We start from the raw sequence: 253036 nt of genomic DNA, 5'->3' as shown, positions 1-253036 counted from the left end.
TTTCTTGGCATCTACTACCCACAATTACCCTTTTCCCTCCCCAAACCGCCACCCCCAACAAAAATTAGAATTCTCAAATGCCACAGTCCCAGGGGTGAATGAACCTCAGACTTGTTTGAATTTGTCTCTTCTCACTGGTCATCTTCCCACTAGCTTTCTTGCCCACGCTAAAGATGGTCCCTGCCCCAAACCCCCTTAATCAAGGCTGTTCAGACACTTGGCCCTGCTTCAGATCAGCACACACACAGAATTCTCAGCTGACCACAGCGTCCTCAGAAGACCCGGTGCCCACTATTTTGTTTAATTTTGCTAAGTAAGTTGCTTCAACTACATGACATAAATCCATAGATGTAAATACTTATTCTCCTAATACAAGAATTTTACCTTATTTTCTTTTGCAGGGGTGTTTGGTGGGGGGGGAAGGAAAGGGAGGGTTTAGACTTTGGGTCAAATGTTACATTTTCTTAGAAACATTTTTATACTTGTTATGTATTTTAATAGGGCAATAAATCTGCTCTGAGTTGCAGGATCATTCAGTGCTCTATTGGTAAGCATTGATTAATTATTTGTTTTTAATACAAGTGCTGTGTAGTGAGTTACAGAAAGCCCAGGAAAATGGTTGAGGGAGCTGACTTTCACCATCACCAATGAAACGCTGAACAGAGTTGTATTCATAAGTCGTATTTTCTGTTTCTGTGTTAGTCTCAATTTTTTGTGGTATGTTCTGCATTTATTACATAATCATTGTGGGCTCATTTGACATTTGCCGTCTGAACCAAGTGACAAGTATTTTTTAACAAAATAAACTTTAAAACATTGTCTTCCACTTGCTTCGGTAGTTGTCTTCATATCTCCCTGAGTTTCTCGTCCCTTCTAAAGTCAGCCCATCTGTCACTCATGTAAACCTGTCCCTTCTCCCTCTTCTATTTTCAGTAAATCTGACCTTAGCTCATGTTTGAGTGTGACTCAGTTTCCCTGTTCAAGTTAGCTTGATGGTTTATTATGTAAGGAGGGTGCCTAAGACAATCATCAGGTAAAAAAAAAAAAAAATTTAAATTAAAAAAAAAAGATCAGTAGAGTAGAATATCTTCCAAGAGCAGAGGGAGTTCTTCCTTAGAAATGAAAAAAAAAGGTGAATACGTAATTAATTAATTTTAAAACCTAACCATGAGGGGCTTAGAAGATTTTTGATAAAAGACAAATGTTGCTGTCATTTTCTTTGTCAATTAGAAAGCAGTGATAGTTTCTACGTTGCATCTACATTTCAGACTAAATGATTATTGTACCCAGTTATGGTTGTTTGCTAATATTTTGTCTCTCTCTCTTTCTCTCTGTCCAATGCTTCTTCTGTATTTTTGTGTGTAGCAACAAAAAGTGTAATGCATTAGGCATTTCCTGGTTTGTTTATGAGTATCTCCTGTACTGCATTAAGGTTTCTTTCATTTTTTTTTTAAGCTTCGCTACTGTTCTCACTTTATGCCGTGCAATATCATCTGCTGTGTTTGCTAAGCAAAAAAGAAAAAAAGAAAAAAAAGCAAGTGATGATGCCATCATGCTTTTCAGTGTTAAAATGTTTCAGCATTTATGTAGTCACCAAAATGTAGTAAATAAAATGTTGGATTTTCCAGCACTTTAAATTTAGACAATTCTTGCCTTCTCTTGTTTTTATTCTCTCTGCAATCCTCAGTGAGTAGCTTGTGGGTTTTCTTTGGAAGAAGGGTGAAGTTAAGGGGACAACATGCTTGGAAACTCAAGCCAGTGCCATGACCTAAAGAAAAATTAAGGGGGAAAAAAGAAAGAAAGAAAGAGGTGTTCTCTACTGGAACAGAAACATTTTTTAGATGGAAGCTGGACAATTTATTTGTAGATGTTAGGCATTTATATTAATCTAATTGACCCTCAGAAGAAATGAAAATTATTATTAGAGAGCATGGCCTTTAAAAGTCCTCTCTGATAAAATAACGTGTGTGTGTGTGCATGTGTCGTATATGTGTGGAGCTAGGGGAGGGCTGAGAAATTAAGATCCTTATATTTTATGATAGAATATACTGATATGATAGAATCATAGAATATACTGATTAATTAAGAGGCCTGGCTCAGGAAAAACAGAAACTGAGTTTGAATTCCTGCTATACTGATTACTAGCTATGTGACTTTGAGCAGATAATTTAATTGCTTAACTTCCCTAAATCTCAGCTTCCTCATCTGTAAAATGGGAATAAATATCTATATTACAATGTTGCTATGAGAACTAGAAATTTGAAGTAAGTAAAGCTTAGCATAGTGTCTGGCATATGACAAATCTTCAGTAAATCTTACCTATTTTCATTATTATTAGTAAATTAATCTTAAAATGCAGATTTTTTTCCAATTTAAGGAAAACACTAATTTCTAACTCAGTTTTAAAAGATTTTTTAATATAGTTTGGTCACTCAGTCGTGTCCGACTCTTTGCGACCCCATGAACCGCAGCACGCTAGGCCTCCCTGTCCATCACCAACTCCCGGAGTCCACCCACACCCATGTACATCAAGTCGACGATGCCATCCAACCATCTCATCCTCTGACGTCCCCTTCTCCCCCTGCCCTCAATCTTTCCCAACATCAGAGTCTTTTCCATTGAGTCAGCTCTTCACATGAGGTGGCCAAAGTATTGGAGTTTCAGCCTCAACATCAGTCCTTCCAATGAACACCCAGGACTGATCTCCTTAAGGATGGACTGGTTGGATTTCCTTGCAGTCCAAGGGACTCTCAAGAGTTTTCTCCAACACCACAGTCCAAAAGCATCAATTATTTGGCGCTCAGCTTTCCTTATAGTCCAACTGTCACATCCATACATGACCACTGGAAAAACCATAACCTTGACTAGACAGACCTTTGTTGACAAAGTAATGTCTCTGCTTTTTAATATGCTATCTAGTTTGGTCATAACTTTCCTTCCCAGGAGTAAGCATCTTTTAATTTCATGGCTGCAATCACCATCTACAGTGATTTTGGAGCCCAGAAAAATAAAGTCAGCCACTGTTTCCACTGTTTCCCCATCTATCTGTCATGAAGTGATGGGACCAGATGCCATGATCATCGTTTTCTGAATGTTGAGCTTTAAGCCAACTTTTCCACTCTCCTCTTTCACTTTCATCAAGAGGCTCTTTAGTTCTTCTTCACTTTCTGCCATAAGGGTGGTGTCATCTGCATATCTGAGGTTATTGATATTTCTCCCAGCAATCTTGATTCCAGCTTGGGCTTCCTCAGTTTCTCTTGATGTACTCTGCATATAAGTTAAATAAGCAGGGTGACAATATACAGCTTTGACGTACTCCTTTACCTATTGGGAACCAGTCTGTTGTATTTGTTGACATGATCACTGTAATTACATTATATTCTCCAAAGGTGGGGGTGGGGAGAAGCTGTAGAATAAAATGTGAGTGAGGGGGCCCTCTCAAGTGGTCCAGTGGGTTGACCCTGGATAGGTCTCTATTAGTTCAGTTCAGTTCAGTCGCTCAGTTGTGTCCAACTCTTTGCAACCCCATGGACTGCAGCATGCCAGGCCTCCCTGTCCATTACTAACTCCTGGAGTTTACTCAAATTTATGTCCACTGAGTCAGTGATGCCAATCAACCATCTCATCCTGTGTCATCCCCTTCTCCTCCTGTCTTCAATCTTTTCCAGCATCAGGGTCTTTTCAGATGAGTCAGTTCTTTGCATCAAGTGGCCAAAGTATTGGAGTTTCAGCTTCAGAATCAATCCTTCCAATGAATATTCAGGACTGATTTCCTTTCAGATGGACTGGTTGGATCTCCTTGCAGTCCAAGGGACTCTCAAAAGTCTTCTCCAACACCACAGTTCAAAAGCATCAATTCTTTGGTGCTCAGCTTTCTTTATGGTCCAACTCTCACATCCATACATGGCTACTGGATAAACCATGGCTTTGACTAGATGGACCTGTGCTGGCAAAGTAATGTCTCTGCTTTTTAATATGCTGTCTAGGTTGATCATAAATTTTCTTCCAAAGAGCAAGCATTTTTTAATTTCATGGCTGCAGTCACCATCTGCAGTGATTTTGGAGCCCCAAAAAATAAAGTCTCTCACTGTTTCCACTGTTTTCCCATCTATTTGCTATGAAGTGATGGACTAGATGTCCTGATCTTAGTTTTCTGAATGTTGAGTTTTAAACCAACTTTTTCACTTTCCTCTTTCACTTTCATCAAGAGGCTCTTTAGTTCTTCTTCACTTTCTGCGTAAAGGTGGTGTCATCTGCATATCTGAAGTTATTGGTATTTCTCCTGGCCTTGAGAACCCCATGAACAGTATTAAAAGGCAAAAACTATAGGACACTGAAATATGAACTCCCCAGGTCAGTAGGTGCCCAATATGCTACTGGAGATCAGTGGAGAAATAATTGCAGAAAGAATGAAGAGACAGAGCCAAAACAACAACACCCAGTTATGGATGTGACTGGTTATTGAAGTAAAGTCTGACGCTGTAAAGAGCAATATTGCATAAGAACCTGGAATGTGAGGTCCATGATTCAAGGCAAATTGGAAGTGGTCAAACAGGAGATGGCAAGAGTGAACATCGACATTTTAGGAATCAGCAAACTAAAATGGACTGGAATGGGTGAATTTAACTCAGATGACCATTATATCTACTACTGTGGGCAAGAACCCCTTAGAAGAAACAGAGTAGCCATCATAGTTAATGAAAAAGTCCGAAATGCAGTAGTTGGATGCAGTCTCAAAAACGACAGAATGATCTCTGTTCATTTCCAAGGCAAACCATTCAGTATCCCAGTAATCTGAGTCTATTCCCTGACCAGTAATGCTGAAGAAACTGAAGTTGAATGGTTCTATGAAGACCTACAAGACCTTCTAGAACTAACACCAAAAAAAAGATGTCCTTTTCATTACAGGGGACTGGAATGCAAAGGTAGGAAGTCAAGAGATACCTGGAGTAACAGGCAAATTTGGCCTTGGAGTACAGCAAGGAGGAGGGCAAAGGCTAACAGAGTTTTGCCAAGAGAACGCACTGGACATAGCAAACACCCTCTTCCAACAACACAAGAGAAGACTATACCATGGACATCACCAGATGGTCAACACCAAAATCAGATTGATTATAGTCTTTGCAGCCAAAGATGAGGAAACTCTATACAGTCAGAAAAAAAAAAAAAAAAAACCGGGAGATGACTGTGTGGCTCAGATCCTGAACTCCTTATTGCCAAATTCAGACTTAAATTGAAGAAGGTAGGAAAAAACACTAGACCATTCAGGTATGACCTAAATCATATCCCTTACGATTATACAGTAGAAGTGAGAAATAAATTCAAGGGATTAGATCTGATAGAGTAACTGAACGACTATGGACAAAGGTTCATAACATTGTATAGGAAGCAGGAATCAAGACCATCGCTAAGAAAATAGGTCTCTATCTTAATATTTAAGTACCAAGATACCAGAAAGGAAAGAAGAATTATCCACTGGGTAGCAGTTTTTGAGGGGTGAGTTGACTTTGAGCCTTACAGAGGATGAGGAGACTCCTGGAAGCATCTCAAACACCATTCCCTAAAGGCTTCAACTGTAGATTCTGTAAGAGACTGGAGTTAATTTGGGGAGATTTGGAAAGCTCCACAGAGAGGACTTGGGAGGATTAAGATCCCCTTGGGGCTTCCCAGGTGGTTAGTGGTAAAGAATCCGCCTGCAGTGCAGGAGATGCAAGAGACATGGATTTGATCCCTGGGTTGGGAAGATTCCTTGGAGGAGGAAATGGCAATCCAATCCTCTGTCCAGTAAGAATACTGGACAGAGGAGCCTTGCAAACTACAGTCCATGAGGCCGCTGAGACAGACACTACTGAGCAACTGAGTATGCACTCATGAGGAAGGGTTACAAATAAAGCCCAGGGGAACGAAGCCAGAAGAAATTTGGAAGCCTCCAGATGGTGTCAGTATTTCTCTTCTATTTCATTAAAGTGCTGAAAACAATGTGTGTACATACTCCTTACTGATGGCAAACATAATTTATAAATTTCAATTGGTTTCAATTCCTTCTAAAGCAATTTTTCCTATTTCTCCCCTCCTGGGCAGGTCCTCACTTCCAGTGATTACACTTGTGCAGAGAATGATGCCCTTGGTATGTATGCATGGGCACAAAGGAGGTGATGGGAGAGAATGCACCTTGCTCTTTTCCCAGCTGTTTAGATATCCAAGTTCATGAAGCTCGTCAGTTCAGTTCAGTTCAGTCGCTCAGTCGTGTCCAACTCTTTGCGACCCCATGAATCACAGCACGTCAGGCCTCCCTGTCCATTACCAACTCCCAGAGTTCACTCAGACTCACGTCCATCGCGTCAGTGATGCCATCCAGCCATCTCATCCTCTGCCGTCCCCTTTTCCTCCTGCCCCCAATCCCTCCCAGCATCAGAGTCTTTTCCAATGAGTCAACTCTTCTCATGAGGTGGCCAAAGTACTGGAGTTTCATAGGTACCCTCAAAAACTCAAAGAGATCTATCTTTTCTAGACACACTATAATAAAACCGTCAAAAATCAAAGACAAAGAGAACATCTTAAAATAGGAAGCTTGTAACTTACAAGGGAGACTTCATGAGACCATCAGCAGATTTTCCCACAGAAACCTTTCACATCAGGAGAAAATAGGGTGATATATTCCAAAGTGCTGAAAGAAAAAATGTCAGTCAAAAACATAGTATCCAGTAAAGCCATTTCTTCATAAGTAGAGAGATAAAGAGACTTTCCCAGACAAACAAAAGCTAAAGGAGTTCATTACCTCTACACCTGCCTTATAAGAGAAGCTGAAAGGCATTTTTTTAAGCTGAAGTGAAAAGATGCTGTTGTTCAGTCGCCCAGTCATGCCCAACTCTTTGTAACCTCATGGACTGCAGCATGCCTCTCTGTCCCTCACCATCTCCTGAAGTTTGCCCAAGTTCATGTCCATTGCATTGGTGATGCCATCCAGCCATCTCATTCTCTGACACCCTCTTCTCCTTCTGCCCTCAATCTTTCCCAGCATCAGGGACTTTCCAATGAGTCAGCTGTTCACATCAGGTGACCAAAATACTGGAATTTCAGCTTCAGCATCAGTACTTCCAACAAGTGTTCAGAGTTGATTTCCTTTAAGTTTGATTGTTTTGATCTCCTTGGTGTCCAAGGGACTCTCAGGAGTCTTCTCCAGCATCACAGTTCAAAGGGATTGATTCTTCTACTCTCTGCCTTCTTTATGGTCCAGCTCTCAAAGTCGTACATGACCACTGGGAAGACTATAGTCTTGACTATATGGACCTTTGTCAGCAGAGTAATGTCTCTGCTTTTCAACACACTGTCTAGGTTTGTCATAGCTTTCCTGCCAAGAAGAAAACATCTGATTTCATGGCTGCAGTCACCATCCACAGTGATTTTAGAGCCCTAAGAGGAAGTCTGTCACTACTTCCACCTTTTCCCCTCTATTTGCCATGAAATAATAGTGCCAGATGCCATGATCCTAGGTTTGATATTTAGTTTTAAACTGGCTCTGTCACCCTCCTCCTTCACCCTCATCAAGAGGCTCTTTTCGCTCTCTGCCATTAGAGTGATATCATCCACATATCTGAGGTTGTTGATGTTTCTTCCGCCTATCTTGATTCTAGCTTGTAACTTATCTAGCCCGGCATTTCTCATGATGTGCTCAGCGTACAGATTAAACAAACAGGGTGACAGCAGACAGCTCTGTTGTACTCCTTTCTCTGTCTTAAACCAATCAGTCGTTCCATATAGGGTTCTAACTGCTGCTTCTTGACCTGCATACAGGTTTCTCAGGAGACAGGTAAGATGGTCTGGTATTCCCATCTCTTTAGGTTCTTTCCATAGTTTGTTATGATCAACACAGAGGCTTTGACGTAGTCGATGAAACAGAGGTAGGTGTTTTTCTGGAATTCTCTAGCTTTCTCTATGATTCAGCGGATGTTGACAATTTGATCTCCGATTGCTCTTCCTTTTCTAAACCCAACTTGGACATCTAGCAGTTCTTAGTTTGCATAATGCTAATTAATGTGAAGACATATGAAAATACAACACACCAGTAGAGGTTAAGTATATATTCAAGTTTAGAATACTATAATGTATAATATGGTGGCAGGTTAACCAGTTACCTCTAGTATAGATGTTAAAAGACAAAAGTATTAGAAATAACTAGGGACTTCCCTGGTGGTCCAGCGGGTAGGACTACATGCTCCCAATGTAAGGGGCCCAGGTTCAATTAGAGAACCTGATCCCACATGCTACATCATTAATCGTTGGGGAAGTGCAAATCCAACCCATCAAGGAACTATTACTTCATGCCCACCAGAGTGGCTATACTAAAAAAGATAATACTGAGTGTTGGCAAGGATGCAGAGAAATTGAAATGGTCATACATTACCAGTGTGGATTTACGGTACAGCTACTTCAGAAAACAAATTGTCAGTTCTACAAACTGTAAGTCATAGAGTTACCTTTTGATCCAGAAATTCTACTAGTAGGTATATAACCAGAAGAACTGAAAACATATGTTCACCCAAAAGGCTGTACACAAATGCTCATAACATCATTAATCATAACAGGAAAAAAGTGGAAGCAACCCAAATGTTCATTACCTGGCTAAGTGAATAAACAGTTTGTATTATGTTCATATATTGAGCTGTTATTCAGCTAGAAAAAGAACTGGTGCATGCTACAACATGGACAGATTTCAAAAATGCTATGCTAAGTGAAAGAAAACAGACACAAAAGGCCAAATATTGTACGATCCCATTTACACAAAATGTCCAGAATAAACAAGTCCACAGAAGAAAAAAGTGGATTAGTGGTTGCCAGGGCCTGAGGGAACAGAGAAATGTGAAATGACTGATGATGGCTGAGGGGTTTCTTTTGCAGGGGGTGATTAAAATGTTCTAGACTTAGACAGTGGTGATAGTTTCACAATCTTGTTAAAATGTGAAAAGCCACTGAACTGTACAATATAAAAGGATAAATTTTATGTGAATTATATCTTAATTATGCTATTACTTTTTAAACAATAAGACCTGTTGAAGGGTATAGGAGACGACTTTAAAAAAGCTCCCAAAGGCTTCAGTTTGAACAATTTGAGCTGCAAAATAAATAATGAGTATTGGATTATAACCCGTACAATAAAATAGATATTTACCAGTCCATACTAACAGAAATATATAAGTGAATAAATAAGTGGGAAGGAGGGACAGCCTTTACTACAGTAGAATTTCAATTTAAAAAAATGTAAAAGGAGAGACTGAATTAGTTAATCACCACTAGGCAAACATCACCATAATAAGTGCTGCAGGCAACAACTATTGATGAATGGTAAAATCGGTAAAAGATAAGAAATCGGATATGTGCAAAATCTCAAAGTATCTCCATAGAAGATGCTTACTAATTACAGAGGGGAAAGATAGTAACTTTAGAGCAGAGAAACCTGATAGCTCCTTAACCGAGAGATCAAAGTTAGCATTAGTGAAAAGTGAAAAAGTGGAAACATCAGTTGCTCAATCGTCAGACTCTTGCGACCCCATGGACCCCGCCAGGTTCCTCTGTCCATGGAAATCTCCAGGCAAGAAAACTGGAATGTGTTGTCATTTCCTTCTCCAGGGGATCTTCCTAACCTAGGGATCGAACCCAGGTCTCCTACATTTCCGGTAGATTCTTTACCGTCTGAGTCACCTATAAATAACACATATCAACATCAGTATACTATCCAAAATAAATTTCTTCAATCTAATCATGAGACAGTATCAGACAAACTGAGGAACATTATAGAAAATTAACTGACTCGTACTCTTCAAAAGTGTTAGGGTCAAGAAAGACTGAAGAATTGTTACTATTGGAGGAGACTAGGAGACATGACAATGTGAGCTCTTGGACTGAATTCTGGGCAAGAAAAAAGATATTAGTGGGAAAACAGTCAAAGTTCAAATTAAGTCTCTAGAGTAGCTAAAAGTATTGTGTCTACATTAATCTCCTGGATTCAGTAATTGCACTGTGGTTATGTAAAATGTGAATATCAGGCATAGCTGGATAAAGGGTAAGCAGGACTCCCTGTACTGTTTCTGCAACTTCTCTACGTGTCTAAAATTATTTCAGTGTAAAAAGTCTAAACTATTTGATTTAAACAACTATGTCCAAATTCATTTTTCTGTTAAAGTCCAGTTGTGGGTTCCTTCTTTGCTTCATAGGTTGCTAACAGAATAGTGTGAAAAGCAGCAGCCCAGTCACTTACAGCGAAGCACCTTGACTTGGAAACTTTGTTGTTTTGTTCATTCGCTCAGTCGTGTCTGACACTTTGCGACCGCATGAACTATAGCACACCAGGCTTTGCTGTCCTTCACTATCTCCCAGAGTCTGCTCAGACTCATATCCATTGAGTTGATGATGCCATCCAACCATTTCATCCGTCACCCCCTTTTCCTCCTGCCCTCAGTCTTTCCCGGCATCAGGGTCTTTTCCAATGAGTCAGCTCTTATTATCAGGTGGCCAGAGTATTGGAGCTTCTGCTTCAACATCAGTCCTTCCAAAGTGTAATCAGAGTTGATTTCCTTTAGCATTGACTGATTTGATCTCCTTGCTGTTCAAGGGATTCTCAAAAGTTGAGTGCAGCACTTTCACAGCATCATCTTTTAGGATTTGAAATTGCTCAGCTGGGATTCCATCACCTCCACTAGCTTTATTTGTAATAATGCTTCCTAAGGCCCACTTGACTTCACACTCCAAGATGTCTGGCTCTAGGTGAGTGACCATACCATTGTGGTTGTATGGGTCATTAAGACCTTTTCTGTAGAGTTCTTCTGTGTATTCTCGCCACCTCTTCTTAATATCTTCTTATCTTAATATCTTCTGCTTCTGTTAGGTCCATACCATTTCTGTCCTTTATTGTGCCCATCTTTGCATGAAATGTTCCCTTGGTATCTCTAATTTTTTTGAAGAGATCTCTAGTCTTTCCCATTCTACTGTTTTCCGCTATTTCTTTGCACTGATCACTGAGGAAGGCTTTCTTATCTCTCCTTGCTATTCTTTGGAACTCTTCACTCAGATAAGTATATCTTTCCTTTTCTCCTTTGCCTTTCACTTCTTTTCTCAGCTATTTTTAAGGCCTCCTCAGACAACCATTTTGCCTTTTTTTCATTTCTTTTTCTTGGAGATGGTTTTGATCACTGCCTCTTGTACAGTGTTATGAACCTATGAGACCTAATCCCTTGAATCTAGTTGTCCCTTTCACTGTATAATCATAAGGGATTTGATTTAGGTCATGCCTGAATGGCCTGGTGGTTGAGAACCCAAAGTTTTAACATTTTCCAGGCTGCAACTCCTTAGTTATATACCATTTTGCCAGCAGGTGGCAGCACTTGATTAGTTTCTCATCAGTGAAACCCAAGGAGAGAGAGGAGCTTAAGGAGGTAGGTGAAGCAGTGAGATGTCCTGGAGATAGGGGATAAAGGTGACATTGTCATTATTTGATATACGTCACTCTAGGGTGACGCCATTATTTATGAACACTTAAGTGATGAGGCATAGAGGAAAGAACTTGTAAAACAGTGATCTAAGGCTTGGGGGCAAATTTATCCACTCCACCCTATCCCCAGCCTGCTCCCAACCCCAGCCTGGGGCATCAGGAAGGAGCCCTGGGCACTGCCTCCACCAGGTGCTAATGCCATATTTGAGAGACTTTTAAAGAAACTATAAATCAGTAACAGTATAAAAGTTTAATAATTTTTAAATAAGACTGTTACCAAATGTCTTGCTGGGTTTTCTGAGAACAGTGGGCCTAGGAGGAACTCCACTCGTTTCTCTTTTCCTCTCTGCTGTCTTCTCTCCCAAACCCCAGAACCACTCCCATCATCAAAAACCTGACCTCAGTGTCTCAGCCATCTTTGGTAGCTGTGAACCCCAAGCGGGCAGGAGACACCACAGCCAGCAAGTGCTAGAATTAGAACTTCAAGCCAAGACTTTGATGAGTCCAATCCCCCTTCCATGGGGCAGAGGAAACCCATCCTAAGTTCCTGCCTTTCTTCTGTGCCGGTGAGGGCTCCCAGGTGACAGGGGTGGGATGATTTCTGGTTCTGGGCATCAAGGAGTCCCTGATGAATTTCAGGCATGCTAACTAAGATGAACCTCCCCATAATGGTTAAGACATATAAGATACGGTTATTTCTGATTTGGGTTTGGGGTTTTTTTCAATTTTGTTTTTGGTTGGTTGGTTTTCGGTGTTTTTGGCCAAGCCACACAGCTTGCAGAATTTTAGTTCTGATCTGCAGCCCCTGCAGTGGAGGGCTTCCCAGGTGGTGCTAGTGGTAAAGAATCCACCTGCCAATGCAGGAGACTTGGGTTCAATCCCTGGGTCAGGAAGATCCTCTGCAGGAGGGCATAGCAACCCACTCCAGTGTTCTTGTCTGGAGAATCCCATGTATAGAGGAGCCTGGTGGGCTACAGTCCATGGGGTCACGAAGAGTCAGACACAACAGAAGCAACCTGGCACACCCCTGCAGTGGAAGCTGAGAGTCTTAATCACTGGCCTGCCAGGGAATTCCCTAAAATATGTATTTTAATGATGCATTGTGTTCTGATTTTCTGAACCTGGGAATGTTTGTTCCTTGTTCCACTACTGAACCTGACTTAACTTTTCTTTACCCCACTGCAGTGGAAGGATAATTGTTGTGAAACATAGAGCCCGAAACTTGTGGCCAGACCTTCCTGGTACTTCTGAAGCTTCTCCCAGAGAGACTTCAGTCACTAGGCCTGAAACCAAACAAACAAAACAGAAGTCTATTTAAAGATGCCCTTTCTACCACTCCTAATCCATAACCTCCTGCTAATGGACAGATGAGCGCTGTGCTGCCTGTCCAGTGAACACATACCACCTGGTGTCCTAACTGCCACCAGCCCCTCAACAAGGCAGCAGGTTAGAAGGATGTGTGGGAGGACACGGCCTTCAGAGCCAGCAGGGATCCTGGCCTGAGAGGTGTTAGGACTGACAGGGAGGAACTTCAGGAATCAGCCACAGCAGGAGAGGCTCCTGAGTGCCTCATCCAGTCCAGGTTGGGAGCTACCACAGGCAGCCATCGCTGCAAGTGTCTCAAGGTCTAGTCCAAGCCAGTCGTCAGGAAGCTGGAGGGCCCAGATCACAGGTGGCCCTTCTCCTTGGCTCCTCCCAAGAAAGGATTCCTTACTTAGAATGTCAAAGCACAGACACGATCCTGAGGTCTGTCTGCTTGGGGGACACTGAAGAGCGAAAGTGTTAGTTGCTGAATGGTGTCCGACTCTTTGCAACCCCATGGAGTATAGCCAGCCAGGCTCCTCTACCCATGGAATTCTCTGGGCAAGAATACTGGAGTGGGTAGCCATTCCCTTCTCCAGGGGATCTTCCCACCCAGGGATGGAAGCTGCGTCTTCTGCACTGCAGGCAGATTCTTCACTGTCTGAGCCACCAGGGAAGCCCTGAAGTCCCACACACCCCGTTTCTGCCTTCCCTCCCACCCAGAGTCCCTGCAGATCACTCTGACCCGCAGTAGCCTGAGGCCCAGACACCGGTTGCCTGCTGTCCAAGCCTGCTGTGCTGCCTCTGAGGCTCTTGCCACATCTGCAGCTGAATGAGACAGGATGTGGGTAAGAGGGCTTGAGGAGTGTGATGCCAGAACCCTTGGTTTTACATAACACGTGTCCACTCTGCTGAGTGTGCAAAACTTAATACAAGAACTCAACCCCTTCAAAGAGGCAATTCAAGGAAGACAGCCAGGCAAGGCAGCAAACACACCCCACCTGAGATTGCCCACGGTGATATTTGTTTTCACCAGAATGAAAGTGAAAATGTAGCCCCGTCCCATCACCCTATCCTGAACTGGTAACCTTCATTTTAAGAACACCAAGGTCTTGGGGTGGGAGGTGGGGGAAACCCACAGTTTGTTTTTTAACTTCAGTGGACATCTTTTTTAAATAACATTTTTTAGAGTCAAAAGAACATTTTCACATTTAGCCAAGTTAAATTATATAATTATATTCCTTAATATATAATTTCCAGTTAAAATTAAAATCTCTCAAACTGTCCTTAAAAATATCCTTTATAGCTGGTTTGTATAAACTAGGACCCAATAACAAGATCCTTCATTGTATATTATCTTAAGCTCCTATTGTCATTTTTTTTTTTTTTAAGATTATTTTGGCTGCACTGGGTCTTCGTTGCTGAGCACAGGCTTTCTCTAGTTGTGGCAAGCAGGGGCTTCTCTTCGTGCCAGAGCACAGGCTCTAGAGGTCATGGGCTCAATAGTTGTGGCACATGGGCTGTCCTGCAGCACGTGGGATCTTCCGGAACCTGGTATCGAACTTGTGTCCCCTACATTGGCAGGCGGCTCTTAACTACTGGACCGTGAGGGAAGTCCCCTATTGTCTTAATCTACAACATTCCCTTTTCTCATGCTGTTGCTGCTGCTGCTAAGTTGCTTCAGTCGTGCCCGACTCTGTGTGATTCCATAGATGGCAGCCCACCAGGCTCCCCCGTCCCTGGGATTCTCACTGACTATTTGGAGACATGGAGTCAGTTGACTGCAGAATGCCTGCCTCCTGAGTGTTTGTAAAGACTTCTAGATGAGGTTTGGCTTGTCTCTCTATCCCTTGACTTTCCAATAACCTGGAAATTATATCTGAAAGTTAGAGTTTCAGGTGAAACCTGAATCTAAATGTATTTTGTAAAATGGAGAAAGTGTCCCACTGAAAAGCCAAATGGCATAAATGACAATCATATTAATACATAAAGTATCACAGCTGCATGAACTGCTACCACTCATTTAGGCCACACTTATCTTAATCTCCTGAAACACAAAAACTAGTCCCTTATCCACTGTATGGATGGAGTTTACTTTTAATTCTATCTTTAAAATCTTGTAAGTCACAAACTTGTAGTCTCATATGGTTTAGAAGAAATTGACATAAAAGAAATCAGGAAACAAGCTTGTTTTCTCTTAGGAAATGGATCTGTCTCCAGTTTTTGACTCACAGCCCTAGCCCGACCCAACTCCTGGTTCTGGCCCCCATCTAGCCCATCCACTTCACGCCTGCTCTGCCCCGTCCCTACGACACCCTAACCCCATAGTGGACAGATCAAGAGACGCAAACACGAATCCAGATTGAAATTCTACCTTGTTCTCACAGTTTTCAAGAGTCCTCATTTCAAAATTTCATTTACCCCAAATTCTAAATAATATCCTGTGTTTCGTGGCATGAATAATTCGTTCTACGAGCTTGTGTCTTATAGGAACAAGCCAATTCCAAGTGATCTCGGCCATTTCTTCTGTTCAAAGAAAGATGGAGCCTCTGGACCTTCCTTAAGCAGGGTCAGCTTTGCTTTCTGTGATGGTAATCATGGAACACTGGAGAACAGCTGGGAAGGAAGGATATGCTCCTTCTTCAACTGCTTAGTTACACTCAGGGTAGATTAGTCAGTAAAAAAAAAAAGTCAGGGACCAAAAAAAGGGGGGGGGGTGGTGGAATGGGGCAAGGAGCCACACCTGTGTGCTCACAAGCAGGTAAAAAACGGAGGGTGGGGTGCTATGAAGGAACACCGATTTTACATATGCCTGCATATACATGGTCTATTTCTGGGAGGATATGTAAGAGCCTGATGGGTATAATTGCAGGGAGATTAAGGATGAGAATTCCCTGGACAGAGGAGCCTGGTGGGCTACAGTCCATGGGGTCGCAAAGAGTCGGACACGACTAAGTGACTAACTTTTGAGGATATGGGGTGGAAGATTAATTTTACTGTATAATCTTTTGTACTGTTTTATTTCTTTTACCATGTGCACATATGACTTTTTCAACAATCATGAGTTTGTTGGTTGTTTCTTTGATGCAAGCATTAAACAAACCATCTGTGAGGCAACCACTCTCCAAAGGAGCTGCTTTTTCACATCTTCAGCTAAAGGCATTTGTCAGTGATAGCATTTCAGGTGGCTGGCTATCAGGGAAGGGAAAGTATACTACTTTACCCAGAAGAAAGTCTTTCCCAACTCTCCTCAACTTTTGATGATATCTCAGGACTGGACTAGTCCCACAACACTTCTGAGAGAGTATAGTGGGGGCTATGCTTGTATTAATATTTGGGCAGCCTTCCAGAAGGAGAATGCCCTGATTAGGCAGGGGCAGTTTGGCCTTTGTCGCCCCTCAGCAGAGTAAAGCCCTGCTCTCTCCCAGCCAGAGTGCAGAGTGGTATTTTTAACCTTGGTATTGGCTTACACAGAGGTTCAGGTATTCTCTGGGTGTACTCTGAGACAGGAAAGCTGAGATCTGACACTTAGACTCATTTGCCTTACCTCAGTGTACTGCTTTTATGCTCCTTAGAGAATTGGACTGTAAAAGCTGTAATAAGTTAAAACTATTTATTGTGCTTCCCCCACCTCCAAAACACTTTGGATATCATCTTTCTTTTGTTTCTGACAAAAGAAAGTGCAGGGATGGGCAGCTAACCAGACCCCCCATCCCCATGGGGAAAGGGAGAGAAAAATTACCTCCATATCACCTGCCTTAACTACACCAGGAAGACAAACCAGATGTGGGTCTATTGCAAAAGAGTAGAATTACAGGTAGGCTATTGAAGTCCTCTTGAGAAGGTGGTGTGCATTAGTCATAAGACATAATGGCACACGCATGAGACAGATCAAGTCAACAGGAAATTGATCATGGTGTCTATGAGATGAAGACAGAAGTTGAAGTATGTGTGCTACACAGATTCTTAGGAAATTGGGATCACGGATTTTTTTTTCTCACCAAATAAGAGAGTGAAGGGATTTCTGTAAAGAGTGGTTTACAGATTTATTAACAAAGGAGGGATGCAGACATATCACTTAAGTCAAAATACATCTCTGTAAGCCACTAATGACACAAGAGTTAGGCTAGAAAGGAACTTGTCTGGGCCCGTTTAGAGAGTATCACCCCTTCCCTCAGATGAAAGGAAGGTAAACTAAAGGAATTAGTGAGTTTGTTTTGAAAAAGAAAAATAGGAAGTTATACGCCTATAGAGATCATCAAAATTTTGACTAGACTGCTACGTGATCCTTTCATTCTACAGCCTTCTGGAAAATGGAGCCCAGTGAAAAATCTAAATAAAATTCAGTCCAGGATTTTTGTGTTCACACTGGTCTAAGGATAAGCTTGCTTCTAGCAGTTTCTCAGATCATGGCAAACTAAACATGGACGCTCACCTGTCGCTGACATAGAATGCTCCCAGTTATGGGACAGGGAAGGGTAATATATATCGTCTAGCTATCTGCCTTATTCCAGATTCCAGATACCTTTTTGGAACCTCTCAAGGAGTCCTCAGGGCTGGAAGGGAGGGAGGTCACTTCCAGATTTCTGAGTCACCTCCAAGTAATAACCTTGGTACCCAAGGGTTCTTGGCTGGGCCTCTCTCCATCTCTCACCTCCATTCCTGCTTCTCGATTGCTCATCTCTCTTCTTTATGTTGGATCTTATTATTAACCTTTTAAAAATCAAGCTCTAAAATCATAAAATAATTTTGACCATGTGGCTCTATAACTATTAAATTTTTACATTCCATTTTTTTTAAATTTCTTCAGCAATGTAAAATGACACAATTGCTAAAACACATCTGAAATCTCAGTAACTTTAAAACTCAGAATTCATTTATGGACTAAGTCCCCATACGACAGAGGACTTCATGTGGTTAGAGTCTAATATCTATTGCCACACAGACTTAACTAAAAAACTTTGGTTCTTCTGTCTTACTTCTTAATTGGAAGAGGAACCTGGAAATCATTGCCAAATAGGCTGCACGAGTGATGGCAGGTGACTGTATTCTCCTTTCTAGTATGAGGCAGTGCAAGATAAATTTGGTTTCTATTACTTTTGTTATTTCTCAGTAAGAGCAGAACTTGCAAAATAGCTTAGGTTTACAGATCTGATTTACTTCAATGTTCATGTCCTTACAGGGTTGTTTCTAAGGAATAATGCAAGATCTTTTCATTAACTCCTCAAAGGCTCTGGGAATCAGGCCTCAAATGTGATCTTTTTTTTGTTAAAACATATTTGGACCACTTAATAGCCACCATCAGTTCTACGACTCAAGTGTTCTGTTCAATGAATGTAGTTGTAACAGCCAACACATATATATTTTTTAAGTGTACCTTTTTTAGAAAGTGTGCTTATTTATTTTTGGCTGTGCTAGGTCTTCATTGCTGCATGTGGGCTTTCTCTAGTTGCGGTGAGTGGGGGCTACGTTTTGGTGGGGTGTTCAGGCTTCTGATTGCGCTGGCTTCCGTTGTTGCAGAGCACAGGCCCTAAGGGCATGGTTTGACAGCTAACAGACTTTTGGTCCTTTGTTTCTCATTTTACATTTACTCATTTCATAAATGTGAAATCAGTGCCTACAGTGTCTGGGATTACCTTATGCGCTGTGGGAGAGAGGAAGGTATAGGATTTGACCTCTGATTTCAAGGAAATAGTTGGGGACTAATTCTAGGGTAGCACAAATGGCAATGAACAATGTATGTATAAATGCTGAGCGTTTAAAAAGGAGAGCAATTACCATGGGAGATGACTCAAGCAGATGTAGAAGAAAGAACAGGGAATTGGGTACTTAAGAAAACAATAGAATTTGAGGCACTACTGGCAGTATGTCAGACTAGATACTCTGAACAGATCCTCCAACAAAACAACTAGATCTACAATGAAATATACTCTCCTTTGCATCAGTGAACTTGCAGAAGTAAGGGAAATTTCTCTGGAGCAGAGATTAAAATGTTGGCTAAAACCAGAGTGGTGAATGAGGACACACAAGGGAAACTGTGGTTGCCCTGGGGGGAAATCCTAATGAAGGAGCTGTGGAGCCAGTATCAGTCTGCTCAGGCTGCTGTAAGAAAATACCACAGACGGGGAGGGGGTTGAAACCCAAAATGTATGTTCTCACAGTTCTGGAGGTTAGATGTCCAAGGTCTAGGTGCCAACTCCCAAGGTTGGGTTCTTCTGAGGTTTCTCTCCTTGGCCTGAAGATTGTCGCCCTCTTGCTGTCTCTTCACATGGTCGTACTCAGGCCTCCCTAGCTTCTTTTCTTCTTATAAGAACACCAGTCATGTTGGATTAGGGTCCCATCCTAACAGTCTCTTTTTAACTTTATCACCTCTTCAAAGACCTTATCGCTTAGCATGGTTACACTCTGTGGTACTGAGAACTGGGACTTCAACATAGTAATTGAGAGGTAGAGGGAGGCAGAGTCCAGCCCATAACAGAGTCTAAGCTCTGAGTCCTGGCTCCAGATTAAGCCAAAAACCCTGGAAGGGGCCAAAAGGTCCCAGTCAGTAGTGCTCCCTGTATGCAGAGGTAAATGAAAACATTCCCTGAAAGAAAGTAACCCAGTCTTAGGCCGTAAGTGTCTTTGTAGATCAATAGCAAATACATATGCACTCCTTACCAACGGCCAATAAGAAAAAAAGGCACCATGAGTGAGCATCTGCAAAAACAACAGACAACAGGGTTAGAAATGCTCAAAATTTTAAATAAATATTAGTGTCAACAAACATTCGATTAATTATCAAGTTAAGAAAAGGGGAATTTTATTTGACTCAAACTGATTATAACTTAGGAAGCAGATTCTCAGAAAGCTCTGAGAACTACTCCATCTGTCAGAAGGTACAGTCATATACATTTTCAAGACAAAGGATCATATATCAACATGATATACTGACAGTTTATGTAAAGTTCACCAAGGATTGGGCTTCTCTTGTGGCTCAGATGGTAAAGAATCTGCCTATAATGTGGGAGATGTGGGCTATATCCCTGGATTGGGAAGTTCCCCTGGAGAAGGAAATGGCAACCCACTCTAGTGTTCTTGCCTGGAGAAACCCATGTACAGAGAAGACTGGTAGGCTACAGTCCATGGGGTCATGAAGACTCAGACACAACTGAGCGACTAACACTTTCACTTTCACCAAGGATACATAGGCCAGGTAAGCATATACAAAGCCAGGAGGAAGTCACTATGACCCCCTGCTGCTGCTGCTGCTGCTAAGTCACTTCAGTCGAGTCCGACTCTGTGCAACCCCATAGACGGCAGCCCACCAGGCTCCTCTGTCCCTGGGATTCTCCAGGCAAGAACACTGGAGTGGGTTGCCATTTCCTTCTCCAATGCATGAAAGTGAAAATTGAAAGTGAAGTCGCTCAGTCATGTCCGATTCTTCGCGACCCCATGGACTGCAGCCAACCAGGCTCCTCCGTCCATGGCAAGAGTACTGGAATGGGGTGCCATCACCTTCTCCGCCATGACCCCCTACAGAGCCACAAAAGAACTCTGTTCTTTTAAGAAGTTGCCTTGCTAGCATCAGAAGAAAGAAAAAGAATTGCTCCTCAGGGTTGAGCAGGCACTCCCACCTTTGAGGAGCTCTGGTTCACGTGTAATGCACACTGCACTTTACGGAGAGAGGAAGGGAGGGAGGGAGGAGGCCCAAACACACAGAAGGAATTTTGTGTTTAACGTTTTTCTTGACCTGCCTTAAAATATAAATTTTATTTCATTGCTGGAATTATCAAATAAATAATAAATAATATATGAAGTATCTAGATAAATGAAAGTCAGAATCACAGAAGTGGGAGGGAAAGAGACAATGAAAATGAGTTTGACTGAGAAAAGATCTATAAAGAACTTTTAAAACACAAAACATTAGTATAGAAAAATTTAAAACTCTATGGAGGGATGAAATAGCAGATTGGAAACAGTTGAAGCCAAAATCGGCTAACCGAATAAGAAGTCTTAAAAAGTCTATCAGAATGTAGCAGAGAGAAAAGACAGAAAAAAGAACAATGCCTAGCATATGTCTAATCAGCGTCTCGGAAGGAATAAGAGAATGCAAAAGGCAGTATTTAAAGAGATCATTGCCGAGGATTTTCCAGAAGGATGAAAGAGTTCACAGATAGAGGAAGAAATAATCTATGCCAAAGAAGGTTAAATTTCTTTAAAATCTATACCCAGTTGTATCATAATGAAACCTGCAGAACACCAGAGACAAAGAGAAGATCTTTTCTCTAAGAGAAAAGGCAAGTCACCTACAAAAGGATGGTAATTAGAATGACAATAGACAATGAAATAATACTTCCAATGTTTGAGAGAAAACAGTTGACAACCTAAGATAGTGATCCAGCAAAACCATTTTCCAAGAGAAATAATAAAATGAAGGTGTTTTCTGACAAACAGAAACTGAATTTGTTACCAATAAACCTGTATTAAGAGAACTTCTAAATGATCTTGTCTTTGGGTTCCCTGAAGAAAATACCCTGGACTGAGTGAAAGTAGTTTGAGAGGTGACCCCAGGAAATACTTGCAAGCAAGTGGGGATATGACAGGGGAAAGAAAAGGAAGCCAGAAAAGATGGATCATCAAGCAGGTCACCACTATGGATGACGGGAGCTTCATCATTTTGAGGGACCTGGGTCCAGCGTGAAGTGTCCCAGTTTTCCTTGCCAAAGGGCGAGAGAGCTGGGCCACCCATCGACCCCCTCCAGACCTCCTGGAGGGCTGCTCGCAGGAGGCAGCACTCCCACATATCCTTCGCCGGCACCTGAGAGCAGCAGCAGGGCTGCAGCAGCCAGATGGAGCCCTCAAGCCGAGTGACAGGTGCTGAGAATTAGAAGCGGACCCTGGGCTGATATGAAGGGCCACCAGTAAAGCCTCACTATTCGTGTGACTGCAGGAGAACTGGGAAATGCCTGTGGAAGAAAGTCGGGTGCGCTTTAAAGACGGAGGAGCCAGTAAGTTTGCCACCATGGAAGTACATCCAGATACACACTGTTGGTGTAACATGATGACATTAGTATCTAATTTGCAGTCCAACAAAAAATGAAATAGAGCCTAACTACGGTATTGGATACTAGTGTATTTTAAGCCAGAGTCTGCAATCATGGGCAAGAAATTAAAAGTTAGGAACCATAAGTTTTTTCTAAAAGAGTAACATTTGGCCATCTGGATTGGTGGAAGGAAGATAAAAGTACGTCAGCTGAGGTTGCCTGATGGGCTAGAAGAGTGGAGGGAAGCTTGGAGGAACACGAGTGAGCTCCAGCAAAGGCAAGCCTCACGGCGGGGAGGAACTGTGGTGGATAAGACTGCACAGGTGAGGCAAGGGGAGGGTGACTGGAGAAAAGTCTTGAAGACCTAGCACTTTATCTTTTAGGCCAGGGTATTTTTTAAAATCACATTAAAATATTTTAAGCTTGTACCCCATATAGAACATTTGCACTCTCTACTAATATGCTCATTATAAAGCATATATTCAAAATAACTTAAAGGAGATTAGTTAAATAAGCATTTAAAATTTATTTTTAATATTTGTTTTTTCTAAAAACAGAATGAATAGTTTCCGCTGAGCAATGAGATGGGCTATGATTCATTAGTTTGGAAATTGTGACTTACAGAAAACAGGTACATTTTGACACTGGGTTTCAGTGACTGTCATAGCTGGTGAAAGACACCTCACCAAAGTAAAGCAGACCCAAAGGAAGAAGGGTGCTTATACATCATGATAATTATTATTATTATTTCAATCCGACATACCCATGATGCAAGCATTTTTGTTGAAATTTGGCTAGGAAGTTTCCATGTTCTCTGATTTCAATCAGTGGTAATATTAATAGCATACTAGTCAGAAGGGTTTCCCAGGTGGCTCAGTGGTAAAGAATCCACCTGCGAATGCAGGAGACACAGGTTCAACCCCTGGGTCAGGAATATCCCCTGGAGAAGGAAATGGCAATCCACTCCAGTACTCTTGCTTGGAAAATCCCATGGACAGAGGAGCCTAGCGGGCTATAATCCACAGGGTCGCAAAGGTGTCGGACACGACTGATGACTGAACATGCAGATGGGCCTGATTTACAGGTTGTGGTTTGTTTGTTGTTTTTTGTTTTTAACAAAGAAGTCCAAACTCCATTAAAAAGCTTCATCAGAACAAATTTCAAATAAATTGGAAAATTATATTTCTGAGTTTTTAAAGCTGGCTCTGCTAGTTCACAGCATCTGTGCTGATAGGATTAAAGCCTCTTCCATCAAGAGGAAGGTGCAGAAAGAAGGGATCTGAGGACAGAGGTGACAGGAGTTGGTAATGGCACTTGGAAGGAAGGGAAACAAGGAGAAGCTAGGGCTGGAATCCCTGGGTTTGTCAGGTCCTTTCAGGTTGCAAGATGCAAAAGTATCATCAAAACACCTCTGTGAGTGGGAGTGAATTGTACAAGGAACCATTTCCATAATTGCATTGGTGGCTTCATAAACATGTCACTCATGTCATTTCAAGATACCACATGGCCCTGGTGACCAGTACCAATTCAGGGCTCAACTGCAGTCTCTATCATGGCCGTGTTTGTGACAGTTCTTCCAAGTAGAGCCTGCTCTTCTCTTGTTTCTTCCCTTCTGCACAGCAGACCGACTCCCCTACTACCCCTGCCCACCTCGCGGCTCCTGCTGACTCATATTTTCTGTGCCTCCTGCCTCCTCTTTGCTGCTTTCTGTGTCTTTCTCTAAGCCAACACCAATTCACTCCTCCAGCATCTCCTCTCTGCCTTACTACATATCTCCAAGGGAGAGTCTGACTTGTCCACTCACCACTATGTTGGCTGAAGGTCTCAGGTGAGGCCAATCCTTAGGTCACTGGCCAGTCTTTAAGATGGTTGTTTATGGAGTGGGTGTTTGCCTGGGATGGTGGATCATGTCTCTGAGGCACAAATAAGAGCAACCTATGTGATCAAGATTCCTGAAGAGCAACCAAAGCAACTCCCTAAGCTGTGGACCCACAAACACCTTGAGGCTTTGTGTAAGTAAGCTGCTTATATAGTGTGTCCATTATAATCTGGGAGATGAGATATTCTGGTTGTAGCTTCTTATAAAGCAAAGGCCAGTAACATGCATGCATGTATTTTACTTAACCCCCAAGGCTTTACTTCAGGTATTAGCATAGGAAATAACAATTTTAAATTATTGTTAATACTAATAGTAGAAGAAGTATGAGAAGCCATGTGGTTAATATCACAAACTTTGGGACTAGATTGCCTGGGGTCAGATCCTCAATGTTGTCACTGACTGGCTGTGTGACCTTGGGGAAATTACCTAACTGATCTATGCCACAGTTTCCTCATCTATAAAATGAGTATAATAAAGTCTATCTTGCTGGGTTGTTATGAGAGTTGAATTCATTAATATATTTAAATGACTTGCAACAGTGCCTGGCATATAATTAACACTACATGAGTATTTGCTATTTGAGTATTTGCTCCAACTATGTCCCAGCATTATATCTATTATTTTGGTCTCTCTAAATTTAGTCTCTGATTAAATGTTATCTTGCACTATTTTCAAATTATTTCCTGTTGCCAGTCTTGGCTCACTAGTAAGATTTTATACTTTAACAGTATAAAAAATATTTTTTTACTCAGATTTAAAAACTATTATTTGTTTTTATTTTATAGCCTATTCTAGGACTTCTTAGTCTGCTAAATCAGAGGGTCAAAACTCTGGAAAAGAAAATAATACTTATAATAAATATTATTTTCATTTCCTTTATCTTTGTTTCAGGATGTTTGTTACATTTTCATAGTTTGATCAGTTTCCCTCAGGAGAAGGTCAAATTTCTCTGGAACATTTGATTTCATTACTTTGAGATGAAATAGGTGTTACATGTTTATTAAAAGTTATCCATGAGAATGCATCAGAAACCAAAAGGCATTGATATTTTTTGCCTCAAAAATCTTACTGGCTTGCTTCCATACTTGAATTTGAATGCTGTTTTAAATTAACATTTTATTCGGTAATCAATAGTTGGTAGGATTTGCTCCAAGTATTTGAAACTGAAATGTTCCACTATATTTTCAGATGTAAATTTAAGCAAATCTTCCAATATCATTATATTTGGAGATTGTACACCGTAAGTGTAGGACATAAACCTGTATGGCAACATGCTCGTAGATACATCAATAGGTGGCTTCATCACTCCTGGGATATGGGGTTGGCCCATCCCTGAAGTGAAACCCAGGTTTCCCTGACCATGTCAACTGCAACCATTTTCAGTAGCTTCACCTTCCAGGAATCTGGTTTGGAACTTATGCAGGTCTCCTCTCTTTCTTCTCCCTCAGGGGTCAACCACCGAGCCAGAGCAGTAACCCATAGGCCATCCTTCCTCCTCAAACCCCTGGGAGAGAGAGAGAGAGAGCCAACTCATGCCTCCCCATTTGCCTTTAAAAAAACCTAAGCCATCAGCATAGTCGCTCAATTTCCTGACTTGTTCTCTTTACCAGCATTATCACTGTCAGTCATGGAATCAGGGATTTCACTGAACCTCATACAGGTCAGATACTACTCTTTTTTTATTGAAGTATAGTTGATTTACAGTGCTGGGTTAGTTTCAGGTGTACAACAAAGTGATTCAGATATGTATACATATTAATTATATAAATATAAAATATAAAATAATATTCCTAAGATTATTTTCCACTGAATATTACAAGATGTTCAGCTGTTGTTCAGTCACTCAGTCATCTCCTACTCTCTGTGACCCCATTGACTGCAACAGGTCAGGCTTCCCTGTCATTCACTGTCTCCCAAAGTTTGCTCAAACTCATGTCCATTGAGTTGATGATGCCATCCAATCATCTCATACTCTGTAGCCCCCTTCTCCTCAAATACATATATATATTTTTTAAGATTTTTTATATAGGTTATCACAAAATATTGACTATATTTTATAACCCCTGTGATGTTCAGTAAGTAGCTCCATGTTATTCATCTATTTTTTATATAGATATGTGTTTGTTAAGCTCAAATTCCTAATTTATCCCTCCCCACACCCCTACTTTCCCCTTTGGTAACCATAAGTTTGTTTTCTATGTCCATGAGTCTATTTCTGTTTTGTAAATAAGTTCATTTGTGTCATTTTTTTAGATTCCACATATAGGTGATATCATATATCTGTCTTTCTTTGTCTGACTTACTTTGCTTAGCCGATCTCTAGCTGCTGCAAGTGGTATTATTTCACTATTTTTCGTGGCTCAGTAATATTCCACTGTATATAGGTACACATCTTCTTTACCCATTCCTCTGTCAATAGACACTTATGTAGCTTCCATGTCTTGGTTATTGTAAATAGTGCTGCAATGAACATTGGAGTGTATGTATCGTTTCAAATTAGAGTTTTCATCAGATACTGCTATTGATAGGACAGAAGAAGGCAAAGAATTTCAAATCAGATGAGGGCAGGATGCATGTTTCCGAGTACACTCAATAATGTAGGAGCTCTGGGGGGTGACACATTAAACAATGATGGGTCAATCCCTCCTAGCTTTATACCAATACTGAAGGCCTTTTAGATTGCTCACAGTAACTACCGTCTCAGAGAGCTCCTCCTATATGTGGTCTATGTGTGCCCTGTGATCTCCAAAACCCAAAGTAGGGTCAAATGGAATTCCAATGTCATCACACAATGTGCGAGATATAAACACATGACCCTTCACATCATCAGTGCAGCATTTTCTAAGCCAAAATTGTGCACTCAATATGATTCTCAGTATATGCTGAGACAATACAAAAATGTATGAGATTCTTCCTGCCCTGAAGAAAAGCATTATCTTATTAGAGAGGCAAGACTAGCAACAGGAAAGAATGTGAAAACAGAGGTAACCTTTAATCAGAAATCATAAATTAAATCAGAGAAACCAAAATGGCAGATACTACAAGGCATCCAGGAATATGTGGTTTGGGAAGAAGCATTTACTTTTCCTGGACTTCAGTTTCCTTGTTGATTTTTGTTTTGTTTTTAGGTAGCGGTAATATCAATCCCTATCTTTTGAGTGATCCTGGGAGGCACAAATATAACACAGTATGTGTCAGCACTCTGAAAAATTCTTAGCACTATTCTAATGTCTTTGTTTAGTCGCTAAGTCGTGTCCGACTCTTTGGCAACCCCGTGGACTATAGCCCGCCAGGCTCATCTGTTCATGGGATTTTTCAGGCTAGAATACTGAAATGGGTTTTCATTTCCTTTCCAGGGCATCTTCCAGGACCAGAGATTGAACCTGCATCTCCCAGATTGGCAGGCAGATTCTTTCCCATTGAGCCATTCAGGGAAGCCCCTACTATTTTAACATAGGGCTTTATTATTATTGCTGTGATCGTTGCTGCTATGATTATTAATACAATACCTGGAGTTCAGAGAAAGGAGGGGTCCTGGTACAAAGGGAAGCCTGCTCAGAGAAGGAAATGTGTAGAAACCTGAGCCAGCCTGGAAGGATGTGCAGGATTCGGAAGGGGCATGAATACCTTGGGGTAGTAGGGGGAATGGCCAGGGCAGAGGCAAGGAGAGAGTGTGAAGGATGTGAGGCATCAATCAGGTGCCTGCTTGGCTGTGCAGAGGGACTACTGTGGGGAGGAACAGAACACATATTGGGTGGATAAGGAGACTGACCCAGGGCAGACCTTACCATCCCCACAGAACATGAATCCTGCAGTTGGAAAGGGAGAAATTGGCATTTCCTTTGTTTAAGATTAGGGGCTTGCTTAGAAAAAAGCACAGTATATTTACCAGTCTAGAGAATTAAAATGCTCATTCTAGGGACTTCCATGGGGGTCCAGTGGTTAAAATTCCAAGCTTCCACTGTAGGGGGTGTGGGTTCATTCCTGGTTGGTGAACTAAGACCCCCACATGTTGTATGGTGGGCCAAAAAAAAAAAAAGAATGTTCATTCTACTACTTTTATCGAGCATTATCCTCTTCTTCCAAGTGAATGTATACTTTTCCTGTGGTTTTGTTTGTATCTAGCCCAGGGCTTAGCAGATAACTGGTACCCCGACTCTGGCTGGTTGAACTGAAATCATGCCATCTGTAGTATCTTTCATCATCACTGCTACTGCCGTTCCCCAGCTCTTTTAAGTTACCAGTGATCTCATTTGACGCAAACCAATGGTCATTTCTTTGTCTTCATCTTTCTCGACCTCTGCTGAATCTGTGCCTGGTCCTTACTCATCCCATGTGTTCACAGAAGGCTGTATTGTCTACTCGGCACTGGGAACAATTCCATCCCCAATTCCCAGGCAAACAGCTTCAGGATTCTGCCTGAAACTTAAACCACTGAGATATCTATACCTATAAACCAGCATTTTCCTTTAAAATCCAAATGCATCCAAGGTGGCTAAGGAGGGCAAAGATTCACACTTCACTTTTAATTATTTTAATTTATTTAGTTTTCTGCTACAGTCTACCTATGAGCTGCACCTCAAGGAATGAAGGAGTGCTTGTTTGGACAAGTTTGGAAGGCTGGAAAGGTCATCTGGAAGATGAGGGAATTATAAGTAGCAGACTGAAGAGCAGATCGAGGATAAGAAAGGTGAACCTAATTTTCAAACTTGTTCAACTCTCAACCTTGCCAGTGCATATATATACCAGGCTCTCCTTCCAGCCCCCAATCCATACTCCAGGCTTTTCTCCCCTCATGGCCTCAAAAGGGAGAGGCAGCTTCCAATAAAAAGAAATATAAGTGACTTTCTTCCCTCAAATAAGTCCTGTGGGGCTCTCAAGCGGGACTCCTTGGCTCCTTTTCAAGATCCATCTCAGAGTTTCATTGCAAACGCTCCAACAAATGCTTTTACCTACTCACACACCCATGAACAATAATGAGTGAATGTTGCCTGGCTCTGTCCTGATTAAAACTTGGGCTCATTTAAAAATGGAACTTTCAGGACCCAACTGTCCCAGAATGTTCTATTGAGGGGATAAGACTGAGTCACGTGACAACCAACTAAGGGACTACGTCTCTCCTTCTTCTCATGCCCCATTGTTGACCTCCAAAGTAGTAACTTCTCCCCACACTTTGTTCTCTCTGGGAAGCAAGAGAGAAAGCTGCTCCAAGCTGTGCCCTTTGGGGAAGAGTGACTGATATGACCAGGAGGATAGGGGTAAAGATCACACTGCTTGCTCGTTCTTCCGTTCTTTCGGGCTAAAGCCTACCGCACATTCTTCTCTTTGACTTCATTTCCATGAGGCAAGCAGAGCCGGGGGGCGGGGGTGGTGGTGGTGGGGGCCTGTCTTCTGGAGTCTGATGTCTCCCTGAGTCTGATGGGGAGTGAGGGCAGAAACTCCCATTCCTTCACGCAGCTCTCCTCACCCACAGGTACAGCTGAAGGTCCTGCCGAGCCCACAGGTGCAAGCTGTGTTCTCCAGTCCAGCTTTAGCACGAGCAAAAGTGTGGTTTTACTCCCACTAGGTTGGTCTGCCCATCTCTCAACTGACTCAGAACCTGAGGGGAGGAGGCATGGGCTTGACCGGCATCCCTAAGATGTCAACAACTTGAGGAGATGTGCTTAGCAAAGAATTCTCCTCTTAGAGTCTCAGTGCAGCATGAAGAACTAGCATCTATTCTGATAACATTATGTTAGCGATCTTGCCCCCGCCCTCACCTCCACACCTAGCCCTCACCTTCCCCTGTCCTCCTCATTTGGACCTGGGGTTTGTCAAATGTATTCTGTGGGCTGGAGGACACCTAACTCTAGAGATAAAGACCTAGGCATTCCCAAGTTTTATCCTGTTCTACTCCCTTCCCGTGTCCTACCGGGTCTAATTCGGGGCACACCATGATCACCAGGCTATTTGGAATACTCTAAGATACACTTAAATCTATGTGGTTTCCCTGCATAGTTATCAATGTTAGTATCAAGGAAAGAGTGTACCATTTTAAAAGTCATGGGACTTTCCTGGTGGTCCAGAGGCTAGGACTCTGTACATGCAATTCAGAGGACCTGAGTTCCATCCATGGTCAGGGAACTAGATCCCAGATGATGCAACTAAAAATTTCCATGTTGCAGCTAAAAAGATCATGCATGTCGCAGCCAAGACCTGGTTCAGTCAAATAAATAAATATTTAAAAAAATTTTTTTTAAATTCTTCCTATCCTTTAGGAAAAACCACTGTGGGAATATCATCATTATTTATCAATGAGACCTTTCATAACACCAAATATTTTTATCTTTGAAGCAAACATTTGATGGATTACTTTTAAAGAAAGACACATTTTTGTTTCTCATATTGTAAGTGAGTTTAAAATAGTAGCTCTAGAATTCAATTACATTGTCAGAGTTTTCTGGCACAAACCATTATTGCAGTGTCTCATAAAAAGCAATGAAATGAAAAAGATAACCATTGTTTTTATGACTGGAATGTTGGCTAGCTAGCTCACATGGCCCTATTCCAATCAGAATAATTATATTCCATTTACATATAACCCACATATAATTCAGCTGAATTGATCTATAATAGGAAAAGTCATGTCTCAGACTTTTGAGAACATAGGCTTAGTAAAATGCCCTGGCAGTGGACTTTAAAAATTAGTAATAAAGCAATTTCAATAGCCCTGTTTTGCAGATGATCAAATTCTAAGCCATAAAGGCTATAAAATGAAGTAATTTGTATAACTTGAGGCAACATGATATTTAAATAGAAATCACACATCTTCTTAAAGTGTATTGCCCTAAGATATTTCTGTTCATAAACATTTCTAAGCAAAAGTACTCTTATATCTGATGCTTGGAGCAATGCTTAAATTTCTGCACTATTATGAGTACATGTGAATGGGTGAAAATTCCATTGAAACATATGAGAAAGGGTTTTGCTCAGTTATAAAAAATCATACATGCTAACAAAAACCTGAGATTCCTAGGTCAGAGGGTTCCCCCAGCTCTACTGGTAACCCAGGATTGAAACTTCAGTATCTTCTGTTGTCTTTTTTCTTTTTTGTTCTCCCATATCTTGGTAGTTTCTGAGAACTTGATAATTTTCCCTGTGCGATCTTCCCAATCACTATCTCTTTTTCATCCCTTTGATCCCAGCCTTGTGACCCTCCACTGCAACTTCTACAAGAGGCTTCTAACTGCAGTGCCATCCTTAGACCCTGGCAAGAGGGGCCCTAGCCCTGGCCCTCCTCCACTGTGCCCTTCTGCACAAAGAGGATACTACGGAACTGAAAGATCCTCAGCAACCCCAAGTCCAAGCCCCCACTTCTAGGCCACTGATGGAATGCTCTTGCCCAGATCCTGGAATTTCTTGTCCAAATAGTCTTAAGCCTGCTTCCAGAGCCTGTGCAGGCTTTTTCCTGGCATCCATCCCCCCGCTGTGAATGTTGCAATCAGTATGCACAGCCCTGGATCTAAAGGGGTAGCTGGAGCTAGAGGTAGCTATTTGAAGGGTGTGTGGACGTGCAGTTTGGGTGTGGGAGAGATGGTCACAGAGTTGGATGGTATCAGACGAAGAAAAGGGAGGAGGTGCTGGAGCAGGGGCAGGGAGACAGGGTCAGCTCGTTCTGTGATGCCACATTTTGATATGAGTTTCTGAGAATTTAAAATTCAACTTGGCTCTTCAGGTTGTTGTGAATGTGTATTTGTCAAGATAGGAAGATAAAACATAATTTATTTAACAATTGATCAGTTTTATCTGCAATTCTTAAATATTTTCACACATGGTGTATGGGCCTTTGTATTCTTGCCCCAGCTCTACCAGCGTTAGCAACAGGTCTGCCTAACTGGTCTCCCTATATCCAGAATTTTTCTTTCTCGTTTGTTTTTGTTTGGGTTTTTAGAATTTTTAATTTTTATTTTATATTGGAGTAGTGGATTAACAATGTTATGTTAGTTTCAGGTGTACAGCAAAGAGATTTGATTATACATATACATATAGCTCCAGGAGTTGATGATGATGGACAGGGAAGCCTGTCATGCTGCAGTCCATGGGGTCTCAGAGTCAGACATGACTGAGCAACTGAACTGTTACATATATCTATTCTTTTTCAGATTATTTTCACATATAGTTTATTCCAGAGTAATGAGTACAGTTCCTTGTGCTATTCAGTGGGTCCTTGTTGATTATCTATTTTATATACACTAGTGTGTATCTGCGAATAACAACCTCCTAATTTATCACCCTCCCCACCTTTTCCTTTTGGTAACTGTAAGTTTTTTCTAAGTTTGTGAGTCTGTTTCTGTTTTGTAAGTAAGTTCATTTGTATCATTTTTCAGATTCCACATATAGTGATATCTTATGATATTTGTCTTTCTCTGACTTACTTCACTCAGTATGACAATCTCTAGGTTCATCTATGTTGCTGCAAATGGCATTATTTTGTTCTTTTTATGATAGAGTAATATCCATTATATATATGTACCACATCTTTATCCATTCATCTGTTGGTAGACATTTAGGTTGCTTCCATGTCTTGCCTACTGTAAACAGTACTGCAATGACATCCAAAATTTTTCAAGACAAACATTAGATCCTCCAACTCCTATGCACAATGGGGAGGATTCAGTGGTGTGTTGTGTTTTGTCTCTAAGAATATTTGCAAATGTGCTTTGAGGTTTTGCCCTCAACTATTCATTTTGTATTGTTTATGAAGGGGTAAAAAGAAAACAGCTGCTTTAAATGACGAACTGCATTGGTGAATCCATCAGCATCTCAAACCAATTCAATTACTGAGTCTAGAAAGCTACACATGAGTAGAGGGCAAGTAAACCAATCAATCAGCTGTATTTGCATAAGCCTTCATTCAGTACTAATTCACTCACCTTCTCCAAGCCTGTTTTCTCCTCTACAAATGGGACTGATATAGTGATGGAGAAGGAAATGGCAACCCACTCCAGTATTCTTGCCTGGAGAATCCCATGGATGGAGGAGCTTGGTGGGCTACAGTCCACGGGTGGCAGAAAGTCGGACACAGCTGAGTGGGCAGCTAGGGTACTATATCAGTCCCATTTCTAGAAGAGAAAACAGGTTTGGAGAAGGTGAATGAATTAGTAAAGTTGTCTAAAATCATACAACTAATAAATGCAGAGTCTCCTAAGATCTGATTCCAAACTCTTGCTTTTAAGGGCTACAGGATCCAGACTTACTCTAAGACATACAATTGCACTTTTTATATTTGGAAAAACTACCCTAGAAAGGTACATGTGTCTTCCAGTTCTGGTTTGGCACAGACAAACATTTCTTGGGGAAGTCATCCAACAGAGGTAGGCCTCAGTTTCCACCTTTGAGATAAATGAGTCAAAGTAGATAATCACTAAGGTTTCTTTTACAATCTATACCCCAGATTGCTTTTCACATTTGTGCATGTGGCCCTAAAACCTAGGTAACACAGTTGTGATATAGTAATGTCTTTTTCAAATGGCCCCAGGTGTCCTCCATCCCCCCAAGTTAATCAGATCAGCTGGCACCAGTTTAATCAGAAGTTAAAAATGAACATTGAGGACAAAATGACAAACCAACAGTATGTTTTTGTTGCTATTTCCCAACACTTTTAGGGACAAGGCCACTGGGCAGTATTACCATGATGTACTAGTTCCAAGAGATATTAATAGAATCTCCTTGAAAAGAGGTTTTTATGGTGACTATGTTAAATAATGTCAAACAAGTTTCTTTTGTGGAAATTCTTTAATACCTACATAGCTTATTAATTATTCATATCCAGGAAGAAGATTTTTTTTTCCTCTAGGAACTAGTGCTCAGAACACAGTTTTGGAAAACACTTCTTCAGAGAATTTAGGTAGGATCTACTGATTATTTTCAGCATCTCAAAATTAACCCCCAAAGCAAAGTGTAGCTTTTGGTGATGCCTGTATGTACAAAACATGATATAAGATGACCAGGCTATTTGCCTTCTCATAAACTAAGTGAAAGAATGTACCTGTCTAGGGACTTCCCTATGGTCCAGTGATTAGGAATCCGCCTCCCAGTGGAGGGGACAAGGGTTCAGTCCCTAGTCAGGGAACTAAGATCCCACATGCCACAGGGCAACTAAACCCACATACAACTAGAGAAAGCCCACACACCACAGCGAATATCCTGTATGCCATGTTCCACAGCTAAAACCTGATGTATGCATGCATGCTAAGTCATTTCAGTCGCATCTGACTCTTTCTGACCCCATGGGCTATAGCCCACCAGGCTCCTCTGTCCATGGGATTCTCCAGGCAAGAATACTGGAGTGTATTGCCATGCCCTTCTCCCTCTGGTTTTTCATGACCCAGGGTTCCAACCTGCATCCCATGTCTTCTGGGTTGGTAAGCGGGTTCTTTACCACTGGCAACACCTGGGAAGCCCAAGACCTGACACAGCAAAGTAAATAAATGAATATTTTTTTTAAAAAAGAATTTAACTCTTAATGCCTTTTAGCTGCATCTGAAGTCAAATCTACTACTGTGGCAGCTTGTATTCTCCAAAGATGCCTGAAATAATCCCATCCCACATGCTTGTCTTGCCTTGAGACCTTGAGCCAGATCATCAAAATGTCATACACTTCAACCTTGCTCTCTGGGCACAAACAAGCCCTATGCTGACACATGTGTAGGTGTGCCTTGCCAATGGCCCTCATCAACTGCCAGACATATGGGTGATGATGTCTCCATCTGATTCCAACCTCCAGTTATCTATCACCTGGGCCTTCTTCCCAACTGAGGACCCAGAATCACAAAGCAAAGACACGCTGTCCCCTCTCTGCCCTGTCAGAATCCCTAGCTCACAGAATCCGCGAGCCTAAGAAAGTCTGCATCTGTAAATGCAACCAACCACAAATCAGAGTATTTGGGAAAAAATTCCAGAAAGTTCCAAAAAGCAAAGCTTGAATTTGTCCCATGCTGATAACTAATTTGTTATTGCTATTTAGTCATTTAGTTGTGTCTGACTCTTTTTGCTACCGCATGAACTGTGGCCTGCCAGGCTCCTCTGTCCATGGGATTTCCCAGGCAAGAATACTGGAGCGGGCTGTCGTTTCTTTTCTCCAGGGGATCTTCCTGACCCAGGGATCGAACCCTTGTCTCCCGCATTGGAGGCAGATTCTTTACCGCTGAGCCACTGGGGAAGCCTGGTAACTATTTACATAGTATTTACACTATATTAGGTATAATAAGTAATATAGAGATGATTTGAAGTATACAGAGGATGTGTGTAGCTTATACAAATACTATGTCGTTTCGCAGGGCATCCCTGGTGGCGTAGGCAGTAAAAAATCTGCCTGCAATGCAGGAGGCTGGGATTTGATCCCTGAGTTAGGAAAATCCCCTGGAGAAAGAAAATGGCAACCCGCTCCAGTATTCTCTTCCTGGAAAATTCCATGGATAGATGAACCTGGTGTGCTATAGTCCAACGGGGTCCCGAAGAATAGGAAATGACTGAGCAATTAACACACACATGCATGTTATTTTATAGAAAGAACTTGAGCATCAATGAATATTGACATCTTGGGGGATTCTGGGACAAAGCCCCCCTTGGATTACAAAGAATGACTATATTTTTGGTCCCTAAATTTCAGGGTAGGATGTTTGACAATAACAGTAACTAAACAACTCCCAAAGGATAAAATTTGTTCTTGCTGAGGAAATTCAAAAGAATGTGCGAAAGAAATTTTACTTTATGAATCTTTAGGATTTGAGATTTATAATCCTAGCATCTTGGACCCAAGTGTATTGAAGATTTTTGGACTGGTACTCAAGTCACCAGCATTTTAGCATTTGAATTTCCCCAAATCATATTTTATTTGTTTAATAAAAAACTTCCAGGGATTTCAGAAAACTAAAACTGTTAGCATGTTCAATTCACAGTCTTGAAGCAGGGCTCAGAAAATCAAGTGTCTTCAGGGGCCTGACTGGTAAAAAAAAAAATGAGTCAGGTAGAGACTCGGGAGCCTGGGGGAAACCAGAGAGTTCCAACAAAATTATTGGTTGTGACTTCTAGAAGAAAGTGACCTGTTCCCAACTTCCCTTCTTAAGCTTTAAAGTTTACCTATTGCAATGCCTGCCATATGCCTGATCTCTTTTACAATCTCCAAAGAACACTTGCAGAGCCCTGAGCCATCCTCAGAATCTGAATTCTTTGGATGTTGAAACATGGATTCAAAGGTTATTCTCAAATCAAACTCACTGAGACTGATAAATATGCTGGTGCCACAGGGCAGTCTTGATCAGACGCCTCAGCACAAAATTAGCCTGAGAACTAGAAGTGGATCATTTGCTTCATGGGATCCCATCCAGTTTCCAGAAATAAAATCCTTTTATCAATTCATAAATGTGGTTCGGGTCCCTGAGAATTCTAGACTCTGTGACTGACAGCTCACCTACCCTATCCATACTTCTGGCATATACATTTATAGTAATCTGTGAACAAACAAGCAATTTCTTATTTCTTTGTTGTTTTTGGATACAGTTTCAGCACTACTTAAAATAGCCAAGACATGGAAACAATCCAAACATCCATTAACAGATAAATGGATTAAGAAGATATGGTGTATATATATTATCACTATATAATATTACTCAGCCATCAAAAAGAATGAAATAGTGCCCTTTACAGCAACATGGATGGACTTAGAGATTATCACACTAAGTCAGAAAGAAAATGACAAATACCACGTGATATCATTTATACATGGAATCTAAAATTTGATACATATCAACATATACAAAACAAAATAGGTTCACAAATCTAGAAAACAGACTTGTAGTTGCCAAGGTGTAAGGGAGGGCAGGAATGGAAGTTTGGGATTAGCAGAGGCAAATTATTACATATAGGATGGACAAACAACAAGCTGCTACTGTTTAGCACAGGGAAATATATTCAATATCCAGTGAAACCATAATGGAAAAGAATATGAAAAAAACTACATATATATATATCTGAGTCACTTTGCTTTATAGCAGAAATGAACACAACACTGTAAATCAACTATATTTCAATAAAACCTACAAAAAAGTTTTGATTGATTATTATTATTTTAATAGCTATCTTTCCTTCTAGACCTGAAGCCTCTTTGGGGGAGCCTTTGCCCATCTTATTTACCATTATGTCTCTTGCACTCATAGCACCTGGCACACACAAAATACAGAATAATACTTAGTCAGTGAATGAACAGTGTCCCATTCATTTAGCCAATGAACATACATTAAATACCTACTGTGTCAGGTATTAATCTTGGATGTGGGAATAATAGTATTATCGTGAACAATACAGGCCCAACTCTGCTTTCATGGCGCTTAGCATCTAGTGAGGGGAGAGTAATGGAGAAAAATCCAAGTAAACAAATAAACTCAATAATTTCAGGTAGTGCTAATAACTATGAAGAAAACTGAACAGTGTCCTGTGAAAGAGGGGAAAGTCAAGGGAAACCCTTAGAAAGACTGTTTTTTCAATGAGCTGTCTAATGAATGGGGAGAGGAGGGCACAGGGAGCCAGATGTTTATGTACAGGAAAGAACAGTGGAATGAATGTTCCAGGAGCAGAAATAGCTGGTGTAAAGGTCCTGAGGCAGAACTCATTTGACTTATTTATGGGATATGGTTCACTGAGAACACAGTGTAGCTAGAGCATAGTAGAAGAGTGTCACATGGTAGGGGATCAAGTTGAGATGTTGGCAGGGGCAGAGCAGGGAGGACCTTGTAGGCCATAATAGAGATTGATTCCAGGGTTGCAGAACAGCAAGCTGTTAATAAGAATTAAAGGAGCTGGTTGGCCCAGACTTGTTCCTCATGGACCTAAAATAACATGCTTCCCTGGTGGCTCAGACAGCAAAGAATCCGCCTGCAATGCAGGAGCCCTGGGTACGATCCCTGGGTCGGGAAGGTCCCCTGGAGGAGGGCATGGCAACCCACTTCAGTATTCTTGCCTGGGAAATCCCATGGACAGAGAAGCCTGGTGGGCTACAGTCCATGGGGTCACAAAGAGTCAGACACGACTGAGCGACTGAAACAACAGCAACACATCCAACAGGAACAGAAACGTCCTAGTTACAGCTGCAATCTCTCAGGTTGCAATCTCTCACATCAGACCTCTGAACTTTAGGACACCTGACCTCACTGCTGCCTTTCTTTGGATCAGCTGCCAGCAATACAACTGACTCTGGAAATTTGGAGTTCTGAGCTCTTATGGAGGCATAATTGTCATTATTATTGCAACAGTAAAGTACATCCTGAGTTGCTTTAGATGTAGGTTGAACGAATCAGGCTGAAATATCAGGAACTAGGCAACAAAACCATTTCAGGTTAGCAGGCTGTGATGGTCCAAGGGCCCCTCCGCTCTCAAGCCAGAGTTCCCAGCCTCTCTAATGAACAGCTCTCCCTCCCTCTCCCACACACCTGGCCCTCTGCCTATTTGCAGCTGAAGGGGAGAATTAGGCAGCTGCTCCTGTTTCCAGACTCCCAGATCCTCATCTTATCTTCTGTGGCAGCAAACACTCTGGCCTCTGTGAACAAGACCTAGTAAGTGTCTGGAGAATAGGGAGGAGCAGAAAGGGGGAATGGGTGTAAAAAGATAAGAGATGGGGGATTGTGGTAGGAGTGATGAGGATAAAAAGACCATGCAAAGTGAAGGGATTTGTAGTCAGATGAGGTTAGAGTCATTTGGAATATTCAAAGGAGATAAAGAGGAAATTAGGGTCAGGGTAAAAGGGATTTGTATACATTTCATATTAAAATGTCCATGTGTTGGGACTTCCCTGGTGGTCCAGTGGTTAAGACTCCACCTTTCAATGCAGGGAACTTGGGTTCAATTCCTGATCAGGGAAATAAGATCCCACATGCCAGGTGGCAGAGCCAAATGAAAAAAAAGTTAACGTGAAAAATAATCTGTAACTTGTCATTTTATAACAAGTACCTTGGTCCTTTATGAGAGACAGTTAAATTTGAGCTTTAGGGCAAAGTACCTCAAATACATGCAACATTTTATGTGAACTTCTCATTCAATAGTAACCAGTCTACTACGCAAAGGCCCATGGTTTCGCAATGATAGATGACCAGCAAGAGCCATGCAGGTTAATAAGTCAGGCTAAATGTGAAGTTTCAGGATGATCAATCATGAGGTTTAAGAGCTAAAAGGGAATTTAGACATCCTCTAATCTAGACGGGGCAAAACTGACCGACTTGCCTGGGCATGTTTTGTATATGAAGGGGTTCAGGCAGGGCCCTCTATCTCAGCTAGCCCAGCCCTCACTGCTCCTTAATGTTCACCTCATAGGAGTCAGCCTCAGGAATTGTGGTACCCTGGAGGATTTGAGGTTGTGACCACTGGTCAACTAAGAAGCCTCATTTTACCAGGGAGGAAGCGAGAAGTCTCCCATCATGTTAGTGAAACAATTTGCTATCTGTGAACAATGGGTAGTATGGGTGTGAATGACCTAAGGGTTAAGGTAGGAGGCTAGAGAAGAATTTGTTCAGACCAATTAGAATTTAAAAAAAAAAAGATACAATTCTAAATTGGGGCTATGTTCTTTCTTTCCTAAAGCAGTTTGACAGAAACTCTCTTCAGTCCCAATTTTGTGAGGCCAATTTTACAAATATAACTATTCCCACTCTACAGATTTTAAAATAGAGGCAAAGAAAAGTGCCTTAACACCCATGTCTTGATCCAGAATATCCTCCAAACCCAAGATCTGTTATGAAGTCAGTCTGATAAGCAAGCTTCATAAATCTTGCAAGCAGGAAGGATAGTGTCCTGCAGCTTAACAGCAATGACTGTCAAGTGTCTTGGTTCCTGGGAAGCCCAGGATTAATTTTCCAGCAAATTATAAAGGTAGAGGAGATCTCTCTTCTGTTTCTCCCCCTTCTTTAAATCTCAGGAATTTCTTTATTTCTTTTTCTCAGTGCCTCTTTTTTCCAAAACAAATCTATTTCTAATTTTCTTAGTCCTTTACAGTTGTGGATTGTACTGATTCATTAGCTGATTACACTGAAGCATGAAAGCATTTCCATATCTGTGTTACTCTGGCCAGTTATATGCATTTGAAGACTTTATTGCAAAGAGATTTGCTCTCTGTTTAAAGGATTAAGACTCAGGTAAGAAGTTTATGTTGGGTGAAGAGTGGGAATCAGGAAGAGGCCTTTACACTCAAGTCATTCTGAAAATGTTCTTGGTTCACGTTTGAAAGTGAAAGTCCCCTACCTCTCTTCGCTCCATTTTCTATTGAGAAGAGGCAGGTTGGGGCATGTACATGAGAGGAGAAGGTTCTGGAAGGGGTAAGCTGTTCTGCTTGTAGAGCTGCTTAACAGAACTAAGAGGGATTAGCCTTCCCTTCATTTTGTTCATTTTTCATTTTCTCCTATTGACTACTGTCCTAAATTAACAATCACAAGAATTTCCGCAGGATAACTACACTCCATTTAAAAAAAATTTTTTTTTTCAAGTATAGTTAATTTACAATGTTGTGTTAATTTCTGCTGGACAGCAAAGCGATTCAGCTATATATTCATTTTTTATATTCTTTTCCATTATGGTTTATCATAGGATATTAAGTATAATTCTCTGTTCTATAAAGTAGGACCTAGTTGCTTATCCATTTCATATGTAATTACTTACAACTGCTAACCTCAACCTCCCATCCCCTCCTTCCCTCAACGCCTTTCCCCTTGGCAACCAGAAATCTCTCCATGTCCATGAGTCTGTTTTTGTTTCATGTTATGTTCACTTGTGTCTTTTATAAGATTCTACATACAAGTGATTTAATATGGGACTTGTCTTTGTCTTTCTGACTCCTTGAAGTCCCAGAAAACATCCCTAAGCCTCCTGTGGTTCCACCCTCTGTTGACAAGATTTCTGTGAAAAAGAGCTAGTGTACTGATAAAACTAGGATTTTCCTGGCTTTTCAAAGCAAAACTGCTCTTAGGTATAAATGTCAATCCCAATCTCATATACACACTACTATGCAGAAAGTGAAGAGGAACTAAAAAGCCTCTTGGTGAAAGTGAAAGTGGAGAGTGAAAAAGTTGGCTTAAAGCTCAACATTCAGGAAACGAAGATCATGGCATCTGGTCCCATCACTTCATGGGAAATAGATGGGGAAACAGTGGAAACAGTGTCAGACTTTATTTTTTGGGGCTCCAAAATCACTGCAGATGGTGACTACAGCCATGAAATTAAAAGACGCTTACTCCTTGGAAGGAAAGTTTTGACCAACCTAGATGGCATATTGAAAAGCAGAGACATTACTTTGCCAACAAAGGTCCGTCTAGTCAAGGCTATGGGTTTTCCAGTGGTCATGTATGGATGTGAGAGTTGAACTGTGAAGAAAGCTGAGTGCCGAAGAATTGATGCTTTTGAACTGTGGTGTTGCAGAAGACTCTTGAGAGTCCCTTGGACTGCAAGGAGATCCAACCAGTCCATTCTGAAGGAGATCAGCCCTGGGATTTCTTTGGAGGGAATGATGCTGAAGCTGAAACTCCAGTACTTTGGCCACCTCATGTGAAGAGTTGACTCATTGGAAAAGACTCTGATGCTGGGAGGGATTGGGGACAGGAGGACGACAGAGGATGAGATGGCTGGATGGCATCACTGATTCAATGGACGTGAGTTTGAGTGAACTCTGGGAGTTGGTGATGGACAGGGAGGCCTGGCGTGCTGCGATTCATGGGGTCGCAGAGAGTCAGAGACGACTGAGCGATTGAACTGAACTGAACTGATGTATAAAATAGGTGAAGAATAAGAAACTGCTGTTCAGCATGGGAAATTCTATTCAGTACTCTGTAATGACTAATTTGGCTCTTTATCAGCCTCATGATAAAGCAAAATCAGGAAAACCAAGAGAAAAAGAATCAAAGAACTGACTCGTTAGAAAAGACCCTGATGCTGGGAAAGATTGAAGGCAGGAGGAGAAGGGGACAACAGAGGATGAGATGGTTGGATGGCATCACTGACTCGATGGACATGTGTTTGAGCAAGCTCTGAATGTTGACGGGCAGGGAAGCCTGGAGTGCTGCAGTCCATGGGGTCGCAGAGAGTCGGACACGACTGAGCGACTGAACTGAATGGCCTGTATGGAAACAGAATCTAAAGAAAAGTAAGTGCGTGCGTGCTCAGTCGCGTCCAGCTCTTTGCAACTCCATGGGCTGTAGCCCGCCAGGCTCCTCTATCTGTAGAATTTTCTAGGCAAGAATACTGGAACAGGTTGCCATTTCCTATTCCACTAAAAAAGAAATGGATATATGTATATGTATAACTGATTCACTTTGCTGTACGGTAGAAGTGAACACAACATTGTAAAGCAACTATATTCTAAAAAAAATTCATTTAAAAAACTTCTCTCAGGGGCTAACATATGAAAGACAAGTGAATTTAACAATATCTAACAGACTTTTATGAAACTTCTCTATTTACTGAAACATTGTAAGATACTGTATACTCTATACCCAAGTTTACTAATTTTTCAACATTATTGCCACATTTGCTTTATCATTCTTTCTTCTCCCCCTCCCTCACAAAACCTCACCGCTATTTTACAGTGTTTTTTAACTCATTTGAGAGCAAGTAGCAAATCTCATGGGCCTTCAGCATATATTTCCTAAGAACAAAGATATTCTTTTACATAAGTACAATATCATGAATAAATTCCAGAATTTTAATACTGATAAATTAATTGAATCTAATCTACAGCCTATATTCCAGCTCTGTCAATTAGCCAAATGATATTCCCTTTATCATATACGGTCATATCATGTCTATAGTCTCCCTTAATCTGGAATAGCTCTTTGGTCTGTCTGTGTCTTTCATGGCACTGGCTCTTTGAAGACTGTAGGGCAATTATGTCTTATGTTCTTCAACTGGTTTACCTAGTGTTTCCTCACTAGAATTAGATTCAGATTATGCATCCCCAGTGGATCATTTCCTGGGTGATTTTGTTCTCCCCAGACTATCCTATCTGGGTGCTGTTAATTTCATGTATTGGGTGCTGTTAATTTCAACCACCCAGTTATTGTTTATTTCCTCACTATGTATTTATTGCTTATACCCTTCAGCCAAACAACAGTCTTCAGAGACAATGAGACCATGCAAATGCTCTGCTTCTCGTTAAATCCTCCCCTACTTTTAGCATCCTTTCTTTTCCATGATGGTTAAAAAATGGTAATTTCCCAATTATAGCACCACTGACTCTACATTTATTAAATGACATTTGTTGTAAGACAGAGTTTTCCTTTCTATGCCAATTTTTGTTTGTTTACAGCTTTAGTAATGTAATTCACATGCCATATATAATTTACCCTTTTGAAGTATACAGTTCAGCAGGTTTTCCTTTTTTAAAAAATTGTGGTTATATATATATATATATATATATAAAATTTACCATCTTAATCACTTTAAAGTTATAGTCCAGTGGTATTAAATATATTCACATTGTTATGTAACAGTCACCATCATCCATCCCCATAACTCTTTCATCTTATAACACTGAAACCCTATACCCACTAAACAATAACACCCTTCTCCCCTCCCCTGAGCCCTTGGCAACCACCACTGATTCTCTCTGTCTTTATGACTTTATGATTTCATCTACTACAAGTACTTTCAGTGGAATCATATGGTATTTATTTTTTTGTGACTATCTCATATTGGAGAATTTCTTTTACTTTTAAGGCTGAATTTTTTTTTTCAATTTTAGGTTATTCTCTTTTTTTTTTTTGATTGACAGATTATTTATTTATTTATTTATTATTATTTTTAACTTTATTTTACTATACAATACTGTATTCATTTTGCCATACATTGACATGAATCTACCATGGGTGTACATGCGTTCCCAAACATGAACCCCCCTCCCACCTCCCTCCCCATAACATCTCTCTGGGTCATCACCATGCACCAGCCCCAAGCATGCTGTATCCTGCGTCGGACATAGACTGGCGATTCGATTCTTACATGATAGTATACATGTTACAATGCCATTCTCCCAAATCATCCCACCCTCTCCCTCTCCCTCTGAGTCCAAAAGTCCATTATACACATCTGTGTCTTTTTTGTTAAGGCTGAATAAATTTTAATGTGTCTATGTTTGTGTGTGTGTGAATATAATTTATACATACCAAATTTTCCATATGTATTCACCCATTGATGGACACTGGATTGCTTTCAAGTTTTAGCTATGACTAATACTGCTATGAACACGAGGATACAAATATATTTTCCAAACCCTGCTTTCAGTTCTCTTGAGTATACACCCAGAAGTGGAATTCCTGAATCATATAAGTCTATTTTTAATTGTTTGAGGAACTGCCATACTGTTTTTCATAGTGACTATTCCATTTTACATTCCCACCAACAGTGCACAAGTTTTTAATTTTTCCACATCCTCATGAATGCCTGTTGTTTTCTCTTTCATTGATAGCAGCCATCCTAATGGGTATGAGGTGGTATCTCATTGTAGTTTTGATTTGCATTTCCCTAATTATTTGTGATGTTGGGCATCTTTTCTTGTGCTTATTGTCCATTTGCAAATCTTCTTTGGAGAAATGTCCATTCAGGTCTTTGCCCATTTTTGACTTGGGTTGTTTAGATGTTTGTTTTTTTTCTTGCTGAGTTTTAGGGGTTTTCTGTATATTTAGGATATTAATCCCTTACCAGATTTACAAATATTTTCTCCTACTCTGTGGGTTGCCTTTTTATTCTGTGTGTAGTGTGTTTGAATACATAACATTTTTAAAATCTTCATAAGATCAATTTGTCTGTTTTTCTTTTGTAACGTGTGCCTCTGGTGTCAAAGTCTTGCAAGTTCTGAATCTGGTGAGGGGATAAATTAGTGTATACCACACTGTGCTGTTCTCTGTATGTGTGTGAGGCTTTTTTCCAGTTTCACCCTCCTGTGATCCCCAATACTGTTCTGCCCACCCTGGGTCATCACTGTCTGGGGACAAGATCTGTCTTCTTACTGGATGAACACCGTGAGAGAAGGGCCTGGGTGTCTCTTACCACTGTGGCCTCAGCATCAACCAGCATAATGTAACAAATTAGGCGAACCACATTCACTATGTAAAGAAGTCCTCATATCAACTTAAAAGGAAATACGAAATGTTATATTTATCAAGTTTCTACTTTGGACCAGATTCATGCTAACTGCATTATGTTATTAATAGTAACAACACCAAATAAAATTTAACCATGACAAGCCACAAAGTTACTTCCTTTCTCTAAATACTCCACCTGTTCAGTCATACTCCCTCCACCCATGCTCCCTCTCCAGTTATACTCCTTCCACCTCTCCTCCACTTCCAATTCTTCATCGGTTACTCTTTCCTGTCCTCCTTAAGACATAGAGGATTTAAAGCACAATAAGTCAACTCAATCTAACAAACTTATACAGAATATTACCCAGCAATAGCAGAACACACACTCTTATGTGCACATAGACATATTACAGGGTAGAATACAGGTGAGGCCACAACTCAAGTCTCTATGGATTTAAAATTAAGATATCATACAAAGTATCTTCTTTGACTACAAATGGGATGAAGTTAGGAATAAATAACAAAAGGAAAGCTGTTTATCTATTATGATAATGGACATTGGGTTTTTCCAGTGTGGAATTACCATGATTAAAATTGCCATGAACTTTTCTGTACAAAGCTTTGCATGGACATATGTTTTTGTCTTCCTTGGGTGTTTACCCAAGGGGAAGAAAAATGGCTTGTTGTGAGTGAAACTGAGCATCTTTCAAATGCCATTTTCTATCTTTTGTGATTGTCCATTCATTTTGCTATTTTTTTGTAATATTTTTAGTCTTATTTATTCTTAAATTGTCTATGGGGAACATTAGGCCTTTCTTTTATATATGCTACAAATATTCTTTCCCAGCTTGTAATTTGTAATTTTTCTTAAGGTGATTCTATGTAAAATTTTAAAATTTTATGTAGTCAAATGTATTTGTCTTTACTCTAATTGCATCTGGATTTTGAATCACAATTAGAAGTCTACCCTCTATGCATGTTACAGAGAAATTCACCCATGTTTTCTTTCAGTATTACTTTGGTTTCCCTTTTTATATTCAGATTCCAGATCCATTTAAAGTTTATTCTGTCTGTGGTGTGAAGAAAGTGGTATTGAAATATCAAAAGCCCTTTTATTTATTTTTTTGGCCCCAGTTATTTGAAAAATCACCTTTATCATACATTATATGTCCACAGGTTACTGATGTTGTTGTTTCAGTTCAGTTCAGTCGCTCAGTCGTGTCCAACTCTTTGCGACCCCATGAATCACAGCATGCCAGGCCTCCCTTTTCATCACCATCTCCTGGAGTTCACTCAGACTCACGTCCATCAAGTCCGTGATGCCATCCAGCCATCTCATCCTTGGTCGTCCCCTTCTCCTCCTGCCCCCAATCCCTCTCAGCATCAGAGTATTTACCAATGTGTCAACTCTTCACATGAGGTGGCCAAAGTACTGGAGTTTCAGCTTTAGCATCATTCCTTCCAAAGCAATCCCAGGATTGATCTCCTTCAGAATGGACTGGTTGGATCTCCTTGCAGTCCAAGGGACTCTCAAGAGTCTTCTCCAACACCACAGTTCAAAAGCATCAATTCTTCAGCGCTCAACCTTCTTCATAGTCCAACTCTCACATCCATACATGACCACAGGAAAAACCATAGCCTTGACTAGACGGACCTTAGTTGGCAAAGTAATGTCTCTGCTTTTGAATATGCTATCTAGGTTGGTCATAACTTTTCTTCCAAGGAGTAAGCGTCTTTTAATTTCATGGCTGCAGTCACCATCTGCAGTGATTTTGGAGCCCCAAAAAATAAAGTCTGACACTGTTTCCACTGTTTCCCCATCTATTTCTCATGAAGTGATGGGACCAGATGCATGATCTTCGTTTTCTGAATGTTGAGCTTTAAGCCAACTTTTTTGCTCTCCTCTTTCACTTTCACCAAGAGGCTTTTTAGCTCCTCTTCACTTTCTGCCATAAGGGTGGTGTCATCTGCATATCTGAGGTTATTGATATTTCTCCCGGCAATCTTGATTCCAGCTTGTGTTTCTTCCTCAGAATGTCTGACTCTTTTGTGGATGACTCCATGGACTGTAGCCTACCAGGTTCTCTGTCCATAGGATTTCTTAGGCAAGAATATTGGAATGGGTTGCCATTTCTTTTTCCAGGGGATCTTCCCCACACAGGGATCAAACCCTTGTCTCCTGCACTGACAGGCAGATTCTTTACCACTGAGCCACCAGGGAAACCCATTTCTGTACATACTTGATATTATTCTGGATTATTCCATTCTAGTCTATTCCTTGGTATTATTCTGGATTTTCTAATTCTATTCCTTTGTTTACCCTAATTCATGTACCAGCACCATGTTGTTTAAAGAATAGAGGCTTTTTTGTATGTTTAGTTATCTGGCCAGACAAGTCCCTTCTCTTTCCCCCACCACAGCAGAGCTCCCTGTTCAGATTTTCTGGTTATTGTCATGTGTTTATTTTTCTACATGGACTTTAATATCAACCAGTATAGCTCTAGGGGAAAAAATGTTTATTAGTAATTTTATTGGGATCATGTTTAATTTACGAGTTAACATAGGGAAAACATACTTTGATGATGATTAGATATTCTAACCATGAGCAAGAGATATCTTTCCTTTTGTTTTCTTAAGTTTTCTTTTGTTAAATAGGATATGTTTTAGGTAAGTATATTTAAAAATTGAACCAGAGATTACTTCCATGAGACATATTAAAAAGCAAGAAGTCTATCTTGCTTTCTTTCCAATAAAGGAAAGAAACAATTTGAAAACAGTAGTAATACACTACTTGAGTAGCTTTAATTGTGTTCAGGAATTGTTAAGCATCTTGGCCTGCAACATTCAGATTTCCTGGATGTCTCTTCCTTGGGTCTGCTCTGGGTCAATATGGAGGGCAATTGCTCCTCAATATAAATAATAAGCCTAATCACTTTAAGTCTTTTTTGTTTATTTAAGGAGACTTTGGGGAATTCTCTGGTGGTCCAGTGGTTAGGACTCTGTGCTTTCACTGGAAAAGGCAGTGAAAAGTTTAGTCCTGGGTTGGGGAACTGAGATCCTGCAAGGGACATGTCATGGCAGGTAGATAAATAGATAAACAGACAGATGAATGAATCTTGGATCCCTTTAAGAATCTGAAAGCCATGGACTCCATGTCTCCCAAAATACATAAGCTCAAAATTTTTTCATGTAGGAGGAGAGGGCAGAGGTGCCATGAAGCTGATTCTTAGATGCTAGTTTTGAACCCCTGCACTATGGATTATTGAAGGCAAAAGGAGAATGCAGCAGAGGATATGACATGATTAGATAGCATCACTGATTCGATGGACATGAATCTGAGAAAACTCCAGGAAATAGTGGAGGACAGAGGAGCCTGGCAGGCTACAGTCCATGGCTTCACATAGAGTTGGACAGGACTTAGCATGTGAAAAACAACAACACTATGGATTATATATTACAGGCTTACAAACCTAGTGCTGCAGAGGCAATGTCTATCTAGGTTTGGACATTTTACTCACTGATATTAATTTGTATTACTCATATTTTCCAGTTTCTCTTGAGGGATCTATCGTTTAACATAATTTGGATGTGAATAGATTTTAGTTTGGCTAAGCTCCACCAAGAAGATCACAGTGTTGTCCCTGTGAAAGTAAAGGAAGGAGACTTCTTCCCCTACTGGTGCTTAATCTAATTCCATACTAAGAATCTACACTTTAGATTCTAAAGGATTTGTACATTGAGAATAAAGTGCTTGATGCTACACCCATACATATTCTGAGTGTTAGGGAAAATGGGGCTATGTCCAGGGAGCCCCCCATGACTAGTTTTAATTTCTTTCAGGTTTGGAAACCTCACTCTAGTGCTGACAGTTCTAGCATTCCAAGGCCAGAAGGCAAACAACAGAATTGGTGCTGTGGCCAGCATCCTTCAGCTTCTCACCAATACTAAACCCAAATGCTATAGTAAGGTCAAAAGTAAGATACCCCGAGAATCCTGGGTCATGATGATCCTCTGAAGGCTAACCTGGGGACATTCCCTCTTGATATCACAGGATGCGACTGGGGAGATGAAGCTGGAGAGGGAGATATACAGGGACAGATGGTAAAAGGTCTTGCTTACCATCTGCTGCTGCTGCTGCTAAACTGCTTCAGTAGTGTCCGACTCTGTGCGACCCCATAGATGGCAGTCCACCAGGCTCCTCTGTACCTGGGATTCTCCAGGCAAGAATACTGGAGTGGGTTGCCATTTCCTTCTCCAATGCATGAAAGTGAAATGTGAAAGTGAAGTCGCTTAGTCATGTCCGACTCTTCGTGACCCCATGGAATGTAGCCTACCAGGCTCCACCATCCACGGGATTTTCCAGCCAAGAGTACTGGAGTGAGTTGCCATTTCCTTCTCCATCAGACAGTTTCAATTTTATTCTGAGACAAAGGGAACCACTTAAGGGGAATGACATGATCAGACCTGCTTAGGGGGTACTCACTCTGGGGGTTAGAGAGTGAAACTGGGGCTGGAGAGGACATCTGAGGCAAGAAGACTAATCAGTCTTAGAGGAACATCAAGGGCTGTAAAAGACAGTGGCAGGCCAGAGGTAGGACTGGAAGGATTTGAAGGTCGCATTAGGAGGGCCCATCCAGGATGGCTGAGTGCACTTAACAAGGATGTGGGAGTGTTGTGGGCCTTGGAGACTGCACTCTGAGTTCCATTTTCCCTAGCCAAATGATCTCCCTCAAAGACATTTTCCCATCTCATGCCTCACTGCAAAAGGAATAAAGTATTCTTCAATCCTAAGTGCTATCTGTGTGAAGCCACAGACAAGAAAGAAGAGAGAGGAAAAAGGAAGCAGAGATGACAAAGGTGCTAGTATGGTAAGGTGGTCATCATATTGCAATATTTAAATGTATCAAATCAACATATTCTACACCTTAAGCTTATCCAATGTTATGTGTTAATTATATCTCAATAAAAAGTTAAACTAAACAAAACAGCATATATTTTAATAGCTTGGAGGCCAACATCGTCACTGTGTTGAGCGATTTCTGAGCCAATGCTTAGCCCACATTCTCACTGATCCAAGGCTGGGGCATGTTGTGCTAACAGTGCATTTGTGTGGTGTGCTTTTGCTTTCAAAATACTTCTATTTTTCATTCTCCTCTTTACTCATCCAAGAATAACTTTCTTATTTTTTCCACTGGGTCAACTGGCAGTTTGTTTTGGACTAAATTAAAACCATTTTCCAAATGGTTTTGCCATGGTTTGAGTTTCCTGAAACACTACCACTTCTGCAGATTTGACCAACTTTATTTTACCTAGTGAGTAATAATGTACACACAGTAAATGCATGAAGTACCCAATCTTAAGCATGTAGTTTCTTTTTAATATTTGTGCACATCTAAATAACCACCATTGAGGGAAAACTATATAATATTTCCTGTACCCTATGAGGTTATTTTGTGCACTTTTCATTCTTTTCCTTGAAGGGTTAATCACTATTTTGACTTCTAAACGCATCTTTTAGTTTTACCTGCTCTTAAACTGTGGTGTTGGAGAAGACTCTTGAGAGTCCCTTGGACTGCAAGGAGATCCAACCAGTTCATTCTAAAGGAGATCGGTCCTGCGTGTTCTTTGGAAGGAATGATGCTAAAGCTGAAACTCCAGTACTTTGGCCACCTCAGGCGAAGAGTTGGCTCATTGGAAAAGACTCTGATGCTGGGAGGGATTGAGGGCAGGAGGAAAAGGGGATGACAGAGGATGAGATGGCTGGATGGCATCACCGACTCGATGGACATGAGTTTGAGTGAACTCCGGGAGTTGGTGATGGACAGGGAGGCCTGGCATGCTGCAGTTCATGGGGCCACAAAGAGTCGGACATGACTGAGCGACTGAACTGAACTGAAACTGTATATGGTTTCCCAGGTGGCACTAGTGGTAAAGAGCCTACCTGCCAATGCGGGAGACATAAGAGACATGGGTTTGATCCCTGGGTTGGCAAGATGCCCTGGAGGAGGGCAAGGCAACCCATGCCAGTAGTCTCACTTGGAGAATCACATAGACAGAGGAGCCTGGTGGGCTACAGTCCATAGGTGTCCAAGAGTTGGATATGATTGAGCACAAACACACAAACTGTATATAAATTGAATCACATGCTAGAACTTTTTTGTATCTGGCATGTTTCATGCAATACTGCATCTGAGATTTCTCTAACTTGTGTTGGAGCCTTTTTAAAAAAAATTGATTGGTAGTATTCCATTATATAAAATATCATAATTTATCTGTTTGTGTGATGAGTATTTGTGTTGTTTCACCTTTTAGATATTATGAATAAAGCTGCTATGAATATAGTGAACAGATTAGAGGACATATGCATTCATTTCTCTGGAGGATTAAAAAATGGAATTGTTTTATCCTAAAGCCAATGCATATTTAACTCTAATAGAAATGAACAAATGATTTTCCAAAGAGATTGCATTACTTTGCAGCTCCCACTGACAAAATATGAGATTTAATCTTTGAAAACACTTGATATTGTCAGTGGTCTAAATCTTAGCCTTTCTGGGAAGGGAATAGTGGTCTCTTATTGGGGTTTTGTTTGTTTGTTTGTTTGTTAATTGGAATATAGTTGATTGATCAGGCTTCCCTGAAAGCTCAGTTGGTAAAGAATCCGACTGCAATGCAGGAGACCCTGATTCAATTCCTGTGTGGAGAACATCCACTGGAGAAGGGATAGGCTACCCACTTCAGCATTCTTGGGTTTCCCTTGTGGCTCAGCTGGTGAAGAATCTGCCTACAACGCTGGAGACCTGGGTTCTATCCCTGGGTTGGGAAGATCCCCTGGAGAAGGGAAAGGCTACCCACTCCAGTATTCTGGCCTAGAGAATTCCATGGACTGTATAGTCCACGGGGTTGCAAAGAGTCAGACATGACTGAGTGACTTTCACTCACTCACTTATAGTTGATTAACAATGTTATGATAGTTTCAGGTGTTATGTTCAGTTCAGTTGCTCAGTCGTGTCCGACTCTTTGCGACCCCATGAATCACAGCATGCCAGGTCTCGCTGTTCATCACCATCTCCTGGAGTTCACTCAGACTCACGTCCATCGAGTCCGTGATGCCATCCTGCCATCTCATCCTCGGTCGTCCCCTTCTCCTCCTGCCCCCAATCCCTCCCAGCATCAGAGTCTTTTCCAATGAGTCAACTCTTCGCATGAGGTGGCCAAAGTACTGGAGTTTCAGCTTTAGCATCATTCCTTCCAAAGAAATCCCAGGGTTGATCTCCTTCAGAGTGGACTGGTTGGATCTCCTTGCAGTCCAAGGGACTCTCAAGAGTCTTCTCCAACACCACCGTTCAAATGCATCAATTCTTCGGCGCTCAGCCTTCTTCACAGTCCAACTCTCACATCCATACATGACTACTGGAAGAACCATAGCCTGTTATGTTAGTTTCAGGTATACAGCAAACTGATTCAATTATATGTATGCAAGTATCTATTCTTTTCCCATTTAGATTTGTGCTATACAGTAGCTCTGTGTTGCCTATTTTAAATTTAACAGTGCGTACATGTCAGTCACAAACTTCCAGTCTATCCTTCCCCACCACACTTCTCCGCTGGTAATCTCGTTGTAGTTTTAATTTGCGTTTCCCTGATGAGTCATATAAATTCCTGTTAAGTTTTAATTTTGTTTATTATCCAGTTAGATATCTTCATTTTCCAAGTTCCTATTCAAGTCTTTTACCCAATATTTTTATTGAGTTTGTTGCCTTTTTTCTTATTGCTTTATAGAAAAGTTTTTTCTTTAAAGGTGGTTCTGAATCCTTTGTCAGATGTGTGTATTGCAAATATCTTCTATTTTGTGACTTGCAAGCAAATTTATTTATAAGCAAATGGAATTATGATATAATTAGAGCTATAATTTCAATCTTTTTAATTTTTTCTGGCCTTGAATCCCTTTGGAAGTCTGCCTATGAATTCCTAAAAATAATAATTTAAAATGTATAAATTAAACTATATAACAATTAAAAGGAATCCAATAATCTTGAAATACAGAGCATTTCTTAATTATGATGTTTGCTCCATTACTGGTACATAAAAAGATCTAGTGGTAGCTCTAATGATTATCGTAATTTCAAAGTAGTCACGGCTATAAATGGTATCTTGAAATGTTTCAACTTAAATGGGATATGAAAATATCTATAATTTCTGTTGACAATTGTAGGTTCTACCATTACTATAGTTTGTTGCCTACCTTCATAATGGAAAGAAATACTGCTGCTGCTGCTAAGTCGCTTCAGTCGTGTCCGACTCTGTGCAACCCCATAGACGGCAGCCCACCAGGCTCCGCCGTCCCTGGGATTCTCCAGGCAAGAGTACTGGAGTGGGGTGCCATTTCCTTCTCCAATGCATGAAAGTAAAAAGTCAAGTGAAGTTGCTCAGTTGTGTCTGACTCTTAGCGACCCCACAGTTAAATGTTAGCAAAAATTAGAATGTTCTTTTCTCATCAAGGTCACAAACTCAGTGAATTCTGAGGCAGGCACTCATTGTGCCTCCCATATGAAGATTTCCTGTAATCAGGATACCCATGCCAATAGAATAGACCAGAAGAAGGGATAAGCTGGAGGCAGGGAGGCCATTTCAATAGTCCAGACAAGTTTAAACGGAAGCCATGGTAGTGGAGTCAAGGGCAGTGTCTAATGTTGGGAAAGAGAATTTAGGAGTGTGTGTCTTGGAAGTTGGTGGGGAGATGGCTGAGGAAGCAGGAGAAAAGCCTGACTAGAGGAGTTTGCTGAGGTTCAGAGCTTGGTTAAGAGGGAATTTGGCAGTCCAAGCCACACTAGCTCTTAGCTGGACTGCAGTAACAGCCTACTAACTGGCTGGTAGTGTTTGTCCTTCCCCCCTACAGTCTAATTTCAAACGAACAAAGTGGACTTTTAAAACAGAAGTAAGATTACAAAATGTCTCAGTTCAAAGCCCTGCAATGACCAGTGTCCTTACAATAGTCCTTACGGCCTCACATGGTCTGAGTGTCCATCCTCTCTCTGACTTTATCTCCTTCTGTCTCTCCTCTCTCTCTCTCTCTCCTCCTTCACCCTCCCCTATTCACTGTTTCAGACACAATTGCTCTTCTCAAACAAACAAGACAATGTTTCTGCCTTGGGCATTTGGACTCTTTTTCAGTCAGGGACAGTCTTCCTTTAAGCAGCCACATGCTAACTCCCTTAACTCCTTCAAATCTTTGCTCAAAACTCAAGTCCTTTCTTCCTTAACCTCCTTCAAATCACATCAGTGAGCTTTACCGTGATAACTGGATGTGAAATAGCATCTCTGTAACTAAGAAGGACCCTATGGAGCCTTTCTGAGACAGATCCCTCCCCCATATCTCTGCTTTAGCTCCTTGCTGAAGTTCCTAAATGATAGTATCTGACACATATTTCCCGAGTTTTTTCAGATGCTAAAAGTACCACCCCATGGAAGAAATTAATTACTTGTGATCATGAGAATGTATCCCCCAGACCTACTGGACTACACTGTACCTACTCAGGACTGATGTTGACCCCTGTGACAACACCTTGTTATCTCACCATCAACCAATCAGAATTGTGCATGAGTTGATTACACTCCCTGGGACCAGCCTCTCTTACCTTGCATGTAAAAATGCTTTACTGAAATCCTTTGGAGTGTTTGAGGGTTTTGAACGTGAGCCACCAGTTCTCCTTGTCTGGCACCATAGCAATAAATGCTGCACATCCCTTCAGCCCATGTCAGTAGATAGGCTTTACTGCATGTGGGCTAGTGGACCCAAGTTTGGTTCAGTAACATTTCTTCAAATCTCACTTACTCTGATTTATTTTTTTTCCTGTCTTTCACAGATGATATCCCTTCTTCAATTTCTTGCCTATATTCTCTCACTAGAATGTAAGCTCCATGAGGACTGGAATCTTTGTTTTGGTACTGTGGTCTAAAATATGAAGAACAGTGGTTGGTACGCAGCAGGTGTTCAATAGATATTGTAAGAATGAATACAATATTCATTGTGGGGATGGTGATGCAGCTCCAAAAAAGGAAAGGCAGGAAAGAAGAAGACGCTTTCAGGGAACAAGGAGAATATTATTGATTTAATACATTAAAGAAGGATCCATGGGTTGCCCTGGTGGATACCTAGTTGGTTTGGAATTTGAGGGAAAGGATTACTGGTACAGAATTTTAGATTTGAAAGTTGATTAGCATGTGGGAGATAATTAAAGCTTGGGCTTGTTCAAAGAGTACCTGTTGCCTGATGACAGAAGGAAACTGAGAAATTTGGAGGAAAAGTAACTTTTAAAAAGTAGTTAAGGCCTTCACTGGTGGCACAGTTAGGAATCCACCTGCTAATGCAGGGGACACGGGCTCTATCCCTGGTCCAGGAAGATTCCACATGTTGCGGAACAACAAAGCCCATGTGCTCCAGAGCCCAGGAGCCACAACTATTGAGCTTGCTTGCCTAGAGCCTGTGCTCCCCAGCAAGAGAAGCCACAACGAGAAGTCCTAGCACCACAATAAAGAGTGGCCCTCACTCGCCACAACTAGAGAAAGCCCATGCAAAAAGCAACAAAGACCTAGTTCAGGCCAAAAAAAAAAAAAAAAGAAAAGAACAGAGAATTTCTTCTTACCCCCACTATATCCAAATTTCTACATAAATAAAATTTGTAAAAAAAATTAGAAAACTCATCAAAAAAGATGTGGTAGCAAAACAAAAACACTAGAAAGACCTATCAGAAAACATAAAGTAATTATTAAATTTAAAAGTGGAAATGTACAGTAATCTAGGGAAATAGGCAGGACAAAATATATTTCAAAATTAGATTTTAAACATGTAATGAAATTTTCCAATTTTGTAAAACAGCAGGGTTTGTGTCAAAATGTTTTGTTTTCTTTTTGTTTGTATTTTCTGTTTTCTAGCTGACACAAAAGTGCCAGATCACATTTCTGTGAATTTTTGACACTCAGCAGGGAAATGGTAATTATCTGCTTTAATTCTAAGTGATCTTGTATTAAAAACGTACTCAATTGGAGGTTTAAGTGTAAAATGCAAAGAGATTGATGTGAAAAGTTGCAAAATTCTAGCTTGTATTTTTGAAGAAAATGTATCAAAATGCAAAGGAGTCACATTATATATTGCATTTAATTTAGAGAACTCACAGGGTCTTTGAACAAAAGAAAGTAGAGCTAGGTACGAGAGAGAGAGAAGAGAAATGATTTAAATAGTGTAGGCACTTCTATCTGCCATCCCCCTTGACTAATATCTTTCTTTGTGTAAGCATGAGAAGCAAGGTTTGAAGAGGCAATTCCATTGATTGGTATTAGTTTTCACATGCTGTTAGTGTAAGCATTTCACTGTATTAAGTGCAATTTTAGTGTTTCAAATAAATTTTGTAATCAACTTAATAAATTCCATTTAAAAACCTTGTAGAGATTTTGATTGAGGCTATATTTAATTTTTGATTGAGAAATCTTTGTGTGTATGTATGTATTTGTTTTTTCATTCTCATGTATGCATGTATTTTCATTTTTACTTTACAGGTAATTTATAACAATTATAGAAAAATCAGAAAATACATACTGTAAACATAAAGAAGATAAGAATCAGCTATACTGATTGAGAAATCTTATCTTTAAACACTGATTCTTCCTATCAGGAACATGGTCTGCTTTTTCAGTTATTTAAATCTTTTATGTCATTTTGTTTCATTGTTGTTGTTTTCCCATGTAAGTCTCCAACATTTTTACTAGATTTATTTCTAAGTGATGCAATGTTTTGTTGCTATAATGAATGGATCCCTTTTCTCTAACATTATCTAGTAAGTTAGTGTTAGAAGCTATCAATTTTTCAAATGTTGATCACATATTGGTACTAAATTTCCTTGTTTGTTCTACTAGTTTAACCATAACCTCTGAAATAGTTTTGTTTCAACCTTTCCATTTACTTGTATCTATGTCTTTCTTCCCTGATTTAGTGTGTTGACAAAAGCCTCAAATACAATGATAAATAGTTATGGTGGAAGTAGTTATTCTTATCCTGTTCTTTCAAGGGGATGCTTGCTTTGAATGTCTTAGGATAATGCTTGCTCTAAGGTTGTGATAAATTCTCTATAAGGGAGTTTTTCCCTCTCATTAGCTCTCTAAAGCATTTTAATAGAAACAGTATTCAATTTTATCAAGTTCCTTTTTCAACGTCAGATGATCATTTGGTTTCTATGTCTTTAATCAGTATGGTGATTTGTATTAATAGAGTTCATAATGTTGAAATAGTTCTGTATTTCTAGAACAAACTCTTTTGGTCTTAATGTGAGAGTCCTTTAATATACTGCCATATTCTGTGCTAATACTATATTTGGGATATTTGTTTCTATGTACATAAGTGGCATTAGTTTCTTGTGGATTTTAGGGGGAAAGCAGTACTTTCCATTTTGGTTTGTTATCAGGATTTTGCTGGTCTAAGAATGAAATAGGAAGCTTTTTATTTCTTTCTTTGCCCTGGACTATTTACACAACAAAATAATTACCTGTTCTTCAATCGTATGGTAGAATTCTCTCAAACTCTTCTGGGTCTGTTATCTTTTTTTTCCTAAGAAGTAACTGGAGCCTTTTTATACAGAGTGAAGTAACCCAGAAAGAAAAATACCAATACAGTATACTAACGCATATATATGGAATTTAGAAAGATGGTAACGATAACCCTGTATGCGAGACAGCAAAACAGACACAGATGTATAGAACAGTCTTTTGGAGTCTGTGGGAGAGGCAGAGGATGGGATGATTTGGGAGAATGGCATTGAAACATGTATAATATCATATATGAAACAAATCGCCAGTCCAGGTTCGATGCAGGATACTAGATGCTCCGGGCTGGTGCACTGGGACAACCCAGAGGGATGGTATGGGGAGGGAGGAGGGAGAAGGGTTCAGGATGGGGAACACGTGTATACCTGTGGCAGATTCATGTTGATGTATGGCAAAACCAATACAATATTGTAAAGTAATTAACCTCCAGTTAAAATAAATAAATTTATATTGAAAAAAGAAGTAAATCTTTGACTAACTTTTCTATTTCTTAGATGACGACTAGGCTAATTAGTTTCTCTACCTATTCTTGATTCCATATTATAAGTTTATATTTTCTGTAAGATTATCTATTTCACATTAATTTTATAATTAATTGTAAAAAATTACATAAAGTTTGTGCTAATTAAATTGTCTTCTATAGATGTGGTTATGTCATCTCTAATTTCCAACATTGTGTTCTCTGCTTAGAGAGCTGCAGACCTTTAAATTGCAACCTAGTGAATTGAAGACAACAAGAGATAATTTCCATAGTGTTACTATAGCAACCAAAGTCTTACAGCAATTAGAAGTTCAAGGGCTTAGAGATTTGAGTATCTTGAAAGGGAAACATAAAAAAGTTTGAATGGTAAAATATAACTAAGAGCATTTCAATCCCTTGATGCTCCAAGTGAAATAGAGTCCGAGAAACCCTGAAGAGCTTAACAGTGATCCCCTCAACTCTCTGCTCTCACTGGACCATCTTATCTGCACTGAGAAAGACATTCACTCTTAATTTTAGTCAGTCTAAGAAATACAGCATTAAAATTTTTGCCTGACTATTGAGTTACCAGCAGGATGCATCAATGTCAATTCTTTGACATTTCAATTTCACCGAGTATCTGATTCCATCTTCTCCATTTTTCTTCAGTCTAATTTAATGAATCACCTATATCTTTATTTTCAGCCTTGTTATCTTGGGCAATCCATGCCATTAATTTTCAGTTTATCTTTTACTTAGGATGAAGAAAAATGTTCAGCCTTTCTATTTCAAGACTCACTTTCATTTATAGGTGACACATTACCACTGTTGCAAGATGCTGGCATATAAATGTCATCACTTTATTCCCTTTGTTTGATTTCTACAAGCCTCATCTTACTACTATATTTCTGGCTCTACTCGGGCCAGGTTCTAATTAATAGCTTGTAGTTTTGTTAATTCTGACTTCTGTTGTTTGCTCTGTTTCTAATACGGTAAATCTTAGAAAGCTCTGAACTAAAAGTTACCCAGATACAAATGTAGGGTATCCTTAAACTATTAACATAAGTATTAATCCTATACCTTTATCAGTATATGTGGAAAACCATAAATATTTAAAACAGAAGAAAAAAAATGTAGACCACAAGCTTCTGAGACATATTAAGTTTAGGTTTGTCCATATAGTACATGGACAAACCTCTGTCCATGGAATTCTTCAGACAAGAGTACTGGAGCGAATTGCCATTCCCTTCTTCAGGGGATCTTCCCGACCCAGGGATGGAACTTGGGTCTCCTGCATTGCAGGCAGATTCTTTACCATATGAGCCACCAAAGTACATATTAAGACCCAAACAGTCTACATATTCCAGTCCATATTCCATAGCATCATACAGGCAGGGGTCACGTCAATCTGTTTACTACCAAATTCCTAATGCTAGTATATGTCTGTCACATAGTAGTTAATCAGTACATATAGTTGGCTGAATAATCAGTTGATGTGTATAGGGACCCTAATTCAATAATGTATCTTAACATTGTCACACATGATTAAAAATGACAACGTAAAATTATGTTAGATGCTTTCAAGTTTCAGGTATCAGAGTTCTTCAGAACTTACATTTGTTATAGGGGTTTATTGGAAGGATTAATGGAGCCATAAAATGAAGACAAAAAAAAAATCTCAACAGGTATACAGCCGATTGACCATCATTTTGGACTGGTGGTACCTCTAGGAGTCATGCTTTTTCAGAATTGGGTTTCTGTTGCCCCCTTTCCCATTGTTCATCATTCAGGAGGCCTATGTGTTTGCTCAGCTGCTACTAACTCTGCATGTCTGAGTACATCGCCACCCTCCTACCACCACCATCATAATGAATATGATTAGCCAATTACTAACAATAAAATGAGTCTAGGTCTCCAGCACTGAGCCACTTCACAGGTCACTTGCCAACCTGTATAGGGTTGCCTTCAGGTGAGGTAATGATCCTAGGTTCAGTCACCCGTGGTGAAGGGAGTAGTCCCATGGTAAAAGAGGGGCCACTAGTGAGGCAGGTACCCTGAGGCACCTTGCGTGAACTAGTACCAACTTTCTATTTAAAGCAATCACCAGGGCCTGTTCAGCATCAACATCTAACAGACCAAACAGCCATACTGGTTTCATTTCATATTCATGTTGCCACATCTTTACTGTGTGGATTTCATTTACTAGTCAAGCCATTAATACCCAGTCATGTATCCTAGAATCATGATGGTGTATTCTGGTGAATAGAAATGAACCATGATTTATTGAGAGAAAAATGTCATATATATAGCATGCTGAAGAGAAATTCAACATATGGGAACTTATGAATAAGAGCTAGGGAGGGTTTTTTTGGAGGGGGAGCTTTTCATACACGACACTCCTATAAATCAGAAAACATTTCTAAGTACCTTGTTCTCAGAAAAACAATTTCCATGAAATCTCTGCATGCTGGCTTTTGCTGGTATACTTCATGAAATTATGGATGATGGTCTTTCTGGGATACAGCACAAATGATATTGAATTCCCAAAACATGTGCCCATAGTAAATCTATCAGCTATTCTCAGAATTATGCCACATTGACCTGGTATAAAGTAGTGATCTGAGTCAAGCACTGGTGCTATGAATTTCCCAACTATGGGATATTTTCTGAATAAACAGTGAGTTCAGTTAGGCCCAGGGTACCACTGTCCATCTGTAAAAAGAGTTTCAAAATTGTTGCTTCTCATCAGGATGACGTGATTGCTAAATCAAAAGAATATTTCTCAGTCCTTACCTTATTTAACTTCACAACAGCCAACATTTCTGAGCATCTTCTTCTATCTCATGATAGCTTCATCTGCTTCTATAGAGTAGCTGCCATTTGTACAGTGATGGTTTCTGAGTTCTCTACATCCAGATGAGACCCCATCCCCAAGTTTCAGGGCAGAAATCTCCTCTGCCTTCAAACTGTCGGTCTAGACAATTAAAGGTCTTTCAAACAATATGTCTTGACTAAATACATTATACTCCTGTTTCCCACCATTACCCTAACCCTCAGAGGCCAATCTGATTTTTCTGTGTGTTTCCTATCTATATGTATATGGTGGCCTACCAACTATTCTGAATCAGGGTAGGATTGAACGGTAGGGGTGGGATTGCTGCCCTCTTTCTTTGCCCGCAACCAATCACCACTCAAATCCTACCAGGTCTATCACCAAATCGTCTCTCCAGTCTGCTTCCTCTACTCCATCCCCATTGCCACTGCCTTAGTTCAGGTTTGCGTGTTCTTGGGGTTGGAGCACTATAATAGCTTTTTTTGTCACCACCTTGATCTCCATCTTCCACTTTGTTGCTGAAACCATCTTTCTGAAATAATCTCATTACTGATTTATTAAAATCCTTTATAGTTTTCTGTAATCCACAAGATAAAACCCAAATTCATAGCTATGGCTGTATTGGTTTGCTAATGCCTCAATAATCTTGTGTCACAAACCACTCCAAACCTTAATGGCTTAAAACAACAATTCATATCCTTGGATATATGGGTTGGCTGTGGTAGTTCTGCTCATCAAAACTGGGGATGATCTGTGGATCACGTGAGGTGGCTCAAGTTCCTTCCACTTGACTTTTATCTTCCAAGGACCAGCAGGTTAGCCTTGGTATCTGTTTTTTGTGGTAAAGACAGAGGCACAAGAGCGCAAACAGCTAAGTCCTCTTAAGGTCTAACTAAAAGCTATCATGTAACCCTCATTCTAATTGTCAAAGTCATGTGACTGAATCAGGATCTGGGAAATATATTTTGACCTGTTAGTGGGAGAGACTGCAAGTTACAAGGGAAAAGCATGAGTACAGAGAGGGATGAAGAACTGAAGCCAATGGGGAAAAAAGAGGGGGGCTGTCTAATGTACCTATCACTTGCACTTAACTTCCTTGAATCTGACCTTCTAATATGACATCTTGAACAAAATATTTTCTGTCCTGCTTCAGTGACATGCTTGAATGACAAGCTAGGAACAGCTTCTCCCATCTCCACACCACCCCACCCCATATTGCTTTTCTGATGATGACCCCTTCATTCTCCAAAACATAGCTAATATGTTGTTCCTCATTCCAAAGTAACCCCCTTTCCTAGAGAGAAGCAATTTCCTTCTCTGTGTCACCTGTTTTCTTTATGCATGAATTTTTTTCCTGCTATCAAATAAATTATAATTACTTATTTACATTGCCACCTCCTTTTTTAGATTAATAAATCTTTTTGAGGTTAAGTATTTGCTTTTCTATCTCTGTGTCTCTAGGGCCCAGCAAAGTATTTGGCATGCAAAGTTCAATGAGTGCTGAATTGAATTAAAATTACATTAGACAGAAATGACATTTTGGAAATAAGACCAATTACACTGAGTTGCAAGTAGAGAATTTTGCCTGTGCAATTTGGAATAAGAAGCCAGCTAATGTTCTGTTCTCTCTGAAGCATGGCAGTATAAAATTATTGAGCTATACACGGAAGGCAAATAAAGGAATCTCTTCTAGAATTCTTTTTATGCTGCACTGAGCTTTTGGGTTCTGATAGAAGTAGCAAAAATCTGATTTTAAAAAATACTTTACAGATTGTTCTACCATGCTCTGTTACATGTGAACAATTTAGTTTCAATTATGAGTTTTCCCATTTGTGAAAAGGAGTTGGAGATTTTTTGCATTGTTTTTGTATAGTCTTACAAACCTTTTTTTCTTTCTTAAAGCCTAATAGCATAATAACCTAAGATTGCTTCTTAAAAACTTTTGAAGAATTAGACTCTGCTCAAAATTTTTTTTTCTGAAATATCTGATCATGTACATTTTGAAACAAGAGGTCATTGCTGTTATATCTCTGTTCAAGTCAAATGGTATGGATTTTTTTTTTAACAATGAAAAGCACTATCATAGAATTCTCATTAAGATATGATGAACTGGTTTATTCTGATGAAAAGATTTAAAGGAACAGTAAGTTGATTTATAATAGACTTATACTAGCTCATTGAGAGTTTAATTGTGCATTGGAGTCCACTCATCACTGCTTCTGAAAATAGCTCACACTATTTGGGGGCAAGGTAGTTTTATGTGATCCTTTAACAGGCATAAAGGGGAAAGTAATTTCTATGAAAACTCTACTGAATTTAACGTGTGTGTTTGGAAGGGTCATTCACTATTGTGTCTACTGTATCTAAGGTGTGCTCTTACCGTTCTGTGGTACGTTCAAGTTTCATTAGGATGCATATAACTTTTTAATTTTTGGCTGCACCCGGCCAACTTGCAGGATCTTAGTTCCCTGACCAGGGATTGAACTTGTGCCCTCAGCAGTGAAAGTGCTGAGTCCTAACCACTGAATCTCCAGGGAATTCCCATAGGATGCATAGAACTTTTGATAGGATAGAGTAAGCAGTAAGCTCTCTGAGCCCTAAATTTGACCTGCTAGAAGGCGTCACTTGGTTGGGGAGCATAGCTCATTTTTAAATGTCTTTTGTAGTATTGCTACCAAGTCACTAAGTCCTAGAGCAGTGTTCTCTAATAGAAGTACTACGTGAGCTACAGATGTAAGTTTATATTTTTCAGTAGCCATATTAAAAAAAATGTTTTTAAAGAAACCAAATGTATCTAAAGTAGGGTCATTTCAACACAGAATCAACATTTTTAGAGTATTAATATGTTTTTCATTCTTTTTATCATACTAAATCTTTGAAATCCGATGTATATTTTAGGCTTACAGCACATTTCAATTTGAATGCTATATTTTCATTAGAAATAACTGATCTAATGCCTTGGTCACACTCTCCTGTCCTACTCTGGCTCTTTCTTTTTCACACCACTACCCTGCCTGGTCCTCACTGGTCTAGCAAACTTCTGCCCCCATGCCCAAGTTCAGCTGACTTCTTACAGCATCCCTCATCTCCTTCATCTGTTTTCTCACAACGTTTGTATTTTTATTACAATAATCATCACATCACATTGTACTACAGCTTTTTAAAAATCTGTTGCATCCCAGTTGGAAGTGATCTCATTAAGAGCAGATTGTCATATTTATCTTTGTACCCTTGTTTCCTAGCAAGTGCTGAGCCTGAAAAATAGTCGATTGATTCATTTATGTGAAATGTGCAAGACAGGCAAATCCATACAGACAGGAAGCTGACTTGTGGGTACCAGGGACTTGGAGGAGGGAGATAAAGAGTGAGTGCTAAACAGTGGGTGAAGTGAAGTCACTCAGTCGTGTCTGACTCTTTGCGACCCTCTGGACTGTAGCCTACCAGGGTCCTCCATCCATGGGATTTTCCAGGCAAGAATACTGGAGTGGTTTGCCATTTCCTTCTCCAGAGAATCTTCCCGACCTAGGGCTCGAACCTGGGTCTCCCACAGTGTAGGCAGATGCTTTACCGTCTGAGCCACAAGAAACAGTGGGTACCAGGGGTTTTTTTAGGGTGTTGGAAATGTTCTGGAACTAGACAATGATGATAATTACACAATGCTGTGAATAAATGTTCTAGATGCCACTCACTAAACTGTGCACTTTAAAATGGTGAATTTTATGTTATGTGAATTTTACTAGAATAAAAAAATATATCTTGGTTGGGAAAAAAGAGAAATAATAGATCAATGTTTACAGTTTCTACAATTTGGAGTTGGAAAAAGTAGATTCACATAACGAAGTTGTTCCAAACAGACTTTTCTAATAATGGAATGAATAACTAGTCATTCAATTTAAATTAATTGGGAAATTCAGTTTCTCAGTTTCACTAGTCACGTTACAAGTGCTCAGCAGCCACATGTGACCAGTGGCTACTGTGTTGGCCAAAGCAATTCTAGAGAAAAGTGATGGCCTCAGGTCTTCAGTGATTACCTGAGGATTTGTGCCCAGCTGCTGTCCATCAGCACAATAAATAAAAAGGAATCAGAGGTCACAGTTCATCTCATAAAAAGATAAAAAGTATATAGTATGTGGTTTTATATCATAAATAAAACATGAGTTCAGAGAAAAGACAAATGGGTGTGTGTGAGTGTGAGCATTAGAAAGCATTCTGACATAAGACTTTGGGCCCTGGAAGTCCACAAGGGTTTAGACAGGAATTGTTATTGTTGTTTAGTCACTAGAAGTCGTGTCCAGCTCTTTCGTGACCTCATGGCCTGTAGCCCTCCAAGCTCCTTTGTCCATGGGATTGCCCAGGCAAGAATATTGGAGTGGGTTGTTCATAATTAAACCCACATCTCCTGTATTGCAGGCGGCTTCTTTACTACTGAGCCACCTGTGATGCCCAGAAAGAATTTAGGAAGGGACCTTATGTGGGGAAAATGGCAAAAGTTTGGTGGTGAAGATACAGGGTTTACATGGAAAACCAAACTATATGGGACCATTACCAGGTGGTGCTTAAGAACTTAAGCCCCATAGTCACACTCCTTCAGTGTGAATCCTGGCTCTGAGACTTCCTATTTAATTGACCATGATCATGTTATTTAACTTCCCTTTTCCTATTTCTTTGATTGTAAAATAGGGCTACAGTTAGAACTGGACATGGAACAACAGACTGGTTCCAAATAGGAAAAGGAGTACGTCAAGGCTGTATATTGTCACCCTGCTTATTTAACTTATATGCAGAGTACATCATGAGAAACACCGGGCTGGAGGAAGCACAAGCTGGAATCAAGATTGCCGGGAGAAATATCAATCACCTCAGATACGAAGATGACACCACCCTTATGGCAGAAAGTGAAGAACTAAAGAGCCTCTTGATGAAAGTGAAAGAGGAGAGTGGAAAAGTTGGCTTAAAGCTCAACATTCAGAAAACGAAGATCATGGCATCTGGTCCCATCACTTCATGGCAGATAGATGGGGAAACTGGAAATAGTGGCTGACTATTTTTCTGGGCTCCGAAATCACTGTAGATGGTGATTGCAGCCATGAAATTAAAAGACACTTGCTTCTTGGAAGAAAAATTATGACCAACCTAGACAGCATATTAAAAAGCAGAGACATTAATTTGCCAACAATGGTCCATCTAGTCAAGGCTATGGTTTTTCCAGTGGTCATGTATGGATGTGAGAGTTGGACTGTGAAGAAAGCTGAGTACTGAAGAATTGATGCTTTTGAACTGTGGTATTGGAGAGGACTCTTGAGAGTCCGTTGGACTGCAAGGAGATCCAAGCAGTCCATCCTACAGGAGATCAGTCCTGAGTGTTCACTGGAAGGACTGATGTTGAGGCTGAAACTACAATACTTTGGCTCCCTGGTGTGAAGAGCTGACTCATATGAAAAGACCCTGATGCTGGGAAAGATTGAGGGCAGGAGGAGAAGGGGATGACAAAGGATGAGATGGTTGGATAGCATCACTGACACGATGGACATGGGTTTGGGTGGACTCCATGAGTTGGTGATGGACAGGGAGGCCTGGCGTGCTGCAGTTCATGGGGTCACAAAGAGTCGGGCACGATTGAGCAACTGAACTGACTGATACTGAATAATACTTCATAGGGACTTTGTGGGGGCTAACGAACTAATACCTATAAAGCATTCAGTGTAGTGCTTACTGCTTAAGTGCTCAAGATACATTAGCTGCTGTTATTAACTAAGTGTGACTATTTGCTCTTTGGAATTTACGTAAAACAAGCCAGAGCCATTCTCTTTAGAACTTATCTCTTACAGCATTGAGCTTATGTTTACATAAACCAATTTATATTCCAAATATACAACCATTCTCAATGTTACTGAGTCTCAGTTTCCCCATTTGAAAATTTTGGAATAATTTAACCTACTTTGTAAAGTTGTAATGGAAATTAAATGAGCCCATTTAGGAAGCAGTCTTCTTCTACCTATTAACTACAGCTTTGGGAAACATACTCACCTCAGAGCCCCAGTTTTCTAATCTAAATGATAATATCACCCTTTCAGGATCAAATGTATAATATATGTGAAGTGCTGAGCACAATTACTGTCACAAAAATGTGCAATTATTTTTAACTTTTGAAAAGATCTTAAGTCTTGATGGCTCAGAGACCTCTAGCAGTTCAGCAAACCTTAAGATTAAAGATTTCCATGGCTTCAAGTTTAGAGGCTTTCATATCTCTAAGAAGTACAGTCACTTCTGCAGGCAGGAACCAGAGTCATTTTTCACTTCCTTATACCTGTGGTTAAAGAAGGTGGAGAAACAGGAGTCTCAAAAAAGGACAAATCAGCCAGCTCATTTAAAAGAAGGTGGAGAGTTGTTTACATGAACCGATACCTTAGTAATGACTCTGTGATCCTTCTCCCTTAGGAAGAAATGAACTGTAATAAGTATGAGTGAACAATTGGAAACAATTTAGAAATGGAAAAAATAGCTTGCCTTTCCTCTTGTTGCTTCAAGAACTAAAAGTACACTATTTGATGGTTTTTTATACTTACCTTAGAAGATTTATCTATACAATTTAATTAATTATACTAGTCTTTATTTCTACAATATGGTGAAACAGATCTACCAATCACCATATTTAAAACAGTCTATTTTCATGTGATGATTCTCAGTCACTTATTCATGATCATAAAGTTGTTCTTTTATGACACTAAAGAGATTTTCTTCACATTTCCAACTTATTTACTGTAATTTTTACTTAATTAAAGATCCCCACGATTCCGGGACCATTCAGAACCTGAAAGGCTTAGAAAGCTTGTAGTATTCGCAGTGCAACTTACAGGCGAAGAAAAAAATTATGGCAAGATTCTTTGTTGGGGGCTTCCCTGGTGGCTCTGCGGTAAAGAATCCACCTGTCAACGCAAGAGATGTGGGTTCAATCTCAGGGTTGGTAAGATCCCCTGGAGAAGGAAATGGAAACCCACTCCAGTATTCTTGCCTGGGGAAATCCTAGGGGCAGAGGAGCCTGGCGGGCTACAGTCCACTGGGTCACAAAAGGTTCGGACATGACTTAGCAACTAAACAATAAACCCTTCGCTGGAGTTCTATATTAGTTTCTTGGGCCATAGTAAATAAATACAACAAGACCGAATGACTTAAAACAACAGAAATTTATTCTCTCAGAGTTCTGAAGATGAAAAGGACAAAAGCAAGATAACTTCAGGCATATGCTCCCTCTGAAATCTCGGAGAAGAATCCTTCCTTGCCTCTTTCTGGATTCTGGTGGCTTGCGGCAATCTTCTACATTCTTTGGCTTGCAGCTACCTCATTCCAATCTCTGTTGCCTGGCCACAGGGCCATCTTCCGTGAGTATCCTGTCTTCAAATAACTCTCACTTTATAAAGACACTTATAATTGGATTTAGAGCTCACCTTACTCCAGCATGACTTCATCTTAACTTGATTACATCTGCAAAGACCCTAATTCCAATTAAGGCCACATTCACAGGTATCAGGGATAGGATATCAACATATTATTTTGGAAGACACAACTCAACCCACAAGATCCTACTATTATAAGACAACACCAAAAGTACAATGGAAACATATCCTTCATGTATAAAGTTTGTGCCAGCCACTGATTTCCTAGCTCTCTAGCTTTATCCCTAGGGAATAAAATGCCAACTGGTATTACAAGTACAGTTTGTGGGCATGTACAAGAAAACTTTATCGGTGAATACAAAAGTTAACATGTATTGAGGTCCTGCTCTGGGCTAGGTCCTTTACTTGGTGTTAGAGATACAAGAAGAAAAAGGTACCAGTCCCTGCATTTGTGGAGTTCATTTGGTTAGCCTGGACTGGTTCCATGACCTTGGTAACAGTAACAGCCTTGCACTAATAAAGTGAGTAAACCAGTTATCTTCTATCACTTTAGTCAGTAAAAGACCTCCATTAAATACATAGTTTTGTTTACTGTGCCCATTTCAGCAAAACCTATCAAAGTTGAAGGGATTACCTGCTTGCTGAAGATAGGCTAGCTTTTTTGAAGTTAATTACTCAAGTCTTTGTGACCCCATGGACTGTAGCCATTCAGGCTCCTCCTTCCATGGGATTTTCCAGGCAAGAATACTGGAGTGGGTTGCCATTTCTTTGTCCAGGGGATCTTCCCAACCCAGGGATCGAAGCCGGGTCTTTACTGTCTGAGCCACCTCAGAGTCTTCCTGGAATGCAGGAGACCTGGGTTCAGTCCCTGGGTGGGGAAGATCCCCTGTAGAAAGAAATGGCAACCCACTCCAGTATTCTTGCCTGGAAAATCCCATGGACGGAGGAGCCTGGTCGCCTACAGTCCATGGGGTCGCAAAGAGTTGGACACAACTGAGTGACTTCACTTTTTTTTTTTTTTTCAACACTAAGCGGGTAAAAATGGAGAGTAAATCAGATAGAAAAGGAGGAAGGTTCCTGCCAGATGTTTTGACTTGCTTCACCCACCTTCACCCCTCAGCAGGCAGGAAACAGAGATGTTTGTTTTGCTTGGGTGCTCCAAGGCGCAAACACACTTTATCACCAACACTTAAGAGTTGCCATGATAGGTAGGTCATTATTTCCAACCATTCTGCAAATGTTTTCAACAATTACAGAATTGTTTTGGAATTAGAAAGAGCTTATTTACTGCCTGAGTCCAAATACCTCACTTTTATAGGTTAAGGGAGGCTGTAGAATGTGACCTGACCTAGACCATGCAACTGCAGTAGTCAATACTGTAAGCTCCATCAGAGTAATGACCCTGTTTTTGGTGACTTTAGTGCTTTCAGAGACTAGCATATGCCTAGCAGATAGTGAGTGTTCTATAAAGGAGAGTTGAATGAGTAAAAAAATAATTTGAAAAATAAATTAATGAGTCAAAAATATATCTCTTTAAAAATACTTTTTCCACTGCCATAATTAACTCCAATTTTTCAACAAGTTTAAGATTCTCAATCAAAAGTTTCAAGGTAAAAAGATTCAAGTTTAACAAATGTTCAGACATCATCATTTATCCATGTGCTGTAAAACTTAATTGTTTAAAAGATAATTCTTTTGTTTTCCAGATTATCCAATACTCTAAGCCTCCACTCTTTTTTTTCCTACTTTTCATACCTCTTGCAAATTTGGCAGAGGAAGAGGAGCTGAATCACAGATCTTGCTGCCTGTTCACCCAGTAAGCCTTTACAATAGCTGTTATCTAGTCCCAGCTGTTGTGCTAAATTTAGGATTTTGGATTATCTGTAACTGTCCTTTCTGTCTCCCATTACCAAGGTTAACTGAGAATTGATGTTAGAACAAATAAAACTTCAGTTCATACAATAAACTACATAATATAGTATTCAATAATATCTAAGTCAAATCCATTGGGAGTTAACATTTGTAGCTATTACATAGATTAACAAACTGTTGCCATTTGTCAGAAGTTTCATCTTCAAGATGCCAGAACATTTCTCATGAAAATACATGTTACCCTCCTGAATGCTCCATCCAGTTTTGACTAGTTACAATCTTAGAGTTAAGGTTTTTAAATGCAGTTGCATACATAATTCTACTGTACATATGAAAACATCCAGAAAATATTATTTTTTCATAATAAAAAATATATGCATTTGATTGATTTGAGGCAAAAAATGCAATCCCAATTGTCATTTACAAAAATTACAATTTTTTTAAATTGTTACTTCTGATGTAGAAGTAAACAATCCTCACTGTAAAACTTCGGTAACCTCAGGAGAGTACAAAGACTAAAGGAAATCACCTTTAGACCCATCCTAATTACTTTCTTGTGATTTTTTTAAAATGATAATTTAGTTTACTTCTGAATATTTTAAATATAATGAAAACAAATATAACAGTTTTGTTTTCAAAACTCTCTTGACTTATCAACTATTAAAAGATAGGGGTTTGTAAAAAAAAACAGTGGTTTATTGAATACTTAGAACGTTTACACCTTCAATATTAATTCCATTTAATTTTAGAGGACAGAAGTGCACAAAACAAAAAGCTATTGGAAACATCTTCAAAGTGGGAACCACATCAGATGGAACTGTGGCGCTAGACACTTAACCCCCAACATACATGATGGTGGTGGTGGTGTAGTCGCTAAATCGTGGGACTCTTGCTACCTCATGGACTATAGCCCGCCAGGCTCCTCTGTCCACAGGATTTCCCAGGCAAGAATACTGGAGTGGATTGCTATTTCCTTCTCATCCCGTTGTGATTCTTGTATGCAAAATTGTTTCTTTTTTTAAAAGAGTTTTTATACTGAAACCAAGAGGGCTGTAAATTTTGTACTTTGTCTCTATTTTAAGCTCACAACCTGGTATGTACTTTGTCTATAAACTGAGTAGCTAATAGCTTCAGTCCTTGCTAGGGTTGCTTTTTTTAATTACAGCAGATCCTTGTCATCTGTTTGTGTTGAAATGATGATACAACATCGCAACACGAAATGTCATCATGTCACATTGTTATAGCACAACAACAAAATTACAGCTCCCCAACAATAACACGGTGTCAAAAGTGTCCTCTTGCCATGAGTCAGTGTTTCAGAGATTATAAAAGTTATTTTTAGCACCGCAAGTGCCTCGGGAGCTTGGGTTCTGAATCCTACTAAAATCCCTAGTGATGTGGAAAAAAAAAATTTTTTTTTTTAGGGTGAGGAGGGCTTCTTGTTCTTAAACTCCCCAGTCCCTGAAGCGTATGGAGGCCCACGCTATTGTCCCGGCCACAATTAGATCCAGCTTCCACTGTGCACTGCAAGCCACTCGGGGATGGGTCACAACTCTGCGCCAGCATCCCGTGTGGAGGAGGAGGAGGAGGAGACTATAATTATCCTCCAAGTCTGGGGCAGGCCCTCGGATGACATCTCCTCGGTTACCCTGTGCTCTAATAGCGCAGCTCTGGTTCCTTGTCCCAGACGCGCTTCAGCCAGCTCGAAGGGCAGACAGGAAGCGAGCGCAGCCGATGCGCCTGGCGCCTCGCGGGCCTTCGGGGCTCCGCCAGCCCCTCGCAACCCGCTGTACCTGCAAGGAAACCCAGGCCCCCAGGCTAGCGCCCCTGGGCGCGCCGGGCGTTGTCATAACAACCGGGCACCAGCAGCTGAGGCCGCCGGGGAGGAAGTGACGAGCGGTGGGTTGGCTGTTGTTGGGACACGTGACCCGGGCAGTGTTTTGACAGGGCAAACAGCAGAGAAAGAACTGGGCGAGCGAGGGGGCCAGGGAGCTGGGGCGCCAGAGCTAGAGACAGCGGGCGGGCGAGGAGCTGGCAGAGGCGCGGGGCGAACGGGCTGGCCAGGTCGCCAGGCGGCCAAAGCCCGAGGGCCGCGGGGCTCGGGTGCGAGTCGGGCAGAACCAAGGGCTGAGCGTCGGGAGCGGAGCGAGGCGGCGGCCAAGGCGGGGGTGGATGGCCACAGGGGCGCCGGGGAGCCGCGTCGGGCTTGTCGTCTCGGGCCCCCATGGTCCCCTAGCGCAGCCTCGGGGGCCGCTGCGCGCCACGCTCCGCTTTTGCCGGCCCTGCGCCTCTCGGAGCCTCACGTCTGAGGTGGGAGTGTGATGTGAGCCGCTGGGCGAACGGCGGAGTCAAGTGCCTGGAGGAGGAGGTATTGGGACGGGAGGCGAGAGAGTTAGTCAGCAGAGGTCGGCCGAGGGAGCCATGAAAACAACTCTCCGGCTGGGAGAGGGGCCGGCGCGGCGCTCCGGACGGCGGGACTGAAGGAAATCCGGGGCCGCGGCGGGACGGAAGGGGCCCTCACCGGCAGGCTGCACCGAGGAGGGGCGATCGCCCGGCTGTAAACACCTTCCCGGGACGACTCTCAGGCCCGGCCTCTCAGGGCCAGGGGTGTTGCAGGGGCGACCCGGGGCAGCACAGTACAGTTCTTTTGGGACTGCGGGCTGGGCGCGAGGAGATGTCTCGCGTTTCTTTTTGACCCTCTTATTGTGTAAACTTGGCCGCGGTCGAGGCAGGAAGACTAGCCAGAGGGTAATTACACAGGTGAGGCCTTGCGGGGCGGGCAGAGCGTCGGCGAGGCGTTTGGGGTCTTGAAGAGTCTCCTGCGCTCAAGTCATCAGGTCCAAGCATTTCTATACGAGTCACTGCGGAGGTGCCACTGTTCCCAGAGGCGTTTTTTACAAAGGGGTTAGTTAGCTTGAGTTGCTTGATCCCCCCCGCCCCCTCGCCTGTACATTCAAGTTATAAATAGATCTTCTTTTTGGTTTGGAGACGCTATGTCAAAGAAGGACACTTTGGCCTGGAGAGCACAGGGGCGGGGAAGAAGGGTGCTTGGTCCGGAGTCGATTGGGCGGGGGTTGGGGGGGTGGGGGTCGGCGGTGTAGAGTTTTGCTTTTTTCAGACCTGCGGATGGTGCTGTCACCGCTCTTACTGCCAGGAAGAGGCCTGTTAGCAGTAGTTTTCTTGCAAGATCGAGTGTTAGGGCAGGACCAGATTAATTTTATTTTGACCTCTTTTAGCGTTTTGAAAACGAAGCAGTAGCTGCAAAATCAGCGGCGAGCCTGTTGAAGAGAACCCACACGTGTATTTCACAGCACCTTGGGTGGATATCGACGTGAAAATGAAGCCAGACCGAGGTACATAATTTAAGTAGGATTTTTTTTTTTTCTTGTGCCCCATTTTAGAAAGGTTAACCTAATTCTGCGGCAGGATCAACTGAATTACATATGATTATTTCTGTTACAGATTTCCAGCTGGTAAGGTAGAGAAGGGCACAGGGAAGTGTTAGGAACTCGATGGGAGAAAACATTCTTCAAAACTGTCTTCAGAATGTTAGTTTCAAGAGATACTAAAAGTGAAATTTTCAATAAAAGGATTTTTATCTGGTGTCACAAAATTTGATATCATTTGAGAGTTACACATTTTTAGGTAAAGTCAATCTAACTTAAGTTTTTAAAAAGTTTACAAGTTTCCTCAGTTTGAGAATTTGAACTTGATAAACAGAAAATTTAAGATAATTTGAGTTAACAGATATTATTTGTCATTGCTGATTTTTGTGCTTTAAGCAAACTCTCAAAGTTTGAACAAATCCCTGGAGTACTTTGCAGTATATCAGTATGTGGACAGGGCTACTGAAATCCCTATAATAAGTACTGCCATTTTCTTTCTAAACCTGTATTTTCAGGACTTCTGGGAATAATGTATACACTGTGTTTTTCAAGCACTTCAAAGGAATTGAAAAACCCATTTATCAGTCTGCTTTTGATTCATAGCAAGGACCAACTTTAGAAGATTTTAATATAGTGGTAGTTAGGAGTTTCAGTAATATGGGAATTTGGTTTTAAGGAATATTATAAGAAGAGGATTAATGTATTTGGTAGGGAGTTGAACTAGATGACAGAGTCCCTTCCAAATATGAGACTTTTGGATTGGAAATGTTAATTTATCCTTATGAATTAGATGCTCATTTTAAAAAAAGATATAGGAAATTCCCTGGTGATCCAGTGGGTAGGATTATGTGCTTGCACTATAGGAGGCACAGGTTTGATCCTTGGTAGGGAACTAAGATCCCAGGCAGCACAGTGTGGCAGTAAATAAGTAAATAAATAAGACAGAAAAAAAAAAGACATGATAATTTTTAAAAATAAAATTATTTCAAAAGATATGTGTTAAACTGGTTATTTTTTCCATATATTATTTTCAAAGCGGATTAGAAAGTCAAATTCTCTTTTCTACGCAAATATGTCTTTGGTGATATTGTCTTAAAATGCACTAGAAAGAAGTGAGGAAAGCCATACTTAATTTAGAGGTTTAAATTAGTTTTTAAGTGTTTGGTTGATTCTTAAAATCAGCTTTGTATGTTTTAAGTATTAGCAACTATATTGCTACTAATCAGGTTGCTTATGTAGATTGCCAAATTTAGACTTTTAGATTACATCCATGACTTTGGAAAGCTGGCACCAAAGTCAGTGATTGCATCTCAGAATAAACAAACAAATAAAATCAAAGTCATTGTTTAAAAGTTACTTTAAATACTTACACAAAATCTCTATTTTAGCCAAAACTAGTACTAAGCATGATAAAATGTTATCTATTAATGCAGATTACTAAAAAAAGTAAATACATTTATGCATCAAGATTCCTAAAGAAGTGACTTTTTTTCTCATTAAAATTGTAGCTTTCTCTAGCATTATGATGTAAAAATGAGGGAATCGAAAGTTTGGTACTGTGACTATATTTTATGAGTCTTTAGCCCATGGCTTTCTTTTGACCATGACCTAGAGTAAGTAGTATCTTTTACTTTGCAAATAGTACAGAAATACTGGAATAAATGTTTCAGAAAACATACTTACTATGTGCATTGTGGTCTTGTATTTTTCTCTTCTATTTCAATTTTTAAAAATTGCTTGCATAACCCATTGAATTGATTTCTTGATCTGTGGTTGGCAAGGGACAGTTATGGGAGAGCTAGACAACAATAATACTTCACTTTTTCTACATTGGTGTCTAAGAAACTAGTCTGTATGAGTTTGTTTTCTGGATGACTTAAACTTCACTCTTTAAATGCCAAAAATATTTTCTGTTGTACTCATAATATGTGGACAAAGATTTTTTTTCTTCTAGCTTAAACCCCTTCAGCCTGTTTACTTTAAGATCTGATTTTTGAATTCCCATGCTGTCAGTAGTCTTTGTTGTCAATATGCTTATTCTTGCTTTTAATATCTGTGGTTAAAAAACTAGATAACCATACTTCACTGAGTTCTCTAAAAAATGAGAGTGAATGGGGAACCTTCAGATATTCATTCAGAAACTGAGAATGTATATGAATTCTAATGTAGAAAGTCTGAGATATTTCCTAAGTGGGATACAGATGTGCATCAGAGTTTCTAAATAAGTACAAAAAGAGCCTCTTATCCTATACAGTTGCATGTGGTAGTTGGTTGGATAATCTAAAAAGTTAAAGTGAGGAATCAGAAAAAAATAATGCCTTAATTATTTTGCCTGTCTTTTGATGTAGGCTAAAGGCCCTTCTTTAGAAATGGGATTGGCAGGGAATGGAGCCTGTTTAATCAGAGTTAGATGTGATCTTTCTTATGTAACCACACCAAAAATGTAAACCTAAAGATTTCTACTTTTGATTTCTGTAAAGTGTAATAAGACTTTGTAAACAAATTGAAGGGTGGAATATTTTACATTTGAAAAATGTAAAATTCTTTTTTAATGTTTAGTGCAACTTCATAGATGTCTGTGTATACCAAGAATTATAAAGATATTTGTGTAGTCAACAGGAGTGTGTCTTGGGGGAAGAGGGAATATATATTCATCAAAATTATGTTCATCAAAATATTCTATTTCCAAAGCAGTCAACATAGTTTTCATAGAAATAACCTTTTGTTTGCACTCAAGTAAGTTCATTACTATAGAGTGGCATAAGCAAGTTTGGGAATAAACACCAGATATTAGCTATTAGTTAAGCACGCAACTCAACTAGCAGGAGTAGAAGTGCACAGGAAACTGGAAGTAATTTACTAGCTGCTAGTATCTGTCAGTTTACTTTATGGAGGAAATGGAAAGCACTGGACAATATGGCTAGTTGATTAAGTGAAAATTAAGAGACTTTCTAAATTAAGATGTTACTGTACAATGGCAATGTTTTACAGTATTCAATAGAATTTTATTATAGTCTGAGGTAAATCTTCTTTTCTCTTTTTTCTTTTTTTAAGATTTTTAAGCAGTTATATAACATTACTTGCACAATGCTGCCAGAGATGAGTCTTTGATGTTATCATTGGCACAGGTTTTCGAATCAGACTTCTATTTGTATCCTTGTTCCATTACTTGCTAGCTCTGTAATCTTCATTTATTTACTAAATTTCTGAGAGTTTCAGGTTCCTTCTCTGTAAAACAGGGATAATTCCAACTTCTCATAGTTGCTAGAAAGTAATATGACACTGGTTGGCACATAGTAGTTTTTAAATAAATGATAATTATGTTAAACAAGATATTACAGATGCTTATATGTTCAGTTATAAAATATGTTCAGAAAAGGTAAAGAACTAGTCAAATGTGCAATAACCTAGTAGTACCTTGTTTTGTTCCACATTCATAGCCTGAAACCTGCTAAGGCTTAAGCAGATTTAATAGGCTTTTAATGTATAGGTATCTGAGAATATATAAAAGCTACAAAAGAATGCTTGATATATGTGGAATTTATTTTTCTGTCTTTTGTTACTACAAGTATATATACGTTAATTTCTATGTGTAGAGGGTGGCATGGGCAGATCAAGCTTCCTAGGAATACGTGTTTAAGTGGTGTTAAATTCTGACTAGAGCTGGGCAATTGGTGAGGTTAAACAATGTTATTTCACCTTGTACTCAAGGATGTAAAGTTTGGATCTGATCCTAGTTAGATACTGAATACTCAGTGTTTCAAGAGATGTCTAAAGTATGGTTTTTGCACAGATGTAATTAAAGTACTTTACATTTTTAACATTTAATATTTATGTTATAAATCTGTGGTATTTATAATTTTGTATATTTTGAATGCATGTTTTTTTTTCTATAAAAATGTATTTCAAAATAATATAAGCTTATGTTTTGATTTCAAGGTCCCAAAGGTTTCAGAATTCCTAAGTTCATGGTATTGTGTAACAATTTAAGTAGAATCAAAATCTTTTTAATTTAAAAGATAAATGTCAATTTTGCTGTGCTTTATCCTTTGTTGGTCTTCTCTGGTGGCTCAGTGGTAAACAATTCACTTGCAAGGCAGGAGCTACCAGAGATGCTCAGGGTTTGATCCCTGGGTGGGGAAGATACCTTGGAGGAGGGAATGGCAACCCACTCCAGTATTCTTGCCTGGAGAATCCCCTGGACAGGGCCGCCTGGCAGGCTACAGTCCATAGGGTCGCAAAGAGTTGGACATGACTGAAGTGACTTAGTATGCATGCATGCTTGCTTTGGTTAAAGTTTCTTCATCAGACATTTCCAAGAAAGTTGTCTGAACTTATCAACTGAGCTTATCAAAGCTTATCAAAGCTCAGTTGTCTGAGCTTATCAAAGGTTAAGGCCTATAATATCTAGGAAATCATCAAAACATTAATAATTTAAACATACTGTGTTTCAACTCATGAGTCATTCATTTATGAGTATTAAGTGAAAACTATTAATGCAAAACCTGTTGCACAAATAAAATACCAAGCAATTGATTTTGTTTTTGAGGTTTAAACTGAGAGGAATGCTTAATTTTTTCCCCCCTCTGCTGTACATTGAATATTTTTGTGCCCATAAAATCCACAGATTAAAATCCTTAGCTCCAGGATGATGGTAGTAGGAGGTAAGGGCCTTTGGTAGATGATTAGGTCATGGGGGTGAAGACTTCATGAATGGCATTAGTGCCCTCATAAAAGACACCCAGGAAAGTACTCTCACCCCTTCCACCGTTTTAGGTTATAATGAAAAGGCAAATACCTAGTGAGAAAGCTGATCCTCACCACGTACCCATATCTGCTAGTGCCTTGATCTTGGACTTTCCAGCTTCTGTAACTGTGAGAAATAAGTTTCTGCTATTTATAAGTCACCTAGTTATGGTATTTTGTTATTTCAGACTAAATGGACTGAGACACCCCCTTTTTGATTATATTACAAATTTAGGCTTTAGCTTTAGTATTGCAGTGGCTTATGAACTTACCTATAGTATAATGCAAATCATTTTAATCTCAAACATTTCTTCCTGGGCAACTGAAATGGAGAAAGAAATGGTAAGGACTAGAGAAAAATAGCATGGGAGGTAGATGAGTTTCTAACTTGCTAATAGTTCATTGTTAGCCAATGTAAATCAAGCAACAGAGATGACAGAGGACGAGAAGTGTTGACTAGATTAAACAGAACAGCCTTTCGCTAAATTCCCTCATTGGAGGTAGTGGTGGTACTGTTACTAGTAACAGCTAACTCTTCTACATACTGTGTGCCAGGCACTGATCCAAGTAGTTTATATAACTCATTTAAACATCACAGTTGTTCAAGAAACTAGATGCTGTTGTTCATCTTCATTTCATAAATGAAATAGTCACAGTAACTTATCCAAGGTTACACAGCTAATAAGAGAGCTAGCCCAGATTCAAAGTAAGCTTGCACTGTTGTTCAGTCATTCAGTCGTGTCCGACTCTTCGACCCCATAAACAGCAGCATGCCAGGCTTCCCTGTCCTTCACTATATCCCTGAGTGCTCAAACTCAGGTCCATTGAATCTATGATACCATCCAACCATCTTATCCTCTGTCATCCCCTTCTCCTGCTTTCAATCTTTCCCAGCATCAGAGTCTTTTCCAAAGAGACAGCTCTTCGCATCAAGTGGCCAAAGTATTGAAGCTTCAGCATCAGTTCTTAAAATGAATATTCAGGGTTGATCTCCTTTAGGATTGATTGATTTGATCTCTTTGCAGTCCAAGGGACTCTCAAGAGTCTTCTCCAAGCACCACAGTCGAAACCATCAATTCTTCGGCACTCAGCCTCCTTTATGGTCCAACTCTCACATCTCTACATGACTACCGGGAAAACCATAGCTTTGACTAGATGGACCTATGTTGGCAAAGTAATGTCTCTGCTTTTTAATATGCTGTCTAGGTTGGTCATAGCTTTTCTTCCAAGGAGCAAGTGTCTTTTAATTTCAAGGCTGCAGTCACTGTCTCCAGTGATTTTGGAGCCCAAGAAAATAAAGTCTGTCTCTGTTTCCATCTTTTTCCCCATCTATTTGCCATGAAGTGACAGGAATAGATGCTATGATCTTCATTTTTTGAATGTTGAGTTTTAAACCAGCTTTTTCACTCTCCTCTTTCACCTTCATCAAGAGGCTCTTTAGTTCCTCTTTGGTTTCTGCCATTAGAGTGGTGTCATCTGCCTTTCTGAGGTTATTGGTATTGACAAAACATGGTCCACTGGAGAAGGAAATAGCAAAGCACTTCAGCATTTTGCCTTAAGAACCCCATGAACAGTATGAAAAGTCAAGCTTGGGTACATGCTGTAAACCCTCTGATTGGTAGGAATATGTTATATTAAAATGTTATAAGATGTTGAGGCCAAATTTGTTTAAAAACAGGCCCAAGGGAAATAAAAAGCAGACTTGCTAATTATTATGATCTTAGAAAACTATAAATCTTATTTGTGCCTTACCTTTTTCATCTTTGCAATGGAGAAAGTAATAGTACCTTGCCTTTAGAGTTATTTGAGTAAATAAGTTAGTGTATATAATGTGCTTAGAACTATGGCTGGGACATAGTAAATATTCATGTATGAACAGCTTTTCCTACAATTGGGCATATTCTAATTAAGTCACTTATTTAGGGAAGGCTGGGGAAAACAAAAGAAAGGGGCTAATTCAGCTGTACGTGTTTTATATACTCACTGTGATCTCAAGTCCGAAAATGACTACTGTTGACCTTTCATCCACTTATACTGATGGGTCTTGACACATCAGTATCTGTCAGATAATTGCTGGCTTGATACAACTTCTGAGACTCAATACTAAAGGGATTAACATAGAGGTTCCTTATGTTTTTGCCTGTCATCCTGTAAGAAAGATATGATTCAGTGGATAGAACACTGTCATTTCTTTGAAAGATGAGAAAAAAAGGTAATTGGAAGGCAGAATTGAGAAGCTAATGTGTATACAGGGAGAGTAACTCAAAAGCCGATTTCCTTTTCAAAAAGTGAAGAAACCTGTGGGGCCTGAACATTCTGCACTGTGAACAAGTATAGGAAAAAAATTAGTTGTTAAATAAGGAATATTTACATTCATTTATTCTTTTGTCCTTCTCAACTTTGCATCTAATTACAATAGTATTTTCTACTCAATTAAGGCTGAGGGTTTTAAAAACTGAGGGAATGTTTAACTTAGAAATTCCAACTGAATACTGACTTTTTTTTAAATGAGAAAGCAAAATCACAGTACCAGGAAACAGTATTTCTTTCTCAGTAGGTAAACCAAAGTCAGTTTTTCAATAGTTAATTCTGTCTTTCCTCAAATGGTTGAAAAACTCTGATATTGATTATGTCAGACTTTCTTATTAAACTGAAACAGAATCAACTGGCTAAAAATGCCAGTAGCTACTCAAAATATTAGACATTAATCCATGTGTAATGCCAAAAACAGACCCAGCAATAACCTGAGTTGAGATTTCACATATATTCCTTTTCATATAAAAGAAACTCATTCAGTAAAATTATAATAAGGCTTTTTGAATGTCTTACCTTTGTTCAACTTGCCCAGTCCCACTGGCCACCTTTTTGGTTTTCAGTGACCATTCACAGCCTTGTGTCCATTATTTCTTCTGCCTGAAAAACCTTCTCCCCAGTCATCACATGGGTAGCTCCTTGTCATTCTTCTGATCTTGGTTTAAATATCATTTTTCAGAGAGATATTCTCTGACTACACTGTCTAAAGTGCTCAGTTAAAAGTTAGCAGCTATTATTTATTAAATTAGGGTCCTTGTTCTGTGTCTCCACAGTTTCTTTCGTAGCATTTACTGTATTATGTGATTTTTTTTTCCTTTGTTTATTGTCTGTCTCCACAACTAGATTTTAAGTTCCATGAGGACAGGAACCTTGTCTCTTGTTCACAAATGGATTTCTATCACCTAGCTGATGGTCTTATACATGGTAGGTGTGTAGGAGGTGCTTAAAAAAAATGAATCACTAATTTACCTCAATATTTGTGAAGCAAATAGGAATAGAAGCAGATGACTAGAAATCATTGATTGTTTTACTGACACCAACTGAAATTCTCTCACTTTAGGGATTTGCTGCATTATTGACAGGCTATTATCACAACATTATACCTAATTAAAAAAAATAGATTTAAAATATATTTGCCCATAACTTAAAAGAAGATAATATTTTAAAATTGATTAAATCTCACTAAGTTGAAATAAAATTCTGTAAAATAACTAAGGTGTAGGCAAAAGCTGTTTGGTATAGGTGGTTCTAAGTTTATATACATTTACTTAACAAATAATCCACACAGAAGCATTTGCTGGTAGCTCTCCTCTCTCCAACCACCATACTGAATTTGTTCCTGTTGCTATTTCTTTGAAAGAGAGAGAGATTAAATTGATTGGATAACTTCAGATTTATGAGTACAAGTAGGATAAAGACTCAGGATTTAGAGTGTAGACTTGGGGCCTGTTCTGTCGCTTATAGGTTCTATGATTTGGATCAATTTCCAAACCTGTTTTCCCATCTGTAAAATGTACTAGGCTCAAAGTGTTGCGTCTGAGCTGCAGGTAAGATAATGTGTCACAGAACTTTATAATGTGTGAAATGCTATAAATATTGACTGGTTTGCTGTATAGACAGGATGATCTGTACTCATGAGCAAAGAGCTAGGTGCTCTCAGGTGTATCTTAGGGGAGGTCATTCTGTCTAAAAATACCCATTTATGCAGTACCTGGTTTTTACAGTTTTTAAAGTTTCCCCTTGTTATCTTGATTGAAATTACACCAACAGGAGAACCATTTAGATTAATAAGTGTATATTTAATTATATATTTTTGAAGAATATTGAAATGATGGCTACCTTCTGTTATAAAATTGGCTCAAATGTGTCCTTTATAGCAGCATAGAGTTAAGACCCTAAGGCTTGAGGATCAAACTTAGATATCAGCCAAATGATCTTGAGCACATTACATAACCTGTCAGAACTTCAGTTCTTTTTGTTCAAATACCATTAACTTTAAGGATTGTGGGAAAGGTGAACTGAGAACCCAAGGTTCAACAACTAGCATGTTCCTGGCATGATATAGGGATTGATTAGTGTTTCATTTCCAAGGATAAGCAACTTGAATCAGCTGCACTGAGGAAATGAATGTTTCAGTGCTGTGTTGTGAAAGCTAATCATAAAAGGCATAAGAGATCAACAGATCTTTATTGTCACTCTGAACCTTGCATTCTGGAATATACAACTAGAGGAATTCAAAACCAGTATGGAACTACACATCTTGTGCATGCAAGGGGAGAGGGAAAGTAGGTAAGTGGAGCACACCAACTATTTCTGGGTGATCATACACCATTGTGAGCATTTAGAGCAGCATTAAGGCAGAGAGATTGGGATGGAGGTGGACACTAGAAGGAGGTTGATGAAAGTTATTAGAATAGTCAGATGGTGCCCCAAATTCCTTTTTTCTTTATTTTAGAACATTAGCAAGGATTGATTCAGTGTTTGGAGCATGGCCCTTTTGTTTCTGTGAGTCAGAATCTAGACTTGTTCCTGATGCTGCAAGAAATGGCCTAATATTATAGGTTAAGAAGCTTTTGGTAGGCTAGCCTGGGAATCTAGTCATAACTTATTAATTGTAATTATTTATTATGTACTATTACTTATAAATAATATTTATTCAAAGTGTGACCATTATTTGGACTTTAAAACTTCTTTTCTTTGAGAGTACTACTCATTTATAGTTAGGAATTGACATTTTAAATTAGTATGAAGTTTCCATTTTTTGTTTTCCTACTTATTAAGCTTATACTGAATGGAATTAAAATTTTATAATAGCTGAAATCAGGCTATTTATAAAACTTTATCTTGACATTAGAGAATTCCTGTACATTTTAAAAACCAAATTAGCCATTTTCTTTTGTGAAGAAATATCATGGTTTTGTGAAAAGAAGTGATCCAGTGGGTCACTTCTACTTAAATTCATAATAGTAAGAGAATGTGTAACTTCAGCACTCAATATTGGCAATTTTGATCTGTTTTTTGGGGGGCCGCGCTAGCTTCCGGAATCTTATCTCTGGACTAAGGATCAAACCTTGGCCCTTGGCAGTGAAAATGTAAAGTTCTAACCACTAGACTGTCAGAGAATTCCCAAGATTTTGACCTTAAACATAGCTTGAGGTTAAAGCTCTATATCATATTTGGTATATGTCACAAAATTTTGACATACAAAAAAATTTTTGATGTACAAATTTTTGATATATGAAAAAATTAGCCATAGGATTTCTTTAAACTTCCATACATTGCATGCTGTATTTCACACCCACAAAAAAAGTTAGAATCATAATTTTCATAGATTATGAGCATCTTACCACTTTTGTTTTACCTCTCTTGAGTGGTAGGTCAGTAGATAGGTAGGTAGGTAGACAGACAGACGTAAGGGCTTTTTTATTTTTATTTTTTTATAAATTCAGAGTAAGTGGTGGACATCATGACACTTCAACCCCTGTGTACTTCAGTATGAAACTGGCTAGTAGCAGCATGTGACAGCCGATTGTATACATTTCTTCTCAACTCTGTCAAGTTGGTTGCCTGCTATCAGCAAAGGTACCAATATTTACACCATGGAAATTGGCAGTGCTACAGACCAGGACTTTTTTTTTTCCCCTTTGCAGAACCAGTTGTTAAACATTTATCATCATACTACTGTGTGTATCTCCTAAAAATAAGCATTCTTGGGAGGGGATATATGTATAATTATGGCTGATTCGAGTTGTTGTGTGTCAGAAACCAACACAACATTGTAAAGCAGTTTTCCTCCAATTAAAAAATTAAATTCTCCTATGTACCTGTAATACAGTCATCATATCCAAGAAATCTATTAGCACAATGCTAATATCTAATTTATTGTTTATATTCATATTTCTTTAGTAGTCCCAGTATTGTCTACAGTAATACTGCCTTTTAAGGAAGTAAGTTGCTTTCTGTTACAAAAAAGGAGTTAGACCCTGGTGTTGGACATTTAGAAAGCTTTTGGAGAATACCATAAGAATATATAAAGGTACAAGTGAGTAAAAGTACTGGTTTTTGGGAAAAAAAAATAGGTCATGTAAATAGGACAGTTAATTAGGATTTTAGGGTATTTTCCTTATTTTGTTTAACTTTTTTGAAAAAAAAATTACTTGGACTAAGTGGATTTAAGAGGAAAATGAGTATTGGTAAATTCTAGGACTTCCCAGTTGAAAAAGAATTATATTTTAAATTATTTTTGCATTGGAAAGAATTCCACTTTTAACCCTGAAGCCTCATGCTACCTCTCTGACCTCATTTCTTGGTACTCTTCTAAGGTTCCCTGTACTCTAGGCACATCGATTTTGCTGTTCTTCAGTCACTACAAACACATTGACATCATGGGGACTTGGCATTTGTTGTTCCCTTTTGGACTATAAGTCTCAAGATTGTCTTTTACATCATTTGACTTTCTACTCATTGTCACTTCCTCAAAGTGAGGAAGTTGTCATTTCCTAGACCATCTTATCAAAAGAGTACAGGTCTTTTCTTGTCTCTTGACTCTGCATTACTCTTCATTGTACTTGTTACTACTTGACTTGATGTTTTATGTTTATTTATTTGCTTTTTTTGTTTTTCTCTCAATAGGAATATAAACTCCACAAAGGCAGGGGCTTAGTGGTATTTGACCACTGCTGTGTTTGCCAGTGCATGGATTGATGTCTGGCGTTTAGAAGCTAGTCAGTAAATATTTATCATTGAATGAATGCCTGCATGCATTTTATTATCTTTGTGGTATAGCATAAAACTTATTACTGGAAAAATTTTTGTATTATTTTTCTATGATTTGTTAGTTTCATAACTGTAAGAATTAATTCTACAGTGTCCATTTTTGTTTCTAAATGGGAATATTTATTCCCACTTCTCAAAGTTATTGGGTGAATCAAATGAGATAACTATAAACAAACATAGTATAAGATACTTATATACAGTAAATAGTAAAAGTAATGTCTACTATCAGAGTTCATAGGGGGTGATTAATTTCAGGGAAAGCCTATCTTTTGGCAGAGATAGCAGCCGTATTGAGCCTTAAAACATAGTATGATTTGGATAGATGGAAATGTACAGAGACTAAGAAGGGGAAGACTGGAAGAGAGGACACAAGGAGCAATAAAGATGTTCCAGAGATAGCAGGTTGACTAATGTGAATTGGAGGGGTTACTTAAGAATGGGGGAGATTAGGGTTTTGAATGTCAAGGACTTTGAGCTTCATTCATTTGATAGCAGGGCACCATTAATTAGCTTTCTGTGATTAAAAAGAACTTCTTGGAAGAATAATTTCAGTACATTTCTATTATTTCATTATAAACCAGTACAGATACTGAATATCTGACAGTCTTAAAAAGTCAGTTTTTTAGCTCTCAAAATTACATTATAACCTGGTATGATAAAAATTACCTAACACTCATCTCTGGAGAAGGAAATGGCAACCCACTCCAGTGTTCTCGCCTGGAGAATCCCAGGGACGGGGGAATCTGGTGGGCTTCCGTCTATGGGGTTGCACAGAGTCGGACACGACTGAGTGACTTCACTTTCACTTTTCACTTTCATGCATTGGAGAAGGAAATGGCAACCCACTCCAGTGTTCTCGCCTGGAGAATCCCAGGGACGGGGGAATCTGGTGGGCTTCCGTCTATGGGGTCGCTAAGAGTCGGACACGACTGAGCGACTTCACTTTCACTTTTCACTTTCATGCATTGGAGAAGGAAATGGCAACCCACTCCAGTGTTCTTGCCTGGAGAATCCCAGGGACGCAGAGCCTGGTGGGCTGCCGTCTATGGGGTCGCACAGAGTTGGACACGACTGAACTGACTTAGCAGCACACTCATCTCAACCGTTGGCTAATTGTTTTTCTCCTCTGTATGTTTTCCCTTCACCACCATTCTTTGTAATATATGAGGGATTATTAATTATTGCCTTTTATGAAAATTCTTGGGAATATTAATATGGTACACAATACTGATTGTACCATGGCTCTTGTTTTATGATATGCTTTGTTCAGAGTAGTAAACTGCATGGTTCATTTTAAAATAGCTGTGTGTTAGAACGAATGAGGAAAACAACAAGATGAAGTTTGAGATTCCTTCTCTCGTGGCAGAAACTTAATGAACTCTGCAGGATTAGAAGCCTTTATACTTCCCAACCTCATGTGAGCTATAAGAGTGAGGAGATCCCCTCAATATTGATAGGCTCTTCTATCTTTATTAAGGAGAGAATGGACATATATCTTCTCCCCTATCCAACCCAATAAACATTTCACACCAAAGCTTTAAGAAAAAAATTTTGGTCCTACAAGGGGTTTGTTCAGTGGTGTATTGTGGCAGAAAGAACACAGCAGGAAATGTTAGATTCTGTCATTCATAACTCCTTTCTTAAAAATTGTTTCTCTGGGCATGTGTGTTCTTAAGTTAGTATACTCGCTCTTTAGAAGTTGGAATAAGGAACATAGCTATGCCTTTGAGCAATCTGCACTCAAATCTTAGTAATTATTTTGTTGATTGAATGCTGGTCCTGGAGACATATTTCTGTAGTCCAGCATATAACAACCCTCCTGTGCTTTTTCTTGTAGCTTATGTTGCAGAGTTCAGGTATCTGCTAGGGGACTCTGAATGACTAACAATGGAGAAAAAAAAAAAGTCATCAGGTTATATCGTGGTGCAAATTAAATTCCATTCTGAAGAGCTCAGAACATGAAAATGGTTTTTGTGATTCTGAGATTACTCTCAAAGTTAAGCTATTGCCAGAAATCAGAATTGAAAAGGTCCTTAGTGTGTCTCTTTCATTCTTTTACAGTTGATAAAGCATAAGGCCCAAAGGAAAAAAAGTAACCTATCTAACTATAAAAGTAAAACAAATTACTTGCTAACCAGTTGAGAATTTTTCTATACTATATTATTACCTCTGGCAAGAACACAATTGCCTCCAGATTCTGGCCCCAGAAATGACATCATGATCATTCAGCCTTCCTCAAGGAACGTGGAAGAAACAAAGGCTAGGTGATTATATTTTACCATTCTTCTCCAAGTAGTGTGTACGTACTTTTAAAAGAAAGTCAAATGGTAATAAATAGACTCAATGTGAAATAAATGTTTAATACTTGAAACTGGGATGTTAAAAAGAGAAAGGAATATAAAGAAATTAGAGATAATGTCTAAAATTTAAAAGTTAGGAAATAATGTGAAGCTTATTATTAAGAATTATAGAGGAAGAAGTCCATTTTTAGTTTTGTCATGTGAAAAATAGGGCTAGTAATAGTACCTAAATAAAGGACTGGCATAGTGGTTAAATGAGGTAATCCATGTAAAGTGCTTGGAATAGTATTTGACTCCGAAGAAATATTCAATAAATGTGATGTATTATTGTTAATATATTAACATTTCTTGGACAAGTAAGAAAATTACATGTTGTAAGTGCTCTGAAGGAAATATACAAAGATTAAGAATGTGACAGCTTAGGGCAGGGAGAAGACCCCCTTGCTTGGGATGATTAAGGCCTCTCTGAGAAAGTGAGGCAAAGATAAGAAGGAGCCTGCTGTGTAACGAGTGAGGAGGAGAACATTGCAGGCCAAAGAAGTATGTTCAAAGGTCCTGAATGTAGCAAGACCCTGGCATGCTCTAAGAAACAAAAGAAGACCAGGGCACATACCACTGTTTGGGCATCGTTTACTTGCTCACTTTAGACTGTCTCCTTCACTAGAGTACTTATTCTCCAAGGGCAGGACAGCATCTGACTTCTTCCCTCACACCTGTTATGGTCCTTGGCACAGGGCTGGCATTTATTAGATAGTTGAGAAAACATTTCATCACTGTCAGTGCTTTGTGGGTGAAGACTTGATCTTTCAAGACTTGATCTTTCCTTCAAACAAGATAGCTAGGATGTAGTGAGTTGCTTATGGTTACTTTTTTAAAGGATATTTGGAAAACCTGATGCACAGTTGTAAAGTATTCACATACCATAAAATATCATAAATTTTATATTTTGACTAGTGAGTTTCATGGAAAAAAATTACATTAAAATTTTAACTTGAATTAACTGTTTTATATATCTATTTTAATCATGAAGTTCACATTTTCTTGGGGGATGGGATGGGTTAAATGCTACCTGGGTTGGTCCTGGTTTATGCCTGATGTCCCTGTGTTCAATCCTATTTCACAGTTTGTCTCTCCTTTTTTTATTTTGTACAAAGAATTATATGTTCACACTAGTGTTGCGCTGTCCTGCTAGTGCACTCAAATCTTGTCTTCTGTTAAATTGTGTTTTATTCTGTATTTAGCTAGCTTGCTGTGTTGTGTAGGATATTGTATCTAATATTTTATAATTTATGTGGACTCTTGTACTAAATCAAGGTATTGACTGGAATGCTTGCTTTGACTTAGTCAAAACACCTGGACTTTGTTTCAGAAAGTCTTGATTTCTAAAATGTTTCTACCAAACTGCACATGTTTTAGCAAAACAAATTTTATTCAAAGTCTTATGAACAGTGTCTTCTGTGATAAATGTTAAATTAGTGATTACACAGTGTATGGGTAAAATGACTTATTTTTAGAATTTACTGTTAAATATGGTAAAACTTTGGACAGTTGGATTCCTTTCCCTCTCTTCTCCTGAGTCATGTTCATTGAGTACCTGCTACATGCCTGGCACATACATGATGGAAATACAATGACGAGCAAGAACTAACATGACCTTTGCTCTCTGGAACCTATAGTTAAATATAGTCTTTCCTGACTTTTTTTCCTGAGTCAGATTAGGACTGGAGGTTACCCTTTGCTGTTTTGGAAGAGGTGCAAAGGGCCAGTAGGGGAACTGGCCCAGAGGAAAAAAGTAGCAGATGGCCTGCACAGACTTGTAGATCTTTGACATTCCACTACTCTCTTCTATTTGTTGTTTCAGATATTTTTGGTTTGAACATAGGGCTATGTGTGTATGTGTTGGTTGTTCTGTTTTTGTTTTTGAGAATAAGGAATGGAAATCTGTTCTCAGTAGGTGCAGGTTTCACTTGAGGTGCTTAGTTCATGATACTTTGTTGGCTTTCCCCTCTAGGTGGTGCAACTAAAACCTTCCTGGTCTAAAAGGTTAGAAGCTATTGAGGTCGTCAAAAAATAAGTACTTTGCACAAGGTTGCTAGGTAAAATAATTGTGTAAATTGAAATTGTATCTAGAATGGAAAGCTTTGAAAGGCTGACTACAACATTTGTGTGAATAAAAAGAAAATGCTCCCTCTACACAAAAGGGTAGATGCAGTAGTTACAGAATTCATGCATTCTGGTGGTAAATCTCTAGCAGCTACTTCTTTCTCAGACTCGGTAAAACTTAATATCAGCCTTTAATATGTGCTTCCAAAGTCCATATTGGTTGAATGTGATAAGGTAGAACCAAACACCTATTGAAGAGAATTAAGGTAGGGGGAGGGTCACTGAGAGGTAGTATCACATGGAGCAGCAGGTTAAAATTTCTTTTGACTGCTCACAATTGCAAAAACAATTGAAGTTGCTGCCCTATAACAGCATTCCCTCTTCCCAAACAAAATTCAGTACTCAGTCTTGCTCATGAAGTGATAACTGATCTTTTCTTTTTCCCGTTTTATTTAAAAAGAAAATGATAGTCCCAGCCCTTTAGATTAATTTCACAGCACATATAGTCCTACGGATTATTTTAGCATTTAGAAGAACTTGAAAGACCTTGGTTAAAGTTCTGATTTTGCTTATGGTTACTGGGGGGGAACAGTAGGGGGGTGGGATAGTTAGGAAGTTTGGGATGGACATGTACACACTCCTATATTTAAAATGGATAGCCAGCAAAGTCGTACTGTGTAGCACGGGCAACTCTGCTCAATGTTTCGTGGCAGCCTGGATGAGAGGGGAGTTTGGGGAAGAATGGATACATGTATATGTATGGCTGAGTCCCTTTGCTATCTACCTGAAACTTTCTCAACATCACTGATTGTCTATATTTCAAAATAAAATAAAATGTTAAAAAAAATAAAGTTCTGGTTTTGTCACCTGATCTATTTAAGCTTAATTAAATTACCTAACTTCTCTGAACTTCAGTTAGTTCAGTTCAGTCACTCGGTTGTGGCTGACTCTTTGCGACCCCATGGACTGCAGCACACCAGGCCTCCCTGTCCTTCACTGACTCCCCGAGTTTACTCAAACTCATGTCCATTGAGTCGGTGATGCCATCCAACCATGTCATCCTCTGTCATTCCCTTATCCTCCATCCTTCAATCTTTCCCAACATCAGGGTTTTTTCCCATGAGTCAGTTCTTCACATCAGGTGTTTCAGCTTCAACATCAGTCCTTCCAATGAATATTCAGGACTGATTTCCTTTAGGATAGACTGGTTGGACCTCCTTGCAGTCCAAGGGACTCTCAAGAGTCTTCTCCAGCACCACAGTTCAAAAGCATCAATTCTTCGGCACTCAGCTTTCTTCATAGTCCAACTCTCACACCCATACATGACCACTGGAAAAACCATAGCTTTGACTAGATGGACATTTGTTGGCAAAGTAATGTCTCTGCTTTTTAATATGCTGCCTAGTTTGGTCATAACTTTTCTTCCAAGGAGTAAGTGTCTCTTAATTTCATGGCTGTAGTCACCATCTGCAGTGATTTTGGAGCCCAAAAATATAAAGTCAGCCACTGTTTCCCCATCTATTTGCCATGAAGTGATGGGACCAGATGCCATGATCTTAGTTTTCTGAATGTTGAGCTTTAAGCCAACTTTTCCACTCTCCTCTTTCACTTTCATCAAGAGGCTCTTTAGTTCCTCTTCACTTTCTGCTATAAGGGTGGTGTCATCTGCATATCTGAGGTTATTGATATTTCTCCTGGCAGTCTTGATTCCAGCTTGTGCTTCCTCCAGCCCAGTGTTTCTCATGATGGGCTTCCCTGGTGGCTCAGAGGTTAAAGCGTCTGCCTGGAATGCGGGAGACCTGGGTTCGACCGCTGGGTTGGGAAGATTCCCTGGAGAAGGAAATGGCAACCCACTCCAGTACTCTTGCCTGGAGAATTCCACGGAGGGAGGAGCCTGGTAGGCTACAGTCCATGGGGTCGCAAAGAGTCGGACACAACTGAGTGACTTTACTACTTTACTCTGCATATAAGTTAAATAAGCAGGGTGGGTGAGTTTCAGTTTCCTCATTGGTTAAAATTGAGATAATGTATTCATTTTAGAAGTTTGTTGTAATGACATAACCTGAGGAAAGTAGTTGTACCAGGCTCTTAAACACATAATCAATGGCTATTTTTATTCTCTCCAGTTTGTTAGCTTAGGAAAGGGAAAATTATAATAATGGTGAATCCTATTTAGAGGAAAATTAATTCAGTTTTAGATACATTAGAGTTTGTATTCACACAGATAGCCATAAGAGTTCAGTCACATCATTTGGAAATGAGTGTATGAAATAACCTGAAATTAACAAATTTTTTAAAAATGCAAGTAAACAGTATTAAAGCTTTGAGGACTTAACAGTTGAGTCTTAAAGCTACATGAGGTTTTCTTAATTCTACCTAAACTGTTTTACTTTACTAGATTTTGTTAACATTCTTCAAAATTTTAAATGCAGGAACTGTCATTTGTATGACTATTGGCATAACGAATTTATGGCTAGTGATAGCTAGCTGTAGGGGGGTGGCGATGATGGTTGGGGAAAACAAACAGGACTTGGAATTAGACCTTGATTAGATGATTCTGTTTCTTCATTCTTATTTCACAAAGTTGTGATTGTCAAAGGGACAAGTAAATGTAAGATACATGATCTCCATGGAAATACTTTTACTAACATATCATTTTATCAGGATAAAAAATTCTTGATTGTTTCTGGACTTTTAAGACTGAATCAAACATACCGTTCTTTATAATAGTGAAAGACTGACAATATCCCAGACCATGTCTCTAAAGAAATATGGGTCTAGGTAAAGGGGAATCCATGTGCACCCTGGTGTATATTTTATTTAAGAATGATGATATTATTTTTATTAAGACCCAAGTAGTATAGGATATTAAAAATTAACTCTTATTCCTGGTCTTGATACTTATTAAATCTGACTAGTGTGTAGATAAGATATTATTAGAGTGTTTGTCCAGTAGCTTAGATTATAAATAACCCCTGTTCTTGCTCATTTTAAACAATGTAGTATGAATGATGCCAAAAAACAGGCTAGAACATTTTCTTCTCTCCAAGATCTTAGATTTTGTAAACAAGCCTTTGCTCCTAAAACTAATCTAGGTCATCATAACCCCAAATCTTTTGAAAGATGACAATCCCAATTAAGCCTATTAGGTTCTTTTTAATCCTGCAAATTTATGAAGTGTTTTAGGTCTTAAAAATACAATATGTTTGGATTGTATAGTCACTTGGCTTATTTGTACCATGTGATAATGAATACAAATCACTGGGTAATCATTTCAGCAATAATGATTGCTGGAAATCTCCATGTGAGTGGAAATTAATGTAGCCTTTTATGGCTTAATTTATCCAATACTGACCTAACAGCATAATTTTTGAATAAAAACTGATTTAATGAGAAAAGCCATAAATTTTTTAATTCCTCAAATTGTAAAATTTAGTTTTATTTAGTCTTTCTTGCAAATAAGTTAGTGAACTGTGAAATGTGTTGTTAAAGTGACATTATTTAACAAACTGGAAAAATGTCAGTGTCATAAAAATCTTTCTATGACAGTCAAGATTTAAATTTTATCCCTATTGATATTAATATGAGATACTACTAATGTATTACCCTTTTATTTGTTGGTGTGTGTGTATGTATGAATGTACATTTGCTGTTTAGTAACATATTTATAGAACTGATGTTTGCAAAATAAAAGAGGAAACTTAAATTGCTTGAGAGCCTGGTATGCTGCAGTCCATGGGGTTGCAAAAAGTCGGACACGACTCAGTGACTGAGCTGAACTGAACTGATAGCCAAGTATTGGGCACAATGGCTCATAACTCTAGAGAAATTATTACTGCCACTTTACAGATGAAAAAATAGACTCAAATAGCTTAAATCATTTGACAGCACAGCTTCTTAAGTGGAAAGAACTTGAACCCTAGACTCTCTAACTCTTCTCCATCATGTCTTGCTGCTTTAAGGGATCTTTTCAGTAATTAGGTTGTATTTTGTGCAAACATGTTTACACTGTCAACCCCTAGAAGACTGACCACCAGGGATGACAATATCCTATTTGTGCTGTTTTTCAAAATTATTGTATCTTGTCCCATTTGATCCTTACAACATACCAACATTACAGTCAAAAGAAGAAGAAAAAAAATATCTCTGACCTAGAAATGAATTTCAGAGAAGTACTTAAGGTGGAGTTTAGTCTAGAACCCAGATCCGTAGTTCCTGGTTCAATGTTCGTTTCTACCTCCTTTACTTTCTCTGAATCAGGTATGTGATCTGTGATTATGAAATAGTGAAGTTCACAGATTGAACCTTTTATTGTGTCCTTCATGTAACTGTAGCCTGGCTCCCTGTTTAGCGGTCAAATCCTGTTTTTCTGTATTGTAAGTAACATCAGTGACAGTTCTGAGGTGTAATGGGGCTGTAGTGGTGGTTATTGAATGCGTAGTAAATAGAAAATGTTAGCTTGAGATTTTTGTATTTCAAGTTTATTCTTACATGATGCCATATTTGTCTTATGGAAATATAACTATGAAAGGAATTGTTAAAAGCACACAGATTTAGGAATACCTGTTTCCTGGCTTTGCCCACTTAGTTTTGCCTGCTTGAGCAGGTTATAAAGCAGTTTCCTCATCTGTGAGGATAGTAACTACCAGAGTCAGAGGAGATGGGCATTTAAAGAAATTAGCACTATGCCTGGCCCATGGGCCTACATATATAGTGGTGGTGGTGGGGTTTAGTCACCAAGTTGTGTCCGACTTTTGCAATATATATAGTAGCTATGTGATAATTACCTTTGAAGGGTTCTTTTTTCTTCTAGCAATGAATCGTTTTTGTTTAAAAACTATCCAAGCTAGCATGGTTATCTCTTAAAGAGAGATATCTTAAAAGGCTTAGATACCTTAAAAGATAACGTATCTTAAAAAGCTTCCTCAATGGCTCAGTGGGTAAAGAATCTGCCTGCAATACAGGAGACACAGGAGACCCAGGTTCAATTCCTGGGTCAGGAATATCCCCTGGAGGAAGAAATGGCAACCCACTCCCGTATTCTTGCCTGAAAAATCCCATAGACAGAGGAAACTGGCGGACTACAGTCCTTGGGGTCACAAAGAGTAGGACATGACTGAGTGACTAAGCACAGCATCTTAAAAGTAGATAGTTCAATTGTTTCTGCTAACAGAGGACTCGGATTATGTGAAATAGTTAATATTTCAAATTTTTCCATTCTGTATTTGGAATATGTAGCTTAAAAAAACTCATGGGAGATCTGCTTCCTACTTATTTCCTTACATTAGTATAATATAAATAATTTACATTTCTTGAACTGGCCCATTTGGAGAACACAATTATGACCATACTGGGCAAAAAGGGTTTTTTTCCCTCGTTGAGGGCTGAGAATCTGAGACTAGTACTTAGTATAGCATTTTATTGATATATTATTCAGATTTTTAATTTGTTGACTGTTGAGATTATTTATAGCATTGTGTATCACAATGAACCAGGGGGAAAAGCAACCATTCTTCAGAATTATATAAAGTGCCATTTTCAAATTGATTTATCATTTAGAAAACTGGTAGCAGAGGAAGCATTTTGCTAAATAAATCTCTTGGTTGCATTTTACTTTTTAAAGTGGCATGTCTCTTCCAGTTCATTTTATTCACTTGTAATTACATGCTTCTGATTAAATTTAGTATTTTTAATAAGTTCTCTGAATATGTTAATAGTTTTAGATTATAGAAACTGGCTATTATTGGCCTTTAATTAAAAATTTTAAGAATTTTAACTGAAAGGAAGTATTCTCAAACAGTTTGGAGATCATATATTCTTTTTTTCAAAGATATAAGAAGTTAATTTTGAATTATGCAATTATGTATCCAAAATTTTTTTTAAATGTGTTTTCTTTGGGTCTAGTTGTATGACTTGAATAAATAAATGTTTGGAATTGATATTCTTATTTGTTTTTTTTTTTATCAAACAAAGAAGTTTTATTGGCATCTAAAAACAAAGTTCACCCAACATTGAAATGTACTTTAATATTGATGTTGTTTTCTTTTTTCTTTTGAACTCACTGCAGTATGAGGAACAAATCACAAACACTTACTTTGGAGAAACAGACCAGAGTGTAGATTTTACAAAGTCACTTTTAAAAATCTCTGTATTGTGCTCCTCAAATATTTAGAGCCAGTCTTTGCATAAAATATCACAGCTTTGTCTATTACCTTAAAATTCTGCAGCAGCCTAAAATATGGATAAGATATACCATCACTTGCTATTCTGAAATATTAATATTCTTATTTGAACTTGTTCTGTTTAACTTTCCATGGTTATGAAATCAAATAAAGTAGTATATGGAATATAAATCAGTCATGGTGCTAGGTAAGCAATAATGTAGACAGTTGTAGTATCTCCCTTCAAAGCACTTACAGTGTGGTGGAGGAGAATGTCCAACCAGTCATTTTGCAAATAGTTATTTAACATTTTGTGAGCTAAGTACTAAGAAAAAAGTATAGAGAGACTGAGACTAGGCTCAGAGAAAGCTGCCCTAGGGAAGAGAAATTTAAAGGAGACTTCTCAGTGGAAGGGATTGTGGGAGACCACTCCAAGCAAATGAGGAATAGAATTTGCAAAGGCTCTTAAGTTTTGAAGAACCTTAAGAGTCCTTAGTAACCCAAAAAAGCAGTCTGACTAGCAAAGAGCACCTTTTAGCCTTCACAATAGTCCTGTGAATTAATTCCATTTTATAGACAAGAAAACTGAAGCTGAGAGTAGTTTACTAATTTGTATAGGGTCTTACTGTTTGTAAATGGCAGATTCATATTTTGAACCCAAGTTGGTCAGCCTGACTCCAACATCCTTGTTCTCTCTATTCTGCCGTTCTTTCTCTGAGTCACTTATCTCAGAGGTTATTGTGTTCCCAAACACGTCTCTTTCCTTATTTCTCAAAAGGCTTAGCAGCTCTCCTTCTGGCTAATTGTTAAGCCAACAACGATCGGGTTCTTTCCTTATACTACTAAGGTAATAAGGTTTAACTCTTACAGGTTATATCTTTTACTTGTATTCTGTAGAACTCCAGGGATCCTGAAAGCTTTTTCAAGGGTAGGAATTTTGTAGATTCTGGGACTGATATGAAACTGCAGTGTTGTTTGTAGCCTCTTATTTAAAAATAGCCTCATGGTGCTCATGGGGTACTTTAATAGTGCCAACATTTCCATCAGCCTCTCTGCCCTATCCACAAGACACTCCACATAAACAAAGATCTGAGTAATAAATAGTATGCTTCTGCTGTTGCCTCTGCCTGCTCTCTCCTGTATAGAAATCCTAATGCCACCACAATAATGCATTTTATTGGAAGAATGCAAATTTAAAGGATTCCATTGCTTTAAAAGTTTGAAAAACACGATCTTAGTTTGTGTGAAGTTCATGGGAAATATTTCCTAAGTGAGAAATTTTTCTGATTCTTCATAACTGTTTATCTCCTACTACCTGCATTGACTCCCCCAAACATTTTTCCTAGAGGGAAAAAAATTCCTGAAAAATAAATTTAATTCAGACTCAGTGTCATTGTTTTATGTTTTTTTGTCATTGTTTGTATATGAAGAGATATTTTAATGCAGATACCTAGTTAAATCTTTTATTGTCAGAGTTTACTGAGCAGTTTTTTCTAAGCAATCTGTTAATCTCAGTTTTTCTTGCCCTCTTAAAAGGCACTGCATAAATTTGAGGGAGGGCTATTTTTAGGCCTTGTCTTGTTTTAACTAACTAATCTTGCTTTTCTTGGAATTTGTTAAGTTTGTTGTAAAGTAATTCATAGTTCTGGGTAGACAGAGGTTGATGCTTTATCCTGATTGTCCTAAATTTTTGTATGCTTTGTTTACAGAGGGTTTCACATGGTAGAACCTGATTTACTTGAAATGCGAAGTAATAAATTGATTCCCTCCACCACCCCTTTGTCCTCTGTTTTATGTGAAACACCGACTGAAGTGAATGTTTGCCCTGTGAATTTCTCTCCATTTTAAAAGCACCCAGAGACGCACGTTTTAGGGGCTCATGCTAGAATACTTTGTCATTATCGTCACACCAATCGTTGCCTAAACACAGCTGAGTTGGTAAGAGGAGCAAAGACAACAAGATAGCGCTGCCAAGTAGAAGGGAAGCTGTAGTGGACCCAACGAGCAGGGGCGGCAGAGCACACCCTCCATCCAATCAGCTGTGAGTGCTGTTGCTATGTGCGCTCTTAGTCTGCTGCCTTTGTGAAAAACCTTACACAGAGCGAAGCGAAATCAGCACCCACGGCTGAACATTTGTTTTAACCACTGCAGACATCTGGATCCCTCAGTTACTGACTGTATAGCTATTGACAGCCAGAAGGCAACTTCTTTTGTACAAGGATTCCAGTATGGTTTTCAGTGGAAACAAAGGGCTTCACAGAGAAGGTGTGTAATGAAGTGTTTTCAACGGCTTTATTTTTAAACTTCCAATTTTCAGTAGCTGTTTACAGTTGCAGTGTTTGCTTTGCGTGGATTTTTAATAAACGGGTCTAGGAAAATGATCTCATGTTGAAAAACATTGAACTTAGAGAATTTTCTTTACCTTCAAATAGCCTGTTTTCTTTGAACAGCATGGCTTAAAAGATTATTAAAATGCTCATCTGAACAATGAGGAGGGAGAAAAGAAACCAAAATACAATGTGCTTACTTTAATGGGGGAAAATATGACAAAAATAAGAAAATTGGGAAGAGAATGAGGTTTAAACAGAAGTATTAACTGTACTTGGGTGCGGGAGGTTTTTGTTTTTGTTTTTGTTTTTTTAAATAGAAGCTGTTAAGGAGAATGTATTTTATAGAAGTTACGTATTTTTAACTGAAATTCATTGTTTCTGAATTTGAAGAGATTATCAGAATTTAGCTTAGTGAGAATTTTGACATAGTTTTGATGTTCTGTCTTTCTGTAAAGGATTTCTGAAGATGCAACCTCAAATTGTATAAGCTCTTAATTGTTTGATCTGTTGGCTAGTTCTTCTCAGTTCAGATAAAGTATAGTAGTATAATCCAACTGCAAAGACAGTGGCGTGTTCTACTAAATAAATGTCCATATAGAAAATTGAAAATATAAAGGATTTTGCAGACAAACTAGAAATGTATAAGATACTATTTTAAAATTAAAGTAAGCCTTAATTAAATGTAATAATTCCTTATCTGACTTAGTTAATACTGCAGATATAGTAAAGTCTTATTAAATTAAACCTCACCAATTCAATATTTGTAATAATTAAACAAAATATGGGTTACAGTTTATGAGATCTGGAAAAACCAGTTTATCCAACTAATTACAGGCAAGTTTTAAAATATCTTAGATAAACAGAAATCTTCACGTAGTTTCAAATACTGTGAAATTATATTTTACATAGTTGATTTAGCTAATGATTCTTCTAAATTAATTAAAGCAGAACAGAATACTAATTAACATATTGCCCGTTTATAAGCAGTTTTCTTTCATCTATTTCACCTGGTTGTGTGAGTGTCTCCTTTTAATCCACTGGGTAATTTATGTCTGAATAAAGTTAGTGTAATGCAAATTCCAAACTAATATGCGAGCTTTACATTTTATCTCTACAAATTATATATTTTGGAATATGATTGGTTTTGACATTATTCTCTTCAAGAAGTGCTTGTCATTAGGAAGGGTTAGCATTATTTGATAAGCAAAGAGAGGCTTTTTTTCCTCGGAAAGAACTCAAAGTATATTTCATGCTTTTGTGCGCATTACTGACCATTTTTAAGGGTACGTGTACATTTATAAAGGTATTTTATGTGAACCTACATATTGCTAAACTTAAAAAAAATCTGGCATTTCATAGTTTTTTTCAGTTTTTTACATGTAGCCAAAACTTGAACTTGATAGGAGTTATAAAAATTATGGCAAAATAAAAAAAGCTACTATATACTTTGTACTTGCTAGCCTTCATGATATAAAGCACTCATTTGCAGAAGAGAAGCTGGAGGGTGGGTAGGTAGGGATGGGAGGCAGAGGGATGTTAAATGGGCCCAAACTCATCAAATATAGCTCTAATCCCATGGAAGTCAGTCTAGTTATTTCCCTTTTTTGAGCTATCACTCTCATCAATTACTCATTTTATTTTTTAACTATACAACCACAGAAACCAAAGTGTTGCTCGTATTGGTTCCCCATCTGCTTGGTTTATTTCTTAAGAATTAACAGACTTTCCAAGAGAAGGATGATTTCATTCATATGCTGCAAAAAAAAAAAAAAAAGGGAACATGATGTTGGCAAGAAATTTAGATCTGCTTCTGTGTCACACAAAAGCCTTGCCATTGTGTTGTAGGAGGAATAGTCTTGGCAGAATCCCAGATTTTATTTCTGGGCTCATCACCTAAAGATGGTTCTTATATGTCTTATACATGTGAGAGTTCCTGTTCAGTAACAGAACCTCAGGGGTAATAACTGATTTTTAAAAATCTGGTCAAGGCTAGTGACATTGCTAGCATACTTCAACTCTTTGAATTTATCTGTTATTTGACTATAGAATTTTAATTGTCTGATTCTGTGTCAAATCTTTCTGGCTTTGTTTGTACTTGTAAATAGAAAAATACTTCAGTTCTCAAAAGTAGGGATTTCTTTTTTGCCTTAGCCACTTGATAGGATAGCAATAGAAGCTCTCGTATTTATCAGATGCGGTGTTTGCTGTAACAGATTTTATTTCAAATAAAATATTTTTAATTTTTAAATCACCAGGCAATAATATAGAATATATAAATAGTATTTCGTTTATAATTCTTCAAAAAAATTTCTCTTATTTAGAATTTCAGGTTAAGAAGGGGTAACAATCCAAGTATTTCTTTCTCTTCTGGTCTTTTGTGAAATCTTTTTTAAAAAAATAATTCCTACAGCAAGTGTTATCCCCAAGTGTTTGATTCCTACATGTATGCTCTAAGTATTGTAACACTATATGCAGTGTTTCTTTGATTCTTCCTTGTAGAAATTCCATTCACTTACTCCTGTTCTGAACCCAGAAAATATTTGAATATTGTAGTCAGCTAGGCAAGTAAGTTTTGTCTTAACAACTTTTGATCAGACATTTTCATATAGCAGCAGTGCTATTATGTAAACTGTATTGCTTTTGCAAGAGTATAATCTTTTAAAAAAAAACCTTCAGATGCCATTGTATCTAAAATCGAAGACCCAAGTTTTAAAAACATAGTTGTTTGGAGTATTGCTAGAATCTGATTATATAATCCTTTGTGATGAGGCTGAGTTATAAGCTATTACTTGATAAACTGGAAATATTGCCTTGTAGTTTTCTTCGCTGGTCTCAGTTTTACTCATTCAAAGATTTCTGAACATCAAAGGATTTGAATTATAAGGTTTATGATAAGCACAGGGACATTAAGATTATAAATTACAGGAGGTAGTCAAGATAGAGTAGAAAAAAGAATTGGGTCCAAAGAGTCATATATAGCTGGACCTCGCATTTTGCTGTAAGCTTCTTGTTATCCAGAGTATGAAAAGAAAACTCTGCCAGTTATTTGCAATCCCTGTTATTTATGTAACATTTTATTGCTAAATATTAGTCATTCTCTTTTCTTTAAAAATTATTCTACATTTTTAAATTCTGAGAATTTTAAGTATACTATAAATATAATTTTTTATATTTTTCTTCTAAGTTTCACATATGCAGATATACTTTTATGCAGAATCTCAATCTTCTAAGATACTTTATGACCCAGAAAGTCTTGGAAACTTGGGGATTTGGGCAGAAGAAAGGGCAGACCTGGACTTCCCTGGTAGTCCAGTGTTTAAGACTCCGAGCTTCCAGTGCCTCCACTTAAGGCCGAGTGAGTTCAATCCCTGATTGAGGAACTAAGATCCCACATGCCTTGCTTGGCATGGCCAAAAAAACAAACAAAAAAGAAGAAGAAGATAGGGCAAGGCTGATAGGGAAGTATGTGACTAAACTCTGAAGAAAGATAATAGTCAATAATGGCAAGGAAACAATGAGTAAATGGGAAAATAAATGAAGAGGAGGCAGAAAAAAATTTATTTGATACAGTGTTATTTTGGGGGGGAGGTGTGTGTGTATGCATAAAAGTTCCCACCAGTGCTGGGCTGACTGACTAGAGCTGGTAAATTCATCAGGGATTTGTTTAGTGACTTTTCTTTTAAATTCCTCAACTAGGTTGTGATAAGGATGACCTTGTATTTACCACTCATTAATCACAAGGGACAAGTCAGTCAGCTGTCTGAAAACCAGAAATTAAATTTTATCACATACATGATGAATGTAACTGTTTTGAAATATAAGAACTTACAGAATAAAAATCTGGTGATTTAGGGGCTAAAATTTAAAAACTCAAAATTCCAAGCCAAAATGTTCAGAAAATGGTCTTTTGTCATTTTAATGAGTACACAAAATTTCAGGTTCTTTTTCAGCTGATCGCATTATTTTCATTGCTTTGGGAAGTGATAATTTTATGTTATTTTGGGAGAGAGGTTCAATCTGGTTCCCATCCTGGTTTTCATATATTCATCAAGTGCTAAGATTTTGTGATTCTTACATAAACATATTTAGTCTTTCAGTTCAGCTGAAGATAAAGTTTAGCTTATTGAAAATTAGAGGACCAGCAAATGTAAAGAAAACACAATCTTTTACAGGTTTACTCCATTTTTTTCACTCTCAGTGCATTCAGTGGTACTGCCTAAGTGGCTTCTGCATTGGATCCAGAAACTATTTTACATCTAACAAAAAGGGTAGGAGAACCTTTTTAGAAATACATTTCCTGGTTTTACCTGACTGCATTGCATTGGTGTGGTTGTTTACCTTAAATCATTTTTTTCTGAAAATAACCACATAGAAAAAGAATAAAAAGGTTGATCTATGTCATTGTTTTATATTTTGGGTACTGACCCTTTTGAGAATCTGATGAAAAATATCAACCCTCTTGCTAGAAAAAAATGCATCTATGTATATACATAGATAATTTTGTGGAAAATAGCCAAAGGTTCATAAATTCTCTTAAGAAATCTTATTAGGCATAATTTGGTTTTAGTCAGAGAATAAAAGCATTAATTTTAGAGAACTGAGGTTTAAAACAGATTGGATAAAAACTTCAGGATATGAATGGAAGCAAGTATTAAGCAGTGAGTGTGCAGTGCTGTTTTGTCACTTTTGAGGAGAGGGGAAATGTTCTAACATGTACGCCTTACATTTTAGTACTCTTGCAGATGGATTTGTCCTGAGGAGGACCCCACATTCCTGTGCTGATTGCTCTATTCTGGATGAGTTCTGATAGAGAACCTAGTCAAAAGGACCAGGCCTAGAATGTGTAATATCTAGATATGAGGACCTACATATCTTTTCTGAGTTGTAGGTTGAGATTACAGGAAATCTCAAAGACACCTCCTTTGGCCTTAGACTTTCTTTCACCTGAGTGCTCTTCCAGAAATTGCTCTGTCCTAGAGATGACAGACCCACTGCAGTGGATGGTACCTAGTTCCATCTTTGTTCTAGAGAACTGAGCAGAACTGATCTTAGTGTATGTGCTCAAGTTTTCAACTCTTAATTAAAAACAATTCTACATCCACTTTTTATTTTTGCTGGAGTTTTAGGATTCACACATACCAACAGTCAGTGGAAAATACAGATGTTGAGGGTGCTTAGAAGAAGGAGTCATGCATGTGGCAGAGGGAAGGAGATTGAAAGGACAGAGTGTATTTTTAGGGACCAGCCTATGTTATAACCATATTCCCATGAGGTAAAAATGTAAGAAAGACTAAATTAGGTTAAGCTTGAGGGTAATTTTGGAAAGCTCTGTGCCCGTTATCTGAATTTAGTAAAGCTGGAACAAAACAAAACAGCACTAGAATAGTAGATGGTTGCTTTTTTGGCACAGGGTCATCTTTTGAGTGTAGAGCTAAATCTAGAACTTGTGGTTTTGAGAGACAGGACTCTGCTTCCTTTAGTGGCAGTGTTTTCTCAGCTTTTCGTCCCCTACTTCTTTCTGCATGTGGTATGGAGTGATAACTCCCATATGATCAGAAATATTCCCGCAAAAGACAGTAGAAAGGACAATATTTTCTACTTTAGTATTTTCAGGCCCTGAAACAGTAGTGAATTAGGCTTAATGATTTACGCAGAGAGCAGAGAAATTAGAAAATAAGATCAGTGCAAGTAAGAAAGAAATGAATAAAATCTGTATAGCTCTGTTTGTGTCCGTGTATCTGTGGTGTATGGCGAAAAGCACAATCCTGGTAACCTGAACTTAAGGAGGCAAAACAAATGGACACTAGTAAATTTTGTCAATGACACTGACAGGTTCTAATTGTTTCATTTTAAATATCAAGACTTCTGGGAGCTTTCTCTGATATCTAAGATGGAGTTCCCACCTAACCATTCCCATAGCACTGAAATATACTTCTGTTATTTATCAAGCGTCACCCTGAATTAGCTTTACCTGAATGTACTCCACAAGACTCCTCTGCTTGAAGGCAGAACAGTAGCTGATTCTGCCATTGCCTTCTGGAGACAAGCTGGGTTTCACTTGAATTTTTTGACACATAGAGACTTCGTTTTCCACTCTTACCTTCTAGCTAATCTTTAAATTGCTTAAAATTTAGTTTTCTTTCTAGAGCTTAAGTTGCCCTCAACTCATCACATAAGCAAATAGGTTGGTATGAAGAATTCTGTTATTCCTTGAAAGACTGTTGAGACCTAGAAATTCCAAAAACAGATATGGAAATTAGAACTCAGAAAGTGCTCTTTCCTTTTTATTTGTTTAAATTAAATTTTTTGCCCTGGCCTAGAGATTTGGTGACTACCTAATGCAATTTAAAAAATTTTAAAAACAGATATTTCCTTGTCCCATTTAAGAAAATCATATAGATAAGGGCATTTTAAAAACTGACAAAAAACTATTTCAGTGCAAAATATCAAATTCAAGATAATTATCTGGACAGGGAAACAGTAAGCCTTTATCACTTTAACCGGAAGTAAGCTGAAATAGGGAGAAAACAAAATGTGATGGAATATTAACCATTCATTATTTTAGCAAGTGTTTGCAAGCTTGTTCATGCCAAGTACTATGCTGGGCAACTGTAAGAGAGATGATCCTTCTTCTCATGGACCTTGGTGGGTTAGAGAAGAGAGGTAAATAGTGATTTATTTGTGTGTGTGTGTGTGCTAAAATTTAGGAAGGAAAAGCATAAGATACAATGGGCTCATCTCCTAAAAACAATAAAGCATCATGGGAGGGTATAATAGGACCATATGAGCTTGGATAAGACCTAATTAAGAATTGTGTATTTAAGCTAAACTAGAGCTCATCACGTTATTTTATAGCCTATTCTCTTAATCTTTAGAACTTTGATCACATGGTAAAGTTAAATTTTTAACTTCGTAAATGTGTAGGTCATTAGAAAATGTAATTTTAAAAACTCATGCACAAGAGTAACAAATCTAATTTTGAATTAACTTAATAGAGAAATTTTTAATATTTAAATTATTTATAATTTTGGGGGTGCACTGCGTCTTCTTTGCTGCATGTGGGCTTTTGCTAGTAGTGGCAAGTGGGGGCTACTCTCTAGTTGCAGTGCACAGGCTTCTCATTACAGTGGCTTCTCTTGTTGGGGAGCATGGGCTCTAGGTGCACAGACTCAGTAGTTGCAGCTCCCGGGCTTTAGAGCACAGGCTCAGTAGTTGTGGCACACGGGCTTAGTTGCCCTGCAGCATGTAGGATCTTCCTGGATCAGGGATCAAACCAGTCCCCTGCATTGCAAGGCAGATTCTTAACCACTGAACCACCAGGGAAGCCCTAGAAAATTCTTTATGAAGAAAAAATTTTAAATCTTCCAAAGAATGTGAATGGTGAGATTTGAACTTTTAAAATGCAGTTTTTAAAAAGTTGGTTGAAGTGATTTTTGAGTCGCTAACTCTGATCTGGGGGACTCATTGAAAAATTACTGAGGTATCAAGAATGGAAAAGCAGTGAGTGTTAGAGAGTTGGACTGCTCTCCTAAAATAATACACAGAGGATGAATCACCTCCTTACCACAAAGTTTTTCCATGGTGTGACTTTAAGAATACTGGCATAGTTGGAGAGAAAGATAAAAAGATTGAGATGGGGCTATGAGGCTTGTGAGGAGGAGAGTGCTGGAAACAAGGAATTCTAGTTATTCAATGGAATAAAGAAGGGGTAAGATATCTCGAGGTGGCCCTGTGAGAGAAACAGATCAGGTGGGCCAGAACATTGGATATATAAAGGGCAGTAATGACTAAAGAGGTTTAAAAGAGTGAGATAGCATCCCTCTTCACCTCATCTCTCACTGGTCCCCTTTATGAATCCAGTGCTCTAACCAAACTGAGAATGCTGAGAGATGAGATATGGGAGGTTGTTAGTAGAAGCAGTCAGACTTTACCATTGAGGACTTGTTGGAGACAGGAGAAAGAGAGGAGGCATAGATCATTCTAAGATTTTAAGTCACAAAAAGCAAAAACAGCTGTAGTTGGAAACAAGTTTTGTACTCTGACCAGCACCCCCATGATTATTTTTAGTTTGTGGTAGGCTATATGTACCAGGATCAGTCTGTGCTTGTGGCCAAAGTGGTACTGACGGTAAATGGGATGGTAGTATTTTATAATTTCAAAAATCAGCACAGGTAGAATCAAATATTATTTAAATTGGAATGGGCATCTTGTTTCACATTCCTTTATTTTACAAGGAAGTTTGTTGAGGGTCACAGAGTTTAACTGACCTTTCCTGAAGTCTTGGAACTAGTTCATGAGAAAGCCAAAATTGGAATCCAGATCTTCTGGCTTCTCGTATAGCATTTTTCATACTTTTTGCAAGTTACTGAAATTTTGTTTTCATTTGTTTTCTGTTTTATCGAGAGATCAATCCATTTCAAGATCTATTACAAGTAAAGGTCGGTGTCAGATCTGTTATTTAGCTATCAAAAAATTTAGGTAAGTTAAATATGGATTTAAAGCCAGTTGACAAGTTTATCTTCTAAACATATGATTTTAGAATAATCTAACAATAAATAATAGCTATGCTCAATTGATGATAGTTTGTGAATCTGTCCACTGAACTAAAACCAGTTTAACATGGTTCTCAGTTCAGTTCAGTCCCTCAGTCGTGTCCGACTCTTTGCGACCCCATGAATCGCAGCGTGCCAGGCCTCCCTGTCCATCACCATCTCCCGGAGTTCACTCAGACTCATGTCCATCGAGTCAGTGATGCCATCCAGCCATCTCATCCTCTGTTGTCCCCTTCTCCTCCTGCCCCCAATCCCTCCCAGCATCAAAGTCTTTTCCAATGAGTCAACTCTTTGCATGAGGTGGCCAAAGTACTAGAGTTTCAGCTTTAGCATCATTCCTTCCAAAGAAATCCCAGGGCTGATCTCCTTCAGAATGGACTGGTTGGATCTCCTTGCAGTCCGAGGGACTCTCAAGAGTCTTCTCCAACGCCACAGTTCAAAAGCATCAATTCTAAGGCACTCAGCTTTCTTCACAGTCCAACTCTCACATCCATATATGACCACTGGAAAAATCATAGCCTTGACTAGATGGACCTTTGTGGCAAAGTAATATCTCTGCTTTTCAATATCCTATCTAGGTTGGTCATAACTTTCCTTCCAAGGAGTAAGCGTCTTTAAATTTCATGGTGGCAATCACCGTCTGCAGTGATTTTGGAGCCCCCCAAAATAACATCTGACACTGTTTCCACTGTTTCCCTATCTATTTGCCATGAAGTGATGGGACCGGATGCCATGATCTTCGTTTTCTGAATGTTGAGTTTTAAGCCAACTTTTTCACTCTCCTCTTTCACTTTCACCAAGAGGCTTTTTAGTTCCTCTTCACTTATCAGACTTTATCTTTTTGGGCTCCCAAAACCATAGAATCTGATTCTAGAAGTATCCTATACTTGGCTGATTCAAGTTGATGGTAATGACCACAGAGTTATTCAATAAAACATTACTTTAAAAGCATTATATTAGCATTAAATCCCACTGCTTGATCATTATCAAAGGATACTGCCTTGGCAGAGTTACACATTTGAAGGGGAAATAGAGCGATATGAAACTAAAGAAAAAAATAGAAACACTATTGTTTCTCATCTTACCAACCTAATATAGCAAGGTGATATCTTTATAATAGCCATTTTCAACTAAACTATAACTTCTATTCAAAATAATTGATCTCTCCACACTTGTGCAGAGGTCAATGAATGAATCCACTTGAACAAACAAATGGTTACAAGGGTGACATTGTCTGCTTGCTTCAACTGGTTGAATCACTGAAGGAATCAGTGGGTATTCTTTCTTGGTGCTATTACATCATCTCATTTTATTTTTGGCAAGCTATCATTCTTATTGACTTCTGATCCATTGCGCCCTCCCCCCCCCCCCACCTTTTTTAATGCATTGGCAGTTTTCTACTTTTGTGGAACATTGTGGTCTCTACTTACCCATCATTGCTCCTTCAAATGATGGATAAGCTTCTCAGGCTGACTGAAGTGGGAGCAGTGGAGAGGGAGAGGGGAGGGACCTCTGGAGAATAATAGTTGGGTTCTTTGTTATTACTCACACAGGGCCTGAAGTCAAATCATTTTCAGGATAGTGGTGGTGGTTCCTGAAGTTTGGTCCTCAGACCTGTGCTAGTCTAATGTAAGTTTTTTTTCATTTGTCCATGGCAAAGATGGCAGCCATTCTCAAGAGAGACTCCTTATCTGTGATCATGACTGTCAATTTTTTGTTATTAAGTGCCTTTTCTTTTATGAAATCATGTTTTTTCTTTGTAATTTTGTTTTAATTTTAGAAATGAAATGCAGTGTTTAAAAATCTCCAGGAGTTTTAGAAAGCTTATTTTAGCAAACTTTGGAGAGTTTATTTTAATGTTTTATATTTTATTGTTTCAGATAATCTTTAAGTTTATACATTATTGAAAAAAGTAAATATAAAATTGTGGGTATTGCTGTTTAACTTAATAGATTTTTTATGCCTTTTTGTAAACAATATAATTATTTTAATGGCTGTAGGATATTCCATCATGTTGATATAACATCACTCAAACCTTTTTCCATAGTAATTTTTAAAAATACTTTACTATTATAGTAGATAAAACATGGCTTTTCACTGTGATTTTAATTGGTATTTCTTTGATTAAATATCCTCTCTAGAGAGATTAAACATTCCAGTCTGTGTTTACTTATGTGAATTCTTCTTTTCAAATTTGAAAATAGCAAGTTTAATTAAAACAGCATATGGAATAATTTAATATATGTAGGAACACTTTGTCAACCATATAGTATAGAAATATGTTCCCTTCTACTTTTTACGAAATACTTTGATTTTATACATTTTAATCTGCCAATATTTTCCTTTGTGTATATTTTTCTCTTTTCAAGCAAAGAAATGTCTCATTTCACTAAATAAATACATATTGGATATTTTCCCCATTAAAACTTAGATGTGATTCTTTTTACCTGTGAGGTATTTATTTTCATGTATGATCTAAAGTGCTATTTCTCAAAGTGTGATTCAGAGATCACCTGCATCAGAGGCATAAAGCTTTCTTATTAAACATGCAGACTCCTGAGTCAGAATCTCTAGGAGTAGGACCTGGGAATATACATTTTCTGCAAACTCCTAAGATAATACTTGTTTTAGGGTCTTGTTTCTGCTGTAAGAAATTTCTGCAACTTTATAGCTTAAAACAATGCATTTAACCAATTTCTAAATCTGTAAGATGACTCAGAGACCTCATCTGGGCCAACTCTATTTCAGTTGTTAAAAACAAATGAAAAAGAATTGCTGAAACAAAAAAACAATAAAATAGGTAGTAAGGCCTATATTTGATCAGTAGCATATTGGCTAGGGACCTAAATATTGAAATGGAACTAAGATATATCAAGTCTAAAAATTTTCTATGTATTTTTGGAAGATTACATACCTTTTCTAGATTTTTTTTTTATTTCTTTAGTCTTTCACCTGAGAGAATTTGTGAAAATAATTGAGGTAAACTATAAGAAAGTACTCCTGACTCAGAAAAATTATAATGTAAATAAAATGTGATATATTGACTTTTATGCAATTATTAATAAGATTAATTCTAAAAATAGAAGGCCTACAGTATTAAAATGTGTATAAATTTTACATTGAGGTGGACTTTTAGATGCAGATGAGGAAAAATCACTTTAATAATTGAGTTTGGCTTGGTTTTATCATGTTGTACCTTATATCCTTAGTATTTATTTGTCTTCTAACTGGAAGTTTGTACCTTTTGGCTGCTTTCATCCATCTTCCCCTTCACCCACCCCTTGCCTCTGATAACCACAATGATCTCTTTTTCTGTGAGTGAGTTAGTTTTTCTGTTTTTGAAGTACAGTTGACATCCAACATTATGTTAGTTCCTGTTGCACAGTGATTTGGTATTTCTGTACCTTTCAGAATAATCACCATAATAAGTCTAGTTATGATATGTCACTCTTTCAAAGATACTGCATAGTTACCAGCTGTCTTCCTTACACTGTTCATTTTATACCGATGACCTCTTTCTTTTCTTCCCCCATCTGCTTCCACTTTGGCAACCACCTGTTTGTTCTCCTTATCTATGATTCTGTTTTTTTGTGTTTGTTTATTCATTCATTTGTTTTTTAGATTCCATATGTGAGTGAAATTATACGGTATTTGTCTTTCTCTGTCTCATTTATTTCACTTAGCATGATACCCTTCTAGGTCTGTCCATGTTGTTGCAATGACAGAATTTCATTCTTTTTTGTGGGTGAGTAATATTGCATTGTATAAATAAGTCATATCTTGTTTATCCATTCCTGTTTTGCTGGGCATTTGGATCGCTACCATGTTTTGGCTATTGCAAATAATGCTGCAGTGAACATAGGGGTGCATGTATCTTTTCCAGTTGGTGTTTTTGTTTTCTTTCAATAAATACCCAGGAGTTGAATTGGTGGATGATATTTTTAATCTTTTGAGGAATTTTGATACTGTTTTCCATAGTGGCTGTACCAATTTACTTTCCTACCAGCAGTGCATGAGGGTCCCCTTTTCTCCACATCCTTGCCAATACTTGTTTTATTTGTTGTCTTTTTGACAGTAGCCATTCTGATAGGTGTGCCAAATATGACTTTTTGTCAACTTCAGGATAATATCTGAGAGAGAAAAAGAGATATTCTAGAGTTCATAAGAAGTTGAAAGCCTCTTCCTTATATAATGGAACTGAGATTTTAATCCATTTAGTTTTTCCTCCAGGACTCCCCACAACTATTTAAAGAAATTTTTTTGGACCAGCTGACATAATTTTTTAATTTCATTTTAGAAAATGAACTTCATATTTATTTTCATATTTCTTAGACCTCATACAACTATAAAACCAAAATAATTTTGAAAAAGCTAAATTCAGGCCATCATCAAAAAGTCTACAAAAATAAATGCTGGAGAGAGTATGGAGAAAAGGGAACTCTCCTACACTGCAGGTGGGAAAGTAAATTAGTATAACCACTATGGAGAACAGTGTGGAGGTTCCTTAAAAAATTAAGACAGAGCTACTGTATGATCTAGCAATCCCACTCCTGGGCATATATCTGGAGAAAACCATAATCTGAAAGGATACATGTACCCTGATGTTCATTGCAGCACTTTTTAACGGTAGCCAAGACATGGAAGCAGCCTAAATGTCCATCAACAGAGGAATGGATAAAGAAGATGTGGTACATATACACAATGGAGTACTACTTAGTCATAAAAAATGAAGTGATGCTGTTCTCAGCAACATAGAGATTATCATACCAAGTGAAGGAAGTCAAACAGGAGAAAGACAAATATATGATATCACTCATATGTGGAATCCAATTTTAAAAAGATACAAATGAATGTATTTACAAAACAGAAGCAGACTTAACAGATAGTAAAAACAACTTATGGTTCCTAGAGGGGAAGCATAGGGGAAAGGGATAAATCAGGAGCTGGGGATGAACACATGCACACTACTGTATATAAGATAGATAACAAACAAGAGCCTACTGTATAGCACAGGGAACTCTACCCAATATTCTGTGATAACCTAATGAGAAAAGAATCTAAAGAATGAATATATGTATATGTATAACTGAATCACTTTGGTGTATACTTAAAACTAACACAACATTGTAAATCAACTACAATAAAATTAAAATATTTTTTAAAAATAATACATGTGGATAAAATTACAGAACCACTAAACTTTGTCATTGTGATGTATTACAAAGCTATTGGTCAAAATGTGACTATCATGCTTGGTATTATGGCCAAGTCCTTTTGAGTTGAACATGCCTACGATACTATGGCTTGATATTTGCTTGTCCCATCTGACTCACTGTCAACTTTTGTTGGTACCCCAGGTCACTGTTCTGTGGACTATATTAAGTCCACCTCTCTTCTTACCAGCCAAGAGCTATTCAAGTCATACTGTTTAAACACCAGCAAAACTGTCAATGTAAGTCATAATTGTACATAGGAATATAACATTGAAATAAGAAAGCAATCCTTGATTATCATTGTCTACAATGTTCAGACTAGGTTTATACTTTTTTTTTTTTTTTAAGATTTTCATTGAAAATAAATCATGTGTTAAATTTGGAGAGAGAGTTGTCAGATCCCCAGAATGTCCACAGACTCCAGTCTGAGAACCAGTTCTACCCAGTTACATGTTATACATTGATACATGCAAATTCACAGCTACAGCTGAGAACATAATTCCAGTGTAAAGCAGGTCCCTTGCTTTTCTAATGTCACCTCTGCTTTCCCTATATCCTACCTTGCCTAATATCCTCATTTTCTCCCTTTATTTAGCCGCAAGTTTTCAACTAGAGCAGTGGTTTTCAGTCCTTGTTGCACATTAGAATTACATAGGGAGCTTTTATGCGAATATAATATCTAGTCTTAGATGTGTCCAAGTTTTGTTCCTGTTTTTTGTTTGTTTGTTTTGTCTTACACTTTGTTTTTAGTTTTCCAGTTTGTTCAATATGTGCCTAGGATTCAAAACCACAAGGTTTTGGAACTATTGAAAATTTCTATCAAGATATTTGGCTTATTAAGGAACAGTAAGGCTGTGTATTATATAATACTGCTTACTGTATGCCAGGCACTGTGTTGTTCAACACATATTATTACCTCGTAAAATCAGTGATGCTATGAAATTGCTATTAGCTCCATTTTTCAGAAAGGTTAAGTTTAGAGAGACAAATTAGGTTCCCTTGGGCTGCATTATTAGCAGCAGAATGGGGATTCATATTGTCTGTTAATCATTATCTTAACCACAATACTATAAATATTCAGTCTTATTTCACCCTTTTATTACAATATAGATTTACTTTAACCAATCCCTGTTAAATGCACACTTTGATGAAGGCATTTTTACTTTGAGTAGTTTACATATTTTGACTAAAAATGTGTAAGCATAAAGTATGAATGCAGTTCATATGAACACCTGCAGCTATAGTTCTCTCTGTTTGCTGGATAAATGATTTCATTTTCCAAGATTGGATTTCTTTTCAAAAGAGGCTGAAAAGCATTCACTTAGTTAGCTCACTTTGTTTTCAAGTCTATTAAGAAATACTGCATTTGAATCACATTCTGATTAAACTTACAATTTTAGGGTTACCATATTTGGTTGATTTTAACACATTTTCTATATTTTACATCTTTGAAGTCAGAAATAAATTTGTTTCTTACATTTTGATGGCCCACTGTAGTTAAATTGGCAGATTTTTCTTTGTTAATGAAAGATAAAATAGTTATATATCTTAAAATTAATGACATCTTGGATTTGATGAATTAACAGTGGTGGTTATATATGAATGACTGTTCCATATATAATCTGCCTATTTGGGGAGGTAAAACAGTATGATATATTCTCAGTATTGTAAAGATTAAATAAGATAAAATAATCATCATGGTATCTGGCACACAGTAAGAGCTTAGGAAATGTCAGCTGTTGTTATAATATTGTAAATATTAGTGTTATAACTGCATGATGGCTCCACAGCTATAGACCAGAGAAAGGTGACCAGCAGCCTTCAGTTTATAAGTGAAAGAAATTAACTGTTCTTTCAGTTACTTCCTGTAGGCAGGTTCTTTTATAAACAAATCTGACTGGCATTAAATTAATATTTCCAAGACTGCTGTATATATAGAATGCTGAAAACCACCATTATACAATATACTGTGCTGTACTGCTCATTGTGGACTCTTATTCTGGCATATTCTCAAAATACAGAACTGAATATAGATATTCACTAGTCTAGTCCAGGGGAATTTTGTCCAAGAAACGCAGCACCAGAGATTACACATATGAGAAACAAGATTGTTGTCAGTAGACTTTGAGTATGTCAGTTTTTATAAGAGCTTTGCTTCCCTCAGTCACACAACAGTTTTTTTTTTTTTACCTGTAATACAAATTAAATAGCAAATAATTGTTGCAGGAGTAATATTTCTCTCTTCTTTCAGTAACTCACACTTATTTTTCAGGCCCTGAACACTTTTAAGTATATTCATACCTATCAGACATTAAAGTGCTTAATATAAAACATGTTGTTGTTGTTTAGTCACTCAGTAGTGTCTGACTGTTTGCGACCCCATGGACTGTAGCACACAAGGCTTTCCTGTCCTTCACCATCTCCCGGAGCTTGCTCAAACTCATGTCCATTGGGTCGGTGATGCCACTCAACCATCTTGTCCTCTGTTGTCCCCTTCTCTACGTGTCTTCAATCTTTGCCAGCATCAGGGTCTTTTCTAATGAGTCATCTCTTCACATCAGGTGCCCAGAGTATTGGAGCTTCAGCTTCAGCATCAGTCCTTCTAAATAAAACAAAAATTATATTAATTTAAGTTTGTACAGAATGTCCTTTTATTTTTGGTCCTGGGAGGTAAAAACTCACCTGAGCTTTGATCATTTTCTTTCTTGGCTTGTGACGTTGCTTTCAATTATTTTTTTTCTATAATTTATGTTTCCTAAAGGAAACTTCTTAAGTACAATTTTGGGATAAGTGAATAGATTATTTTCATTATTGATTTTTATTTTTTAAATCTGCAGAAAGCAAAAAGAATATTTTCCTGGAATTGTATAAAAGGGAAATATTTTTTTTAATTAATTTTCTTTAGAAAGGATTTTTAGATTCTCAGCAAAACTGTGAGCACAAAGTGCCATATACACACTGTTACCCACACATGCGCAACTTCCTCTACTATGGATACCCCATGACATGGTGGTACATTTGTTATTCAGTGAATCTACATTGATACATCATCATCAAAAGTCTATACATTATGTTAGGGTTCACTCTTGCTGTATATATATATTTATTTGCTGAATTTTATAATTATATTATACTTTTTCTTTACTCCTCTCTCTTGAGCTCGCCTTCTGCGCCCTATTCTCCTTTGTCTGATACTCTGCCCTGTGACTCTAGCCACCTAACCTCCCTTTCCCTTAGTTCCTTTGTCCTTTACTCAGGGAGACTGCTGGGTTCTGTCTGCCTTCTCCTCTCTCCTGGAAACTTTCTCTTTTCTTCAGCTTGGAAACTTTCTCCAGGCATTAAAGCTGGGCAGTTGTAGGAGTCACCTGTTTATTTTTCTCTCAGAGATCACTGTCTTGCACTGTCTGTTGTCCAATGCCTGGAAACAGTTGTTTGTATTTTATCGTGGTTTAGGCGTGTAGGTAAATCAAGTCCCTGTTACTCCATTTCGACTGGAAATAGCCTAATGACTACCAAAACCAAGTCAGTCATGTTACCCATCCTACCAGTCTTGTGGAAGAATTCATAAAATGGGTGAATATAGAAATTAGTCATTTCTCTCCAGTATGTTCCTTGGTGGGAAGATAAGGGTTGTGGTGAAGTCTCGCTCTCCTCCTATGTACAGAGACCCAACCCAAGTAAAGGGGAGAAGTACCTTTCTCCCCTCACACTTACCATTATCAGTATTTACATAAATTGAGTGACATGTCTCAGCTTGCCCAGGACTGTCCTCACTACATCCTGCTGTCTTCTTTGTGAAAACAGTAAAATCAGATTCTGCAGTGAATGTTTTACTTTTGCAGTTGTGAGAGTTATTAAAGGTTAATTTGTTTTCAGAGCTTTACATGAATTTTTTTACTTTGGACATCAGTTATGTTGTATATAACCTCATTTCAATGAGGTTTGCTTTTGAAGGTTAAATAATTACTGAAATTTAATTTGATAATTCCTACCATAGCAAGGGGCTTCCCTTGTGGCTCAGCTGGTAAAGAATCTGCCGACAAGGCGGGAGACCTGGTTTCCATCCCTGGGTTGGGAAGATCCCCTGGAGAAGGGAAAAGCTACCCACTCCGGTATTCTGGCTTGGAGAATTCCATGGACTGTATAGTCCAGGGGGTTGCAAAGAGTTGGACACGACTGAGCGACTTTCACTTTCACTTCACCGTAGCAAGGTATGCCAGAGAATCATTTTCTTTCTCAGAAATTTCTGAGAGAATTATTATTTTAACTTGCCTACAGTTACTCAGTATTTGAATTTACCTCTGTTTGATATAACGTCAGTATTTACCTCCCAGTTAGGCCACATTTTAGAACCATCACAGTTCTATAGAAGAATATAAAAGTTTAATATTTTAGGTTTAAGATGAGTTATAAGTTTGGCATCTTATGTGTCCCTTAGAAGAATTATCTTTTGAGATCATTTGTCTAAAGCCAACAGAAAAATCATTATAAGCAATATAATTGTCAAACAAATCATCTCTACTCTTATTGTCAAATAATAAATAGCTCTACTCTTATTCAGTTTATTTTTCCTTTTATATTTCCCCCTTCTTATTTTCCTATTTGTTCTTTCCTCTTTGTCTATTCTCTATCTCTGTCCCTTTCCTCCCCCTTTTTTCTCTTTATTTTGATCACAATTCTTAGTTACTTATCCTTCTGTTCTTTTCTGATTATTTTCTATAAGAATTCCCTTATCTCCACAGGAATTACTGTGGTTGAATTGGTAAGGAGCTAGAAGGGGAATGTGGATACTCGTATATAGAGGTTTCATGTAGTTGGGAATTCAGATTATAAAAGAAATGATGTTTGTTGCGACAGACAATTATAGTCCTCTGGGAAGAGAGTCACCTTGCAGAATTGTGTGAAGTATAAGCTTTATCTTCCTTGGCTTCTGATGAACTCTTTTTACTCTTCTGTGCCTAGGAAATATCTATTTGTTAACAACTGGGTAAAAATTCAGTAATAAGTAGTTGAATAATTAGATTGAGGTTTTTTTTTTTAATGAACTCACCAGTTGCTTTACTACTATAAAGAGTAGTTTCTTTTGTGTTATATCTTTAGAGCACTTTTAGTTAGAAATTATTTTGATGGAAGATATGTAAATACTAATCATAAATGCCTTATTTCTTTGTTATGCAAGCTTTTAATCTATAATATAATCATCTGAGCAGTTTAAATGACATAAAATATATGCTTTTTTAAAGTTTTACTGTAGCCTATGATAGTGTTTTGGAAACTACACAGCATTGTATTTTTTTATTACTGTAGTTTATTTAATAGTTATGGTAAACAAATTCAAATTGGTAGGTAGTTGCTATTTTATATTATGTGATATTTGCAAAGGTGGGAAAAGAGATAGTACTTATTATTTGACTGTAAATAACTTAGGGAACAGAGAAACTTAGCATGGGCTGAGTTCTGAGTAAATAGTCTTGTTATACCTCACATCAAAGGAGCACCTTGTATACTTCCAGAATTCTCTTATGTTCTTTAGTTTTAGAACTAGAACTATTTGACTTTTAACTTTTAGATCCTTGTATCAAGAAGTTCATAGTGCTTTAGAAAATACTATTAATCTTAAAATATCTTAAGAATGATGGAATGTATATCTTATATTGATTTTTTCACAATAATTAAAATTTTGTGTGTGTATATATACACATATATATGAAAACTGCACAATACCAGTTGTGAGCCTGATAGAACATCTACAAACATGAACAGATTTAGAAAAATTTAAGAAACATTTTAGAGCATTGAAGATAATTGAAAGTCCAAATTGTCACTTAATAAATCACTAAGTCTGCTTTTCTTTAGGGCATTTCCATTGGTTAGTTCTACTGATTGTTAACAATAGAGAATTAGTGATTAGAGAATTAACCAAGGCTTTTTCCTTTGGTTTCTATGAGATTCGGTGTGAGATATGTGTAAGATCAGACCCTCAAAATTACCTGCTGTCAGCATTTTAGAGAATACACTATCAAATGGCAGAAATGGCTGTCAAATTAGAATTTAGGAAATAAATTCTCTTGAGATACTGATGATTGGGTCCCAGGAACATACTTGAAATAATCATTTTGGTTGGGTATGTGTGTGTATTTTAACAACTTTTTGCTGAAATGTCAGTGTGAATAAGTTAAATTCTGTCTTTTAAAAAACATAGTAAAATAAAAGTTAAAAGAGCTTCTTGTGCATTGCCTGATGTTTTGACACCTTCAGTCTGCCGTTTGTTACAGAACTAATAATCTGAGCTCATTTGTCCTATAAAACTTGAATTCCTCAGTTTAATCTACTTTAATCAAACTTGGCCATACTTCACATACTTCAGTCTGTAATCTTTGATCTACACCTGAGATCTTACTTATTAGTTAAATAACTATGCTTAATTGTTTTTCATTATGCTTATGTATTCATTGAGCATCTTCTATATATCAGGCACGGTCCTGAAAGTGAAATTCGTTCAGTCGTGTCTGACTCTTTGTGATCCCATGGACTATATAGTCCATGGAATTCTCTAGGCTAGAATACTGAAATGGGTAACTTTTCCCTTCTCCAGGGATCTTCTGAACCCAGGGGTTGAACCAAGGTCTCCCGCATTGCAGGTGGATTCTTTACCAGCTGAGCCACAAGGGAAGCCCAAGAATACTGGAGTGGGTAGCCTACCCCTTCTCCAGGGGATCTTCCTGACCCAGGAATCGAACCAGGGTCTCCTGCATTGCAGGTGGATTCTTTACCAACTGAGCTATGAGGGAAGCGCACTGTTCTAGACACTGGTAATAGAATGATGGCTGTGTTAGACCTGGTTTCTGCATGCCTGGATTTTATGGTCTCATTAGAGACAAACAGGCATTAGAGCAATAGGAACACCTGAAGCTTATGAGAGAATTTCCCTTTGGATCTACTTTCCATCTGAGTTGAAATTTCACTGCAATCAGGTGCTAGAAAAAAGTTGGCAGATTTTCAACTTCTCCATTGGAAAATACACAGTTTGTAACAGTGTACTCCTTAGTTAAGGCTTTTAACCCCTGCTTATCTTCCGGCTTTGGTTTTCCGACTCATTTACAACTCTTCTTTTGCAGCTTTCAAAATACCAGGTTTAGCTTGGGTAGCGATTGCATATAGGAATCCCTATAGATATAATAGATATTGAGGACACAATCCTCACGTCTCAGTGCATGAGCAAAGAAACAAAGAAAATTCTGTTAGGATTGCAGCAGAGTAACCATGTAAACAGCAAAGTCCAGGGAGAATTCAAAGGGAAACAGATTGGGAATTAGACATCAAGATGTTTTACAATAAGGGCTAGAATCAATGTTCAGAGCTGGATAACCAGTACAGAATGAGCAGTAAGAATGACCTTGATACTAACAAATACATGAGGCTGACTGAGCTAGAATTGGATTTGGACTAACTGGGGAGTAGTTTAGGTAGGCATACTGGATGAAACTTGGAAATAAGTCCTCAAATTTTTAATGTTTTATATGCATAGGAGATCTTAGTTTAAGGCCTTAGTTTACCATTATATTGCTCTGTGTGTCTGAACTGTCACTTCTATGAAGTCTAATGTCTTCATCTGTAGATTAATTAAAATTCACAATGTTCCTTTGAGTTTTTTAACTGAATTATATACAAAAGCCAAGACTCTCCCCTCTCCACTCCTGCCCCACTTTTTTAACTTATCCCCTGTTGTCTTGCCCACAGAAGCTGCTCATTTTTCTTTGATAATAAAGGGACCAAGCTTGGTTGTAATTAACTGTAAGTGGTTTTGAGTACACAAACAGAACATTGAAACATTGAAAATTCTTCTAATACCAGGAATCCTTGAAGATATGTCTGTCTGAGGGGCTTTCTAGAATCTATGCCCTGAGTAGGCAGGGTAACTTCTACTCTAAAAATGAGTCATTTTTTGTCTGAGGTGAAAAATAAGAATGAACTTTCATAATTGAGAATTATTAGAAACTATTGGTAGTGTAAAGTGGGCTCTTAGAGATGGTTCTCTGCTGATAATGTTTGTGACCTTGGCAAATGATTTTACAAATTTAGTTTTCTCATCTGTAAAGTGAGGGAAAGACCCACGTCATCGCATTTATTTTTATCTTAAGTTTAAGAAGCCATATGGTGCACTCTATGTGCCAGGCAATATTCAGAATATTTTACAAATAGCAATGCAGTCCTTTTAACTACCCTCTGAAGGTCAATACTGTTATTATTGCCATCTAATAGATTTTTTAAAAGCTAAGACAAAGAGAAGTACAAGAGGTATAACCTGTGCAAAACCAACCAGCAAGTAGCAGAACTGTTTGCCTGATCTAAGAGTCCATGTTCTTAACTATTACTTTGTGCTACATAATGAGAATTAAGATGAGGAAGCACTTGATAAAATACTCCACAACTCAAAATGATAGAGATCATCTTTGTCTAACTGAATGTTTGGATTATGTGACAGTTAAAATTTGTAGCTAATTTTCAAAGAGCTAGATTATTATAAAAATATACACATGACTTTGTTTTTCTGATTGAACCTCAGAATATTAATTGCTTTAATCATAATCTTGAATTTTGATGGTTGCTGTATAATGTATATGTACAGCAGAAATATTTGGTTGAATTTAAACAAACTACACACAAGTCTAGAAAGTTGTTTTTAAAAGTCAGTCTGTGATAAATTTGTTTACAGATCACTTGCCTTTTTCAGAATAGAATGCTGAGGATCAGTTTAAGCTTTGTTCTTGGCTAACAAAAACAAAGCATATTTTTGTATTTGAAGGTACTCTTCTTCTAGTGAAAATATTTATGTCACTAGTATTAATAAAATAATACTGTACATATAAAGTTGCTTTCATTTATAGCCACAGCCTCTATTTTTTGCACTTGTCATTAAAGTTAACTTTGTCCTTTATTTTCTTCTTAAAGTTTTCTCCTAGTGTATAAATCAAGTTGCACTAGGAATGGAAAAACCTAGATCCTGGTGTGCAGCAGTATACATACAACTTTGAGAAAAAGGAAGTTAATGTCTTTTTACCTTTCTTCATTTGAAAGTAAGGTGGATTAGGCTACACAATTTCTAAGATCTTTTACAATTCTAACTTAAAACAGAAACACTCAACACATACCTATGAGACTGGAGCATGTAAATGAGAAACCGAGAATATTTCAGAGTATGTAGAACCTCACTCATTAGGAAATAAACATCAACAGAATATTAAGTATATTTTTATAAAGAAATGGATGAGTTACTATAACTCTGGAAGTTCTTGCAGTTTGGGAGAGAGTTGGCTCAAGTTAGCAGTACAGTCTGTGTATGGAACAGAGTGAAATATACACAGGTGGAGGTGAAATTTATGACCTTAGGATTGCGTGCCAATACCCCGAAGTAACCATTCATGGCGTAACGGCTTACATAAGTTCTGGGGAAGAGTACCAAGTAAGTAAAAGATCAGTGTGGAAATGAGTTAGGAAAGGACTCTTGTAGGAAAAATGGAGTCAGGAAAGTTCTTCAGAAAACTTGAGGCATATTTAATAGGTAAAAGAAAAAAGGTGGTGGCACAAGATGAGAAATGAGTAGAGCTTGGTATAGACAGTAGTTTGGATAGAACAGGGTTACATGTAGGGAGCAGTAAAAGAAGAGATTAAGAACCAGAGCTGAAGTCCTAAGCAGGCTCACCTCGGTTTATAACTTCTGGATGCAGTGTTCATATCAGAATCTGCCAGTGCACAACCAGAGTAGCTGGCTCTGTATGGTGGCCCTGGCCCTAGTGTCAGGCTTAAGCATTTACACTGGGTTTAATAGGCAGTTAAGGAGCCAGTAAAACAAACAAAAAACAAACAGAAAAATGTTGAGCTGAGAGGAATGTGGTGGAATGGCTTTTCAGGAAGATTAATCTGCATCAGTGTGCAAGACAAATAAGGGCCTAGAGTCCTAGACCATAGCTAGGAGACTGGTGTAAATAATAAGAATCTAACTTGGTAACTGATTTGAAGTTGAAAAGGAAGGTTTAATTTCAAGAGACATTTGAAGAACAAATTAGTAAAATTCAGTTACTGGATTTTAGGCCCTGAAGAGGGAGAATCTCCTGCCCCTGTATCAAAGACTTAGAAGGGAACTTCTTTTATTCTCTTTTGGGATTTGGAGACAATTTTGTATGAGTGAGGATTCTACATGTGTAGTACTTATATTGTGATACATGAATCGTCATTGTGTTAAGTGAGGACTAGGAAAGTAGGCTTTTGTGTTTATCATATGTACCCTTCAGAATAATTGACAATATATGCCACGTCTGTCAGAGAAGGCAATGGCAGCCCACTCCAGTACTCTTGCCTGGAAAATCCCATGGATGGAGAAGCCTGGTGGGCTGCAGTCCATGGGGTCGCTAAGAGTCGGACACGACTGAGCGACTTCACTTTCACTTTTCACTTTCATGCATTGGAGAAGGAAATGGCAACCCACTCCAGTGTTCTTGCCTGGAGAATGCCAGGGGCGGGGGAGCCTGGTAGGCTGCCGTCTATGGGGTCGCACAGAGTCGAACACAACTGAAGAGACTTAGCAGCAGCCACGTCTATCTAATCTTCCATCATCACCATCTATTGAGATCACTATTGTCAAAGTCACCAATGACTTCCTTAATGTCAAATCCAGTGGTCATTTCTTTGTTTATGTTTTATTAGACCTCATTACTGTTTGAGACAGTTGACCACACCCTCCATGAAACATTTTTTTTTTTTCTTGGAACTTCCATTATACCATACTTGACATATACCAGCTCCTTTTGCTTATCATCTTCTACCAGATCTCTACTTGTTAGAGTGCCTCAGGCCTTTGTCATGAATTCTCACTATGTGCTTCTAGGTGACTGTTCACTCTAAATGCTGTCCAAGTGCCAATGTTTCCTAAAACTATATCTCTAACCCTGGAAAAAAACCAACCTCCTAACTAGTATACCCACTCTGATTCTTTTTCACTTATTTTGTTAGTAACGAATCTGTCAGGGCGATCATTTTAAAATGTAAATCAGATCATGTCATTTCTCTAGTTAAAACCGTCCAACAGCTTCCCACTGCATTTAGGATAAAATCTAATTTCCTTCCCCTTGCTTCAAAATCCTGTATGATGTAGTCGCTGACCACTTTTCTTTTTTTTTTTATTGGAGGATAATTACTTTACATTATTGTGATGGTTTTTGCCATACATCGACATGAATCAGCCACTGGTGTCCCCCCATCCTGAACCTCCCTCCCATCTCTCTCCCCACCCCATTCCTCTGGGTTGTCCCAGAGCACTGGCCTTGAGTGCCCTACTTCATGCATCAAACTTGCACTGCCTTGATCACCATTCTAAACTATAATTCTTACCACTTTTCCTCTCTGCTACTGCCTTTCCACCCTTACTCATCTTCTTTTAGTTCCTGGGACATTATTGCTTCATTCCTACCTTAGACCATTTGCTCAGAGTGTTCTTTCTCCCAGTTTTTTAATGATTTCTTCCTTGTTCTGACCTTGGCTTAAATGTTATCTGCTGAGAAAAGCCATCCCTCAACAGTCAGTATAAAGCATTCACAAAATTCCTCTCAGTTTTTGCAATTATAGTATAGCAGTTAGCACCATCTTCATACCTATATACTGGCTATATCAACTGAGCCCAATTCTCTAACCATAACCTCTTCTCCTAAATCTTAACACCCTTTCTCAGATTCATCCATATATTTTTCATATTATCAATATAAGATACTAGTTCTTACCTAATTATTTTTAAAAGATTGCTTTTAAAGAGAAAAAAAGAAAGAAAACAAAGCAGAAAAGTATTTGAAACTTCTAAGTCCTAATTTCAACACCAGAACCAGTAATGCCATTGTCTATGTCTGTTGTTACAAATTCCTCTACTAAGTAACCACACTATTAATGTGATCTACTTAGCAGGGGTTTTACAAAACAATAACTAATTAATTAATGTATATGACACTATGCAATTCTTTTATTTATATATTATTTTCAGCTAATAGGTTTTATCTTTTGTCTAATGCCAGAGACTAGAAATTTATTTAAAATTTAGTTTGTCTGTTTGCTTTGTAGGAATCTATGCATGTGTGCATATGTAATCCCATGAACACATGATCATGACATTATTTCTTTTGAGAGTTGTGTTTTCACTTATGTTGTGGATAATCTTTGTCAAAAGTAGGTCTATATCATTATTTTAGGTAAAACTTTACCACAGTGCCTTTTTAACCAGGGCATTTTCTTGGACGTTTAGATTGATTGCATTTTTTGACTGGTATAAATGCTTTAATAAATATCCTTCGACATTCAACTCTGTGTACTTGTTCTGTTATTTCTTTGGAATAAATTCATGGGAGAATCTTTATTCATATTACCAGATTGTTCACTATATGTTTGAAAGGATGTGATTTTTAGAGAAATTTTCTTTTTAGCAGTCCCCCAGGTGTTCTCATGCTTCATTTTATTCCATATATGAGGGATGTGAAATCTACTACCTTGGCAGACTTTAGAAGTAAACTTAACAGCATAGACAGCAGCCCAGTGATAGGAAGGACATTCTTCTTCCATTTCCTTTGGACAGAGCTTTGAAGTATTCTAGATTTTTTTTAAAATCAAGGATTCAGACACCACCATTAAGTGTTTACGGTAAGTTCTGGTTCAGAGGGACTCCAGTTAGGTCCTCCCAAGAAGGAAATGGTGGTTCTGGCCTCTCCCCTGGGATTTTTATGAAGTACTTCAGAGTAGAGATTCATAGACTCTCAAGGTTGAAAGAACCAATGGATGTCTAATTCAGCTATCACTTGACAGCTAAATCCCTTCAGCTACACCCGGGCAATTATTTATCTGTCTGTTTGTGAGCATCCTTAGTGATGAAGAATTTATTTCCCAGGTTAGCCTGTTTCACCTGTGGATCATTCTGATTGTTTAAGATTTTCCCAATGGGAAAATTATTCACTTTGTTGGAGAGAACAGATGAAGAACTTCAAGATGGCTGAACTCCAGAACTAGAAGAGAACGCCACTAAAAGGGAGCCAGTCTGGTCACAGCTTCTAGTCAGGCAGTGGTGTAAGCAGTATCCCCATTGAGGTCTTTCGGGGAGAGGGACACAAGAACTATGTTTTAGTTGATTGACTTCTATTCTCTAATGATCGGTCAATGATAGCTTGTGAAAATTTATAACAACCTTTCTGTTCAGTTATGTTTTAAATCAATTTATCTCTTAAAAAAAAGGCTAGTAGGTAAGCCTTTGCAGCCCATGTTTGTCTACGTTTCAAACACTTTTTGTTTTTATAAAAGTAAATCATTTACAAAGACCCCCAAAATTATACCTTATTTCTGGGATAATCTATGTCCTTAAGATAGCAATTCATATCTAATGAATTTTCTTCATTATGTCATAAAATTTCCCAGTTCATTAGTCATATTCTTTACTACAGTAAACTCTACTGTATGGCAGAGGTTTTAGAAGTTGAAGTTTTCAAAATTTTAATAATGCAACTTTTCTAATGACTACTGTCATTTAGTATTATCATTTGTTAAAATTCAGATACCCATAAGTTTTTCCTGACAAGTTCCTAAAGGCTGTCATCATGTTGTCACATGCATTTAGCTAGTATTTTATGTGTTTCATGATACCATTGTTAGTCCATATTATTCCTTGCAGTAGTTTTGTAATAGTTACATAGATAACTAATAGGTAACTACTGTCATCTCTAATCTTTGTTTGGCATTTTTCACATAGATAGTTAATACCCTGGCTAAATTCAGTAAGCCTTCCAAAGGATTGCAGACTCCAGTCATGGTTTTGGAGTATTTTTAGTTTCCTATTTGAGGAGGTAATGACCAAAACAACCAATTTCAGTCAAATATTAAATTATTCAAAAATGCTTTTTTCTAGTTTGGTTTTTATAACTTTAAACTTAATAATTTCTAGTATGTGAGTAAGGCATATCCTACTAGGCTTGTTTTTTGTTGTTGTTGTTTGTCTTACAGTAGGTCCTTATTGATTATCTATTTTAAATACAACAGTGTATGCATGTTAATCCGAAACTCCCAATCTGACCCTCTCCCTCCATCCCTCCTCCTTGGAAACCATAAATTCATTCTCTAAGTCTGTGAGTCTGTTTCTGTTTTGTAAATAAGTTCATGTGTATTATTTTTTTGGATTTCATATATAAGTGATGTCATATGGTATTTGTCTTTCTCTGTCTGACTTACTTCACTTAGTATCAAAATCTCTAGGTCCATTCATTTTGACACAAGTGGCATTATTTAATTTTTTTGAGTAATATTCCATTGTATGTATGCACCACATCTTTATCCATTTGGAAGATGAATTATAATTTTAAAAATAGTATCAAATATGTATGAGACATTACTTAGGCTGTGGACCATCCTTAGTACTCACATGGAGTAGCTGACATCTTGGCAACACTCAGCATTTCATAGCTTAGGAGCAACTGTTCTGACACAGTTTTTAGCACTCCAAGATTACCCCACAGTTTGAGAGAGGGAAAAGGATGAGCCCAGAGAAATTTTCTGGGAGCTAAAATCACGCCATGTTGCCAGCCCATGGCAAAGCTGTGCTAGTCTTGAAAACTCACAGAACCATCAGAGAAAAAAGGATGAGTGGATTTCTTTTTATGTCTTTTGATTCCCTCTGTAGGACATCATGATTTAACTCACTGTGTCTCAGGAGACCACAGGAGACCCTTGGCTTATGACCTAATTGGTTCCTGGAGGAAAAATGAAAGTTCACACGTCTCTTTTATCCCCAGTTGGCACAATATTATAAATTATGGTCCTTTTCCTGGAAACAAACCCTGTACCACAAATATTCCAAAATATATTATTAAAATATATGTTGAATGTATATTATTTATATTTATATTTTTACAAGTATCTATTAAAGTATATAAAAGCAAAATTTGTAGCCACAAAAAAAGAAAGCATGTTTGGGGTAGTTAGGGACTCAGATTCTGGAACCAGACTTAACGAAGGTTCAAATATCAACTTTGCAGCTTCCTAGCAGGGTGATCTTGGGCAGTTATTTAATCTCTCTATGCTTTGGTTATCTATAAAAATGGTGGTAATAGTCCCCACCTTCTAGAGGTGCTCTGAGGATTAAATAAGTTAATATATAGAAAGTAGTGAGAATTGACAATGCCTGACAATTTCACCAAGTGTTGACTGCTATTTTATATGTTGTAAATGCTCATTTTAGGGAAACTTCGGAATGGCCTTAAAATACCAGGTCAATCAAGTTGGCTCTCAAGGTTCCTTCTTTTCCTAATAAGCATTCCTGAGACTAGATATAGATGCTTATCATCATACCCCCCTCAAGGCCATTCACAATCAGGCTCCACTCCTACCTTTTCTATACTTCTTTTTGTACAAATGCTCCCCTCAAGTTGTACTTACTCTTTACTAGTTCAGCCCAACATCTGCCTCTTTTGCAAAATTTTACCAGTATTATCTGAACTTCATTGGAATTTATTGTGTGCTTCAATGTTCCACTGTTTTAAATATAATCTCTGAGTCAAACCGTTTGAGACTAGTAGCTATATGCAGTACAACTTTGTGTTCCCTCGTCATCTACTTTGGGTTGTGCTTAGTCACTTGTGTGCCAAGTTGCTTTAGTCATGTCAAACTCTTTGTGAACCTAAGAACTGTTGTCCACCAGGCTCCCCCGTCCATGGGATTTTACAGGCAAGAATACTGGAGTGAGTTGCCATGCCATTCTCCAGTGTATCTTCCCGAACCAGGGATCAAACCCAAGTCTCTTATATCTCCTGCATCAGCAGGCGGGTTCTTTACCACTAGCGTCACATCTTCCTGACCCAGGGATCAAACCTCCATCTCGCATGTCTCCTTTATTACAGGCATGTGTGTCTCCTGTATGTACTCCTTAATTGGTAGAGATAAGAGAAAGCAGCCTTTTTAAGACTGTACTATAAATTGAATTTTGTGTGTGCATGTACACATGCATGCATGTCCAATCTGCATAGCAGGTTAATAGTTTTGAAAACTAACTGTACTTTTAAAATTGGAGGACTTGTAAGAAATTTAAAATTAATATAACTAAGTGAAACATTTGCAGGTTAGATTGTTTGAAACTGCATAGGAACCAAAAAACATCACACTTCATATATTACAATCAGGCCTGCATCTCCTGTTGGATAATTATGAAATGTCTACCTCTGCAACTATTGCTACTGTGTGGCGAATAAAAAGAACGCTGTGGCTGTGAATGTCCACATCACCGAATTAGGGCTATAAGAACTAGGAACTAGTTAAGGAATGAGAAAAGGAGAGAAAGGGAAAAACATACTTTTGGATCTGCCTCTTTTTCTAATATTTAATAGTAATAAAACATCTTAACTAAAAATATATGGTGTAATAAGACATTTTAACCTTTTGGCTGTTGGCCAAGTTTTCTTCATGAAAGCTATTATATTTGACATCTAAAAATATTATTATCTTAAAGGATTTTCTGTTGTTGTTCAGTTGCTCAGTTGTGTCCGACTCTGCGACCTCATAGACTGCAGCACATCAGGCTTCCCTGTCTTGCACCGTCTTTGGAGCTTGTTCAAACTCATGTCCGTGAGTTGGTGATGCCGTCAAACCTACTTATCCTCTGTCATCCCTTTCTCCTCCTGCCTTCAATTTTTCCCAGCATCAAGGTCTCTTCTAATGAGACATTCTTTGTATCAAGTGGCCAAAGTATTGGAGTTTCAGCTTCAGCATCAGTCCTTCCAATAAATATTCAGGACTGATTTCCTTTAGAATTGACTGGTTGGATCTCCTTGCAGTCAAAGGCACTCTCAAGAGTCTTCTCCAACACCACAGTTCAAAAGCATCAATTATTCAATGCTCAGCCTTCTTTATGATCCAACTCTCACATCCATACATGACTACTGGAAAAACCACAGCTTTTACTAGACGGACCTTTGTTGGCAAAGTAAGGTCTCTGCTTTTTAATATGCTGTCTAGGTTGGTCATAACTTTTCTTCCAAGGATCAAGCATCTTTTAATTTCATGGCTGCAGTCCCCATCTGCAGAGGTTTTGGGCCCCAAGAAAATAAAGTCTTTCACTGTTTCCATTGTTTCCCCACCTATTAGCCATGAAATGATGAGACCAGATGCCATGATCTTCATTTTTCGAATGTTGAGTTTTAAGCCAGCTTTTTCACTCTCCTCTTTAATCTTCATCAAGAGGCTTTGTAGTTCCTCTTTGCTTTCTTCCATAAGGGTGGTGTCATCTGCATATCTGAGGTTATTTATATTTCTCCCAGCCATCTTGATTCCACCTTGTACTTCATCCATCCCCACACTTAGCATGATATACTCTGCATATAAGTTAAATAAGTAAGTGACAATATACCGCTTTGATGTACCCCTTCCCAATCTGGAGCCAGTCCATTGTTCCATGTCTTGTTCTAACTGTTGTTTCTTGATCTGCCTCTCAGGAGGCAGGTGAGGTGGTCTGGTATTACCATCTCTTTAAGAATTTTCCACAATTTGTTCTGATCCACACAAAGGCTTTATCATAGTCAATGAAGCAGAAGTAGATGTTTTTCTAGAATTCCCTTGCTTTTTCTATTCCTTAATATTAAATATTTTAATTGACATTTACATAAAAATAATTTTATGCCGTAATTTTAAGCAGGTTTGTTATAAATGAAATTGAGGATTATCCATCAACATTTGATTTTTTTACCTGGTTAATTAAGAGTTTATTGTATTTTAATTGCCTTGTTTTTACTCTTTGTTCAGTTCAGTCACTCGGTCGTGTCCTACTCTTTGCGACCCCATGGACTGCAGCACACTAGGCCTCCCTGCCCATCACCAACTCCCAGAGTTTACTCAAACTCATGTCCATTGAGTTGGCGATGCCATCCAACCATGTCATCCTCTGTCATCCCCTTCTCCTCCTGCCTTCAGTCTTTCCCAGCTTCAGGGTCTTTTCAAATAAGTCAGCTCTTCGCATCAGGTGGCCAAAGTATTGGAGTTTCAGCTTTAGCATCAGTCTTTCCAATGAATATTCAGGACTGATTTCCTTTGGGATGGACTGGTTGGATCTCCTTGCAGTCCAAGGGATTCTCAAGAGTCTTCTCCAACACCACAGCTCAAAAGCATCAATTCTTTGGCACTCATCTTTCTTTATGGTCTAGCTCTTACATCCATACATCACTACTGGAAAAATCACAGCTTTGACTAGATGGACCTTTGTTGGCAACGTAATGTCTCTGCTGCTTTTTAATAGGCTGTCTTGGTTGTTCATAGCTTTTCTTCCAAGGAGTAAGCATCTTTTAATTTCATGGCTGCAGTCACCATCTGCAGTAATTTTGGAGCCCCTCAAAATAAGGTCTGACACTGTTTCCACTGTTTCACCATCTATTTGCCATAAAGTGATGGCAGATGCCACGATCTTAGTTTTTCTCCACTCTCTTCTTTCACTTTCATCAAGAGGCTCTTTAGTTCTTCTTTGCTTTCTGCCCTAAGGGTGATGTCATCTGCATATCTGAGGTTATTGATATTTCTCCCGGCAATCTTGATTCCAGCTTGTGTTTCATCCAGCCCAGCATTTCTCATGATGTACTCTGAATAAAAGTTAAATAAGCAGGGTGACAATATACAGCCTTGACGGACTTCTTTCCCATTTTGGAACCAGTCTGTTAATCCATGTCCAGTTCTAACTGTTGCTTCTTGACCTGGATACAGATTTCTTAAGAGGCAGGTCAGGTGGTCTGGTATTCCCATCTCTTTCAGAATTTTCCACAGTTGATTGTGATCCACACAGTCAAAGGCTTTGGCATAGTCAATAAAGCAGAAATAGATGTTTTTCTGGAACTCTCTTGCTTTTTCTGTGATCCAGTGGATGTTGGCAATTTGATCTCTGGTTCCTCTGCCTTTTCTAAAACCAGCTTGAACATCTGGAAGTTCACAGTTCATGTACTGTAGAAGCCTGGCTTGGAGAATTTTGAGCATTACTTTACTAGTGTGTGAGGTGAGTGCAATTGTCCAGTAGTTTGAGCATTCTTTGGCATTGCCTTTCTTTGGGTTTGGAATGAAAACTGACCTTTTCCAGGCCTGTGGCCACTGCTGTTTTCCAAATTTGCTGGTATATTGAGTGCAGCACTTTCACAACATCATCTTTTAGGACTTGAAATAGCTTCACTCTTTGTTGGTGGATATAATTGAATTTGGGCTGTGGTATTAGTTTTTGTAGATATTAAAAAATGAATTCTTATCAAGGATACCTTAAAGCAAGGACCCATCTTTCTTTCTTTTCTTTCTTTTAATACTAGATACTCTGGATGAATATTTTGAGTATGATGCAGAGGAGTTCTTGGTCTCCCTGGCCTTGTTAATAACAGAAGGACGAACACCTGAATGTTCTGTTAAAGGTCGGACAGAAAGTTTCCATTGTCCTCCAGCACAGTCCTGTTACCCAATAACTACCAAACATGAATGTAGTGACAAGCTGGCCCAGGTGAGAATTGTGTGTTGAATGCATTTTATCTGCCTTTTATATAAATTATTTTAAATTCTATCATCACCTTTATTATAATTATAACATTCACATTTAAGTATAAAATTGGTTACAACATAAAGAAAAGTATAGTACATATTTTTTCCATCAGTAGGTAAGTGTGCTGCCAATTTCATACCTTTGTCCACACACATCAGATTTAAGATGATCCTTGTTAACTATGAATTAGATTTCATTAGTTTTAGTCTCAGCCCTGGTTCATCAACTTTATGTTCTTGTTTATTTATTCAATTTATGTTTATTATTATTTTCCCCACATTAATGGGAGGATGCTTTTTACTGTCATTAATGTTTCTGTATAATACTGTTAAAAATATTTATTTTGGTATGTAGCGTATAATTTGCTGTAAAGATATTTCTGCCAGTTAGTTTTTTAAGTGTAGTCCAAATTTTTAAACTTCTAAAATCTTGTCTATTTTGAGTGTTTAATGAAAACGAACTTTTAATATTTTGCTCTTAGACTGAATCTTTCATCTATAATTAATGATATCAAGATGAGACAAGGCTGGGTCATCTTGAGGCCTGTCAGACATTGTGCATGGCAGTTATTTTTTCACAAAATAGAGCAAAGATATCCTCCCACAAGAAAATTTGCATCATAATTGTTGTTAGCTACTAATCCCCACACTCTGGAGTTAATAGTGCTGATGCATTGGTCAATGAGGAAACCTAAATAGACAAGCCTGAGCAAAGCCCTTGAATAGGCGACTCATTTTCATACAGATGTCTGCTTTACAATTATACTTTTCGAATTGAAGTATAAAACTGGATGGGCTATTGAGCCATTTTGCTTACCTCCATCTTCTCCAAGTGTCGCCAAGCCAGACGAACTAGGTCTGAGGTCGCATTGTTGTGGAAGAATAACCTTCCAATCATGGTGGAAGTGATGCTACTACCAGACTGCTGCTACAGTGATGATGGGCCCACCACCGAAGGAATTGATCTAAATGATCCTGCTATTAAACAAGACGCGTTATTATTAGAAAGATGGATATTGGAGCCAGTTCCTCGACAGTAAGTCGACCTGAGTTTGAAGTTGTCCCTGGTAAATTAGATTTTCCATTACTTTCTATAAATTACTTTAATGATATGTCTTTGAATCCTTCTATTTATGTAGTAAAATTTACCTATTTTGTACTTCCGTGACTTCAAGTGACACTTGTAAATGTACTCCCACACTCTTGAAAGCATATATCCTGAGTGATATATTTACCAGTTCCTTTCTAAAATTCAGTCATTTTATACTTGCTGACATTTAGATGATGCTTTTTTACTTTCCTTAGGAGTGGTGATCGATTTATTGAAGAGAAGACTCTCCTGTTGGCTGTCCGCTCATTTGTGTTTTTTTCTCAATTAAGTGCTTGGCTGAGTGTTTCTCATGGTGCTACTCCACGAAATATTCTTTACAGGTATGTCTAGGGCAGAAAAAGAACCATGCGTGTTCAGCTACAGTGGTTAACTACTGAATGGTATTTGACCTTTTAAGCAGTTTACTTCCTTCATTTCTGAATGTAAGTGGATAAAATTTACTCAAGTTTTTCTCAAAGCTCGTTAGAGAAGTTTAGATATGATATGACTCAAGATGAGTTTTGCTTCTTGGGTTAAATTTGGTGTAGAGTAGTTTTCAGAGAACTTTTGAGCTTACTTTGTAGAACCAACAATGAATTCATACCACCATTATAAATAAAGTGGAAAAACTTTCTGGGCTGCTGAATTTTCACAATGGTAAACCTACTTAATTTTTAGATCTTGAAAACTGTAAACACACAAGCTGCTGAACAGCTGTCTTAACTGTCTCTTTAGGCAGGTAGCCATGAGATAGAGAGTATGTCTAAATCACCTCACAGAAAGCATATAATTATGATAGAATTAACTGAATTCATTTATTTAGAAGCAAATGGAAAGTTCCTTTTTTCTATTTTGACAACTAATTTTGAATTACACTATTTTTTAACTTTAGTGCTTTATTACTATAATGTTCTTAAAAAGAAGATTGTCTGTATTGCAGTCATAGTCTATTTATATTGGTTTTGTTAGAGTGACATGCATGGTAAAGTAGATTAAAATCTCAATAGTAATTAGTGCAAACAAAGGTAAGTATATGATTATTTAAAGTTTTGAAAATAATATATAATAATTATATGTTTTATAATCCATTGATTCCATTTTTTTCTGTGTGATTCTAGAATCAGTGCTGCTGATGTAGACCTACAGTGGAATTTTTCACAGACTCCAATTGAACATGTGTTTCCTGTTCCCAATGTTTCTCACAATGTGGCCTTGAAAGTCAGCGTTCAGTCCTTGCCCAGACAATCTAATTATCCAGTTTTGACCTGTAGTATTCACACTAACATTGGCCTTTATGAGAAAAGAATTCAAGAACATGAACTTAAAACCCATCAGCACCGAAATTCTACAGAAGCAGATCACTGTAGTACAGACAGTTCACAACGTGTTTGCAGCAAACAAACTTGGACCATGGCACCTGAAAGCATAATATTACATGCAAAAAATGGCACAACTCCAGAATATAGTGCAGCTGTCAAAAATGTCAAGCTATATCCAGGCACTGGTAGTAAATCTGACTATGGAACATCTCAAGGCAATATTTTAGGCTTCAATAGTATAGGAGAGAAAAAGTCACATGAAACATCAGTGAGAACCTTAAAATCATTTTCAGTGGTTGATTCCAGTGACTCTAGTCGCCAGAGTTCCTGGCAGTCAGTTGGTGAGACTAATCCTTTAATAGGCTCTTTAATTCAGGAGCGGCAAGAAGTTATTGCAAGAATAGCTCAGCATCTGATTCATTGTGATCCAAGTACTTCCCATGTTTCTGGACATCCACTTAATATGCAAGAATCTAGTTCACTTAATTCAAAACTTTTCCGTGTTTCACAAGAAAATGAAAGTGTACGAAGATGTAAAGAAACATTCTCTGTCTCTTTTGGCAGTCCAGAGCTCACTTCTTCAGAAGATACCAGTGAAGGGAAGATTCGAGTAAAACCAGAAACTCCTCGAAATGACACTTGCATCTCTAATGGTCTTCATTCTCGTCAGTCTGTTGGTGAGACTAATCCTTTGATAAGCTCTTTACTCCAAGAACGGCAAGATATCATTGCAAGGATTGCTCAACACTTGGAGCATATTGATCCAATGGCATCTCACATGCCCCGGCAATCATTCAATATGCAGGACTCCAGTTCAGTTCCTTCTAAAGTATTTAGGAGTTCCTATGAAGACAAAAATTTATTGAAGAAAAACAAGGATGACACCTCTGTTTCCATTTCTAATACAAAATTTTCCTTGTTAGATGACATCAGTGAAGGGAAAAACTCAATATCTAATAAATATTTTAGTTCTTTTAATTGCAACAGTAAAGTCAAGCCTTCTTTGCAACCTCAAACAAGAAGAAATCTGTATAAGGACAATCCTAGTGAAATCCAAAGTACGTTTCAGGAGACACAGAACAAAGCTACTGGTTTAATGACCCCTTCAAATATATCTCACTGCAAAGAAAATAACTTTGATTTGACAATCAGGTTAGAAAACACATGTTCTGAGTGTCAATTTAAGAAGCAAGAAATTAACGATGAGATTGATAAAGAGCATTCAAATTGTAACAGTATTGACAAACAGATTTACACAAATAAGTATAAGGACAAAATAATAAATGAAAATTATAATCCAGAATCTTTTAGCAATCACCAGTGTGATAATTCAAAAAAAAATGACTCGAAAGTAAAAGTTACTGTGTTGGAAATGTCTGGATATCTGAGTAAACATGAAAACGAGTGCTCAAATAAAGACCCAAAAAGGCCTAAGCCATGTGAACAAAACACTCAACTTAATAATATAGAAAATTATTTTATTAAAGATAGTGAAGGTTTCAAATGCAAAAAGCTAGACCAATTAAGAAATGAACAGGATAAGAAAGAAGATCCGATTGATGAAAACTCTCAAAACTCTTCTCAGAGAAAGAATATAAAAGACTGTTTGTCCACATGTGAACGACTAAAAAATAAAGAGGTGTTGGTAAGTAATATCTAACATTTCAAATATAATCCTCAAATACTTGTTATGGTTTGAATTTTGTTTACAGAAAATCTTGTTATAAAGGCCCAAGGTGCCCATTGTCTATAGAGCAGACTATCTGGCTACAGATCTAGTATTAACATCCTTATAAATAAACTACCCACTTAAGAGCAAATGCTAGGTAAATTCTTCCTCTTGCCCTTTTTTGTTTATTTCAATACTGGGAACGGTTGCTGGAGAGTAAAAAGGAGTCAGAAATGAAACTTGTATCATTAGCTTAATGTGTTATTTGTTAGCAACTCTGGCCCTTTACGACCAGAGTGCCCATTGTGTTATGCCTCTGCCCAGCTAAGGAATATCTAGTGAAATCACTGACCAGTGGTCAAAATACCTACATTCCAGCCCTGACAAATTTGGTCTTGAGTGAAGCTGAATAAATCACTCACTTCTAAAACTTCCAGTCTCCTCAATTTTAAAGTAAGAATGATGAATCTCTTTTGCTTATAGTTGTAATAATTAAATTGTAGATTTTTAAACATTTTTTAAACTTTTACTTTACTACATAAATCAGACATACTTAAGTTATTTCCATTTTATTTGTCCACCAAACCACTTTTTAACTTTAGAAAATTATTATTAGACTTAAATTTCCTTTGTTTCTCTAAAAAGCATTACAAATTTATATCTCAGTTATATGGAAAACTACTTAACTGCCTTGATCCAAATCTGAATGACCTTGGTTCATCTTCTTTATCAGGCAGATTAGTCTTGTTGGACATTAGAGTCTTAAAATTATGCCATGTTGCCAATTGCTGTTTTTCAACAGAAGATTTCCTCTCCTCTAACACATGGGTTTAATCAAATTTCAGTTTCCAATTTACTAAAACGTTAATTGTCACAAAAACCTACCCTGACCCTAAGAATACTAGCTTTTCATGATCCTTTCTGGTACATTATAGGGAGGCTTACTTTGACCATGGTATTTTTCAAGCCACTGTGATTAGTTTTTTTCATGTTCTTACTTTAAATATTGGAGAAGGCAATGGCAACCTACTGCAGTACTCTTGCTTGGTGAATGCCATGGATAGAAGAGCCTGGTAGGCTGCAGTCCATGGGGTCGCTAGGACTCAGACATGACTGAGTGACTTCACTTTGACTTTTCATTTTCATGCATTGGAGAAGGAAATGGCAACCCACTCCGGTGTTCTTGCCTGGAGGATCCCAGGGATGGGGGGAGCCTCATGGGCTGCCGTCTATGGGGTCGCACAGAGTTGGACACAACTGGAGTGACTTAGCAGTACTTTAAATGTGATTATATAGCCTTTGCTATGTGCCTAAGGCACTCTTATGAGTGTTTTATACATGTTGGCTTACTAAATCCTTTCGCTATGATGTGAGATTAAGTGCTGTTACTAGCTAAAGTTTGCAAATGTGGACTCTAGGCCTAGAGAGGTTATATAACGTGCCCAAGGTAATAAAGCTAGGAAATGATAAAGCCAGGACCCATTAGTTCTTTCTGATTTATATTCATGTGTTTTCATGAAATTTTGATTTCTGAGTATAAACTTGCATAAATTCTTAAGAAATAGTCTATTTCTTATATCACTTCAAAAACATGGCACTGTGACTGTTTTAAGTATATTTTAAAATTCACATTTATATTCTTGTATCATGCACTAACTACCAAATTATATTTTCTGAGGAGGGCTCTTGCTATTGACATAGTTTCGTATTTTAGAATATTGTACTAATTTTTTCTAACTATGAGAAGTTATTTTTTTCACAAATTAAAAGAATTTAATATTAGCTTACTAATGTTAGACTAAGTATAAAATACATTGACCTGACATGCTGCAGTCCATGGAGTCACAAAGAGTCGGACACAACTGGGCAACTGAACAACAAGGCATACATTAGATGTACTTTCTTTATTTGAGTTTATTCAGCATCTAGAAAAAACTCTTAAACTCTGTTTTCTAATTAAAGTGTATATAAATGTGTGTATGTGGTCTTCTCTTGTGCCTCAGATGATAAAGAACCTGCCTGCCACTGCAGGAGATGCAAGTTCGGTCCCTGGGTTGGGAGAATACCCCAGAGAAGGAAATGGCAACCCACTCCAGTATTCTTGCCTTGAAAATCCCATGGTCAGAGGAGCCTGGCAGGCTACAGTCCATGGGGTCGCAAAAGAGTCGGACACAGCTTAGCGACTTAACAACAAATAATGAATATGTGTGTATAGATAGGTTTATAGGTCATTAACTTTACCACCAAGGATGTAATACCTCAGTACATATTAAGACTAAATCTAAAAACAAAAAACTTAAATGTTACTATTAAAATCTAATTCTTTTCCTAGAAGAAAACTATACCATTTAGACATTCAAGTGTCTGGCAGAAACATAATTTTCATTCCTTGGATGGAACCTCAACCAGAGCCTTTCATCCTCGAACTGGATTGCCTCTTCTTTCCAGTCCTGTAAGTGTTTTTCTCTTATTTTTTTTTCTCTTATTATGTAAAATGTTTGCAAATAATTTTATCCAAATTTTAATTGAAAATTTTAAATTAAAATACTTCAAAATAAATTTTTAATGGGAAATCATTTTACCTTTTGATATACTTAATAGCTAAATGTTAATATGGAAAAAGGAAAAGTGGATAAAATGCATTTATTATGTTGTGATTATAAAATTTGTCTGAAATTCTTAATGTCTAGCATATTAATTCTTACTAAATGTAAGGAAAATAAGTGTCAAGTATATTTTTTATAAATAGATTTGTGTTATAGTACTGAGCCTTGTTGACACTACCAGCTGAATCATCTGGGATTCAGATTTGTGGCTGTCTTTGACTTAGGACCTGTATAATTAATCATCTTGTTTTGAGATATAGAGGTTTCCCCTTTCTACATTTACAAATACAGATCTGAGTGTAATGGTTAACAGCTTTGTTTTGGAGTCACACCAGTTATTCTCTAGCCATGTGATGTTCAGTTCAGTTCAGTCCAGTTGCTCAGTCCTGTCTGACTCTTTGCAACCTCATGAATCGCAGCATGCCAGGCCTCCCTGTCCATCACCAACTCCCGGAGTTCACTCAGACTCACATCCATCGAGTCAGTGATGCCATCCAGCCATCTCATCCTCGGTCGTCCCCTTCTCCTCCTGCCCCCAATCCCTTCCAGCATCAGAGTCTTTTCCAATGAGTCAACTCTGCGCATGAGGTGGCCAAAGTACTGGAGTTTCAGCTTTAGCATCATTCCTTCCAAAGAAATCCCAGGGCTGATCTCCTTCAGAATGGACTGGTTGGATCTCCTTGCAGTCCGAGGGACTCTCAAGAGTCTTCTGCAACACCACAGTTCAAAAGCATCAATTCTTCGGTGCTCAGCCTTCTTCACAGTCCAACTCTCACATCCATACATGACCACAGGAAAAACCATAGCCTTGACTAGACAAACCTTTGTTGGCAAAGTAATGTCTCTGCTTTTCAATATGCTATCTAGGTTGGTCACAACTTTTCTTCCAAGGAGTAAGCGTTTTTTAATTTCATGGCTGCCATCTGCAGTGATTTTGGAGCCCCCCAAAATAAAGTCTGACACTGTTTCCGTGACGTTAGTTGAGAAATATTATCTTTCTGAGCCTCAGTTTCCTCATCTGTAAAAAGGGAATGATAATGTCTGCTTTAGTGTTAGGAGGATGATTAGTATCATTCCTGACATATGGTAAGCATTTGATAGTTAGTCACTAGTGCTGCCATTTCAGTTAAACTAAAGGTAAGCTGTTATTTTGCTACTAATATAAAATAATTTTTGTTTTTATGTGAGTTTTTAAAGTAAAGGCAAAGCATATGTTTAAAAAATAATTTTTGAATAAGAGATCTAGATTTAAATTGTATCTAGGACCTTAGGTATTTGTTTTAGAGAAGTTGAATTCCAAACGATATAAAATAATCCCAAATATTTGACCTATGTATGAGGTGCTTTCAAAATACCCAAGTGATCAGGAAACAAACTTGCATCATGCTGGTGTAAAGACCACTACATGCAGAATTCTGTTCAATATGGTGGACTGAGTTGATACAAGATCCTTCTTTCCTAAACACAGAAATACTGGATAAAATATAATACAACTTCTAAATACATAATATAGTATATGAGCAGGAAAGACACATTTCTAAATACTAACTAGGGGTGAATTAATTATGGCTTTCCAGAATATCTAAATCTAATATAATGCTAAGATTTAATGTTCCTGCTGGGTCAGGAGTCAGGTCTATACCAATCATAGCTGAGACCTAAAACCAAACTCCATAAAGCCAGAACAGAAGAGGACAGCCATTCTAGAAATGGGAGAGAGGAGGGGGAAAAATCACCTATTTAATTAAAAGGTACAACAGGAAGGTATAGATTAGATGGGAAAACAAGCCCCCCAAAGAATTTGGACCTAAGCCTAAATCACCCCAAGATAGGGGGCTCCAAATTTGTGCTATATATGAGAAAACATGAGATTATCCCACATCTATAACCCATGGCACCAAGGATTTATTTTCAACAATAGCTCCTGCTAAAGATGATCTCAGGGGAATTAAAATTACAAATCACCTTAAAAGACTCAACAAGAGAAAGAAGGAAGGGAATTCATATTTAGGAATCTTGTTATCAGAGCAGCATGAAAGAGAATTAAAAATAATTCTTTGTAAAATTTTCCAGGATATAAATGAAGATAAAGACAGGGAACTGAGATAACAGTACATGTGGAATTGGAAAAATAGAAATGAAAAATATAATTGAAGTGTACACATATGTGCACATACCCATATACATGAATTAAATGGTGGACTGAAATCATCTGAATAGAGATTTAATAAATAGATAGACACATGTTAAGAAAGCACCTGGAATAAAGTGCAGAAGGAAAGACAGATGGTACAGTATGAAAGTGGCCTGGAGGATAAAATGAAATGTTCAATATAAGCCTAGTAGAAATTCCAAAAGGAAGACTAGATAAAGAAAATGCAGTATTAGAAGAAATTAAAGTAGAAAATGTTCCTGAATTGAAGACATGAGAATTTGGATTGACTATTTCACATTAAGTTCTGACTCCAAAATATAGCATGGTATACTTATACAACTCTCAAAAATATTGAGATTTTTTAGACTTTCAGTATCATCTGTTTCACAAATTAGACCAATCACTCAGATACTTTAATACATATTTAACTTTAATTTTAGAGACAAATTCATCTAATCTGCATGTTGTATGTGATTTTACCTTTTAATTTACACTGGGGTCTTTGACTTTTAGAATATTTTGAGCTAGTTGGTGGTTTGTCTTAAATGTAATTTGGTGTACAATAGTGATTGAAAATCCAGAATAGTATTTTTCAAACCTATTCTCTGCGAAGCCCCAGCCAGGCATCTTAGAAATGTGCACTGGGGTAAGGATAGGTAAAGGAACAGTGGAGTTGCCAGGACCCCAGGCTCCCATCACCGTTTAATTCTTTTGCCCCCTTTTATTGTAAAGCTATAAATCATTTATTTCTACCACATTCAATACAGAAGTATGTAAAGTAAAAAGTAAAAATCTTATTCTATATTAAGATTACATGTAAAACTTGGTTTTAGAGAAAACTGGTTCTGATTCTTTATTTATTTATTTGACTGCACCAGGGTCTTAGTTGTGGCATGTGGGATCTAGTTCCCTGACCAAGGATCAAACCCAGGGCCCTGTATTGGAAGCCCAGAATCTTAAGACACTGGACTGACTACCAGCGAAGTCCCCGGTCTGGTTCTTAAAGAAAGTCAAAACCTAGGGAATTCCCTGGTGGTCCAGTGATTTGGACTTGGCACTTTCACTGCAGTGGCCCTGGTTAATCTCTGGTCAGGGAACTAAGATCCTGCAAGCTTCGAGGCATGGCCAAAAAAAAAAAAAACCAGTAAAAGTGCTTTTATTAATCGTTTGTTTATTTTTTAACTAGTTAATAAAATGAAGACATAGGGACTATATGTAATAAAAAGGGTGATTTTAAGTACACTATTAAGAGAGAAGTTGTATTATTTTTTAAGATATGCTTAGCTTTCATTTGAAATTTGTTTGATCAATTCAAGAAAAAAATACAGTCTTTTGAAATTCTTTTGAAACCTAACAAGTGATTATTTTAACCTTAGGTTCCTCAAAGAAAGGCACAATCAGGTTGCTTTGATCTGGATTCTTCATTCCTGCATCTGAAAAGCTTATCATCTAGAAGGTATTTATCTCAAAATTCATTTGTATATATGAAATAATATTATAGAAAATTCTAGCCTTTCATAGTAAATGATGTTGATTCTGAAAATAAAAATTTTAACAGGAATCTTATTTTTCAGTTTATCATTTTCAAGATGATTTCACACACTCAGTTATTAAAGATGAGATGCATAGCTAACTATATAATGGTATCATAATAAACAAACACTTAACATTGGTTTTAACATTTAAGTGGGTTTGTCTGCTTCTGGTCATTCACCTCCTCCTTTGTCTTATACACCTTTGCAAAACAGCCTTGGCAGTTTGTTCCATGTTGACAAATAATACTCTCATTATATTCCTTAGTCACACAATTTTGCTTTGTATTCTAGTTCTTAACTTAAAATGAAGATTGATATAGAAGACTGCATTCAGTTCAGTTCAGTCGCTCAGTCATGTCCGACTCCTTCTGACCCTTTGAACTGCAGCACGCCAGGCCTCCCTGTCCATCACCAATTCCTGGAGTGTACCCAAACTCATGTCCATTGAGTCGGTGATGCCATCTAACCATCTCATTCTCTGTCGTCCCCCTCTCCTCCTACCTTCAGTCTTTCCCAACATCAGGGTCTTTTCAAACGAGTCAGCTCTTCACATGAGGTGGCCAAAGTATTGGAGTTTCAGCTTCAACATCAGTCCTTCCAATGAACACCCAGGACTGATTTCCTTTAGGATGGAATGGTTAGATCTCCTTGCAGTCCAAGAAGACTACATTACACTACTATATATTTCCAGTAGATGCTTCTATGTGATATGTTATAAATTCCACCTTGAAATCTAGGATGCTTTATATATATTCTTTATCAAATACAATAACAAAGATTATAAAATCCAGAATTTAAGATATTTCATATCTTAACATTTGATTACATTAAATTTTTATTATGATACTTTAAGTAAAATTGATCAGATCTTCCTAATTTAGTTTTGTACAAAAGTAAATTAGAAAACATTATTGTTAATGTGCCCATTTGCTGATTTGTTCTTTTTTAATTTTTTGTTCTGTTTTTAAATAGTCCTCAACCATGTTTAAACATTGAAGATGATCCAGATATTCATGAAAAACCACTTCTCAGTTCTAGTGCTCCACCTGTAACAAGTCTTAGTCTCTTAGGAAATTTTGAGGTAATGTTTTTTAAAACTATTTTAAGAGTTGATGTTTCTTAACCTAGATCCATGGTGCTGTATCATTTGTTTTTGAAAAGGAAATAAATAGATTATATTTTTCTAAAGCCTTGAAATCACCTTCTTTCCTTCCTTTCCTATTTTTCCTTTTTCTTTTTTCCTTTTCCCTTTCCTTTTCATGACAAGTGAAGTTGGGAGATTGTTGGCAGTGATAACGTACAGTTGGGTAGCTGGTGGGAAAAGATGGAGCACATGGGTGAAATCAGGTTGGATGGAGGTATCCGTTACTCTACCTGGAAAATAGACTTGACCACATCTTATCTGGTAAAACTGTCTCTGGGATCCAGAAGGGATTGATGATGGGCTGATAGAAGCTGATTCATCATCAAAGGAGGTTGATTTTCAAAATCAAATGATTCTTTGTACTTTATTTGCAACTTCTCTGTAAATCTTAATTTATTCTAAAATGAGATTATTTTTGAAAAGTTAAATGGTCTCTCATACATGTGCTGCTTTATTTAATGACTGTTGTACTTGAGATCAAGTATATCAAGGGTTTAGTAGTCTTCAATTAGAAAAGTCTTAAACATTGTACTTGTAAATGACATTAAAAATTTTTTTATTGAAATACAGTTGATTTACAATGTTGTATTAGATTATGCTATATAGCAAAGTGAATCAGTTGTAAATATGCATATATCTACTCTTTTTTAGATTCATTTCCCATATGGGTCATTACAGAGTATTGAGTAGAGTTCCCTGTGCAGTACAGTAGGTCCTTCTTAGTTATCTGTTTTATATGTAGTAGTGTGTATATATTAATCCCAATCTACCAATTTATCCTGCCCCACTTACCCCCTGTAACCATAAGTTTTTTTTCTACATCTTTAACTCTTTCTGTTTTGTAGATAAGTTCATTTGTACCTTCTTTTTAGATTCCACATCTAAGTGGTACTATATTTTACTTATCTTTACCTGACTTACTTCACTTAGTGTGGTAATCTCTAGGTCCCTCCATTTTGCTGCAAATGGCATTATTTCATTCTTCTTGTGACTCAGTATTACTCCATTGTATATATGTACCACATATTCTTTATCCAATCCTCTGTTGATGGACATTTAGGTTGCTTCCATGTCCTGACTATTGTAAATAGTGCAACAGTGAACATTAGGGTGCGTGTATCATTTTGAATTACAGTTTTCTCCAGGTATACCAGTGGGATTGCTGGGTCATATGGTAGCTCTATTTTTATTTTTTTAAGGAACCTCCATACTGTTCTTCATAGCAGCTATACCAGTTTACACTCCCACCAACAGTGTTTTTAAAGAATTCCTTGACAGTCTAGTAGTTAGGACTCCCTGCTTCCACTTCAGGGAGTAGAGTTTCAATCCCTAGTCAGAGAACTAAGAAACTGCATGCCATGAGGTACAGCCAAAGAATAAATGAATGATTTTGTATGTATTTATGGGTGTGTGTGTGTGTGTGTGTGTGTGTGTGTGTGTGTATACACACATTCCAATCCCAAAGAAAGGCAATGCCAAGGAATGCTCAAACTACCGTGCAATTGCACTCATCTCACATGCTAGTAAAGTAATGCTCAAAATTCTCCAAGCCAGGCTTCAGCAATACGTGAACCGTGAACTCCCTGATGTTCAAGCTGGTTTTAGAAAAGGCAGAGGAACCAGAGATCAAATTGCCAACATCTGCTGGATCATGGGAAAAGCAAGAGAGTTCCAGAAAAACATCTATATCTGCTTTATTGACTATGCCAAAGCCTTTGACTGTGTGGGTCACAATAAACTGTGGAAAATTCTGAAAGAGATGGGAATACCAGACCACCTGACCTGCCTCTTGAGAAATCTGTATGCAGGTTAAGAAGCAACAGTTAGAACTGGACATGGAACAACAGACTGGTTCCGAATAGGAAAAGGAGTACGTCAAGGCTGTATATTGTCACCCTGCTTATTTAACTTCTATGCAGAGTACATCATGAGAAACGCTGGACTGGAAGAAACACAAGCTGGAATCCAGATTGCCGGGAGAAATCTCAATAATCTCAGATATGCAGATGCCACCACCCTTATGGCAGAAAGTGAAGAGGAGCTAAAAAGCTTCTTGATGAAAGTGAAAGAGGAGAGCGAAAAATTTGGCTTAAAGCTCAACATTCAGAAAACGAAGATCATGGCATCCGGTCCCATCACTTCATGGGAAATAGATGCAGCAACAGTGGAAACAGTGTCAAGACTTTATTTTTTTGGGCTCCAAAATCACTGCAGATGGTGACTGCAGCCATGAAATTAAAAGACGCTTACTCCTTGGAAGAAAAGTTATGACCAACCTAGATAGGATATTTAAAAGCAGAGACATTACTTTGCCAACTAAGGTCCGTCTAGTCAAGGCTATGGTTTTTCCTGTGGTCATGTATGGATGTGAGGGTTGGACTGTGAAGAAGGCTGAGTGCCGAAGAATTGATGCTTTTGAACTGTGGTGTTGCAGAAGACTCTTGAGAGTCCTTCGGACTGCAAGGAGATCCAACCAGTCCATTCTGAAGGAGATCAGCCCTGGGATTTCTTTGGAAGAAATGATGCTAAAGCTGAAACTCCAGTAGTTTGGCCACCTCATGCAAAGAGTTGACTCATTGGAAAACACTGATGCTGGGAGGGATTGGGGGCAGGAGGAGAAGGGGACGACCGAGGATGAGATGGCTGGATGGCATCACGGACTCAATGGACACGAGTCTGAGTAAACTCCGGGAAATGGTGATGGACAGGGAGGCCTGGCATGCTGCGATTCATGGGGTCGCAAAGAATCAGACACGACTGAGCGACTGAACTGAACTGAGACTTCCCTGGTGGCTCAGTAGTAAAGAATCCACCTGCACTGCAGGAGCCGTGGGTTCAATCCTTGGGTCAGGAAGGAAATGGCAACCCACTCAAGGATTCTTCCTGGGAAATTCCATGGACAGAGGAGCCTAGAGGGCTATAGTCCATAGGGTCTCAAAAGAGTTGGACATGACTTAGCAACTAAACAATAGCAGTTGGTGTATATATATGTGTGTGTGTTGTGTATATATACATATGTATGTTTGTATGTATATATATGCATGTAGGACAGAGGAGCCTGGCGGGCTACAGTCCATGGGGTCGCAAAAGAGTTGGGCACGACTTAGCAATTAAACAACAACGATGTGTGTGTGTGTGTGTGTGTGTGTGTGTGTGTGTGTACATATGTATGTTGTATGTATATATATGCATGTATGAAAACATATCCTGAAGAAGGACATGGCAACTCACTCCAGTATTCTTGCCTGTAGAATCCTATGGACAGAGCAGCCTGGCAGGCTACAATCCATAGGGTTGCACAGAGTCAGATACTACTTAAGCAACTTAGCATGCATGCATGCATAAACACATATATAACCACCAATCACCTTGTTCAACTGGCTTATTAATTTTGTTCATGGGGGGAGATTTTTGTATGTAGATTTCCAAATCATCTATAAATAGGAAAGGTTTTATTTTTTACTTTGTAATTTGTATGCGTTTTATTTCCTTTTCTTGTAGTTTTACACTGAATAGGGCCTAGCATGCATGCTGCTGCTGCTGCTAAGTCGCTTTAGTCGTGTCCGACTCTGTGCGACCCCAGAGACAGCAGCCCACCAGGCTCCCCCATCCCTGGGATTCTCCAGGCAAGAACACTGGAGTGGGGTACCATTTCCTTCTCCAAGCATGCATGCTAGTATATTCATTTAAAAATCTAAAGTCAGAGACTACTTTGGATCATTGACATGGTCTTTTTGACCATGGAACTTGAGAATTGCTGATGTCTCTTTCAAATTTAGACTCATGAGAGCTTGGAGTGTTTCTTTTCAAAGAATTATTGAATCAAAGAAATGCTACTCACATTTCATGATGTATGCATAAAGAGAACTTGTGAAAAGATTTACTTTTTTCTCATACCTGAGCAGATAAATATTAAATAACAGAGTGGTTTCCTCAGTGAATGAACTTGGGAGAGATGGATAAGGAGCTTCTCTACTGCTTTTATTTATATACTCTTAAATATTCTCCCCAACATGTATTTGCTGTTTTTTAAATTAAACTGAAAAATAAAACATATGTCACATACAGCAGTTTTTAAGAAGCACTTGTTTGTCAAAGCTGAGTACTTGACTTTCTGTTTTGATGCAACTTCTGTAATATAACCTGTTAACAAGCTTTCAAGTGCTTCTCTGTGGTTAGCACTAGGAGTATACTCTGTGAGGAATAAGAAAATTCATAATATTATACTTGCTCTGGTAGAGCATATTTTTCTTCACAGAGATAAGAATAACTTATTACATAATTATGTCTAAACAGTGGTTAAGTTTAAAGATAGTTCAGTGTAGATTGGAATAGTAAGAAGGCCAAACTTTATATGATTGATGTGGGAGGAAATTGATTTCTGGTCAGATGAACTTTTGAAATGAGGGCATGGCAATGGCAGTGACCACTCTCCTAGTGCCAGAAAGCATAGTTAACATATTTCTTTAAATAGAAAGAACGTGTTAACTTTTAATTGTTCCTTAAAATTTATTTTATCTTATCTCCCAGGAGTCTGTCTTGAACTATCGTTTAGATCCTCTCGGCATTGTTGATGGCTTTACTGCAGAGGTAGGGGCAAGTGGTGTCTTCTGCCCCACCCATTTGACTCTTCCAGTTGAAGTGTCATTCTACAGTGTTTCCGACGATAATGCTCCCTCTCCTTATATGGCAAGTATTTTTCAATTGTCTTCTGCTGAAATCAGCCATCTTAATGACAAATGCCTTTAAGTTTAAAGAGATTTAGTACTGCTTTGGTACAATGCCTGAAAATATAAACCAATTCTTAAGAGTGGATTGAGGGCCAAATAGAGACAAATATGCCAAAACAGCACCTTACAACTTCTTTCTGAGCAAGCTCCAATGACAGATATCCTCTCTTGTATTTGAGATGATTCTGAAAATTTACTTGTTTTATGTAATTCGAAGAAATGATAAAATTTTAACTAGCGACACTGTAATTCCATATCTTGGTGAGTTCACACAAATTCTTAAGTTCTTACTGTGCACTCTAGTCCTATCAGTGTTGCCTTCACTATGAGCCTCATCTCGGTAGTTTAAATAAGGATTTAGTGACCTACGTTTTCTGTGAAACCGTTTCACTCCCTTTCTCCTGTTTGGTTTATCTTTGGACCATTTTTTTTTTCCAGTCCCAATCCTAGGATCCCTAAAACAGACGAGGATACTGTATTACACAGTTTATTTCTTTAGCTCTGAATGTGGCCTTGTGTAGTTTCTTGAAATTGATGGATAAATTGGCCCAGACCCGGGGAATGCCAAGGGTGAGACTTTACACCAGAAGCTGCCTGGTTTCCTGAGGCTCCGACTTGAGAGCGTCTAACAGCACAGCCCTGCTGATCAGAGTTAGGGAAGAATGAGGAATCTGTGCAGAGTACGTAAACTGATTTATGACAATTAGCCACAAATGCAAGCTATTCTGAATCTACCCTCAGGACGGCAAACAAGTTTACCTGCTTGCTAAATATGGCCAATAACATCAAGTAGAAATGAATTTGGACTTCTCTGGTGGGTCAGTGGTAAAGAATCTGCCTGCAGTATAGGAGACCTGGGTTCGATCCCTGGGTTGGGAAGATCCCCTGGAGGAGGGCATGGCAACCCACTACAATATTCTTGCCTGGAGAATCCCATGGACAGAAGAGCCTGGTGGCTACGGACCATGGGGTTGCAAAGAGTTGGACATGACTGAGCAACTGAACAACAGAACAGGATTTTTTAGCTCAGTGGGCATGAATTTAAGCAAACTCCTAAAGATAGTGAAGGACAGGGAAGCCTGATGTGCTGCAGTCTGAGGTCTCAAAGACTGAGTGACTGAACAACAACAAGGTTCTTTAGAATACTAGCTGTGTCTGACTCTGTGCCAATGTTTTAGTGGTGAGTAAAACACCTCAGGGGAATAAGAGCAGCGTCTTGAACCTTAAGATCCTATAATTTTATCTTTCTCATTTTTTTATTCCAGCAGATTTGAGGATAAAATAAGCCCTCAACTGCAAAAATGATACCAGGTCCTGGTGTGTGATTACTGTCAGCCTCTTTCCAAAAGACAAGTCAGTGGCTACTAATACAAATGTTTAAGAAGTTTACACTGATGGTATAAAATATGGAGTCAGATCAGGGTTTTTATGTTAGGCCTTACTTTGGGAAATACAAATTTCAATAGACATAGACATATATGTTTCTGGTCTTCCTATTTGAGTTTCCTAGCTTATCACCTGATCCAGTTTCTTTCTTTCCTTCCTTCTTTCTTTCTAATATCCTTTTCCCCCCATCTTCTAGATTCTCAAGGACATTAGCAACAGTGGATTTTGTTATGAATAAAAGCTATGAAAAGGAAATTCTATTACATAATTGAGAGTCAGGAGTCTGTGTGTTTCATACTTTAATCAAAAAAGCACAATGATGTAATCATTTATTCAAAGTTTTCTTTCTTTGATAATAATCACATTTGTGAGTAATAATCATGAAGATGCATAACAATGGTTGTTACAAAAAACAGGCTCAGTTCTTCACAAACTTGCCCAGTTATCATATCCACCAAACGATATTCACTTAACATAGAAAGATATATCCACTTTTCAGTATAATTTTGAAAAAAAAAAACCTTAATTTTAGATAATGGAAAATATTGAAATATCATTAAGATAAGCTCAATATCAAAAAACATGCATACTGAATGCTTACAGTATTAAAATACATCTATAAAGATGCCCAGTTTGCTTTACTAGAACATCAAGGAGTCTCATTAGTTTCACATATTCTGTTGGCACATACTAATATAGAAATGGAAAGATAAGGTCTGAGGTCATTAGTGTACAGAGTTCCTGACGACCGTTAGGGGAGTTAGAAACAAGATAAAAGAGTGAATTGCCTGAAAATGAGCTCAAAAAATATCTTGGTGTGAAATTCATGAGCAAGAGGTAATTTGAACTGTGCTTTAGAAAAAGCAAAACATTTGTCCTTGACCTTGGTTGACATCTAAAAAAAACGAAGGATTAAGAGGTAAAGGATTTTATCATGCTGTCTCCAGAAAGTACATCCAGGTGATCAGAGATTTTGAATAAATATTGAAAAGAGTTTAAATTAGGTTAAGTTAGTATATCCTTTAAGAATCTTTTACTTTTCTCTGATAATTGTCTTTAATAAATTTTCCATTATGTAATTTTTTACTCATTAAAAATGAGTTGCCTTTGCAAATGACCCAGTCCAAATCTCAGATCACAGATCTTTCCTACTGTATATTAATAAAATTAATCTTGTTTTTTAGGGAATCTTATTTATATTTTGGTAGTTGTCTGTTTTCAAAGGACTGATCATGTTTTGATAAGGTAGTATATATCATAGGCCAGTGGAACTGAGACACCAAATCCCTCTTTGTTACTCTAATAATGACCTTGGGACTTCTCATAACAAATTATACAGTTGACTCACAAAAGTGAAATTTTAGCACAGAAAATTCTGTCTTTGTGGTGTGGAGATAGTATCAGGCTTTTCATTAAACAATTCCTTTAAGATTAGCTGAAAGCCAGATAAATCTCTCTCTCCAGTCCAGTGTTAATGGTAAGAATATTCTCCAAGTGTTAGGTGATGTGACATTTCACTGTTTAGAAACTATTGCATGGTGATACCAGTTAGAAAGGTCTAAAGCAGGTTTGCTCATGGCAGCGTCATGGTATGACTTGCATTATGATCATATTAACAACACCGTAGGGGCTTCTCTGGTGGCTCAGTGGTAAAAAAAATTCAGCTGACAAAGCAGGAGACACAGCTTCAATCCCTGGTCCAGGAAGGTCCCACATGCTGCGGAACAACTAAGCCTCTGTGCCACAACTATTGAGCCTGTGCTCTAGAGCCCAGGAACCTCAACTACTGAGCCCATACACCACACCTACTGAAGCCTATGTGCCCTAGAGCCTCTGCTCTGCGACTAGAGAAGCCACCACAATGAGAAGGCCGCACGCAACAAAGAATAGTCCCCACTCACTGTAACTGGAGAAAAGCCTGTGCGGCAATGAAGACCCAGCACAGCCGAAAATAAATAAATTAATTGATTTTTAAAAAGCAACACTATATATTTTATATATTTTTTCTATTTGTAATTAGCCATATTAAGATATCTTCCTTCAGTTTTACTTAGTTTTGCATATTTTCTATTACACAATCACTTGAGAAAGAGTTTTTGTGTAAGATTTTGACCAAATTGAGTTCTTCTTAATCCTTCTATTCCATTCTAAAATGCCAGAAGGAAATGTTTTTCTTCCTTATGTTATATACAGCAATTTTCTAGGTATAAATATTAATATGCCAACCGATTAAAATAATGAAATTGTTAAAATAATAAATTTAATAATGATACTAATGAAATTCCAAATACTTTCCTAATCTCTTTATAAAATTCCAAACTTGCCATTGTCAATACTAGTCTTACATTGCTTAGAAATTTTGTGAAGTGTTGCCTTAAAATTTGAGGTTTTAGAAAAATCTACATTCTTCCCATATAAATTGATGTATTATTATTATATTCTAAAAACTATTAGAATTATATTAAAGGAAATAAGTGCAGGCTTGGTAGTAGATTTTCCCTCACCAATATTCTTATATATATTTAACAGAGGATGGCAAGGAAATACAGTAGTGTATTGGCTGGAGTAATGTAATTAGAAAGGTAGCTATTATTTAGATATATTTTGCTTTTCTTTCTGGAACTAGGAAAAAGAGGAGCACTATATATACCATAGCATTTTTTCATGTAGAGAAAATTGTAAGAGAAAAATTATTAAAGCTTCATTACTGTTTTGGTTAGGGATGCAGTTTGTTAACATGCTGTTTTCATGCTTTAAATGACCATTGATATATCAGATTCATTAAGAACCACATGTCTTTTCAGTGCCCTTGAAATGAACATCAACATTTCCCATTATCAACATACTAATTTAATATTCTGATTGTCAAGTGCTGTTCACTTGAAGGTTAGGTATTCACATATTAGAGTCTGGCCTTCCTTTTTACCTTTGTCCCCTCCATTTTATCCCCCACCCCTACCCCTGGTCAGTCTTTCAAACCCAACAGAGATATTACCTGATAGGACAGTCCTATTTTATATTTACTTTTACACAAGGTTGGCATGTTTTGGCAAGAACAGTGTAAAATGATGGGATATGAATCGTAAAACATGCAATTATTCTACTTGAATACTCAAAAGAAAACTATTCACCCAGTTAAATGAATCAGCATTTTTTTCTTGAAGCTACCTAAGAATTAAGTACCACAATCACCATCTGTAGTCATTTGGTCATCCTGGTTATCTAGAAACTTTCACACATTCAATTGTAGCTCCCTGTGTTTTAATTTATACTGTTTGCCATTGTTTGGACTTCTGCAGTAATTACAGCATCTTTCTCAGAAAATTATTTTGTGTAATATGATAGTACCTCTCAAACTTCAATGTACATATGATATCATCTGGGGAATGTTGTTAAAATGCAGATCTGATTTAGTAGGTGTGTGGGGAGAAATAAGAAGCTGTGTTTCTAACAAGTTCGCAGGTGATGCTGATGATGCTGGTCTACCTTAAGTCAGAAAGTCATTTATGTATATAACAACTTAATTTCCTGACTGAATAATTGACTTCATTTTTTGGGCCAGACATAAACAGGATCATCCCTCATTTTTGACTTTTCATATGTCCAAGGATCAGTAAATTGTTTTGCTTCTTCATTTCCTCCTCCCACATGATTCAAGAGAATAATCTCCCTTTATCTCCTTTTTAGTTAAGGATCTTCTTACTTCTATATCTTATATCTTAATAGAAATTTCAAGCAGCATGGTCATTGATGTTATATATTGTTTATTGCAACATCTCTGGGAAAAATAGTAAATTGTTTCCTTATGGGTGAAATCCTTACTATTTTGTATTCCTTGAATGTATCTCTATTAATTCAATGTGAATTTTTTTTCCATACAAATACAGTTGTGAAAAGTTATTAATTACATAATTTATTATTTTTATTTTAGTCTTTTGTGTGTATAAATATGCACCAGTTTGTACTCAATTTGTCTTCTTTTATTTTAAGGGTGTGATTACTTTAGAGTCCCTTGGTAAAAGGGGTTATCGAGTACCTCCTTCAGGAACAATACAAGTGGTATGTGTTTTATAGCCTACAATTGCAATAATCATTCTCTCACATACATATAGAACTTAGCCCTTTCTCCTGCTACTGCTGCTGCAACAACTTTGGTAAGTAACAGTGGGGCTGCAGCTTTGTTTGGAGTTTCCCTGCTCTGCCTCAGGAATGACCATTTGGGGACCTCCATAAAAGGAAAGCATTAATAAGCTAATCAAGGTGAATGGTTTAGAAAAATAGCATATGGCAGTTAACTTAAATAGAGCTATTTTCAGTATAAATAAAATTTAGATTACCAGTATCTTCTATTTAATATAATAAGACAGATTGAGATTGACCCATGTAAAAGGAGACCCCAAGTATTAGTATTGCTTTCTCAGGGAACTTGGGAAGAAAAATTATCCCTACTATAATAATTTCTAAAATTGATTTAATGAGATGGTTACACAAAGCAGAAATGAAGTCCTGCAGACGTCAGGGTAAAGAATGCATCTTTCCTTTTGGCCTAGATGTTGATCTAGTTTTGCCGTAGGAGAACTCTTCTAGCCCAGTGCAGTAATCCTTCATCATCTTTGATCCCCAGCTCTTAGAAGAGTAATTTTATATCAAGGCCCGTTTGTGATTCAGTCCATCTCCAAGTCAGACCCAGGATAATCCTGTGAGTCTAAAGTCTATTACAGTATTGACTCTTGTAACTCTTCAAAAGAGTCTAGCTGTATTTGTCAACTGTACCTCAAAAAAGCTGAAATTAAAAAAAAAAAGTCTAGCTGAGTTCCTCACACTAAGGATCTGGTCTAATTCAGCAAGCTTTTCTGTGACTTTTGGCTGCAGTGTGATCAGTTCTTTGTCAGACCACTTTTATGCATCCCCATTGTTCTAGTATGGCAGAGTCTGTACATTTGTTTATTTTGTGTCACACAGAAATGAAACAGTACTAAGCAATTTATATGCATGTTTATATTGGAGTATGTATACATATATATAACTTTACTTAGGAAAAATCACCGCATTTTAAAGTAAGATTTTTATGTGAATGGATTTCTTGAACTAAAAGAGTGATCATCTTCTGATCTCTTGCCTCTGGCTATGTAGCTCTTGTGAAAGTGTGGGTCACTGGAAAACTAGCTATCACTTGTCATAATAATGAGGCATAAACCCAGAGGCAGCACATTTACCCCTTGTTTGAAGACTGCCAACTCTGCTGGCTATTTTAAATCTGAAACTTGGGTATGTCTTTCATTCCTTATGTAAGTTTAATTATGTATAAACATGGCTTGAACTTCTGGCTTACTAGTTGTTGTAGTTGTTAAATATATTAGCCTTAATTTTAAGACTCACTAGATTTCAAAAATTGGATCATAATATTGATATATTTCTCATTTTGATTCAGTGAGTGATGTCCAGTGCCACGGATGAGCTTCTGAAAGCACGGGCACCAAGTTACCTATTGATGTGTTGGTAATTTGGTTAAAGTCAAATCAGCAGCTTGGAATTTTGTTTAAAAATTAGTACTTAAAAAAAATAATATTCCTTCAGTTATTCATGGCCAAATAGCGATTGAATTTAATTTTGGTCTATTATGATATCAATGGTGGTAAAAAAAAAAAAGTCTAGTGTCACTGAAGTTTCTGAAATGAGTCCAACTGTAAGAATATAAATTATTACTTAGTGTACTTTGTAACTAATAATAATGAACTTTATTTTCTAAACTTGGAAAAATTTCCAAACAAAAATTTCTTTTTTGAGAACATGTTTTAAATTTTATAATAACCGTATGTAACTAAAACATCAAAGTCTAGTTTTACCAAACTTTTTATTTTAAAAAAATTCTATTCATTCACTTAAAATGTGAGGAAAGCTGAAATTTTATTTTGAACATTTTTCAGTTAATTTTAATAAAATAATATTTGAAGTATATGCACTGGAATGTTTTAATTCAGTGAAGCTGTATTTAATAGTTTAATGGAACTATTTCTTAATATATGAACAAGAGTGAAAGTTGTGTATTGTCTATTATTAATAAGAGATTTGTGACTAAAAGATTTTGACTTGTTACAGGATCTCTTATTTATGTAAATAAAAAATAAATTGAACCACTAAAAATACTGAATATCATTTCATAAACTTCTGAAATTTTATTAGCTTTATTCCTTCAAACTGAATTATATCCACTGGGACTAATTTATTATTACAAAGCCTATTTTACTGTTGGCATAATCACTGTAAGACAAATCAACAAATCATTGTTTTTAAAAAATAATTTTTATATTGTTTCTTCAGACCTTATTTAATCCTAATAAGACTGTGGTGAAGATGTTTGTTGTGATATATGACTTGCGAGATATGCCAGCCAATCATCAGACATTCCTACGACAAAGAACTTTTTCTGTACCTGTTAAACAAGAAATGAAAAGAAGTGTTAATAAAGAGAACATCCGACATACAGAAGAACGGTTATTACGCTACCTCATACATCTGAGGTAATGTTCTAAATGAATATGAAAATATGTTACTTCAGAAGAAAATTCTAAAATTTTTACTTTATTTTAAAAAACTCTCTAACTAGACAACTGCCCCTTGGAATTTGCATAACTTGGACACTCTTTATGATATGCCAGGATGCAGAAAGCACATGGCATATTTTTCTGCAGTCATTATTACTTGTTGACTTAAGGGAGTTTTTATTGGTAGCTGTGTAATGTAAAATATTTTATAGGGAAAAATGCTAATATATCTGGAGGGGCAGTGAAACAGTTTTCTGAAGCAATGCTGCCCAATAGAAGTATAATATGACCCATATAAATAGTTCTATATTTTCTATTAGCCACATTAATAAAAGTAATAGTTAGTGGAGGATTAATATGTTTTATTTAACTGAACACATTTAAGTATTATAATTTGAAATGTAATATACATAAAAATTATCAGTGAGATATTTATGTTCATTTGCTGTCCTCAATTTGAACTAGCCACATTACAAGTGCTTAGTAGGTGCTTGTGGCTTCTGAGTTGGACAGGGAAATTCTTAACCTTCATTTATTCATTCATTCAGTCAAAAAATATTGATGTGTCAGGCATGCTTCTAGACTGTAGGGAAGCAGCAGTGACAAAAATCTCTGTTCTCATACAGTTTATATTCTGGTTATTCTGTCAGAAAGATGTTTTCCTCAAACTTTTACTACACAGCTCATAGCTCTAGGTTGTGAGAAACCATTTGTTTGCTCTTGAAGTTCATACTTCCAGGGGTAACCCTTGTAGCCCTGATATCCTAGTGCAGTTCTTAGGTTCCATGAGCAAGTCTGTTGCTTAGTAGAAAGCTCAATAGTCTTTTGTCTATAACTCAACCAGTGAGGAGACTGATCACATCAGTGACAATAATTCATCTTAACTTCTTACTCCAAGAAGCCCCATTCATCAGGAGAAGGTACCAACCTTTTCTTTAATCTGTTCCAACAACCTTAGCCATATGTAACCAACGATTAGATACCTTAAATGCTGTAAAGAAACTACTTTAGAAAGTATGGTGTAATTCCCAAAGTTCACCATGTTCTTTTTCAGATTGAAAAGGTGAAAAACTTCAGAAAGAATGAGAGTGAGCCAGCCTGAGGTCTGCTTTAATGTATACAACTGACCACCAGATTTTTCAGCTAATTTGGGAATGTCATCCACAGTCCCAGATATTTCTACTAGACAAAGGGAAAACCACAAAAATTAGCACTAAAGGGTATGTCTGACATACCCATAATCTGCCAGATAGATTTATGTGATTAAAGCCTCCAATCCCTGTAGTATGCTATAGATGTTAGCAGAAGACAGAAACAGTTCCATATACAGCTTTGATAACCATTTTCATTTCACCGCTAACTTCCTCCTCTTGATTTCTATTGATGATTAGGCTTTGCTAGCCACTACGGACAGTAGCAGTCTTTTCTCAGCCTGTGGTTGTCCTCAAAGCTTGATATAGTTTTCTGTGGTAACTTTCCAAGTGTGGAATCCATTTTATTGTAGTCAAAATTGTAGGAGGGCAGGTTGTGTGAAATGGGTCATTCTTTGTATGAACTAGAGGATGCCTAAATGTAGTATAACTGGCTGACATGAACTAAAAGTTAATGCTATAGATGAGGAAAGATGCATGTGCTTTGGTGTCAGGAATATAAAGTAGGATTGTATGTGAAACCCAGATTTACAGAAAGCACTTCTGTCATTGTAAGAGGGGAAAGGGAGTGTGAAGTATGTACGGAATAGGGAAGGGGAAGCATTTAACATAGCAGCATTTGCTTTGGCAATATAAGATGTCAAATATTTTGTTAAAGAGGGACTGTTAATACTGTAACAAGACTGGTTCTTCCTGCTTTCAAAACTTAAAACTTTCAAACTCAAAACTTACTCAGGTCTGTTTGTTTTAAACACGTATTTCCTGAAATGAAGCATCTTTTTGTTGTTTCTTTTTTTAGGTTCCAGAGTTCTAAATCTGGAAAGATCTACCTCCATAGAGATGTACGGCTCCTGTTCTCTAGAAAGTCAATGGAAGTTGATAGCGGTGCTGCATATGAACTCAAATCTTACACTGAATCACCAACAAACCCTCAGTTTTCACCAAGATGTTGATAAAGAGTGACAGCTTAAAGTATTTGCCCAGTACCCAAGTTTGAAAGTAAAAATTAGCATAGAAAGGAGTGTACCAAATTAACAAGCAGGGGAGTGGATCTTCTCCTGTTTTCCTGGACCAGTTTTTAATCAAAGGATTCCTGGAATGAGCTCTACATATTCCAAGTAGACTGGAAATACTCATGTCCTAATCCTTTTTGTACTGTTGAAACCACTTCATTGGACATGTTGCAATAGCAAATCCCTTCCCCCCCACAATTAGATTAGTGTTTACACTTTTTATTTCTCAGTTATTTAATATTTAATGTTTTCCTTAATACTCAAGTGATGTTTGTCTCTAGTGTTCTAATGTAGCACAAATCCTATGTAAAATCATACTGTGTATTTTTGACATTACTGTTGAAATCTGAAATATATGCACAAGTCTTTTAATTTTGCGTGATGTGTTTTAAGTACTATTCATTTAAGTTATTGAAAATGAGAATGAAATGTTGAGCTTCTTTAAGATTAACGCACTATGCAAGCATGTGTACTTTTTATATCTCCCAGGTTTAGTTTTTACAACACCTCGTCCCGATTGCTGTCTCACACAGTAGTCCTGTAACATGCTGTCTTGGCAGTGCAATGCGGACTAAGCTGCTTCACATTCCCTTTGCAACTTCAGATCATCATGCCCATTCATATTCCTTCTAAAATCTCTTATCCCCAAAACAGTTCTATTTTTTCCTTAATCACTACTACAGAGGATTTACCTTAAATCGCTGTCCCATTCTAGATAATTTTTGCAAATTGTTAAAAGAATATGTACTTTGAAGACAAATTAGTATTTATATTGTAAATATATGCAAGAAACAAAGAAATGTGTATTTGGCTTTTATTTTTGGATGAGACATTTATGCGATTGAGTGAATTTCTGGTACCCATCATACAGTTTCTATTCTTGCTTTATAGCTGATAAGAGGAGAGGGAAGATGTCTTGAGCCTCATCCCAATTTATCAGTTTCTCGTTCAGGGTCACATGGAAGGCATTTGGCAACTGGGAAAACCACTGAGTAAGAGAACTTGATTGAATGCAAGTCTTCCAAGTCTTCCATCTGTCCCCTCAGAAAGAAGAGTAGTTTTAGATCTTTCTACAGAGACAGTGGGTAACAGCAGATCAGCTTACAGAGGATGAATACTGGGAATGCCCAAAGCCATGAATGCGGGTTAGAAAATACTTACCGTTCAAGTAGACCAGATTTGGAACACCGGGGAGCCTAGAACTAAGTGAGCAGTCTGGAATTTGGGAGATGGGAAGGTCTTTATTTTTGGTACTCAGATAATGGATAGACTATGCAAAAGAATCTGAACTGGATATGAACGTGCATCTGATGGCTTTGGGGGTGGTCAGCAAGAAGCCTCTTATAAATTTCCTTTTGAAATACCAGCTTAAAGAGAAAAGGCTTTTTATATTCCATAAAACTAAAAAATAAAGTTTTCAGTGGCACAAATTTGTAAAGATTTGTTCTTAATCTTTAGCTATGTGGTAACAAAATGGGATTAGGACCCAAAAGGTTTGGATTCTAGTCCCAGTTCTAATGGTATCTGACGGAACTGACTTCAGAAATCCTCTAAGCCTTCTGGGTCTGTGTGATTGAGAAAATGAAGTGCTGCTGCTGCTGCTAAGTCACTTCAGTCGTGTCCTATTCTGTGCGACCCCATAGACGGCAGCCCACCAGGCTCCCCCATCCCTGGGACTCTCCAGGCAAGAATACTGGAGTGGGTTGCCATTTCCTTCTCCAGTGCATGAAAGTGAAAAGTGAAAAGTGAAAGTGAAGTCACTCGGTTGTGTCCCACTGTCAGCAACCCAGTGGACTGCAGCCTACCAGGCTCCTCCATCCATGAGATCTTCCATGCAAGAGTACTGGAGTGGGGTGCCATGAGAAAATGAGGTGAGAGTATCATTAATGTGCCTTTTCTTAAATTCTATCAACTAATTATTAGAATAAGTATTTAAATACATGTAGCTAGAGTTAAAAAAAAAATAGTTGGAGTATAGTTGATTACAGCATTGTGTTAGCTTCTGGTGTATAGCCAAGTGATTCAGTTATACATCTATATCCATTCTTTTTAAGATTCTTTTCCCATATAGGCATTATATTGAGTAGAGATCCCTGTGCTATATAGTAGGTCCTTATTAGTTATCTATTTTATATATACTAGTATGTATATGTCAGTCCCAATAGACTTTTTATACACTTGACAAAAGTCAGTATTGATCATTTTATATAAAACTTGGAAAATACAAAAACATTTAGAACATCAAAATGCCTTTTTTTTAATTAAAAAAATGTTATTGCTGCTTTAACCTCTCTAGTAATCCAAAAATTAGTGATATATATGTTTGCAGGTGTCTTTTATGTAGATACTACAATGCAGTCTTCTAGAATTTTTTCTAGTGCTTCGTTTTCCACTTTTCTGGACATTTTAAAGAAGATTTCAAGAAAATGACTGAAGCAGCTGGATGCATCTTGTGCTCTTCCTGCCAAGTTTGTGCATAGTAAAGACGTGCTGACCTTTTTACCCATCTACTTCTTAGGGCCTTTTTTGTCTGTGTTCTTTTTCCCAGTGAGGTACAGTCACCCAGCACCTGTCTGCTCTCACTTGCCCTGGCACTATCTCTATCATAACGTTTTTTTTTCCTACCCTTCTTTTGTCATAGGCTGAGACTTTGTACTCCCCCTCTTTGTACTCACAGATTATGTCACTGCATTGAGAGTGTTTGACATATGCAGGTAAGACAACCAACACTGCTACCTGTAAGAGTTCTCCTCACTTACTGCAGGCTCACTTGGCAGTTTTGCAGACTGAAAAAATGAGGGATAACTTGTTTTTAAAAGAGACTTAAGGATACAAGTAACCTCTGGGAAATCTTTGGAGATTTTATCAGGAGAAAATGAAAAATATTAATAAATGCTGACAATGGGGACTGGCTGGAAGGCACCCAACAGAAGCTTCCCTCCTACTGTCACTTTATTCCACCAGGTCTCTCTCATTCCCAGAGTGTTAATGAAAGGAAGTAATTTCTCCAAAAACTCCATCCTTGGGATCCCCACTCTTCTCTAATCAGTTTGTGAGTGAAGCAATGATTTGATTTTAATTTATGCAATGCATGTTTAAAAACTTTTTACACTGCATAGTTATATAAAGTAAATGTGAAAGTTCCCCCTGTCATCTGCCCTTCTAGCTATCTCTTTACAGAGATGGTAGCTGTTCAAATTTTGGTATATGAAACCTCAACTGGTCTACTGGACCTGGGACACAGTATCAGTCTAGATGGGAAGCGGCTTTTCATCATGATAGGAATTCAGTCTCAATCCCTAAGACTGTCTCTGTGTGGGTTGGAATCAACTTTCTCCATCATGGATTATCTGTGAGAGATGCATGTCTTAAACATGAATACTGTGGGAAAAGGCAGGGAGTATATGAATGCCTACTGTGTGCCAGGTTCTATAAGTGATTTCTGTGTTATTCAGTATTAAAGCCATGATTCAGAGATTATGGATATAGTCTACAGTGAAAGAAAAAAACAGGCTTGAAGTACTTGCCCAAGGTCACATGGTCAGTAAGTTGAAGAGCCAGGATTCAAATCTCAGTTAAAGCTTCTGACTTTTCCATTCAACTACACTAGTATTTTGCCCCTTTTTTCTTTTCTTTCTTTCTTTTTTTTAAACTGGTAACTGTGGCCTGGCATTAAAATATACTTTTCATCAATACTCTTGGGAAAGAAAGTTAATTTGCTCTGAAATAGGATATATAGTAAGGCAATGCCTGAAGTTTTAAAAGTTTCTTCCAGACCCCACTGTTCCTCATTCTTTTTAATTCATTCAAGAATTTCCTATTCCAGCCTTTCTAGTTCATATAAAGTTCTCTTGTCTCACTGAATCCCTAGAGAGATGGTATCCCCCATTTTCTAAGTCCTACTTCCAACAGTCAAGTTGTTGAAACTTTGCTTTTTACAGTTATCTGACCTAGTCAGGTATGTTCCCTGAATTTTGTTCACAGACATCACCGTTTATACTCAGGGTTTCTGGCATTCTGTATCTTCATTTGGTTTCCCTGAGTTGATCTTGCAGTCTTTCCCTTTCATTAAAAATGTATTCTGTTCATATCATATAATATCATTTATATGTGGAATCTAAAAAATGATACAAATGAACTTATTTACAAAATAAAAACAGACTTACAGACAGGAAATTTATTGTTACCAAAAGGGAAGGGGAATAGGAATAAATTACCAGTTTGGGATTAACAGATACATACTACTATATGTAAAACAGATAAACAATTAGGACATACTATATACTACAGGGAACTATATTCAATGTCTTGTAGTAACCTACAGTGGAAAAGAATCTGAAAAGGGACATACATATGTATATACATGAATGAACATATAGATATATCACTTTGCTTACACCTGAAACTACCACAACGTTGAAAATCAACTATACTTCAATTTAAAAATGTATTCTGTTCTTGATATTTGATACAACACCAGCAGTGATGCAGGTAGACAGACTTCACTCAGCTGTGTGAGGAGTGGATTGGATTTAACATCTTACCTCTTTTACTCACTCCTACAAACTCTTGAACTAGGGCACCTAAAATGCAAAAAGACCCCTGATCTTTTAAAAATTTTTGTATACCATGTTCCAAGACTGAAAAATCTTTTGTGCATGTATGCATCAGAATCACAAGGGGGAGCTTTGGTTAAACATCAGTTCTTTGACTTTGCCCCAGATTTAATGAGAATCTCTGTTGCTAAGGTTTCTCAATAATTCTAATCCTTGTAGCCAATTAAATTAAATTGAAAATTCACTTCCTTAGTTGTGCTAGTAACAGTTCAAAGGCTCATCATTCATGTATGGCTAGTGGCTACTCTGTTGACTAGCTTGTATACACAATACTTCCATCATTACATAAAGTTCTCCTGGGTAGCACTGATCTAAAATAAATATATGAGTGAAGCCATGAGGGTGGAAATGATTTCTCAGAATGAGTAAAACTAGAAGAGAAGGGTATCCAAGGACAGAATTGTTAAAATCCCCACATTAAGAGGCAGATAAAGACTCAACAAAGGAGGGACTTTCCTGATGGTCCAGTGGCTAAGACTCCATGCTCTCAATGCAGGGTGCCCAGGTTTAATACCTGGTCAGGGAACCAGGTCCCACATGCTGCAACTAAGACCCAGTACAGCCAAATAAATAAATAAATAAATAAAAATATTTTTTAAAAATTCAACAAAGGAGGTTAAGAAGGAATGACCAGACAAGTAAGAGAAAGAGTGGTTTCTTAGAGGTCAAGGGAAGAAAAGTTCTGAGAAACAGGGAATTGGTGATCACTGTGTAATTTTAAACATTAAGGTACATGGTTGATGATGCAAAAGGAACATTATTTTGGGAAGTATGGCATCCCAGACAGTCCCCACAATGGGGCACTGGTCTTTGTAAATTCTACATTGGTCAAAATTGCCCTTCAGAAATTCAAATTTGCCCTTGTGAGTATCACTATCTTTCAGGACCAGATTCTCTTTATCTAAGGTTACATATACTGATTTTCTATATACATGTCTACTAGATTTTATCTCACAAATACATTGACATAGATATATACCACAATGTCAACTCAATAAAAATAAAATTTTAGTTGCTCAATAAAAATTTTAGTTAAGTTAGCCTGACTTGTGCATTCTCCATTCTCCCTGTACTCAGTTGCTAAGTCATGTCTGACTCTTTGCTACCCCATGGACTGTAGTCCGCCAGGCTCCTCTGTCAGTGGAATTCTCCAGGCAAGAATACTGGAGTGGGTTGCCATTTCCTTATCCAAGGGATCTTCCCAACCCAGGTATCCAATCTGCATCTCCTGCATTGGCAGACGAATTCTTTACCACTGAGCCCCATGGGAAGCCCAAGAGGAATTTATACAGGGAGTCAAAAGAGGGGGAAAATAGCTTTTGGGTTCACAGTAGCTGGAACATTAACAGAACAGGCTGAGATTTTTAACAACATAACTTGCCCTCTTTTCCCTCTGTACTTTATCCAAGTCATCACAACAGTGATCTTTATTAATTCCATCATGCTGCTTCTTAATTGCAAGCTGCACAGCCCAAAATCCTATAATTCTTGTTACTGTGATGGGACAAGCCCTGTAACAGTCAGCAGGGTTAAAAAAAAGATTACAGAAGGACAAATTCACACACACTCTACTGGGAAAAGTGGGAGAAATGTCAAGTAACATTACATGTCACTGTTGTTTATGAACATGGTTATTTGTGTCCACACTTTCTCTTCTTCATATTAGTATTGGCCTTTAGGCACCTCATATTCCCAAAGTGATTCTTGGCTTCTCCTTGTAGGTCTGCATAGAGAAAAGGCAAGTTTTCAATAAGTTCCTTTGTGAGTATGCTGCTACTGCTTCAGTCATAGACTTAGCAGACTTCAGCTGCTAAGTCGCTTCAGTTGTGTCTGACTCTTAGCGACCCCATGGACTGCAGCCTACCAGGCTCCTCTGTACATAGGATTTTCCAGGCAAGACTACTGGAGTGGGGTGCCATTGCTTTCTCTGTGAGTATGAAATGAGAGCAAATATTTAGTTGATCTTGGGAAGTTTCTCAGCTGGACCAGCTTAAGTCAATCTCAATAGATATCCCTGTAGAAGAGTGGGCTCAGGCCCAGCATCTTGAACTGTATTATTTTAACTACTCCCTTGCCTGACAATCCCCATTTTCTTTCCCCCAAAGAAGTGCACCTTTTGTCTTTGAAGTTGCAACCCCAGTGCAATTTTTCCTGCCAGAGGTTCTGTTGAGAGCAAAAGCCAATTCTGACTCCATGTTAGAACTGTTTCTTTGACTTGCTTTTCGTTGCTTTTGTTATGATAATCATATACAATGACCTGCCTCAGAGAATCCTGCCCATCTGCCTGACTGGTGAAGTGCCTTCTTCCAGAAGCCTGTCCACATGTAGATGGCAGGATGAAGGAAATTAACACATCCCCTTCCTGAGCCTTGCCATTCTAGGAGATATTTGCAAGAGTAATGAATGGCCTTTTTACTTTGCTTCCTCACCTCCCCTAATCTCTGATCTATAAAAGAACCTGCCATTTATTTATTTTAGATTCATTGGCCTGTCCTGCAGCCAGCATAGAGAGCTTGGACTAGGTAACAATTTTACCCAGGGCACACTGGTTTGAGTTTTGATGATTACCAGATTCCCACAGAATTGCATTACCTGTGGCTTTTAACTAGCTTAACCCTTGGAAGGCAATCTTATTTCCAAGTTTTATGAGAGAGGCTTCATTGGATCCACCACTTATTGCCAGTATTCAGATGTCAATGGCAGCTCACTCCAGTACTCTTGCCTGGAAAATCCCATGGATGGAGGAGCCTGGTGGGCTGCAGTCCATGGGGTCGCTAAGTCGGACACGACTGAATGACTTCACTTTCACTTTTCACTTTCCTGCACTGGAGAAGGAAATGGCAACCCACTCCAGTGTTCTTGCCTGGAGAATCCCACGACTGAAGCGACTTAGAAGCAGCAGCAGCAGCAGCAGCAGCAGATGTCAAGTAGAATATGGGTTAAATGTAAAGCCAAAGTTTTTGGCAATTTAAAATGTCATTGGAGGAGTTTAGTGCCAGCAGTTTCACTAAAGTGGGAATGGACCCCTGGGAGTTGACCAATGAATGGAAGTTTACTTCCTTCATCAGGTATTTATTGACTATGTAGGAATTGCTGGACTCTGGGGACAAAATATAAGCAAATATTGCCCTGATGTGGCTTGTCTAAACAGGAAATGTGACATTAATAAAGAAATCCACAACAAGCACTGTCTAATGATAAAGTGTACATTCTTAAGCAACTATGCAGAAATATGACAGTATTTAAGAGGTGACTCTGACGTAGTGTAGGGGCTCAAGAAAAGCCTGAGGCCTTGATGTTGGATTGGGGATGTTAAAGATAAATAGGGTGAAGTAGGCAAGGCAGAAAGAATGAAGAGACGGAGCCAAAGCCAAAACAACACCCAGTTGTGGATGTGACTGGTGATGGAAGTAAAGCTTGATGCTGTAAAGAGCAATATTGCATAGGAACCTGGAGTGTTAGGTCCATGAATCAAGGCAAATTGGCAGTGGTCAAACAGGAGATGCCAAGAGTGAACACTGACATTTTAAGAATCAGTGAACTAAAATGGACTATGGGTGAATTTAACTCAGATGATCATTATATATACTACTGTGGGCAAGAATCCCTTAGAAGAAACAGAGTAGCCATCATAGTCAACAAAACAATCCGAAATGATTACCTGGATGCGATCTCAAAAACGACAGAATGATCTCTTTTCATTTCCAAGGCAAACCATTCAATGTTACAGTAATCCAAGTCACAGTAATCCAAGTCTATGTCCCAACCAGTAATGCTGAAGAAGCTGAAGTTGAAGGGTCCTATGAAGACCTACAAGACCTTCTAGAACTTACACCCAAAAGAGATGTCCTTTTCTTTATAGGGGACTGGAATACAAAAGTAGGAAGTCAAGAGATACCTGGAGTAACAGGCAAATGTGCCCTTATAGTACAAAATGAAGCAGGTAAAAGGCTAATAGAGTTTTGCCAAGAGAACGCATTGGTCATAGCAAACACCCTCTTCCAACAACACAAGAGAAGACTCTACACATGGACATCATCAGATGGTCAATACCGAAATCAGATTGATTCTATTCTTTGCAGCCAAAGATGAAGAAGCTCTATTCAGTCAGCAAAAACAAGACCAGGAGCTGACTGTGGCTCAGATCATGAACTCCTTATTTCCAAATTCAGACTTAAATTGAAGAAACTAGGGAAAACCACTAAACCATTCAGGTATGGCATAAATCAAATCCCTTACAGTTATACAGTGGAAGGGACAAATAGATTCTAGGGATTAAATCTGATAGAGTGCCTGAAGAACCATGGGCAGAGGTTCGTGACATTGTACTGTAAGCAGTGATGGAGACCATTCCCAAGAAAAAGAAATGCAAAAAGGGTTGTCTCAGGAGGCTTTATAAATAGCTGAGAAAAGAAGAGAAGTTAAGGGAAAGGAGAAAAGGAAAGATATAACCATTTGAATGCAGAGTTCCAAAGAATAGCAAGGAGAGATAAGAAAGCCTTCCTCAGTGATCAGTGCAAACAAACAGAGAAAAACAACAGAATGGGAAAGACTAGAGATCTCTTCAAGAAAATTAGAGATACCAAGGAAACATTTCAGGCAAAGAGGGGCTCAATAATGGACATAAATGGTATGGACCCAACAGAAGCAGAAGATATTAAGAAGAGGTGGCAAGAATACACAGAAGAACTATGCAAAAAAAGATCTTCATGATCCAGATAATCACGATGGTATGATCACTCACCTATGGCCAGACATTCTGGAATGTGAAGTCCAGTGGGCCTTAGGAAGCATTACTACTAACAAAGCTAGTGGAGGTGATGGTATTACAAGAGCTATTTCAAATCCTGAAAGATGCTGCTGTGAAAGTGCTGCACTCAATATGTCAGCAAATTTGGAAAACTCAGCAATGGAAAAGTTCAGTTTTCATTCCAATCCGAAAGAAAGGCAATGCCAAAGAATGCTCAAACTACCACACAATTGCACTCATCTCCCACGCTGCTGCTGCTGCTGCTAAGTCGCTTCAGTCGTATCCGACTCTGTGCAACCCCATAGACGGCAGCCCACCAGGCTCCTCCGTCCCTGGGATTCTCCAGGCAAGAGCACTGGAGTGGGTTGCCATTTCCTTCTCCAATGCATGAAAGTGAAAAGTGAAAGTGAAGTCACTGAGTCGTGTCCAACTCTCAGCGACCCCATGGACTGCAGCCCACTAGGCTCCTATGTCCATGGGATTTTCCAGGCAAGAGTACTGGAGTGGGGTGCCATTGCCTTCTCTGATCCCCCACGCTAGCAAAGTAATACTCAAAATTCTCCAAGCCAGGCTTCTACAGTACGTGAACCGTGAACTTCCAGATGTTCAAGCTGGATTTAGAAAAGGCAGAGGAAGCAGAAATGAAGTTGCCAACATCCGTTGGATTATGGAAAATGCAAGAGAGTTCCAGAAAAACATCTATTTCTGCTTTATTGACTATGCCAAAGCCTTTGATTGTGTAGATCACCACAAACTTTGGAAAATTCTTAAAGAGATGGAAATACCAGACCACCTGACCTGCCTCTTAAAAAATGTGTATGCAGGTCAGGAAGCAATAGTTAGAACTAGACATGGAACAGACTGGTTCCAAATCAGGAAAGGAGTACATCAAGGCTGTATATTGTCACCCTACTTTTTTAACCTATATGCAGAGTACATCATGAGAAACGCTGGGCTGGATGAAGCAACAAGCTGGAATCAAGATTGCTGGGAGAAATATCAATAACCACCCTTATGGCAGAAAGTGAAGAGGAACTAAAGAGCCTCTTGATGAAAATGAATGAGGAGAGCGAAAAAGTTGGTTGAAACAACATTCAGAAAACTAAGATCATGGCATCCAGTTCCATCACTTCATGGCAAATAGACGGGAAGCAGTGAGAAACTTTATTTTGGGGGGCTCCAAAATCACTGCAGATGGTGACTGCAGCCATGAAATAAAAAGGCACTTACTCCTTGAAAGAAAAGTTATAACCAACCTAGACAGCATATTAAAAATCAGAGACATTACCTTGCTAACAAAGGTCCATCTAGTCAAGGCTATGGTTTCCAGTAGTCATGTATGGATGTGAGAGTTGGACTTATAGAAAGCTGAGCAGCAAAGAATTGATGCTTTTGAACTGTGGTGTTGGAGAAGACTCTTGAGAGTCCTTTGGCCTGCAAGGAGATCCAACCAGTCCATCCTAAAGGAAATCAGTCCTGAATATTCATTGGAAGGATTGATGTTGAAGCTGAAATTCCAATACTTTGGCCACTTGATGCAAAGAACTGACTCATTTGAAAAAACCCTGAAACTGGGAAGAATTGAAGGCGGGAGGAGAAGGGGACCACAGAGGATGAGATGGTTGGATGGCATCACCGACTCGATGGACATGAGTTTGGGTAAACTTCAGGAGTTGGTGATGGATAGGGAGGCCTAGCGTGCTGCAGTCCATGGGGTTGCAAACAGGCAGAAAGGACTGAGCGACTGAACCGAACTGAGGCAAGGTAGAGTGGGGAAAGACTTGTGAAACACAGAGCTTTGGGGCGCCCGAAATTCTTTGTGGGCACAGCGCAATGAGGTAGGAAGAATCCAGGACTCAGCGAGTCTGGGGAAGTGGAAATAGACAGGTTCTTGGATCCAAAGGACGAGAAGGCAATGGCACCCCACTCCAGTACTCTTGCCTGGAAAATCCCATGGATGGAGGAGCCTGGTAGGCTGTAGTCCATGGGTTCGCTAAGAGTTGGACACAACTAAGCGACTTCCCTTTCACTTTTCACTTTTATGCCTTGGAGAAGGACATGGCAACCCATTCCAGTTTTCTTGCCTGGAGAATCCCAGGGACAGGGGAGCCTGGTGGGCTTCCGTCTATGGGGTCGCACAGAGTCGGACAAGGCTGAAGCGATTTAGCAGTAGCAGTAGCAGTGGATCTGAAGGAAGGGACCAGAATAGGCAGGCGGGGCGGGGAGAGGCGGTTACACGTTTAAACTACAGTTCCCAGGAAGCATTAGGCAGACGGATGTGAGGTTAGGCGCGAGCCGCGACCTTTGAAGGCAAGAAGGAAGTGCTTGGGCGTCGCAGAACTGGAGAAGCGGAGTAAGGTAGGCGAGGGCGCGGCGCGGGAAAAACGGCGGGGCGGCGGCGGGCCGCAGTGGTGGCCGCCCGCCGTGCGCGCCGGGCCTGCGTGTCGTCATAAGGCGGCGGCCATTTTCGGGGGCGGAGGCGGCCCGGGCGGGCGCTCGGGGAGCTGGCGGGAGGCGGGAGCGGCCGGGCCTGCGACGGCGCGGTGGTCGGGCGGCCTCGGCCACCCGGTAATCGCTTCTCTTCTCGGCCTCTCGTCCGTAGAGGGAGCAGTATGTCTGCGGAACTCCCCGAGGCAGCCTCCGCGGAGGAGCAGAAGGTGAGTGTGCGCGCGTAGCGGGCCAGGGAGCCGTCGCTGCCGGAACCCGGCCTGGCGGCGGCCTGGCCCTGCCTGGAGCCGAGGGGCGCGGCCGAAGCCAGCCCGGCGCCGGTGCAGAGCGGCTGTGCCGCCCCTCCTCCCTGGGCAGGCCCGTCACTCCCTGGTCGGCGGGCCGCGGGAGCTCGGGTAGTTAGCGCCGGCCTGGTGCCGAATTGAGTATTCTCCGCTTTTGAAATGTGCCTTTTAACGCCTCGGTATCTCGGGGTTTTCTTAACCACTCATCTTTTCATTAGAGCCTTGAACCTTGTACGTGGAGCGTAAGGTTTCCCATGGGCTGCTGACCTAGGAACCTTTGTTTTTCCCTGGAATAACTAACTTCAGCTACTTGTATTGTCTGCGTGCTCTTCACTTCAAAGGCGTATCTCCTGTTTGGGCGGTGACTTAGACCTAGGTTGGAATTTCAGATCCAGTCATCGTTGGCCATGTAACCTTGGTCAGTTGCTGAACTCTTGCATCTGTAAAGTAATAGTAAGTCCTTGCTTGATACTGTTGTTGAGAGGCTTAAGTGCTCTGGGTAACTTAGTGCTTTGGCGCAACGTGTGCTTAGAAATGTGAGCCAGTGGGATTCGCATATGACTAAAAATTGGAATTTATTTTTTTCTTTTTAACCAATTTAGTTGATCGCTTTTTTGGTGTGGAAACATGGGGATATTTTGTAAATTCACTTGTAATATCTTGCTGGTGTAGAGAAATGTGCTACGGATCTGTGTGATTCAAATTACGAACATAAAGGCTTTATATTTTTGTAGGCTGGTGCTTGCTTCTTCCACCGTAATTATTTAGAGTTTCAGAGGGCATTATCATAAATAGGATTTGGTCTAATACTTGGATTTTGTAAGGACTTCTGCTGAAGGTTACAGCCATGTCCCTAATCAGGCTGGAAATTTGATTAGTGTTCTATACCCATTCCATATGTTCTTTACCATATTAACTTTTCCTGAATTGGATGGTTTTGTTATGATATTACTTGTAAAGTAACTGGAGAAAAAAAGAGACAGTGTAAATAATAGGCAAGTCACTACATTATTCGAGAATAGTCCAATGAAAAGTTTGTTGGGTATTTTTCACACTTTGATAAAAATTGAACTTGGGAGAAAGTAAAGAGAAGTATATATATAATATATATATGTATCTATAAAGATTGCAATCATTTATCATGTTGTTCATTATTTCTTTAGGATTTAGGAATCCAAATAAAATGGTCAAGCCATATCCCTGCTGTCTTGTCTTAAACACTAAATCAACCCCAGTTTCAACTGCTAATGTATAGTAATGTGCTATGTAATTTTCCTTTATGAGATTTGCTAGTATGTTCTTAAAGCCTGGAGTGTTGATTTCTGCGTTGTAAATGTTTTCACTTGGGACAGCCTATCCTGAATGTTTTCTTATTGTATCTACATTAAAATTTTAATTCAGGTCCTCTGTTTTAGGACTGTTGTCACTAACTCCAGTGTGAGTTAATAATATAATAATGTCCCTTCTTGAATTAAGGTTTGGCTGTAGATGTTAAGTGCCTGTAGCATGGGTCCCGTCCCTAAACAGGAGGAGAATGTGCAGAGTCACTTCTCTGCTCCTGTGGGCCAAATCACCTGTTTCTTCTCTTTGGAAGAATAGTTAGATGACCTAAAAAAAATTAGATTATTGTCTGTGTACCCAATTGACCTTTCAATTAAAGCCAGAGTAAGTCAGCTAAAATATTTTTATAGTTTTATGGTACGTTAGCCTATTGCCTCTGAAAAATTAAAATGAAGAGATGAGCCTGGCATGGAGTCACTATCTAATCTGAATTATTGATTCAGTGTGGCATGTTTTTTTGCTGAAACTGAATTTCTAATATATTGAGAATATGGTAGCAGTTGTTAAAATGCAGGAGATTTTTGAGTTTGGCAGGTTAACACTCCCCTGGACCAAAAGATCCCTCAATTCTCCTTTTGTAAGAGTAGGCTGTGTAGTCGTAGGTACCTCATTTACATTTTAAATTTAGCTCTGTTCTTTTTTCATTATTCTGGACAAATGGAGTAGTAAATGAAAGCTCTGACAAAGAAGTACCACAGAGGTGCTTAAATGTAAGATGGCAATTCAGATACCCTAGAATATGCTTATATTGTTCTTCAGATTATCAGTGACGTGAAAACAAAACATACTAGCAGAGACCTCGTGGTTCCATCAGTCATCCACTTTGAGTAACATTAAGCTGAGACAGGCATGCAGTCTGATCCTGGGGGTAAGAAGGGGGATGTGGAGATTTAAAACATGTAATTCTGTAGTGAGCATGTTAAGCTTGGGCCCCTCCTTTATTTATCTTTTCTCCCATGGCCCCTAGCATAGCATATGGCATTGTTCTGAAAATGTTGGTTAAATGAATTTTTCTCCACACTTTCTGGTTGAACACATTGTCAAAGCACTGTGCCTATACAAGTGGCACTGCTAGTACTGCAGTTAGAAAAAAGAGAGGCTAGACCATGGTAATATAAAAAACCTTAGACCCAGTTAAATCTGAATGAAAGTAGAGGAATTTTTATATATATATATTTTCATACATCTGTATATATATGTGTGTGTGTGTATATATATATAGTGGCTTTTAGGGCTTCCCAGGTGGCTCTAGTGGTAAAGAACCCACCTGCCACTGCAGGAGACCTAAGAGATGAGGGTTTGATCCCTGGGTTGGAAAGATCCACAGGATCAGAGCATGACAACCCACTCCAGTATTGTTGCCTGAAGAATCCCATGGACAGAGGAGCCTGGCAGGCTCCAGTTAATAGGCTTGCACAGAGTCTGAGACAACTGGAGTGACTTAGCATCCACACATATAGTGGCTTTTAATTTTTTAAAAGAAGATCTTAGTAGCAGATTCTCTAGAAAACAGTTTCTATTATAATGTTCATCATGTTCTTAGTAGGTTAAAAGGTATGCTGGTCGACTTTCCTGGCAGTCCAGTGATTAAGACTGCCTGCTTCCAATGCAGGGGGCATGGGTTTGATCCCTAGTTAGGGAACTAAGATTCCACTTGCCAAAAAAAAAAAAGATTATTGTTAATTGCAAAGAAAACCAGGGAGTTCCCTGGTGGATTAGTGGTTAGGATTCCGAGCTTTCACAGTAGAGGCCCAGGTTCAATCCCTGGTCCAGGAATCATCCTGCATGTTGAGCAGTGTGGCTAAAATAAAAAAATAAAAGGCATGTGTGGTGCTTTTGTGAGTGGTGAAAGAGGAAGAGAAATATTGTTTAAATTATTTCATTATGTCATCACTAAAGAGTGAATATAAATTGCCTTCCCATTTTCCAAGTTTTTCAAAAAACTGGTTAATATTGGCATTTTCTGAGACTGTTTTTGACAGTACCTTCGGTAAGCAAAAGGCTCAAGATACATTCAGGAGCACAACCTGCTACTCCTGTTTGTGTGCAGCCATTGATTCTTAGCAGTCTAGAGGTAAATCTCAGAAAAGTTTTGAAAAGTTTCTTAACTTCTAAAAACCATTTGGAATATATTGTATTTGTTCATTCAGTAGACTTTTATTGGGCATGCATTAAATGCCAGGCATTGGGCAAGCAGCAAGGACTTGGTAGAACTACAGAGTTTTTCCTTAGAGGTCGATAAGAGTATTAGTACCTTCCTGACAGTATACCAAAGGATTTGTTGGCTTTCATTAATCAGTGCATCAGTGAACATACTGTTGAGCAGATAGAGAATTTGTTCAAAGTGGTCAGATTTTTATTTGCTGATGTTGCTGTGTAACTTCTCTGCTCAGGGCCAAAGAGTGGTAATAATCATTCAAACGTGCTGTCAGTTCCATGACAGACTATAAACTAATCCTTAATTATTTGAATATATGTTTGTGTATACATATGTTTGTGTGTTCATACCTTATGTCCCTGCTACTTATAGAAAGGATAGCTAAAGTATTTCAGTGGAGTAGTTCACAAAAATGTAAATGCCTCACATTAGTAAACGTTAGGCCCTGTGCGAGTTGTAGAGTGTATAACAAGGGTTATTTGGGGCCATATGTTACTTGTCAAGAGACTATCAATCATTTAAAATATTGTTCTTAAATTTTTGGTTTTTTGTACATCATAAGCATTTATCTGTTGCGATATCCTGGATTTCTCCTTCCTAGTTCATAGGTTAGAATGGAAGTTTCAAAATTCTAATGATGCTTCTTCTGCCCCTCCCCCCAAAGCTATGATCAGCATATGGAAACTACTTAGCTAAATGCAGTCACTCATTCTAGCATGTTTCTTTAGAGTAGTAAAATTTCTGTGAAGGACAAAGGCTTCCTGGAGAGTAAAGTTTTGAAACCAGATTTGAATTTTTAAGAATACTTTATTCTTGGTTAAGTTTGTCATTTCCTCTCTGTTGATTCTTTTTGTTGTATCTGTATTTCATTAATTTCTGTTTTTTATTTTCTCCTGTTTTCTTTGGGTTCTGTTCTTTGTCTTAACTTCTTAAGTTAGACCTAGCTCATTGAGTTTTAGTTTTAAGTCCTTAGACACTTGTGTTTTGCAACTTTGGTATGTGTAGAATTTTTATTATCAGTGAGCTCCAAGTATTTGTTTTATTCCGATGATTCCTTTTTAAACCATGAATTATTTAGTAATGTATTTTAGTTTCCAAATGACAGTGAAATAATTTTGAAATAATTGACTTTTAACTTCTGAATTGTAGTCAGATTGTGGTCTGTACCTTGACTACTTTGTCTTTCTTACCTGTCTGTATGAGGAAGAGGTGTTGAAATCTCCTATGCTGATAGTCTTGTCATTTGCTCCCTATCATCTGACTGATTTATATATTTTGATGCTTTTTTGAAATTAGAGGCATGAACATTAGATCCTCTGTATCCCTAATAAAGCTTTTTGGTCTTTTTTCTCCTTTCTTGTTCTCCCCTCTTTTTTTCAATTGATTGATTTTCTTCTTCCATTTTACCCCACTGTTAATTTGGAAGTTTTATACTTTAGTTCTGTTATTAAATTTATTCCCCCTGAAATTTTATCAAGCATCCTTAACTAAACAAATTGTAAAATTAGTATCATAAATCTTTTTCTGAATGAGACAGAAACAGAATACTTTAAAAACATATATATTTTTACTCTGACCTTTTTTAGCCTCACATATTAAGATCTTAAAATCAGAAAAATGAATCTGTTAATTATTTCTCAATAAAGCTAGAGAAAATTAGAAAACTGACTCAGTATATATGCATATATACCAGTTTGTTTGCTATTTCCTTGTTTATCTCAAAATTTTTGAAGGATGTATTTTCATTCTAGCTGGAATAAATGCTCAAGAATTCCTTTGAAGGATGTCTAGAAATGCAGTCACACCAAATTTTGTGTCTTTTGTGTTTTTTAATATGATTGTAAGGATAAATTGCCCTAATTCTTTTAATTTCTGTTACAGCTTTTTTATTTTAAATCGCTGTGAAGTGAAGTATTCCCATCAGACATCTCCAGGCTCCAGATGTTGATGGAGTTTCATAGGAATCAGAGTCAGGCATCTGGACTAGGCTGTCAGGTCACTTCTCCCTGTTACCCCTGTGTACACCCCCGTCACCCACAGCCCTGCCATGACCATCCTGGAGGCAAGGCGACTTTTTTTTTTTTTTTTGGTAATAGTTCTAGCAAAAGTTATACAACAGTTTTATTGCCTTAAATTAACTTGCCAGTTTACCATACATACTTGGTATAATTGGCAATTTACATACATACTTCTGTCAGTTCACTTCAGTTCAGTTGCTCAGTCGTCTCTGACTCTTTGCAACCCCATGAATCACAGCACGCCAGGCCTCCCTGTCCATCACCAACTCCCAGAGTTCACTCAGACTCATGTCCATCGAGTCAGTGATGCCATCCAGCCATCTCATCCTCGGTCGTCCCCTTCTCCTCCTGCCCCCAATCCCTCCCAGCATCAGAGTCTTTTCCAATGAGTCAACTCTTTGCATAAGGTGGCCACAGTACTGGAGTTCCAGCTTTAGCATCATTCCTTCCAAAGTACACCCAGGGCTGATCTCCTTCAGAATGGACTGGTTGGATCTCCTTGCAGTCCAAGGGACTCTCAAGAGTCTTCTCCAACACCACAGTTCAAAAACATCAACTCTTCGGCGCTCAGCTTTCTTTACAGTCCAACTCTCACATCCATACATGACCACTGGAAGAACCATAGCCTTGACTAGATGGACCTTTGTTGGCAAAGTAATGTCTCTGCTTTTCAATATGCTGTCTAGATTGATCATAACTTTTCTTCCAAGGAGTGAGTGTCTTTTAATTTCATGGCTACAGTTACCATCTGCAGTGATTTTGGAGCCCAAAAAAATAAAGTCCGACACTGTTTCCACTGTTTCCCCATCTATTTCCCATGAAGTCATGGGACCAGATGCCATGATCTTAGTTTCCTGAATGTTGAGCTTTAAGCCAACTTTTTCACTCTCCTCTTTCATGTTCATCAAGAGGCTTTTTAATTCCTCTTCACTTTCTGCCATAAGGGTGGTGGCATCTGCGTAGCTGAGGTTATTGATATTTCTCCCAGCAATCTTGATTCCAGCTTGGGCTTCTTCCAGCCCGGCGTTTCTCATGATGTACTCTGCTTATAAGTTAAATAAGCAGGGTGACAATGTACGGCCTTGATGTACTCCTTTTCCGATTCGGAACCAGTCTGTTGTTCCATGTCCAGTTCTTCTATACTTTGCATTATTTCCTGTCTTTTATATTACGCAAATACTTTGTAGGAGATATTTCAATAAATTGCTCATTTTACCTGATTTTTTTATCAGTTGGTGTCCTCCTCTGGAGAACAGAAATCACTGAGGGTATATCAAACAGAAAGGGATATTGTTTAGGGGATTAGGTTACAAGGTTAGAGTTGCAAAAGAGGGAAAATGATGTTTCCAGAAGTGAGGAATTAAAAAAACTTTTGACCCTGCGAGAGTGAGCAGTATTCCAAACCCAGTGTCCTTGAGCCCCCATCTCATGTAGCAGCTACCATAGCCCCTGATCGTGAGCTTAATGCCCTTCTGCAAAACACACAGGAGCTGCTGCTGTCTGCATGTGTGTGGCATCACCAGGAAGAAAATGCCTTTTAATCTGATATAGGTGCCACTGACAGACTCTTAAAGGAATTCAGTCTGGGAAATGTGCTTTCAGGCTTCTGTTGTGATTCAGAAGAGTGTTTAGAGAAGGGTAAGTGTGGGCTCAGTGTCCATGGATACAGTCCACTACCAGGTGTGTTATTAATTCTCCACAAGCAAGTCTGGACCTATGTCAAAACATTGGTGAACATCCAAGCATTTGAAATTGCTTATTAATAAGCCCTGAAACTGTCTACATCTGCCAAAGGTTTAAGAATGTTTCTGTATGATCCTTTAAAAGTATTGTAGATGTTTTGATTGGTATTGACTACATTTTAAAAATGTAACTTTGGTCACATCTTGCACCTTCTTGGTATTAAATGTAGCTGAAATTTTGAATCCAACCACAAAGTTGCAGCTAGCAGGTACTTTCCATTGTGCTGTGTGTTGGGAAAGAAAGTTCAAGAATTGCTTTGTTTTTCTAGGACACATTACAGATTTATTGTAAATCTAAATATTTTGAGCTGTAGGTGCTATTTTGCCCAAAGTATTTTTCAGTAGTAAACTGTTTCGACTTAATTGAGCTGTTTCATTTAATTGGATATTATATATAAATATATGCATAAATGTATTCTTATTAAAATAAGGGAATGCCAGATAAAATGGCATATTGTGTACATCTTTTTTCCTGTGTGTATAAAATGGGGAAACCTGAATAAACACTGGAAACTAGGGAAAGTTAAAGAATATTTCTTAGATACAGAGAACTGATAAAGAAGTGGAGAGCTCTCATTTCCCAGGCCCAAGAAAGCTGGATGGTTTTAGTGGAAATGTAGGATTCTGTTAACATCCTTTAATTTGAAGGTGGTCAGGCTGTAATCAGGTTAGAGTCCTTTTCAACCAGTTTCCAAATTTAGCTTCAGCCTATTTAAAAAGCCATTGTACAGTGGACCTCTAGAGTAGGTCCCTCCCAAGTCCACTTCTAAATTAACCACTGTGAATACCTTGGGGCCATAATAGCAAAGTGAAGCCTCTGTGGTGACTACTCTGTTATACTTAATTAATGTTTCCAGCTTATCTAATGATAAGGCAAAAATCCATATAACTAAGTTCAGTTCATTTCAGTTGCTCAGTCGTGTCTGACTCTTTACCCCATGAATCGCAGCACGCCAGGCCTCCCTGTCCATCACCAACTCCTGGAGTTCACTCAGACTCACGTCCATCGAGTCAGTGATGCCATCCAGCCATCTCATCCTCGGTCGTCCCCTTCTCCTGCCCCCAATCCCTCCCAGCATCAGAGTCTTTTCCAGTGAGTCAACTGTTTGCATGATGTGGCCAAAGTACTGGAGCTTCAGCTTTAGAATCATTCCTTCCAAAGAAATCCCAGGGTTGATCTCCTTCAGAATGGACTGGTTGGATCTCCTTGCAGTCCAAGGGACTCTCAAGAGTCTTCTGCAACACCACAGTTCAAAACCATCAATTCTTCAGCGCTCAGCCTTCTTCACAGTCCAACTCTCACATCCATACATAACTACTGGAAGAACCATAGCCTTGACTAGACAGACCTTAATCGGCAAAGTAATGTCTCTGCTTTTGAATATGCTATCTAGGTTGGTCATAACTTTTCTCCCAAGGAGTAAGCGTCTTTTAATTTCATGGCTGCAGTCACCATCTGCAGTGATTTTGGAGCCCCCAAAAATAAAGTCCAACACTGTTTCCACTGTTTCCCCATCTATTTCCCATGAAGTGATGGGACCAGATGCCATGATCTTAGTTTCCTGAATGTTGAGCTTTAAGCCAACTTTTTCACTCTCCTCTTTCACTTTCATCAAGAGGCTTTTTAGTTCCTCTTCACTTTCTGACATAAGGGTGGTAGCATCTGCCATATATGAGGTTATTGATATTTCTCCCGGCAGTCTTGACTCCAGCTTGTGCTTCTTCCAGCCCAGCGTTTCTCATGATGTACTCTGCATATAAGTTAAATAAGCAGGTTGACAATATACAGCCTTGACATACTCCTTTTTCTATTTGGAACCAGTCCATTGTTCCATGTCCAATTCTAACTGTTGCTTCCTGACCTGCATACAGATTTCTCAAGAGGCAGGTCAGGTGGTCTGGTATTCCCATCTCTCAGAATTTTCCACAGTTTATTGTGATCCACACAGTCAAAGGCTTTGGCATAGTCAATAAAGCAGAAATAGATGTTTTTCTGGAACTCTCTTGCTTTTTCCATGATCCAGCGGATGTTGGCAATTTGATCTCTGGTTCCTCCGCCTTTTCTAAAACCAGCTTGAACATCAGGAAGTTCACGGTTCACGTATTGCTGAAGCCTGGCTTGGAGAATTTTGAGCATTACTTTACTAGCGTGTGAGATGAGTGCAATTGTGTGGTAGTTTGAGCATTCTTTGGCATTGCCTTTCTTTGGGATTGGAATGAAAACTGACCTTTTCCAGTCCCGTGGCCACTGCTGAGTTTTCAAAATTTGCTGGCATATTAAGTGCAGCACTTTCAGAGCAGCATCTTTCAGGATTTGAAATAGCTCAACTGGAATTCCATCACCTCCACTAGCTTTGTTCATAGTGATGCTTTCTAAGGCCCACTTGACTTCACATTCCAGGGTGTCTGGTTCTAGGTTAGTGATCACACCATCGTGTTTATCTGGGTCGTGAAGATCTTTTTTGTATAGTTCTTCTGCGTATTCTTGGCACCTCTTCCTAATATCTTCTGCTTCTGTTAGGTCCATACAATTTCTGTCCTTTATTGAGCCCATCTTTGCATGAAATGTTCCCTTGGTATCTCTCATTTTCTTGAAGAGATCTCTAGTCTTTCCCATTCTGTTCTTTTCCTCTATTTTTTTGCATTGATCACTGAAGAAGGCTTTCTTAAATCACCCTTAAATAATACTGGTAGAGTCATGATCACATTGAAGATAGCCCCATGTCAATTTTCAGGTCAAGTGATAGTCACTTTTTTGTCTAGTGTTTGAACAGATGGTTCAGCTGGTTCTTCAGCAATTGCCAGCTGAGGTAGTTGACTCCTTTTGTATGGGCTGAGTTTTGAAACACTAGAATGATAAACAGTATGTTGATATGCTTACCTCAGAAAGAGACATAGTCTGGGATTGAGACTCTCATAGGAATAGCAGGTTTACATCACACATCTCACACTTGAGCTACCCTTTTTGAATAGAATGACTGGCAGAATCACTGATACTATTTTGAGTCTCTGGCTGGGCACACATACGTCAAGTGAATGAATGATGTGACCTCTGTAAAAGGAATGAAAATCAAAACATGTAGATGCATGAAGTGGCAGCTTCAAGGGAATAGAACACTTGAAACAGAAGGAAGCATACACGTAAAAGAAGCCCCAGAGAAAGGATATATTTGACAGCAGCAGCTGTATTCTCAAAATCCTCTTAAGACTAAAAATGAGAAGAGGTAACAATGCATGAGGAAGTTGTCGCAGGTGAAAAAAAATATTGACCATCTATAAAGTTGATTATAAAACATACATGAATATACTTTTAAGGAAGTTATATGCAAAGATTACATGAAGTTGTTTCTTCAGTTCCTAGATTAATATGATTACTTGCTGCTTTATAATATCAGTAGGCTTGGCATATTTATGGATAGTTTTTCTGCTTTTTTACTGCATAAATAGCCTAGAAGAATCAAGATATACAGAGGTGTGTGATTTTGCTGAGCTAGTGGGCAGAAATGAGTCCATTAGCTAGAAAGTGTACTTTGCCATTGCCCAGCCTCCCCTATCTAGGCAGCGCTATTTTTGTTCATTCTTTCTTCTGCACTACTTGCCATGAAGTGGTAAACACTGCTTTCTTGTAAAATACCATTTCAGGGGATTGCCCCAACAGTCCAGTGGTTAAGACTTCATGGTTCCACCACAGGGGTCGAGGGTTCTATCCCTGGTGGGGAACTAAGATCCCACATGCTGTGTGGCATGGCCAAAAACAAAAAACAAATGTATCATTCTTGGGAAGAAAGACTATATCTCGACTAGTGTTAAAAGTGAATAGTCTTTAAAATATTGATAGTCCTTGAACAGAAAACATATTTTCAGTACATTAAAGAATAGGATCTTTGGCATGAACAGTGCTTGCCATTAAATATGGGGAGAAATTAGTCAATAGAATCTAAGGATTGACAGATGGTGTTTCTCTCCTTTAAAAATAACAGGGTCTTATGCATTGAGTTATTCAAGGAAAATATATCAGATAAGTAAGCTGCTGTTAATTTCTACTAAAAAATCTCAGAGCTGCCAATTAAACATGATTTTGAATAAACACAAGGTCAAAAAGATTTTTTTTATTTTAACATTATTAAGGTAGTTCTCTAAATATGGGCAGAAAGCTGCTGCATTCCATAGAAGGTGAATAACTATAAATGTATTATACATGACCGGAAAGTAATGGCAAGCAAGACTTCAGAGCTGAGCTATCTTGGTATTTTTATCCAGTGTGTGGGGTGCATCACAGCTATAATAGAACTATCACATGGATCATTTGAAAAACAAGGCAGATTTTTAAAGCCTCTGTGCTTGGTTTCTTAGTCAGATGCTGCGTTATTTGGCATTCGACAACAAAAGTCAGAATCCAGATATTTAAAAGGTGGAATTATCTAAAATAACTGAATTGTAATACAGAAGTAATTTATTTAAAATTATTTCAGGAAATGGAAGATAAAGTGACTAGTCCAGAGAAAGCTGAAGAAGCAAAATTAAAAGCAAGGTATCCTCATCTGGGACAAAAGCCTGGAGGTTCCGATTTTTTAAGGAAACGATTGCAGAAAGGGGTAAGTGCTCATATGTAAACCTTCAACTGTTTACACCCTGTGAACTCTGTGCTGAAAGAGGCTGTGAAATGGGTGCCTGTATTTATACCTCTGTACCTTACTACCAGATATGTGTGTGTACACTTACATGTTGACTCTAGTTGTATGTGGATTATTTTCTCAAATCAAATTGCAAGAGAATATTTTTTCTAGCTTTATTGAGTTATAATTGATATGTAACATTATGTAAGTTAACGGTATAGTGTGATAATTTGATACATATATATACCATGAAATACTTAACATAGTGAGGTTAACTAACACATCCTTTACCTCACATAATTACCATTTTCTTCTTGTTACGGTGAGAGCATTAAAGCTCTGCTCTCAAGTATATAATCCAATATTGTTAACTGGAGTGAACCATGTTGTCCATTTTTTAGATCCCTGGAACTTATTCATGTTATAATTAAAAGTTTGCACCCATTAATAGTTAAATTTCCCCATTTCCCCTACCATTCATCCACTGGCAACCACTGTTCTACTCTGTTTTCTGTGAGTTTGATTATTTTAATTCTACATATAAGTAATACCACACACTAATTGTCTTTCTAAGAAAAGAAAATTTTAAAAGTTTAAAAGTGGCACAATATAGAGTGGCATTTTTATATAGCATGAAAGAATGCCATTCACAGCTTTGAAAAATAGGATGACAAGGAAGAATTATAACAATTTAAAATTAAAATCCTTATTCTGTGAAAAGTAATTTGATGGGAAAATCATTACAAAAATGATAGTGTTTGTAACATATAAAATAGTTTTTCAAATATACAAGAAAAACATTAAGATGCCCTAGATAAAGGATTTTAACAGAGGAAGTATTATTATTAAAACACAGAAAAAAGTGTTTATACAGGATAAAAATCAATGAAATGTAAATTAGAACAATTATTTCTTTGTATTAGTAACTGTAATTTTAAAAAGTATAATTATAAAGACCATAATATAAGGGATACATAGAAAAAAGCAGAATGGGAGACATGTTCTACATTCTATGTAAAATGTATTTGTGCCAAGTCTCATTTTGAAATGATACCACCAGATGTGGTTTTAATATGAATTATATAATAATCTTTGATTGTTAAATTACTATTTGAATTTAGGGTTTAACTGATTATTAGTGTTTAGGAAGCTCTATTTTCCTTTGCTAATTTTCAGCACAGCTTATACCAACAGGCTTTCTTCCAACAGTCAGGCTGTTGTCTTTGTCATTTTTCTCTAGCTTCAACTATTTATGACTTTTAAGTATTTTCAAGTTAGAATTTATATACATTGTATCTTGGAGTTGGTGTTATAGATGTAAATAATTGTCAGTAAGAAAATGCCACTTAAATCAAGAAATAATTATGTAGAATTTGAGATGGGAGCTCTTGAAAAATTTTGTATTTTACCAAAATGTCGGTGAATAAGCACTTTTAGAGAAGTCAAATCTTATATTCAACTATATCATTTCTTACTATGTTAAAAGATTTTTATTTTTCAAAAAATATCTGGTCACATGATTTTAGTTTTCTTCTGTTGTAATGGCAAACTTGCAGATTGTCTTAGTATCTTTAACCAGTTTCTCACTCATTTGAGAAGGTCAGTTGCATATCATTTATATTAAGTTTCTTTCTGTTTTATGTACTCCGTGTTACTCAGATACCTATTTTTAGGCTTTTAAACAATATGAGATGTGAGGGATATCAAGCAGCAGTCTGTCCCATGTTTTCTATGTTTGTGGAGTTTATGAGGTCCCCCAAAACTGAGGATCCAGTTTTAAGAAACATGACCTTAAAGTTAAACACTGTCACTTAGGTGATCCGTTCGTGCCAGTGCAGTTATAAATACGGTTGTAAGTATGGCCCTTAAATTGGAAGTGGGAGAAGGCTCTTAAAAAGTAAGATGATACAGAGTATGTTGGGGTTTTTTTTCCCCACTTAAAAGCAAAATTTAAAGATTGTTAAAGACGTGATGTTGCCATCTTGAACTGTTTCTTTTCCCACATGAAAAACTTTGATTGATTTTAGTTTTTTTCTAGCCATATTACATAAATTTAATTCCTTTATCTCAAGCAAAGTAGCCTAATCAGTTAAGTGAGAGTCTCTTATGATGAATCTTTGGTTACTATAAGCAGAAGTGGAGTCGCTCAGTCTTGTCCAACTCTCTGTGACCTCATGGACTGTAGCCTACCACGCTACACCATCCATGGGATTTTCCAGGCAATAGTAGTACTGGAGTGGGCTGCCATTTCCTTCTCCAGGGATCCTCCCGACCCAGGGATTGAACCTGGGTCTCCCACTTTGTAGATAGATGGTTTACCATCTGAGCCACCTAGAATAGCTATTGTTAGAAACTGACTTTACTACATTGGAGAAAATCTGCCTAAAATTTGCACTGTGTGTTAAATTTCTCATTTTGTGCTTTTGACTCTCAAAAATTTGGCAGGCTGCTTTCTCTTTTAGAGGCTATTAAACTTAAGAAGTAGCTCACTAATGTAATATATAGTACATCAGAAATTCTGGGATTCTTTTTTTTTTCAATGTATTCATTTTATTTTTAATTTTTATTGGAGTATTGTTGATTTATAATGCTGTGTTAGTTTCATGTGTACAGCAAAGTGAGTTACACATATAGCTATATCCACTTTTCTTTTTGTTTTTTTAGATTCTTTTCTCATTTAGGCCATTACAGAGTATTAAGTGGAGTGCCTTGTGCTATACAGCAGGTTCTTATTTGTTAGTTATCTACTCTATAGTAATGTATGTACTATTATCAGTCCCAGTCTCACAGTTTACCCCTCCCCCCACAGTACACTCATTTTAAAACATACAGAAATGAAGCTGCAGCAAATCTTCCTGGTCCGAGTTTCCTACTCTTTGTCTCTTGGCCTAACGTTAGGTGCTTATAAAAGAATAGTCCCTGGAGGAAGGCAGCTGATGAGACCTTTTTTTAGGCCACTGAACAACCTTAAACTAAGCTGTGATTTCCTATTTCCTCCATTTACCACCCGAGTTATCTCTAAAATCTCAAAAAGAGTATTTATATTTTCCCCCCTTCGCCCTTTGTCCAGGTCCTCATCTCATATCTGGATTATTCTTCTTGCCTATGCTGTGGGCTCTGAGTAACCACAGCATCTTGAGTATTTAAGACAGTATAATAGTGGATTCAGGTGGCTTTTGTCCATTTTTGTATCTCTTTTCATGATTCACATAGTGCCTTGTGTAGTATAGCAGGCATTCATTAAAGGCAGGCTAAACACGATAGGTGAAAAGTAGGAACCTGGCAAATTCACCTGTTTTTACTTTGGAACAGACCAGTTTATGTAGATTATCTATGTTAAGGTTGATCTTTAGTCCAGAATTTGTTTTAGTGATAAAAGGGTATGGTGTTTACCTATTCATCTCTCCAACTAAAAAGGGTAATTGTTATGCTTAGTGGCTTAGGTGAAAAATGGTGGTATAGAATAGGGTTGTGTATTTTAAATGATAATTTCTATTCAGTTTATTTCTTCTGTTACCCTAGCATTTATATTTGAACCTTTAATTTTAGTGAACTGCTTTAATTCAAGTAAATGGTTTAAATCCTTACAGAAAAGTTCATCTTAGTTGCCAGAGTACCAGCATCTGTGAATAGTTTTCATAATTGTAAGCTTGATTGAAGGTGGGTAGCACATCCCAAACACAAGTTAGTGAGTATGTGTGTGTTTTTCCCCAAAATCATTTAAATAGGAATTTAACCTAGGTGTTTACATTAGTAAATGAAAGGCTTGCCTCCCACTCTAAAGTCCAGGGCTATTCACTCCCAATAGATTGATTTGGAAGTTGATGTTAATCTTGAGGGTTCCATACTGGAACTAGAATGATGTAAGTAAGCCTGAAGAAGGTATTCTTGCCTGACTTCTCACTTACTGACTTGAGATAAAATTCACTGTAGAGGCATAACTATTTCACGTAATTGATGTTTGCTTTTTTTCTAAACTTTAGGCTTGTTTTATATTGACAGTATAGAGTCACATTTATATCTTAAATGAGTGTAATTGCATAAAAACTTTTTAAACTCTAGTCTGAATTCTTCTTTTTTTCTCTTGTAGCAAAAATATTTTGATTCTGGGGATTACAACATGGCTAAAGCAAAAATGAAGAACAAGCAACTTCCTACTGCAACCCCGGATAAGACAGAGGTCACTGGTGACCACATTCCCACTCCACAGGACCTTCCTCAACGGAAACCATCTCTTGTTGCTAGCAAACTGGCTGGCTGATTAAAAAGAGCTGAACTGCATGAATCTTCTAATTCCCATTATTCCTCCTTAATATGTTACTCCCCTGCTTTTTATTTCCTTTTACTCCCTATGTCATTTGAGAGTGATGGCTTTGCAGGTAGCGGTAGTGTGTGCTGCTATTTTAAGGGAATATACATGTGTAGAGTTTTGATTAGTTTAACAGTGCACTGATGAAAAGAACATGTTAGAGCAACATTAAGTAATCTACTTGAAAATAATTGTATATATTACCTAACTTCTAGTGTAGGGCTGGATCCAACAAGTAACTAACAAGTTTTGCAGTGTTAATGTTGGCTTTCTTTAATTCATCTTAACTATAGCTTTGTATGTTATTCTTATTTGACATAACCTTTACTGTTGGTTTCTTCTGGATTTTCCTTTTGGGTTTTGTAAAACAGAAGTTTAAGACCACAAGTTATAAGAAAGGTCACATATTTCAAACACAAATAAATGGGGCTCCAAAAGATTTGTATCCTGTGCTTGAACGTGAATGGCCTTAAATCTGTTTCAGCTTTAACAATAGAACTTTACTTGGGCAATATTTGCCCATTCTGGTGTAACTTTCGTGACTCTATTGCTTAACAGCTGCTGTTGAAGCTAGTGTTCTTGTTCAGTTCTGTAGTGTTCAGAATACCTTTTGTCATTGAAGATGTGAATGAAGTGTGCATGTGCATCGACTGTTGAATTCACTTTTGTGCCATTTTTGTAAATACAATAGTTTTGCACAGCCTCTCACAACTGTCTATATTACTTTCACATATTAAAGAGTAGATAATGTGCCAACCAGAAGCACAAGAGTTCCTACAAAAAACTCTGTATGTCATTAGAGCTTTTGTATAGTAAGAGTAGTTTATAGTCTTGGGGTTATAGAATACCAAACTGAAATCTTTGCTCAGTCTGCCATAGACTTAAGCTTTTTCATTTGTTAGTAGTACCCATGACATTCAGTGGCCTTGTGCAAATATGGTATGTTGCTTAGGCATATCTTTTGTCCTATGCAGAACGTTTCATTTTGACTTTTATGAAAACTACTATTCATATAATTTATATAAACTTTTTTAATGTAGAAACTTTTTACTTCCACAGTCAATTTAGGGGACACTAGAATAAAATACTTTGCCTCTTGTGGCCCCCTCCCTTCTTTTTTTTGCTTCTTTGACTCACATTGTGTTGGGCTGTGCGATTCAGCCTTTTCAGAAACATAAGTGTCTGTATGTTCACTCTTGAAATTTGCTCTGCTGAATGCTGTATTTTCTAACCCAATAATTACATTTTCCTTATAATTTCTCAGTTGTTAACCACTCTTAATCCTGTATTATTACTAACTGACAGTTGTTTAAATAAAAGGAAATTTATAATAAAACAAGTATTTGAGAAGATTGGCCGAGGAATCTAGTCAGGATGAGCTGAATTTTAAGTAGTAATAATAAGCTAAGACTTGTGACAGTTAGAGCAATTTACATGATAGGTGGAACAGATAATATGTATTTAGATATTTTGCTTCTATAGATGTCATTTTAATAAAATGTAAATTTAATTGTATGTGTGGTTTGTCTAGTTAGTAAGAACTTTAATTAACAGACTGCTGGGACAAATCTACTGGTCTTTTAAGAGCTCTTCCCATAAGTGGTGATGTTGTAGCATGATGCAGAGGATCTGTAGCCTGCGATGATAGTGCTTTTTTCTCCTTTGACTTGTGCAGGGCCTCCACCATTTGAGTCCAGGCATCTTTTCTGGATCTTGGCTTCATTAGATACTTGCTTTCCTTTGATCCCAAATTACCATAGATGGTGCGTTGAGCATGGCACCTGCACCTAAAGGCTGCCTAGCACTCTGAGGAAAGCTTGCTGACTATCTTCCTGCTCCACCCACCCCAAAAGAAGAGAACAACAAAATCAATAATGTGCTAATTTGTTACTATAAGGATTGGTGGTTTTAGTTTTAGTCGCTAAGTTGTGTCCAACTCTTGCGACCCCATGGACTATATAGCCTGTCAGTCTCCTCTGTCCATAGGATTTTCCAGGCAAGAGTACTGGAGTGGGTTGCCATTTCCTTCTTCAATTATAAGGATCAGTTATACATAAATAGATTTGTAATGAGAGAAAGTAGGTTATTCAAAAGCATGTATAATCATTATAGGATTGATTTATGAATTACAAAATACCCAAAGTAGAATTTCTGTAATCTCTAGTGGGGTTTGGGTTTTGTTTTTAATGACTACTTGGAAGCTGTCACTGTTAAATTCACACACATCAGATTAATCTGAAAAACCATGTTGTTCTTGGTTATAGTAGGACTCCTGCTATGGTTTGCAATAAGTGATGTAATCTCTGCCTGAGTTTTAGTTTGTAAAATAAATACTAATATTAACCTACCTCAAAACTTGTTGAGGATCTGTGAAATACTGAGTAAGTGCCCAAAATAAAATATTGTTGTCTTTTTATTAAAAGTAAGTTTCCTCATTAAACCAGCCTGCCTTCTGTAAAGTCACAATGATTGAAATCTCAGGATTTTCCATCAGGAGAGCGGTCATGTAGGACTTGTAGGTTTAAGTAATTACTTAGTCTCCATTATTGGTGCTTGGGATAGAGGTTATACATTTTTCTATTTCTGTTCTGCTTCTTAGCTCAGTTTATTGAAGGTATAGTTGCAGGCTGTTTCACCATTTCTTGAGTGAAGATTTTTGAATAAGATGGGCTTCATCAAACATTTTTATGGTTTCAGAATTGTGGTTTGAGAAATGGCCAATTTAAATCATTGTCCTTATTGTAAATGTATGTTGGCATAAACAAGTTGGAGAAAAATACTTCATGAAAACCAGCTAAAATAAATTACCTGTTTCATGTCCAGTAGCTCCTATTTGATAGTACAGTTCTTAGAAACATTTCATTTTTAAAGACTATATCTGAGTAAAACAGTTCTAGTTATTGGCATGTTGGGATAGTAAGAATTGTTGGATTGTTTTGATGAACTGGAAGGAGCATGTTTGCAGTCTCTTTACAAGTTACTCAATATTCTTGTGCTGCTCACCTAAAAAAAACGTTTTAACTGTTCATCAAGGCCTGTATTTGCTCTTACTTAGCTTGGAATTTGTTCCTTGTTTTATTTGATGTAACAACTATACCTCTAAATGTTTATTGATACTTTTTACTAAATCAGACAGGTATTCTTTCTCAGTCCAAATTAGTGAAGTCTCATCAACACTGAAATGTGAGTGCTACTTGAATTGTGCCCCAAACTCCGGTGATTCAGGGGCAGGTATCCTGTAGGAAGGGCATGTCTGAGTAGCAACAAAGAGTTTCTCTGGTGGCCTTTCCACGTTTCCCCAGCATTCAGACACATTTCTTCATTTTTCATTTTCCTTTTCCACCTCATTTTCCTTCACTTCTCCCCCGTTCCCATCCCTGCCTATCTCTTAAGCCCCCTGATGGCATTCAGTAAAATATTTAGGTTTGATAAATTATCAGTCCTTTGATATTCTCCCCAATATACCGCAACTGTAGACCCACTTAGAATTTTCTAAAACACTATCCTTATCTGAAAGTGACAGCTTTGAGCCACTGTCCTAATTCTGCAATTCAGCATGCACTGCCAGCCTTCCCCCATGTCCCTTCTCCCACCTTATCCCTTCTCCCCCTGACACACCACACCACACCTTGTAAAACGGATCAAAGAAGTTTCATTCTGGGATTGATAATCTAAGGATAAAAATGCTGATTTTAATAACTTTCACTAGTTCCTGCCTTTTAAAGTAGGTAGGCCTATGGGTTTTATTCTGGAAATCACTGATGGGTCACACCATTATGTTTGTATTATGTTATTTATCAACTAAACAGCATTTGGAAGAAAAATCCAATTTCTTTAATAATGCCCTCAGATCTTTTACAGCATCTCTTATTTGTGATGCAATAGGACACTTGCCTGTATTAAAAGGGCCAAAAGTAAATGCCTTTTTTTTGTTGAACATGTCTATAGAGTTGGCAGTTAATGCTGAAATTTGTCAAGTAGCCCTTTCAAAATTAAACTTGTAAAATACACAAAAAATAAATGTCTACCTAGTATCTATTGATTTTATTTGCCGTTTTTGTCTCATTTAAGTGTTACATGGTTTTTTGGTATATTTTCTGAAGTTGATCTCTTTAGATTTCAGCTACTATGATATTCAGAAAGAATTTGACTATTATAGTCTTAAATTTTGTTTCAGTTTAAATAATGTTGGTGTATGAGTTCCTGGCAGTCTAATTTATATTGGTAGAGACTTTGTAATTAAGATTAACATGAAATATTTGCAGATTGAGTCTTTTCTACCTCATGTATAAAACACTCAAGTACAGTACTGTCAGGAAGGTTTAGGAGACAACCTGAGAAATTGTATGTACACACACTTTACCACCAACTCTGGGGTTGGTTGAAAATTTGTATATAACTTTACACTCTGCCCCCCTTATCCGTTGTTATACATCCACGGATTCAACCAACCTCGTGTGTGTAGTAGTGTAGTACATATTTAGTGAAAAATTCCACCTAGAACTGGTCCTGTGCAATTCAAACCCCTGTTGTTTAAAGGTCAACTTTTTTTTTTTTATGTGTGTGTGTGTGTGTGTGTGAGTCGCTCAATCATGTCCGACTCTGCGACCCCATGGACTGGAGCCCACCAGGCTGTTGTCCGTGGGATTCTCCAGGCAAGGATACTGGAGTGGGTTGCCATTTCCTTCTCCAAAAGTTAATACCAGGTAGAAGTATTAACATTCCTTAAGAGAAGTAGAGATAACGTTCTGGGAAGTCTAGAGGAATACATTATTCAGTCTAGGGGATAAATGGGATGGGTAGTAATCGGGAATTTTAGAGGCACTTTTGAGAGATAGGTTGCTATAGTCATTGGTGGAGGAAAAGGGAGGAAGAAGAGCATTTTAAGTAGAGAGCTGTTATTTTCGAATAGTCAAAGAGCTAGGAAAATGTGGCTCTGAATAAGGAAGTTTTTGGTTGGAGATCATGGCGTGTGAAGGTAACGATTTTTCTCTGTGGCATTATCCTTCCTTCCAGCCTTTAACTCAGTAAATGACACCTCTGTGCACTTGCCCACTGGAGTACTCAAACCAACTTTAGAAGTTACCCTTCATTCCTCAGAGGCTGTGACCAACATCCACCAAACTGCACACTGAATTTGTCGATTGCTCTTCACTGCTGGCATCATGCCCCGAGCCAGGATTTCCTACCTGGACAACTGCTGTAGTTCCTAACGTGCCACTCCTGCTCCGTGAGCATGCTGCATCCCGCCCATTCCCCCTGCCCATCTCACTTTCATTCTTAAATCATCTACCCAAGATCTTTTTGCCTGTTGAATTCGGGTTTCTTTTCCATTAAACACAGCACTGGTGCCTAGTTTGGCTAGCTCTTTTTCATTCTCAACTCAAATTTAACTTCCTTGGAGGAAGTCTTAATTTATTATTGCCTCCCTAGCACCTAGAAACAGCTTACACATACTCATGCTTGTTGAACAGATAAAGTGAATTGGAATATGTATTGGAAATTAAATGAGAAACCAGGTTAAGGATATGGATGCAGAGAGATTATGCTTGATTCTCCATCTTGGTCATGTCTAGTGTTTCCTTCCTTGCAGTAGGCCTTTATACCATAAAATGGTTTTGTTGTTTGAACTCATAACTTTTTAGAAAAACTTTTTTTTTTCATTTGCACTGAATGCAGCAAGTGCCTTCAGTGGGATGTCAATTGCTGGCATCAGAATGATAGAACCAAAACCTGGTTCTAAATTAATAATTAGATTTATTTCCCTGCTCCTAGCTTTTTTAAAAGGTAAAACTATACTCGTGATTCTGCAGTGAAGTAGTATAGAAGTACATGGTGCAAAGCTAGGGATCACAAAATATCCCTCCACCACCAAGCTGAGCTCCCTAGAGGAGAACTACTGAGCACATTCAAGCTGTTTCACGTTTCTTCTGGTCGTCGCCTCCATGGCTCTCACTGTTTCTTGATTTGTTAATTTTATACATAAATTAATAGTTTTCTGGACTGATAAAGGAGGATTAAGTTTACATTCCCTCCTCCTCCTTCTAAGATCATATCACTACTTCTGATTCCTTTATAGGCTTCTTTACAATGTCTAATAGTATATTTTCAGCATTATGTCTTTACCTATTGGCTGTCAACCATTTCTGGTCTCTAGTATGTAAGAGGACAATTTTAACATCACTATCCTTCCTTTGACTCACTTTGCTTCTCGGCTTTTGTCATATGTTCTTACAATTCCCTTATTAAGGTTGGTAACTTGCCTTCTATTTTACAATCATTATTAACAGTCCTCTCAGGTTTATAGGTTGATAACAGTTCACTGCAGATCACAGGGCATACTCTGATTTTTAATTTCTTACATAGCCTTTTGTTTTTCTTGGTGTTTCTAATTATTTTCCCCTCATCCTTTTGGCCTGTATCATAGCCACAATTATTTTAATATCTTCCATCATGTCAAGTATTCTGTAGAGTCCTTTGGCTCCAATTCCCCTGTAGGCATGTCTCCTTGCTTCAGTCTGAACCTGTTGCTTTCTTATCCTAACACACAGATGTCACCTTGGGACTTAGCTGCTCTCCCAAACTGAATCCATTATTTTCTAGGTAGTATGTATGGCAACATTGCCTTTTACCAGTATCTTAGGTCAGATTCCTCAGAAGTGGGAACTTCCCTAGAAGTTGAATTTCTTTATTTTTTAAAAATGTCATGGCTCTTTTGTTTATATATCACGAACATCTTTCTCCAGTCTGTGGCTTGCCTTGGTGATATTTACTGATACATTCCTAGTTATATTTTAGAATTTAATTCAGACATACCTTTGAAATTAATTCAAACATCCCCTTTTGTACATCATGTTAATTGTTTCATTTTGCAGAGATACAATAACCATTTCCACAGAACACTATTTTAGCCCTTAGGCATGATACATTTTAATTGCCTTCATTCAGTTATCCTCTTTTCCAGGCAAAATATTTTATTTTGCTGTAGCACTTAGCCCAGTGTCTGGCTGTTTTAAGTGCCCAATAAATATTTTCTGAAAGAAAATTATACCCTTGGGATTGTAACCATTCCCACTCACCCCATTCACCCCATATACCACACTATAATGGTCAGTATTCTTAATCACAAATTCTTATTTCTGGCTTGTTTAAGGGAAAAGGGATTCATTGAAAGATACTAGGTCACTTACAAAATTGTTAGAAAGGCTGGAGAAAGTCTTGATGTAAATCTAGGAACAACCCCAGAAACATGATACAACAACGGCCTGTTACAGAAGCTGCTGCCACCTCCACTGCAAGCCAGGAACTCAATGCTGATGTGTGTAGTCTCCCAAACTTAGCTCTCTCTGCTACTACCTTCACTGACAAGTGGAAGTTCTGTGTTTCTCCGTATTTCTCACGCCTGTAACCTAAGTCTTGTCAAATAAAGCTGATCTTTGTGGATAGGTCATACGACTGCATGCAAGACGCAAAAGGGGAGGATTTGCGACTATTGGGCGGCGGGACTAGTGTCGAAAATCTCCCCAGATAGAAAATCAGACGAGCACAAGTATGGCAGATGCCGTTATGCCTTCTGGTGTGCTCCTTCAGCACAACGTTTCAGAGTCTTCTACCTGAAGGTGTGAAACTTCAGAGTTTATTTAATCTCCTTATTCATTTCGATCTGACATGCTTAGAAGCATTAAAAGAGGATCTTAAATATACAGCTAGGTAGTATACCCAAGAAGTCAATAAATTTATACAGTCCTAAGCTTTGAGTTATGTATGCCTTCTGACTTGACTCCTAAGTTTGTTTCATTCCCATCAAAAATACTGTTTAAGAAGTCACTCAATTCTTGATATATAACTTCTATTTGATCTTGCTACCTGGCAGAACCAGGCAGTCAAAGGCAGGGAGAGAATATGTGAGGACAGACAGGACTGAGAATTTGATTAATAATATCTTAAAATTCTATGGCACTATCCAGTTTACAGTCCATTTCCTCATTTATCTCACTGAACCCCTCAACGACAATACACACAGAAGTTGCTCTTAAAAAAAAAAGAGGCTCAGGTTTTTCACTTTAGTAGAGTTTATAAGTAAGCTAGGGGATGAGGCAAGAGGGATCTAGGTGGTAATAGATGTGGAGTTGGAGACGTCAGTATGAACTCTGGTTTAATATAGGGGGCTGCATTACATACACAGGTTAGCATATGCATAATTCCTTGCTCTGTTGTTGAGAAGGTCTAGAAGCAATAATACCCCTCTAGCAACAAGGCTGAGATCATAGCTTCTAATATTTTCCAATGAAATGTATCAGGACTTTTTGGAGAAGTGGCTGATTCTAGAACTGTGGCAGGGAGTTTACAAGATGAGTTTGTAGAATCTTGTAGTACTAGAAAGAAAGTGCTAAAAATATTATAAATAAAAACCCCAAACCTACACAGAATGATGGAGGGGGTGGGCTAGTATGTGAAAGGGATACAGGTACCAACTGAAATTTCCCAATAGCCAAAACTTGAGCAATTTGAGCAGCAAAATAAAGTAGTATAACATTATAATGCAAAATGTAAAATAAATATCCATGAGTCTGTATGTATAAGCAAATAAATGGGGTGATGAGACAAATCATCCATGTAGAAGAATTCCAGGTTTATGGAGATACTCTCTCCTCAAGGAGGTGGAGCATTACTATCTCCTCAATGAGGTGGAGCGTGACTCTCCCCTCCTTAAGTGTGGGCTGCATATGGTGAATTTATTCAACTGTGTGGAAAGGGGGCCTGAATTACTTTGCTGGGGCTGACATAGGAAAGTGCTATAGACTGTGGCTTAAACAAAAGAAGTTTATTTTCTTACAATCCTAGAGGCCTGGATCAAAAAAGGACACTAGGTAAAAACTAAGGAAACCTGAATAAAATACAGGTGTTTGTGGTTTCCAGGTGTTTTAACCTATTTAGGCTGCTATAACAAAATAGCATAAATTACTGGGTAGCTTTTAAACAATAGAAATTTATTTCTCACAGTTATAGAGGCTAGAAAGTCCGAGATTAAATTGCCAGCACATTCAGTATATGGTGAGAGCTGACTTCCTCATATGTGGCTGTCTTTTCATTATATCCTTACATGGCAGAAGGGGTGTGGGATCTGTCATTTTCACTCCTGAGGGATTTCCACCATAACCACATGGAAGGGAGACGTGTCAGTGGTTATTAGAGGCACAGAATGAGAGTGGCTAATAAGTATTTGAAGTCAAATAATTCAGGAAGATAAAGGCAATATAAAGCAGATGAGTACTATGGATTTGAGCAGACAGTATTTCAAGATCTAGAACAAATAACTGCTAGAAGAAGCTAGGCTTAGAGACGCAGAGGCTGCTTCAATAGCAGGTGGTCAGCACACAGGCTAGAAGACTGGGAACAAAAGGCCAGCGCTCAGAGATATTTTAGGAAACACAAGATTAGAATCTAGAATTAGAGTAATAAGTACTGGGAATAAAAATAATTGTACCTTTTGAGTTAAGTACGATCCTTTTTATCCTCCTTGCCTGGGGAGCCTTAAAGTGGGGCTAGGCCTAAGCTCCCAAGGGAGAGGAAGCTAGGATAACTGGCTGGAACTAGGGAAGTGCAGGGGTGGGCATTCAGGCACACCTGATGTCTGCCTTCCAAATTTCAAGGCTTTTAGGTCAGTTTTTGTCTATTCTTCACTCTGCTTTTTCTGCTTCATAGCCTCGTTCCCCCTGGCTGTTCCTTCACGTATCTTTTCAACGATAAATGACTCCCTCCCCAACCAGGGTTGCAAAGACTTAGTGACTGAACACATACACACACCCACGCATGCACCCGAGTCCATATCATCTTTTGGATCTTTTAATTAACTGTATGAGGTTCCCACCCAAAGGTCACCTATGCCTATGCATAGTCCTCTGAAACATTAAATATTAGGGTATGTAATTGCCAACAAAAGTACTGTAACCACTAACACTGTAATCTGCCTCTAGAGCTGGACCAGTGTTACAGAATTAGAATTACTACTTTATGTGACCATGCAGCATAGGCTGCCCCTTCCCGTTCCCCTTCAGCCACTTCTTCCGGCGAGCTCCCCCAGGCCAGGGACTATATTTCATTCATCTCTGTCTTTATGGTCTTCAGAGCTATTGCATGACAGGCCCTTAGTAGATTTTTTTTCACTTTGATTAAAGCAATGACCACCCGACTAAAAAATGCTGTTTAGTTTTTCTCCATTGCACATGGTTAACCGTTGAATTGTGCCCCCTAAAAGATGTAGAAGTCCTCACTCCTACAACCTGTGAATGAGATTTTATTTGGAAATAGGGCCTGTGCCGATGATCAAGATGAAGGTACTAGTGTGGACCCTAATCCAGTATGACCATGTCCTTAGAAAAAGGGGAAATTTAGACAGAAGCACGTATGCACACAAAATACCTCATGAAGATGAAGACAGAGATTGATCCAACAGAAGCCAAGGAATGCCAAAGACTGCTAGGATGCCAAACCTTTAGGAGGTAGGAGACAGGCATGGAACAGTCTCCCTTCCATATCTCAAAAGGAACTAACACTGCCAACACCTTGTTCTGAGACTTCTAGCCTCCAGCTGACTCTGTTTAAAACCTCCAGGTCATGGTTCTTTAATATGGCTCTAGCAAACTAATACACTTATCATCTTCACTTTCTAACTTTATAATTGTCTGTCTTCCTAACTAAAATGTAAGCTCCATGGGGGTCAGGGATTTTATTTGTTTTGTTTACTTTTTTTGCCCCTTAGGCACGTGGTATCTTAGTTCCCCAACCAGGGATCAAATCCACACTCCCTGCATTGGAAGCAAGGAATCTTAACCACTGGACCACCAGGGAAGTCTCTGTTTTGTTTACCCTTGAAACATTAGCATGTAGAATATTTTCTGGTACAATGTAGCTCTCAGTGTCTGTTGAAACAAATACTTTGGAGGAAAGCGATTTTTCACAATAATTTGGACACTTCATTTGGAAAACAATCTACATGAAAAATTTCCCCCTTATAAAGCAATAATTGAAAACTTTATCAATTTAAAATAGCATATAAAATATACTCTGGTTACTTCTTTGGGAGGGGGAAATCTTAAACCTTCAGAAGTTGTTCCTATTTCTTGTTTCCCCTGTTTGCTGATGGCAGAGTGCTTGGGACTATGAACATACATGGTTAAGGTACAGAGGTCAGCCATCAGGACTTCCTGACTGCTTCTTCCAGCTTTTAAGTCGATTCTCCTGAATGAATTAATGTAAGGTCCAGGGCAGAAAACCCTTCTCCTCTTCCTCATCCTCATTACCTTCCTCCTACAATGGGCCCAAATATTTGAGTGGTTCAACACATGTGTTCAGGAATTAGAACATAATTCTAGTTTCTTCAGGGAAAACACAAAACAACCAAGAAACTTCACTGATGCCTATAACACTAAATTTTTTAGTTTTTTTCAGTTTAGGGGAAGAAAAAATTTTCCTCCACCCTCTGAGGGTCCCTGGCTGGGTCTGAAAATTAAACTGACAAAAATAGATTAATGCAAGAAAATCATTCTGATTCATATTTTACATGATACATGAGCCTGTACATGATACAAGAGCCTTCATAAGGAATTGAAGACCCACATAAGTGACAAAACTTACTAGCTTTTATATTGGGTTGAACAGAGAAGCAGTTGTGGGAAAGTGACTTAATGTGGGGAGGCTAAAGGAAGATAAGAATTATAACAAGGTCTGTTTGTATAGAATTCTCTTGCTCTCAATTTCTCGTCCTTGAAGATAAGAATGTTACTTTCCTTCTGGTACTAGGGAGAGTATCTTTCATATAGAAATTTCATTTTCTGCTTTTGAGAAAAAGAAAGCAGGTCAGTATTTTTCTTGTATTTGATGTGTTTCAAGGTCCCCCAACTCAAAATAGCCATTATACCAAAGCAGCATATACCCTTAGGTGGTATACCCTGAACCCCTTCATCAGCACACTCCCTGGGAGATAGGTTACTAAACTGCAGGGTGAGAAAACAGAGTGGTTACCCCCCTTATTCAAGGCATGGAGAACCTGTGAGGGGTAGAATTCAAATCTCTTAAATCTCAATCCAGTGCCCTTCCTGGTGTACTGCTCATAGCTGCACAGATTATCTCTTTTTTAAAGAAAGAGTGGGATCCAAAGATGTGGTTTCAGAACTGGAAGGTACAGAGAGTTCTGCAGGTCTTTTTAGTTATTACCTCTGGCAGCTCTGAGCAGACTGTGGACAGACAGTGAGTAAGGGGAGGACTGGCTCCAAGTGTCCCCCCAGCAGTGATCTTCCTTCAAATACACATGCAGGATACACACCACTACCAAGGGCACCAGCCTTGAGAGATGCTCTTGATGGAAATCCCAGAGCCCCAGCACTGACACTAGGCACCACTTGAGAGTTCAAAGAACTGAGGGAAGATGGCCACACTAAAAAAAGGTTGGGATGAAAAATACGGAGATTAGCCAAGCTGGAATGAAAGTGTGGCTGGGTAAGAGGCAGGGGATGAAGACGGCATGGGGGTGGAGTGGAAGGATCACATTCTTGTGCTTGAAGTGCAAGGATAACAGCGACTAGATAGAGAAAGAGGCTGGGACCAAAGGGTATTGTACCGCTTTACAGGCGCAGGCCTAGGAGCGGAGGTTCCAGGGCTGCCCCATGGCGGCATCTTGGTACCAGGCGCACTTACAGTCTAAAAAAACCCCTATGCTTTGGTTTCACGAAACGACCCTGTGGCAGATGCTGAAGCAGTCGGGGTGACCATGGTGATTATTTCTCTCGGATTTCCGGTTCTTGCTCACTCCCAGGCCTCTAAGGCTAACAAAGCTCTTCTGGAATTCTTGGTTATTCTGTGACCTTCCAAGAAGCCTCTCCCCAAATTCCTTTCTCTACAAATTCTGGGACGCACAGGAGAAGCACCCTGCAGACTCGCAATCATTTACCTGGCCACCCTCAGTGACACAGCTATCGCTTCCCCTCTCGGGGGCTGGGCTATTCTGCACCTTCCGGTGATTGCTTGGGGTCGGGGGCATCCAGGAGGCGACGCGCCCACGGGAAGGTTGTGCGAGCAGCGGGTGTCCTGGGGCGGGCTTCTGGGCTCTGCAGCGCGGGAGGAGGCGGCGGCGACGCTGGCTGGCAGGCAGATGATGCTTGGGACCCGCAGCCGTTGGGAGGCAGCGTGAGCCCGAGAGAACCCGAAGCCGCCTCGGTGGCAGCAGCGCCGGAGCGCAGCCTCCTCCCGTTCCCATAATGCACAGGGAGGCGGCGGCGGCAGCATCACTGGCCGCCTGGGTGGCTGTGGCGGCGACCCGGCGGACCCCGGACACGCCGCGCGCGCGCCACTGCTCGCGGCGAGCCCGGGAGTGATGGCGAGCCCCCCGCAGGCCGCCAGCTCCTGAGGCGCCCGGCCCCGCCCTTCCCCGCCCCGCCCCGCGCGGCCCGCCCCGCCCGGCCCTGCCCTGCCCTCCTCCCCGCCAGCGGCTGCCGGGGCGCTTCCTAGTCGGCGCGGGCGGCCGCCCAGGAGAGGTGCGGCCTCCGCACAGGCGGGGGGCGTCGGCGCCGCGGGTCCCGCCATGGCCGCGTCCGAGCTCTACACAAAGGTAAGGCGCCCCGCGAGCCGCGCAGTGGGGAGGCGGCCGCGCCACCCGCCGCCGTCGGCTGTCAAGCCAGGGAGGGGCCGGGGCGCGGGGCCCCCGTGCGGCCCCGCCTGCACCATCCCCTTTCCGAGCCTTTCAAAATCCCGGTCCCTGCCCGTGGGTCAGCTGCAGGGGCGCCTTCCTCTTTCGGGCGTTGATGGTTAAGGCGGCGGGGGCAGCCTGCCTCGGGGTGCCTCTCTGGTCCCTGCCACGCTTCTGGGCCTGGAGCAGCGCGGGTCTCTAAGTGGAAAGAGGGCCCCTGTGGATTTAGTAGGGCGGGCCTGGGTCAGGATTGCTCAGCTCCCAGTCTTGCTTTAGGAAAAATCCTGGCTGGTGGGAGATGATAGATCTGGTAGATGCTAGATCTGGTCGGTCTCCCCCTTAGGGACACGCGCTTAAAATAACGTCTTGTGTTGGTATGCGGTGCCACTTGAACCGCCAGCCAACCTTTCTGTGAGATTTGGAATCCTGCAAACGGTCGCGTCGATTTTCACCTTTAGTTGCCCGGTTTCAGATTGCTTACCCTGGGGTGGAGAGCCCCTGGGAAGATAGGAATAAATGCAAGCTGATTTCACTGGGATGGTGGATACTCATTTGTCGCTGGGAATTTGCAATCTGCGTGTAATCCCTCAGAGCCTTGTTAGGCTCCATGTCTTCACCAGCCGCTGGGGCGAGCCTTCTCCTTCTGGGTTTAGTTCAAGGGAAGTGGCAGCTTTTCCTTTCTTATACTGACGCCAATATTCTCTGGTGCTGCTGACCTCTGAATGGCATATTTTGGAGAACTTACCCGTCAAGACAGTGTGTGGTGCCCTTTGTGACTGTGTGTAGTCATGGCATTTTATACTACCACTCCTGTGTAGATCAGTGTTTTGCCAGCTATTAATTACCTCTAATGCCAGTTAACAGAATTGCCTTAACTACTCAAGTTTGCATTTGTGTCTTGCATTTCAAGTCTACATTTATGGTCCCAGAATCATCGCTTCCAAATATGACCCAAGAAAGTCCAAGTTGCAGCATGTTATAGAAGGAAGAGGTCTGGACACCACCACACACACCCCCCACCCCTGCTCCGGCCCCCCTCCCTCCCCCCCCCCCCAAGAGACCTTGATTCTTCTAGTCTGGGCCTTTTCACTTACTGTGTGACCTTGGGCAAATCACTTAATCTCTGTACTTTAGTTTACACATCTGTAAATGGAGTTAATTTTACCTGCCCTGCCTCTCACAAGGCTGTTGTGAGTATCAAACTTAATAATAGATGGGATTGCTTTTGTAACCTGTGAATTTCTTTACAAGTATAAGGTATATTTCTTCAAGCATGAAATGAGTTTGCAAGAAACATTTCTTGGGATCTCTTTGTTTCCAGCTGCAGATTTGAAAACTACACAATTGAAACTTCTCTCTAAACCTGGTCATTCTTAAGGCATTGTGGGTTCTAACATATGATTGAATGCAATTGGAAATTGATCTGAATTTACTTCATTATGCAACACTTATATAGAGCTAACTATGTGCCAGGTACTGTTTTAAGTGCTTTATACATATTAACTCATTTCTTAGAGGTAAGTGCTAAGAAATATAAGTCATTTTCACAAGAAGAGATAGGGTCTATAAATATTCTTCAATTACTTTGTATAGACCCCATTCTTCACTGCCTGAGGAGTCCATCCTTCAGCTGCCTGCCTATTTGTAGCCTGCTTAACAAGACTGGTTGGATAGTACGTTTCTCTTGGATTTTGGATCTGTACTCCCACCCCACCCCCCATACACACACCCCCAAATGATTGGCAAGAAAAAAAATTTTTAAGATCCTGGGATTTTTAAAATTGTAAGTTTTGGGGCTTTCATAGTAGCCTCATCACAATCTGTTTTAAAATTCACCCTCTAGTCATTGTAAAGACAAACTGGTTTAGGCATCAATAAGGAAGTTGAGCTTAATTGTCTTCTCCTAAATACATTTGTATCTAAGAATAATCTGGTCACTTGGCTTGTTGGCTTATTCTTTTTGTGAGTGAACCTTAGCTTAATGGCAGGCAGAACTATTTATTGAGCTCCTCCTGAATGCCAGGTACCCTGCGGAATGTTCAGGAGTTCTCACGTGAACAAGACACAGTCCTTTTCCTCAAAGGACTCAAAGTCTGCTTCTTTTATTTTTGGCCCAATTTGAATCTCCACGGGCATAAATAACCTGCTGTTGCCTCAGCAGCAGGCAGACAGCTGGTATGATATTTATTTGTAGAAGTTAGGGAACAGGTTGGGACATAAGAAGGTTGGAATGATTCTAGAGATAGAGGCTTGGGTAGTGATTATTAGAGGAAGAGGGAAATCATTAGAAGTAATATCAGTGGATAAACACAAGAATTTTTCCCTTGCAGAGAATTATAGGGAAGGAAGTTCTGGGGTAGTCTACAAAGAAAGACGTAATAGTGGCATGCCATAATTAGGATATTCAACATAAAGCAGTTAAATTTGTAAAGTGCCCTTTAAAAAATGTCATTCAGAGCTTAAAGGCAGATTTAGATGTGTGATACAAATTAGCTATTACAGTGAAAGACAAAAGATCATTCAGTTTATTCTTTTTAGCTACATTGATAATAGTTTTGTCACAGCAATTTAGCAGGGCTTCCTCTTTGTAAGTTTTTCAAGCTGTATAAACATTTTCAAGGCAATAGCCTGGTTCCTAGGATACAACATTTCTGGAAACTAACATTTTGATTAAAACATGTTTGTTGTTGGTTAAAATAACAGCTTTATTGAGACAGAATTCACACACCATACAATTCACCAATTTAAAATGTACAGCTCAGGGATTTAGTATAACCACACAGTTGTGTGTTGATTTGCTTTTAGATCCACCTGACTTCTTCCTGAAAGAATTACAGGTGGCTGTGACATCTTATTATATCTGGTTTTGAAAATATTTGCTAGTCATGACTTGCCAGTGGATAGCTGAATCATGACATCACCTGTAACTACTTTCAGCAACTTCAAAGGATTCAGCATTTGTGGAGCAGGGTTTATTAATTAGACCTGAATGGATCACCAACAGCAATACAATGGCATCCCAGTCTTCCTCTCATGAGGTTCCCAGACTCCACAGGCAGCACATAAATGCTGTAGAATAGCCAGGATTACCTGAAGTTCAATTAGGAGTCCCATAGTTTGTCAGGATGCTGAATTTTCTAACAGTACAAAAGCTATCTAAACCCCTGACTTGAGAAGCCAAGTAAACTTCCTTAGGTGAAACACCTGTTAGGCCAATAGATTGTATTCTGTAATCTTCCTTTCCCATTATATTTCTTCATACCTACCGAAGCCACATGGACTAGATATTTTCTGGCATAGTTTCAATTTTATGTTCTATGCCATTGTCCCTTCAAGGCATCAATCCTGGAAATTCTAATATTTTGGTGTTGAAATTGCATTTCTCAGACTGCTTCCAACATCTTAAAGCAGAACAGAAATCTCTGATATTGTGCCCTGATTTGGGGCTTTGGCAAGTATATTCGCTTTTCTAAAGTCTCCTGTCAGGCTCCTCTGTCTGTATTTCTTCCTAATGTTCTTTGGCCTGTTAATGGTTGGAAACCTCTGTAGCCTTTTGTTTGTCCAATTCTTCTCCTTTACTAATTGTAATTTCACTTGACATCCAGCTGACGGTTCTGTCTCAATGGCCTGACTTGGACACATTTTATCTTATTATAGTTATTTGTGTGTATGTAAGCTGCTCCCGTAATACTGTTAGCCCCCTGAGATGCTGATCAGGTTTGTTTACCTCCTATAGCGCCTAGCACAATGTCTTCCACACGGTAGGTGCGCATTAAGTATTTGTTAGATGCATGAAAGAATATTTTAACAGGAGAGAAACAGAAAATAATGGCTTGGGATGATTAGTCCACTTGTAGGACGGAAACAGTATAAAGAAATGGTTAAACAAGTCAGCACATTTTCAGGCTTGTTGAACAGGGTGAGTAATAGAGAGGAGAGCTGGGCATCACGGAGACCGAGGAAACTGTTGGAGGAAACAGAATGGAAAGTGATGGACGTCTGCTAGACTGAGGTACAGGCAGAAGGTGTGAGAGCTCTCTGTGATGAAGCAGATTCAAGGTGGGAAGGAGAGGGAATAGTGTAAGTTAACACCAGTGGCTCTAGCTTTAGAAACTGGCAGTTAATTCTCATTGTATCATGAAGTTTTGCTGACTCTGTGAAACTTGTAAGCTACTCAGAAATACTTCTTTAGACTGCTTGAGCAAAGCAGGATAGTCTTGATTTCCTCTTGAAATTTGTTACTGTTTCTTGAAGTGTGACAGTTTGATGTATTGCCCAGTGGCTAAAAGGTTACCAAAAAGTTACAATTTTAATAAGAGTTGCTACTGCCAGATAAATAGTTTATATCTTCCTGGTGCTTTTTGAAGTAGGTGGGCATTAGGATGATCTGAATGGGGTTCCAGGGATTTAACTTCAGCTTCCAAAAGGTTGATATGGGGTGGAGGGGGATAATGTTCCTATTGAGAATGTGGAAGAGGCGGCAAAATTAGTCAGGAGAATCTAGAGGCACATGGCCCACTGGAGGATGGATTGGCTTTGTTTGTCCTCACTTTAGGTAGTTTTTAAAAGAGTATGAGGTATTATCAGAAGTATAAACTCCTGGCTGATTTGCAGAATAAGACCTGACCCTAGGTGAAATACCAAGTGGGCAGCCCCACTCCACCCTGACGGGCCTATCCTGTCCTGTCCCACAGTGGTTTTCCCAGACTTTCTCCATTTGTCTACCTGGGAGGTGGTCTTCTTCCCTTCCCTCTGGCTCCTACCTCTGTGTTTGTCTTTCGCTAATCAACTTTATTTATGTATAATTTGCGTGTAATAAAATTCATTTTAGGTGCACAGTTTGAGTTTTGATATTCTGTCATGTACCCACCATCACAAACAAGATATAGAGCATTTCTGTCACTCTCAGAAGTTCTCAGGTTCTTGGGTTCTTCTCTTCCCCTGCTTATTCAAAGCATTTACTGGAATTGGCTCACCTGCAGGGGCAGAGGAAAGAGTTGTTTTTTTTTTTTTTCTTCCAAAAATGTATATTATAGTTCCACCTTGGAGCCCAACTGATACTGATAACAATACAGAGACCCACACTTCATCGACAGTGGGAGATGGGAGTAGATGGAAAGGAACTTAGGTGGTTTATTTAATCTTTCTTTCATTCCTCACCTTTGCTAATGGTGTTTGCCTTTGATGCCTCGTTTCCTAGGTCATGAGTGTGTTAAAATGCCCTTAGTCAATTCTGCCCTTTTAACAGTTCTCTTGCCCCATCGACCTTAGTTGTAATGCCTGTCTGGGTTTGTACTGAGATTTTTAACCTTTACAGAAACTTATCCCCGGCTTCTTCACACCTTAGACAGCCTCCACTTCTCTTTAAAGCTCTTTTCAGTTGAAAGTCTCTTTAACCAGCTTTCATTTGTGTTAAATGTCTCCACAGAGGCCTTTTGCCAATTGTAGAACTTAGGGATAATGTGATTATGCTTTAATTTCAAAATAGTAGCTGCAAACTTGGTTGAAATCAAGGGAGAAGTGCGTCATCCACTCCTAAGTGTTCATGAAGAACATTTATCTACCTCCTTTGGCCTGAAGTGCCACTGTGTTCATAAATGTGAGCACAGGGCTGGACTGGAGATGGGACACAAAAAAAAACAGGTTTTGTCTCTCTATTCACTCATACAAAAACATACGTTGTCTTGGCCAGGAATCCTGTGTCTATGGTTGGGGTTTTAACTTGATAAATATATTCTGAAGGAACTTCAGAATGGGAGAAATAAAATGATCAGGGAAGTGAAGAGGCTTGACAGAATAAAAAGACAGACTCTTCAAAAAGATGAAGGTAAACTGGGAAAATGGTGAATTATTTAATATCAAGATTAGAAATTTACAACATCATACCCCAGTTTAGTAAGGATACTTGCTGGAGCTTGAAATAAACAGTCATTTAAAATGAATTTCTAATCTAACCATTGTTTTAGACATATGAGACACATTGTCTCAGGTTCATTATTCATATAATGAATATATGAACCCTCCCTGAATGGGAGGGTTTTTGACTGGGAGGATATTGGCTATCTTTCCCCTAGAGAATAACTTCCAATTAAAAGAAAAGCCTTGGAGAATCCATAACAGCAAATGTTGATAAAGCATATGAAGGGGGATAATTAGGAGTATGAGAGTAATAGATATATACTACTATATATAAAATAGATAAGTAGCAAGAATTTATTGCATAGCATGGAAACTATATTCAGTATCTTATAACAGCCTATAATGAAACCTGATATCAGCTAAGATGTGTTAGATAATAGAAAGGGTCTGGTTAATTCATGGATCATAGTTCTGACACATAGACTTTCCAGATCTCTCTTTGACAGTTTATTAGCCAGAACTGTTTTAGTTGGAAGTGCCGGAAACCCAGCTCAAAGCCAAAAGGGATTTATTTGCTTAGATGTCCTAAGAGCCCAGGCATGGCTAGGTTCAAGACTCGGACATGGCCTCTGGAATTCTCTGTCACTGGCTTTCATGTCGAACTGCTATTTGACATTGGTTTCATCCTCAGGACAGTTCTTTTCTGGATGAAAAAAAGTGGTAAGTAGCACCCGCGAACCACATGGTCTAGCTCTGGGCCTGGAAGAAGAGAGCCTGGTGGAGGGTTTCTGATTGACCTTGCTTGTGGTCGTGTGCCCTCTCCTGACACTGTGCTGAGGAGGTGATGGGGGAGGAAGGCAGTGAGCAGTCCAGTCTTGCTCATCTCAGAGGCCAGAGGGAGGATAGGACGTTGTGACTGATAGTCCCACTCAGACCTCGTGGGGTTGCTGAAAGCTGTTCCCCGTCAGAAGGAATGGTGCTAGAGAGACAAAACAATATCCACTATGAATCAGTCACCGAAAGTGCCAAAGCGCCTGAGTTCTGCCTCCTGTTCTGATTTTTGAGCAGATGAATGGGAGGGTTTTTGACTGGGAGGATACTGGCTATCTTTCCCCTAGAGAATAACTTCCAATTAAAAGAAAAGCTTTGGAGAATCCATAACAGCAAATGTTGATAAAGCATATGAAGGGGGATAATTAGGAGTATGAGAGTAATAGATATATACTACTATATATAAAATAGATAAATAGCAAGAATTTATTGCATAGCATGGAAACTATATTCAGTATCTTATAACCTATAATGAAAAATAATCTGGAAAAAAATATAAAATTGAATCACTTTGCTGTACTCCTGAAACTAACATAATATTGTAAATCAACTATACTTCAGTTTTTTTTAAAAAAAAAGCGTATTAGAGGTAGATGATTTAAAAATTATCTTTTATTCAATCTTAATTAGAAAGTAATTTTGTGTGAGTTTATATAAATCATTTTCTGCATATGCGTGTTTTAAACAAACACTATTGTGTTAGACTAATTTTAAATTAGGCTAGACTAGTTAGAACCTAATTTTTCATCTTACCATACTGGAGTGATTACAATAAGATAATCTTTAAGGATACACTGTCACTTTAAGGATACACTGTCACTTTAAAATTTTTTTATAGCAGTACTTAAAACAACTTTTAAACAAGTTTGATCTCTCTATGCTCAAGCTGAAAAATATCTTCTAGTTTGCTAAGCATCATGCTCAGATTGGAAGCAGAACTACTAGAGATATTTTCCATAAAATTAAGAAAAGTACTTCTTAATAATAATAAATTTGGGTCAAAACCTGGATTAAACTTTCATCAATTTAGAATGTGTATTCGTTAAAATCTTATTTTGGAGATGGGAAGTTAATCCCACTAGAGCTAATATTGTATCTTAACCCAGTCTTCCTGTTTATACTCATTTTGTTAATTCTAACACATTTCTCAGCTTCTGCACTATTCTGTTTTCGGGGAACATGTCCTGTGTGTTGTAGGATATTTAGCAGCATCTCTAACCTTTATCTGCCAGATCCAGTAGCATCCCCCACCCACAGTTGTGACAACCAATCCATGTTGTCTACAGACATTGCCTAATGTTCCCCAGGGAGGAATCCCTGCTCCCCTGCCCCTGCCTGAGAACCACTGCCCTAGATCTTGAGACTTAGATTAGGGTAGGAAAAGTGGGAAAGAGAGTTAAAAATAAAAATGGAGATTAACTGGAAAAACTTTTTAAAATTGACTTTTTAGTAATACCTCTTCTGCTTATAGGAATGTTGTATTATAGATAATTCAGAGAATATAGAAAAGCATAAAGGAAAATTTTGTAAAAACAAATTATACCATCCAGAGATTATAATTTTCAACCATTAATTCACTTCTTTAAGTCTTTTATGTATTTATATTGCTATTTTTATGATTTTAAGCTTAATATATATTGAGATAATTTTTATATTATAAATATTTCTTTATTCAAAAAATTTAAAGCAAAAATTTTTAGACTCTGCTGTGCAGCCTGTAGAATCTTAGTTCCCTAAGTAGGGATTGAACCCATGTCCCCTACATTGGGAGCTTGGACTTTTAACCACTGGGAGTCCTATAACATATTCACTAAAAATGTTTTTCATGGCTGCATAATATTCCATCACCCAGGTGTACCATAAATTGTTTACCATAATTTATTTTCACTGTGGGCTTCCCTGGTGGTTTTGTTGGTAAAGAACCCACCTGCCAGTATAGGAGAAATGAGTTCAAACCCTAGCTTGGAAAGATTCCCCAGAGGAGAAAATGCTACCCACTCCCATATTCTTATCTGAGAAATCCCATGGATCAATGAACCTGGCAGGGTACAATCCATGGGTTGAAAAGAGTCTGACATGACTTAGTGACTAAACACTACCACTACCACCACCAATTTTCACTGTAAAAAGAAATGTACTATGATGAACATTGTTGTACATAAATCTTTGCTTGGATTAGTAAGCTTTAGTCAATTTCAGACTCTACATCTCTCTGGCAAGGGTTGGCATTTATGATTTTTCAGTGTAGGGTATTGATAGTTATTTTATTTTAAAAATAGCACTTTTTATAGATGTTGCTTCAGGGCTAGGATGGCCAGATGTCCCATTTCTGTGAGATGGCTTCTGCCATCCAGTACCTTTATTCTGTTTGGAAAAATCCTCTTAGAGTAGAATATATAAGTTTATTGAAAAAAACTAATCCTTTTGGAAATCTGAACTATTTACTTTTTCTGACAATTTTCCTTATTGTTGTCCTTATTCACTGTTTCTCCTTGATCTTGGGTGAATCTGGGTCAGAAAGCATAATAGAATTAGAAATATTTTTAAAAAGATAAAAAAAAAAACAAAACCATGAAGCTGCTGTCTTAAAGTATAAACAATTACATTGTAACTTGAAAATTACCTGAATATATGTTATTTCATTGTAAACAACATATCCTTCTAACTAGAGCAAACTACTATTTGTCTGGAGTGGTCAGAGGATGAGTTTTTCTTCAGTGAGCCGTGAAGAACCTGAGAGACCTTCTGCACAACACCTGGGCTTCCCAGGTGACTCAGTGGTAAAGAATCTGCCTGCCAGTGCAGGAGACGCAAGAGATGCAGGTTTGGCCTCTCGGTTGGGAAGATTCCCTGGAGTAGGAAATGGCAACCCACTCTAGTATTCTTGCCTGGAAAATTCCATGAACAGAGGAGCCAGGAGGGCTACAGTCCATGGGGTTGCAAGAGGTCGGACACCACTGAGTGACTGAGCACACACCTATTTTAAAGCAATTAGGATGGGACAAAACACACCAGTGATAAGGACATCACTGTAAAATGGACTCTTCAAACATAGAAGGTGTTTCGGGGTTTGTGAGGCCTGCTGGTATTGCTTGGTATAACAGCCCACTTTAAGGACTGGTAGCCACAAATGTGGTTGGAGGTTGATTGTGTGGAAATTTAGGTATTGAAGACATAGGAAACTTGAGTTGAAGCCTTAGCATCCTTGAAAGTTCTTTGCTCTTCTTCCTCCACTAAAACATAGAAATTTACCTTATTTAGTTTTCATTTTCTTTCTTCTAAAAACTGTGAATTGCATAAATGCATGATTCCAAGGCAGTACAATTAACAAATCATAATGGTTAATATTTACTGAGGCCTTACTATGGACCAGACTGTCCAGAGGACTTTGTTACAACTGTTCCTTCCTTGGCTTCCACCTCTCCCAGTACCTGAAACTCAGGCAGTGCATCATAGCTGTCAAGGCATGGACTCTACACTTGAATTCTGGTTTGAATCTTGGATTCACTATACACTATCTCTGTGACCTTAACATTTCTGTGCCTCAATTTCATCATTTTTATAATGGGGATAACAATATCTACTTCATGAGATGGAGAAGCTCTATACAGTCAGCAAAAACAAGACCAAGAGTTGACTGTGGCTCAGATCATGAACTCCTTATTGCCAAATTCAGACTTAAATTGAAGAAAGTAGGGAAAACCACTAGGCCATTCTGGTATGACCTAAACCAAATCCCTTACGATTATACAGTGGAAGTGAGAAATAGATTCAAGGGACTAGATCTGATAGACAGAGTGCCTGATGAACTATGGACAGAGGTTCATGACATTGTACAGTAGATAGGGATCAAGACTATCCCCAAGAAAAAGAAATGCAAAAAAGCAAAATGGCTGTTTGAGGAGGCCTTATAAATAGCTGTGAAAAGAAGAGAAGCAAAACCAAAGGAGAAAAGGAAAGATATACCCATTTGAATGCAGAGGTCCAAAGAATACCAAGGAGAGATAAGAAAGCCTTCCTCAGTGATGAGTGCAAAGAAATAGAGGAAAACAATACAATGGGAAAGACTAGAGATCTCTTCAAGAAAATTAGAGATACTCTTGAGAGTCTCTTAGACTGCAAGGTGATCCAATCAGTCCATCCTAAAGGAAATCAGTCCTGAATATTCATTGGAAGGACGGATGTTGAAGCTGAAACTCCAATACTTTGGCCACCTGATGCGAAGAACTGACTCATTTGAAAAGACCTTGATGCTGGGAAAGATTGAAGGCGGGAGGAGAAGGGGATGACAGAGGATGAGATGGTTGGATGGCATCACCGACTCAATGGACATGAGTTTCAGTAAACTCCAGGAGTTGGTGATGGACAGGGAGTCCTGGCCTGCTGCAGTCCATGGGGTCGCAAAAAGTCGGAGACGACTGAGCGACTGAACTGAACTAATGGACTTAAAAACGTTAGCGGTTATTATTGTTGCTGTTCGGTTACAGCTGTCATTCTCCTTTCTGTCATGCTGCTTTGTCTTCTTCATAAGCTCAGGTGCCTCTTATTTCCCTTTAGAGACTGGGGCTCCTCGGCTCTGTCCTTGACCTTCCCTTCCTTCCACTGTGGCCTGACTGTCTCCTGATGAGTCAGGACCAGCCTTGTGCTGATGACTTCCAAATCTGTTTCTGACCTACTTGCTCTCCCTATAAACAACAGACAACTGCCTTATGCCCATCTTTAGAAGCATCTCAAACCTAAGGTATTTAAAATTGAACTTGTCATCTCCTCCCTCTTCACGCCACTGTACGCTACTTAACTTCTCCATTCTAGTTTTCCTATCTTTAGGATGGGATAATAGTAATGCTTACTTCATAGTGTTTTTTTGAGGATTAAATGAGATTGTTAATGCAGAGCAGTTACAGGAATCCCTGGTACATATTTAAGCAATTTGAGCCACTCTGACTGTTGTTATTTGCATTCTTTATGTGGCGAATAGCATCAACATCTAATCCAAAACTCTAACCCAAAACTTAGAAATTATCTTGCCTTTCTCCCCCACCCCCACCATTCCCATCCTTCTCTAACTGATCAGTTTCCATTTCCTGGTATTATTTTTACTCTGTTTTCATCCTTTTTATTTCTTTCCTGAATCCCCAGATAGTGTCCTAAGCAATTTTTGGTATTATTTCCTGTGATCTGTTTTTCATTGTGCTACCAGAGTGATCTTTATGTAATGCACATATCTGATCCTATCACTCTCTGTCCTGAAATTCCTCAGTGATATCCCCATTGAATTTTGCCTTGAGAATAAATTTATTGATGTAGTGCTTCCTAAACTTTGGTATCCATCTGAATCACTTGGTCTCATTCAAGTTGAGATTCTGAGGAAGATATGGGGTGGGGCTGGGGGGTGGGGCCAAGACAACTAACAACTTCCAGGTGATGCCAGTGTTGCTGGATTGAAGGCCATGCCTCCAGTAGTGAGGCTGTAACGCTCAGGGCTCTTCCTAACTTACCTTCACCCTGGGACTGCCTCTTCGCTCGTGTTTCCCTTGGGGCATTCAGGTCTTCACCTGAAGTCAGGAGCTTTCCAGGTGCCTTCTTGCTGCTTTGGAGCATTCCCCTTGCCTGGCTTTATCTACTCTTTGTGAGTTAGTTCCCCCAGACCCAGTCTGGCTAAGACGCCCCTGTGTCCTGACACCTACCACGCTGCATTACAGTTGTCTGTCTCCTTGTATATTTCTGAGCATTGTAAGGACAAGGGAGCTATCTTGTTTTGATTATAATTTTTATTGAGATATAATTCACATACAATGCAATTCATCTATTTAAAGCATGGAATTCAGTGGTTCTCACCTGTTTTTTGACCCAGCATCTAGACCAAGGCTTGGTCTAGTAACAAGCCCACAATTCAAAGAATACATTAATTAAATAACATTAAAGTACCATTGGCAATTTTCCTCTAAATCTTCCTCTCCATACCTGTATTTTTGGAATTAAACATTTTGCCATTCATATCATCTTTCTTATTCATCAGTAACTCTTCATGAGGCTTTCCTGGTGGCTCAACAGTAAAGAATCCACTTGCAATGCAGGAAACTCAGTTTTGATCCCTGGGCTGGGAAGATTCCCCTGAAGAAGGATGGCAACCCACTCTAGTATTTTTGCCTGGGAAATCCCATGGACAGAAGAGCCTGTACGGCTGCAGTCCATGGAGTCACAAAGAGTCAGACATGACTTAGCGATTAAACAACTATTAACTACTCTTACTGAGCTTCTTCCTCCCAGCCCACACTCCTCTTTTTGGCACCAGCAATGGGATCCACTTGATTTTTCTCTTGGTAAGTTTTGATGCATTGTTATAAATCACTGTCCCTTGTTCTTCAGTGCTTCCAGTTGTGTTTTCAGCTCATGCTGAAAACAAGCAGTACTGACCCAAAGCACAGATCTCAACATGCTGCTTTCTTGCTCAAGACCCATGCCTGGTCCCCAATCCACCCCCTCCCCCTCAAACTGCCTACTATTAGAATGAACTTATTCCTTAGCGTGACATTCAAGATTTTTTCTAGTTCTAATCTCTTGATTTGGTGTTTTACAACACTGGAGTTCTTAGTCTGTCTTAGTTCCAATCATCTGAAATACTTTTTAAAATGTAAATTTCTGGGTCTTGCCTCCAGAAATTGATACAGTGACTTTGAGAGTCCCAAGTATCTGTTTTTCACGAGTGTGCCAAAGGGATTCTGATGCAGGTGGTCTGTGGAAGCCCTCTCTCAGAAGCTGAAGCAAGCTTGCTGCTAGAGGCTGTGTTCCAGCTTTCCTTGACTCTGGATTTTGTTCACCATGTTTCCCTCTTGTGTGTACGTGTGTGTGCTCAGTTGCTCAGTTGTGTCCGACTCTGCATGGGCTGTAGCCCGCCCGGCTCCTCTGTCCATGGAATTTTTCAGGCAGGAACACTGGAGTGGGTCTCCGTTTCCTCCTCCAGGGACTCTTCTTGCCCGGAATGGAGCCTGGGTCCCTTGTCTCCTGATTGGCGGGAAGACTGTGGGCTGGCACCAGTGGGAAGCATGGGGTTTCCTGCTTGCCATAGCGAAGCTCAGTAAGAGTTAGTGGACTGGGCTATTTGTTGAGTGGTGGTGATGAGCTTTTTTAAAAAGATGACATTACTGTTGACATATTTTCAGCCAATTTTTCCCCCCATGGCTATTCTTAATGTTTTACTTTTAATAGAATATGTGAGAAGACCTGGCACATAGTAGTGACCCAGTAAATCATTTTGCTGTTTTTAAAGGCAACGGGAAAAACTGCTTCACTTATGTTAAAAAACTTAATTGAGAGTCTTCTGTGGTGAAAGACGTTCCATTACTTTTACTAATAATAGGTGTGAAATAGCATAAGAAATGACTTGCAAAATTACTTTGGGAGCTTATTTATTTATAATTTTTAAAATTTTAATTAAAAATTTTTTATGGGAGCTTTTTAAAAAATATAACAAAAAAACTGTAAAAATAATGTTCAGTGCAGAACCTTTGAAAATTCAGAAATACAAAAGAAAAAATTGCATGTAATCCCACTATCCTTAGATGCTTTTAATATTTGATATAAGTGTAGTGGGGTTTTGTGTGTGTGTGTGTGTGTGTGTGTATATTTTCTTTAGCAAAACAGTTTATTTTGTGCAGACTATTTTGTAGCAAGATTTTTTTTCTCTAAAGAGTATGTTTTAAACATTTTCCTCTACCAACACTGTTTTGATCTCCTTAGAGATCAATCCTAAAGGAAATCAACCCTGAATATTCATTGGAAGGACTGATGCTGAATCTGAAGCTCCAACACTTTGGCCACCTGATGTGAAGAGCCGACTTATTGGAAAAAACCCTAATGCTGGGAAAAATTGAAGGCAGGAGGAGAAGGGGACGACAGAGGATGAGATGGTTGGATGGCATCACTGACTCAATAGACATGAGTTTGAGCAAACTCCAGGAGATGGTGAAGGACAGGGAAGCCTGGCATGCTGCAGTCCATGGGGTTGCAAAGAGAAACTGAACAACAGCAACAATACCAATGCATATTCTTAAATACTGTGTTTTTTAATGCTTCCGACTATTATATTGCATGAATTAGTCATGTTATTCAACCAATCCCATGTGATAAGTATGTCCAGTTTTTTGACAATTTAACTAAAGAGAATCAAAAGCCTTTGTGTGTTCCTTTAAAAAGAAACCAATTGTAGTTGTCAGTGAATCATCTGACTATAATTATAGAACATCCCATTTTTCTACAATAAAAATATTGGTGCAAAAACTTGATTATCATATCAATGTTAAGAAGATTAATCCAGTTAGAGCTTAGAAGGACTAAAAAAAAAAATGCAAGAGTATCAAAGCACTCAGGAATAAATCCTTAAATACAACTACATATTTGGTATATTAGAGTGTGTCAGCCACAACAGCCTGCTAGAAGGAAACTCTCCAGACTAGAGAGTTAGAAAGATCAAGGTTATTGATCAGTGTGCCAGGGGAATGAAGCTGTAGGTTAGCTCCAACCTAAGAGGACAGTGGGTCTCTTCCTTATCCAGGATTTTGGAAATCATATAGTGGGAGAAGGCAATGGCATCCCACTCCAGTAATTTTGCCTGGAGGATCCCATGGTCAGGAAAGCCTGGTAGGCTGCAGTACATGGGGTTGCTAAGAGTCAGACATGACTGAATGACTCACTTTCTCTTTTCACTTTCATGCATTGGAGAAGGAAATGGCAACCCACTCCAGTTTCTTGCCTGGAGAATCCCAGGGACGGAGGAGCCTAGTGGGCTGCCATCTATGGGGTCACACAGAGTCGGACATGACTGAAGCGACTTAGCAGCAGCAGCATAGTGGGATAAGTTGTGTTGAAGTGAACACATTTCTGTACCTGCCTATTCTTGTTAGTTGAGGAGACTATCCTTGACTAATTAAAGCCATTTGAAATTTGCCAAGCTCCTGCATCCGTATTTAATGATGGGACAGCCTGGTTGCTCAGAATATGTGGGATTTAGAAATAAAAAGTTGACTTAGGCTAAAGGGAAAAGAGTTATATAGCAGAGTTATTTTAAAAAAAACAAACAAATCACATTTACTAAGTAACTTGGGAAATAATCTCTGAGACATGAGATCTTGAAAAGTCTGAAAAGGAGTCTTTTTGTTAATGTATTTCAAATAGACCCCCTTGGTTTACAAATACTTTCTTATAATTTGCTTCCAACTGAAATAGGTTGGGAAACTGGGCAAGGGTTCTTAGGGGCCAGGTTCTTCAGAAGACATTAAGCTCCTTTGGGGCAGAAGTGGTACTTCTTTGGGTCCTCTAGTTTTCTGAGTTGGTGTCAAGAACAAAGCCTTATACTCAAGAGAGTTGGAATACTCTGTGGACCATGCAAAGTTGCCTCCTTGGTTATTGCCCAGTGGAGTCTTCCAGGTCCAGTTTGTCCCTTGGAGCCAGGGCTCCCACTATGGTGTGTTTAATAAAGTGAAAGTGAAAGTCACTCAGTCATGTCCACTCTTTGCAACCCCATAGGCTATACAGTCCATGGAATTCTCCAGGCCAGAATACTGGAGTAGGTAGCCTATTTCTTCTCCAGTGGATCTGCTCGACCCAGGGATTGAACTGGGGTCTCCTGCATTGCAGGCAGATTCTTTACCAGCTGAGCTATCAGGGAAGCCCCATGTTTAATAAGGATGTGCACAAAACACGCAGAGTGCAATTTAACTGGTTAAAGTAAGGATTGGGGTGTGTCATCTGAGTTTATGAAAACCTACATGGTGGGGTCATTTAGAAGAACATAGTACCAGTTTAAAAAATCTGTAAGAGTCCACTGTAATCTATATCATTCTGTATATTAAACCTAGATTCTTAAAATAATGTTTTTCTTAAGGTTAAGTATCTCCCATATTCTTATTTGGGCTGCATATCTGTTGGTTATTTTTCAGGATTTTCTAAGGTAACTATTATAGGCTGGTGAAATTTAATAAATCTGAATGGATAGAGGCCAGATTAATTGTTATAAAATATATATGGATAAAATAGTGCCACTACACATGATTCCAGCTTGCAAATTTCTTCTTTTGGGTGGAAATTAAGATTTTGTAAGTCTGAAATTATATAGTTTGATTTTATTCAGAATGTGGTCAGTATATAGACACAAAGTCACAGTCAGAGCACCAGAACTACCTCTGTGCATGCTTTTCACTTTAGTCAATTTAATTCCTTAAGTAGCCTGTTGTCCTTTGGTTTTCATTCTTCACTGTCACAGCGCAGTGACATCAGATGCAGCTGGAGCTTAAAGAAGAAGGGTCGTGTTAATTAATTCCAGTGAAACAAAAACTGCCTCAAATAATTAATAGAATACAGTCTCATTAAAGACTTTAGAACTTTTTTTCCCCAAGGACTAGAGAAGGAGAATGGCACAGATTGTTCACTTGAGACCATTTTAAGCTATTGATGCATCTTACAGTTCTCATCTAGTGGTTCTGATTTCAACATGAATCATTCAGGCCATGTAGTTATTTTCTCTTGAGGCTCTCTCTTTGCCTTCAGTGACAGTTTTCAAGAAAGAAGTTCATGAACTTAGGCTTTGTCACAATCTAAAAATGGCCTCTATTTTATTATTTTATTTATAGCTGTCATATTTTAGTTTAAATACAGTTGACCTAGCAAGCAAACATTTGTGTGTACAAGTAGGGTGGCAAATACCAGGTCAGGTTGCCTGCCGGGTTATTGGAGGGAAGAAGAGGCTATGTATATTCCCATCATTGTTTCTGTCAGCTGATCTTGATATTATACTTTTTTTTTTTTTTTTGGTCTTCCAAATAGTTAAGGAAAATGGGATTATTGGACTGAGAAAGCCAGAGTTAGGGAAAACTGGGTTGATTAATAAGTAGGAAGATCTTTTTCCCATGTGATTAATTATCTTGGTTTTCCAACTCAACGTTTTATAATCAGTACAAGCTTGCATTCTGTGACCTATCCTTTGAGGACACTGCCTTTGAGCAAACTAGAAAGTTTAATCTACTTTTAGTTTTAATAATAGTTAAAAGGGGGCTTCCATGGTGGCTCAGAGGATAAAGCATCTGCCTGCAGTGTGGGAGACCTGGGTTTGATCCCCAGGTTGGGAAGATCCCCTGGAGAAGGAAATGGCAACCCACTCCAGTACTCTCCCCTGCAAAATTCCACAGATGGAGGAGCCTGGTAGGCTACAGTAGGATTGCAGTGATCCTACATGACTGAACAACTTCACTTCTCAATAGTTAAAAGGGGAATAAGAGGAAATTAACACATAACATGTAGTTTACAGATTTTTTCTTTAACAGATAAAAAAGGTCTACGTTTTGTTGTGTTGTTGAAAACATGTTCAAAAGAGAATGGACTTATAGATGCACAGGGGAAGAAGAGGGTAGGACAAATCGAGAAACTTGCATTAACATATATATACTTTGCTCTTGCTCAGTTATTAAGTTGTGTCTGACTCTTTGCGATCCCGTGCACTGTAGCACACCAGGCTTTACACTATCATGTGTAAGATAGATCACTAGTGGAAAGCTACTATATAACCCAGGAAGCTCAGCCTAGCACTCTGTGACAACCTAGAGGGATGGGATGGGAGAAGGGAGGGAGGCTTCAGAAGGAGGGGATATATGTATAATTATGGCTGATTCACATTGTATGGCAGAAACCAACACAACAGTGTAAAGCAATTATCCTCCAATTAAAAAAATTTTTTTAAAGATTTTATGTATGTTCCAGAGCTGCATTTTTGGTAGCATAATAATGAAGATATAAAGAAAAATACATGTAAACATATATACATATCATAAAAATGTATTTTAAAAAAGGCTGAAAAGGATGGTTTGAGCCTGGGAGATTTGGGTATGATTGCCCACATATGTGTTACCATGTGTGGGGCAGACAGTGTTATGTCTGGGAAGGGAACCACCTCAGTAACTCAAGGAACCAATGACTTGCTTACAAATAATATTGGCCCTTGTGCTGTAGAGATGGTACACTCAGAGTAGATGAAACAGAGGAGGGGTCAGAACAAACAGGGCTAATAAAGATATATAGTTCTGTTCCCACTTTTGTTTGTATGCTGTATTGTGATATCTTTTTTTGTTTGTTGTTTTGTTAGGTTAGTTGTAATTTTTATCTAAGCTTCTCAAATTTGGATTATTTGTCTAGGTTTTGGAAAGGTGTGATATGATTGAAACAGCTCTGCCACTTTAGGATTTGTGTGAATCAGATACACTATGAAAAGTAGAGAAAAGACTATTTAAGTATATAAACAAGAGTTAAGCTTTATAAATCTGGATGCATTGAATAACAAATACATAAAACAAATGGGAAATACTGAGAATAAATAAGGTAACAGTAACGTGACATGTTTAACAGTGTGGTGTCCAGTATTAGGTTGAGTTTCTCCCAGTGTGACTGTAGGCAAATAGTGAAGGTACTCACTCATAGGGCAGCTCGGAGGCTTTATATATAAGTATGGATGTAAAGCCTTGGCCCAGCACTTGTTGCATCATGTTGTTGTCGCCCAGTTGTGTCCAGCATTTTGGGACCCCATGGACTGCAGGACGCCAGGCCTCCCTGTCCCTCACCATCTCCCGAAGTTTGGGCTTCCCTGGTGGCTCAAATGGTGCATCATAGTGGAGTCCATAATGTTAACTCTTCAGCTGATTTTATTGGCTTATGTATTTTAAATGATTTGTAAAATTTCATTTCCTTAAAAGAGAAATCATAACTCTAGATAGTTCTCTACTTACCATATTCTTAAAGCTTCTCGGTGGTTTCAGGCATGAGTTATATACACTAATATAATTCTCCCTTCATTCTAGATGGTGTTTGACTAGAAATACTCTTTCAGTTATGTCTACAATTCAACATTGTCAGCATCTGACATAGCTGTAGCTTTCATCGCAGCTCCTTTATTAATGTTTCCTTCATCAGCATTCTCAACCTTTTTTTCTGCCAGAAAAAGGAACTTATTCTAAACCAGGACTCTTGCAGGTCCTGCACCCAGCTGTAATTAACCAATATAACTAGCACTTTATGAATTGTATAGATATGTGTCATAAGCTTAAATTTCAAAATAATAATGGTTAAATTTCAAAAACTAGACCCAACTCTATTTTTCTTGCCAGTATAAAGGATTGAAAGGCAGATATTCCTTTTTCTAACTTTCGTTATAGTTAGAGCTAGCTGTGTGGTTCAGTTTTGGTCAATGTGATATAACAAGAAATCTTCTAGAGGGCCTCTATGGGGTGGGACTGGGTGGAAATTGCTTTTCAGATAAAAGGTACAGAAGCAGAAGAATGGTTTGGCTGCATATCTTCTTTCTTTCATTCATAAGTGTGGAATATGATGTACGGGGTTGTGGCAGCAAAATTGCAGTCGTGAGATAACAAGGTGGAGAATGGAAAGTTAACAAGCGGAAGTGGTAGAGCAGAAAGATAAAGAGTCTGGGTTCTCAGTGATATTTCTGAGCTCTCAGAAGAGCTTTGAGGTAGCCTTCCCTGGACTTCTTGTTCATACATTATTAAAGTCCTAGTAGTTTAAGCTATTTAATCAGACTTTTCTGTTCCTTGCAGCTGAAAGTATTCCTAACTTAAACAAGATCTAGCAACTTTAATGTGAATAAAATTAATATAAATTTGTGAATTTTTTTCAATTTGTACAGTGATATTTATGCACAAATAACATGGGAATATGACAGAATCCATGAACTAAAGGGTGAATTCTAGTCACGCTTTTGACATTGCAAAATGTGAGCAGTAATGTGAAATAAATTAGCCGTAGTCATAATTCATAGGTATTCTGGCCACTTTGTGGGTCTTTCCCATATTGCCTATGACTTGTAAAGCCTTGCTCTCCTTGGGCTTCGCGCCATGAGCATGGCAGATGCATAGACAGAAGGTTCGATGGCAAGGGAAAAGCTGGTTGTGCGAGAACACGGATGGGTGGGAGACGCCAGTTAAGAGATGAGTGTGTGCAGACCGCACCAGTCTTCCAGTCTCCCAGCCACGGTTGTCCCCAGGCTGTCCTGGAGTTCCATGTCCTGGATTCCAGTGGGGGAGGAAGAGAACAAGATACTTAAAAGGCAAAGAAGCAACAGCAGCAGCCATTGAAGGCCTGGAAGAATTCCTGGCAGATACTAAAAGCTCCTTCAACTTTGAGGTTCATTTCCACTTGGTCTCTCAATCCTTATGTGAAGTTTATGGTGAAACCATACCAACCATGTGCTTAATTTGATCCTTTCAGATTTTCTAACCGTGTTAAGATGTTTGGTAAGTTTGTCCATTTGGTATGAAACTTTAGAGGTAGGCAAGGAAAGGAGTACAGGTGGGAAAATATAGAGAACTCTTAAGAAGAGTCATTAGAAAATTAAGAAAATCTGATTGTATCATGAGATGAACATGGTGGTAGCATTTTTCACTGAGGAACTGCTCTCACTTAAATTTTGTCCTTTGCTGAGACTCCCAAGGAAATGCCTCTTTTGAGCATCTTTTAAAAGTTAATCATAAAGGAAGACTAGTTTTTTTGTGTAATTAAAGAAAAAAACCAAAATACTTTTTGCCAGTGGCACAAAGAAGGAATTATACTTTAAATGGAGGCTGGCACTTGCAAACTCCTATACATGTTCATTTGTTGGTCATCAAGCTTGACAGCCTCTCTGTTCTCTCACTATATGTTTGGGTCTTGACTGGCCTTACTGATCATGCGTTTCTGTAGATGCAGCCTTGTTTCTGGTACAGAGTGAGTGAGTGATAGTTGCTCAGTCTTTCCAACTCTGTGGCCCCATGGACTTTAGCCTGCCCCAGGCTCCTCTGTCTGTGGAATTCTCCAGGCAAGAATACTGGAGTAGGTTTGTAAAAGCACTCACTGTGGGCAGATGTTGAAGGGCTGCAACTGCAGCACTGTTTGATTTAGATCTTACGTATGAGTGATACAGTGTGATCACAGGCTCCACCTTCCATTTCCTCCTCACTGTTCTTAACAGACTCTTAAGTGCTTTTGATCTTATTAGAGTCTATTTGTCTTGTGAATTTTTTAAAATTCACTTTTTGTTTACATATATGGATACTTTCTTGACTGCTATTAAAAAGGTAATTAACATTTCATAATGATATAGATGGATGTCCAGGATGTATTAAGTAACAAAACCCAAATTGTAGTCTGTATATATGTGTGTGCACATATGCCTGTGTTCTGGAAGAATTTGTACTAACCTCTTTAAATTATTGAAAACAGTTATTTCTAGAGGTATGATTATGGGAGACCTTTGCTTTTTAATTTATCTATTTCTATAATGTTTGGATTTTTATAATCAGCATACTTTTTTGTAATCAGAAAAAAATAAATATTTTCTGTCTCTAAGTAGTGGAAATGAAGATGTTTCATAGAAACTTTTTTCAAGTTAAGAAGTTTATTGACAGTGTATACATGCATATACATTAAAATAATTTATAATATATCTGACATGTTTGATGCTTTCAGAACTGAGAAGTCTCACTCCTTATACTTTTTAAGCCTTGGGATGAGCATCTTGGATTAGGCATGAACTAAGAACATTTTTTAGGAAATAGGGGGAAAAGAGGAAGGCTGCCTGTTCAGTGTGACTTGAAGAATTCTGAGAGATGCTACTGATAAAGGAAAATTCATAAAGATCTCCCACAGCTCAACAACAAACAATCCGATTTTAAAATGGCCATATGACTTGAATAGACATTTCTCCACGGATGTACAAATGGCTAGTAAGCCCATGAAAAGATGTTCAATGTCACTAATCATTAGGGAAATACAAACCAAAACCACAATGAGATACTACCTCACACTTGCCGGGATGCCTACTCTCAAAAAACAAAAAATAAAAGAACAAGTGTTGGAGACGATGTGGAGAAACTGGAACACTTGTACACTGTTGGTGAGGATATAAAATAGTGTGTCCACTGTGGAAAGCTGTGACAGTTGCTCAAAAAATTAGCATAGAATTGCCATCCAATCCAGCAATTCTGCTTATGGGTTTATACCCAAAGAACTGAAAGCAGGGTCTAACAGAGATATTTGTACACCTATGTCCAACCACCACCACCAAATTCCTGGCAGCATTATTCATGATATCCAAAATGTGACACTCCAGGTGTCCAGCAACAGATAGTTGTGTGTATATATATATGCACAGACACACACAACAGAACATTATTCAGCCTTAATGCAGATGAACCTTAGGGGTATTAGACCAAAAATAAATAAATCAGTTACAAAGTGATAAATACTATATGATTCCACTTAGATGAGGCATGAGGAGTCAAATTAATACAGACAAAGTAAAATGGTGGTTGACAGCCCTGAGGGAAAGGAGGAATGGAGAGTTACTGTTTAATAGGCACAGAATTTCAGTTTTGGAAGATGAAAAAGTTGTGTGAATGGATGGTAGTGATGCTATCACTGCAATGTGAATGCACATAATACTACCGAACTGTGTATTTTTAAATGGTGAATTTGGTAAATTTTACATTATGTGTACTTTACCACACCTAAAAATAATAATAGTAGTAGATAAAACTCATTAATGCTTCAGAATCTTCTCTTCTAATAATATTCTTTTCCTACTGTTCATGGGGTTCTCAAGGCAAGAATACTGAAGTGGCTTGCCATTCCCTTCTCCAGTGGACCACATTCTGTCAGGCCTCTGCACCATGACCTGCCTGTCTTGGGTTGCCCCGCAGGCATGGCTTGGTTTCATTGAGTTAGACAAGGCTGTGGTCCTAGTGTGATTAGATTGACTAGTTTTCTGTGAGTATGGTTTCAGTGTGTCTGCCCTCTGATGCCCTCTTGCAACACTTACCATCTTCCTTGGGTTTCTCTTACCTTGGCATGGGTTATCTCTTCACGGCTGCTCCAGCAAAGCACAGCCGCTGTTCCTTACCTTGGACGAGGGGTATCTCCTTACTGCCGCCGTTCCTGACGTTCAATGTGGGATAGCTCCTCTAGGCCCTCCTGTGCCTGCGCAGCCACCACTCCTGAACTGAACTGAACTGAATAATATTCTTAGGTATTCTCTTTGCAAGTTGTTCTTTTATGAGCATAAATATTTATGATGTCTTATTGTGAGCAAGTATCAGTCCTTTCTTGAGTTATAATGAGACAGGTAGTGGGAGGACATATCTGGAGCCAGGGTTGAAGGTAAAAGGGCAAAAGTGAAAGTGTTAATTGCTCAGTTGTGTCCAACTTTTTCAGTTCAGTTCAGTCGCTCAGTCGTGTCTGGCTCTTTGCGACCCTATGGATTGCAGCACGTCAGGCCTCCCTGTCTATCACCAACTCCCGGAGTTCACTCAAACTCATGTCCATTGAGTGGGTGATGCCATCCAACCATCTCATCCTCTGTCATTCCCTTCTCCCACTTTCAATCTTTCCCAGCACCAGGGTCTTTTCCATTTAGTCAGTTCTTCACATCAGGTGGCCAAAGTATTGGAGTTTCAGCTTCAACATCCGTCCTTCCAATGAATATTCAGGACGGATTTCCTGTAGGATGAACTCTCAAGAGTCTTCTCCAACACCACAGTTCAAAAGCATCAATTCTTTAGCACTCAGCTTTCTTTATAGTCCAACTCTCACATCCATACATGACTACTGGAAAAACCATAGCCTTGACTAGACGGACCTTTGTTGGCAAAGTAATGTCTCTGTTTTTTAAGCTCTGTCTAGGTTGGTCATAACTTTCCTTCCAAGGAGTAAGCGTCTTTTTCATGGCTACAGTCACCATCTGCAGTGATTTTGGAGCCCCCAAAAATAAAGTCTGTGACTGTTTCCACTGTTTCTCCATCTATTTGCCATGAAGTGATGGGACCAGATGCCATGATCTTAGTTTTCTGAATGTTGAGTTTTAAGCCAACTTTTTCACTCTCCTCTTTCACTTTCATCAACAGGCTCTTTAGTTCCTCTTCACTTTCTGCCATAAGGGTGGTGTCATCTGCATATCTGAGATTATTGATATTTCCAACTTTTTGCAACCCCATTAACTGTAGCCCACCAGGCTCCTCTGTCCATGAGATTTCCCAGGCAAGAATACTGGAATGGGTTGCTGTTTCCTTCTCCAGGAGATCTTCCCAACCCAGGGATCAAACCCAGGTCTTCTGCATTGCAGGCATATTCTTTACCATCTGAGTTACCAGGGAAGCCCATTGAGCCACTAAAAATAATTTAAGTTGCATCACAATTTTGCCTTCACCTGTCCTAGCCCCACAAAGCCTTGATACAACAGTATCAAGGAGATACAATAGTATCTCCGATATAAGTAAGAATCTAAAGTGGTATTTTATCTTTGATATGCTTTATAGAATTTTAGACTGCATTCCTGGACCAGCAAGTCATTTATAGAGATTCATCAAATATTTACTCATGTTTTTCCATTAGAAGTTAAAGCAGGTGATTTTTTTAGATAGTAATCTTGGTATTGGGCTGATTTTCCTTTATTAGATATATGCCTTGACATTGAATTTTTCAGCCTTCCTACTTTTGTAATGTATAATTTGAAGGCTTAAATTTCCCTCAAAGCACAACTTTGGCGATATTCTTCTGTTTGTTTGTGTTTTTTTTCCTGGTAGAATTTTTATTATCATTCAGTTTTAAATGGTTGTATTTACCTTGAGAGTTTCTCTCTGACCCTTTGGTATTTAGAAATATGTTGTTTTATTTCCAAAAATGTGGAAATTTTCTAGTTATCTTCTGCTATTGATTTGTAGCATAGTTCCACTGTTGACCATGAACATATCCTGTTATCTGTGTAAGTGCTTTGAAATTTGTTGAGACTTGCCATCCTAACCCCCAATTCCATCTGCCACCAGCTGCTTTTAAGGCTTTTGTTTGGTTTTGGTTATCAGCAGTTGTACTATGACAATATCCATATATGGTATACATATATATGATTTTCTTTTCATTTTTTTCTACTATGGGTTGTTAAAGCTTTTTCGTATGGCTTAATGTTTTTAATCAGTTTTGGAAAATGTTTGGCTGGTGTCTCTTCAACTAGTTCTGCCCTATATTCTCTATCCTTCTAGAACTCAGCTGCATATAAGTTAGACTGTTTCACTTCATTCCTTATGTCTCTGATCTTTTATCTGTTACTTTATCTTTTCTATTTTTGGTTCAATATGATTATTTTATACTGACCTATCTTTTAACTCACAACTCCTCTCTTCTGCTGTGTCTAATCCACCTACTGAATTCCTAATTTTAGTTATATTTTTCAGTTCTAAAGCTTCCACATGTCTTTTTTTTTAGAGTACAATTGCTTTGCAATGCTGTGTTAGTTGCTGCTGTACAGCAAAGTGAGTCAGTTATACATATGCATATATCCACTCCTTTTTAGGTTTCCTTCCCATTTAGGTCACCATAGATCACTGAGTAGAGTTCCCTGTGCTATACAGTAGGTTCTTGTTAATTATCTATTTTATACATAGAAATTATACAGGTTCTACTTGCCTTTTAAAAACTATTCAAGCTCTCTGGTATAATTGCCAGCTATTTGTATTTTTTAAATGTATTAATCATTTATTGAGGTATAATTGACAGATAGCATTTGGTACTTTCAGGTATACAACATGATTTGATATTTGTATGTATTGCAGAATGATCACCACAATAAGTCTAGTTAACATCCATCACCATACATAGTTAAAATTTTTTTTCCTTGTGATGAAGACTTTTAAAATTTATTAGCAACTTTCACACATGCAGTATAGTATTAACTCTAGTCACCATGCTTTACATTACATCCCATGACTGATTTATTTTATAACTGGAAGTCTGTGCCGTTTGACCCCCTTCATCTGTTTTGCCCACTTCCTACCCCTCTGCCCGTGGTAGCTGCCAGTCTGTTCCCTGTGAGCTTGGTTTTTAATCATAGTTTTTTGAAAAAAGTATGTATTTGATCACTCCAATATCTGAGTCACCTGTGTCTTCTTTCTTGGATTTTGGTCATTTTATCCTTTTTTCCCACTCCAGTACTCTTGCCTGGAAAATCCCATGGATGGAGGAGCCTGGTAGGCTGCAGTCCATGGGGTCGCTAAGAGTTGGATACAAGTGAGTGACTTCACTTTCACTTTTTACTTTCATGCATTGGAGAAGGAAATGGCAGCCCACTCCAGTGTTCTTGCCTTGAGAATCCCAGGGACAGGGGAGCCTGGTGGGCTGCCATCTTGCACAGAGTCGGGCATGACTGAAGTGACTTAGCAGTAGCAGCAGTCCTTTTTTCTGTCGTGCCTGCTAATTTTTTATTGAATGGAGCACATTCTATATGAAAAATTATAGAGGCTCTGGATGGTAACTTCCAGAAATGATTCAATTTTCTTCTGGCAGCTAGACTGATAGCCTTGCCCACTTAGAGACTGAGTTGTTTCACTGTGTTTCAGGCTTTGTAAGGGCAGTCAGTTTCCAGGGGCCATATCTTATATAGGATGTTTTAAGGATCTCAGCTGTTGATAAAAGCTGGAATGTATTCACAGATCTTTATTTCTAAACCCGAGCTCTAATTTTTGTTTCTTCACCTCTTGAGTTGCCGGAATTTCTACTTACCTGTTGAGCTTCTTAATGGTTGCTTTCTGCTTGGTTTTTCAGCCACTGTCCCTTCACAACCCTAGCTTGTGTGCTTAGTTGCTTAGTCCTGTCCTTGTAGAAACTGACAAAAAACTACAAAGGGAAATCATGAGCAATTGACACCATTTGTTTTTTTCTAAGATCCTGCCCCCGCCCCCCCACCCCCAGTCTTGGAGTTCAAGGCTGATTCAAGGTCCAGCTAGTTTTTGTCTTGTTAGACCATTAAGACTATGAAGTTCTAGGCTAATCCTCTCTGCTCAGCTTCCATACCCCATAAAGTGAATGGGCAAATGACCTGAGGGTAAAAAGTAGTAGTAACTATAGGACTCACCTCAGTGTATTTCCCTTCTTTATCAGATTTGCCCTTCATATCATGATTTTTTGGTTTCTCCCAACACTTTTAATCACCTGTTTTGTTTTAATTTGCTTTTGTGTTTTATCCATCTTTATTAATTGTTCTCATTGAGAATACTAGTCTGATATAAGTTATCATATCTAGAACCAAAAGTCCTTTGTTAAGCTATTTTATAAGTGTATATTCTAAATACTTTTGTTATGGATATGAGGAATTACTCAGATGGTTTGATAAAAAATTTTTTTGAGTCATTTTAAAGAAACTTTCTGGTAGGTAAAGTCACAGTTTATGAAAATTTTATTTTGGGTATCTTATCAATCATTCCAAAGATGTATATAACCCAGCATATGTGCATGTGGGTATGAAGTAAATCCTAAAATAGCTTTCTATTTTTAGAGACAGATTAGTTTTTCCTAATATTTTTAGAATCTTCACATTTTTGTTCATTGTATAGTGTACAAAGTGAAGACCTAATTTTGACTGGTATTGACTTATGATTTATTTATGAAAAGGTTGTTTGTATATATATACATATATTTATAAAAATCTTATATTTGTTTATTTTTTTTTGAGTTGCACTGGGCCTTTGTTGCTGTGCATGGGCTTTTTCTAGTTGCAGCGAGCAGAGGCTGCTCTCATTGTGGTGTGCAGGTTTCTCATTGCGGGGGCTTCTCTTCTTGTGGAGCAAGACTCTAGGGCATGAGAGCTTCAGCAGCTGCAGCAGGTAGGATCAGAAGTTAATGGTGCCAGGGCTTAGTTGCTCCACAGCATGTGGAATTTACCTGGACCAGAGATTGAACCTGTGTCCCCTGCTTTGGCAGGTGGATTTTTATCTACTGCGCCACCAGGGAAGTCCTATATTTTTTAATAATGTTTCTTAGAGATGAATTTGGATGATTTGTTTAAATTTTTAAAATAATCAAACCTTAGCTATACATACTACATACATACTAATTTTATAATTAAAATTTCTCCATACTAATAATTACTTCTGTCAAGCAAGTTTATTTTTCTATTATATTAGTTATAAACCTTTCTAAAATCCATTATTAAAAATAGGGTGTAATTTATTTTTTATTTGGAAAAGACAGAAGACCCTGTTGAAGAATTTTTTTTTTTTAATTTAAAAACTACCCTTCAAAGACAACCAATGCTAGTTTTTGCATATAGTCTCTGCTGTAGATACTGTGCTGTCCTGCCTAGATCTGTCTTTGAGAACTTCCCAACCCTTGTGGTTCAGCTGGTAAAGAATCTGCCTGCAATGCGGGAGACCTGGGTTCAATCCCTGGGTTGGGAAGATCTCCTAGAGAAGGGAACAGCTGCCCATTCCAGTATTCTGGCCTGGAGAATTCCATGGACTGTATAGTCCATGCGGTCACAAAGAGTCAGACACAACTGAGTGACTTTCACTTTATGTGACTTCAACTCCCTCTTCCCACCTGCTGTGAGGTGGTTGGGAATTTTCTCAGCGTAGGAGAGACATTTTGCCCAAGGTCATACTCTTCGAAGGCAGCCTATATCCAAAGACTGGTTGATGCAGGCCTGCCTGCCTTGCAGGTCAACTTCTCCTCTGCCCAGTGCTTCCTTCCCTTCCTCCTACAGCAATAGGTGCAGGAGCACTCCCCAATAAACTACCTGCACACTAGACTCCATCTCACACTGTGCTTCCTAGGGAACACAAACTCTAACAGTCCCTTTCTAGCTGTTTTCATTCAGTTTTTAAATATATATAATATATATTTTATATATTTATAAATATATATTATATTTATATATATTATATATATTATTTCAAATATGTATGTATACACACATCATCTGTATTTCTGTGCAGTTCTTTTCCCTGTTTATGACATGAGCATTTCCCTTGTTATTTAAAATAGTTAATTTTTCAGATTATTGTATGAATCGGACATAGTTTATTTAACCTTTGCTCTATTGCTAGCATTTAGGTTATTTCCATAGCTTGGGTATTATAAATAATGCTGTTATGAATATTTGTAAAATACATTTTTATGTATGTTTTAGAATATTTTCATAGAATTGATTCCTAAAGAGTTACTGAATATTTTAAGACACTGTGTATATAATGCTAAACTGGTTTCCAGAAAGACTGTACCAGTTTATACTTCCATCAGTAGTATGTTAATGACTGTCACCAAGTGTCCCATTTGTATAAGTATTCTCTCCCTTCTAAAGAGAGGCTATTGAATATAATTTAAGCTTTTCTGAGTGATGGGCCGACGAGATATCATCATAGAGGTAACTAGTAATGCAGTGGTACAGTGAAGCTCTCATAGTCTACTAAGCTAATAAACAGGATATTTTCCCATTTTAGGGGGCCTGCTGTCTTGATTATGAGGCCATAAAATCTCACTTTTTACTATTCTCTAATTCCCTGAATTTTTCCAACTTCTCTTCCTTTGCAGTGCATACTCTTTTGAGCATCTTCCTGGATTGTGATGCACCTTCTTTAATCCTCAACCAGTTTGTTTAACTTGACATCCTCTTTCACCTCCGCCACCAGGGGTGACTAGACTAGAAGTGGCAACCTGTCCTATGTTGACCCTTCCATATCCATTTCCTGGGACTTTCTCAGGGGAGGGAATCTCACTCCCTGTGGTGAGACCTGTAGACTGGACACTCAGGATGTGTGTTGGGCATCTTTCACCAGTCATGGGACCCAGAAAGCAGTGGTTGCAGATACACACAAAGGGGCAGAGATGAGAAGGACTGATTAGCTTTCCAAGTCCTGTTTCCAGTTCTGTCTAAAGCACTCTTGACACACAAAGGGGCAGAGATGAGACGGACTGATTAGCTTTCCAAGTCCTGTTTCCAGTTCTGTCTAAAGCACTCTTCCTACTGTTAAGGCTTCATGAAGAGCCCTGTATCCTTAAAATCCTCCTTACCTGCCTAAATCAACTCAATCCTATTAGGACAGGGTTACTTTTCTGTCTTTAAACTGACATGAACTTGGGACAGATACAATTATAAAATAAAACTAGAGGAAGAGTCTTTGAATGAAAACTTGAGGGATTCTCCTTCAAGTAAAGCTTAATAAAGCTTTAGTCTTTTCTTTTGAATACTCAGAGCCATTTATGCCTTTTATTCTTAGTAGTATTCTGTTTTTTTTTTTTAAAAAATAGTATTCTGGATAGTTGAATTTTAGCCACTTTGTAAGTCAATTTAATTTTTTAAATACTTTAGGCCAAGATATATTTTTCATTGCTCTCAGGAGTGACTGACTCCTGGCTAACATTGTGTTTTCTAAATAGCATGAGGAAAACTTATTATTTATTGGACATTGTTGAAAACTATGTAATTGTCAACCTTTAACATTTATTTAAAAGTCTCTACAGTAGTTGGTTTTCTTGGTATTGAAGTGCTCAGGTAGATAAATTCAGCAGACTCATTAATATTTGCCCAGAACTTGGCATTTAGATAACATATTACAAGACATACATTCTACCTCTTGTTTAATCAGGATAACTTGCGTTTTGATAACAGGTATCTGGAGGGAACTCTAACCAAATACTGGAGTGCATTTGTTACCCACTGCTAAGTGTTGATCATAGGCTTTATGGAGTTAATATGCTTTTCCATTGGAAGGACAGATCTGTGGGTTTTAGTACAGGGTCAACCTAGACAGCATATTAAAAAGCAGAGACATTACTTTGTCAACAAAGGTCCATCTAGTCAAAGTTTTGGTTTTTCCAGTAGTCATGTATGGATGTGAGAGTTGGACTATAAAACAAGCTGAGCACTGAAGAATTGATGCTTTTGAACTGTGTTGTTGGAGAAGACTCTTGAGAGTCCCTTGGACAGCAAGGATATCCAACCAGTTCATCCTAAAGGAAATCAGTCCTGAATATTCATTGGAAGGACTGATGTTGAAGCTGAAACTCCAATACCTTGGCCACCTGATGCAAAGAATTTATTTGAAAAGACCCTGATGCTGGAAATGATTGATCGTGGTAGGAGAAGGGGATGACAGAGGATAAGATGGTTGGATGGCATCACCGACTCAATGGACATGAGTTTGGGTAAGCTCTGGGAGTTGGTGATGGACAGGGAAGCCTGGCATACTGCAGTCCATGGGGTCACAAAGAGTTGGACATGGCTGAGCGACTGAAGTGAAGTGAAGGAGACCCTTTGCCCCTGTTCCATCTGTAAGTATTTTTCTGGTTTCCAGTCCAGAGATTTCATATTATGTTTCAGTCATATTGGCAGTTGCATAATGTGTAGGTGGATTAGTGGAAAGCCATCCACACCAGTAGGGAATGTTTTATTGATGATGAGTCATTGATGATGAGTCAAAATGCTTCTTGTTTGGAAACCAAGGATGGCACTGCTCAGTGACTAACACCTGTTTGCTTCATATAAAACAGGAAAAATGTGTGAGTCTGTATTCCTGGTTTGGGCTGGTCCTCCCTGCATCATTCTTCTTCATCCATTATGGGTTGAGCTGTCATATTGTAGGGGTGTTAGAGCAGGGGCCAGGCCGTGAAGTTTGTTACGCTGATAGTTCATCCTTGGGCTTTTAGTTGTTTTTTTCACCCTTATATTATTATTAAAATCAGATTGCTTTGTTTCAGAGTAAAAAAGTATATACTTTTACTCATATTTCCCCCTACCTCCTATATACCCGCCTAAGTAAACCAAAATTCAGTGGTGTCTGTGGAGACTGTGCAGCTGTGAGTCAGAATGCTCAGAATGTCTGGTGTTTAGAACTTGTTGCCAAGGTGATAGAAGCTCTGAGTCTAGTGTTTTCCTGAGTACAGTATTATGTGAGTAACATGTTTTAGTACTAAAGAGCACATTTTTAAAATGGAAGCATTTTCCAGTCTTTGTTATTATGCTTTGGGAAAGAGTGGCTTCATGTTTATTTTATGGCTCAGCAATTAATGACTCAAAATATAATACACCTGATTTGCAAAACTCTATAAATTAAGATCATTTGTCAGCCACTTAATCTGTAGCTATAGTTAAGTTGCTCTTAAACTTTTGCTTTGATAACATAGTTTGCCTTGGACAAGAGACTACTTTTTCTGTCCCTTCTCCCCAGAAAGAGACATGTTAACTGATTCTTGAATACCAGGGTTCACAGTCTGTTCATGTGGTCTGGGACAACCGCTCTCCTTGAAAAGTGGTAGCAGCCCAAGGGTTCTACAAGCTTCAGTTCTTATCCCCACAAGCCCATATAGCTCTGTTGATTCACAGCCTAAGCACTGCTTCTGAGTTTTCTCCTATGATTAAAAACAAACAAGGCATTTCATAATGGAAAAATCTAACACATGCTCTAAAGTAGAAAAAAAACAGTAAGTTCCCATGAACCCATTCTCCATCTTCAACAATATCAACTCTATCCCCACCCACTTCTGCTCTTCCATATTATTTCATAGAAAATCGCAGACCTGTCATTTCATCCCAAATGTTTCGGTATATGCAGAAAGGAATGATATTAGGCATGGCTGTTATCCATTGAAAGACTTGCTTACAAGTTTGACCCTTGGTTAGCATCTGGGAACTTGGATTATAGGAGGGTTTCTCATTGTCTTAACTCATAGTGATGCACTGTGCCTAAGCTTTGTGTACAAACAATATCAGTTTTGCTCAACACTTGCTTTCCTTCTGGGAGTCTGGAATCTTGGTATGTGCTGGAGAGAGTGGGCCTCTATAATCAACCTCCAGTGAAACCGTGGGTAGGCAATATTGTACAGGTCGTTGCTGGGGGGAATTAAGCACATTCTGTGTGACAGCACTGGGAGAAGACTCTTAGAGGCTCAAACTTGGTTTCCTGTAGACGTCACCCCTTGTATCTTTTCCTTTTGCCGATTTTGTTTGGTATTCTGTTGTTGTAATAAATCTTAGCTATGAGTACGGTGTATACTGACCCTTATGAACTGTCCTAGGGTATCACTGAATCTGGAGATCTCTTAACACAGCATCACTAACACAAGCACTTAAAAAATATGGATATACATGTGATAAACATATAATCTTTATAATATCTTTATAATTAATATAAATAAATATATTAATAATATATATCTTTATATATTAATTTAACTAAATTATATCTTTATAATTTATTTATGAAATATTCATAACTTTTAATGACATCAAATATGAAATTGGTATTTGCACTTCCTGTTATATCATAAACTGAATCAAGGTTCTGACACTACAGTTGGTTGGTATTACTTTCAGTTCAGTTAAATCACTCAGTCGTGTCTGACTCTTTCCGACCCCATGAATTGCAGCACACCAAGCTTCCCTGTCCATCACCAACTCCCAGAGTTCACTCAAACTCACGTCCATTGAGTCAGTGATGCCATCCAGCCATCTCATCCTCTGTCATCCCCTTCTCCTCCTGCCTCCAATCCTTCCCAGCATCAGAGTCTTTTCCAATGAGTCAACTCTTCGCATGAGGTGGCCAAAGTACTGGAGTTTCAGCTTTAGCATCAGTCCTTCCAAAGAACACCCGGGAGTGATCTCCTTTAGAATGGACTGATTGGATCTCCTTGCAGTCCAAGTGACTCTCAAGAGTCTTCTCCAACACCACAGGTCAAAAGCATCAATTCTCTGTTGCTCAGCTTTCTTCACAGTGCAACTCTCACATCCATACATGACCACTGGAAAAACCATAGCCTTGACTAGACGGATCTTAGTTGGCAAAGTAATGTCTCTGCTTTTGAATATGCTATCTAGGTTGGTCATAACTTTCTTTCCAAGGAGTAAGTGTCTTTTTATTTCATGGCTGCAATCACCATCTACAGTGATTTTGGAGCCCCCCAAAATAAAGTCCGACACTGTTTCCACTGTTTCCCCATCTACTTGCCATGAAGTGAAGGGACCAGATGCCATGATCTTAGTTTTCTGAATGTTGAGCTTTAAGCCAACTTTTTCACTCTCCTCTTTCACTTTCATCAACAGGCTCTTTAGTTCCTCTTCACTTTCTGCCATAAGGGTGGTGTCATCTGCATAGCTGAGGTTATTGATATTTCTCCCAGCAATCTTGATTCCAGCTTCTGCTTCTTCCAGCCCAGCGTTTCTCATGATGTACTGTGCATATAAGTTAAATAAGCAGGGTGATAATACACAGCCTTGACGTACTCCTTTTCCTATCTGGAACCAGCCTGTTGTTCCATGTCCAGTTCTAACTGTTGCTTCCTGACCTGCATACAGATTTCTCAAGAGGCAGGTCAGGTGGTCTGGAATTCCCATCTCTTTCAGAATCTTCCACAGTTTATTGTGATCCACACAGTCAAAGGCTTTGGCATCGTCAATAAAGCAGAAATAGATGTTTTTCTGGAACTCTCTTGCTTTTTCAATGATCCAGCAGATGTTGGAAATTTGATCTCTGGTTCCTCTGCCTTTTCTAAAACCAGCTTGAACATCTGGAAGTTCACAGTTCACGTATTGCTAAAGCCTGGCTTGGAGAATTTTGAGCGTTACTTTACTAGTGCGTGAGATGAGTGCAATTGTGTGGTAGTTTGAGCATTCTTTGGCATTGCCTTTCTTTGGGATTGGAATGAAAACTGACCTTTTCCAGTCCTGTGGCCACTGCTGCGTTTTCCAAATTTGCTGGCATATTGAGTGCAGCACTTTCACAGCATCATCTTTGAGGCTTTGAAATAGCTCAACTGGAATTCCATCACCTCCACTAGTTTTGTTCGTAGTGATGCTTTCTAAGTCTTAATGAACATGTTCCCTTTCTTTCCTTCTCTTTTTCCTTTTTCTCTTTTTTTAATTTCCTTGAAATATATTTGTTGAAGAAACTGGGTTATTTGTCCTGTAGACTATCCTCCAGTCGGTTTCTGCTGATTTTTGTATTGCCATAGTGTAGTTTACTGTGTTCCTCTGTAAGTTGGTAATTGGATCTAGAGGCTTTTTGTGTGTTTTTGAAGGCCCATGCCTTCATATGTCTTGAGGCTATGCCTTAATTTCTATTTGATTAATGTTTGCCAACCACTTTGAGGTTCTTGGATTAAAGGGGTTTTAACAGTAAATATCTTTGTTTTCATTAGCATGAGACTACATCTTCTGACACTTGGATCCTGACTCATTGCTCTTTAGAGAATCCAATCGAAAGTGCATGTTGCAGTGTTCACTGCTTGTCTTAGGGTACTAGCCCTGGTAGAGTTCCCTGGGCTAAAGCTGGCTTTAGTTATTTAGGGTTGGTATAGTGCCATGGGGAACAGATATTATGATATAAGTGGAAATGTAGTTTTTTCTTAAAGTCTATCTTACTATTCTTGAAGACCCTAAAATTTAAAATAGAAAGTGTCAGAAGCCGACTAAAATCTGTAAACCCAGCATTAAATTTGCTATTTGACAGAATCCTTTAGTATCTCAGTAACAAAGTTCTAATTAACATTACTAAGTTGTTCTTACTTCAACTCTGTAGGTAGGAATAGTCGGACAACAGGATCTAATGTAGGTTTCATAGGCCAACTTTAGTGATGTATTTTTTTTGAAATGACCATGTATTAGGGCATTTAATAAACATTTAAAATACAGATGTACACTTTAATTTTTAAAATTTTTAACAATACACACAAAGATTCCCATTTTAACCATTTGTACATATATAGTTCAATGGTATTAAGTATATTCGTATTGTGCAACTATCTTTAGAACACTTTTCATCTTGCAAAATTGGATCTCTGTACACATTAAACAAGAGCTCCCACTCCTCCTCCCTCCAGCCCCATGGCAACCACTTTTCTCCTTACTATCTATGAATTTGGCTACTCTAGATGTCTCATATAAGTGGAATTATACATATAAGTGAAATATATTTGTTTTTTGTGACTGACTTATTTCACCTAGCATAATATCCTCAGCCATCCTTATGGCAGCATGTCAGAATTTTGTTCCTTTCCAGAGCTGAATAATACTGCACTATATGTATATATTGTAGTCCCCCCTTATCTGTAATTTCACTTTCACAGTTTCAGTTACCTGTGATCAACCAAAGTCCAAAAATATTACATGGAAAATTTCTGACAGCAGATTTGTCAGTGATTTCTTGGATATGAAAATGTTTCATAAGTTTTAAATTGCATATTGTTCTGAATAGTGTGATAAAATCTCACACCATCAGGCTCCTTCCTGCTGAGGACATGAATCATCCCTTTGTCTAGCATACCCCGCCTGTTAGTTACTTAGTTAGCCATCTTGGTTCAGATCCGCAGTCCTAGTACCTTGGTGCTTGTGTTCAAGTCCCCCTTGTTTAATAATGGCCCAAAGCACAGAAGCAGTGATGCTGGCAACTCAGATAGTCTCTTACTGTGTCTTATTTATAAATTACTTTATGATAGATATGTGTGCATAGGAAAAAATTAGTGTATATGCATTCAGTTCAGTTGCTCGGTCACGTCCGACTCTTTGTGACCCCATGAACCACAGCACGCCAGGCCTCCCTGTCCATCATAAACTCCCGGAGTTTACCCAAACTCACGTCCATTGAGTCGGTGATGCCATCCAACCATCTCGGTCTCTGTCGTCCCCTTCTCTTCCCGCCTTCAATCTTTCCCACCATCAGGGTCTTTTCAAATGAGTCAGCTCTTCGCATCAGGTGGCCAAAGTACTGGAGTTTCAGCTTCAACATCAGTCCTTCCAATGAACACCCAGGACTGATCTCCTTTAGGATGGACTAGTTGGATCTCCTTGCAGTCCAAGGGACTCTCAAGAGTCTTCTCCAACACCACAGTTCAAAAGCATCAATTCTTCAGCACTGAGCTTTCTTTATGGTTCAGATCTCATATCCATACATGACTACTGGAAAAACCATAGCCCTGACTAGATGGACCTTTGTTGGCAAAGTAATGTCTCTGCTTTTTAATATACTGTCTAGATTGGTCATAACTTCTCTTCCAAGGAGTAAGCGTCTTTTAATTTCATGGTTGCAATCACCATCTGCAGTGATTTTGGAGCCCCCCAAAATAAAGTCAGCCACTGTTTCCACATCTGTTTGCCATGAAGTGATGGGACCAGATGCCATGATCTTAGTTTTCTGAATGTTGAGCTTTAAACCAACTTTTTCACTTTCCTCTTTCACTTTCATCAACAGGCTCTTTAGTTCCTCTTCACTTTCTGCCATAAGGGTGGTGTCATCTGCATAGCTGAGGTTATTGATATTTCTCCCAGCAATCTTGATTCCAGCTTCTGCTTCTTCCAGCCCAACGTTTCTCATGATGTACTGTGCATATAAGTTAAATAAGCAGGGTAACAATATACAGCCTTGAATACTCCTTTTCCTATTTGGAACCAGTCCGTTGTTCCATGTCCAGTTCTAACTGTTGCTTCCTGACCTGCATACAGGTTTCTCAGGAGGCAGATCAGGTGGTCTGGTATTCCCATCTCTTTCAGAATTTTCCACAGTTTATTGTGATCCACACAGTCAAAGGCTTTGGCATCGTCAATAAAGCAGAAATAGATGTTTTTCTGGAACTCTCTTGCTTTTTCAATGATCCAGCAGATGTTGGAAATTTGATCTCTGGTTCCTCTGCCTTTTCTAAAACCAGCTTGAACATCTGGAAGTTCACGGTTCACATATTGCTGAAGCCTGGCTTGGAGAATTTTGAGCATTACTTTACTAGCATGTGAGATGAGTACAATTGTGTGGTAGTTTGAGCATTCTTTGGCATTGCCTTTCTTTGGGATTGGAATGAAAACTGACCTTTTCCAGTCCTGTGGCCACTGCTGAGTTTTCCAAATTTGCTGGCATACTGAGTGCAGCACTTTCACAGCATCATCTTTGAGGCTTTGAAATAGCTCAGCTGGAATACCATCACCTCCACTACCTTTGTTCATAGTGATGCTTTCTAAGGCCCACTTGACCTCACATTCCAAGATGTCTGGCTGTAGGTGAGTGTATATGAAAGTTTGATACTATTCACAGTTTTATGCATCCTCTGTGGGTCTTGTAATGTGTGCACTACATTTTGTTTACTTTCGTCTGTTAGCGGATACTTGGATTGGTTTTACCTTTTTGAATATTATGTATAATGCTGCTCTGAACATGGGTATACAGATATCTCTAAGCCAGCTTTCAGTTCTGTTGGGTATACACCAAGAAGTGAAATTACTGGATTAGGGGTTGATTTTATGTTTTTTTTTTAAGAGCTGCCGTACTGTTTTCCGCAGCAGCTGTACCATTTTACATTCCCAGCAACAGTGCTCAAGGATTCCAGTTTCTTCACGTCCTCTTTAACATTCGCTATTTTCTTTTTTTTTTTTTTTTTTGAGAGTAAACATCCTAGTGGGCATGAGGTAGTATCTCATTGTGATTTTCATTTGCATTTCCCTCTATTGGAGAAAAATCCATTGCCCATTTTTAATCAAATTGGTTGTTTTTGTTGTTGTTATTGTTGAATTGTCGGGGTTCCTTATATAGTCTGGATATTAGCCCCTTGTCAGATATATGATTGGCAAATATTTTCTCCCATTCTCTGGCTTGCCTTTTCACTCTTGGCTGCATCTCAAGACATGTGGGATCGAATTGAACCCACACCCCCTGCATCGGAAGCACGGAGTCTTTACCACTGGGTCACCAGAGAAGTTCTTGCCTTTTCACTCTTGATTGTGTACTTGAATGCACAAATTTTTAATTTTGTGGTAGTCCAGTTTATTTTTATTTTTCTCTTGCTGCCTGTGATTTTTAGTGCAAGAGCCAAGAAATCATTGCCAAATCTAATGTCAGGAAGCTTTTCCCATTTGTTTTCTTCCAAAAGTTTTATAGTTGTAGGTTTTACATTTAGATCTTTGGTCTGTTTTGAGTTAGTTTTTATATGCAATGTAAAGTTAGAGTCTAACTTCATTCTCTACAGTTACACTTTTAAACTTCGGCTCAGTAATGCATGGACGTGCCATCTCAAAGGCTGGGAGAGGACTCTTGAGTCAGCTGCTTGCTGTAGGAAACTTGCCTTAGTTCCTCTTCCCATGGGCAGTCTTACTAATCTGTCTCATTTTTCTCCAAAGTAAGATTTTTCTAAGTTTTAATAAAGTAAGAGAAATTGTTAAATAATATTTACTAATTATAAGTAGTGATTAATTTATAACTTATAGCTTAGATTATTAAAGCTTTTTATTATGAAAAATTTAAAATATACAGAATATAAAGAGAGTAGTAAAACAAATTCCCCAGCACAGAGCTTCATCAGATATCAGCATTTTGCATATATTGTATCTTCTCTTTTTCACTTTCATGCATTGGAGAAGGAAATGGCAACCCACTCCAGTGTTCTTGCCTGGAGAATCCCAGGGACAGAGGAGCCTGGTAGGAGGCTGTCTATGGGGCCGCACAGAGTTGGACATGACTGAAGCGACTTAGCAGCAGCAGCAGCTTCCCTCTCCCAACATTTTTTGTTTCTAGAGTATTTTAAGGCAAACCTCAGTCATTGTTATCATTTTGCTAATATTTCTATGTTTAATGTAAACATACAAAGTTCAAATCAAATATGTATTGTGTTATAGTGTGCTTTTTCTATGTGCTTTTTATAGTAGAATACTTGTATAATCAATTTATATTGTTTTAAAACCTAGGACTTAGACCAGTCTCATGGAAACAGTGAGAGACTTTATTTTATTTTTTTGAGCTCCAAAATCACTGCAGATGGTGACTGCAGCCATGAAACTAAAAGACGCTTGCTCCTTGGAGGAAAAGCTATGACCAACCTAGACAGCATATTAAAAAGCAGAGACATTACTTTGTCAACAAAGGTCCATCTAGTCAAGGCTATGGTTTTTCCTGTAGTCATGTATGAATGTGAGAGTTGGACTATAAAGAAAGCTGAGTGCCTTAGAATTGATGCTTTTGAACTGTGGTGTTGGAGAAGACTCTTGTAAATCCTTTGGACTGCAAGGAGAATCAATCCTACAGAAAATCAGTCCTGAATATTCATTAGAAGGACTAGTGCTGAAGCTGAAACTGCAATACTTTGGCCACCTGATGCAAAGAACTGACTCACTAGAAAAGACCCTGATTCTGGGAAAGATTGAAGACAGGAGGAGAAGAGGATGACAGAGGATGAGATGGTTAGATGGCATCACTGACTTGATGAACATGATTTCAGTAAGCTCCAGGAGATTGTGATGGACACGGAGGCCTGGTGTGCTTCAGCCCATGGGGTCGCAGAGTTGGACACAACTGAGCAGCTGAACTGAGGACCAGCAGCGTACTTTTGACATTTGAAATCACTTCACAGTTTTATAATTTTGCATATTGCTTTATGACATTTCTTTGATCATATCTGCAACTAATATGCCACTTTAGCCTCAGGAACCCAAACCTCAGTAGAAACATTGCTCTTTTAGGAAAATATGAACTGCTTTACAGCTTTCCACATTAGAGTGTGATTTCCAAGAACTCATTATTTACAGTTATCAGCTACATAGATTTCTAAACTGCTCATTTCTAATGAGAACTCACAGGAAAGATTACAAAAATTTGCTTCTCTTTTTTTACTTTCTCTTCTGATGTCTTGAATCCTGGTGCATATCATATAACAAGTTCACCCTCCTGATTCATTGTTCTTTCAACCCCTTACTTTTTTTTAATTAAACTGGAGAATTTAATAGGTTCAATAAAGTGGAAAACTTTTTGCTCTAGAAGTGCTGTGTGGAAGTTAAGAATTCAGAAACACATGACCATTGAATTGAGAGATAATTAAGGGTCTGCCATTGTTATAGAACCCAAAGATGGACTCTGGGTAGGTCACCTCAGCAGGCTCTTTGAAGCAGGGCTGTTTCGAACTGGGGAGGAGGGATGAGGGGGTCAAATAAAAAAATAGGTAAACATTGCTCAATTGTGTCTGACTCTTTTTCACCCCCCAGACTGTAGCCCACCAGGCTCCTCTGTCCTTGGAATTCTTCAGGCAAGACTACTGCAGTGAGTAGCCACTCCCTTCTCCAGGGGATCTTCCCAGCCCAGGGATCAAACCTGGGTGTCCTGCATTGCAGGCGGATTCTTTACCATTTGAGCCACCAGGGAGATATTTAATATACAAGTTAATTCCTTTAATCAGAGGAATGAGGACCTTATACAGAGTCTGAAAAGTCAAGAATGATGATCAAGAATAAAGCAAAATTGAAACCAATGAAAGCCCTAAGTGTGAAGCCCATTTTTAACACACTCTTCCATATACACCTCAGATAGTTTTGTGTCATATAATACATTTCTTCTCTTTGAGAGCCACTGTATGTTGAACATCGAGGTTAAAAATGCCTATCACAGAGTCTTCTGAAAAGATAGTTAAGAAGCATTCATACATAATACAAATACTAATTCGTTACTTTCTTAAGAAAGCCCACATTCCCCACACTGATATTTCAAACTCTGAGTGTCTGCTTCACCCATGTGCCTAAAGGGGTGTGTATTTGTGGGGACACTTCCATAGAGACTTGATTATGAGCATCTAATGACTCCAGGAAGCAAGACAGTGTGGCCCCCACTCCTCTTGGCATTTCTGTGAATGACACGGGCAAGGTATAATGCTGTTTTATTTCTTTCTCTTTTTTTTCCCTCCTGTTTTAGAAGAATTTCACCTAAGTTATAATTTGAAAAAAATGGCAAAAGACTTTTTTTTCCTAACTGGAAAAGCCTCTCACAATTTATTAATGGATTCAGTCTCTTTAAAAATGTGAAGAAAAAAAACCCCACTAATATAAAATGATGGCCTCTCTGAGATGGTGACATTTGCACTGAGGTTTGAATAAGAAAGCTCCTATTAGCACAGTGTAATGTGTGCTAAGTTGCTTCAGTCCTGTCTGCCTCTTTTTGACCCCGTGGACAGTAGCCCACCAGGCTCCTCTGTCCGTGCAATTCTCCAGGCAAGAATACGGGAGTGGGTTGCCATGCCCTCCTCCAGGGGATCTTCCAGACTCTGGGATCAAACCTGTGTCTCCTGTGGCTCCTGCATTGCAAGCGGATTCTTTACCACTGAGCCCTAGCTCAGTATAATGTGACGTGACGTGAAGTGAAGTGAAGTCACTCAGTCATGTCTGACTCTTTGCGACCCCATGGACTATAGCCTGACAGGCTCCTCTGTCCATGGGATTTTCCAGGCATGAGTACTGGAGTGGGTTGCCATGCCCTCTTCCAGGGGATCTTCCCGACCCAGGGATCGAACCCGGGTCTCCCACATTGTAGGCAGACGCTTTACCGTCTCAGCTGCCAGGGAAGCCCCAGTATAATGTAGACAGGTCGAATCCTGACTGCACCATTTAACTAGACATGTCATCTTGACTACCTTACCTCACCCAACCTCAGTTCAGCCTAAAAGATTTGCTGTAGTGTTTTCAAAAGAATAACATTCAGAGCAGACAAATAGGTTTGATTGTTGTTTATAGGTATGACTTAAGAAATTTAATTATTTAACATTACCATAATGTTAAAAAAAAGGAGTGGGGTGGACCTAACTGTCTTTATTCTTGTCTTCTCTGTTAAAGTTCCAGGACTTTTTCTACCAAAAGTGTTTTGTTGCTTTTGTTTTAAAAGTAGTCCACTCACTTCACCTGTATAGTTAGTATCCATGGACAAGAATACTTAATAAATCTAAAATAAAAAAAAAAGAATAAAGATTATGCTAATTTCCGTTTTCCTTGTTATTTCATTTCAATAGCATTGATCAGTACAACCCAGGGTAAGAATTTCTAAAAGGAGACTTTGTTATGTGAGAATTCAGTATCTCATGATCTCATCAGAGGTTTCATGGAGAGATCAACTGACTTCTTTTAAACCAGCTTCTTAACTCATGTGACGGAAAACTTGGCCTCTCCAGAGTGCCCTTAATTCCAGTAGTGATTGTGAATCTACTTTACTTTGTTCAAATCCAATACCCAAAACATTTTTTGACATTGAAATGATTCATCATCTTAACAATCCTTTTTCACATAACAAATGCATATTTTACTCTCTTTTAAAGATTAGTGTTCTATCATTTACAGATCACTAGTAGAGGGGAAGTAATTTAAAGTATTGGGAGCTTCTGTGTCCATTGAAGACTGATTAGAAATGAAGATAATTTTTAGCGACAGATACCTAAGTATGAGAGTTCTGTAATTATTCAACTCAGTCTCTTTGCGTGTTATGCTCACTCAAAAGAACAGTTTATTCAATTTTAAAAAGACCATATTGAATCAGGAAATAAGGAGATTCCTGCAATTTCTTATTTTGTCTACAAAATTGTTTTATTACTTTAGAAATATAAAAATACAGTGTATATTCTATGGCATCTCATGTAATGATCACTTAGAAATATTTACGTCTGCCAAAGCCTGTGAAAAGTGAACAAGTGGTCAGGGTTAAAGTTCATCTCCTGCCCTGTCTTTTTCTGATAGTAAAAAGAATTTAAAAGATATAGTGTTTTCCCCCTAAATATCTACTTCCTCCCTTCCTGGCTATTGGAATAGTTTACATTCTTATTTTTTTAATGGGTGTTTGTGGGTGTGTGTGTGTGTGTGTGTGTGCGCGCACACACGTGCATGTGTGTGTGTCTTCTGTGGTAGCTACCCAGCTAGCCAGGGCCTCTTGTGTTCCAATTCTTTGCATCTAATTCAGCTAAACTTTTGAGAAAAATGTCATGTGTAAAAGCAAGGCACAGCTATAAAGTGTTCAACTTTCAGAGTACTTTTGATTCTTCTTGTATAGTCACATTTGTTCATTTAGTGAATGAAACTAATCAACTTATTTTTCCTTAAAATGGAGCTTCAAAGGCCACTGCCTTCTACCTGACCCAGAGCTCAAAATTCCCATGTTTACTAACAAATCTTTGAGGAGGGATAAAGAAAGTGGTTTCTCTAGTGCTGACTGATTTCTTAGGGAGACTTTCAGAGCTCTTGTGTGGTTTACTCATTTAGTCGTGTCCTGCTCTCTGCAATGCCATGGACTGTGGCCCTCTAGGCTCTTCTATGCATGGGATTTTCCAGGCAAAAATACTGGAATGGATAGTCATTTCCCTCTCCATGGCATCTTCCCGACCCAGGGACCGAACCTGGGTCTCCTGCATTGAGGGCAGACTCTACCAACTGAGCCACCAGGGAAGCCCCTCCAGAGCTCTAGCTACTGTAAATGCTTGGGAGACATCTGCTTGCAGCTGCTTTAAGAAAGGATTAGCACCACCAGCAGCAAGGCTTTTGGTCAGAACTACTCATTTTTGTAGTGTGATATTAGCCATATAGACCTGACTGTTTTTTTTTTTTTAATTTATTTATTTTAATTGGAGGCTAATTACTTTACAAAGACCTGTTTTTCCAAATTACTGTAATGATAAAAGTTGAAGAACCATAGTTAGGGCTTTGATAAAGATGTGGACACAACCATAAACTAAGGAAAGTTCATCTAGTTTAGGAGTGGACCTTCAAATCCTTGCCATTGTGTCTTTTAAGGTCATTTGCTCAATTAAAATGCGTACAGGACCTAGGATACTGGGGAGAGGGGTCAGATGTTTTTCTAAATTATGGGATGGGAGTGGGTGGGGAAGGAATGCTGAGTGCTGGGAAGGATGTTTCAGGAGTGTCTAGGTGTGTCCTGACTGCTAAAGGCCTCATATACAAAGTTTTTTTTATTGCTAAGTCTGTCCTAACCACCCAGACGTCACTTTTTCCTTCTGTGACTGAGACTTCTGCCAGAGCATTGCCATCATCAGCGGATCATAGATGAATTCACAGTGCTTGCCGTACCCACAGTTCCTTCTGAGGGCAGCTGCCCTCCCCTGCTAGGACTCCTGCTGAGGAACCCATGACCCAGCCTCTCTGGCCGAGTGACTGGACCAGAGGAGGACCTGACCCAAGGATGGCTCACTCATAGGCCAACCAAGCTCGTGTGATGCTGCTTGATCTCAAAAATTCAGTCGAAATAGAGACAGCAGTATTTAACCAAGCCCTTCAGATATTCTGCTTTGGGAATCACAACTGAGATAAAAAAGATAAACTAGAGAAGAATGATATAGACATATGGGCTAAAATGACCCCATTAACAGTGGTGCGTAAGAAAGACCACAGATCCCTACCACTGAGCTTCCTGAGGCTGCCTTGGAATCAGCACTGTGTATCACTGTCAGTTTTGGCCTCTGTGAGGCTCAGCCCTGCTCTAGGTCCTTATCCTTTTGTTTTTCCATGTATTCTTAGTACTCTGTGCTCTTCCTGTTCTTCACTTGAGTGATTTTAAGTGAGTCTCAGCTTCTTGTAACCTCCAGAGCCCAATTATAGGCCCTTAGGTACACAGAGGAATAAAAACAGGTAGGTGGTCCCGGGGTGTCAGGGGTCAGAGTCACAGTTCAGGGCCAGGGATTAGGAACCTGGCCTCAGGCTCCCAGCTTTGAGCTGCTTTAACTTCTATGCTAATGGACTTGTCATATTTTATTTTGTTTTGTTTTTAACAGATTTTATGTTTTAGAGCACTTTTAGATTCACAGCAATATTGAGCAGAAAGGACAGAGAGTTCCAATATACCTACCCCTCCCGACCCCGCCACACACACACATATACAGCTCCCTTTTTAAAAAATGCACTGTGAACAGAAAATCAGTGTTATAGATATCAAAAGGTTCAATTTCACCTTGTTGAGTTGTTTTCGATGTTTATGTTGAAAGATTTTTAGAATTTATGACCAGTTTTACAGTATCTGCCACCCTTATTAACGTCAGTGCTTCTGTTTTCTTATCGAAAATCTGTTCTGACCCAGAGTTCCTATATTTCTCAATATGGAATTCTTAGAGTATAGAATGCATTAACATCCTCTTCTTCCAGCTCTGGATGTTCTCTTGCCTCTTCAACAGCAACAAATAATTCAAGCCCACTCAAAAAACAACCATCAGGGATATGAATTCTATTCCTTCCCAGTTCGGGGTTTCCTCTGTGTGAGGCCTGGAAGAAACACAGGTACTGTTACAGACATTTGATTTATTTATATGGGCTGTTCCTAGGCCAGTGGGAGAAAAAAAGACATGGTTGCTATATCCAAGAAGCTCTCAAGCTCACAGATCCTAAGCGTACCCTTCTTACGTTTTTACATATGATCTCAGCCTATGTCTTCTGTACAGACTCCACCCCAGCTCTTCCCTCTCTTGTGGTCATAATATCAACACTGCCCAGCCACTTCCTGTTTCTTATGCCTGCATCTCCAAGGACCATGCTGAGTGAGCCACATTCTTGCTGACTGCCTCATTTTCTTATAATTGTACTGATGCATTATATTCTGTTTCTGCTAACAATATGGATATACAAAATTTGCCCAAACATATATAACTATGTAACGATACCTTTTCCTTGATGAAAGCTCCAGCCAATTCTTTCTTCAACCAGTAGTCATTGAATATTTACTATATGCCAGGTGTGAGCTCTGGGTATCTCTCTGGTTTCTTCTCATTTCCTGTTGTTCTGCAAACATATTTCATTATGTTTCACATCTTCTTGCTTTCACTCATGTTGTTTCTGTCTGCAACACACTTCCCCTAGTTGCCTCGCTAATACCTTTTCATCTTTGTAGCCCCAATTCAGGTGTCCCCTCCTTCAGGAAGCCAGTGCCCACAGTGGGTGATGTTTGCCTTCACTGGGCTCCCATGACCCCTTGTACATACCTACACCACCACCATTACCACATCAGGGTAACCATATCTGTGTCCATCTCATCAGTAGACCCTTGAGGGAAAGGCCAATATCTCACTGCTTTTTGTTTCTACAGTTCTTAGAACAGTGCATGGAATAGAATATACACATAATAAACATTTGTGGAACCAAACCATATCAATCATGGAATAAAGCCAAACAGAAAATCTTGTAGAATCACTGGGTAGTCCATGGTTACATTCAACTTTTTTTTTTTTTGTCTTTATTGAATTTGTTACAATATTGCTTCTGTTTTATGTTTGTTTGTTTGTTTTTTTTTTGGCCATGAGGCATGTGGGATCCCAGCTCCCCAACCAGGGGTTGAACCCACACTTCCTACATTGGTACGTGAAGTCTCAACCACTGGACCACCAGGGAAGTCCCCTCAACATTATTTATTATTGCTTGAGACCATTTGCCCAAATCTTCAGCAAAGACAACCCTGGCATTCATTCTAGCAATATTGTCAAGCATGAGTAACATGCACACCACCTGGTTTTTACTGTACAAGAGCTGGCTAGGATTTGGGCAGTATGGATTAATGCTCTTGAATCCAGCACTGGTCTCAGCCTCCAAAGGCCATCAGTAGACATGGTTATGAAGACTCTTAATATATGATGAATGTGTGCAGTATGGTCCATTGCACAAATGCCATGGCTCTTGCAGACCCTCTGGTACCCCCAAGTGGAGGACTATAAGGCAACCCAAGCATAAGCCTAGCTGCCAGTGCAGATGCTATATCCCTGGACCTAGATCTGAGCCTGGTGTAGAGTTGGTGTTCAGTAAATACTTGTTGAGTAAATGAGTACTTTTGGATAAATGGATTTAGTTATATATACCTGTGAAGGGAGCTATGATTTTTCACTTTGTAGCTCTGTAGATTTTGCTGGAGGCACAGCTTAGGGTTAAAGTTAAGAGGACATGATGCAAAGAAAAAAGTTTTCTTATGGGACTTCTTATTCCACAGTTTTCAATAATTGTTTACTAGGGGAAAAGACTATAGGAAACCAAGTTGTGCAATAATGAAAGAATTTAGTTGAGTCTTGATTTTTCTTTCCTCTTGCCATTTGTGCTGCTGTACCATTTCTTACAGATCTGTTCGCTCTGACTCAGAGAGGGGGTTGAGGGGAGGAAGGCAGACAGAAGCAGAGGAAGCCAGAAAAGGACTTATGACATTCTGGCGCTGGATTGAGCCAGCTTTGCAGTTGAAATGAATTGCCCTTGGAACTTTACATTTCTTTGTGAATGAGATGTTTGCCCAAATCAGCTTTAACCTCTCTTCTGATTCTGAAATTTCACACTCTGTGTTATTTGAGAGAGTTAGGGGTTTTCCTAAATTCTGCAGATGTTTCCTGGGTGGATTAAAAGCTGAATATAAATAGATCAAATTGTGAATGATGTAGTGGAGGTTCTTTGAGTTTTAGCTAAAGACTTTGTAGCTGTTTAACAGTGACGTTTCCATGGTGATTAGCATTTAGTTCTTATTCTTATATGCTGTACAAAATCAAAGGAATCAATTTCTTTCCTGTCATAATCCCTATTAGTTATTATTAGAGCCAACACTGCAATTGATATGAAAAGACAGACCTCATTTACGTATATAACGAATTTGAACAAAGTAGGTAACCTTCTTTTTAAGACTAATTTTTTTTTAGAGCAGGTTAGAGTTCATAGTAAAATTGAGTGAAAGGTACAGAAATTTCTCATATACTCTTACACAAGCATAGCCTCCTCCATTATCAACATCCCCCACTAGGGTGGTATATTATAGCTGAAGAACCTACATTGATACTTTATAATAACCCAAAGTTCACAGTTTACATTATAGTTCATTCTTAGTGTTGTACATTCTTTGGATTTATATAAGTAAATAATCACATGTAGCTATCATTATGGTATCATACAGAGTTTTTGTTTTTATTTTTTTCCTTGAAAGTGAAAGTGAAGTCGCTCAGTCCTATCCAGCTCTTTGCGACCCTGGGGACTCTAGCCCACCAGGCTCCTCCGTCCATGGGATTCTCCAGGCAAGAATACTGAAGTGGGTTGTCATTTCCTTCTCCAGGGGATCTTCCCAACCCAGGGATTGAACCCAGGTCTCCCACATTGCAGACAGACACTTTAACCTCTAAGCCACCAGGGAAGCCTGTCCTTTTTTTTTCCTTAAACTTCCCTAAATATCTTCTGTACTGTGTCTGTTCATCTCTTCCCATCTCCACCCCTGGCAACCTTTGATCTTGTTATTGTTTTCCTATAGTTTTGCCTTTTCCAGAATGCCATTTAGTTGGAATCATATAGTGTGTAGTTTTAAGATTCCTCCCTGTCTTTTCATGGCTTGATAGTCCTTTCTTTTTAGTGCTGAATAATATTCCATTATCTAGAGATACACTAGTTTATTTGCCCATTCACCTACTGAAGGACATCTTAGTTACTTTCAGATTTTAGCAATTATGAGTACAGCTGCAATAAACAGCTGTGTGTGTGTGTTTTTTTTTTTTAATATTTATTTGGCTCTGCTAGGTGTTAGTTGCAACACACGGGATCTTCCATCTCCATTGTGGCATGTTGGATCTTTAGTCAGCATGTAAAGTCTTAGTTGCAGTATGTAAGATCTAGTTGCCTGACTAGGGATTGAACCCAGGCCCCCTGCATTGGGAATGTGGAGTCTTAACCACTGGACCACCAGGGGGCTCCCTGTGTATAGGTTTTCATGTGGACATAACTTTTCAATTACTTTGGGTAAATACCATGGACCACCAGACTTTATTCTAAAGTTGCTCTACCATTTTGATTCCCACCAGCAATGAATGAGAGTTCCTGTGGCTCCACATCCTTGCTAACATTTGGTGCTGTCAAGTGTTCCAAATTTTGACCATTCCAGTAAGTGTGTAGTGGTATCTAGTGCCTGCATGCTCAGTTGCTCAGTTGTGTCTAATGCTTTGCAACCTCATGGACTGTACCACAACAGACTCCTCTGTTCATGGGATTCTCCAGGCAGGAATACTGGAGTGGGTTGCCATTTCCTCCTGCAGGGGATCTGCCTATCTAGGGATCAAACAGTCTCCTGCATTGGCAGGCAGATTCTTTATCACTGAGCCACCTGGGAAGCCCAGTGGTATCTCACTGATAGCTTAATTTGCATTTCTGCCTTGATGCACGATGTGGAACATCATTTCATATGCTTATTTGCCATTTTATATGTTCTATAGTGGGGTGTCTGTTAAGGCCCATTTTTTAGACAGTTTGCTTTTTCTTATTGTTGTGTTTTAAGAGTTCTTCGCATATTTTGGATATTAGTCTTTTATCAGATATATCTTTCTGCAAATATTTTTCTCCAGTCTATGATCTGTGTTTTCATTCTCTTAACATTGTCTTTCACAGTGCAGAAGTTTTAATTTTAATGAAGTCCATTTTATTAGTTATTTTTTTCATGGATCACATGTTCATTGTATCACCATACCCAGGGTCATCTAGGTTTTCTTCTGTGTTATCTTCCAGGAGTTTTGTAGTTTGATATTTTACATTTTAGGTCTATGATCTGTTTGAATTTATTTTTGTGAAAAGTGTAAGATCTGTATGGGTTTCCTAGGTGACTCAGTGGTAAAGAATCCACCTGCCAATGCAGGAGATGCAGGAGACAGAGGAAGAAAATGGCAACCCACTCCCCTGTTCTTGCCTGGGAAATCCCATGGACAGAGGAGCCCGGCAGGCTACAGTTCGTGGGGTCACAAAGAGTCAAATCCAGCTGAGCACGCGTGCACACAAGATCTGTGTGGATTCATTTTTTGAGTTTGGATGTTCAGTTATTCCAGCACCATTTATCGAAGACTATTTTTTCTCCGTTGTGTTGTCTTTGTTCCTTTGCCAGAGGTTGGCTGACTACGTTTATGTGGATGTATTTCTAACCTCTCTGTTCTATTCCATTGATCCATTTGTCTTTTACTTCACCAGTTCTGGTCTCCTTTCCCCAGAGAGGTCTCACAGAGGGTGTCACTCATTCATGACTGGGCGAAAGGATGAATGTTCTGATGACACAGACTTTAAGTATTGTTCACAAGAGTGTAAACCATGAATGAAAACCTGTTGACTGTCAAGCCATTATTTTATAGGATATATGAAAGTGTATTAAACAAAAATAGAATCATAAAATGATGCCATTTTGCACTTGCCTTTTTCCAGTCAGCAGTATCTTTCCACATCAGTACATGTAGACCTATCTTACTGTTTTTTTAGTATTCCATTATATAGATATACCATAAATTATTAATTATATATTATACTGTAACTTCTATGTATTTCTGTAATTATATTAACCTTTATATTAATACAGGTACATATTAGCCTTTATATCATTGTATTGTTTCTAAATAGTCACTTTTACAAACAGTGCTACAGAACATTTTTGGAAATAATTATTTGTATTTTCTAGTATTTCATGACAAAAATTCCTAAAGTCTTTCTGAATCATGGATGTATATATTTTTAAAGCTTTTGGTTATAAAACTAATACTTATCAAAAAATGCAAAATATAGAAATACATAAAATACAAATCAGATGTCTACCTGCATCCCAGTTTGATATGCATCCCTGAAATATGCATTTCATATTGTAAAAGAAATTACCCAATTGCTATCTAAAAAGGTTGTACCTACTTATATCACCAGTATATGAAAATGGTTATTGTCCACTTTCTTCCCAACCTATGTTATTATCTACTCTAAGTCTTTTCAAATCCAGTACATATCATTTTAAATTGTGCTTTCAATTTGCATTTCTTTACCTACTAGTGAATTGGACACCTTGTGTTTAATTTTTTTAAATGATGCTCCTGTGAGTTGCCTGTTTTCTTTTGCCTAATTTGCTATAGGGTTATATTTTTCTTATTAATTTGTAAGAGCTCTTTATACAATAAGGGAATTAGTTTGCTACAAAATTTTGAGGAGCCGATTTTTTTTTTTTACTTTGTTTGTGATGTATTTTGCCACCCAGAAGTTTTACATTTTTCTTAAACATCTTTTGAGCCAGCCTTTTTTTTGGTCCAAATATAAATCCTAGGACAACTTTTTCTGCTGCTCTTCTCAGCTAAAATTTAGTTAAAAGGACATTTTTCCCCCCCATTTTTTTAGAGAGGTGAATAGAATAGGAAAATGCCTGGAGCCCAGGGATCGTCGGTGCTTTCATTCAGAGGCAGGCCAGCAGGGTTCTTTTCCTTAGGTGACTCAACCAGTCTGCAAGGTGTCTTGCTCAGTTGCCCTCTCAGAGCTGGCTTATTCAAGTGTCCCTCCCTTTATTCCTGCTGTTGAACTCACTCCCAAGGTTCTTGTTTTCAGGGTTAAGAATCTCTCCTCTAGCTCCCAACATTCACAAGGCAATACCAACTGAACTGCCCTCCCAGCCCCTGCCCTTTGGCAAAAGTGACTCTTTCTCCCTCCAATGCAAACCCCATTTGCCTAATATGAATGGCATTCTGGAAGCAATTGTGTATATTAAATAAATTCTGTCTACATTCAGAATGTGAGGGACAGTAGTATACACACAACTTGGGGCAAGAACAACTAATCACAAGCAGAAGTTGTACAAGATGTGCTTTTGACTATTTACAAAACTGCCTATTTAGGCTGTTAGAAATATCTGGTCACTCATTACCCAGTTTTTAAAAAAGCCTTTGATGAATCCCTGTCTTCTGCAGTATGAAGACCAAACCACATGGAATATGAGGTCTTCCATATCCTCGTCCTGACCTATTTCTTCAGCCATGTAAATATATGCCAACCACGTTATCCAAATGTTTATCAGGTTTTTGCCAGGAATTGTTCTAGGCTCTAGAATTTGTGGTTGTCCCTGCTTTTACATGGCTTTCAGATTAGCTGGGGAGACAGACAATCCCAAGTAAACAAATTGATTTATAGGGTGGCCAGGGAGGAACTTTCCGAAAAGGAGACATCTAAAGTGAGACCTGAAGAATGGGAAGGAACCAGCTGTAACAAGAGTTGGGAGGTCGAGAGAAAGATGCTCTCGGCAGAGGGCACAGCAATAGCCTTGAAGCTAGAAAGAGTTGGAGTGTTCTAGGAATAAAAGAAGGC

General features: G+C 38.6%; 2 protein-coding genes across 3 annotated transcripts; both read left to right on the top strand.

Moving 5' to 3' along the window:
* Positions 1 to 73235: 73235 nt before the first annotated feature.
* ATOSA (atos homolog A) lies at positions 73236 to 158466 on the top strand. The gene is made up of 12 exons (XM_068964367.1): positions 73236 to 73293; positions 131164 to 131348; positions 132220 to 132422; positions 132692 to 132817; positions 133595 to 135440; positions 137797 to 137916; positions 141602 to 141681; positions 142733 to 142841; positions 147435 to 147593; positions 153011 to 153079; positions 155342 to 155541; positions 157516 to 158466. Exons 1-12 carry the CDS (start codon positions 73278 to 73280, stop codon positions 157667 to 157669), a joined length of 3267 nt encoding a protein of 1088 aa, XP_068820468.1. The 5' UTR covers positions 73236 to 73277; the 3' UTR covers positions 157670 to 158466.
* Positions 158467 to 169443: 10977 nt separating this feature from the next.
* ARPP19 (cAMP regulated phosphoprotein 19) lies at positions 169444 to 189977 on the top strand. 2 transcript variants are annotated; one of them, XM_068963581.1, is made up of 4 exons: positions 169444 to 169453; positions 169698 to 169752; positions 181559 to 181681; positions 185793 to 189977. In XM_068963581.1, the coding sequence occupies exons 2-4, from the start codon at positions 169708 to 169710 to the stop codon at positions 185961 to 185963; spliced, it is 339 nt and encodes a 112-aa protein (XP_068819682.1). In that variant the 5' UTR covers positions 169444 to 169453; positions 169698 to 169707; the 3' UTR covers positions 185964 to 189977. The 2 variants fall into 2 exon arrangements, with proteins under 2 accessions (XP_068819682.1, XP_068819683.1); XM_068963582.1 differs by lacking the exon at positions 169444 to 169453 and having other exon boundaries at positions 169610 to 169752.
* The last annotated feature ends 63059 nt before the right edge of the window (positions 189978 to 253036 follow it).

This window comes from Capricornis sumatraensis, chromosome 2 (assembly GCF_032405125.1).
Source record: "Capricornis sumatraensis isolate serow.1 chromosome 2, serow.2, whole genome shotgun sequence".
Taxonomy (NCBI): Eukaryota; Metazoa; Chordata; class Mammalia; order Artiodactyla; family Bovidae; genus Capricornis; species Capricornis sumatraensis.
This window is presented reverse-complemented; position numbering and strand designations above follow the sequence as displayed.

Coding starts and splice junctions, on each gene's coding strand:
- ARPP19 (XM_068963581.1), top strand. CDS start 169,708: ATGTCTGCGGAACTCCCCGAGGCAGCCTCCGCGGAGGAGCAGAAG. Junction 169,753..181,558: donor CCTCCGCGGAGGAGCAGAAG/GTGAGTGTGCGC, acceptor AAATTATTTCAG/GAAATGGAAGATAAAGTGAC. Junction 181,682..185,792: donor GGAAACGATTGCAGAAAGGG/GTAAGTGCTCAT, acceptor TTTCTCTTGTAG/CAAAAATATTTTGATTCTGG.
- ATOSA (XM_068964367.1), top strand. Junction 141,682..142,732: donor AAAAGCTTATCATCTAGAAG/GTATTTATCTCA, acceptor GTTTTTAAATAG/TCCTCAACCATGTTTAAACA. Junction 153,080..155,341: donor CTTCAGGAACAATACAAGTG/GTATGTGTTTTA, acceptor TTGTTTCTTCAG/ACCTTATTTAATCCTAATAA.